Below are 288,358 nucleotides of genomic sequence, written 5' to 3' on the forward strand. Positions count from 1 at the left end.
TTTAGGAAGGAGGGCACCCGGAAAAAGTGACGGGGAGGAAATTAACCGGGACGAAAGGAGGAGTCGGTACGCTGACGAGGCGAGCCGAGGCGGCCGGGGCCTTATGGGAACAGGTAGCAGGCCGCGTCGGGCTGCTCGCGCGCGCATCGGGTCCCTTTGTCATTGTCAATATTCCGAGGAGGCAAAGATTATCTGGTGACTGATGGTCCATTCGCGGACCCATTGGATCTATGGTGCACCCATGCGCGCGGATGCGAACCGACGCAACGATTGATCGACCTCCCTTTTCCTCTCTCTCGTTGCGTTTACCCTTTCTCCGTCGCGTTTCGCTCCTCTTCGGCGCGTTTCCTCTTCCCGTTTCTTCGCTTTTACTACATCCGCGTGACGAGATGCCTTCCTCGGTCGATCTTTTGGAAGTCCCTGCCAGCAACTGCCCCTTCCGACCCCCCTCTTCTTCGGCCAGCCGCCTTTTCTTTTTACGTTTTTCATCTCGTACCGTCGATACGTCTTTCTCCGTCCTTATCTATCGGACGTTTCCTCTTCGTCTCGCCTCGGTACCATCCTCTCTATCTCACTGTCTTCCTCCATCACCACCAACGTATTGTATTGTTTCGAGATTAAAGATAACGAGATGCCTTTCAAGTGGGCCCAGAGTTATGGTGATTGTCCGATGTAGTGGCCGCTCCGTGCGGCCCTTTTATTTTCGATCGATACCCCAGCATGTGTATCGGGAACAGGGGGTTGAGGTATACGCGTGCATACGGGAAGAAGGGAGCGTGAACGACCTCTCCCGTAATCGGTGGCAACGTATGATTGGTTCTGCGGTATTGGATTCGAACGATCCTCTCGCACCCGAATGCCATTCACAGCACTCATGATCCGTATACTTATATATCTGAAATCTTTCCTAATTCCAGTGCGCGAACCGGCCACGTAACTCACGGGGGGTACGTCGCTTTGTCGGTTTAGAAAAATCGAAAAATGTTTTCCTCCATCTATTTTCAAACGTCTCTTAATAGCCTGGCGCAAGGATCTTACGAAGTTCGTATAATTGAAGAGGTCGAAACGTTTAAGAGAACAGGCTATTATAACGCCCAGTAGAAACATGAAACTCGGTGAAAGATGAAAACGAGATTTTTAAATCGTGACCGCGAGTGAGACTCGTTAACCCCTTGCCTTGCAATGACGAGTCTGACTCGTGACAAGTTCTTGATGTCAAGTTTTACAGTCATGAGGCTACTCACTCCTCATCAAGTCTTATATTCCTCGTAGGAATAAATTTAAACAAAATTAAATAGTACACGTTTGAAAAATTATTTGGAATCAAATCGTACGTTAAGGAGTTAAAGATCGGTGAGAAATCGAAGCGTATTCTTGTTCTTTGCCATCGTTGTTCCCGTTTCTGCGATAAGGTAGGAACGGTCGAAGGAAATATCAATTACGGTGGGAATATCGTTGAACCGACAGGAAATCGATGACGGTAATTCGCGAAGAATCGAACGAAATCGTCGCTCGATGCCGTCACGTAGACTTCTCGCTGCCGATCTACCGGGCTTGTTCGCGGCGATTCCGAGAGATCGATCGCGCGAGCAACGATTTGCATCGTTTCAGAGGTAGCGCGAGGGTCGGCGCGGATCGCGACCCTTCGATTTCGCGAATTATTACCACCTGCATCGCTGCTGTTTTGTCAGACGTGACGAGGCTCAAATCCATCCAACGGCTACCAGGCGAAAAGATAGCATCTGTGTTTCCCAACGTAGGGACAATTTTCAATTTTATTTTGCATTCGTCGCTTTTGTCGACGATAGAAAAATTGTCGTTCCAGTCTCTGGGAAAAGGCCCACCGCGCGCGCAAGGCTCGTTACTTGAAAGAAAAATTCGTCGTGCTCGATCGTGAACTCGAAAGGCAGATATTGATAAACCGTGGTCAGGGTTATCGGAACGATCGGGCCCCGGTAAAAGGATCGTTCGACGCCGGTGTTCCCCGCCGGTGGAACAGAAGGGAAAACATATCGTTCGGCGCGGGGCAGCGTGGTGACGATGGGGTCTTATGCCATGATGGAACGGCCGTCCGTCCAGCCGGTAGGTCCCACTGTCGAAATCGGCACGTCACTAACAGTTACCCGTGTTACCAGTGTTACTGGTTACCGATACGAATCTCCCTGGCTTCTGCCCCCTCCCCCCTCCTCACCGCCCCCGGTGTTCTCTTCTTTCTTCTCCGCCGAACGTCCGCCTCCGACTTTCTTGGCCTCCGTCGCATTCAGATCTCTCCGGCTCGCTCTTCCAGATCTGTGAGCCAGATGACATCTTGTACCGCATAATGGGCTACGTTAGGGGAATAAATTATACGATACCGGGGCCCACGACGGGGCCGCGCTCTCCGCGGGCCCGTCTGTTTACAAATATATTTGTCCGCCGTGACTGATGCTCGTCAATTAAAGGGGATCTCGACGGTGAACTTCGTTCCCGCGCGGCATCGGGCTCGCTTCGAATGCGCGTCCCGGTTCGTTGGCGTTCTATCGGAGCCCTCCGTCAGAGATGATCGCCGATACGTCCTGTCGTTTGTCTAGAAACGCGAAATCTTCTTCGGATTAAATCCGACGGATCAACAAGCCGGCCGACAAAGAGTTCGCGGATCGCGACGCACGAGCAGGAGAGAAAGGAAGACGTTACCGTTGTTTTGAACCGACTAAATTATTTCAAGGGTAGGAGGATCGTGCGCTACTTAAGCGAGGGAATGCAAAGAGACGATCGACCGCGTTCTTTCAACGCTTCTCCTTGTATTCCTTTGCCCGCGCGCTTTGGCGCCGGTTCAAACCGCTCCAGCGACTTTGGATTCTATTGTCCGACGTCGTCGCGGTAGACGTTCGAAATAGCGATTCATTGTCTGGATCGTTCGTGTCGCTTACGTTCTAATGACTGAATTTTGACAGACTGCGAGGAAAAATTATTTTTGGACGGCTTTGTCGACGGTTCGAGGCCCTGGCGTGCGCAGAAGTAAACGAGGCGCAACGAAAGATTAACGAAAACGAATACGTCATGGTACTTTCCGTCGCGTTACAAAACATTATTAGAAAGCACAAGGAGAAAGTTACGTGTCATTTTTAACCTGAACTGGAGTACAGACGTTCGCGTATATCATCATTGGATATTTTGATTTCGCCGTGCAATTTCAGCTCTGTTTTCAGTTACACTCTATCGCGTCTCGCTGACGCGGTAGCGATGGGTGATGAACACGCTGGTGTCAAGCAAGGAACGTTGTAAATTGGCATTGCAGGCACAGTAATTTATCACGAGGATCGTGTTCATTCATAATGATCTGTGTTATTTTTTATCGGATTAATTTCCGGAGTCTATTTTAAGTTACTTTTTATATCTATCAGGCATACGAGCAGAACATTCCTAGATTATACGTCACGAATAACGCGCGAAACGTACGAATGGCCTGAATTAACTCACACCCTGCATTTTTATTTGGCAATTCCTGTAACTACCAATTTAGCTTCTATCGGGACCATCGTGCAGAGATCGAAAATTTTTCTACATCATAAAATATCGTTCTAATACGACGATATAATATACGTAAATGTCGACGACGAAAACCGATTGGGTTTGAATGAAATTTCGATCGATCGGGTCGCCTGTCACGGAGCTCGTAAATTCACAAAGTCGCCACTTTCGGTATCCAGGAAGCAGCATTTACCCCGAGAGTAGTGATAAGAGGCCAGCGGCTATCGCGCGATTTAAATCTCCCGTATCAGGCTTATCGCGTGCTCGTCGAGTTTTCAAGATCACGGTAGATCCCTGAAAGCGGATCTGTGAACGCGATCTACCAGGAAGAGAAACCACGCGGCCAGCAAGATAAAAAGCGTATCGCGGCTCGCTTATACTTTCGCGCCGACTGACGCCTGGACAATTGCCAGCAGGGAAGAAGATGCGCGTGATTATAAAAACCAAGATTACCGTGAAAACGGCTATCTCGGCTACTTAACGGTAATTGCTGAGCCCGGGTAAATCCGCTGGGAGTGTATGCACGCATAAGCGGCCGTGTTTTGTCATTCTGCTGCGCGCTTTGTGCGTTTGTTCGCGACGCGACATTTTCCTGCGGCACGCAGACGAAGAAAATAACGCGAGGAAGGGAAAATCGACTGGTCTCTATGGAACTCTGATATTATTATAGAAGGATATATATTTTTATTTAGACACTAAAAATCTCAGCGGCGCGTACGAATCTAATATCGAGTTATACTGGAAACGTCACGCGTGTACTTTCGACGCCGTTTTTAAATTGTATTCGAAAGTTGACTCGAAACAATTAAAAGAGGTTCGAAGAGGAGAAAGTTAATTAAGTCGCGAAGGATAGACAATGTTCCCCGACGAAGCGATTCGGGATGATGCATGAGGCTCGGGAGCCAGAAAAAAACGTTCAGACGAAGCGGAAAGAAGGCATGCAGAAACGAGAAGGAGAAATGTCCTCCCGATTCAGTAAACTTTGACCCGCAAGCGAGCTCGATTCTCGACAGTGATGTATCGCATCCTGTCGTTGACCCGTATTCCTTGAGCGAGATTTCTTCTTCTTCTTCTTCTTCTTCTTCATCCTCCGACTCTCGTGGTCCGCTCATTTTTGTTTTTCCACTTCCCTCGTCGAGCGTGCAGTCAGTGCACTGACTCATTGTCAGAAGGAGTGAGTGCTTAGTCAGTGGCTGGCATGCGTGCTCGAAGAAGAAGACGAAGCAGAAGAAGAAGACGACGACGAAGAAGGAACTATCACAATAGAGGGAGTCTCTCTGGCAGGGCGTAGGCGCTGTTCGTGGCTCTTTAATTCGTTTTTTCGATGTCCCTCTGCTCTGTCTTTCTGCGTTCGCACACGATTTATTCATTTTTCTATCTATCTTCTTCCTTCGTAACGCGGACCCTCCCCCCTTCTCGGTCTCTTTTAGAAGACGCGTCGCGGTTGCGAGGGCGAAAATAACAGAAGAGAATGCCGTGGCAGAAAAGGAGAACTCGATTCCATCCGCGCAACATTTACTGGTGCGGATCGAAAGATCAACTAAATATAAACAAGCCAACACCCCAGCTGCCTTCGCGAGCGAGCCCGATTACACCAGGAATTCGGAACGGGAGTAGAAAGTGTCGCGTTTAAACGTTTCGAGCACGCCACAAGCCGCTCGGAATCTTCGACTCTTTTTGCTGGGGTGGAAATCGAGTCAATTGCCTAAATTGACTTCTCTTATTTCGATGCAATTGCGTTCAACGCTCCGACGATCGCATCGAATTCTTCGACTTAACAGGATTTAAAAGTCCCAAAGTGTCTACGAGTTTTAATTCTCAACGCAAAATAAATTTACGTTTCCGTGGACACCGTGTTCTATGCGTCCCATATCGCCTGCAAGAATCGATTAGTTTTAATAATGGTAATCACCTTACGGCTAAACGAATGACGAACATCGTTGATATACGACTCTCGGTGACCCAAGGTAACGGGAAGCGAACATTAAACTTTGAATATATGCTGTTAAAAACGAGAAAAAACGATTGAACTCTCTGCGAGCCCTGATACATTCAATAGTAAGTATGACAATGCGTGTTTCCTTTGACTCTCTTTTCTAATTTTCCTAACTGTGCGTACGCAGAGTCGGTGTTAGCGGTTTCAATGAATACTGATGACAGGTGGGATGCTACTGGACGCGACCGGACCAACTTCGCTGTTGGGAGCACCGGTCCATAAAGAGTGGCTTAAATCAACGAAAGAAAGAATACGGATCACAGAAGTATTACTTACGCGAACCATTGTTCGTGTTCTCATTGACATTCATAGGGGTACGTGGCCTGGCGTCCTATCAATACTATAATACCCGCCGCTATTATGAGTTATCGCACCATTGTTTCTTCCTCGGAAGCGTATCGGTTCGGCACAAACATCCTAATACGCGTTTCGACTATTGATATTCTATGAAGAAGAACTTTCGTCGAACCGACGCTAATTTTTATGAAAATTTTCAGAACCGGTTGGTATTCAATCTTACAATTTTTGTTTCGAATTTCCAATGCACGCGACACGCCATGGTGGCGTTAAGACGAATCGACAGGTAAGGCGAAGTCGTGAAAGGAAGGACCAACTACTTGGCGGGTCTAACAACACGGAAATTACCTGAAAAGAAACCGAGAACGTCGCGAGGAAGAATAGGGTACGGCGGGGCGGACGGAGAGGGGGCGATCGCATTATGCATAAGAATCTGTCGTTATCTCACAGCAGACGGTAGTCAAGAAAGAGGACGAGGGAGAGATAGAGGGGAGAGAAAAAAAAAGATAGACTCGTAAATCGCAGCGAGACCGCGGCAACCGACACCGAGAGGGAAGAAGTCCGGAAAAATGGTCACGCACACTATATTCGCAAGCGTGGCACACGCAACGCACCTTCTTACGCGACGGTTATAGTTACGTTCTATGCGTTTAATACGTCTCCGCCGCTACCCCTCCGGCCGTTTCTCTCGTCCTTCCTTCGCCCGTACGGCCGGGGACAATTGCGTTTGCGGCCTATCTGCATACACGGTGGTAATACAATTTGCGATGCATCGCGCTTCAGCCACCGTGCGTCCATGCATTTTCGTCCCGCCTTGCAAACGCGCCGCTGCGGTTCGCCGCTTGATGGAAAACGCACTTTTACCACGCGTTGCGGCGCAAATTAACTTTTGGACACGTCGACGACTCGGGAATCGCTCTATCGTCGCGTCAAATCACTGATCCGAAGGGACAATAATCCAAATTTCACTCAGTTTAGAAGTTTCTCGTTCGACTAACGATAAGAAAGTAATACGCGTACGAATATACACACGTAATCTCTGTAGCAGATTTTTCTAAAGTGTCAGACTATAATAGAATATTCTCATAAGTTTATCGCGTTCGTATACGATCGTTGTCGATGTCCAGCACGCGGAATTGCGCCTTCCTACGGAACCCGAAGGCAGCTGCCTACGATCGCACGTGTCGAAGACAAGACGCGGATGTTCTCACGCGTCCCCGCGGAATAAGGCGGAGATTTCTTCATCTTGCGAGCTGCATAAGCGAGGAAATCGCTGAATAATTTAGTTGTCACCTCTAGAGATATATGGTAGTAATAATAGGACTAAATTATTAGGCGATACTTTTGTTTAGAAAAATTTTGCGACAACTATATTGTCCCAGACTCATCTCGAAGCTATAACCCATTTCTGCGTGAACCAATTTTAGAATCCCACGTGTAGAAGAGGTCTGTTTCGTGGAACAAAGTTTCCAAGATGTACAATCGAACGAAGGAAAATTCAAGACGCGAGAGGTATCGTCTGCCTATGGAACGCGGAATTTTTCGCGCGCAAAGTAGTAATTTCAGTTACATCGATCTTCCACGTTGGGTTCTGCCACGATGGAAAAATCCTCACGGCAATGGCGCGTGACTTTTCGTCGTGGCAGCTGAATTACCCGTGCGGCACTACTTTTCCTATTACATAGCAGTTACGCCGGCGCAGAAGCCGGCAGTGATAGATCGGCCGATAGAGCGATTCGCAGATAAGGAAATTGATACGTAAGCAGCCAGATAAAGAAAAGGGTGGTAATAAGGGATAGGCATTCCCTGCTTTATCCCCGCGGTAATGATGCAAGACGAAACGACGGTAAGACAGGGCTCTTAGCGGTGTATAACGAAATTATAAGCGAAGAAAGTTGTTGTACGGGGTTCGACGTACCGCAACGTCTTTCTAACTTATTACCCCGAGACAAAAGGTGTTTCCCCCTCAACGGCATACGGGGATATTACAAACGGCCGTGATTTATTTGACAGAAAGCGCCAACGTCGAGCGTTTAAACAGCGCCTTCGTCGTGGACGTTGCCGCGTTATAATATCCATCGCGAAGATGCGGAGGATACGTCGCTGGGCAACCTTTCGAGCGTCTAGAAATATCCTTCACACCGTATCGCGAGATCCGTGGCTTCCGGGGTGAGCAAGATATAGCCTAATTCCCGTCATTGGCAGGCTCAACCATTTGGCAAAAAGATGCCATCTTTTTCTGTAGCAAAAAAACCTACGCAATTTCCGCTCACTTTGGCGGTTGGAAGGGTGGAAGCTCAGTGGAGCACCATATTCAAAGCAGCCATCAAACAAGAAATTATAACTCCCCTAATTTTTTATAGTCATCGTTAAAAAAAATACCGTATAAGTCTACGAGGCGAGTAAATATAAATGTGCTATTTTCATCATTTTGATTTTTGTTAATATTTAAATAGGCTCAGTGTAAAGCAGGAGTTATTCCCAGTATTTTTCCGTTTGGTACATTCAATTCGCATCATTTGGAAAAGAGAAATCATACATGGTTGTTTGACAACACTTTGCACTAAAAAAATTTGTATTCGTATACACTTCAAGCTACCAAAATATCGTGTAAAGGGGAAATTATTTATACTTAACCGTTTTTTTTTTAACAAGCCCTTAGAAAAAGGCTCAATCTGACTGCCTGGCCCCCTTAAAGTATCGTGATCGAGGATGCAGAGGGGTTGAGCCGCGTGCAGCGACAATGGTCGAATAAGGTCGCGAAATCATAAATACCGTGCGAAGGGGAAAAAGGGAAAGGGTGGCGGAGGCAAAAGCTACGAATGTTCCCGTGTAATTCTCTCATTAATTTCGGATCCGGATAAGCGGAACGCCCACGCCGACACGGTCAACCACGGCCGAGCCGTCGGCGAGGCGTCCCGCGGCGACTTTAACGAGACAATCGCACGGATGTACATACACGAGCTTAAGGAGTCGCCTTAGGAGCGAAGTTCGACTCCTACGCGCTACACGGAGCGGTGGCGGCGGCGGTGGCGGTGGCGGTGTTGGTCGGACATGTGAACCGTGGCGTGTCGCGGCCAGGCGTGTACGCAATTTGTCTCGTCCTCGGATAATTACGCCATTATGCCAGGCTTCTTACTTCTCCTCGCCACGGTTCGCGCTCGCGGAGCCTGCTTATAGGGTCCAGGCTAGGAGTGAACCGGCCTCGCCTTATCCGCGCGCGTCCCCGTTCCCTTCTGCGTCCGCTTCTTCTGCGTCCCTTCGTTTCTCGCGCTCGTCCATGGGATCACGAACTGTCGCGTGGTACGCGCCGTGGCTATCTTAATTAATACGAGAGCCACTTAACGTACCACTGATTTATGCCATCCGGCTCGGCCCAGAACGGTCCCGTGACTCTTGTCGACCCCGCGGAGGACGTCCACTTATCGCGACGTCCTTACTCACCTACGTAAGCTTATCGAAGGAGTTCTCGTCTTCGCCACGAACACCGTGCCCTGTGGTAGGTTTCACGGAATTTACATTCCGTCCAATAAGAATCGTTCTGCTTCTTTTCTTTCGTCTTTTTTTTTCTACAGTGTACGCCGAGGCGAGCGTCACCGAAATTGAATTAATTCGACGCGTGTTTTATACGGCGGTAAAAGAGGTGGCGTTCGAGGGCGTTGAATAGTCTGTCACGCGGATCCCACGCGGCGATATCGAAGCGACAGAAATACGAGGGGATAACGCGCGAATTCCAGCCGCGTCGCAGGATCAAAGGGACCGTGCGGACACAATGGACGTCTCGTAACTCGCGATATCCCGGCACCATTAGGCCGTGATCGGTCATAATTTTACGAGGTGTTAAAACCGGGTGCAATCCGACGAACGGAGCCAACGCGCGCGGCGATATGACCGCGACGATAATATGTAAACGTCGTCATAAAATCCGCCGCGGCGCGTAGAAGATAGAGTCGTATAAAACCGTGTAGAGACATCTTTATTAGGGGGCCTCTGTGGGCCAGTTAGAGGCGTCCCCATGCCCCGCATATATACTGAACACGTAAAATTCGAGAAACATCCCGATATCGATGTCCACCTTAACGACGCCGGTTGTCGTCCGCTTGTCGACGGATTTGTTAACAAAGCTTCGATACGCGTGTATTTTATTCCGTTTACGAGCGCCATTATCTACTCGGGTAAACCGATTTATTGCGGTTTTCAATTTAACAGGATCCTCATTCACCGACTTACATGTGTCGCCGTGAGGAAGCTACGTAAATCAGAAGCTTTCGCACGTAACGCTCGTAGAAATATAATAAACGGATTTTTGTTTACGCATTTTCATTAATAACCCTCTTCTTCTGCAAACCTTTTAATAATATAGCTTGCACGATATCTCCGGGTGTTGTTGAATAACAGTGTCCTCGTTGCAAAACGTGTTTGTCTGCTCTAATTCTTTCAGAGGAATATAGGAAGCAGGCGCAGTGTCTGGATACGTTTCGAGGGCCCAATTGCCCGAAAATTGCAACGGGTAAATCGCGGAGTTTCCGAAATACGTCGAAAGAAAAACGACCAACGCCCGTAAATACCGTTTTTACGCTTGGCAATTACGCGAAAGAACAACGCGCGACGCCGTTAATCCCCGGACGCGAGCAGTTGCGGCGAGATTCGATGCAATACGTTATGGAATTAGGCGCGGTATCTCCTGTAATTAGGGATTACCACATTTCGCCAATTACCCTACCACGGTTAGGCACGACCTGTGTGGCGAACCTCCCCGAGCGCGATCCTGCCCGACAGGATTTATGGTTCTCGGAGGACGTAGCGGCGCTGCACCTGAAGAGGAACAAGCTTTCGGTGCGAGTACCTCTGCTGCGTACCGAAACACGCACACCATGACACGCTGTTCCGGACAGCCGCGACAGCATTCTTCTACGCTGATATTACACGCGTAACGTTACCCGCGGTGGCATATTAAAAAGATGAATTTTTCAGCCGGACTCGCTTGTCACGCTCGCCTTTGTCAGAGGCTCCCGGCGAAGCGGTTCTTCGGATAGATAGCGGCGCAAAATCGTGTAGCCGCGGCAAGAACAAGAAAAACGTACGCTGCGTTCTCCGTTTTTTGCAATTTCGGCGATCTTTTGCCGAGATTAAGTACGACGAAGACGACGACCAAGGTATAATTAAAATGGAAGGAGATCGCATCGGCCGACAAAAATATTTAAACGATTGGACACATTTTACAAAAAAAAAGTAAACAGTAGATTCAAAAGTAAAAACACTTTCTGAAAGTACAGTCGAAATCGAGTCCCCTTTCCTCGGGCGGGCAACATTCGTTCGCCATGTTGGCGAATTCTGGGAAAAATAACACGTGTCCGAGCGCAGAGAAAGGTTAACGGTACCGTTGCGAAACCGCGCTTTATCAGGACCGTTGATCCCAAACGTATCGATAATTAACGAAATTAACGCTTCCTTCGATATCGCGTTACTGGTCTACCAAGCGTTCCGAGGCCCCCTTACATGTTTGACTTCCGGCGACAAGGTAACGGCAGAGCTCGAAATGTTCACCAAGAGGAGAACCGCCGATTATAAAAAATAACGCTACTAGACCGATAACGCGTAATGCGTTTACGAGGTAGTCCCATTAAAATTCAAGGACGAACGGTGGTATACTGTTGACCTCTATTCAAAATTGAAAGAGGGTACAAATTCTTGGCGATAAAAGTGGAAACTGGTTTCTACGTCGGCTTCTTTTCAGCGCCTTCGAATCCCTTAATATCTAGTCACCGAAATAATTAAATTTATCGCGAATGATCGCCTAATTTTCGAGTACCGTCAACTTTGCCCGATTCGAATCGTTGAAATTTCTAGCTATCAGACGAAAAATGGTAATGTAAATTTTCCTTCGTGCGTTTCTAACGTTTCGTCTTGGAGTGTGTCGACTCTGTTCCAAAGAGAATCTCGTTGACCCCATTAATTCGTTCCGAGGCCGTTAGGGTCAAGCTTCACCTGTTTGAGCTACGATCCCCGTGGACACAGGGCCCCGAATCGAATTCGGTTTTGATTTCTCAGCTTTGTGCCGCGTGCGTGGGCGAGGATCCCCGCGGTTCGGCGCGGCGCGGCGCGTCGACCTCTCGGTTCCAAGAAGTCGAAACGCCCGGTCATATCTCACAGGTGGAAGGGGGATTCCGTGCATTTCGGGCCTCTCTACGAATAATGTACACCGTCGTTGGTCATCGCCCAACCCCACGACCCCTGGGGTAGAAGCGATACCACGATTAGTAATCGCGTGTTACCGCTCTCCTTCGTACACCCTCCCGTGCGTCGTATATATTTCGTGGACGCGCTCGCGGCCACTTCGTGACAAATTGTTTCGAAACGTCGATGAACCATTATTGTGTCCTGGGGACACTTACCTTCGAATTAAGACCAAAATTAACTAACATTTGCGATTTATTTTTGATAAATAAAAAAACTTATTAAACTAAATGATACGTCTCCCTAATACTTGGACGTCTCGTATAGCTTCGTAGGAAATTAAACGCGTTGATTAAGATGGAACGTCCTGTATACGATAGAACAATTCTAATATTAGAATGCAGTAATTTGTCTAATGTGCTGAAAAATTGCCGAGAAACAAAGAGGACCATAGAGGGATAATACTTTGTTAGCTGATAGCTAACTCTAAGAAGGATAAATTGCATCGTAAGGAGCCATCTGGTGATCCTCGTCCTTGGAGACGAATCTCGTCTTCTAGTTGCTATGAGAGCCGATCGCGGTGTTTCGAGTGCGATTTACGTCCCGCCTTAAAGCACGTAGCCTTATTTATTCACAATGGAGCCAATCAATGAAGGTTAATTATCGTCGACATCGACGCCGCCAGGCTCGTTAAATCCATGATAAATCGACGCCCTGGCGGCAAGGCGTCGTTATTTTTCGCTAAGCGTAGTCTCGCGATTTTCACTCCGACGAAGCATTAGCTGCGATTGTTTTGTCAATGAAACTTGTTAGGTGGGAATAAATTTTCACGCGCGGAAAAATCGTTTCGAACGATCGCCTGAGACTTGGGCCGACGTTGTTCGGCGAACACGAAACAACAGAAGGGGTTCCTTGTTCGCGGCCGAACAACAATGTTCGTGATCAATTTCAACGATCAATTTACAAGTTCCTGTAGCTTTTGTGAATTATACGGGGAACAGAGCGATGCCAGGAAAGAGACTGCGTAGCAGCAGATCGCGCAAATAGACACGTTTACTCGGCCAGACCTCGTTATTCGCGATAACCCCTCATTAAAGGCTCTAAAGATCGGTGAGCAAGCATTAAACCACTGCCTCCGAACTGTTCGCGCGATTATCGTTTCGTCGTTTCGTCGACAAAGAAACAACCGATTCCGTTTTGCGGTGAAATCCGGCAGCCTCGAGATTCGACCTCTGAAAAACGATTAATTAAATACTCGCTACCCCGTTTGAAATAATCGCTCTGTACGCGGTCTTCAATTTTTTCAAGATTCAAAGTATCTATCAACGCATCTCGATCGCACGTAGTTTAATTTAATAAGCAATTTGCAAAGCTGGCGAAAAATGGTATTTTGGTATCGTAGCAATCATTTCAGGAACGCATCATTTCGTTCGGAATGAAGAAAAATTAAAACTGATATTATACGAGGTGGTAAAAGCTTTCGATTAACAAACTCCTTTGTAAGGATTATTTTTGGAAATATTGGACATAATATAAGTTTTAATAAAGATATTATTCGCTCGGTAAATAGAGCGATCGCAATAAAACCTTGCCAACCAACAATATACATAATTACAGGTATTCTTCCATGAAACAACGTTTCCCTGCTACTTCTTTTCCTTTCCGAGACACCGCGCTCAGGAGCCGATGCTATTCAATGCTGATTCCAGCTAATTCACCAAGTAATGCCCGGTGAATTCTATCGTCGCTGAAAGTGGAAATCGAAGCATATAAGGGACCTGAAACTGGCAATTGGAACTAATCGTACGGTTGCCTTCTTCTCTTAACTTTTAACCGGCACGTCGCTTTCTCGAAATTCAAATTATTACTTCGATGTTATTTACGCTTCTCTACATTAAACTATATGTTTTTCGATTACTAACAAATTAAATTACAAGTTGTTTCTCCAACCAATTTGATTTCGATATTTGGCAAACCTCATAAAACTTGGTCTTCCTTAACAATTCGTCTATTCAATTTTGAATCTTGATAGTTGATTTAATCGACTCGAGTATTTTATTATGATCATACGACTCGTAGGTGGTCTCGAAGTGACGATATAAACGTGAAAGAACGACTAAAAACTTAATTCCAACCGGATACTCCGGTTTTCAATTCCAATTCCCCAAAATAGTCTCGAAGGTTAGGGGTCAATTTGGAGGGAAATTAAAGGGGACCATGTGGAGCAATGTTTAACGGTGGTTTTCGTGGGGCCGGGTTCACCGGATCGGGCAAAAAATCAGTCCAACGGCATCATTCCCGGGACCACACCCGGAAGAGACGTTTCGTTAAGGTTAATATGGATGAGCCGCGTATTCCATCAAGCCTGAATTTATGTTGGAGGCTTTCATTGAAATTGAAATCAACGAACGACATACGCTTCGGTACCGAAAGATATTCGGCCGGGACTAAATTGAAACCACCCAAGCAGGTACAAAATTTATTTTCGTATACTAGCATTAAACGATCGTACAGAAAAACAATACGATCGTAGAGAAGGTAGATTAGAAGGTGGAAGTTAGAATGAAATGATACTTAATTGGCATAGATTCGTGGACCAATGCAGCTGACTTCGTTATTTCTTTAAATTCCAACATAAACCTTTGCAAGAAACATTTATAATATAAAAATGGAAAATTTAATTGTCACGACGATATGTGGAATTATCTAATGATGTGCTGTCTAGCCTTAAACGTGTCCCCATTACCGGCGCTTTTACCTTATACGAATTCGATACGGTTCAAGATAACAATAGGAATTCTTCTCGAAGAGGTAATATCGCGTTTCGCAACAAAAGCAATTAACGATGCAACAACGGTATTGATATATTTACAATCCGGGGAACAATTTCTCACGGCACCCCTGGCTTTCCAAGATCGCGTCGAATTTATCAATTCGATCGCGCAAAAGATCACGCGGTCGATTCAGGCGATCCATAACGTCGACTTCAAGGAGACGCTCGCGGAAGGTGCCGGACGTCTTCTTGGCCTTATTAGGACGGAAGGTGAGGGTGAGGCCTCTGATAGGTAGAGCGTCGTTGGAATCCAGGCAGGTAGGCGCCAACAATGCCGAGGAACTGTCAAGCGGAGAAAACCGTCGACACCGCGTTAACGACTCGCTGCCATGTAGGGCTACGCGGCCATTTCCCGCGTAAAGGTAAAAGACTCTCGGAGAACTCGAGTGTAACTTAGAGAAAGAAAGAGAGAGAAAGAGAGAGACGATGGAGGGGAGAGTATAGAGTAAAGACGAAGCGAAGAGAAACGAGCCCTACGAAGCCCGTTCTCCAGCATCCACCGCGTCGGCATGCAAAACGGGCGTTGCCGGTCCGGCAAACGACAGAACAGTAGGTCCGTATGAGACACACGCTCGAACCGTCGAAGAGGGAGAACATGGAATTCCTCCAGTTCCTTTTTAACCGAGCCACTCTCTAATAACCACTGGGAGTCGTTCAACTCCTTAGAGGCGGCCGATACGAATCTTCTGGAGGAGCAACCGTGTCACCGCGGGATCCGATTTCCGTTCAGATATCATTCCCCGGTTAAAATTAAAACCCACTTACCGTCTCGCCGAGCATCCCTTTCCGCCCGTCAACAACCCGACCGAAAATTACGATATCGACACGGCCGATTACCGGAGGCCCGAGTCGATGCAACGACGAATGACACGCGTAACCAGAGACAGGAGTAAGATAACGCGGACGGGTTACAAGTGTACAAGAAGACCGGGACCGAAGAAAAGCCTCTAAACTCGGGGAAACACCGCGCCCCGGTAATAGCAAGTGTATACCCCTGTAATGGCGAATACTCGGTGTCCCATAAGTCTCCGGTTACAAGACCAACGGCTGGCAGTAAGTAATAACCATCACCTACCTAGCCGAGTTTCCGGAGGAGAGCCGATCCGAAAAGCACGAGCGATCGTTATCTCCCGTTGCTTGCACGGAATCGATATCGGCCCGGTACCGTACGTTACGGAGCACGCGAAGGGTACCACCCGGTGTACCGGTACCCAATAAATATCGGCCGAGTATACGCACAGGACGGTTACATATACACTCGGTCCCAACCACGGTATCCACGCTATCTACCTGCAACGTACTCGAGTGTGTAATCGCGAGTCTCGTATAACGCACGGATAGCCCGGCCCGACTCGAACGATCTTGGAAGACCTCGAAGGCCAGCTAGCTGCTATTCCTCATCCGTATTATCCACAAGTTATAACTCGTTTGGCAGTGCTCGACCGTCGCCCTACGCCAGGGTGCTAGCCAGTGGCGCGTTTAAGCGCCCGAGCACGGGCGTAGCATTCAAATCGCACGCTGCAACGATTCCACCTCATCGAGGGGGGCACCTCCCTCTCTAAAAATACTTATTGCCCATTTTACGTTGCATTCTACAAATCTTTTTCAACGAGCCCCTTTATAAATAAATAATTAATGTGTTTCAAGTCTTCTGAATCCGCCCCTATGTGGTAAAAATTTCGGTCAGAATATTTTAGAAAATTTCAACACCCAAGTCTCTTTTAAATTATAAATTTTGCAGTCCCCAAAATATTCCCTTCGTCCACCCAGAAATCCCCCGGTTATTCCTCTCAGACGTTTCGGGCGCGTCTAACACGCCTCTTGCGATTTTATTATACGCAGTTTGGTCGTGATTACGGGTGTGCATCGGTCGCGGGGTAGTATTTTTTAGCCGTTAGTCGCGAACCGCGAGTTTACGGCGACGACGTGTACAGCTGTCGCTGCGTGGTAGCGTCGTAGGCGCGAGTAATAAGACGCTCTCGCGGCTATCGGCATCGATTTAATTAACGACCGTCGGTGAGCCGTAATTCGCTAATTGCGAGGCCCGAGGTGGTCACAAACGCATCCTGCACGTCCGAAAGGGACAGGAAGGGCGGCCCATTGAAGGGGATCGTCGATCGATCTTCCCAACGCTCGCGACTCCTTTTTTCGTGGGTCGAGGCTTCCACCGGTCCTCGGGTGCCTCTCCCCCGTTTATTCTTGATCGCCTTTTGCGGACGGTGCCTTCGTAGCCGATTGACTTCGAGGCTTCGACCACCATCTTCAACCTATCTTTCTTGCTCGTTCGCCTTCGCTCTGTCCTTTCGTCTCTCGAATCTCTTCTAATCGCAGTCGTTTCAACTACGAGAAGCAAAAAGAGCTCGAGAAAGAGAGACACCCACGCGGCAGTCATTACCATAACAATTCCAAACGGACTCACGAGTCCCGCGACTAACAAGGCAATTAATATATAGATCTGTGGCTGGTAAGAGATCCTGCTCCCGCGCCCCGCCGTCCGTTCCTCTCTGTTCGTCTCCCAAAGTACACGGCTCCGCGTCCTTTTCTCATAAGTGCCGCCCGCATAAATCTATGAACCAACCGCGTGTGGTTCCGCGAGATTTATACTAACTGCACGGAGGTGACCGTGTGCAAGGCGCGCGGACATCGTGAGCGTGGCCGGCGGAGCGCGTACGTACACGCTTTAACGCCGCTGCGAATGCTAAATGCTCGCGCTGAAGGGGAGAAGGACGAAAGGGGAGAGAGCCGTAAAATATAGCGATTTGAACACAGCCGCGTAACCGAGAGCAAAGGAGGACTTAGGATCTCGCTTGAGGGGGATGCAGAAGATAGTAATGAGCGAAGTAATGAATATCGCTAAACGCCACTCGCCTACGTGCAGATCTCGTAAGCGCCGAGACTTATGCTCGCGACGCTCCTTCTACTTTGTTACGCGCTGTGACCACCTACGGACATGCTTTGCGCGTCGGAGCCGATCCTCGCGACGAACCTGCCCGTGTTCTACTTCCTATGCTTTCTCACTGCTCGTTCTCGCCCCTCGACAAATTTTTGGTAAATTTTTTTTCTATTCTATTACATTACAACCTATTACATTACTGATTTATCGAGATTATCTTTGTTTTTACAAGCTAACCTGTTTAGCCAGCGTCTGGACATTTTTTAGCTGTACTTTGTATTCCTTTAAAAAGCATATAACATTTACACATATTATACAACTGTATTATATCAAAGGGTGTACAAACCCCTAAATAAATAAATAAACTATCGAACATTTTATACTTCTAAACATACAACGAATTAAGTGCTCGAACCTGAATCCAGCAAGATTTATCTATTTCCTTTTCTCTCGACCAAAGCAACTATCTTTCTCTATAATGAAGCAATGAAAGTAACAAAGATGGCAATCGATAATTTAACAAGTACAGCTCCGCCAAGGTCATCGTTGTTCAGCGAAACGGAAGGAGCGCGGCCAGGTGCGCGATAAGATAATAAATTTCTCCAAACGTCGTTTGCTAACACGGAAACCTCATAAACTTGGGATTTAGAGTTAGAACACCGACGATGCTTCCTAGCGAAACCTATTCGCAATGTTCTCTTGTTCTAAGAGTTCAACGAGTATTGACCACCTGCAGCTGTCCGATTTAGTGGGCGGAAATTGAACCATTATAACCGTAATATCGTAAATAATATAGCTGTGTTTATAAAAGATAATGAAGAGATAACGTATAATAGATCGATTAATTTTCTTTTCATGGTTGAACAATTCGATTTTCGAATTCTTAATATAAATTGAGATAAAGATAACGTTCTAGCGAATTCTTTAAAACAAAAATCAAAACGAAAATATATGAAAATACTAAAAAAACATTTTCCCAATCACGCAACAATTTCTACGAACAATTTCTTACTCGATTCTTCGTTAACCGTCTGTTCGTTCGATGGAACTTTGAAAAGCTTTCGTGAACGATGAAGAAAATGTTCAGACACGTCTGGTATGTACAGTTGCATTCCACTGACGCCACGTTGTTCGACGTATCGAGCAGTGAATGCATCTCGATCGAGGCCTTTAAGGCCGTCGCGGTCGAAGGAATTAATTCGTCTTAGGGGAATTTCCTGGAGAGCGTAGGAGTCCGAGAATGGCGGTGAAAGTCCATCGGGTTCGCCGTTTCTAAATCTGATTGATCGATTTCTAATCGATACTCGGTTCCTACTATAAATACCATTCGGTACGTGACGCGAGTTTCCGTGGAACACCACCATAGAATGGAACTTGAGGAACGGTATTAATTATCTCGGTTTTCGTCGTTATGTTCTGTTACAAGAATTCACGAAATATTTAAGCGTCTCGAAAACGCCTCGAGGAAAATTCGCGTGTTACGAGTTTTACTGTCATGTCTACGCAGAACAGTGACATTATTTTTACGAACGTTTTCACTAGAAGCCCTATGATTGGTATAAAATTGGTCATTCGTGGGTTATTTTTATTTGTATAATCGAACCCAGTCAATTTGGAACGTCGTACGACTTTGATTTCGTCTTCGATTTATTGTCATCAAGTGATTACACGCGGCGTTAAGCGGTCAAGCGGCCCCAGCGGGAAAGAGACACGCAGAACGCCCACGCTATTGCGTATTATCGCGGTGGAAATATCATCGATGAGAACGGGCGTCGTAATTCGTCGCTAATCACCACGCATACACGGTGTGGGAGGCGGCACCGCGGGAGAATGTCAGTGAAAGTCTATCTCGGCGATCGTTCCTACGAAGATTGCGTCCCACGTGTTCTCGCCGGCACGACAATCGCTTCCTGATGAAGCGAACGACCCGTTCGATAGGAGTAAGGAAGATTCCAAAGCGTCGAGGAAGATCTCCGATCGGTTGTTGCTACCATCACGACATATGGTTGTATTGAATACAATAATCATGCCTTCTGTACGCCATTCAATCAAAATTGTGTACGATTACAATGCGTGTCTGGTAACAATAAATTTACACCTACCAGAAGGCCATGTTATTTACTACCATATTACTAACACCTAAGCAGGGCCGGCCTTAGGACGCGCCGGGCCCGATTCGAAACATTCTCGAAAGCACCAAATGCATTCTTATATTAAGATATTAAGATTTTATTCTACAAACCAAACTAACATAGCAATGGGTCTTTCTATTATAAGCGCCGTGAAATGATTTGAATTTTTGTCCGTTTCTTATACGAGTTTAAGTTAACGCCGTACATAAAGAAGAAATATTAATTTCAGTCTATTATAAGTACTATAAAGATTGATGAGAAATGAATATTACGAACTTAACATCGCACATGGAAAAGCGTCTATAAATCAGTCGAATCTAATGAGTCGTAAATACTAATATTTACCTAGTTGATTCAGTAATTGACATTTTCAAAAGAAAAGGACGAAAGTAACAACCCTAACGATTATATATGTAACAAGTAATAGGTAAATAAATGGTCATAATTTACTGACTCTAAAATCAGTTTCTCAAATCATCGTTACGAGACTTCTTATTAATCATTGCTTACAATCAGAGCCGTAATTGCGATTTTAACGCTCTCGGCAAATTTTTTAATATGGCGTCCGTCTTTACGTACGATGCTAATATTTCCAACGGTTCGACAAATAACCTACACGTAACAAATCTGTTACTGCCATTACTTTTTCATATTTATACGAGATTATCTAATCTACGTATGTTAATTTAACAAATCGGTCGTTTTACTGCCACTGTTTTAGTACAAATGTTATTGAATCGAAGAATCTCCATATTCTGCCTAAATTCTGTCAAGACTCCTTAAACGTGTGGCCAACTAGTCAGGCTAAAATTGATACGTTTCGAGCCGACGCGCGATCGGCATAATTCACCGGTACGGATAACCGCGACTCGATCGATTTGATATCGCGGCAACGGGCCGCGGCGCATTTGCAATCGATCTTGATTTATCGGTTCCACCGATGGACGCCGGTGCGCGACTGCAATTTGCATCGGACCACGTCGCGATTTGTAGCGCGTTCGCGGTCTCGCCCTCCCCAAAGGAAACGCTGATTTATGCGAATAATTAGGAAACGTGTTCGCGAGATTCGGACGCGACCGATGAGGGGAGGGCCCGCGAAAAAAGATCGAGGGATCGAAGGCGTCCGGGAATTGTTGTACGCGCTGTCGTCTATTAGCCGGTCGACTATAAATAGCCTGGGTATTAGTGGGTGCAACAAAGGGATGCCAGGGAAACGGCCGTGCCCATGCTGGAGACGCGAGTTTCGCGTGCGCAAGAAGCGTGCACGCGCGCTCACGCCCGCGATTATCTTCAGCGGGGCCGTGGTTCACGCTTCCAGGCAGCGGCCGACCGGCCTGCGTTGTAGGCAGGCAGTCAAGGTGGGCAGGGTCAGGAATTCCTAGGCGTGCGAGAGTGTCTGGCACACATCGCCACGTCGCGCAGCCCGGAAACCAGCCAGAGTTCTCTCGAGGCCGTTCGCCAACAGCCGCAAGGACGTTCTTGCTCGTTGAAGAGGACTCTGCGCGGCTACTCCGATCTTACTATACGTTCTCGATCTTCTACGCGATCGAAACTTTAGTGGATCGTTCACGTGGGAGGATACGCGTCAAACGATGTGTACTCCTTTGGAGGTTGTTGCTATTTAACTTGGCCAGTGATGCAGAAATTTAGTTTTTACAATGAAATTGAATAAAATACATTCTTCACGATGATAATAATTATTGGCATCGCTTTCGGGAATAAACGATTTAAACGGTTAGCAAAAAAGTACCGTTTGGCAACTTTCGGCTGAAATTTTGGTAGAATTTGGGTTTTTCCGTTTCTGTTTGTTTTTCTTCGCGAACAGCATCCCTTTGGATTTGCCGCGGACATACTGTTGGCAATAAATACCTGGGGGCAACATAATTCTCCAGGACGGCGCCATGCGTCATGCTAGATTGGTATCGGAGACGCGTTATCGCTCGGCGCGACTTTACGGTATAACCTTATACCTTACACGTGTACAGGAGAAGGGCCCGCCACCCTTCTCGCGTCGTCTCTGGACGTCGTTCCGACGGTACCCTAAAATATGTCCCCCGACCGATGTATATTTTACAGGCCGAGACTGAGTCTAGAAACTAGACAAAAGACTCGGTAACCTTTCCCGAAAATTTATCTTCCGGCCCTCTCTTATCTCTCCTACGCAACGAACCAACAATTACTTCACCGTTAATAATCGATCGCGTTCGAGCATATCTGCGAAAAATAGAATTGAATCTTACTTCTCTTTCCCGAAGAAACAAAATTATTCCAATCAAGATAATCGAAGCCAAGCGACTTTAAACTTGAAAACGAACAGAAATTACTGGATTGGTATCTCAATGAAATTTAACTGCATTCCTTTTTCTTAAATACCTTGTTAGGTGACAGTTTTTGTTTCCCATCGACTTCGATTTACCGAGATCCGACCGCATTATTATTTCGTCCACGTAGTTCCGCGCGCCGACGAATATGTATGAAGAGTTCTTAACGAGTTCCTGGAAGCGAGCGGATTTTCAGCAATTACCAAAAGAGGTTGAAATTAAGAAAATGGCGAGTCACGGGGAATACCGATGGGACGAAATTAATCGTCCATTTGGGAAATCAAGCATTTTGCGAGTACCGCGGAGGACCGCAAAAGCGATCCGGCAGGGCGAAGGAATTCGAGGAACCCGCTTGTAGCCGAGCGAATCGGCGGAATAGCAAAGGGTACCGAAAGGCGTTCTTCCTTCGACTTTGCAAAAGAAGGGACCGCCGTCCGGCACGTTTTTCCAAGCCGCGGAGACCGCGGTTTACAAAAGCCGATGTCAGTTCCGCCGATAGAGAGATTCCATTGGTCCCTCTCTGCTGGCGCTGCCGGGCAATATCGACGAGCGACGATCTACCCAATTAGTAACCATCGCGAATTCCCATTAGCCCATGCAAACTATCGGCCAATCTGCAGCCTCGAGCTCCTTTCCTCCGCGTACATTCGTCACCGAAAGTGCACGCAAGGTGGAATCATCCCTCGTTATTGAACCCTCCGCCTATCGAGAACCGATAGATAACACTAAATAGTAACTTCTGATCGCTCGTCGATGTTTCTCGTTAGATTCCATACCGCCTGTGTTCCGTACGCGTACAATCGAGCCAGACGTAGTCGAACGATTTCTTTCGCAGATGCGTTCGAAGCTCGACACAACGATATCGATATTCTCGTAGACGACGAGTTCACCGATCGACGCGTCGGTTCCGATCTTTTGTACCTGGACTCGCGCGCGTCCGTGTACTTTTGCTTACGAGTATACGCAATCGCGGCCGCGACAATCGGACGAGAAACATCGTTAGGGTATCTTCATATCAGAAGTTGAATTCGATACGAAAGACGCGTGACTTTCGTTCGATGCGACGCGTTATATGCCAAGCGTAATCGATGGAATTTGAAAGTCAACGTCGGTGACTAGAAAATGATGGGAAAATCGACGATTACGCTCTTCGAATAATAAATATATTATCTTCGAAACATCTCGAGATTCGAAGCAGACGTTGGATAAAGATTTTCCAATGCTGTACTGGCTACTAGGTACTTTGAAGTTCGTTCGCGACTAGTCTCTTTGATGTGAAGGCGGCTTAATCCCCGCACGGTCGGCAAAGCAGAGAGCTTCCCAGCGTAAGGTTCTCTTCGGCAATTGCATCCGTTGGCCTCTTGCCTCGGCAGATTGTTGACCGTGATTGCAATTAGTAACCCGGCGGGGGCCCTCTGTGCCTCGGAAAGGCGCGTCTCCGCACTCCCCCTTTTCTCGTCCTCTTTCTCTTCTGGCTAATACCTTAGGCCCCCCTTCTTCTTTCGGCCCTGACCGCCCCCGAACATGTCAACCGGCCGTGTAGCCGAGCAGCCACTGGACGAGGACCAAGAAGACGACCGTAATGGACATTTGTTAGGAGAGAAACGACCGATCGAACTCCTTCGCGGCCGGGATTGCTCGTCGGCTTCGCCGGCCAGGAGACATCGAGATACCGAATCTATTCCGCGTAATTACCTGGAAAGACGCCGGCTACGCATTCAGACGGCGTAACGTCGCTCACGCATGCGGCCGCCGCGGTGAGAAACATTCTGGATTCTTCTTGGTTGGTTCCCGAATCGATGATCGCAATAACGTCCGCGGGACGCGCGGTTTCTGACAGAGGGTATTTACAACAGAACGGTTCTCCGGTTTATTTATGGGGGTCCGCTCCGACGATTTTCTACGCCCGTAGATTTAATCTAACGCCTAGACGTCTCTCCGCCGGTGGAACCGGAGGCTCCGTTCGATAATTCACCTATAGCGTTCAACGTCCACAAAACTATAATTCAGATTCGTCCGAGATATCCGGTGGCAACCGATGGAATTTCCCGTCTCACGGACGCGGCCGAACTGGGAATCGTTATCGGGTCCCGGCGTGTATTGACGGGAAGCCACGCTCCCACGTGCCCAAAGTACGATCTAGACGCGAAAGATCGCGAAGGAGGATGCAGAACGATCGGACGGGCCGAGAAATCGATTCGCTCCTGATACGGGCCCGATGGCTCTACCGCATACCGGCCGATGAAATATTGGAACGGCCTTTTATATGCATCGTTCCGCGGTAGTTAGCCTCCGTCAGTCCCGAACACACGCGAACGACCGTGTTACCGCAGGTGCACATACGCAACGTGCGTAGGCAGCGCTGGTAACGAACAATCAGCGGCGCCCGTTACAACCGTGATTTTATGTTCCAATTTGCAAACGCGACGTTAAAAGCCCTCTCGACGTCGGCAACCGACCAACACCATCACCGTCGTCCTCGTCGTCGTCGTCGTCGTCGTCGTCGTCGAGGGCACCGTTGTTTTTCTCCGTCTCCCCTCACGGCGCGTCGTGAGAAAAGATTGCAGGCCTGAACAGCGTTGCGCCGTGCAACAGGCGTCGTAACATTCATCACGAAAATAATATCGCTGCGAATTAACGGCCGGGATTAACGCTCGCATGCCAATATGGAAATTCGTGTTAGAAGCGCCCGACAAAGAAGAAACAGTGACTCGAAACAGTGTCTCTCAAACTTCGCGGATCGCCGGATCTCGGTTAGGAGAAACTTTGAACGAACTCCCTAAAATAATCTTCTTTCAAATAAAAAATTATTTACACGGAGTTCGTGATAAGAAAAAGATTAAGAACTTGTGGCGCTGCTTTGCTAGTGGTAGGAAATCGAGAAAATGTCGTAAGAGGGTAGAAAAGTATGGGAGGCGGCACCACAAACTATTAATCCGCAAACATTTGGAAGCTACAAGCAAAGATTCTAAAATATAATCGACGCTGACACACTAACCAACGCTTCAGGGAAGCGTGTCCCTTCCTTACACATTACACAAAATATTTTTGATAATTAAAACTTACGGCGATGCTCAGTACCTAACTTGTACACACATCCTGTTCGTTACTGTTTATAATGGCGAGTCCCCGAATTTATTCGCGCCAAGTATAGTAAAGAGTACCGAACCGCTTGCTGGAGATGAAATTAAGCTCATCTCGTCGCGAAACACCTTGTTAATCCGAAACGGACGGCTATCTGGCCGCCATTGTTTATTAAAACTGTTTCCCATTCTTACAAGTACCGCGTGCCTTTGAAGTTCCACGCCAGCCACGGCGCACGCTTCGTATAATCGAAATCTTTTCCCAGGGGGGATACTCTTACGGCGCGTTGAATATTCAACGTCGAATTGATCGATCGAGCTTGCCCGGATCGGACATACGACGGTATAAAGAAATGAGGAGCCGAGATGTTGTTGGAACAATAAGATCTCGCGACGCCGGTCGACAAACGAACGTCGGGGATCGAGGTTAGCCACCCGTTACAGGATATAATTTACATAAACCATAAACATCAGGATCGAACAATAAACGTAAATAATTACCTATATTCTTAAACTGTCGTAATAAATTCCGCGCATCCATAGTTGCCGCGGCTCGTTCCGCTCGCGTCCGCGCGATGGTTCCTATCGCGCTTCTCCGACCCCATAAAGATCTCTTTTCTCTTTCGCGCGTCGACCTCATCTTTTCCCTCTGTTCTTTTTCCTGCTTCGGTAAATTATATTTTTACGAGGCCGGATCGAGCGCTGATTACGACGCGAGTTATCGCCATCTCTAATACAACGAAGATCCAATCAGGAACGAAGTACTACCAAAATAGATCGAGATCTGCGTTAACGCGGTAACTTCTTCCGTAGACCGTAATATACGAAATAAGAAAAATGAAAAAGGTTTCCATTGTTAATTATTGCGACGATATGTAAGCCAGAGTCAACAGAAGCACAAAAGGAACGAAATTTAAAGGAAACGCATTTCATCTGGCTCTCTCTTCGGATCACGTACACGATCTGGAACGTATGACCGAGGATCTAGGAATTCGAGAAAGAAACTTGAAATGTTGCAGGACGAGATCTCGCAAGAAGTTCATCTAGATCAAAGGCTCCGTTGACCCTCTGACTGACGAAACGCTGGATTTATTCAGACGTTCTCCACCGCCTTCTAAACAACCTGGGCACGTATACCTCGAAAGATCTAACGGAGGTATACACATTTGGTGAAAGAGAGATGAACGGAACTACAGTTAAAGGAACAATGTGGGTACACAACTTTCCTGCTATCTCAATCGATGCAATTTTTAGAAATAGTATTCGTCTTCTTTTTTTAAATTACTTTTTTAACCCTTGAATGGATTATTGGGGACGCTGAGGCCCTCCACAAGTTTAAACTAATGTTGTGTAATATATGTAAATGTAATTATTTGAAAATTTATGTAATCCTCCATTAATTCATTATTTTTTAAAGGAAAGTTGATTTCCATTTACCAAAATCAACTTTAAGTAAAATAATTCAGTTGAGATTGTGAGTCTACTTAAGGGTTAAATACTACTCAACTTCGGTTATCTTTAAGATAATAATATAGAAAATTAACTATGTATTGAAAAGTGTACACGAATTTATGAACCAGTCTGAAATTTACTTCGGAATAACCTCCACGGTGGTCGTTGAAATAAAAAAGTATTTCTTGACGTAGGACCTATCTTATTAATGCGAAAATTTCCGCCCATGAATCCGCGTCATGTGCAAGTTACAGGATTTCAACGAGGAATCGTCGCTGAACCCTGGCCCATTTGCAATTCCGAATTGTTTTGGAAACTAATTTCTACGTAGACCAAGGAAAACCACCTCGGTGTGTCTGCGCGGTTACACTGTCGTGTACAGAACCTTCCTGTAAATTAGATTAGTTCGGATGTTCGTTGCAATCGCGTCGACTCGCGTTACTTCGTTACACCGAAGGGACCGCGCGTCGATCTCATCGAGGGAGTTCTGCCTCAGCCTGGGACGGGTATTCCGATTTTTACTTATTTCTGGAAGTTGCCCGTGTGCTCGGTGGAAATTTAGATTGAGATGAAAAAAGGGACGCCCTCCATTACAAGTTAAATCATATAGCCGACGATCGATTCGAACGAGAAATATCGTTGAAAAAACGTGACAGGGAATAAAGATCCTCCTCTGGCCTACGAATTAGCAATTTAATCGATCTAATTTAAACGTTAGAAGAGCGAAATACAGGCGTCTGAAAATTAGAGGAACGATTTCTTTCCAACCTTCCTCTCCCTATTCTATACTTTTGAAAATCCCGACCGACCCAAAGGAACAAGCTTCCGAACCTGTTCGGAACGAGCAACGTTAACGTATTGCACGCGTGTAAATCAAGCGGTAAACTAATTCCGGGCGTAGAATCGAAACGGTCCACGGTGTAATCAAACTTCCAGGACGCGGAACTCCGCGACAACTGCAAGACTCGATTCCTATACCGTCTGCGTTCTGCGCCAGACGCCTATCGACGACCTGACAATTACCGGCGTAACAAACTCGTCCGACGATGAGACACGACTTTGATCGAACGCCTCGTTGTCGATCGTACGATCGACGGAACGCTACCTTAAACAAGGAAATCGATAGGGTGGTTAATCCCTGGAGAGATAATCGTTGAACGGAAGCGAAGAGGAGATCCGGCGATCGGCGGAACACCCGTTAAAATTAAATAAAGATTTAACCAGCGTCGAGGCTACTTTACTGCCGGTCCCGTAGGACAGCGTGTTCGTGTTCCTGTCTTGTCGTGACTTCGCCGAGGGGCAGAGGAAGGAGAAAAGGGGGTGCTGGAAGAACGAGGGGAACAGAGTTCGAGATTCGCGACAGCTCGAAGCGCTTACACGATTTATCTGGCGGGTCCCGCTTACGGTTCGATCGTATCCAACCATTAATCGATTAATCAATTAAGCGGCCGATTAATTATCGAAGCCGAGCGCCGGTGTGAAGGCGGAACGGTAGAGGGGAAGACGCCGCGGTAATTAAATCGTCGCGTCGGGACCAATCGGACGCGCTCGAAGGACCCCGACGAGAGGCCACAAATGATTTTGTCGTAACGACGTTGGAGCACCCTGGACCGACCCTGCCCGGCTAATTAAGTCTTAGTTGTATTCGTTTGTTTCTTTTGCTCGATGATCGTTCGAGCGGGCTAACCGGCTCGAAAGTCACCGCTTCAAGGCTGATTCACACGAGACGACACCCTAAGCTCCTACCGAGGCCCGTACTGGTAGCGAACATTGAAATATTATCGCGCTACGGTATCTCGAGTACGCTCTTGTTCTAGCCAGTCATTTGCATGTTCCCCGTTTAACCGAGCCGCTGAAGAGGACGTTTTTCTTACTCGCTTCTTCTTTCGTTTCCACGTCAGTTCTCGCTACAAGCGGATACTTGCCAAGTGAAAACGAGCCGGGTTCGTGCGACCGCAAACGGTGAATTATATTCGCGAGCCTCGGGTTGTACACAGTGGGTGTACAAAGTATTCGTGCAACGAGTTACTTGAAATAAAACTCTTTACGGGGTGTACCGGCTGCTAATGGTAATCCTTTCAAGTCCCATGTTGGAATTCCACCACGTCAAGATAACACATGCAAAACCACCACACCGATATAATATCGCGTCGATACAATAACGCAAATCGACCCTCCAATATATTCAATAATTCAGCATACGAAATTGCAAAAGTGCTTTACAATTTTGAAATAATATTGTCGATAATTGACAGCTATTCTTGATTTTTTATTACAACGATACTCCTCGTGATATTTTATTTCTGTGTTGTGACTTTTTATGTAGGATTTTTGACTGTAATATTATAAACCAAATTATTTTGAAGAAATTGAGAGCCACTGGTGGCGAAGAGTTGGACGAGAAAGGACCAATCGTGACGTCGTGCTCGCAATCTGGCTCCTCGTATCGTCGGAGTCGACTTTCGCGATAAGTACAACGGAGACGATAATGCGAAAGGGCGACGAAAAATCTGTGTATATGCACGCGTCCAGTACGGGCGTGGGAACCGCAAATAGGAGTCTTATCGTTCCACACAATAGACGATAGCAATTTTTCTCTTTGCACGGTTTCACGATGATCCCGCAGCAAATCGCGTGGACGATCTCCGCCGATGAATCTGATGCCTTTTCGACCCGTGAGAGTTAAAAAATCGTACTGGTTTCATGCCCCCTATTCGGTGACACCTGGGAAGGGTTCCGAAACAGAAATCGATTAACGCGGATGCGGGACAGGACGCCATTGTGTCCAAGCTTTATCAAATCGACGATTATTTGATCATCGTGATTTTTACGTATCAGCGACTTGTCATAGCCTGTTCATAATGCACATAAAGGTTTCCTTGCTAGTTAGGATGGAATAATGCCTATAGAACTACAGTTTGCAAACGCGCTCTTGCAGATTAGAAAGCACATGCGAATGCAAAGATAATTCTAGATAAACTTTAACTTCTTTTCTAAACGATTCAAGAAACTATGGAACCGTACAACGAAAACTATCTTTTGACACATTTTTTTTTTGCAATCTGCGCTTGAGATTGTTTTCTATTGGCTAATTAGTCTTGAATCAAATCACTGTCCTTTGCCCACTATCTTTTATAAATATGGCGGAGGATACAAAATTAACCCTTACGTGGATTATTGGGGCCCTCAACAAGTTTAAAATAATAATTATTTAATATATGTCAATGTAATTATTTGAAAATTTATGTAATCTTCTATTAGTTCATTATTTTTTAAATGCTCTAGAGGAAAGTTGATTTCTATTTACCAGTTTGGTAAAAATCAACATTAAGTAAAATAATTCAGTTGAGATTGAGAGTCACAAATTATCTCTTTTATCGAATACCTAAGATTTTACATGCGTTCAAAAATTATACTTCCACCCTCTACTATCCATCTCCCTATCATCTTCTCTTAAAGAATTGCGTACCCGTTCCTTGCGATTCAAGGACCGATAACCCTATATAAAATTCTATTTTATTCGTAGCCAAGATGATTATGTTCATACGCCGAAGTCACGTATCAATAATACTTAATACGCGTCTTATACGATTCTAATATTAATATAATACGTAGGTACGCTCGGAGGTACGCGTTCCTATTGATACCTTTGGGGTTAACCCGCCTTTAATAACAATCCCTGGCAGAGAGGTCGCCTCGCCATCTGGCGTCTGCGATTTCGTGCCCGTTGTTCTAAAACACGACTCGTTGTTCCAAACTGGAGAACGATCGTAAAGGCGCGTTCGCTGCCTGAGGGCCTGTGATGAATTTCTCGCGAAATGTCTGACATTAAGCCACGACGAAGTTCAGCGCCCAGGGCGCGTGCCGTGTGGTGCGTATATTTGTAATTCTAATGGCGAACGTGCTCGACTCGAATGCTCTTCGTAATAGTCGCCGTGGAATTCGGGGCTGAGGGCTTCAGGCCTTCTGGAAACAAGAACCTTCGCAATTGGGCGCGATGCACAATCTCCTAGATCGTCCAGAATGTCCACATCCATCCTTTTACCCCAGAATTCGGTCGCCTGGTTTTCTTTTTTTTTTGAAACCGCGTTACAAATCTGATTCGCGTCAGGATACACATAATAATTCGTGTAATGCAAACATTACACGGACGTTAATAACGAGTTTAATGCACGGGCATTATGAACGACCGTTTCTAACGACCACGTGTTAAGAGAAATGATAATTTATTGCATAGGCGAAATAGCGTGTAACGCACGGCTCGAACAGTAGCCTCTCGGCCGTAGTGGAAATTATTATACATTCATATCATGGAAAATGTAATCAACACAGCCTGCACAGCCCACGGTTCGACCAGGTAATGCATACCCGACTGTGAGAACTTTCGCGTTTACGTTTCGAACGGCGTTCTCTCGCTGACAAACACCGAGGCAGACTTAACGAGCGAAAATTAATAATAAAACCGATCAACACCTTGCGACCTACTGTTTAATCGCGAACTTAAATCCGGTCTGCCTTATACCATTCGTCCGTGACGTATTCCGCGGACCTAACGAAAGGCTTTAACACCGGAACGCCTTCGATTCCGATGAGAAAAATCGCGGTTTAAGTCACCGATAAATAAAAGGTTATTGCGCTCCATTCAGCGACCGGTAGGCCTCCGAGGTCCCCATAAGTGGGACAGCTTTACGCAAGTTTTTATATCCTGTGCATTGTCACGGGACTGGCCCCTTTCTCCCGCTTCCTCGCTCCTCGCCATCTTCCTTTAGGCCAGTCATTGATATACGCCGACCGTAAAAGCGCGGTGCCGCTCGCTCGATAATGCGAAAGAGAAAAGGTGGAGAGAAAGAAGGGCGAGAAAAGGGCTACGAAGGAGACGAAGACAACGCACGATGGTTACAACGAACGTAGGAGCGACGACATAAATAAGGATCGTTGGTACGTGCGCGGGTATAACTGTTTTTCGAAGTATATACGTGTACAACGCTTCCCTGTGTAACCTGGCCCTCCCTCGCACACCCCCACCCTCATCCATGACACGGTGAGAACCGCCGGAGGCGCTTTTGACGCTGTCAAAGATAACACGTTCTGTACGTGGCTTATTCCGTTTTATAAAGGTTCGTTTTTCCTTGAGACATATAGGGTTTTCGAAAGAGAGCAAGAAAACTTTCGATTCTTATAGCTACCATTTATCGAGATCGAAATTCAATAGTTCTTTGGGGGTCCTGTGGAAAAGATCGAAAGAAACCCTGTCTTAGATGCCGGGATATTGGGAGTCGGTCGAGCGCTTGCGAGAGAAACGATCCCTCTAGCGGCGAGTACGGAAGGCAATGGACCTCACAGCTCGATCACTAATTTATTACGACAAAAACAAATCAAGTATTCCTACAACTTTCTGTGCAACCGAAATAGAGAATTCGAAGCAACACCTGCTAAATTGTATATTTCATTTAGAACGTAAGCTCATATTATGTCGTTAGCTCTGAAGTTGATGGGACATTTTCGTAATTAAATATTGAATTAAGCTTCCAAGTACCGCGGAGAATATGCGTACCGACCATCTCGTTTCGAGCGATAATCGAAGTTGATAGTATATCTCTCGATGGGTCTATGAAATCCGGTGAAACAACGATTTATTTGAATTCCCGGCGACAGCAGCATTCGGTAGGCACGGCTGGGAATTAAAAGATTATTAATTGTGAATATCGAGAGACACGCCGTAGGGGCTCCGTGAGAGGAAATGCGGAGGATAACGAACGTCAGGTTAGATTATCGTCTCCCGTGGATTTTCATCCGATCGGCTTCTTATCGTGCCGACGATCGTCGTAATCTTATGAGTTTTTACTTCGCATCCCACGAACGAATCCGAGCGTGAAGCTGCGAAGTCCACGGGTGGCGTACCACTACTAACAACTGTCTATGTAGGTGTCTCTCCTTCTCTTTGTCCTTTTCTTTCTTTTTCCTACGAACTCTACCTTAATGAGAAGCAACGTGTTGACCGATCGCAAAGGCTGACCGGTGAGCGGTCGTAATCGGCGCGTGGAAACCTTCGAAACTCATCGAATTCTTCGTCTCCAATTTCGCTAAAAACACCGAGAACCGTTACTCCAAGCTAGCATCGGGTTACAATTTGAATTTTTCAAACATCTCGAGCAGATCCATGAATATTTAAATAGATTTATTTAACGCCGTATCGTGAACGATTTCGTCTTACGCGCCGATTTTATCAATTATAAAACGTACATCTTGTACGAAAACTTTACGAATAGTTTAAATATTTCGCGTGATAGTGTAACGACGAATGCTCCTAATGGAGCTTCGATCACCAAATGTAGAAGTGTAAATTTGTGTGCTTTAATATAACTCATAAATGATGGTCGAGATGCCATCTCGTGGAAATGGTGGCAAATGCATTGCCGACTGCAGCAGGAATAATGCAGTGATGCACCTAGAAATTTAACAACGGGAGTGCAACTAAAAACTAATCTAAATATGTTACCACAGACGAGGTATACGAGTAGATCTATCACCACAGACAAGGTATACGAGTAGACCTTTCACCTTATGTATTTTTTTTAGAGCCCGTTTCTCTGGGGCTCTAAAACCCCATTACCATTTCCGTGCCACTCGCAACGTTACCAACAGATTTAGAAATGAACACAAGAGGAAGTGAGACAGAAAATTAAATTACAGAAATTTTATTATTTTTTAACGAAATGAAATCTGTACGGTCCATAATTGGACATTAATCGATTAATATCATTGGAGTAATCAATCGATTAAGGTTATTTAAAAATTTCAAAATTATTAAAATACCTAAGGATGTATCTCATTGATACGTACACAGCAAATCCTCTATTTTTTATTTTAAATTCTAATACATCATTTATTTAAAAAATAACCCGGCAAAAACGTATTCAATGGAGAATTATTGAAGGAAAATGAATTGATTATATACATATGTATACAGGGTGTTCAGCCACCCCTGGGAAAAATTTTAATGGGGGATTTTAGAGGCCAAAATAAAACGAAAATCAAGAATACTAATTTGTTGATGAAGGCTTTGTTAAACAGTTATTAACGTTTAAAGTTCCAACCGTACTGAATTTTTTTTTCGAAAATGCGCAAGATTTCGAGGGTATGTGTATTCACCAAAAATGATTGCAATTGACCCCCGGAACCGAAAATAATTTTTTTAGAATTAATTAAAAATTTTTTTTTTCGTCGAAAAATTTAAGCACCTTCCGATAAGTTGAACTCGATCTTGCGGAGGTCAACGTACCTCGAGGAACTAGAAAGATTGCCCCTAAGTGACGTTCGCGATGCGAGAGAAATCTGTCTTTTTACCCGTAAAACGCGATGTTGCGATGGTAATGGTATTAATCATTGATTCGTGCGATACGAAATCTTAACAAATATTAAAATAAGTTTTTACAAGAATACCAATCGCTGCATGTAAACTCCATACAGAGTACGTACTCGACGATGGTATAAATTAAACAATTATAAATAAAACTTAGCATTGTTTAACATTTCAACGCAATAGTATAAACAATTCTTAACAATATGTGGTATATGAATAATGAAAGGGCCCATCAGTATGCGTAAATAATAATTTTTCGCGAAATAATTTGTCCATCGGACGCGTAAAGATGGCTGACACACGCTGTGCTCTCCCCACTCCTCCGCCACTACATTAAAGGCTCATGCGGAGACTTACATATCTCATTCTCGCGGGGGGGTCCAAGGTTGGCGGACTTCCTGGCTCGGTGGGTATCCCGGGATCATCCTAGGCTGACCAGTGGCGACCAGGGGGGACCACCAGTGACCAGAACTGACCACTACTGACCAGTGCTGACCAGTTGACCGATACTGACCGCTACTGGCCACTTGACCAATGGTGAGCTTCTGATGACCAATTGCGACTACTTGCTGGTCAGTGGTGAGCTCTGTACAAATTTTCCCCCTCTCTTATTTTATTGATGCCAAATTTACTTGTATGTTTCTGAGTACCGTTTGATGGAAATATTGATTTTGTTTGATTTACTGGTTTCTGTTTCGTTTCTATGGATGTTTCCCCTTATCGATATTCTCTTGAATTGTTGGTCATTTTTGTTCTTCCATTATTAATTTTGACAATCCTGGGGGTATCTTAACTATATGTGGTCATTTACTGTTTCTATCTTTCGATGGTTTCTGGAATTTATGTTTATCTCTAACAAGAACTGATGTTGAAAGACGATGTATGATAAAATACTGCTTTCACTTCTTGTTATTTCGTACAATCGTTTGAGTCTTTCCTGCGTACATCAGTATCGTCAGTTGATTAATTATAATTTTTACTTTGATGTTATTTGTGATGTAGTTTCGACGTTTCGTTCATTTTCTTCCGATTATCAGTATCGTCAGTTGATTAATTATAATTTTTACTTTGATGTTATTTGTGATGTGGTTTCGACGTTTCGTTCATTTTCTTCCGATTCTGACTCGATAAAAATATTCTCAATTCGTACAATTCATTGACTCCAGCTAGGTATATCAGCATCGTTTATTAATTAATTACAATTTTTATTTTGTCTTTATTTGTAATTTTCGTAGGACATTTTGCTAAGTACACTGCTAATAGAATAAGACCCATACTAACATACATCATTTAATTCTTTAGGTATGAGTGTTTCTAAATTTCGTAGGTTGTCTAACTTATAGATTTTCATCTGCTCCATTACATTCTCCGATACATCAGCGCAACAAATTACTCCTCTACATTGGTCTTTACTAAGTGTTCTTTAATGATACTAACACAAGTAGCAGTTTTTGTTTCAGGTCAGATCTATTGTAGATCAATTCCAAGGACATCGAGGGAGGACGCTACAACCGCCGAGGGATTCAATTATCGAGGGATTTAATCATCGAGGGATTCAACTACCAAGGGATTCAACCACAGAGGGATTCATCCGCCGAGGGACCTTTAATTCCAAGTACATTAGTCTTAAGCTTCGTCGCGAATATTAAAATTAACGTCGAAGATTTCTCTATTGTCCGTGTTGCCGCGCCCTACCAAGTAATTATTGACCAAGTAGCTTCACTTTCTCTCGTCCTCTCGTTTCCCGTTTCGATCACCACTGCTTTAATGTAGAAAGCAAGTGATCGGCCGTGTAGTTGGTCCAAAAGATATAATCGCCTTCCCTTGGTAGCTCGAGATATCAAGGGCAGTAGATTCGATCCTAAGATCTGCTGCATGGTTTAACATCGCGTCGCGTCGCGTATCCCACGATTTAGCTTCATCCCTTCTTAAAAGAGATAATTACTTGGTACCACTAATTTAGAAAATAGAAGGAGTCTCGTTTTCTCCTATCTTCTCAATTTTAGTTCCGAATCTGCTAGCTCAAATTTCGACGTTAATTTTAAGTCTCTAGTGTATCCGCGTATGTGCCACGCAATTGTTTACCAACTAGCTTCTCGTTCATTCGTTCCCTCGTTTCTCGCTTCGATCACCGCTGTTTTGTAAAACGAAACATGTGATCGGCCGTCCAGTTCGTCCGAAAAATCTAGTCGCCTGTCCATGATAGATCGATTTCTAGAAATAGAAATCAATCTACCAAGGGCAGTGTCGATTCGATCCGAAGATCTGCTGCACGGTTCAGCATCGCGTCGCGTCGCGTCTCCCAGAATTTAGCTTCACCCCTCTTTTTAAACAAAACAATTGCTTGGTACAATTAAACTAGACTTAAGCTTCGACGACCATTGTACGCGTCTCCGTATGCCAAGTAATTATTTAATAAGTAGCTTCACTCGATTCGTTCTCTCGTTTCTCGCTTCGGTCACCGCTGTTTCGACGAACGAAACATGTGATCGGCCGTCCAGTTGGTCCGAAAGATCTAACCGCCTTCTCTTGGTAGCTCGATTGAAGGAAGATGTTTCTTCGCTGGAAGGTGTGGAGTTTCCGTATTCTGCGGAAACGCATACCTTCCAGCGGAAGTCGTTCCTGTCTCAGGTACTCTCTCTTTGTCAGACAACCCAAGTCGGGTCCTTCGGGCTCCCGGCGGGTTGCGTTGGAGAAATGGAGACCTCGATTCAGGGATGCAGCATCCATTTTCCTATAGAGATCGAGTTAGCAAGTGCAGTAGGTTCGATCCCAAAGATCCGCTGTACGGTTCAGCATCGCGTCGCGTCGCGTCTCTCACGAATTAGCTTCACTCCTCTCTAAACCAAATAATTACTTGGTATAATTAAACTAGACTTAAGCATCGACGACCATTGTACGCGTCTCCGTATGCCAAGTAATTATTTAATAAGTAGCTTCACTCGATTCGTTCTCTCGTTTCTCGCTTCGGTCACCGCTGTTTCAATGAACGAAACATGTGATCGGCCGTCCAGTTGGTCCGAAAGATCTAACCGCCTTCTCTTGGTAGCTCGATTGAAGGAAAATGTTTCTTCGCTGGAAGGTGTGGAGTTTCCGTATTCTGCGGAAATGCACACCTTCCAGCGGAAGTCGTTCCTGTCTCAGGTACTCTCTCTTTGTCAGACAGCCTAAGTCGGGTCCTTCGGGCTCCCGGCGGGTTGCGTTGGAGAAATGGAGACCTCGATTCAGGGATGCAGCATCCATTTTTCTATAGAGATCGAGTTAGCAAGTGCAGTAGGTTCGATCCCAAAGATCCGCTGTACGGTTCAGCATCGCGTCGCGTCGCGTCTCTCACGATTTAGTTTCACTCCTCTTTAAACCAAATAATTACTTGGCGCAACTAAACTAGAAGATCGAAGGGACTTTGGTTCCTTCTATCTTCTTAGTTTAGTCACTCAGAGTGTAAAATTGCGAAAGGGAGATCGATGGAACTTGGATTCCATCTATCTCCCTTTGGGTCTCCACTCGCAGCAACCTCCACGTGGTGAGACCTGGGTAATATTATTTAACGTTTAATTAATAATTGTATCGCTCTTAGCTGGGCAATGTAATTATTAATTAAAGACTAAATAATATTAGCAAATTGGCTGCGATCCGCCTTGCATAAGTCATCATAAGTATAGAGTTTCTTCACTAGATTAGGTTTGATTCTCATTGATTCATAAAAGATTCTAAAGTATTGTATTATATTTTTCATTCAATGTATTTTTTCGGCCCATTTTTATGGGGTCTCGAAACCCCATTATCATTTTTGTGTCATTCGCAACGCTACCCTCAGATTTAGAAATAAATTTTAATCCCTTCCATAGTCAACTCACATGTATTTACGCACATACTACAGCTGTCTACCCATCGATGCTAATTCAGTGAATAGTTTTTCAACTGACCGCCATCCATGAGAAGAGGCCGCTAAAATCACCTCCGAATTTTCAGGTCGGTATGGCAGTCAGATTCGGCCGCGAAAGTCCATAAGGTGGAAAGTCTACTCATATACTTCGTCTGTGATTGCAATCATTGGCTTATAGACCCCAACGTTACCAGCTGTTAGTAAAAATGAATGCAACACAGACGAGGTATACGAGTAGACTTTTCACCACGTGTTATCGGTTCGGAATGGAATAAGACTACAGCGCTACCAACTAAGCGAAAAGCGATCAAAATGCGATCATTATTAGAAGCAAATAACAAAGGGAGAGTTCTCAAAAGAACTGCCCAATAAAGAAACCAAAAATCTAACAATATGTTATCAGCACATGTTTTCTAAGAACGAAATAGGAAAGCGCAACTGCACCTACGAACTCTGATTATTAGAATAGCAATATGTACCTTTGTATGAATTGTTCCTGTTTAAGTACATGCTTGTAATTCGATAGTGTCTAATAAAGCACTGAAAACGTAGTGCACACAGAAAAAAATAATTGTTCATCGATCATATTAAAATTCCACGAGTAAAAATTCATATTACAAAATTTAGAAACATACATATTAAGTATTAAGAAAAGTTAAATTCCTCACAAATCTGTGATAGAAATGTTTGAATACATGAAAATTATAAATTCATAAAAATTATAAATTTTTACACGTTATGAAAAATGAAACAATGTGGTCTATATACAACAGTATTTTTAAGCTGTATTTCCATTGAGAAATATATAGAAAAAAGATATATTTTACATAGAATAAATTGTCCACTTCGAAATTCAAACAACCCGTGAGTGAACCATTCTTTCTTTCGCAACGCTAATTTATAAAATACAAAAATCGCGAGGGATGCTTATTATTCGCAAGATGAACCACGCAGTGTTTCATTATTAATTAAATCACGTGCATCCATATTAAATAATACGCAACACTAATTTTAATAATCAGGTTGAGCCATCCAAGGCTTTGTAGTCCAGCTGCGTTTTGATGATCTTGAAGTCATGGCCAGCGTCAGACTCTGGGCATTAAATCGCAACACTAACTAATAAAAACGCGATAAATCAAAATCGTAACACTAATTAATAGTAGAAAAATTCCAAACGCGATTTATAACAATAAAAGCAACCGCGTATGGTGATTATTCGCAACACTACTCTGGAAAGCAAACGCGAAAAATAGTAATTCGCAACGCTAAGAGCAAACCGATCAATACATTCGCAACACTATTTTTAAATAACAATAAAAGCAATCTCGTATGGAATTCGCAACGCTAACCTGAAAAGGAAACGCGAAAAATAGGAATTCGCAACTCTACAAGCAAACGCGATTATTGTATATTCGCAACTTTATTTTTAATGGAAATATATTTATGTTTCGCAACGCTAATGCAAATCGCGTTTTGCCCAAAAATGCTGGCTCATGGCGCTGGTGTCTTCTGTGGTTGATTCAAATACACAAGCAATAAATAAACTAACTACTGCAAACTACTATTAACTACAATATAGTGGCACATGTTGGGATGAAGCTAGACGTTTTAAATAACGCAACACTAAGGGGCAAACAACGCGAGAAATCAACAATCGCAACACTAATTTATAATATAAAAATTGCAAAACGCGTCTTGTAACAATAAAAGCAACCGCGAATGGTAATTATTCGCAACACTACCCTGAAAAGCAAACGCGATTATTGTATATTCGCAACTCTAGTAATATATAATGAAAAAAGTTATTAACACATTGACTGCCACGTTTAAATAAATTATAGCATGAAAAATATAAATATATGATGTATTATTTTGTAATTATATTGAAAATATTAGAGTTCGTTTAAAGTATTATAAAAAAATTAATATAAGTTTGAAATGGCAGTAAACATGTTAATATTCATATTTAAACCCCGAGTTGCCCTGATGGCTGGCATGTATGGTGCAATCATGTACAAAGTATATGCATACGTGAGCCAGTCAAAGAAACAAACTAACTACAACTACAGACGAGTTAAATGACAAAAGTAGTAACAGTAACGACTTTCCATCCTCATCCTAAGATGAAAATGAAGAGCCATTCGTTGCAGCCCACTCTTGCGACAGTTTGTCAGGGCCTCTTCGACTCTGAGAGCCTCTTCTTTCTTCGGCGGTCCTGCCGAAGCCTGAAACTTAAGCCTAGTCTCGAGATTCCGTGCAATGCACAGTCCGACAACGATTCTAGGAATCGTTATCGGAACAGGTGTAGAGAAACTCGAGCGGGACGAGCGTTTCGGGGGAACCTACCGCGACAGAGAACACGACCGCGAAGAGCAACTCTAAAGTCACGCGATTCGAAGAATCGAAAGTAAAACCAAAATAAACGGTACAATCCGTTTCGATCGGCTAACGTTTCGACTCTCGAAATCGAACTACAGGAATAGGTCTGTCACGGAAATAAAATCTGTGACAGTCCTATCATCCTGACCCTACCTACTTAGGTCTAAACACACACACCAGAAAGTAAGCTACCTACCTACCTAATCCTATATTTAAAAATGGCAAAACTCATTCTCGCAAACAAGCACTCCACGGTTCTCACACATAATGTCCGGGCGCGGCCTAAACTAGAGAGGACTCCCCGGGGTTCCTCCGACACCCGAACATTGCAAACATTCACACTCCAAGGTACGTACCAATTCCTGAAATCGACTGACAAAAACTAGTGCTCATTGCGTACTTCTATTATTTATATAAAACGTTTTAATATATCTAATATAGTCTTTACTAAAATATACTCTATATATGATAACATAAAATTGAAAAGCTAATTCATTATGCATTTTACAATATTATTGACGTGTATGTAATATGAACAATTGTTAAGTAAAGAATAATTATAAGTTTAATATTATTATTATAATTGTTAAGAATCTAATGTTAAAAAATTCTGTATGTAAATTATAATAAACTTTTGAAACGATGCATTTCCACAGCCTAACCACACACACATACACACACATGTGGAAAGAACATCGTGCACGATACACTAGTATTGTCAGCCGCATACATTTAAATTATTATTACAAATCTTACAAATTAAGTCATCGTGCCCCGTTGCCTTCGCTCATGCAAATAACACCTGGGCATGTGCATGAGCTTAGGCAACGAACACGGAAAGATTAGTCTGAAAATCTTGACTAGAAAATGTAGTTAATTAAATATAGCTAAACGGTATTTCGTATTTAATTCTTAGTTAAAATGGCTCGACTTGTTATATGTGGTATATCAACAGCAAAATAAGTTAATATTGAAAAATATTATCATTAAAAAAAATTATTATGATTGAAATTTAATTATTCTAAACGGAAGACTTTATTAAGTTTTTATGATAATTTATTTTGAGAATTGAAATTCACTATTAAAACAAATTTAATTAATTATTATTTAAAAAATTCAAAGTCGATTCTGTCGTCAAAGTAAATTTTTAAAAAGATAAAACTATTATAAAATGCATGTTACTTTGATTCAAAAATCGACCTGTCGCGAAATGCCTTCTTGCACGTTAAATACATCATATGATGTATTAATTAATGAAACGAATATTTAATAATTATCATTCATATTCTACTCGATCGTATGATTAATATAATGGCTTTACATTATATCAATTCATACTCTACTCAATCATATATTTCATATAAAGTTAATAAAAATATTTCATATATTTTACAAAAATTGTTTTATGCATTTTTATACAAATTTTATAATAATCATATTGTGTAATATTTATTTGTAACATTAAGAAACGCGAGTGCAAGAAGACCCTAGCCTGCACTAAAAAAATATAACGATTAATGTTACTATTCACGGATACTTTTCATACCCGCTGTCACTTAACTCGTCAAAAATACTAAGTATACAACTGGTCACCCGTGTTGATTCAGATCTTTCATCCTACAACATGATTGGGGACCAGAGGAATAAAAATCACATGCGACTCACCAATGCTGAACTAGTACCTCTGGAATGACTGCCTGATGATGATTCTGCTCACTGGAAGTCATCAGTTATCCATCAGTCAGCCTGGTCCTGCTGGTTTCCAGGATCAGGTCCAGAAACTGTAAGAAGACTGCAGGAAAACAATTAGAATCTATTGTTAAAACTATAGAGATTTTTAATTAAAAATTTGAAAATATACATTTATACTTACATTGTTCGCTCGTGGAGCAACGCCCAATAGTCCTCTTCAGTGATGCACTGATTCTAACCCCGGTAACGAAGAGCTTTAATTTCAAATTAAAAAAATAATTAAGTTTATTAGATATTAAATTACTTTACCGCGACCGAAGATTGAAATCGGCGAACAAACGATTCTATTTTCGCGATTTATAAAATAAGAAGAGCCACGATGCTCTGGAAATACTTTAAAATTGCGTAAGAAACACTGATTCTATGCTCGCGTTTGCCTAACTACGTTGTACGACACCGACTCTTTCCTTAAGATGTGAACGACAACTGGCCGGGGTCACTTTGCCCCGAGAAACAACTGTTGCTACGCACAAACACTGAAGCTACTGGCCGCATTGCGCGCGGTCAACAAAATTCCTGGAAAGATAAGGTAAGAACACAAGAAGCACACCCGTCCTCTCTTATTTTTTGTCTCACTTCATTCAGAAATTCTCAATAGAAATACTGCTAATTCTTTACAATGATAGATGTAAAATAAAAATTAAATTTTCTCAACAATTATAAATTTGAATGATAAAATATTATTATAACTTGATAAAATCATAAAAATATATAAATAATATCTGTATATTAAATTTTACCAATCCTTATTAGACCATTTGATGTTGGCGCCATTTGAATAGTTCCAACTGTAATGGCGTCGATTCCGTGCCGGTGGCTTGCCTTGATTTCGAATTTCAATCAAAGGCTGTAACAGAAATAGAACACAAATTAAAATGAAATGCATTACACTAAACATATCTAATCATAATGAAACAATAATTGATGTACAAGATACGTAATTTGGTTTAGGAAGATATAATGAATCGACGCCGGTTAGATATCGAAGAAAACGAGCGAAACCCGATTCAGTTTTTGCAACAATTCCGACTCAATTTGTAATAGAAACAGATTAATATTACACGAAAGCATCGTTAGAGAGTAAACGCGTGTAGTAATATGTAATGCTGAAGTATCAACAGGTTAGAAATACGTACCTCGTTGATAGCGAAAGACCGACAGGTCTCGACACGTCTTATCACGCCAATTTTTACAGCAGGAATGGCGCCCCCTCGTTGTACCCAGCAGCGCTCGCGAATTAGGTGGTGGGTGGAGGGAGTCACCGATGTTTTCTAAAGCTTCCATTTCGAGAAGAAATTCCTTGACTTCGAATTTCAGAGACTATAACAGAAATAAAACACAAATTAAAAGCAAATGCATTACAGTAAACATACTTAAGGAATAATAGAATATCGCGAATCTGTCGACACTTTCCGTTTCGTAGCATTGACCGTATCTAAATCACACATTTTAGAATATATTTTTTACAAACAATAGTTTAATGACTAATTAAGTATTGTTTACACAACCGATTCAATAAGAGGTTATTTTCTAACGAACCAAAATACTGACCACGTGCGAAATTAGTAGTTTTACAGCGCACTTTGGGGTTAAGGATAATGACTCTGAGAATCATATTTAACCCGATCATCGATGTTGGTAATGCCAGCAAATTCATAAATTTTACTTTTGGTGTAATATCGACAAAAGTTTTGTTCAAAAGCTATTTAAGCATTGTTGGTCGTATGGTTTCAAAGTCAAGATACTTTTACATTAGGATTTGGAAAAACAAACGCAATAAGTTCTCATCGGTTGTAACTCTAAATAAAACTATAAAAATAATGCAAATTATTTGCAACTTTAACAAGACAAAGGAACGCAAATAATTTGCAGTCGCAACTTACATATACTATTTACACACACCGCAGCTGTTTGTCTGCCAACACTAATTCAGTAAATAGTTTCTCAACTGACCGCCATCCATGAGAAGAGGTCGCTAGAATCACCTCTCCATTTTTAAGTTGGCATGACAGTCAAGTATATTTCGTCTGTTGTGTAAGGTCTATACGTATACTTCGTTCATGACTGTACGTTAGGTATGTATATTCATAAAATGATCAATAGATTTAAAAATTATCGATAGTCGCTGAAGTCTATAGTTTTCTACTACTATCATTTATGTTCAGTATTATGTAATAAACAGCGCAGTAGTTTAATAGAAAATGTGTAAAATGACTCGGCAACCTAAAATAATTGTTTTTGATTTGGGTTAGGACATTTCTCAAAGAAATGTTATTTTCATATTACAAGAAATTGTGCAAATAAAATGTGATTAAATACGTATATAATTGCTTCATATTTCAGATTATACTTTATGGCCATTTTGGGTAGATACACATGTTACTCCGCCATTTAAAAAGTAAGGCTTAATATTTTATCGTTACTTACAAAAAAATGTGATTAATTAAATATTTATTGTCGCAATTATTGTTTATTCAGAAAAGGGAACGAGGTGGTAGATTCGTATGGTCATGTGATACGCTATTACAAAGAAGTACCTGACGTTTTAAAATGGTTATCAGATGAGAACTATGAACTTGGTGTCGCATCGCGTACTTCAGAAATTGACGGTGCTAAGCAATTGTTAAAATTGTTTAACTGGGATAAATATTTCAAGTATAAAGAGATATATCCAGGAAGTAAAGTAACCCATTTATCTAAGTAAGTTTTCCATAAACATTAAATCAAAAAAAATATTTTTGTTTCATGCGATTTTACTATTATTTATTTATAATGCATAATTAACTAAATCGTTTTATTCCAGAATTCAAAAAGCATCAGGTGTTGATTACAAAGATATATTATTTTTTGATGATGAACAAAGAAATATTGTCGATGTTAGCAAACTTGGTGTTACTAGTATACTTGTAAAAACTGGTGTGACTCGAGCAGTTGTAGAAAATGCTTTGAAAATTTTTTCGTAAGTTAAATTAGATATACATCAATAATATGTACATTATTTAATTTATTAAAAATTAATATTTTGATCATAGTGCTGTTCATTATTCATTAGATTTGATTAATCATTTAATAGTTAGGTAAAATATCGTCACAGCTCAGCATTAACCATTGTTAAGTAATATTGTAATGGACTGTTTATAACAATGTTATCACTATTTCTTTGATTGAGTATTTTGAAATACTCTGCACAAGTAATTTGAGGATTTTGAGGGGACATGTTTAATAGTTTTGTTACTTGATCATCTGGTAATGATGAGCTTAAAAGTTTTTTTAGAATATTTTTATCAAAATTTTTAAATGGACATCCTCCTTCGTACACTGGGCTAGAAAAATTCGTCTGTAATATAATTAAAGAAGACGTAATTAGCAGTTTTAACATCATAATACTCATTTTTTACAATATATTAAAATTTGACTTACACACATAACCTCGCAATTGGGTGACTTATAGTTTTTCCGAGATCCTTCTAAACCATAAAGATGTCTAATGCTATAGACAAATTTGCGTTCATTTGATTGCCAATGATGTGAACAGAGAGAGGAACATGAGTGAGGTTTGGAATATTCTTCCTTCCAATAACTTATAGCATCTTGTAAAACCATGCCACTTTCTTTTAAAAAAAGACTATAGTGTAAACGAGCATAGTGACTAAGTCTGTGTGTATTTCGTAATTCTATATGCAAATGTTGCATACAAGGTGGAAAATTCTTAGACTCTATGTCTATATTGTCTACAGTTACACGCCCATGTCCACAGTTTTTTCTAAATATTTGATAGTAGATTTTCTGATACAAATAATCAAATCTGACATCATGATTTATAGTATGTTTTGCTTTTGATTTCATAGATATTAATTCTATAGTCATGTATGTAGAAAATAATGATGAAAGTATTTCTTTCCATTTTGAGCAATGTACAATAGCATATCCAGCATTTAAATCTAATTTTCTTTCTCTTATTAAGTCTGGTACTAATTCGTATCTCACTTAAAAAAGTAAGAATAAATATAATTTTTAAATCATTGCTCATTAAATAAAAAATTTTATTTTTTTTATGCGTACCTTTAGTGTGAAAACGTCTACAATTCTCTTTATGATCTTTTGATACAATATGTTTAAAAACAAATTGATTTGATAAAAAAATACATATGTCAATTAATGTTCTATTAATTAATTTTTTTGTATCTGCAAGTAACCTTAGCTGGCATACAATACGTTTTAATAGTCTATATAATTGTCTAGGTAAAATATGATGCAGCCTATTTTGGAACAATAATGTTTCCCTGACAATCCAATAGTTCCATAGATCATGCGACACTGATGCTAATAGTCTACATTAAAGACATTAATAATCAATAATTCACAAAGCAATTTAAACAAAATTTTTAATTTTACCTTGTAGACCAGTGAAATTAGTAATTATTACAGTTACTTGAATAACCACTTACCGCAATGAAAAATGTCCAATTTTATCATACACAGAGTTTTCTAATAAATATTCAAAGTTACCGTTAAATTCATGAGCTTTAGCTTGATAAAGTAATTGTAAATATTCTAATCTAGCAAGAATGCATTTTTCTAAAACGTGAAGCGATACTTGTCCCGTAGGAGCTTTAATATAAAACATTTTTCGTATGAAAAAGTGTTTTAATGAATATTATTCCTATCGTACATCCTACCGATACTTGGTAACGCATACCATATTGTCACATTCAATTCGTAATTTTAAATCATTGAGTAACTAGTATCATATAAAAATTTATTTCTGTGTAACATGTTTACATTTCTTATGATTATCTTCTAAAACTGTGTTTATTTGAAAAACCACAATTCAACATTTTATTTAATTGTTTACAATTTTGTTCTTGTAGTCATCGAGTTTTAATACTTCGCGTGGAATCTTATATTTCATTTTTTAATGCATAATGCGACATCTATGCGAAACAGACGATGTACTTCGCGTTAAGTCCGTTTCTATGAAACGCAGGATACGCGATTGGATAGATTTGGGAACACATTTTTTTAGGTGGGAAATGATCGATGACTATAAGCTACAGTTCTGTAATTAAAACAGGGTAAGTTTTCTTTTTTGACTGCAACTCTTGTTTTTGCAAGATGTAGAAAAGGTAAAGTGAGAACTTCAAGAAATTATGGATTTTCATTGAAATATGTAATATCATTTCATTTGACTGTTCGATACAAATAGGTTTCATCGTTGTGCTTCCCGCGTACTTGAACTTACAATGTGTACTTCCACCTTTATCGAGACATACATATAAGATACATGAATAGAATTATCTTGCGCAAGACTTAGATTACTGTCAGTAACGTTTAAGCGATAGTTCGCATTTGGAGGCAGATCGATTGAAATAAATAGAATACAACAATCCAAACTTATTTTTTCGCCAGTAACAAGATACAAATATACATTAATCGTGATTTTGAAAAACTTAGGAAAAAAAAATCAGAGAAGACGGTTTTATCTAGAATATAAATTTTTTACAATCGCTTCTTTAAATTAGAAAATAAAGTTAGAGCAACACGTTCTACGCATGTCACGTTTATCGTAGAAGATACACTTTAACCGTTATAAAGTGCCGTAAATGACTAGTTGGATTCTACGCCGTAATACTGTACAGGGTTTCCCAAAAGTATTAGTTTACAATAAAGCTGAAACAATTCCTCCTAAAATTCTCCGATTATTTCTTATTATCGATACAAAATAACGTCAACGTTTAATAGGACTATGATTTTTATTAGAGTACGATAAACGAACAATTTCATTTGTTCGAACATACAATTTCTCTGTCTTTTTAAAATCAATAACGCGAAATGAAATAATTATCTTCTCGTAAAAATTTCGTTTAGAATTCAAGGGTTAAATATCCAATGGAGGACCCTATACACATACGTGGCTATCGAGTAACATGTATACTTTTTTTTTTTAATGATTTGTCCCTTAAATTGTCACCTGTATAATACAAATAGTTCCTAGATCGTTGTACATTGGTATATTACCAGTCCTCGCCTATGTGAAATTTAATTACATTTTCTTGTTCGCCTTCTTAATCGCTAATTAAAATATAAATACTTATGTATATATATATAATTCCCTTTACATAGTCTACTTATATCGATTTTGTTTAAGCTTTATTAGCCATAGACAATCTGCTTGGTATTTACAGAGATTAGATACAAAATTATAAACAGTTCTTAGTACAAAATAATTTTATGACTATAACGATTAAGGTTCAATAGCGTAGAGCAGGCCTAGGCAACCTTTCACGGCCTATCAGCAATTTTTCTCCCCCTGTTTCTCTCTTTCTCCCTGCTTTTCTCTCTCTCTCTCCCCCCATCTTTTCGACGATAATTATCCGGATGAAAGATCAATTTTTGTCGGATTTCCGGAGTGCGATATTTACAGATTTTGTAGTAATTTTTATTAACACGATTCCTGCCAAGAAGATTCCCAACGATCAGCATCGCGAGATCTTCATCACGGTGTTGATCGGTGACGAACATTGTCCACTAAAAATTTACGATATCTTTTTTTTTAACAAAGTACTTGAAAAGTAAAAGAAAAAAGAACAATTACCGTTTGAAGCTGATAGAACTAATTAATACTGATAGTTTCGTAAGAACAAAATATAGTAGCGTAATGTAATTTGTCACGCTTCATCGTATCGAGTGTTCGAAAATTATTGCTCTACACTCTATGCAGTGGCGCATTATAACTTCATGAAGTCTAAAACAATTTTCCAAAAGTTCCATTTTCTTTTCGACTCAGCACATAACGACACATCGGGAAAAGTTGATACTAGACCTTGAATTGTTTCGTACATTAAAGAAGATCAATTTAAATTTTCGTTTCTTGTAAAATATATAAAATGGATTAATTCTTTTTCAAAAATAATACCGATCATTTCTTCAAATATTTTCTAGATAAACACGCCACTGTCTCTACGAAGAGAAGAACGCGGAAAGAATCGTTCGATGGAAAACGAACGTTGAACAACGCGGCTGTATGCCGTAGTGAGAAATTCTGAGATTGCCCTTGCCTGAATAGAAGATATAGCTAGGTGAGCTCTCCACAGTCTTTCGCGATTACCTCTAAGATTTCTCTCAATTCCACGTTAGGTTAACAATCGGATGTCTCGGAAATTAAATTCGATGAATACGTAGATAACAATGCTTCGTTGGTATCTACAATTGCAATAATAGAACTGTATTCTTCGCTTAAGAAAGTCAAATCCATGGAAAGATCGTTTCACGTGATGCGATTCAATGGCGATATTTTACGATTTAAGAGTCATAGAAGTTAGTTTAAATTTTGCAGAAAAATAAATTGTGTATGACCAGATTTTTCGTTTAATTTTGTTACTACTACGCATTTCTAAGTCATTAAATCCTTGCTGTTTAAACATTCTATATAGAAATAATTTTTAAACGAACGTTATTGAGTACTAACCTTGGAAAACTTATACGAACGAATTATAAGCTTAAAAATTCCAGGTATTTGGATATGTTCATAATCTTACTCGATACTGATCGAGACAGATATGTTTTTCAATGTGTTGTATTCATTTTTAAATCTATCAATAAGTGTTTCACTGAGTTTGAAAGACTGTTTTTCTTTTCCTCTTTAAAATTTTGATCGCCATCATGTGAAACGCGCTCGATCGTATCGTAGTTAGGTAGCGAATAAATTGCAAGCGAACCGTTCGCAACACGGTGTACAAACTCGGTGTGGATCCAGTCGCAAAATTCTACGCAACAAAAATTGGAATAAAACGGCAATTCCACTGTTTACGATTCCCTTCTCAGTGTCAATACTACTTGCAATAGCACCAACATGGAAGATTGAACGAACACGGAAGTCTCGAGGGTTAAGCGTGATTGTCGATCCGTACATTTGTCGCAAAATATTACTTAACCAAGATGAAGCAAACAATGTCTTTATCTCGTGGAAACTCTTACCGATTGCCAATTCACCCATTTGAGTGGATCGTCGAGATCAACGTGGAGCTCACGAACCTTCGATGAAACGTCCAATTCATTGAAACCGAGTGTCTTCGAGCGAACGACGGAAAATGTCTATCGATAAAAATGTCCGCGAACGAAAACGGCGAATCCTTAGAAATCACAGGAGAAAAGATTCGCTGTATCGCGCGACAAATAATCCTCGAAGTAACTCTTTTCGACGTTGCTATTTCAGATGGTCGTTCGCTCGAATATTTTCAATTTTTGGCTTCCTTCCCCCGCGAACAACGTAACCTTTCGACGATCGTCGGAAAACGGACATACTAGGTACAAGCAAGCTATCTAGATTATACAGCGCGAATCTTTGAGCAGAGAAAGGATTACGTATTTCCACGATAGAAAACTCTGTTTCAAATTTCAGCGAAAACAAACAAACCGAGCTACATGACGTCTCACGAGGTTCTCTTAAGAATAACTCTCCCCTTGAAGTATTTCTTGGTTATTGATAGTCAAGAACAGGCTTAGTTTAATTTCTTTTTTCATTTCTCTACCGACCAAGATCGACTTGGCTTGAAATTGAGATTGAACGCAGCGCAAGACGAATAATCCTTTTGCTACTGAGAACCGGTAGGTACAGGTAGATACGTAGAGATATACTAAATTATCACATGAGTAGACAAGTGAGTTACTCGTTAGCAGTAGGGGGCAACGATACAGCCAAAGGCAGCAATATGCTTACATCGATGAATCTAAACGCAACTATGAGTAGTGTTCAATTTCTCTCGCTTGTTCGGTGCTTCTTCGTTTCTTCGATGTTAACAATGCCACGACTATGTATAAAGTGCCTGATTTCCGTATAAAATGCTAAATCGTTAAATTGTTCTCCAATTGCAGTGTACCGAACGTAACTGTTCTTATTTCGATGATTCTATAAATTCGTTTTACGATCTTTCTTTTTGTCTTACAATGATTTTCTCTCCCATTTCGTTCCCATTTTCTTGACATAACGACAGAGAAGCGATTCCTGTTACGTTTAAATTCAACGGACGTTTTATATACGAACGGCTATGTCTCTGATTATCTACTCCTTACGCGGCGAATTACATTAAGATATATAAATAGTATTTTTAATGTTATAACGGTAACATCACCTACATACTAGATATTGCGAATGCTATCGATAGTATTTCATCTGATATAAATACATGGAACATAACGATTCGTGTGATTAATTAGTTGAATGTCGTGAGAATAGCATCGCTGAACGAACGTTTAACTTCGAAACTCTTTTGCAAAGTCGTCGTTCCCTGTTCCACCATGCTTCTTGGTTCTACGCGAGATACCAAGTCTCCGATATGTCGATCGCACCGATAAACGCTTCTTCGCGTGAAAATTTCGCTCCACGACTCCCAGAGCAACCGAATTCGATCGTCCTTCGGGTAAATCGCGTCCAAGACAGAAGACAGAGAGGAACGCAATTCCAAGGACGATTCGAATCGCTCACCCTACGCTAATTTCGTCCACGTTCGCGTCAACGCAATGATAAACGTCTCTTACTTCTCGATGTACGCCTATATGTACAATATACTAATTCTTTTCTTTTTTTTTTTATGTATGTTTGTATTGATCCCGCCTATCATATAAAGTTACAATTATGATGTGTCATAGTCGCGGTGCGAGTCACCACTTCTTAACAGAAAATATGTATACCGTTTTCACCTCGTAAATCACGAACTATGATATCTCGTCGAGCCCTCCCGCATAATCACGATCTCGACAGAAATTGGTTAATGCAGTTTCTGTTCGTCGAAATTCTAATTTAACGTTCTCGTCTGACAATTGAATTTCCCCAATTGTACCGCTGATATTTCAATGATTTTCTGCACGCCCGTAGAGCTTGTTATACAGACGCTAGGCGATACGTGATTTTAGATGCTACCGGCTAATAATTCAGGAGATATTTTTATTTTATTCTTACTTATTTAACGTCGTTACGAACGTAACTACAACAGATAGGTAATATACAAATTTATATAACAAGTTCGCTACGGGAGGGCTGGACGAATCCGAGTAATCTTGACTAAAAAAAAGTCGATTCGTGTCAGAATCGGACATACCTAGCTTATGCTACGATATACAGGGTGCTCGGTCACCTCTGGAAAAAATTTTAATGGGAGATTTTAGAGACCAAAATAAGACGACAATCAAGAATATCAATTTCCTGATTGACGCTACGTTAAAAAGTTATTCAAAAATTTCAAATCATTTTGAAAAAATTATTTTCGGTTGCGGGGGTCAATTACAATCATTTTTGGTGAATGGACATATCCCCGAAATCCTGCGCATTCTCGAGAAAAAAATTCAGAACGGGCGGAACTTTAAACGTTAATAACTTTTTAACGAAGCCTCCATCAACAAATTGGTATTCTTGATTTTCGTCTTATTTTGGCCTCTAGAATCTCACGTTCAAATTTTTCCCAGGGGTGGCCGAACACCCCGAATATCAATGTACCGAGATTTAACATTAAATATCTCGTGAATTATTAGGTAGTAGCATCTAAAACTATGTATACGTCGCCAGCTACAGCATAAGAAGCTCTATCGCTCTTAGGGTTTTTTCCTTACGAGTATCACCGTCGAATCTGAACAAACGCAATCTGATTCGTCGGTATACCAGCCGAGAAACAATTATCTACGCGAGATTTTGATACGGTTTCGTCGTGCACGCGACAAGAGAGCCCCTTTAATCGTGTCTGTTAGTTACACAAAATTCGACAGTCTTCGTTTACTTCGACAAACCAAATTCGAAGCAAGCCTACCGAACGCCTACCGATTACGATAAATTTACGCACGATGAGAAATTGTAACCACCTACGCGTCCACGAACACACGCATTCATACTCACATGTTTCATATACGTATATATCATTTTCATTTTTTTTTTCTTCCGATCAACGACTTCTTCCGCAATGGAGTTTGATATTTTTAGTTACCGTATTGCAGTTTTCCTGTGTTCATTTATTTACGAACGGGAACAACATCGTTTCAGATACAAAATAATAGCACGCGCGGGCTGTCTTCAGTTTCTCAAACAGAACTTAGGATCTTAATTGCAGCAAACGGTCCAAGAACGGAGAAACTGGCATTAAATCAGATCGTCTCCACATTCTGCCATATTAGGTAAATTGGTACAGTGATCCCTCGCTAATGTTCGTTGGCTCGGGTCCGCGACGCGAACATTATCGAGGGAAGAAGCGAAACGATTGCACACTTAAGGAGGTTTCTACTTTGTCGGGTTAAAAACGTTTTTTTTTGCATTTTCTAAAAATCTGTACATTTAAGAATATACATTTTTACGAAGACCGATTCAATAGCAGTTTCCTTCTCCCTGTATCGTAACGTTTATGTACCATTTGCTACAATTATGGAACCCTGAGTGATCTTTAAGAAATTAGAAGTTCGACGCGTGCTATTATTTTGTTCATGACTGTAAGAAACCACTAATTCCTTAAGTAACGAGTAATCCTTATTTACCGCGAAGATATAGATGTATCTTTAATCCATGCAGGAATGTTCACAGCTGTATTACGATTACACGATATTGCTCCTAAATTTTCGACGATCATTACGCGACGCGTTTCACGGAACTTGGCGCAAAATGGTACCCCTGGTGAACAAAGGTCGCCTCGCGTCCTCTCGCTCGATTGTCGAATTCACAGTTTCACGTTTGTATTCCCTAGAGATCTTAACGTCTAAACAACAGTTCATCGAATGCTCTCGCATTGTTCGACGTCGACTTGCGCCCCGACGGTCTTGCGCGCTCGTTCTTACGTACGAAAGCGAAAAACACCCGAACTCCCGACTAACCTTTCCGTTGTTTCGAGTTCTACGGAGGTCAGTCTTCGCCAGCTAACGACAAAATCCCGCGTTTGCCATTGGTTTCCTCGAATCGGGTTCGAAGCAGGCGAACCCGTCGGTATCGTCGAGATTTCGAGCGACAACCGAGTCTCCTGAGGTTCAACTTCGTTGCTGGAAACCAAGATTGGACCGTTGTCGTTGTATCCGCTTCTTCGATGTCTCGTTCCCTTCGATCCGTCCGTTCGACCGAGTGAAAAGCTCGTTCCCGCCAAAAGAATCAGAACTTGGTTCTCATGGTAATCCAATGAGGGTACATCGCGTCGTCGACGGTCTCTCGGTGAGTGTTCGAGCGATTTTCAGCCGGGCAGGAGCGGCAAACGCCAAGAACATCGTGCTCATCGACGTCGCGGTACATTCAATATCAGGACGTGGGCGCGTAGCCGAGGTTCTTCCGCTGCAGGAACATCGAAATCTCCCGGAAGGTGGGCCTTTCGTTTTCCTCTCGTCGCCAGCACTCGAGCATCAGATCGTAAATATCCTTCGAGCACGCGGTAGGTCTGGGCAGATAGTCGAAAAGGTTATCGGTATTCTCTTTGCATACGTTGTTCTCGCCACCGGTGTCGGTGCAGTCCGCGGCGCGATGCAGTCGTCGCAGGCTCTGCACCACTTCCTCGTCCGACAAGTGCTCGTACGGAACCCGTCTGCCAAGGTTCAAGATCTCCCACAGGGTCACCGCGAACGCCCATACGTCACTCTTCGTCGTGTACTTGCCCTGCGAAGATCGTATCGATTATCGCTTACTGCTTACGCGGTGGAATTTAAATCGTCAGTCGTCTCAGGTCAGTTACATTCGATTTCAGAGAGGAATTCTTCGACGGACAGACTGGGTAATTTTCGTTTTGTCTTTTTTTCCCATTCCACGCGCGTGCGCGACTTGCTCGATTAGTTCTCTTTCCGGGAAAGCGAATGCAACTGATTGCGCGTACGTGACGGTCATTCGTGTACGCGTAACGTCGGGGAAAAATTCAATCCGATTAATGATTACGATTAATTACGATTACATTTTTTATTATGATTGAATTAATAAGTTCATAATGGGACGTTAATAATTATACTCGGTAATTTTTCAGAAAATAGATATTAATTAAGTAAACGGGTAATGGAATTAATTATGAAATGGAAACTAATGAATTATGAAATGGATACTGAAGTATAAATTGCTTTTAGTACAATTGTCGTTTCGAACGTTCCATTTGATTAATATTTCAATAAGAAAATTTTGTTTGAGCTACACAATTGATAGAGTAATTAGTGCGCGAATTGTTACATTAATTGGTTTTGATGTCCAATAACAATTCACTTACTTTATGCCTCCGTTTTACATATATTAATTCAAGAACTGTTGAAAATTTCTTTGACCGATACAATAAAGTCTACAACTGTTTCATGAGGCTAATGTCAGCGATAATTTATCAAATTGATATCTTGAAAAATTATACGATAGGGGATGGTTACGCGTGGAGATAACAAGACAACAACGATTACAGAAACGTTAAAACGAACACAATCGAAGCAGTTATTCAATTAGCGTCTGAATTATTGAACGGGACAATTTGTATAAACATCGCGAATAATGATAAAATCAATTTTGTATGTGCATATCGTATCTGCCAGTTTGACAATTCGTAAATAAGTAATAACCGCAATAACGGTTAATAAAATAATATTCGTGCTGCGTCAAACGCGTGTATCGCGTTTTATTTGGAACGTGCGAACGAAGCTTACCAGAAATATGGATTCCCAGGCCATCCAGCGTATCGGCAGGGGCACAGCGCCGTCGACTTTGTAATAATCGCATGCGTACAACTCGTTGTCCGTACCGAAATCCGAGATTTTGATGTGATAAGCTTTGCCCACCAAGCAATTCCTGTAATCGAAATCATGGTATCGATGAATACAACGAATCGTCCCACTCCGTTCTATGAACATTTAACGGACGCCATTTAATTAACTTCGAGGCATCAACGACCGGGGCTTTTATCATTATTAATAATTTTCTAATTTTCTCTTCAATCGCCAATTTCATTTTGTCCATGAAATTACTATTCCGTTAAATTCTGTACGCTATTCGCCGACAGGAGGACGATCAACGACGCCATTTTTCGCCCGTGACTTTCGCTTTAACCGCAGTTTGCTCGTGCACAGGCTCAAAGGGAAGCTATAAGAGAATCTCGGACGATATAGGCACTGTTGGGAACGCTTTGAATATTGCGATAGGGAATTTTTTGCCTCCGGTTTTATACTAACTGTTGACAATCAGAAATCACAATTTGTCGTTTAGTTTGGAATTAGGCGTTTCTCAGATTTCTGTATGGCGAATTTTGGGTAAAGATTCTTAAAACTTTATATCTAAAACTTGTATTCGATGTTCGGAGGTATAATTTGTCGAGATCAGGCCACGCGTATGCTACCCTCTTTCACAGAACGCATACTTTGGGATTATTCTAGGCTCGGGCCGCAGACATGCGAATCAGTTTTGACTCGGGCAGCCGGAGAATCCCCGAATACTTTTCCGACCGATTCATTGCGAATGAAAAAGGCAGGATCGAATCGATCTCTCGTCGGTATGTGGGGTGCATAGCGCGGCCGCCAATCTGCATACGCGTACGCATTCTGTGCATGGCAGCCGACCGGAAGCAGGAATGGCTGCCTGCGGGCTGCATTTGCACGTACGTGTGGATGAGCTACGTTTCCTGTACAAGCACACGCAACTGTACAATTGAACGTAGCGTTGCGGCAAACTTTACCGGCAACGGGGTTGGATCGCTGAATGATCATTGTGGATCGTTATGAGGCGGGATAAGGTTCGTGGTCGACGGAGAATGCGGATCTAGATGCAGACGGTGACGTAACGCGTACGTGAACGGATTTATACACTCGCTATTGTACATTTCTAGGGCACAATTTAGTTTGGCGCGTTCTGAGCCCGAGCTGTGCTTAATTACGCTCTAATTCGTCCTAAAGATCTGGGTACTGCGCTCCTCGGCAACAGTTAAGGGATCGTATTTACGAGAAGCGAATGTATTGATTTCGACGAGAACCGTATGCACAGCGATTGAAAAATTCATAGTCCGTGACTATTAAAAATGAAGAAAGAAAACGACAAAGGGTTATTTACTCTCGTAGTGAATTTGGAGTTCCAAGACTAGACAGGATCTTAATAGAAGCGAATCGGTGATCGATGAATTGCTCGGTGGTCGAACGCGATCCGTATCCATTTCGTTGGTGCGAACGGGAGTAAATTTGTGTCTTCATAGAAGACACCCGTATACCACGAAATGTCTGTCTAGCAGCATTGGATTCTGGTTTCAGAAGGTGACTGCCTTTTGGTTTCAAAGACGAACTATAATTCTCACCGAGACAAACGAGCAACTGAACGGTGTTCGAGTATCCAGCGTTATCGAGTGAATAGAGTCAATTAATTTCGTCGGCGGAACAAAGCTCCAATTTGGAGGCAGAACCTAGGTAATTAGCCGCGCTTTATTGATCACTGTTATTGGCTATACCACGCTCTTGGAGTTCACCGACTACGACGGTGACCTGATCCACCGAAGTCCCGGGTCAGAACGTTAATGCAATAAGCAATGTTCACTCGGTGGATCTTATAGTCTTTGTACGCCTTGTAGGATATCGTCCTACGAGCAATTCTGCCTCTGCCAGTACGCATACACGACGCGAATCAACAGTATTTTTCGGCGAATAATTATAGATATATAATTATATATCTCTCATAAAATTCTTGCAATTTTTCTTGAGAAAAATTTGTTATCGCGTGTTTTTATTTCTGACTCCATTCCTTCCTACTCAGGTCGTTGATATAGGGTGATTGTCCTTAACTACATTGTGAATTTTGACATTCTACTTTTTCCAAGATGAAAACTTCTATTATTCGAAGTATTCCCTCGTCCAAATAGTCTTATCTCTTTATTAATAGAACGGAGGTTCAGTCGTATTCGAAAGGTACAATTCAGTCGGACAAAAGAATTCCGCCGGCGCGTAGACAGTGGAAGACATTTCCCCGAAGACAGAGAGTATCCATTTTCCCGTCATTTCCCCCGACAATCGAGAAGAGTCTCCTCTTATGGCTATTATCGATTCTCGTTGCGTTGGAGTGCGCCTTTGGTGATACTTTAACGTTAGAAGCGGCGTTAGGTCGAGCAAGGGGCTTCCCTTGGAGTCGTGGCGGCGTGTGATCGGTAGGACTTCGACCTCGCGATGCCTCGACGTTAGATCGAAAGGTAAGTACGGGGGGTCAGCTTGTCGTTGGGAACGGGCGCAGGGAAAGGTGAACGATCTTAGAAAGAAAAGGACGAGAGCAAAAGAAGAAAGGCCGTTGGGGAAAGTGGTGGGAGTCAGAGAAAGCCATTCTCTACATTTGTAATCGAAGTCGGAACAAAGGCAGTCCCGCTTACTCGGGGGTGGAGTGCCTACATTGAGTCTTCGTCGTTCTCCACGGTAGAGCTACACGCTCTTGCGGCGTGTGCGACCACTATCACTGTTTCTGGTAACACCACCACCACTGGTATCACCGCTATCGCCTCGACCACACCGAATACCGCTCTGGCTGCTACCTCCACCCGGTCCTTTCTATCGTCTTTCTCTCTACCCTTAAGTGTTTCACCCATACGCGCGTTCCTATATACTTTTATACCCGATCACACGCACGTTCCTCTCTCCTTCGCCAAGCTATTACGAACGCGCGCGTGTACCAAGCTCACACACACACACATACGATCGCTAGGAACCCTTCCGTTCGCTCTCGTTCGTTCTTCCTTCAACCGGGCCAATTGAATTGCATTACCGTTTGATCAGCAATCGATTCTTTCCTCTTTTCCACTCGGTCCGGCTCTGAGAATGACTTTATACGACGAGCACTCGCGAATAAAATAAGGTGCCGGGAGAAATTGGCTGGCGGGTGTTAGGATAAAAGTCCAGAGTTGCGGAGCCCCGACGACACATACGTGTATGTACTTTCGCCTCTTCGAATTGATTCCTTTCCCTTTGTGTCCCCAGATTTTCATCAGCCGAGCGTACCAAATAACAACCCTTTTGCGCCCTCGTATCACCCGATTCGGTCACGATAATGGGTCACTTCGCGTACGATTTACAGGAAGATGAGTTTTCGTTACAGAGTTCGAAAGCAAATTGTTTCCGTATACACTACGTGTCATAACTATAAAACCAAAAATTTTCAATTTTATATATATTCTTGTTGAAATTTAAAGAAACGAAATATACCATATTTTAGATTAGTAATCTATGTTCCCTTAAAAACAATTGAATTATATTTATTCCAGAAAACTGATTCGTTATTGTTTCATAACTATAAAACCAAGCATTCGAATGTTGTATCCTGTATATAAATATAAAAAATAATTTGAAAATACGTGAAATTGCACAAGAATAAATTAGCTTTCTGTACTTCTTCCTTTTTCATTATCTTCCAATTTCAAATATGGTACACTTTGCTTTTAATCATTTTAATAGCAACATATAAAACTTTAGGGTTATTTTATAGTTATGACACGCAGTGTATATCCTGCATAAGCTACCGGTGATGTATTTTAAACGAATATCCTAGTTATTAACAGAACAGATTTTTTCTCCCGGCTTATCGGAAACGAACGTAAATTTTCATTTTTACGTACCGTGTTATGCACGAAACGAATTGCATTTTCGAAACGGGATCACGCGCGCGCATTGCGGACATTTGCGTTCTTCTTTCGACTCGCATAGCCGCGAAGAATTTACGCGCCGTAGTAAAATTCCTGCAGAGACATATGTTTCACCGGAAATTGTCGGTTCGTCACGTCGACGCCTACCATCGAGTCGGACGTTAAGCGTCGGGCATTACATTTTGATTAAATTCCGGATCCGCTGTTGAAATTCTGATTCCTTTTGCAAGTGGATTCGCCGCGATCTCTGGTTCCATTGGGCGTCAACGGATCGTTCGACTTGTCGATGAGCCTCGTAAAAGCCGGGTTAAATGTTTTCGCGGACGCCTCTAATGACTCGTCGCGTAATTCTCGAAAATCGAACGAGCCTCGCGAGAATAGGATCCGCTCGCGCGTCACGAATTCGACACAGCGTTTCGCATCGAACAACAAACTAAAATTTGTAAACGCGATATCCATCTGTTATTCGGTCGAACAATTTCAGAGTATTCGACGAGTAAATTCTCTTTTTTCACAACTATACCTTTCTCATTAATATTCCGTGTGCTGCGTTCCATTTTTCCGTGGGTGCAAATATCACATACCGATGCAACATCAAATTTGCCAATTGTAATGCTATTTTTTTACCATTCGCGAGGTGTTTTCGGATGACTCGACAATCATTTTACAACAGTTATACCTACGTCGTCATAGTATTACCAAAATTGTGATATTAATTAGTCTTCGTATTTTAAATGGAAGACTATAAGCGAGAATATATTTTCATTAGGGAGACGTTACTTTAATGCTGTTTTAATTCAAGGTAACAATGTCTCAAGCAAAACAATATACGATGCACGTTATAAATCTGGTTTAAGTACGCAAGGAATAAAGTTTCATTTAGCGTTCTCTTTATTAGAGAAGGTAGAGCGAGCGTTTATTTAACCATTTTACGTAACATTTCGTTCTCTCTAATGTTTATTTGAAACATTTTTTAAGATTCTTACGAACACAGGTAGTTCTCGCTTCACAAATTCTCGTTTTTACGAATTTTATGTCTCGGTTTTACGAACGTTGTCCCGCCAAGCTGTACTTCTGTACGCGCGCGTTTATGTAGATTCAAATTTACGCTATGCAGTTACCACGCTAACGCTGTTAAGAGTAACTGCACAATAATGTTACGTGGTATTTTAAATTTACAGGTGGTTCTCATTTTACGAATTTCCGCCCTACAATAGAAAATCGGGTGGGAACAGCTTGTATTTGAACAAACCCAACAATCTACAAGAACCAGTCCTACGTTTAACCATAATTATAATCACTTTTCCGGAATAACTGGATTCCCTATTTTTAGTAATAATTGTGTATCTTTTTATAATAAACTATACTATAAATTAAATTTACAATAGCCAGACTGGTCCAAAATTTGCCAATTTCTGTGCTATTGTTTTCCCTGGGTGCATGATTGGTGAAAGGTATCGATAAATCGGGCGTGGTGTCGTAGATTCGAGAGATGGTGAGGATCGTGGCCCAATCATCGACTTAAATCGTCCTACAGGCATTTGGAAGCACGTGCAGTGTCGTAATAATACCACGCCAAGCGCACAGGAAGCGCATCCTGGTATTCTATTAAGATTTACGAGAGGTCGTTTGAGAGACACTGGTCAACCGGAAACTAGGTTCCACGTGCTGTAAGAGCACCGCGGTTAGAGTGAATATGTATGTGGAGCACACGTACACATACGTGAATCTATACTTCCCATCGATTCGACAGGATGGCCATTGCATTTCAATAACAGGAACGTGGATGGGTTTCGTTGCATACTGGCTGTATACGCTTTTGTTTGTGAAAGTCAAGGGTTCTTGGTCCTGAATATTGTACGCCTTACGTAGGATGTCAGAGTTCACCAGAGACCGTCAAACAATATGGTACTAAACTAATCTGTCAACAATATTTATATTTTTTTGTTCACAGGCAATCGATATCGAATGCAGTGTGAATATCTTTGAGTAAAATTCATTTTAAAACTGAATAAAGTAATTAAGCGTCGACAGAGGCAGGTTTTGTTTTAGAAATTGTTCAAATCGGATTTTTAATTGTAATTGCACGATATTTAAGAAAAATCACTGAAACAATAATCGTAAATCGAGCGACACGTTAAACGTATCAAAAGGAAATTGACCATTGTCGATATTAGATCGTTCCATAGAATTGGAAACGCCTTGCATTAACCAACGAAAATTCTCTTTCGGAGCGATATTCCGTGTACACTCTATAAAAGTTTATCGAATCTTCCTATCGAATTGAACGTTATTCTGGTCCAAACACTGCGAAAAGATTCGAGGCAAGACAATTTCGCGCAAGATAGGCAACTGTTAAGACTCACAGTGTCAGTTATACAGATTCTTCGAAGAAAGAAATCGAGATACTTTGTAGTTACGACAGACTGAAAAAATGCAGCTGTCTTTTTTGATAAAGTATTTTATCGTTTCACGGACACATATTATATTAATTTAATTAATACTTTGGATACTTGTTCTCAGTCTTAATTAAATACTGTAAGCGGTCAGGCTTTGTATTGAGGTAATAAAGACTTATTAAACATCGTCAGAATATAGGCGAAAGGTCTTCGAACTAAATTTGTGTAATAATTAGCAAAATGCTCAACCGCAACCTAAGAGTTTGTTCAATTAGACCGGTGATCGTATTAATTGAGCCACGTCTTAATTGTTATTTTCCAGGAAAATAAGCTACCGTTCTTGCTGTTTTCCGCTCGACGGATCACTAACGAATCGTTGATTTCCCATGAGGGGTTCTAGCTTCGTTTGTTTTGGGGCTTATGGAAATTCACCCTGGGAAAGCTATAATTTAATTTCAACCTAAGTGTACAGCAGAGGCGGTGGATACCGGACTTTCGACTTGTTTTAATGGCTGTTTATGACTTTCCAAACAACGTCACCTTTCTTCGTGAGATAGTTGCGATTTCATAACTTTGTTAATTGTTGGGAAGAACTATGCTGTATTCAGGCAATTAGAACATTTTGCCTTGGGTAACAAGTAAAATTAACGAATCGTTGGGAACACTTTTTACATAAATCATAGACTCACGTACAACAGAATTTAAAAAAGATTCATTATTCCCTTTCTGTATTTTCTTTTAAATTTCAATTTTTAAAAACATTACGCTGAAATTCGTACAATTAACAATGTTGCAGGAATTTACACCGAACTCTCTACTGTATGTGGTCGAAGAAAATAAAACTCGTAGTTTTCGTATCGTCAAGTACCTGCTTCTAATTTGTTATAAGCACCACTCTATCTTACAAACATGAAATTAATTACTTCCGTTGTATGTCAACGCGTTCTTTTCACAATTTGCTTGCCCTAGTTGTCTGCAATCAATACTGGTTCGACGGATACTCGATATTACAAGCATGAGGCAATATCAGATAAATTTTAAAAAATTCTCTATACTCTAACATCGCGTGACGAACTTTAAACGGTTCATCTTGAGAATAAAACAAATCAACATTTTTGTTACATTAATATTTTGTAAAATTGTTAATATTATAGGACTTTGAATCAAATTGTGTACGTACTCTCGCAGCGATTGTACGCCAAATTTTAAAACCATTCTTCTGGAAATGACATTTTCCAAGTAGGTGACACGATATCTCGGGAATCAATAAATCTATTGATTGGAAATTTGACATACATGTGAAGTATATGTCACAAAAAGATGCACTAATGACGTTTCTCGGTCAGTAGGATTCGTTTATAAGATGCAGGACAAATAATGTACAACTTACCTTACGATTACACGTTTTAAACCATTGTTGAAAGATGGAGTTAAAGAGATAATAATATAAATGGAGCGGGCGTAGAAAATTAAATGATTAAAATTTTGAATGTTCACTCGTTGGATTCGCTGTTTAGCTATAATCCGAAGAAGGATCGAACTACTTTTAGTATTCGTACTTGAATCCACCTATGAGGAGTGAAACCCTGGATTCGCTAGGTGCACGAGGCGGAGGTGATTAAAGGGCGACGTTTACACGTACATCCGAAACGCGTTAACGCGTTTGCCATTGCGCGAAGTCGAAACAACGTTTACGTATCTCTCGCAGAAGGACAAAACATCTGCACGGAGATGGCGACGACGACAGTTTGGTTGCGCGTAGCTAAGACGCGTTCATCCTCGTGGGAAAGAGAGAGATCCGTGCGGATACGTTCGCCCGGAACTTCTGCCGTACTCACCTAGTAGCTAGATCCCGGTGTACGAAGTTCAGATTCTCCAGGTACCGCATGCCCGACGCGATCTGAGCCGCCATGTAGATGAGACAGTTGAAACTGAAACGAGGAAACGGCGTGAGTCGTGGGAGGGCAAAGTTGCGCCGCGAGGCTGTAGCTTTTCGGGGCGTTGCGGAGGGGTTGGAAAGGGGTTGCCAGGGTCGTGGAAACGACGGAACGCGAAGGACCCGGTGTCTGCGCGAAGGCTACGTCGCTCACGATTAATAAACGCTTCAAACTCCGGTCTGAGAGAAACTTATTGGGTGTTAACTTCGCGACGCCTTGCCACAGCGGATGAAACTGAATCTCGGCTCACGGCAACGAAGCTGATGCTTCGTAGGGGAATTGCATTGAAATTCTCCGTGCAGCATGATTAATTTTCATGCGCTACTCGATACGAGACACCTGCAGCTTTGTGCCGTTAACGAGCCGAACGCAAAAAACGATGTCAAATCCGCGGAAATTCAGATTCCTTTCGTTAGACGCGATCTTGGTTCGCTGAGGGATCGAGTCACCGGATATGCAGAACGTATCGCGACACTGGGGGCCCATTTTAACGATGGGATCTGACCCTGTTTCCCAGTTACAGTCATTTTTGACCCACGATAAAATTCTTTGCGTCTGGGTTCTATGATAAACTTTCTCATCAAACTTTTATCTTTATCGATAATTGAAGTCTACGATTACCTGAGTGTTTTGACGCCGATCGGCATAGAATGGGCGTCCTCGGCAGTGATATGGGTCTTGAGAAATTGATTGAGATCTCCGTGTTCCAAGTACTCCATCACCAGACAGTAGGGCTCCTCGCGGCAACAGGCTCCCAGGACTCTGGCGATGTTGCGATCCTCCAGGGCTGCCAAAATTCTGACGTCGCGTTGGAAATCCAACCTTAACAGATTCGATCGCAATTACTTATTAATACGATCCGAGCAATTGAATTCGCCGTCTAGGGTATTTATGATAACCGTAACTTCACAGATTTTTTTAAATTCATATCGTTCACTCAGTACTCGAAACTTACGCTTACCGATATTGTCAAAAATTTGAAAACGATCAAGACAATCGAGACTTTCGAATTAGTTCGAATCTGTGACAAAACACACAATAAGATTCGAAGCTTCCCTATCGACATCCTATAAACAATTTGGTTTTGATTTCCAAAAAAACCATCGACATTCCTGTTGCTCTTCGCCATTTCCCTATTACACCATCTTTGTGAAAAAGAACAGTAGGTTACAGAAGGTTAAGAATCATTTCTTCGGAGGAATCTTCCCTCGATATCGGGGCCAACCGCGAAATTCGCGCTGGCTACCGGATACGATGCAACGGAATCGTATCCATTTCGCTAACAGCGCAAGAAGTAACGTAGGTCGCGATGCAAGACCATTCAGAGCGCATCGAAAGACCGTCCACTCCAAATGGCTGTCCCGAGCATAAAATTCATAGCGTAGGTTCGTACCGAATGTCCTGGTTTCTTCCGAAAGCGAGGACACGGTCCCCAGCAGCATGCCGCGTCGTTTATAGAGGAAACCCCACGGCGGTGAAACGTCCAGATATACCGGCGAAGACGATCGTTCTCGCGGCTATCAAGCTAGACATCAGAAAAAGGCCAGTTCGATTCCACGAATGGAATAGATTTGCATACAATGACCGGGGAGATAGGGTATCGAGAGTTCGGCGCGCTTCGTGGCGACGCGAAAGTGGAGACCAGAGGAGGGGAGGGAAGTTAACAGAGAGGAGGAGGAGGAGGAGGGACAGGGAGGGCCGAGCGAATCCGCCGAAGCAGATGACAAAGCTTCCTTCCGACGAAAATCGACGACGTCCATCGGATATCGTAGCAGTTTGGGCTTTTGTGAACGAGAAACTCCGTGTCGGGAGCAAAAGTGAAGTTTCGTCGGCGCGAATGAGTTATCTGATGTTTGCTGAAAGGGGATCGAAACGGCGCAAAAAGATGATTCGCTTCGAAGACTTTTAAGCCCCTGGCAGTTCGTAACTAATTCCGGCGATATCGCGCGAAGACGATTTGTTCCTTACTGAGGGTCGCGGAATGGATTTGTTCGTCATAAAAAAGCCTATTTTCCATATCAACGTTTGGTTTTAGTCACGGGTGAAATCCTTGTCTAGATTACAATTTCAAATAACGTGTCTCTTTGGGTATTTTCTATTTGGTTCTAGTCCATAATATTCCGTAGTAACTCGACTAGTGTTACACCTCCTTTAGTTGAATCAGTCCTGGCTCTTTTACACAAAGGTTGAAAGATTCAGAATTACCAGCCACTTTCCTATCATCGAGAGTGAACAACTTAGTCTTTGGTTCTCTTGAATCTTTTCTAGTTCGAGTCTACGATATTTCAGAAATCGCTAGACCCAAAGATAGCCGATGTCAAACATGACAAAATTTAGCGATCGTTTTCACGAATCTCGTGACCCGGTAAATATCGAAATTCCACCCGCAGCGTTTCCAAAAGGTAGAACGCGTTCGATTTATCACATAGAGCGATCGTTTCTGTTAATGTACTCCCGCTCGCCACGGTTTATCGTGATTTGTGTAAACATCGGTGTACCCGAAAGGCGCGCCTCACGCACCGTCATAAATAAAAACCGAAACGATCGGATCCGATCCGTAGCGTTTCCACGGTTCCTCGGCGTCTGCTCACGCAACAAGTCTCCCGCCGAGAGGATGACTTATCGCGCCCCTATCGTGACCGGAGGCCTGCTCCATTTCCCCACGTCCTTTTCCACCTCGTGCATCCACCGCGACCACGCGATCGGAGAGATCCTTCCAAGGAATAAAGACAAAGGCGCTCACGGTTCTTGTTAAGGGGTTAGACCACTATGCGAGTGGTAAAGAGGCAAAGTTTGTGAATCTTTTGCGTGAAAAAACTATCATAAAATTAATCATAAAATTAATTAAAGTTTTCTGGCACGTTTCAGAGACGAACAAAAGTCATAAATTTCTAGAAACGAATAAAGATAAACAGCGTTCAATCCAATATCTGCAATGTGAATTATACTATGCTGTTATACTTGGCGCAGAAAGTAATAAAAATTTGTGTGAATAGCTTCAATAAATTCATTAAAATAAATCGCTGTATCGCGTTTCTGCTCGTCATCTATTATTCGAATAAAATTTTGCCCCTTTCTGGCGCGTTCCCGATGAAAACATGGCGCGCGTTGGTGTATTCTTTGATCCCGCCGCGTTTACGCTACCGTCGACACTGGTCTTTTATGTTCTGTTCCGTTTATACTTTGTTTGTCATTGAAAATAGCGTAGTTTTTCTCGGCGGGTTTATTTAACTTTGACCCGCGCCGTTGAACAATGCCTGAAATTTTGCAGGTGCACCGTGGTATGATTCTATGATCGTATTATCAGCGCCCAGAGGGAAACGGCGGAGAAACTTTTCATTCCGTTAATTAAATTTTCAGTAACGTAATTCGAAAATTATCAGGTTTTAATTGAAATCGTGAATTCGCCGGTTTATCTCGACCGGTGGCCTGTTTTGTCCGTCAATATTGCGAGTCATCGGCGCGACAAACGTTTAACTAACCCAAATCGTATTGCTTTCGTTTCATTCGCGGCCAGACTTCGCGTTCCTCGGTTGCCTCATTTCGCGGCCGTGAATATTCATTGGAAAAATTAATTGCGTCGCTCGTATCCGCCGTAACGAAGATTGCGCTAATGAAATTGATGGAACGATAAGGGGGCACCGGGGCGCTCGAGAACGCGACCGATACGATAAGGCGAATTGAAACACGAATGGGGACCCTCGGTTAACGCGTCGACTTCACAACCATATTTGGCTGATGGGTTTATTTACCCGATTAAGAATAAATTTACCAAGTACTGCTACTGCTCGAGTAACGCGGATCCCTACATACTGAAGTCTGATCGTAATTTAACAAATATCGCGCTGGTTATTCGAACGATATCGTATTTCCATTCTTGTTGGAAAATCCTCGAAGACCGTCGGTCTCGCCCACGCAGCTCGAAGATGCCGCGACGTCGCTACGCACCAGAATTCGCAGTTTATGGGGAATCGATACACCGGGCCTCGGTAGTTTTGTTAACGGTCGCATTAAGCTATCACGCGAGAGTGCCATTACCAACTCGATCGTAAGTAAGCCCGAAGTAACGATCCTGCGTGGAAACGCGGCTTCTCGCGCGTATATACGCTCCTGGGAGAAGAGCAGTTTCCTTTACACGAAAGTACGTCGCGGTACGGACTAATCGAATCGGCCAAGTCGTTTGCTCTGCACGGGTATGCAAACGAAATGCCGGAACTTCGCGCGAAAATCTTACGGTTATTTCGCGAAACGGACACCGTCGGACGGTGCAATAGTCCATTTCCACCTTAACAATCTCCGTAGTTTTCTCGCGTCGACGTAAAATCCGATTCCCGGCGCGCGGTGTTTCCGTGTTACCTCGTTTGGAAAGTCTACGGAATGAAAATTTGGTGAATTTCGCGGAAATTTGGTGCAACGGAGCTTCCCAGTAGCAATGGGAAGGAAAAAAAAATGATATTACTTCGGTTCGGGAACTTGGGTCTTTCGTTTCCATGAGACATGCTGTTCATCGAGACTACGCGTGGGAGAACTTTCGCGATATATTGGGTCAAATTAAAAGTTTGAACTTTGCCTTTGGTATTCGCGATCCCCGAGCTATTTTTCAGCAATTCATTAGCCGTTAAAGATCCACTTATGCCGAATGGCCGGGACGAATCGCGCGATAAAAGTCGTGTTCCGCGTAACCGAACATTCTCTACGGCTGTAAAATGTTTATCGCCCACCATAGAGGAATAACGAGACGATAGAAGCGACGGTCATACGATCGAGCTGTAACAACGAAACGGAATGGAAATTCCGCGTGAACGATGGAAGGTGCACGCGTGGTATACTCACTTTTCCTTTTCGCTGGCTTCCGGCAGTAAAAATTTGACGGCGACGAGACGCTTGCCGACGGTGGTCGTCGTCCCGTATTCCGGGATCCCCTCCGCTTCCGCCACGTACACCTTTAATGGACATAATTTGTTTGCGTTACACGGGAATCGTTTCTAGGCGAACGAAAAAAAATTCGTTCCGCGCAATGCCCGGCACCGTTGGCCCGGCGCCCGGTTGCATTTATTACGGAATAAAAGACGAGGAACCAGCAGGCTCGTTAAAAGTCATAAATTCGTCTAACGAGAATGGATGATCCCCGAACGCGATTACTCGTTGCTCGCGAATTTATCGCGTAACTTTCGTACGGTACCAAACATTTTCGTTGGTCGCCGCGGTTAGTCGAACCGGAAGTCGAAGGATTAACACATCACCCACATATGGGTGACATGAATTTTCACTGAGGAGCTAAAAAAATTATTTCTCAAGATTAGACGCGCGATGCAGTAGCTCAAGTATCGACAATTTTTCGATCTAAAATCAGCGATCCCTTGATTTCTACGCGCAGTGCGTAAACGCAAGATAATAGATATTCGCTGTAGTCGATTCCAGGGTTAATTTTGCGTCGTGTACGCGGTCGACGGGTGGCACGCGTCCGTTTTCGAAGTCGCGAATCGCGCGTAGTTGCGGACGCAGCTCCGGGCTGACGCGGCCGAAACGCGAGCGGAGCGTCTCTCGGTCGATCATTAACGACGTACCGGCGCCCGAACAGGAAACAAAAGGGAATTATTAGCCGCTCTAACGCGTTCTAAACTGATTATCCTCGACGAGCCAGACGAGGCGCTATTGTGACGGGAAGAATAACAGGGTGGACACTTCGTTAATCGACGTATTGTTGCGCACTGCCGGCGGCGAATTGCCCGCGTACGGCCAACAAACGGATTGATTTCTCTGTCGTCGTTCACCGACGCGACGGCAAGGAGAGCTGTCGGGGTTACGTACGCTGTTCGACGCGAAATCGACGCCGCGACGCCACGATACCTCTCTGCCGTTTGTCGCGCGTTGTATCCTGCAGTTCGTTGCAATATCTGCCGTTTGTAATTCAACCCTCGAGAGGGGGCCTCGTCGGTATTTGAGTACCCGACATTATGCGTCAGCGCGGTAAAGCGACACTTGAGGTGCAGGAAGTGTATCATGATAACGTTACGCAATTTGTATGGAGAAGCATTGGTTTGTTGTTACGTTAGCGCGATGATGATACGAACATGGAACATTCGGGAGTAAAAGTAATCGATTCTGGGCCAAACACGGTATTGGTAGTACTCTACTTCGGACACTGATGGTGACAACGCTTTCTAAGATCTCCCTTGCATAAATATTTATAGAAATGAGTGGTTTCGGTGTTCTAGGGAGATAAGAATGCAAAAGTAACGCATGGTAATCCGTCGTCAAAGTGGACGTGACGAATCGTCGGTCGCGCCCATCGTACTGGCGTGTCTAATTTAAAATAGATATGTGCCCGGACATAATAACGATGTCGTTACCGTTCCAAAGGCCCCTTCGGCAAGTTTCGAGAGCATGCGGAGGCGATGCCGTGGGAAGAGTGGGACGCTCGTCTGCTCCAGACGTCTCTTCAGGGCTGAAAGTACCTCCTGTTGAGTCGGCGACTGAAACAGGAAAGAACAATGCATCGTTCGTGGTATCTGCCGATAATCAACGATCTATGATCACGCTAACCGCGCCAAGACCTATTAAAGGGCTCGCGGAGGGTGGACGATGGATGAATTATTCCCTAGATCTCCGTGACCGTAAATTCCTCGTGATACATTACACGATCCCGACAGGCTAACAATAATTTAAGTGACGAGATTGCTGCTATAAATTCCGACCAATTTCTCCTGGCAAAGGCTCTACTTCGTCATCGACTTTGTCGTTCGACACCCTCCAGGCTTCCCGGGACGTCGGAAATACACTCCGGCTACGAACCTTTGTTACCCGAACGGATACTCTAATCGGAACACCCTACTATTCGCAGGTTCCATTACTTGAACGTAACATGTTCTTGTCAAATATTTCTCCTTGTCGAAACTTTCTCTTATAACTGTTAAAACTGTTTCTGATCATTGCGGTAAACAGTGTTGCCTCGCTTCTTGCATCAGTCTGCGTCAGGGGTACTTGTTAAAAACTGTTACGAAATCGAAGTAATGTTATAATTGTTATAGAACTGGCGTTTTTCGATTACGATTCGGTTTTATGTAGGTAATGGGTAGATCGTAATAAACATTAACAATTTCGTCGTTTATGACAAGCTTTACGAGCACGTCGAGCATGAATAATGGAGGCTATAACGTGCAAAGTCGATCATCCCGCGGAACGATACTCGATTGTCCCTGCGCGTTCGATTGTTCCGCAACTTTCACTGTTGTCGAATGGGTATGAAATAAAAAAAACGCGTAGAGGTCACCGAAAGGACCAATCGAACGTGACGGGTATAACTTTGGACGTCGGGACGATTGTAAAGGTTACGCGACAACCCTGCCGCGTTAAACGGAGGACGATCGTTTCGGTCTAATGACGGATCACGCCGGGGGACAATGATTGGCGTCGCTACGATGCGTCAAGGCCAGGCCCGACGCACCCGCACGAAATGTTTTGACTGTTTCGAGTGGCGGCGTCGGGTGTCAATCACGCGCAGACATCCCGACGTAGACGTCCACTTTCGGGGCATTGTGCTCGAATCAATCTGGCTCCGCGTCCCGGAAATCGCGCAACCGATTCGAAATCCCTTCCATCCGGTAGATACGCGCGCGTCTTCGTGCCAAGAAGAGATCAAGCTGCCGTTAGAGAATCCATCGTTCAACCTGCAGACTCTCGAGAAAGCTCGATTCCCGTGTTCGCGGCAGGCAGTCATTTTCGAATATTAAGCTTAGGAAGAAGGAATTTGACGGTCGTCTGAATAGCTCCTCTCCGGTTCGAAGGGGTTGCAAGTGTGAAAGGAGTGTGAAAGACTCTCGTTCCGACTCTTGCATACGGGGTGTCTCAGTAATCTCCACCATCGAGAAAGGGGTGATTTTTTTCTTAACTTTGACAGAACCTTTTTCAATTAAATCTTACATAATTTAAACTAGAAACACTTGCAATCTTTGAATTCTTTTATGTCCTCGAATTCAATTCTCTCAAATGTCTTTTTACGCTTGGAGGAAATCGAAAAAATGTCTCACGATAATTTGTAGAACTGTTGGCATCATGTTAATTTTGTCAAGTATTTCGATTCGTTTCTACGCTCAGCAACCTTTCCTCGGTTTCGCTACGATTGCTAGGACACCCTGTACAGTGAATTCGTCGGTTACCTAGTAGATACGTGCCTTAGACGCGGAGACATTCCGTATTAGGGCAGGGATCCGCGCGAAGGAATCGGTGGCTCGACGAGAACTCGAGGAAATTGATAGAAAGTCTATCCATGCGCACCATCGTTGCAGACATATTTTTAATATGACCCGTTCGATATTTATTCATTAAACGACGAAAAATATTACGAATACTTGTCCGTTTAATATACTGTGATTTTGAAACGTGCAATATTTCTATGGATGCTAACGTTTTCGGAATAAAGAATTCGCCGACGATCCGGTTAGTTTCGATTTTGAATTTCAGTCCGGCGAGATCCGATCGGTCGATCCGTTTCGTCCTACACGCGATGGTCGTTGATTTAGGATTCGATGGTATCTGTGGTTCGATATCCGTCGGAAAATGCACGCGACGAGTTCGGTGTTCTCGAAAAATACGCCTATGGTCGTCAACGGGGCGCGTTCTCCGCCCGCAACCGCTGGAAGAAATAAATCACCGGCGTGCTACAAATTTGGCGCCGCGTATTTTTATTCTGGCAGATCGCGGCGGTACGATTTAGGCGCAGGTTGCCGAATCAACCATCCTTTTCCCGCCCTCCCCACCCCCTTTCTGCCGCGTAATATTTTTGCAATGTCGGCACGCGAGTCGACAGAGACGGGAACAGAGGCAAGGAGGATAGATCAACAGAGGAAGAGAGAGAGAGAGATGAGATAGGATTGCAAACGTGATTACACGACGCGCTTTCTCTCCGCAATTAACAGAGCGAACTGGCCCGGAAGCCACCGGACCGCGTAATGATGATACATTCCACGAGGGTCGTTCCGAGGGTATCTGCGGAAGGGTTCGACGCATCCCGTTGACGGCAGTTCGTTTATATGTCGGCGAACCGATCAATCGAATGATTCTGCAGATTGTGCGGAAACGTTGCTGAATACGCGATACTTTATTTGTTCGCCAGCGAATAGCCCACTCTGCGCTACTTGTTTGCGCGTCAGTCGGTTGGAAACTGTGAGCTTAGTTTACGCCATGCTCGTTTTTGATGCTCGGATTAAAATAGTACCCACTAAGCATTTAATTCGACCGTATTTCAAACGTACGCACCAAATTTACGAACAGTACGAACGATATACAAAGAACGCGCACGGGTTGATGAGTATATATGGGTCATTCCAAACCGACCGCTTTTGATCCAGCTTTTCCTACGTTAATAAATTGCAATGATTATTGTACGTTTCGTTTAGGCGTCTTAGTTATGTTAATCGTTTGCCTCCGGTTTCGCGTTGAAAAAAATGTCACGAATTTAAATAATCGTATCAACCAGCGCTTTGCTCAACGATCAAGGAATTTTTTCACCTTGTCAGATCACAAAGATCAATTTAAAAATTTTTAAATAAAATTCACATTTCACAGAGAGTTCTTTACAGCCACGAGTTAGAGTTAATTCTATCTCATCTGTGGTTTCTTTCGAATTAATATTTAAACATTTCATTTAAAAAACTGTCAAGCGTAGAATTTTCATTTAATATCTTTCCTTCCAGTTTCAGGTATAATCGCATTCGTTTCAAATTTATTCGTACTTTTTATGGCAGATGTTCGGAACATCTGCTATCCGTTATGTCAGCGAAGAGAAAAATTTTCCGTTTTTGCAAAAAATAAGTAATTTAATTTGCTGAATTTGGGTAGATACTACCATTAATAATTTATGAAACTTGTTTTAAAAGATCGCCAAAGTAGCAGCCGCATCGCTTGAACTTTTTGTTTACTTCCCCTGCCTCGTCTCGTGTAGGGTTAAGCTACGAGAGTATTATAACTCATGACATAAACTTTTACTGGCTGTCCTTTACGATATGTCGTTTTCGTGTGCATAGAAAATGCATAACCAATGACGGAGGCTCGCACGTTACGTGCAAAATATCGATACCTACTTCCTTATTGCGGACAGGGTGAATCGTCCAGTCGATTGGCATCGTACGATTATTGGCCAATTTAAGATGGGTCGCACTATCGATCCTACGCTCTTCTATCGACCTTTACTCGCGATCTGGTGATTTTTTATGCTAAAAGAGAACCCTGGGGAGCGTCTCGCGCGTTTGACGTCGGCGATGCCTAGCTTCTCGGCGTTTTTTTCCACGAACTCTTTCCATCCGCTCCCCCACGACCCCTCGCAACAGTGTGCTTCGGTATTCCGGATACGAGGTACGTTATACTGTACCCACGGGAGGTATATCCACCCCAAATGGTTTTGCACTCGTTCCGCTATATTGATTTAAATTATTAATTGCGAACTTTCCCTCGACGAATAGAGTGCACGTTTAATGGCCGCTGTAGAAATGCAAGTACATTCGGCCAAGGGCGGTGATTATTTATGGATCGCGCGATAACGTAGTTGAATTTCTGCACTTCGGTCCCGTTCACTTTGTTCTCGATTTAACGTCGCGATTATTTCCTCCCTTGTTAAACGACGTTCTATCGGCCGTGACATTACACCTTCCCCGCCTCCGTTTCGTTGCCATTTTGTATAACTTCCTGCCGTGAAATGGAATCAGGGTACGCGCACGGAAAGATCAGAGTATCGAGGGAGCTGGCGCGCGATGAAAATGCTTAAAAAGTATCGTTGCTATCTCCGGTTAGAAATATACGAAAATTATTGGCGATCGGATGACGTTGGAGCGATCCTGCTTTCTGTACTTTGAAAGAATAAGTCTCAGGCTAAAAAGGAGTATATTTATTTTCTCGAAAATTTAATTTCATATAAACTTAGTTCTAAAATTTCGTAGACTGTGTATAGTGGCTCGAAATACGAGGAGAAAACAAAGTGCAAGACTGCAAGGGGAAACGGAATTTTTAGGGTCAGACAGATCTTACATGGTGTCTCGTTATCGATGGTACGAGAAAACGAATCGAAAATAAGGAATAACATTTGTTCTTCGTGCTGTTGATTCGCACAGTGTTACACGCATTGCTTCGTTGGAGTTCATAAAAATACGAGAGCTGCGTTTGATCGCAACCTGTTGATTGCTTAATTAAACAACTTTGGTCTCCCACCGAACGCTTAAACTTTTCTGCAACCCTACTTTTTCCTACGCACTCGGTAAGTTGTGCTCGATCATGTAAAACCTTCTCGTTAGCGTCAACAAAGCGGGAAACAATAATTAAGTGTCGTTAAAGATTCCAACAAAACGTGAAATACCCGAGTGTGAAGAGTAATTCTGATACGTCGCATAACAAATCGTCACAACGTTGCTATAATTAATCTGCGTTCCGCGTGTGGATCTTCCGAACGTGCTTACTAAAGCCACGTTGCGTGCTGATGCGACTCGACGTTGAAACAAAGGAAACGTAAAACATGGTTCTCATGATAATGCACACAGAGTGTGGCGCGACTATTGAAACAGAGGCACCATAATTAAGGTAGATGTTGCGTTGCAAACCTCTGATGTCCCCGCATTTTCAAACACTTGAGTGTTCTACGTTTTGGTACGAGCGTGTCTGTCGAATCAACGAGTGGTGGACTGATGACGAGTTGTCTAAAGAATGTTTAAATACGTGACTTGCGAGGTTGAATCTGTCGCTGAGGAACGTTTGAGAACTTGGAAACGTGTTTCTACCGCCTCACAGTGGGGTATTCGCCCCGGAAAGCCGGACATAGGACGATTTTTAAAATTTGAGGTGGTTGAGTATGCGAGAAACATTGTATCAACATTTTTTTTTTTTCATTTGTGCACTCATAAACTGCTGCGCTCGGTCAAAAGTTAAGAGATTTTATGGTACACGTTTCTACCTTAATCATTCTCTGAAACACTGTTCGCTAATTAGCAATTTTTACATGTTCTAAAAGAGCATCGGAAATTTTTGATCATTATAACGCTAATACGTAGACTGCTCTTGTCGCGAGCGTTGGTCCTGCGCGGTTAGCGATCATTTAGAGGGGGTTAACGTACCTTTTTGTCCTCCGTCTTGTTGCCGCGGGAAGAAGTCTTGGAGAAGATGCTGTCCTGGTCACTGGCGCCGCTGGAAACGGCAGGCCCGCGTCCTGTGCCGTCCTGGTTGAGCAGAGGCACCGTGCCGAGTTCCGGTACCGCATAATCGTACGATGTGTCAACTGCACCGTTCGCGTACACCGCTGCGGATGATATAGCAAAGGAGGAACGGGCGCACGTACGGGCAGAGGGGGACGGTGTATTGATTGCGGTCAGGCGAATGCTTTGTTGTTTGGTACACACGTGCATACGTGTACCGTCGGGTACTGTGTACCCGTGGGGAGCGTTTAATGTGTATCGCGCGTATATTTATACGCGGTATGCGTGTGCACGCGTGCGCGTGTAAAACAACACGCGCGGGAGTATGTTCGAACCCGGCATACCTGAGTGATTGATGTTGGTGCCCTTGTTGTTCAGCATCATGTCTTTCATCTCCATAACGACTGTGCTGTAGCTGTAGTACGGGGCATACTTTAAAGCCTGGTACGGTTCTTGATAGTCGTCGAGCTTCACGATGTCCAGAAGACGATTGCCCAGATCACGCGGCAACGTCGGCAGGGAGCCACCGGCGTACCTGAAAACGAAAACCAATGTTCAGCTTCCTGGATCAAACGCTGGGACATTCTTGCAATCTTTTTATTCGCGAGTTATTTTATTTATTCAATAATCAGCTTAGCCAGCTACGCGATAGTCGAGAGGTATTCGCGAATGTTTAGAACGCGTGTTGTTTCAAAGAATGGTAAACCAACGGTCCGTCACGCCGACGTGGATGTTGGTTCGACCTTAAAGAGCCTTTTGTAGCGACGGAAAGTGCATCGTTTTTCGAGAGGGTAGTTTTTACTTGGAAGTTTCGCCGTTCAACTCGAGCGCACGTCAGATATTCGTCAAAGGGCGGTAAAACGTTCCTACGCGCGCTTGAAACGACGCTCGCAACACGTTCCCTTTTAGGACGTTCTCCCGGAACGGTAATATCAGGTTGCTCAAAGCAACACAGAGGTTGAACATCAATGTTGAAACGTGCGGGTCGCGGCCGAGTTACGACGGAACGAAGGATCTCGTCCCGAAGACATTCGTGCCGTACAAACTCGATATATTGTCCGCGGATGTCCGTTATTGGACGTTATTGGACGTCCACTAACGAGCCTGGCGGATGGAAAGTTTATTGGAAGGTGTCTTCCGGTCGTCGTCGAGCATTGCGAATGGTTGTAAAGTTCGAGAACGATATTGCTGAGTTCCGCGTTGTTAACAAGTTTTCGTAATCATGTAATTTTCACGCGATACGAAATTGTAACGTTAATTTTACCGTTAATAATATCCATTCTCGTGCACCGGTGTGCATTGCGTCAATTTCCTGCCGACAGTTCGCAAACATAGTTTCGTCGCGACCTAAGCAGGGTACTAAAATCGGTGAACCTTAACGTTTGCTTAAGGTAGACACGCAATCGGCGCGAGACCGTAGGCCTATCTTGAAAGCCAATATTATTAGTAGTAATATTTACTGTGACAGCGAGAGCCACAAATCCTTTGTGTTCACATCGTTTCGTTTCATCCTTACGAATCAACGCTATCGTTTAATAACAAATATTTAAAGAAATCTCCCGAACAAATGGTCGAGGCTCGGCAAACAATGAATGGTAATAGGTAAAATGTCTCCAAAGATTGCTCTTTCTATTCTGCGATGTTCGAAACATAAACTCCCCTTCGAGGATTAGTGGGAAATAAATAATCACCCCTTAATTTTTTCGCGAGAATAATTGAACGCTCTGCATTTGCATCTTTTGAATTTCCGTGAATTTAGAAGCATGAAAATTTAGGAACTTGTTTTATTCTCTCTGCGTGTACGATTTCGAATCGAGAATTTCACCGATGGTGGAGTCTCACCTTTCGTCATCCTCCAAAGTGTACGCCATCAACGCGGCGCCTTTCTCGACGGTGGCGCAGGTAGATCCAAGATGAGACGGCGCCTTGCCAGTCATGGGACTGGCGAAGCACTTGCGTTGTCTGTGTCTCGAGACAATCAGAAATATCGCCACAGCGAGCAGAAGGATCACGGCGGTTAGCACGCCGATCACGACCGCCATGTACGTCGGGTCGTCGTGCTTCGCCGTCGAGACCGGAAGTTCACCCTCCGCGGCACCGTTTTTCTCCACGAAGACGTCGCTCTGAATGGGTGACTCGGTTGTCGGTGCTTCCTCTGGCGTGAAGTTACCGTGAGCCACATCTGTGTAAAACGACAAGAAGAAAATAGTAACTTGCTCCTTACTGGTACAAACCCAGCAAACTATTATGTATCGTCATTTTTAATTTATACTTATTTTATAATTCACAGCAGGACAGTCGGAAGTTCGCATTTATTCGATTGCATAACTTTGTTCAAGAATCAAATTCAAGTTATAGAGGGTTGAATAATCGAACGATTGTACCGTTGAGTTTATAAAAATAATAACAATTCCGAACTGCGTTATTCGCGGTTCGGAATGCGAGAGATCAGAGTTCGTTTTTATCGTTCGATACGGTCGTGGAAATTGCTCGAAACCGGGTCACCGAAAATGTTGCGACGAACAAACGGGAGCTCGCTTCGACATTTCATTTTCTCGATATTAAAACGTTCTGCCCGAGAGATCGCGAATCACGAATTTATTATTTTTCTTCTTCCTTTTTTTTTTATGGCGTCACACCATGCGTAAGCGCGCTTAAAGACCCTTGTTACGGCGAGCATTTGGGGCAGAATACATTAACGTACGAACCACTGAGTAAACGCGGAATCATTAAGCGGAAAGAAGGTGCTCGTGTGAGCGCATGTAGAGCGCATAATCAGCCTGCATGCGTTTCGATGAAAAAAAGTGCGCAACGTTCCGCGGAATTTTCCATTTGCTTGATTGAAAGACCGCCGAACGAGTGTTGGTTGTCTAATTACAGCGTTCTCCTCGGATCTCCCTAGGGCGTTTCGTCGAGATGGAATTTTTAATAATATCTGGCTGTGCCTCTGAACGAGCGGAACGACGACTTGCTTTCGAAAAAACGAGCCGGGGAAGTGAAAATATACCGACCGTTGTATTCCCCTGTCTTCCCAACGCTCGAAAGGGCGACAAAATCGCGTTTCACGCTGTCACGAACAAATAAACGCGCAGTAACTGGACATTGAACAAATTTTCACCCCCCAGTGACGTACACGCGTTTATTGCAGTCTTGCCTATAACACGAAACGATTAGCGATTACACGTTTTTGTTTTACGTTCTACTTTCTTTAATTCCTCAAACATATATTATAGAATCGAAGTAACCGTGTAAAATATCAAACAGGAATATTTTCAGCAAAAACGGTGAAAGATGGACGCTAGTGAAACTTCTTTCCTTCGCGGTTACCCGTGTATCACGGGAATTTTCTCCCCGGATGTTCATGAATCCTATCACCGCGGTCTGTTTCGTTAAATAAAATCTTCCCAGACATCGGGAGGGACGTAGCCTCGGCCTGGCCGTCCGTCAGGGCAGTAAAAACTGGGGTCGTCGAGCAAAAAGAACGCCCAGGGTAAAAGGAAGATCGTAAGGGTGTACGAGTCTACCCAGGTTTCACCGATGAAGCCTTCCGCAGCCCGATCCACGGACGCGGTGCTCTGTGGATTCCTGGCAGGATTATTCTGGATGAAACAAAGCTGTCGTCGCGTTTGATATCGGCTTTTACATGGCCTTGGCAAGCGTCGTGCTCCCTTCTGTCGCTTCTGACAAACCGTCTGCCGCCCTGTGTATCCCGTATGAAATCTGATATTAAACATTCTTTGCTCTAGACGGGGGTTAACTGTGAAAAGGGGTTTTGTTTCGCGGAGACCACCCGCGTCAGGTGGTGCGGCGCACCTCGCTCCGTCGAGCGGTTCTAGCCACTAGCTCGTTGGCAATTTAACGAAAATGAGTTTCCATGCAAACAGGGGTTGCAGGTGTCGCTGATGAGGACCAAGCCGGTCGAAGAACGTGCTCCTCGTTTCCGTGTCCTCCGGCACGGGAGAAGCGGATTTCCCTGTACCGGGGACCGTGATTTTCTTACAAAGGCGGCTTCTGCGGCGACACCTGTGGCACTCGTCGTTACGGAGCATTTTGTTACTTCTTATTTTCACAGGTTCTTGCTCGGGAATCGACTCCTTCGTACATCCTTTCGCGTAGGGTTACGGTCGCCGTGTTTGTTAGTCACCTGTTCGAGTCGCGTGGCATTTGTACATTTAGCAGTGCTTTACGAGTAATCGTTAAAATCGTAAAATTGATTTAAAAAATTCTTGTTCGGGAAAGCAACATTTTCGCGAATATTAACGAGACGGTTCGCAAGAACAATGTGATAACGAGTATCAAAGAAGATGAAGGCACTCGAAAAACGAATCCCTCTATTTCGCGTATGTACTTGCTGTTGCGAAAGAGACGGGATTTCGAAAGTGCAACGCGCTGCCCGTTGTCGATTGATACTTGGAGAAACGAGTGCAATTTAAATTAAAACGCCCCGTGTTCGCTGTGCTAAACAATGCGTTAAACAATGTTCTCGTTTTTGCGCTACAATTACACCCTTGTCACGGTTACGCGCGTGCAAAGGACTTCGAGTGTCATAATCGGAATTGAGTTTCCAATTAAATTCTTTATACGGCGCGCTCGTTACACTCGCGCGTGCTTGTATGCTGGATTGCGTCTGCTTTGTGCGCTACAATTGATCGAGCGATTTTTTTCTTATGAAGGAGAACGATGTAGAACGTACCTATGACGTCTGTGTTACACATAAGTGAATTTGAATAGAAACTACGGCGTGTTCTTGATTTGCGCGGTTAATTCGTTCCGGAGCTTCCCCTGCAAGTCCAATAATTTTAGATTCTATTATTAAGGGGAATAACATTTCATAAAATTCCTGTTTCTCGCTTCAGGCACTTTGTGTCTAGTCGTGAAAGAAGATAAATAGAAAGAAAAGCGATAACTTAATACGTTATTTACTTCGGTTTCCCAATAATACCAGCAAGTCAGTACAAACTTTCTTAACGTCGAGACGAAACAATATGGCCGCGAGGCAACCGTTCGACTTCTTTGAAGCGACGGAGTTCTCCTTTTGTCGTTCGATTCGATGATACGACACTTTGAGCAGATTTCTAGCGAAATCGTTTTCCTTATTCCGCCCAGATCTTCGAGGTTTAAAATTCTTCGAAACAAATAAGAAAATACATATTTTTCCAAAATTTTAAACTGTAATACGAGCTTATCGAGCGACACGAATTCGTCGCGTTGAAAACGAAAGGGAGCGACTCGAAATAGAATTCGAGCCTGCCGTATATTACCGCGGCTCGTCTAAATATTTTCGAAACTGGCTCCGACGTACCGCGATACCGAGTTTCCCGTTTAATTATAGCGGGTTCCGTAGCCCCCGCGATTATTTCGCCATCAAAACAATAACAGAATCGGTCTCCCGGTTGCTGCATACACTCCGTGCCTCGGTACAGAGTACCAGCGGTAGCCAGATTTACGATCGGATCAGGATGCTGCGCGATTGCGACAAGGGTGAGCCATAACTTACGTAGGTGGATCTTCCGCGTATAAATCATCGCGCGCTGGAGAGATGTGCAACGGGATGCCTTTCTTCGGAGCACGGAATGAAAATAAAATCAATAAAAAGATCTCGACGGAAAGGAGTTCGGTAAGGAGCCTCATTCTTTCGCCCCGCGGTTTCCTCGCGTGGTTTTGTACCCCGTCTTCTATTTCTCTTACCTCCCTCTTTTATTTATCTTTTTCCCTACGGGTTCGTTCCAGCCCCGTTGCGTTCCCTCGCGTCAGCCAACGACGCCGGGACAACGCGACGGTGCACGTGCTGCTGCGTGCATGTGCAGCTGACGCTCGACGTCAAATGCAACTAATGCGCTCCTTGATCTCGCGACGCGTTCTCGCGAAAGAAGAACCGGAGAGGAAAGAAAAGTGCTTTGATTTACCGCTGGAAACGGAAATGGAGCCGCGGAACATCGTTTCTGCCGCGACCTGCTTTTCAGCCGACGGAGGCTTAATCGAACCGCCGGCCATTGTGAATCGGCCACCGTGGGATTGTCTGACGAAAGGATGCTTCCGGTGCTTCGAGCACATCAGACGTCGCCGCCAATCGGTGCCTTAATGCGTCCACCTCGTTTTACTTTTATTTATCGGACGCTATTGTCGATCGTTCCGTGACGAAACTGATTGCGCGCTCTGAAATTAATCGTACGTCCAATTGTTTCTGTATATACATTTTCAGAATGCCTTTGCAATTAGAAGTCGAATGAAACAGTAAACTTTTAATTCTACTTGAAATGTTCAATTTTATTTAATCGATTAATATATGTTTTGGAGGAACATTTCAAGATAAAATATCACATAGAAATCTATCGTTCAACGAGTTAATTTTTGCAAAGTTTTCTCGCGTTGCTACCTATTCTGTAAATGTATTTAATTTTTCGTACGCGTTATTTGTGCTGGAAATTTGTTTTGTTACGTTTGTTTGATACTGCACGTGGATACTTTCCACGACTGTTTTCGCGAAAATTTATGACGCTGCTATTTTTTAACAATTTTATTATATATTTGGTCTGGCAGTTTCTCGACTGCCCGTTGCACGTTACATTTTGAACGCATGTCGCTGCAAGCGATCGTTTTCACGAGTTCATTATTCCTCTGATCATTATAACGCGATACCTCGTAACTCGAATAATATAGTTTTGTCGTGCTTTTAGATTTCACGCAAAAACAATGTAGCTTTGTTTCAATTGACCTTTTCGTTGCTACGAATGCCTATAGATACTCGATAAATTTTCTCTGCAGGTATTTAACAGGCAAATTAATTCTGTCGTATTATGTGACGGACGTTTATGGACGTTCGGTTTGCTGCTAAATATACTGAAACATGTTTGCATTACAACTATTTCTACCAGAAATTAGTCACGGAGTAGCGGTAAAATAACAATGAACTGTTATTTTGTCGTTCGTTCGATCGTTAGCATCAAATGTATCGTTATCATCCGGGAAACAAAGAACTATTAAAGGAAGACATTTCACAAAAAGACATAGAATAGATGTTCGTTAAATAAAATAAAAAGTGTTTAGTTGCCTACCGCGACCCCGCATCTTTTCGACGGGGGAAAGTTTCGGTCGTTAAGCGAGAGAATAGAGTGCGTGGTAGAGTTTGAATTTTAAATAGAATCGTAGATAACTAGATGACTGTGGACTCCATCCTCTGGAATCTAAATTAGTTTCTGATTGTGGATGGTGCAACTTCGACAGTTTACCGTACCGTTTATAACGCGGATCATTGTAGCAGAAGGGTTTACATTTCGCCGGTTAATAACGTAGTTGACGAAGTTCCCAGTTTCCAGACGACGAGCCGGGAAAGATCGCGATTAATTTCGTCACCTGTTTGCAAGGTTTTTCACGCGAACGGTGCAAGTTAATCTCGCGAAGCAGCGATCTCGGTAATGGGATTATTAACGAGATAACTTTAGGTGAATTTTTCCGCGACCTTGCCCCTCCGGTCCTTCTCTTTGTCGATTAATAATCGAGTATCCGGCGTGGAATCTTAGGGTAGACGCCGGAGGCGGTTCCCTAATATCGCGAATGCGAGCACAATGACGCCCGACGCGAGGTAAATGCTCGCGATATATCAGCGGAGGGACACGATATTTTGAATATTTAAGGAACAGAATGGGATGAGCGATCCTCGACGGTGAATCATTTTTACGACAGCCACGGTAACCGGAGAGGCGGAGAAGAAAGAGGCATGCATCCACCTGGCGGGACGATTCACGCCCGGCTTCTCGTATTTCCCTGTCCAATTACGTCTCTCGCGGAGGAGAATAAGAAGGAACAGCGAAATCCCTGCAGGACCTTCGCCAGGAACGAATGGTAGCTGAAAGAATCGGACCGGGTGCATTCATTATTCCTTTTTTTCATTCTCCCGTTCCTCTCTGCGGAGTTGCTTACCGGCGGATGGAACGATTGTCTTCAAAGAGATCGCGAAAAAATAAACGGGCACGACTTGTCGATAAACTTTTTAACGAATCCTTTTTGCTATCAACGGAACGCGCGATTGGAGAAGCTGTCTGAAGGACGGCCAGACTCGATTGCTATGTTTCTGGCCCGACATTTTTATCGGGTCGCTTCGGTCCCTCCTTTTCGCGCGTAGTTTCTCGATAATTGTTACTTTTGTAAATTTAACAATGTTTCCCAAGTATAATCCGTGGATTATCCACGTTTATGCAAACGTAGGTTGATTGGGAACATGGCTTCTTATATTTTTTTTGCAAATTCGGAGCAACACGAAAATTCAAACAATTCTAAAACTTTGGAGATGTATAGGGCATACGTATTAATTTACTTTAAGGGGCAGAAATTATTCCTTAAATATTCGGCTATTTTCGATGTCATTGTTACAATTCACAAACTGCAAAAAGTAGAAGAAATTTTTAAACAGAGTTATTAGAAAGTTTAGTCGAAGATTTAGCATTTATTCGAGCTAATATTTGGACCTTTCCATCTGCTGTATCAATATTAGGGTCAGTAGAGTTACTTTTACCTGACAGTAACACGTACGGAAGTGTTAGACGTCAATTTTAACGAAACTTTACAGGTTTGTGGAACAGCTAAAAATAAAGCACTGGTATTACTTTTAAACGAAGAAACTCAGTTTAAGGAGTGGAACTAAGCTCGAAACTTTTACCCCTATACTATGTTTCCTCGACATCAAACGTTATAAAGAATTTATTTAAAAAACTTTCTCGTGCCTCCGATAGATGCTCAAGATAGCTTTAAAGAGTTACAACTTTGGGGATCGAGATTCCCCGGTTAAAAATATTCCTTTAGTTTTGGCTGTTCTGCGAACTCGCAAATTTTTATTAGCAATAGGATGAAAACGACCCTTTTTCGGTATTACTAAATTTTCACCTTTAGTTGGTGGATTAGAAAACCTGGAGCCAAAGTTTGAATTCAACTCTCGTTTCTCTATTAGCTAGTATGCGACGTTTGAATGAATTTCGCGGAAAGGAATTATGTTCTACGAACATCAGTCACACGGTGGTCACATTTGTAGGGTGTGTCGTCGGACCGAGTCATTTTTCTTCGGTCGCTATTCCCCGGTTTTCATCCCCTACGGTCTGACTCTTCTTTTCTTTCGAAATAAATGAGCGGATCCTGAATCAACGAGCATGAATTTCACGCGGAGCACGCGAACGAGATCCGTATGAAATTATCTGTCCAGAGGGGACCGATTCGGCGGAGGGATCCGAGAAAGGGGTTGCTGGCGGTACTGAAAGGGATGGCGCGGACGAAGTTGTTGAAATAAAGTAGTCCGGCTGACGCGTCATTAGCAACAGCAGCCCATTGCCGCGAAGCTCATGTTTCGTGGCTTACAAAGGCCTCGTCCTTTCAGCCACGGTCTTGCTCGCATTAATCGTAGAATCCTTTCGAATTCGTTTCGTCACGGCCGCGATTCGTTCACCTGCGTGAAAAACAGTTTCGTCGGGGTTCGTTTGGGGGTACGACGCGAAAGGATGAAATGCGATTACCGAGGGTCGTTGCCTAGAATTATTTATTTTACCCGGAAAATCTTAACGATAACTAATCCCTTATTAGTTCCGTCAAAGGCAGGACAATTTAGACCCTACGAAATAAATTATTTCCGTTTTGCGAACGAATTATAGAAGACTTTATCTCCAATTCGGAACCATTTAATTGGATAATAGAAAGATATTTTCCACATAAATTAAGAACTTCGGAATTCGATATTTTCCCCTTTGAACTTCCGCGGAGGAACGCAGCGACTTCAACGTTTTCGGCGAATCTATGAAACGAGACCGCCTACAAAATCGCAAACCAACGCATATCGATTCAGCGATCGCGTATTTCGGATCTGTCCGCGTCTTTTTCCAGTTCCTTGTTCGCTCGACGGGAAAATTGTTTGGCGTGCATTTCCGTTGTACATCCTTTGAAACGGAAAAAAAGCAGTGGTCGACGGAACGTTGACTGGAAAACTTTCGTTGCCGACTTTATGAACCCGTTGTTGGGTTGGAAAATCTTGCTGACAAAAAGCTCATTGTGCTCGAATACCTAGCATAATATTAAGACGTTTTTTTCCATACTCGCATCATCTTCTATTCATAGTTCCGTGCGTTTTAATAAAAAAAAAAAGAAGAGATTACGGTACGAGGTATCGTCGTTTCACACGCGATTCCATGCAGGCTCTGTTGTTGGTAAGGACGTTGTTGTCTCTTTTTCCCTTTTTCGTGCATCAATTCTTCCGCTTCAGAAACGTCTTTGATGCCCATTTAGGAGCGTTCTCCGGTTAAATGATAAAGCTCGGAAGATGAGTTTCGTGACACGATTCTACGAGGAGGGCAGAGTTCTCTGTCCGATTGTTCGGTGACTCGAGCACCGTTGCGTTTAATTCCTCGGTACGGTTAACAAAGAATCTTTCTCCACAGGGCCGTGGTCGGTCGCTGGAAACGAAGAGCACTAGCGCGTTTCGTTTTTGTTGTTCGTGCTTTTCACCCGGCAAAGGTCGTTCAGCCCTTTTTTTACCTCCTCGTCGGGTTTGTACGTCATCTTCGAATTAATTGGATTTCCTTGCCGCGGTTGCGCTCCACGGAGGCGCTCGTCGATTCAATCACTCGCTAAAAGTGAACTAATTCGTCGGAAAACAAAGCCGGAAGCCGTTTTAAGCGAGCAAGAACGATGAAACTGTTACATTTTCGCTTGACTTCTCAAGGCGGATAACTAGGGTGCAGGAAACCTAAGGTCATCTTTGCGATTAGTACTCATTTTTTCTAACCTCGTTGAAATTCACAATTTTGAAACGATGACTTAAACCTCCAATAATTTCACACGGAGTACATCATATTTCAATTTCATCGAAATCCGTGACATCGAGCGCTAGGAGTGATCGATTTGGCGTAGAATGACTCATTAGTATTTCGACGCAACGGGAGTTTAGTCGAGTGTTTGCACTGTGCTATGAAATCAAATGCTTGATTTTATTTTTTTCCCCCCTACTTTCCTGTCGTTCTGATATCGTTCCCATTATAAATCCTCTTTACTTGGGAACGGGCACCGGCGGAAAATCTTCCGTAAATACGGCTAAACTCGACATAAGGAAACGATTTCCATTTGAATCGGACGGAACTTATATTCCAGTCGAGAGGATCGAGGACACTCTGTGCAACGTCGACGTGCTCCGCGATTTTATATCACCGTTGATAAAGCGCTTTCCCGTGTCTAACGTTCACAACGTTATTTCTCTCCCTCTTTCACGCTGTATCCCGCCCACCCCCGTCGAGAATACGGACAAGTTGATTTCTATTGAAACAGAACGTTACCTCGTATCGAGCCAGAAGCTCTCCATTCGCGTGGAAGGAAAATATGGAGCGCCGTCGAAAAAAAAAGAAAAAAAAGAAAGAAAGAGACAGAACGGTAAAACACCCGACGACCAGTCGGTCCCGATTTGCTTCCCACCCTCGCCTACCCCCGCGGCTGCGGGACGAATCCGCTTTTTTTCGTGGACGGTGCACAACTTAATCGAAATCGTCCGACTGACAGATATATAATAAGCCGTTGTCAATTAACGTGTATCAATTTATACACGCGAGCCGGGGGTTTATTTTCCAATGATTGACAGTCGGTAGCCGGCCTATCGGATTGGCGTGCAGGGGTTGGCGAGCCAGTGGATCGTGGCCCGAAAGAGGGTGGCGTTCACCGGTCGCGTCGAATCGGGAACGAAACGACCCGGAATTATAAAAAGAAACGTACCGAGCGTATCAAATATTTAATCACCGTTTCCTATTCCCTTGGTTCACGTCTGTCTTTCAAATCTGTATGTTTCTTGCTTCCCCTGTCCTGTATTAAGTTTGGTTTTACACGGGTCTATTCTAGTCGCCGGGACAGATTATAGCTCTGTTTGAACAGGGACCATCGCTCGAGCGTTACACGTCGATTTCGATGAAGCTCGCCATATATAATGGATGGAGTACCTAAAAATATTACGCGCGTGTCTTTTTTTAGCGACCAGTGATTCGTGCTCGAGGGATGAAATTACCCTTCGAAGTTAGGGGTTGACTGGAGTTAGGAACAAACGATAAATAGAAAAGTTGTGCGGTCTTTCACGAGAAATTACATGGTACGATAGGAACTTCTGCAAACTCATAGATGTATACCTTGGTGTAATTTAAAGAACAGCTCTATTTTGTCTAGGAGAATTTTCTAATGCAAACTTTCCTTAACTGTCTGTTAAAATTTTAATCTTTAACACATTTCACGATGAAAAGGGGGCATTCGAGGTACGACTCGTTAAGAAAAGGGTTTTCTACTTCGGTGTGCCGAAACTTTTAAGCGGTATTGTACGTATGCCTCGTCGGGCTGTATTTCAAACTTGTGAATAGAACGGTTCGACAAAGATTGTGCAGTATATCACACGGAAATCGCACGTTTCGCGTATTCATCCTTTCTTCGGCGGAGCTAGCGCATCCAATATATTCTTGTTGATTGGCAGTAGTTTGAATAGGAATGATTGGTTCCGTTTACTCACCGGAGTCAAAGGTCACCTCGCTGATCATAATCCACCTATCCGAGAAGTGGAGTCTCAGCTTGACGTATTTGCCAACACGATGATGAAGCTTGATGGTAATATTCCTCGATGTCTCGAATATCTTGTCCTCCATGTAAGTGTAGGTGATTGGTTCGCCTGTATAGTACTTCCCGCCGATGCTGAACAGTATATCAACTTGAGAAAACACCTGCAACCCAACATCGAAGGATCCATTTATTGATTAATCCTGCAGTTTGTGAATTAACTATACGTTAAAGGTGGAAACAAATTTCTCTTTTGAAGAACCGAATGAAACTGTGAAATCTTGTATTTAAGAGTCCTGCCAACGAATAAACGTAGTTGCGCGTCCAAGGAAATTATTTTTCTGAATTTTTAGTCTGGCTTTGGAAGAAATACCAAGATCCAGAACCCGTATATCGCGATGAAACGCAGCAAAATAAATATCCATTTTTATTATACTTGCGGCAAGCTTGAGAGATTGATCGCGGTAGCCTTTAAACGCGCCGGAAAACCTAAATAAGCCCGTGTATAGATGAAATAAAACAGACACAGACGAAGTATGACGTTGATGGATAGGGAGTCGAGTCAAAACCAGCTCTCGCCAAAGAAGATTTAGGAACAAAGTAAAATACGATCCTCCCACGCAAGGTGGGGACGAAAGTCGTATGACTTTTGAGGATGTTATAAAACTTTAATGCGTCTCTGAAGTTCGATAGGGTATATGATCTGATCATAAATCAGAAATATTATCCAAGGTCCCAAAAGGCTTTACTTAGCCAGAGTGTGTTGAGGTTTCGTCCATATAATCTCGTCTCAGGTTGTGCGTTTTACGAGCCACCCAGCCTCCATTTGTCTGTACAGGGTGAGGCAACAACGTTATCACCACAAAAATCTCTGTTTCCTGCTTTTTTTTACGCGAGCAAATATTTTAGAGGGTAGATCACCTTTTCGAGGTTACACTTTTAGATTTCAATTTTCGTTCGCGATTAAGAGATTTTACTACTCAGTCTTACATCAAAAAATTTAATAATAAAACGATAATTAAACGGGAATATCGTTTCGTGACAGAGTTATCGAGACACCCTGTGTAGATGCTTCTGCCAATAGTTGACAGGTGTCGACATTTCGCATGAAATTAGGACGTTAATCCCTTGCGGTCGGACCCCTTGCGGTGCGATAGATATCCAATTAGTTTATTGTCGGTATCGCTCGAAACGTTCAGTTGCTGGATGTGTCATTTTATTCGAATCGTATCGTTAGTAAAACTGTTATATTAATATCGATTTTATCGGATACTTTATTGCAAAAATGTTCGTTCCTCCGATTTTACTGTAAAGGCGTACTTTGATTAACTTTCATAACGAAGATTGCAACAATTTCGACAGAAATTACTAGTCGTACTAAATCAGACGTTTCAGTCTTCGAAGAACATATCAAGCGAAGTAGCAAAATCTATTATCCCGTAGTCGAGAAGACACAAAACCTTTCAAAGTTCGATAAATGGCTAACCGCAGAGATCCCTTTTGCAGATCTAATACCCGACACGCTTCCACGGGCTATCAAATTATCCGACGAAAGAAAACTTCCCTTCGACGGCTGCGGTTCGAGTCGAAAGTCGATAACGTCATTGTCGCAAACCGCGGGGCAACATCTGGAGCGGATACGCCGCCGTCGGAATCGGCTCCCGAAGATTTCGTTATCGTAACTCGCGTCATGTAAATCCAATTACAAAAGATTCGTTTCAGAACCGATGGGAGTCGGAAACGATATCCCGGTGACGGGAGAGGCGTTTATCCGATGGCATCGGTTATCGATGCCCCGGTGTATCTGTCCGCGTGTAGCCGATGGCTCGTCATAAAACTCGTTTGCTTCTCCCTCGTTTCTCCGCGTGTCGACGCTCTGAGTCCACCAGCGGGGCATATTCAATCGAAAACGCGGGGACAAGCCAACCTCGGTTTCGCGTGTACCAAACGATGCATCCGGAATGCCCTTTGCCAGAGGCCTTTCGACAAGACAAATTTTTATTCAACGAAACGGACAGACATCGCAATATTTTCGGACATGTTACTTCGACACGATATATTAAGGCTCGTGGGACGCATGATATTCTTTACTATTTTGGTATTTCTGAAACGTTTTGTACATTGAATGAAAGTACCTATATTTAACGATAAGTTGAGCGTTAGTTGAGAATTCAAATTTTATTTATTTTTAATTCGAAATATGAGTTGGAGGGGATTGGCTGGATTGGAAGTTGCATCGGGGCGATGGAAACTGTGGCGTTGGCTGTAGTTTGGGTGTTCGCGATCCGCACCAGGAGTCAGACGCAGAGACACGGGACCGCTCGGCTTATCCGATATAATATACCGGACGAAGCGCAATAACTGATCTGGAAGTAAATCCCTTTTTTACAGTACGGTTCAACGGAGAGAAATGGAGTTTTCGGGGAGGGAAGCCGACCCCGGACGCGAGGCTTTTTTATTCCCCGACTCCCTCAGGAAAATAGTTTCGCCGCAACGTTGCTGCAGTCTCCGGGCAAACAGACTTATACTCAAAGAGCAACGTTACATCGTCCTGTCCGCGACTAAACGCGAGACTGTATGCAAACCTAACCCTTTCACTCACGACGATTCTAGTCATCCTCTATGGGAATAATCAACGACTTTACTCTTTTAACAATAAACCTACCACGACCGATCAAATGACCATTTTTAAAATTTCATTTAGAATATCTGACACACAGAATTATTTTAACTCCATTTAACTTCACGACTTTTCTTATAATGAATTTTACAATATTGACTTCTATTCTTATTGGTTGTTTCCTGAGAAAAACATGTACAACAAAATTTGGTGTCAAATTCTAATTAGCTTCCGATGTAAAAAGGAAATATATGTATAGCAAAGATGACAGGAGAAAATCTACAGTTTCCACTGTCTTAGAACAGTCTAACAACGCGTATTAAAAATAGTTAAACTTTAGACGCGTGCAGTTCCGAAACCACTAGTGTTTTATTAATTATTGAGCCATTGTTAGAAGCGGCAAGGCCTCCCCTTTAAAGTGGTTTTTGGTTTTTGTCGATCCGACTTTCCGTTTTCGAGATATCGCAATTTATGTAAAAGGTAATTTTTTAAATTCCGCTCTCCGCCTTAGGAAAGGCTATGAACGCGTATTAAAAATACTAAAACTTTGGACGCGTGCAGTTCCGAAACTACTAGTGTTTTATTAATTATTGAGCCATTGTTAGAAGCAGCAAGGCCTCCTCTTTAAAGTGGTTTTTGGTTTTTGTCGATCCGACTTTCCGTTTTCGAGATATCGCAATTTATGTAAAAGGTAATGTTTTAAATTCCGCTCTCCGCCTTAGGAAAGGCTATGAACGCGTATTAAAAATACTAAAACTTTAAACGCGTGCAGTTCCGAAACCACTAGTGTTTTATTAATTATTGAGACATTGTTAGAAGCGGCAAGGCCTCCCTTTTAAAGTGGTTTTTGGTTTTTGTCGATCCGACTTTCCGTTTTCGAGATATCGTAAGTTATGTAAAAGGGTATTTTTCTTAATTTGACTATCTCTGTCTCCGTCTGACGCGTCGCGTCGTACCTCCTTGTCGCGCGCGAGTCGAGACAGTCGCGTGACGCGGAAGCGTAGTATTTCCAAGAATTTACTACGCACTGTCTACTATCTACGCGCGCGGGGGATGAATGAACTCGCGCGAGCGCATCAAAAACGTAAACAAACTTCGGATGCTCATATCTCCGAAACTAGCCACCGCATCGACTTGAAATTAAAATCTTCATATCTCCGGAACTAATAAAGCTATCGACTCTCACAAACGCTCATTTTAAAGGGTATTTTATCCTCTACCTAATGACCATATAACCTACTATAATTTTTGCTATCTTCTATGTTTATTTTGACATTTACTTTGACGCTACATACCCAAGGAAATTTTAGCACTTCCTATTGATCATACAAGATTTAATACGATATAAATTGTTTATTTAACCAGTCAACTTTGTTTGATAACTATTCCGTCATGCGTAAAATTAGTTACTATTTGTTATTTAAATTGTAATTTTAACGAAAACTAAAATATATTCGGAAATTTAAATGTGTTTAGAATCTTTGGAGGTCAAAACGAAATAAAAGTTTATTAGCTTCATAAATTAATTTTCTGCCTCTCTGTGATGATTTTAACGTATATAAATTAGATTTTAAGTATCAAAATAATCTCCTCTCTAAAAGAAATGATGTTTTGCTCCAACATACGTCTTCTTTTATACGTGTATATTTTTCGTAGATTATCCAATGCCTTTTAGAGTATATGTACGTTCTTCTGAGCAAAAGTGTTAAGAGTTACGACGGCCTTCGGGCGTCTACCCGAGCATCAAAGGGGAACGCGTCGTCCATGAACGAAATTGAAATGGAGTCCGTAGGAAAGAGCATTCGTAAATAAAATTGACACGGGAGTCGGTGAACGGACGGAAGACCGTTGCATCTAGACCGGGATGTAATCAGGAAAATTTATGCACTTTGACGAGCTGGAAAGAACGAAGGGCGACGGGACGCCGGTCCTTGTACGAGTCGAGGATAAGTATTTGCACACTGTTAGAAACGCGGCGTAGGATCTTATCAGACGTAGCGGTGATTTTGCTCGTTTTCATTTCTTCTCTCGAGAAGACCGGCTGAGTAAATTGACTCGCAGACGTCTCGGTCGTTACGTTTATTAAATTGCGACGTCAAACGTTCCCCGAGTGTACAAGGAAATTACAAAGTGATCTTGTTACTTATGCCCGAGATTCCGTGACCGGAATCATCGTACGAGGAGTTGGCATTCGTTCGCGGCGCTCGCTGCGAAACAGCATTAAGCGCGAAACCGTTGAAAGGTTTCCACGTTCGCGAGGTGTTACACGATTTACGTATCGTTTGCCGGAAACTGAGCAACTTTTTACCCGGTGGTTACTATTTTGTTCAATCTCTGTGCCTTGATTTTTACGCAAACGTGAAACTTTCGAGCACGACTTTGTTGTTCCTCTGATACGCGGTCACCGTCTTACACGGTACAAAAACGAGCAAAATTATAGAATAGAATAGAAACGGAATAGCACAGAAGTTGAAGTTACACGTTTGCGCAAATCATCTCTCTAATAGCAAGTTAATCTTATTTGATCCTTAGTTTCCAATATTTGCTACATTACACATTCCACATAGTAGGAATATTTGGCCAAAACCTGAGTGGTCTAATTCGAGTACGTAGAATCATAGTACAAGCTTCAGGTGGCCGACGATCCGTAATTCACGTTGACCTGATTCCTTGAGGTCTGCTAATTTATGCTCTTATGTTACATTGAATGGCACGCTATTGATCTCGCCTTAATACACGCTGTTGTAGTATAAAAATGCACAGTATTCCAATTAAGAACTTCAATTTGATATTTTAAACTCTAAGAAAATTATTTATACAGTGCCTCCTTCTATACCAAATAATTTTCGTAAACACAATCTGTTCGTATCTTCGACTATGCCAAACAGTTGAACCGATAAAAAATGTGGTCTTTGGACGAAGTATTAAATTTGAAAATTCTTATCCGTATATTATACCATTGTACTCTCCGTACAAAGTAATTCGTATCTTTCATTCCACATCTTTCGTAACGAGAAATTTATATCTGATATTCTCTTTGGTCGGAAGGATTCCGAAACGCCTTGATGGTTCGAGAGGGGTGGTGGTTCCCCTTGAAGAACCGAAAAGTCAACGTAATTACGAAGTTGACGATTCACGGTTCCTTTCGCAGCTCGTCGTAGCTAATTTCGTCCCATCTCTCAAGACGACGTTTCCTTTTTATCCGCGTCCCGGAGCCGCCCCTTTTGGCAACAGTGGCAAAACGCGTAGGAGGGCTGTTTCGAGGGACGGGGGGAAGGCGGTTTCGTATCGCAGTCTATTATCGCCCGTAGCCGGGCGTGTGTTTCGCTGGCTGCTTCCGTCGAAGGGGAAAATGTTATTTGGATATCAAAGATGCGCCACGGGCAAAGCCCCGACAGAGCCATTGTGCGGGGGTTCCGGTTTATGAGCCTGCGAGGCTACGCCAGCGGTCCGGGGTCACTCTGTATATAAAATCTGGCGACGTGGAAGGGAATCTGGAGGACGATCGGGTGTTCGGTGCTTCTGTTTCGAAGGCCGACCACGAAGAGGGCACCAACCTGGCGGTTTCAGAGGTCCGCCGCGTCAAAGAGCGTCCATCGTTTATACTCCGTCGCCACGCGTTGGTGAGGGTGCTTCCGGCGTCCTTTGCGCTTAATATTCTCTCTCTTCTGGCACCGTGCGTCTGCATACTTGTGTTCACTGACCTCCGCGCGATAAGCGAGAGAATTTTATACGCGGAATTCTTATGCCTAGCGTCTACTTCAACATTTCACTGCTGCCTAACGTTAACTTTCTGCGCTAATTGTGTAGGATTTGCAGGAAACAATTTTCAACTTTTGATATACATACATTTCCTCACACTCTTCTTACAATATTTCTTCTACAACCGCTGTTCAATTTTGACTAAAATCCTTCGTCCAAACGATCATGCACGCATCCACTCGAAAACCTAAACCATTCATACATCTACGTTACCACTCGACCACAGTTCGTGCAACATATTTAAGAAATTATTCGTTCCCATTCGTTCACACACTTATTATATAATAATATACTAAAATAGCGGCACGTTAAAATGTTAGCTGTATTTCGGTGACACGGGCTCGCTACGAACTGGATGACACGACAGTCAACACGTTAAGGGAAGATCTCCGCGAGGTCGCCAAATCGAAAATTTTTTTTCGCCCGCGGGTCATCGAACCTCGTATTAATTGGTTCGAAAAACGTCCGGTTACATGGGGCGCTTGCCGGAATGTCCCGATGATTTTTCGACCTGCCAACCCCTTTCCACCACCCCCCCACTTCGGGTCACGAAATAAAATATCGTCAGTTTCATCATGGTCCCGCGTGAAATTGCCGATACCGAAAATATACTCTTCTCGTGTTCCCAGAGCGCGGACCGATTCATTGTTGCAATTAAACGGTGTTGTTTATCCGAACAAATGCTCGATGTCGATGCGTTCGAGCGACACGGCCGAAATTTTTAATGATTCTTCGCTGAAGTATTCCGACGGTATTCGTAAACATCGACGATTAACGTCGCCAAATAATTATGATGACGCTCGTTGAAATGGACCTTCGTGGACTGAAAATTGACGATCCTTGTTTAAAGAGGATATTCTCGTTTGACGCGTCATAGGATTCCTTTTTAACGATATTGATTAAAGTTGAAAATATTGTATCGAGATTTTAAGAAATAATGAAGTTACAAGGACATTGAATAGAGTAGGTGTACCATTTAATTCTATCGCTTGGATTTACACGTTAACTATTTGTCGTATAAAAAGATGTCGAGTAAAAAACAAGCTATATAGTGTGAAAAACCAACAATTATCGAGGTATTTTTTAATATCTGCCGGGATATTTTCCTGAATTTTTCTCCCAGGCGCCATAAACGAGAATTATATCCCGCTTTTCGACGTAAACTAAATTTTATTGCTATGCAGAGACCTGTCACATTCTGCGAAATTAATTTACAGAGCAACATCGTCAAAGTATCTACACGCGTTGGTAAAAACATTAAATTTGCGTATCAGGTACGGATTTTTTACACACAAAAGTTCCATCATTTGTCATTGAAGAATATTTCGGTAATTATTGGTCTCCGTCCAGAGACTTTTACTCCAAATTGAGAACTGTTTCGAGTCGTGGAACACATGCACCGTGGAAATTTTCATTTTGTTAGCGGATTGCACGTGCAATGTTGATTTTTATTCAATTCAACAAATATTATATTTGATGGGAAACAGTATTGGTCAGTAAGCAATAATATTTACCGATTTATAAAGCGAGGGGTGCATTTGAAAGTCTAATAGATAACGCTCGGCGCGATAAAATGGGTGAAAATATATTCGAAAAAAACGGGATTACATGAACTTCCCGTAAACAAAGATAGTCCTCTTAGTGGGATAGGAACAGCAGATAAAAAATGAGTTCAAAGTACAAATTATTATATTTAGTGAAAGTATAACGTGGCAGATCAACGTGATATCGCAAATGGATTTCCATTTAAGGGATGTACAACCCGAACAAACGATCCCTTCGCTATCTCCCTTGTTTCACCCGCGAATAGCATAAATAAATATAGAAAGCATTCGTAAAATGACGGCTCTTTTTTCGGCAGCCTGAACTAACTTCCTTAATGCTGTACACAGTGACCGCGCGATTTAGCTTTATTGATTGAAAGCGGATCGGCGTCCCTCCCTTTGAAGCGCGAGAACCGCTCAGGAACGCTTTTATCCGAATCAAAATTCGGGGTCTCCCGTTTATGGTACTGTTCAATAATCGTCCATGCATATTTCACCGCACGCGCCGGCAAATCTTTAAATGCACTGCATCGTCGAGCAAAACACTCGCGTGAGTTTAAAGCGGATTTGATACGAGCACTGTGGAATACATAGGCCGTGAACGGACCCGAGGGCTACGTTATTGGCTCTTCAAGTGCTCCCGTTATCGTGCCGCCGCCATTGTTGTTAATATGGACGCATAAATATCTTATGCTACCGGGGGAGAACTATCGGGTCATCCGGAAAATTCGTACCGTTTTTCGACATTCGACAACGTTTACATAATACGATGTTTAGAACGATACTATAGGGTCCTAATGACGTTCCTAAATTTTAATGAAATCCATTGACTATTGTAGAAGTTATGGTCATTTGAAAATTGGACCATTTTTATGGGGTTTTCCTATTTTACGGGGTTAAGGAACAACTTTTCGAATATTCTTAGAATTTCTACCATATTCTTCGTCAGAATACGCGTTGTTTGCGTTTTGAAACATTAAAATCCTCCAATTCGTTCAGAAATTATGATGTTTTAAACATACGCATGCAGAGTAATATTTCTGGCCATACATTGTATTTTCGGTAAGGAATTTTCTTCTCGAAAATGCGTAGGATTTTGGGAGTATGTGTATTCACCAGAAATGATTGTAATTGACCCCGGCAACTGAAAATAATTTTTTTAGAACAATTTAAAGCTTTTTAATTTTGTCGAAAAATTTGTCCACCTTTCTGAATTTTTTTCTCGAAAGTGCGAAAGATTTCGGAGGTATGTTTATTCACAAAAAATGGTTGTAATTAAGCCTCGCAACCAAAAATAATTTTTTTAGAACGATTTGAAGTTTTTTTTTAATTTCAGTGAAACATATCAATGGTATGGTCAGACATGAAATTTTCGGTAATTAATTTTTTTCTCGAAACTGCGTAGGATTTCGGGGGTATACCTATTTACCAAAAATGGTTGTAATTGACCCCTGCAACCGAAAATAATTTTTCCAGAACGATTTGAAATTTTTTAATTTTGTCGAAAAATTTGTCCACCTTTTAATTATACTCTAGGCGTATTCCCCTTTCTTTTTACAGAAATACCGTCTTAATAAATTACAAAACGAGGTTGGGAAACACTGTCCCGGTCAACGTGCCGGGCGTGTCGTTAAAAGCAAACGGCAAATTACATAAATCTGAAGTTTGAGCTGCGCTTGAGAGTTTTATTCCGCAGGCGGAAATAATTCCGACGCAGGCGGGGGCGATTTCGCATGCCGGCCACGCGCCCGCCTGTATCGCGTCTGTATCAATGCGAGAGGGGCAACCGAGCAGACGTATTTGCATTACATTATCGAAGTTAGCGTGAACGGTCGCGGAAGGGTCGCGAATCGCTGCGAAACGGAAATTATACAAGGGATCGAATTATTGGCCGCCTCTGCGACGAAGAATGTCCCCCCCACCGGATAATGCGAGCCTGCGAACTCATTTCCGGCGTCCGCCACGCATCGGATTACGCCAGTAACGAATGACGCGAAAACTTTCCTATTCGTTCTCGAACGGACAGCAATAGCGTTTCTCTGTCGGTCACCCGGGAATTGCGTTCGCGAATTTACATTAATTTCCCGGGCGCGCGTGCAAAAACGTACACGGTTCAACGCCGCCTCGTCTTGCGTATTTTACTAATTACCGAACACCCAAATTATAAACGAAATTCTATTTGGTCGTTCGCGAACGCACGTTTCGCGTGTATTTATCGTGCCAACAAAACGGAGAGCAACTGGTGTATTTTCTCGAAGAGCAAACGCGTTTTAATTGCGGTAAAAAAGTTCGATTTCCCTTAATTGTACGTTCAGCATTTTTCTAACATTTCGTTATTATATTTCTCAAACTTTCTAGATGATTTTACTATTATGGCTATCTGGTGGCGAATATAGGGAATGGAAAATTTGCCCAACTTTAGAGCCACTGAGAGATAAACATCCATAGATAGACGGTTTGAATATTGGACTATCAGCGACCTGTGTACTCATTTTTATTTTTCATTGACTTTGATGTCGGGCAATTTTCTCGTTCCCTATATTCGCTAACAGCCGTTGATAACGGCGTTGGTTCGTTACCGAAACATTGATTTAAAAACTTTGAATTCGGTCAGAGTCCAATTGCATTCGAGGCGAACTGTTTGCTGGGTCAGCCTTAGCGACGAATCCACCAGCAGTATTTGTTACCATTCATAACGTGAATGGAGGTTGAAAACACGATATTCTAACAAGATAACGCTTCGATGTTCCTACTACCATCGAGGGCTGATTTTGTTGCTACTGAACTTTCGAGAGTGACCATCGAGAGGCTCTGATTTTAATTCAATAGAGAACGTTTATAAAAAAAAACTGTTAGCTACGATTCGCGTCGACGAAGATAAATCACTGTTGGAAATTCTTAGCGAGGCGTACGAATTACAAGGGTTTGCCAGGGGTTAATTTCTCGTTTAATAACAAAGATCGGGTGTCGCGATTATTCCCGGTTTGGATGCAACGCCACGACCCGATCACGCCAATAAGCCACGTTCGAAGATATCGAACTGCTGGGAATTACCGTTTCAGATTGTATTTATATTCAGCCGGCGTCTGGCTGATAAAGCGTCGAGTGGAATATTCAATCAACCGTGGGGATACGGAGGACCAGCATCTCGACGGCAAGATGCTGCGCGACGAAGGGAAGAAGGTGACGGTAAAACGATCTCGAACAACCGTGGATCCTAAGCCTGTTGATCGACGCTGCTTGCGCATTCCTTACGGGGACCGAGGAATAATGTCACCAGACCGAAAGTAAACGATTCGTCTCTCTCCGTGTATTTACGATTGCGAAGGCGCACGATAGGTAATTAAACGGTACATCCGCCCCCTCTTAATTTGATCTTTATTTGAAAGTTCACGACATCGTGAGGACGATCGTATCGACGTGATCGAAATTTAGCTTTCGTACGTATAGTATTTTCGAGCGTTTTAGTAGGGATGGGACAGGGTTCCGAAACGTTCCTTCGAATTATCGATAGGAAACGTCGAGTGATTACCATTTTGATATAACTCAAGATCTAATCTCGTCTATCGAGAGAGCAATCGTCACCTACCTGAACATCCTTCGTGAACTGGTTGTTGCAGTAGATATGGATGGCCGAGAATTCTCTGACCTTGTCGAACTCGAACTTGATCTCGACCGGCTGTCCACGTGTATCGTTCCGCCAGCCGACCCAGCCCTGCATGCGATCGTTATCGTAATATCCCATTTTGAAGTTATCAGGACCTGTCCTGCCGTCTGTCAGCTGACCCAGGCCACGGCGCAGCTCACCGTCCCAGTGTCCGTCGTAGGTGGCGTCGAAGAATTCCCATCCATTACCCCTTTTATCACCCTGGGGCATCGAATAGGATACCACGCCGTCTGCGGTAAAAAGATCAAGGTGTGAAGTCCCCCGGCCCGCCTTTTAATGACTCGCGTAAAAGCCTCGCTTTGTCAGCGGACATTATTATGATTACGACGAGCTAGAATTTTCGACGTGGGCGTCAGAGAGGAATCGAATAACCTTAAAGTGGTATTTAATTAAGGAAGCATCCGGGGAAGGGAATTCGGTGATCTACAATGGGGTTTCGCTAATATCTTCTCCCGAATCCTTTTCATAAAGGAAAGCTCTGAATTATATTCTTATCTTTGTTGATACCGGTTGGAACTATTTTTAAAATGCAAACGACGTGAAAATATTGCTTTAGGAACGGTTTACGTAGAGAAAATACAGGGATTAAAAACACCCTTGGATTATTTATGGATTTGATACCTCGACGGGAGCCTCGAAACGTCTTTTCGTGAGTTTCGCGGGAATAATTAGTTACGGTTGCGTACGTTCCCGCGGCAAACCGAGCAACTTCAGTTCCCGGGATTCTTTGTATTTATGTTGCAACGCGTGCAACTAAGACGCGGCCGAAGCGTGTAACGCGGTGAGTAACTTTCCGTTTGGCTAAACGTTTAATTCGATGTTGCTTCGTCAAAGGAAGAAAGGGATAATTGTGCAAGCAAGATTCCGAAAAGCAAATTTGCGCACGCGGCAATGGCATAAGGGTTAATGGACAGTCCGGTGAGTATTCTAAGCGGCGGCAAGTTCTACTGAAAATTGGAGAGTGCAAACAGCTTACCGCTCCAGTAACATCCGTAGAGCTCGACCCGCATGCAAACCGTCCGCGTGTGATGGCTGTAGGGCAGAAAACGGATCTTGCTCGCCCACAGAGGCGGCTCCAGCTCGTGCTTGGACTCCAAATACGTGTTCGTGTTACCCTGTATTATCTGAAACAGCGGAAACGTTGGTTAAAGAGCGGGACAGTGTCCGGTCTTCGGTCTGTCCTTCGAGTTTTCCCGTTTCGCGATCGAGGAAACGTGGATTTCTTTCGCCCATTGTTCCAAGCACGCGAATGCTGAATTTATCACGCGATGGACCAACGTTCTATCGTCTATTTTGTCATTCCTGATTTTCATCTTATAAATTTTAATCACAGATCCTCTTTGAAACCGGAAAGTTTGTTATAGGTGACAACGAGCCTGCATGCGTTTCGAGGGTTAAACGAAACATCGGATCTTTAGGCAACTCTAATCCCCGCGATGCGATCGGAAGCGAAACGGGTGTGGTGGTATCGCACACAGACGCGAAAGAATCGGAAACACAAACAGAACTTCCCGGCTCCGAACGTTTCAACCCCATTCGACGCGTCGTCGACAGGAAAAAGTGTATATAATCATCGCGCGTCAAGGTCGCCCCTCCGACGCGCGCCACAATATTCTGTCAAAGCATCCCCCTCGTTCGATGACATTTATATCGCGCGTGGAAGATGCGTTTCTGCACTTGGCCACATACTGGAATACCATCGTCTGGCTCTGGACATCCCGTCACAGTACGGACGTCGCGTTCCATCGCGTCAGACGGGGGTGACTAAGGACTAATTTCATCCCACATTCCACCACGTTAGGTATGACGAGAGAACGAGATGGGACGGAAGGGACGAGCGAGCGTCAGAGAGGAACGATCACAGAGACGGGGACGGGGTCGAGGAAGAGACAGAGAGGAACAGCCCTCTCTCGCGATGGGGTTGAGTTAAACGTCCATCGCCCGCATTCTCTGATCCTCGTCAGAGAGACGACCATATTGCCGACATCCACCTCCTCCCCCTTCCGTTTCTCTCTATCGTCGCGGCGTGCACCAGGGCCGATGCAATATTGATTTCACGTTGTGGGTTTATGAATAAAATAAGCGGTTTATCTGACGTTGGCACAGGGACGTTGGACTGTGCGCAGAAAACTGAAGGTGGAAAAGGGGTGCACGGTCCCGTGAGATCACGCGAACTGGCGTTGCCTCGTGGCGAGCAGATAGCCAGACGCGTCGGGCTGGTGTACGTGCAACTATACGTACGGCTCTCGGTCTGGCACGATTGCGGGTACGCCTGTATACAACCCTGTTGTACGGATAAATCTACGCGGCTGTACGAGCCAGAAGTGTTCTTGTGTGGGGCGCAGCATGCAACACAGTTGCGTGACAGAGCATTTTGCGGCAGCCACGACACATTCTGCACACGTTTCCTACCCCCCCGTTGAACGTACATACACACGTTCCGTACCATCGGTCCTGGCTCCTATCTCTTTTTGGTACGACTAAGCATCGACTTCGACCACTGTTACCGCCTCTATTCCCAACGCGCCTCTCCATTCCTTTCTACCGCTACGCGGCAACCTTCTTTCTTTCGATTTGTTGCTCGGTTGCTGCTGTCCTTTCTTCCTAAATTATTGATTTCACACTGAAATTTTCGATACCCTCGCGATACGCTTTTTTTACAGAATCTTTGCCTGTCCCTTCGAACGTTCGTTTTCGCCAGAACTTCTAATACACGGGGATTTTCCAAACGATAAAATATTTTTAAAAAAGTATAAATATCTTTTCCTCGTGACTCTTAGATAATATACGAACGAAAGAGTCGAGGATATATTGCTTCGCAGGGGCGCGATACCCTTTTATTCCTTCCGTTTACGTCGTCCTAAAGCAGACGTGCTCGTTTTTCCGAAAATTCGGAATACGTGACGCGGCGGCGGTCTCACGTGTGGGATTTTTTTCCTATAAATATGTAATTAAGGTTTTCAATGTTTGAAGCCAACCCTTACGGTTTCTCCGCCCTAGCGGCGGTCCTGCCGGCTCGCAGGTCATCGTTTCCTTCGAGAAACTGCCACTTGGAAAGCACTCCCCAAGGTGAACCCTTACCTCTTGGTCGGCGTATACCTTACCGAACTCCGGCTGGCTACCCACCCCTCTGTCTGGGGTCGATTCTTTCTCATTTCGGGCACCCTGGGACCCGTGCCGGTAGCACGTTACGCCATCAACGCTGCCACACTTTGCACTGGCGTAGAAGCACGCGTTTGTTCCCCAGGAATTTAATGAGATTGCAACGCGCGCGCAGAATTTAATTTCTCCAAATGGCTCCCTTAAATCTATCGTGCGCGAGAAGACCTCCTCAAACCTGTACAAACACTATTTTCCTTCAATATTTAAAGTAGAATTACGCGATTACATTATTACTCGTATATTCCAGCGATTCCAATATAATTCATTTTCTTACCGCTCGACGACCATTAGAAAAAGTAAAAGGATCGTCGAACCAGGATTCGTACGCAGACATTTCAATTACTGAATGCTTAACCAGTCAGCTGTGTTTGACGATTATATCCGTCATACGTAAAATTAGTTACCATTTGCTATTTAAATTGTCATTTTAGCGAAAACTATGGTATATTCGTTAATTTCAATATGTTTAGAACCATGATCAGAAACCTCTTAGCCTTTTTCGAAACGAATTATTTTGTTCGAAATAAATGACGCCTTAAATTGTCTATCTACGTCGCGACGGTGTTTTCGTATTATTTAATTAAGTTGCTAGGGAATTTAATTATGAATACCTAAGGGGTTAATATTCTACAGTTTGTTCATGAACCTCTACGGTCCAGGGTACAGTCCTACGGTCCATATCGTAGACTTCCTTATTTAGGGGAACATCAAAGCCTCTATTCACTTGAGACGTATGAATATTCTAGTCACACGTCGAAGCAGTCGTGCTACAACTCATATCCTTTATTGTTAAGACCTCCCATATGTTCTAACCTCCATTATGCTTACAGTTAATTTAGTTCACCGTGCATTTTATTTGATTCTCGTTTCACGTTATATCATGCTACGCAAAGGTCATTCCATAAAAATACTGCGAGGACAGATATTAAAAAAAGAAATTTAACTGTTTCCGTCGATCCACGATTTAATGTTAACGCAGTTTCGGGTGCTCCGGGATATTGGAAGGTTTAAAAAATAAAAAAAGACTCCCCTGTGGGACGGAACATTCAAAGTAACCGCCGTGTACGTTCCGAAATTAAATTCAACGCGATATTACGTGCTGTCCTTTTATGAAAAAAAAACTGTGACCAAAAATTGAAAATTCGAAGCACTCCGACCCCGTTGGTATTTCGCGATAAATATGAAGCAAAGTAACGTTTTAACGAAACCTGACGCCACTGAGTAGACGAACGCCATTCTTTGGCGCACGAGCGTTCAGGGTGATGACTGCCGAGGGTGGATATTAGTTTTCATTACCCCCGGCTGTTAGACCTTCGAAACGCTAGATGACCTTGCAACTCTACCTGCTGGTGCATATGCACAGGGCGAGACTGTGCGTGCCATTCTAATGCAATTTCCTGCTACTTTTACTTTCCCCCTCGATGCACGAATGCGTGCGTGAGCACACGCCAGTGCATGCGCACAGGGGTCAAGTGTTAAGCGCTGAGCAATTATAGCTGATATCGATCTGCGTTATTGTTCCGGGTTTCCTCGGTACACGCTCGGAGTGTCCGTTCATGTAATTTGTGATTTTGTGACACCGGCCTCCCCTTTTCGACCGATAACCATTGTTCCTCGAAGCCTGTTTCCAGAAACTGCGAACAATCTGACGTTTCGATCGACTCTGCGCGACAGTTTCCACAATTACGGAAACTTTTTACCTACCCCTTGTACTGTGCAGTTGCTCCGGTTACACGAACTCGTAAACACATTAATCATACCCCCCCCCCCCCCTTACGCACGTATCCTTTTTTAAATGTATGCGCGAAACAAAGTTCTCTTTGGTTTAACTTTTGTTTTTATCTCGAAAGAAGGAAATACCAGGCCTGCCAGGAATGTTTATACTCACTTATTTCAATTGAATTACTGCTTGAGACGAAGGTTATATATCAAATGAAACGTTTTAATTCTCCAAAAACTTAACCTCGAATATTCGGTGTTTGTAAATTTCCCCAAAGTTTAATTCCGCGCTGGCGGAGCAGAGCGCGGAAGCAACGGAGCACAGAATAAGTCGGAGAGGTAAGAAAGATTTAAAATAAGCGCGACCATTACTGAAAAGCTGGGGAAATTGCGACAGGGAATGTAAGAAGGAAGCTGATCCCGTTAATAGGTCGTAGAGTAGGAACAATATGAACGTAGGTACCCGGTCGCCTTGTGTGCGCTTCATTCATCACGTAAATACTGTAAAATTACATTGCGGACTCGTTCCTGAGGCAGGATGGTACGGTTTTATTTTTGAATAGAGAAACGAAGCGGAAAGCTCGAGACCAATTGTTTCGCCTCGAAAGAGCTTTATTATTTTCTCTTGGAATCGCAATATCTCTTCTCCGCGCTTTGTTACGCGGTACGAGATGAAAGGTACATCTGTCATAATATCGTCATTGAAACATCATTTTTATGGTCGAAGGAAATTGAATGTAAATATTTCTCAATTGCCCCAAGACCCGCCGAGAACCACTAAGAATATCTTTTATTTTCGATTCGTTCGTCCCGATTCTACAGACGCATCGTCGGTCGGATATTGCCAATTTCAATATTATTCTCGCGAACGACCCACCGATACACGGGAATCGTTTAAAAGAGTTTCGAAGATAGAAATTATAAAATGTTTTTTCTTAGAAAACTTTTACTTTGAGCATTTTTAAAGGCGTAGAGACCTTTTAAGGAATCGATTATCCTAGAGTATGCTCGTCGAAAAATTTCGGCGTTCCAGCATTCTCCGCTTAAAATACGCGACTTTCAAGTAGCTATAACTTATGGCCCCGATCGTTTTTGCCTATCGAGGTGGCGTATAAAGGAAAATTATTGCATCGAGGCGTATATGTCGCGTTCGATAGCTCCATAGACGAGCGTTTCCGTGAACTGCTTCCCTAGCATGTTATTGGATTTTCGGTCCTCGATCGAACGACATTTTTAGGAGAACGTTTTACTTATTTGCTGAACTACATATCTACAGATTCACCTGATTACATTTTACATGGCTGCAAACATCGTATTCGCAGTAAATCGATGACGTTATCGTAAGTAAAGAAAATCCAATAATCTCCTACAAGTTCCTTGGATCTCATCGAGCACTAATAATTTAAAATTATTGGTGGCTCATTTTAATTTTGTTTCTTGGAAAGAAAATAGAACTTCTTAAGAATGCATTTCTTCTATTATAAATGTATATACAACGGATAATTTTACGTGCAAAAGGAAGCCAGAAATGTAGAGTAAAATTTATACGAATAATACTTCATTTTCAAGATAATTAGACACGAAAATTCGTCTGGTACGCGTGCGATCGAACAAGTTCATTTAGCGTGTCCGTCCATTACTGGCCATTTCTACTTGTGCATTGTCCAAGTCGTACTCTACTCCGCGCATTTATGACGAATTTTAAAAATTCATTTCCTCGAAAATGCAACATTATATGAGCAAATTTCATTCCGTATTTTCGACTTATCTCTGTGCGCAGAATCACTTTGTCCAGAGACACTTTACACAGTACGAAGGATAAAATCATATGGGATAAAAGTCTTGTTTGAAAGTGTAGATTAAAAGTTTCTCATATAAAAAAAAGTACCTTCATGGAATACATTCGCACCGAATAAATCCGTGAAAAATTTTATTTTATTCGGAAAAAAGTTTCCTTCCTACATGCGACTGTTCGAGTTTTCGAACCTGTAGCAATGCCATACTCAGACTTGAGCTTCAGAGTCTCTACACTTTGTAAGAATGGACTAATCATCCAAGTCACCCAAAGGGAAAATCTTTCCTCGTTTCTCGACGCTTATACAAGTTCCAAAATAGAAATTATAGTGTATTTAATCTTTCATAGCATTTCGAAAACGAAGCCCCGTTTCACTCGCGATTTTCCAACGGTATTAAATATGAAATACTTAAAATTTGTATGGACAAGGACGTGAAAGGACAGTTTGTCTTGCATCCGGGGCACGAATAGGGTCTTAAATCGAGGAACTACTGTATTTCCGCTCGGTGGATGGGATCTCGTTTCCGTCGAAGCGCGCCTCGTTCCGTCCGGGTCGTGGAAAACGATTATGGCTCCTGTTAGAATAACAATCGGCCGCGATAAAGCAACCTGACTACGTATTCCGTGACGCGGGCGAATTATCTCCTGCCGGACAACATTTCGCTAATGTCCCCTGCTTCCTGTGCGTGCAACATTATAACTAACATTACACGCCGGGCTGCAATATCGCGCCGCGCGACTACCCTTATTTTTTCCGAACCCCTCCGCACCGACATCGCCACGAAACGCTACCCTGCTGTACGGCCGTGTGTTTACGGTGCGTGATTTACGTGGAACCCGGCAGCGTCGGGATCCGACGGCCAGGAACCAACGCGTCGCGGCGCTCGCGTGTCCGACGCTCGAGCACGCATTCGTCTCCTCACGCACCCGCCCTTCTGCGCTTATCCCCTTCCGTAATTATCGTATTTCCACACGGAATTCCCGCGTCACGGCCGAACTCGGGTAGAAAACCTGACAGTTCAGGGCTGGTCGCTCACGTGACACGATAATGACGAATTCAACGCGGCCTCCGCGAACGCGCGTGTCGGAAAAGAGTCGAAATTAAATTGGAAGGAATGTGCCTAACGTGGCCCAGAAAATATTAAATCGCCTCAAAGTAAATACGAATTACATAACACGACTATACAGCTTATGAATTTCTCGCTAAAACTAAATTTTCAGAGTCCTATTCGACTCGCGGTCTTCGAATTATCGTAGACTCATCTCCTAAAATTTTTTTTAGTTCGTAGGTATTGTTCTTAAGATTATCGGTTAATTTTCATCTCGTAATATCGTCGACGATTCCGGTATAAATTGTGGAGAGGAAGTGGATGGCCACGGAGTTCCGTGATTAACCGACGATTTCGAAATTCGGCGCGCGGAGTTTGTCACGGCGAAATCGCTGGGCAAAAACACCACCGGACGGAACGGGTATGGGACAGAGAGAAACATGATTAAGAGCCGTTTTAAAATTGCCGCTGTACACGAATACGAGCCGCCTCCTTTGACTATGAAACCGGGTCACTCTGATTAATTGAACTTTTTGCGGAAAACCGGCCTTCCTAGGAGAAGATCCGTCCTTTGCTCTCGTTTCATTAAAATACGGGTAATTAATGTCGCTATGGGTTTCGCCGGAACGGTGATTACAAAGTAACATCGTTCTCAAGAGGCAGCTATACCGGGAATTATTATCATCATCGTCATCGTCCTTCTTTCTCTTGCTGTTGCAAGTGAGATTGCGAACGCGGAGAACTCTAGTTGAGTCGTATCTCCTGATTATGTGGTGTATTTGAAGTATTATAGGGTTTTGTTGGAAACTGACAGTAGGTTGATCGTGACTTTGTTTTGCTTCCATGATATCTCAGTTCCGTCGAGTCTATTGGCTATCATTGCTTTATATCATTTTATTTTTAATATTATTAGTTGGATTTGAGATGCAGAGACAATGATTTTTGCAATCTTATGAATGAAATCGGTCCAGCATATCTTCGACGCGTATTTACACCTGTAATTCGTGGAGAAGGATGGATAATTTGAGTATGAGCTGGCAAAGTATCCAGAAATAGGAACGTCGCACGGTTTCCGTATCGTTTCGTTGCATATCCGTAGCAGCGTGACGTGTTTTGCCCCGAGGTCCCGTTATTAAAAGGTGCAATCTCATTTTAACGGCTTAGGCTGCGCTAAATAAAATAACGAGTCAAAAGATAGACGCAAAAAAGAAGACGGGAAATGGAACGGGAAGTACGTCAGTGCTCATTAAAAACTACCGTGATGGAGGAAAGGTAAAAAGTAGAACGATTCCGGGGCTTCGTGTTCGGCATCGTTGGTACCTCTATTTTTCCATACATTTTTCTTCGAACAAAAAACAAAGAAGACAAAAAATAAGAAACGACGTAAACGGACAACCGTCGTACGATAATTAGAACGTGCTTGCGAGTGTACGAAAGCACGCTAATGATTCAACGTACGAGCGTTTCGTTTTGCAAAAATAATTCTTAGGATTTCTCGAAGACAGGTTCACGATCGAGTCGGATAAAGATCAATTTTGCCTCGAATCGGCTGCCATAACTGGCGTGAAAGACGCTTGAAATTTTTAAGGGATATTTTATCGTGAAAAATAGGTAATTCTGTATTTTTGAAATTTTGAAAAAACCAGAGATACATGTTACATTCCCAAAGTTACGCACTATGAAAACAGGATAGAAGCGTATTATCGCGGGATCCGAGTACGCGATACCGACAATCTCGGTTTAGTAGAACAGAATGAAGAAGACCCTGAATTTGTGGGAGTTAAATAACCCCAAGTTTGTGGGATACGCAAAGGTTGAACTCATTCAGGAAAGTCTAGGGTGTTCTAGTTGCCGTCGAGAGTCTGAGGGCTCCTAGGAGTTTCGAGGGCTTCTGAGAGTCTAGGATCCTCGAGAGACCCCATATTTCCCAAGAATCTTTCGGATCTTCAAAGATCTCAGCAGCATACCTGACCCGTGGAACCCACTGGGCACCCAGGATCTCTAGAATCACACGAACTCCTCCAGAATGTCTAAGGATCGCGGGGAATCTCGAGACTCCTCGAATACCTTGGGCTTCGCAGGACCACACAGAACTTCAGAGATGGTCGAAACTATGGACGCTGTCGGTACTCGCGTCCCACAAGGCCAGGATTGGTTAAATCGTTTTCTACGGGACCAACTCGTAATTAGTTTGTACCCGAGTCCACGCGTTCGAAATCTCTTATGTTGCACCGGCGCTGGGATCTTCTCTATCGAATTCCAAGAGTTGCCGGACTCAAAGGATTTGCGATAAATGCCCCGCAGGTTACGCGCAACAAGCTGATAGAATATGGAAGTACAAAAGTTTTCGATTTTGAATATCGCTCGTTTCGTTGCTTCGTCTTGGTTTCTAACATTATTAACCCTTGAAAGTTTATGTAATCCTCCGGTAGTTCATTATATTTTAGATGCTTTAAAGGAAAGCTGATTTACCAATTTGGTAAAAATCAACATTAAGTAAAATAATTGAGTTGAGATTGAGAGTCCACTTAAGGGTTAAATTACAAACAGAACTGCACAGAATGTATCAAAATATTTTATTTAACAGAAACCTTGTCTCCTTAAGTGTATAATTCTAAACCGCGGAAAGTTACGAGATGACCTAATAATTCGCGGATTGTAAAGACCAGCTAAGCTCGTAAAAAAAAGTACGAGGCCGTATCCCGCGAGCACGAAGAAAAGAACAATCCCATTTTCCGCGAACGGGATCGTCATTCCGGCGCGTACCGTCCGAATAAAATCTTTTCGAGCAAACAAGCAGCCGGCAGTAAAACAGCGAATGCGTCTTCAAGTTCGGGCTAACCCCTCCCGGGAACGAGCGAGAGGGCCATTTCCTGCAGACTGCGGTCTGCAAATTGCACGGTGTTTCCCGGGGAACTTACATCGCGGCCCGGAAAATCTCGTTTCGTTCGTCCGCGGTGCGTCGATGGAATCTAGGAAAGCAGAAATCATCCGGAACACCGGTTAATTGCGACCGTTCGTTATTAAACTCGAACCACCGAGAAAAACGAGTCTCCTTCTTGTACTCGCGAACAAGAGAGCACGCGACGAGGAACGAGGAAGGAGAAGCTTGTTGGCGCCTCGAGCCTTAATTACCTCTGGCGGTCTTTTGAAGCTGCGCCACCGCCACCTTTGGTCCCGTGACAATTATTATTACGCGGCGCAAAACTCGTGCAACTCGCAGACGAGCGTAACCGCGAACACACGTACGCTAGAAAATATTCCCAGCGCCTGTTTCCGCGATGCGCGTGCCCCGAAACGCGGATGTCGCTCGCGTGTTCCTGGAAACTTAAGGCTTCCGGCCGTGGTCGGCGTACAGGACGTTCGAGAGCGCCCTTTTCCACGTTTCCTTGGATAATTTCGTGAGAAAAAGAGGTGAAAAAGGTCCAAGAAATTCTGGCGGAGCTTTGAAGGGAAGTTTGCCCCCGAAAAAAGGGGAGAAATTCGTCTTCCTTTGGTGGAACCGCGAATGATCGCGCGGCAGAGTAATTAAGAAATCTTCTCCACCGCAGGATGGAACCGCGATGGGTGCGCGAGATTAAAATCCACGCGTCTCGTTCGTTGCGTTCTGTCCCCGAAAAGAGGAAGGAATATTTGGGATTCCGGTTTGCTTGAGATAGATACGAAATTATATGGTTATTCTACGTAAGAAAATAATCGAGATACTGTGTCGAGACGAAAGGTTTGATAATCTCGTTCCTACAGACTTTCCTGGGTCTGTGGGAAGGGGATTGTACTCTTACTGATCAGACACGATTAAAAATTTTAATAGAGGATTCTAGAAGCCAAAATAAGATGAAGATCAAGAATACCAATTTGATGATGGAGGTTTCGTTAAAAAGTTATTAACGATTAAATTCAAAAATTTCAAATCGTTCTGGAAAAATTATTTTCGGTTGCGGGGGTCAATTACAATCATTTTTGGTGAATAGACATACCCCCGAAATCTTGCGCATTTTCGAGAAAAAAATTCAGTACGGGCGAAACTTTAAACGTTAATAACTTTTTAACGAAGCCTCCATCAACAAATTGGTATTCTTGATTTTCGTCTTATTTTGGTCTCTAGAATCCCCTATTAAAATGTTTCCCAGGGGTGGCAGAACACCCTGTATATACGACATTTTAACAAAAATAATAAAAATGAATAAAATTGATGAATGAATAAATGAATACAAAATTATTTTCGTTAAAATGTATGTGTGATCAGGTTTGCTCCTCACTGTATATTCGCGATCGAGTATGACTAGTTTGACGCGTCTGCCCCTTATTCGGTATTTCTACTTGCACCGAGCGATTCTAAACCATAACGTTCGTACGGATAAATTTATTTCATTTCTAAAAATTAATTCGAAGTAGTAACTCTTAAATCCGCGTACACGTGTATCAAGACGCGAATGCGAGCCGCGTAGAAAACGACGTCCATGCGTTCGATCGCGATCGTGCTTCTCGATTTTGATGTTCGACCCGTTGTAATTGTTCAATTTACAAGCGGGACGAGCGGCCGCTAACGAGTCAAAGAAGAAGCTCCGACGTAGACCGATAATTGGGACAGGTTGATCGCGAATTAGTGAATAATCATGAGGATGGAAGTTGGTCTTTGCATGAAATCATAAGGTTGGACGCGTGACGAAGGCGTCGTCGTCTCGAGAAGCCGAAGTTGTACAGTCCCCCGGTGCATTAGCGCCGGCGCGAGTGGTCCATCAATATTAATAAGGCAGTAACTGGACAGCGGATGTATAGAGACGGTCGATCGGATAACCCATTTATTAAAAAAGAAACCTGGCTCCGTTGCTTCTCCAATGAGAGTGGATTTGGAGTTTTATTTTCTACCGGAGTTACGAGCCGGATCTTTTCCACGACGTAAAAGTTTGACGGTCGCGCTGGCCGCTTCGCCGTCGGGGAATTTGCATTTAACGATGATATCTGCCGACGTGTAATTCGAGCAAAAATATTTTACAAAACCGCTCGAATACTAGTTACGCCGGCTATCGCGACTATCTTTAAACTTTGTTGCATTTTATTTGCCGCGCAACTTAAGAGGCGTAGGACTTCATCACTTCGGAATTTACTTTATCGCGGACGTCGTAAACCTGGACGAGTACCTTGCGCGTGTTTAGGCTCGATCATCGGTCGCGTGACCGCTGTCACTTCCGGCAGTTTCATTACGGAGTTCGGTTGATTTCGTCTAGACTATTAAACTAATCCCAACAAAGTTTTTGCTCCGAAGTTTTATGCTCCTTTGGTGTCAACGACGTGTCGTGGCTAACGATCCGAAAGTCGTCGCTGCATTTGCATAACGCGAACATGAATTTTCAATGGGCCGTGCCTCGAGGCGCGCAGACGGGAGATTGTATCATTGTCGAAATTAGGCGTAACACGAAATCACGAAGTAGAACACGCGACATTGGCGAGCTTAGGGTCGTGGAGGAGACCGCAGTCCCTTGGCACGTTGATCCTAGCGCACTTGGTCCATCAATATTAATAAGGTCCTGACCGGACAGCACGGACGTGAAGACGTCCGATCGGATGGCCAATTTGCCCGACGGCTGGTCGAGTTTCTTTTTTTTTCGTTACGCCTTTCGGGACGAATCGTCTGCTAGTCGGATCGTAAAGCGAGCCAGGATCGTTCGCGCATTAATGACCGCCGCGTCACCGGAGAATCGCACCCGAGGGTACCACGGCTGGTCGAGGCTTAAAGTGTCGTAATAGCAACACCGACCGACTCCATAAACACTGCTCGACGTAAGGTACGATAACTTCAGCAAAAACGTGCCGTGTCGCTCTCGGCTAGCTTCTTACGAGTCTCTTAGTGAGTACTAAGTACAGGGCTATATATCGATTCCACCTTCGACCGGCACTTGTTACAACAGCCTCGGTATCTATCGTTATATTCGCTCTTTCGATAGTTTGTTAAGTCCCTTAAACCCTTGACGTACGATTTAATGTGATTTTTCAAACGTATACTATTCAATTTCATTTAAATTTGTTCGTACAAGGAATGGCCACGAAAGAGGATAGATTTGTTTTATGAATGTGTTGATTTTAATATGTAAGATTTGATGACGAGTGAATAGCCTCATGATTGTGAAACTTAACATTAAGAACTTGCAACGAGTTAGATTCGTTATTGTACGGCAAGGGATTAATTGGATGGCTAATGTATTTTGAGACTTGTTCGGGGAATACACGGTCCATTTAGGGGATACGATCCCTGCCAATATGGGCAATATTTCATGACGATGGGGATCTATGCAACAAAAAATAATCGACGTTTAAAGGTGAGATACTTGTTATCGGTTCTCTTTATTTTTTAATTTAGTTAGATATAATTTATATATCTAACTCTAGATATAGTTTATACGGTACAGATTGTTTCGATTCAACGGTGACAACCTAGCATGGGTGGTGAGCCGATTGGCAAATCGTCGCTCGTTGTCCTTCATGGGTCAGTCCTTCCCAAAGGCGAATTCACGCCCACCTAGTCGCGTGCGGGGGTGGTCGACCGCGAGTTCGAGGGTGTAAATGGTCAGGCTCCAGGTACTACTGGACAATGGTCTAATTAAAGGTGAGCGGCGCATAATTTACGACACGTCAATTCCTATCGACGGGCGAGGCAGTAAGACGTTAAACGTGTGCAGAAATTTTACTCCGACAAAGCAACTTCTATAACGTAATTCAATTGTATTCTCAGCGTAATATTTGTATGATTTTTTTTAATAAGAATACCCCGTTATTACGGTTTTATAATTACGAAACAAGAATAAATCAGCTTTTTGTAATTCTTCCTTACTCTAGCGGATACAATTTATCCTTCCTTGGCAGAATATCATTTCTTAACACAATTTCAAATATGGTATGCTTTTCATTATTTTAACAGCGACATATAAAAATTGAAAATTTTAGAGTGGTTTTATAGTTGTGACACTGTGTATATCTACCAATAAACATGTGAGGGATTAATGAACGTTTCTTATATCGTTTGAAATCTACCCGAAAAGCTACGAGACCGCTGCTCGAAAATTCGAAAGACGAACAACGCGAAGTTAGGATCGAGGAGCCTGTCGCTTTGCTGAGGTGGATTCGCGAAATTCACGAGCGGAAAGCTTAAAGGGTTCGTCTGCCTTGGAGATCGACAAAGTGACGTGCACCGCCGGTACGAAATTAGCTTACGGATTCGCGATAAGCGGCTTACGCTTCGAGCGGGATAATCCCGCTCGGGCGATCTTCGATTCTTGATCGTCGAGCAGAACGCTTTGAGCCACGCGCGACCGCTTACACGCTCCGCGGGCGTCGTCGCGAGTTCTGCGCCTCGAGAGCCCACCACCAGGAATAACAGTCTCGCCGCCTTAATCGGGATGGAATTATTATTCCAGGCCAATGACCAGCCAGCGGCCAATTTGAAATCAGTTTCGACTATTCCGGGGCGGCAGCTGCACGCGCGTCGATCGCAGACCGGGAGCAGATGCGCGAATCGCCGACGATAATATTCATAAATCACGATATCTCGAGCCGTCTTTTTTTTTTTATCAACGACGACCCGCGTGCACTTTCGATCGCAACCGCGTTTCGAGTTCTACGAAACGATGACTACGAACGTCGGTTTTAGAATCTCGTCACACGGCCCGCTCCGCGTCAGGGATTTTGTCGAAATTTAAATACGACTATCCTTTCGATTCACGGAGCCGAAAAACTAACTCCCAAAAGAGTTTGGTAAGCACGTAACAGCGATAAACTCGAAAGTCATCCGATGTAGCGGCAGTCTTCAAAACTCTCTCCGACGAAATTTAAGGGACGTTCCTTTTTACGACACATTTTTCTTTGCAAGCATGGTTTCCAGATATAGCGACTTTACAACTTTATCGCCTACGTCTGAACCGACGGGGTAACCTCCGGAAAAATGTATTCCCGCCCACGCATTCACCGACTGTCGGGAGGAGGATCTCGCGCCTCTAGGGTTTCCCGAATTTCGCTAAATCAGAAGAAAACTGGTGAAATTATAACTCTACGTTCCTCCGCGTTGAACAGAAACTAGAATTGACGTTAATACATCCACGCATAGTTTAGTTATCGAACACTATACGTATATAATTGTATGTGTAAATTATTTATAATAAGGTTGATTTAATGAATTGTTCACTTACACCCTCGCAATTTAATTTAAATGGAGTTCGCGTAACATTAGTTGAGGAGGGCAAAGTCATTATTTTGTTGTTTCCGAATTAGTTCGCAAAATGGTAACGATCCATCATAAAGGCCGTTTCCAGAATCTCGTCATTGGGATATTCCGCGTCGTATCGATCACCATTTACTCTTCGTGTCAGGGATTTAGAAAAAATTTAAATACGACGTACACATAAAATTAGCGCGAGATTAAATTACTATTTTGTTGGTTTCGAATTTGTTTAAAAAATGGAGGACGTCGAAGTTCGCGAAATGGTAACGATCCATCATAGAAGCCGTTTCTAGGATCTCGTCATCGAGCCATTCCACGTCATATCGATCACTTCTATGCCCTGTGTTATCTATTTTCTTGAAACTTCAATACGTCTCGTTTTCTGATAAATAATTGTACAGTTGGCTTGTAAATGACAAAATTCAATCAAAAACATTGAACTGGAACGCAAGGGTCAAGAAACGAGGACAAAATCTTTGACGTGGATCGCAAGGAGCGATCGACTTGGCATGGAATGATCCCTTCAGAATTTCGTTTGATTTCGATCCACGTCTCGGGACGACGAACGGCGTGTCGGATCTAAGCGATACGCGTCAGAATCGCGGCGAATTAGCTAATGGACGTCACGATAAAGGCACTCACCTCTTTCCCTTTGATATCTCTGTATCGAACCCACTTGCCCAGACGCGGTCGCCAATACTCGAGCAGATAGGCCTCCGCGTACTCAACGCCCAAGCCGTTTCCGAAGCGACCTTGGGTTCCGGTACCCGTGATCAAATGAACCGTATGAAGATCGATCTCCAACCATTCTCGGGCTTCCTGGGTGATCTGATTCTTGGGGCACCATGCGCCGCCTAGATTTTCCGCTTTTAATCTGGAACAGACGAAAGTATCGTCAGTAACGTCTTAAGAACGTTTCTTTTAATCATTTTGAACGTAACAATTAAAAAAAAAACTTTTCTTAGGAGAAGTCTGGCATCGACTTCCTTGGGATTAATTCCTAAAGAAGACTTTACTTTGGAGGGATTTAAGATCCCTTAAACGCGAGGTGACGTTCGAGTAGAAACGAATACTGCTTGAGAAAGTATTGTCCTTAATTTAGTTTCCAAGCAACTTGCAGATATCTTCACGAAAACAGTAGTAATGAAATCGTAGGGGTCTTAAATTTCGAAGGGAAAGTATAAAAGGAAAATGAAGCAAAACACAACGGTGGAGATTGCAACTTTAAACGCGTTTCGAAGAACTTTCTCGGTGTCGGGGTAAAGAATAATCGGATAGAACATTCTTGAGAAGATTCCTCGAACTTCCACGACTCGATCTATCCTCAGACATTCGAGGATCGCTGTTTTCCAGCGCGGCTTTCAATACCTTCCAAACGTAACAAATTAATTAAGCGCGAAGTATACCGACGAGCCTCTTCCGTCCCGTTGTTCCTGAAAATTTAAAAGCTGAATTCCAATATCGTCGCGAATACCTTCGCTTGTTTGTAGGCAACTTTAATGCTTCTATTTTAATTTTTAATTTCAATTCTTTTTAATTTCGTTCCCGTTTACACATTTTGTTTTTAAACGTCCGTTGGTGGTACTTTTATGGAAAAAGGCTTTTACCTTAAGAAGTTATTTAGAAGCTGTTCTTGTAAAACAGTCTAGAACTTTTGTAAGAAAAGTTTCATGGAAAAAGTTATCTCAGACCTTTGATCAGGTTCTTAAAATAAATAAAACTTTATATTTACATTATTGATAAACTTTAGATAATAGTTTCAATGCCAGTATAACATATTATACGCAAGATAAAAACAAAAAAATCAGAGTTTTTCTTGTTACATCGTAATATTTATTTTTAGTTTCTTAGAAATTTTATTCAAACTACTACTTTTATTATCGAGATCTTTTATTTATCTGTTTACATCGGAACTTATAATGCGAGAACTTTTATTATAGAAGTTCCATTTCAACTGTTTCAACGGAACCTATTGAAAAAGTTCCATAACTGTTTCAACCCCAGCATAAAACTGTTGCTACAGGGGAAGGAACGACTGGTACGCTGTCCGTCAAGGATTTCGTTCACTATTATTGATGCTTTTCTAAAAGATAGCATCGTTTCACAACGTGTACGTTTGGGTTCAACGTTTAAGATGATTTATAAATTGTAGAAATTTTCTATAAATTAGACAATCGTTTCACAAAGAAATTGTAACGTCGATCTGTTAAAAGAACCGATATATGACGAGAATAAGACACATTATGTACGTAAGTTGCGTCGGATGTAGCGTTCCAAAGTTCAGGCATGTTTATCCAACTTTCCCATCACGTGTCGATAAAATAACTGTTAAATTAAAGGATACGCCAGGATGTACAGATGCAAGTTACGTAAAACTTTTTCTTTACCGGAGTACCAAAAGTGGCCACTCTTGAACATTGTAGTTTAAGCATCCTCCAACCTGAACCTCTTATTAGTAGACCGAACTTGCTTCCTTGATCTCGAGCGTCAGATGCACGCTCAGCGCGCCGGGGAGAAAAGAAACACGAGTTTAACCACTTAATGAAACCCAAAGTGAGTAGATATCCCGGATAGAGGGTGGTATAAGTGATACTACGAAACTTTCAGAATCACCTTCGTCACGTGAACCCTTAACACGCACCGGCCACGGGCACGGACGACTTTATTTCCCGGAGATCCGATAAATGTACGCTGCCGCTGGAAAAACTTCGACGTTCCGGTCTCTAATTTCGAAGCTGTTAAGCTCGTTTCACCGTTCCACGGGGAAAGAAGTAATTTCAATCGTCATTAAAAAACAAACAGCGGACGCGCGCGCGGGGGGAGCTCATTTGAAATTAAAAACGAGTAGAATAATCATAACGCCTGAAAATCTCGCAACCTCGCGAAACTTCCTCGCCCTTGGAACTACTGTTCGCAAACTTTACGGATTCAAAAGCTTTGGAAACAGTACCCGCGTTCACCTCGTTTACGCTCGTTAGAAACAATCGACAAAAATAGCAAAATAAAGGTGTGATTACGTCGAGTGGAATTCGGAATATCCGTTTTAAACAGAACTAAAATTTACATAAAAGGGTTAAGCTTCTCTGATAATGAGAAAGAAATCGTCAAGTTCTAGTTCCGATTCGTGTAAATTTAGCGATTAATAACTCGGCTACAAAGCCTCTATTGCAGTTTCGTTACTCCTGATTTCCGTCTCATTGGGGTTTGCAGAATTAACCCATGAAAGGATCATCATTAATATCGAATACTCTCTATGCATAAACGAGATTCGGAATCCTCATGCGTTCGCCCTGAATGGGATCGTACGAACGAGTTTTGCGAGCACAGAAAAGCGCCTTCGCTTTGGATCCCTATTCTTCGAATTTTACGGTAATTTACGTTTGCACACAAATAATATATGCACAGGGCTTTCGGTACGAAGGTTTCAAATTTATACGCTTATTCGCTAACTGAACCAATTAGCTAGAAATCCTACTAGCAAGGCATGTGAAGCAAGTACTCGATCGATACTTATTTCTATATACACACTCCTCGATCATATAATTTTCTATTGTTATTTGTAGATTTTGAAAAGGCTACAGCACGTAGAAGCAAAATCCTTATGGTCGATGTATCTAAAGAGAAACGCTCGAGTTATCCTGGTTATCGAACGCCGAAGGAAAAGTTGGTGCATGGGTTAGGAGCAGCGTTAAAGGAAAAGGAGAAAAGCGATCGACGGACGGGGTGTGTTACAAACTGTAGCAAGAGTTATGGTCCACAGAAACACAAGGTAAACGAGGAGTAACCCAAGAACCCCGCATTACCTTGTCGAGGGGAAAAAGGAAGGAGAGGGGGCGGTCCCGGGAGCCGGTGCATCCTGACGTACAGGTGATGTCGATCGAAGGTGCAACCTGGCCATTTAATATGTCCAGGTTGTAGCCGAGGCATCGACGCTGGCCGTGCTTCGGTTTTAATCTTTGGGGGTCGAAAGCAAGGCGCGGAGAGCTCGGCCGTAGCTGGCATGAATAAAAGATGAGGCGCGAAGCGCCTTCCCTAATTGCGTGGACCGTTTAAATGCTTGGCTAAGAGAGAAGCTTCTCCTGGTCGTAACGACACGCTATACCTATATACGTGTTGGTATATCCTTTGGAAGGTGCGAGTTGAATAGCGTCGAAGGACGGTGCGGGAGTGCCGAACGTCTTGGAGGTTTAAGCGACCGGGGGACCGGAGTTTGTTTTAGCGACGTGCATTATTCTTCATTACCCGAATATTTCGAGGCGTGCCTTAACAACGTGTACCCCGGGAATATTTGAGCCGTCTCTTAATTGCCGACCGGGGAATCGTCGCGAGCTCTCGCGATTACGATACGGATAATTCAATTTTTCTCCAGACCCGAGGGGGGGCTACGGGTCCGACGCACCCGGCAATCTTCGCGCAATTTTCAAGACGGAATTATGCCCCCCGTCCCAATCTCCATCGGTAATTCGCTTTTCTTCGCCCCTCGAATTAAACCGCGGTCGATTCATTAACTTGCTCGCGATTTAACGGAATCTCATTACGCGACGTGTTCTCGGAGATTTTACGATTTGTTTCACGCGGAAAGGGATTATAGCGGGGTTCCCTGCGTCCGAATTTAATTTCCTTTTGTGAATTTAGAAACGGCGCTGAAAATACACGCTCGCGCGACGCTCGACAAACGTTGAACACAAACAAATTAACACTGTGGAGCGACGTATGTAATAAGAGGTTCGGGTTGGTGGATGCTTAAACTACAATGTTAAAGAGTGGCCACTTTTGCTACTTTAACAGTTATTTGCATGCCTGAACTTCGGAATACTATATCCAACGCAACTTACGTTTATAATGTGTCTTATCCTCGTCACATGTCAGGTCTTTTAAGAGATTAAAAGATTATTATCAATATCTTTATAAAACGATTCTCTAATTTATAGGAAATTTCTACTTAGACTTAAAACGAGATGAAAATCGAACGCTTCTAAACACAGTACCGTAGTCGACCACCGAACTATTCTTCAACCGTTAAATAATCGGGTGTACGTGGTGCGTGGGAGTCGACATACCCGGTCGCTAACATCGAAAGAAGGTAACGAGCGATACTTTTATCGGCTCGCAGGGACCATTGACACTGGTATCCGCGTCGGATTGAAGCGAGTCCAGTTTATCTAAACTCGTTTCACCTGACCGCCTCGTCCCGCTCCTTGCGGCGCTATTTACTCGATGGGGCGACACCGATGGGGGGACCGTCGTCGGTAATTTGCAACCGAGTTCAAATTAATGCACGACCGCGGTATTTTTCATAGGGTTGTATACCCGCGGAATGAGATCGCGTCGCGCTAATAATCGTGCTTAACGGCCATCAATGCAAGAACGATAACGCCTGGCAGCGTTTCTCGCGGGCGACGCGGCTGACCGTCGTTATAATAGTCGCGGCTGCTTTCGCAAGATTTACAGCTCGCCCGGATAGAAGTACCTCTTTATCCTTAACAACCGGCTCGGATGGACTGGTTTCCCGTTGTTGGAACAACGGTCGAGAAGGCACGCCGATACGGAGGTAACGACGACACGACGAGCGTCGCGACGAGCCGCGCCGGCAACCTGCAATTCCGGAGACGGAATAATAGACGGACCCGTGTAGGTCGAGTTTATGGCGTTTAAGCACCGATATCGCCGCGAGACGCGTAAAATTCACCAGTACTCGTTTCGCGTCTGGCGTTAATGTTAATTGATATTATTCGATATTAAGAACTAATTGATATTAACCGTCGTACGCGTGTTTCCTGATGTACCGGCGAGATGATACCGGTTGAACGTAAATTGGTCCCGCGGTCTCGTATGCAAATTGAACGTTCGTAAAAAGAAGCGAGCACTAATTCGAGCGCGTTTCGTCGATAGATTACATGTACGCCAGGGTTTCTCAAACTAGAGTCCACGAAACTTTGACTCCGAATCAGACGATGGAACGAGCATCTTTTTTATGAACTTAGATTACTGACTTTCGAAATTACACCTAACATTTCCTACTAGAATTTCTGAGAAGGAGCGTCGTTCGTCGTCGATAAAGAATTTACATCGTTTGATGATACACGTCAAGCTACTCGTGAATTTCCTGTTCCTTTCGTCAATAGCAAAGTTTACAATTTCCCTTTGTGGGAAAGTTGAACGGTCCTCGTACCGATTTCATATTTTCCGGTTTCACGTCCACCGTCGGATGCTATTATCGTTTAAGTTATTATTAGCGTTGCGAGTGATAACGTCCCATCACCAATTCTCCCCCTTTTGTAATTCCTGTTTTACCCGCCATTTAACCGCGTTATGTCCGCTTACAGCCTACACGTGCCATTTAGAACGTCTTTTTGCAGCGGTTCTCGAGAAAGCATCAGCGAGCTGTGTGGTCCCCGTTGTCGAAAAAGGACGATCGGGAAGACTCGGGTCGCTTTCCGCACGAGGGGGGACGCACTTTGTTTCGAACCTTCGAAAATCCTCTCCTTCGCGTCACGGCCGAATGACGGACGGACGGCGTTAAATTGAGCGCGACGGAGAGATACCGTGACTGATTTAAATTTTCCATCGCGTTAACCGCTTCGCGGACGATTCTTCGTTCGGTGAAATTAGCGAGGACGTGACACCGTTTGTGGCCGCTATCTCGACGTTATACGGCTTGTATTATGCAAACCGTTAACCAGAGAAATCGGTGCGCTGGCAGGCTCGTCGTGGTTTAAAAAAGGAAACACAGTATCTTTGGCCCGTTGAAACTCGAACGCGTATCCGTAAATATTGTTCCGTCTGGCCTTATTTTGAGCTATATTTTAACAATAATGCTTTGAAAGACAAAATAACCTGAGTGGACACTTAAAAATACAAATGGCCAATGTCATATACATGCTGTATACAGGGTGTTTTATTCAGGATAGTTTTCATCACAGACGAGGTATATGAGTAATTTTACAATCTTGTGGACTTTCATGGCCCAATCTGACTGCCATGACGACCGGAAAATTTTTCGATAAACTTAAAAAATTTCAAATCGTTCTGGAAAAATTATTTTCAGTTGCAGGGGTTAATTACAATAATTTTTCGCGAATAGACACACCCCCGAAATCCTACGCACTTTCGAGAAAAAAATTCGCGTAGGTGGAAGTAGATTGAGCTTGCTCACTTGTCGATTTTCATCTCGTTTTAAGGGTCGATTAAAAATGAAGTTTTTTTTTGTATATGAATGTAACAGAAAGTGAAACGAAACGAGTTGTCATATAGTAAAGCAGAAACGAAGAATGCATAATAATCGCTTGGAGAAAAAACGTACCTGGATAGCAGGCGGTCTAACGACCACGCCACGCTGTTATCGTCGGAAAATTTACTCGCGCCACGGTATCGGAGTATAGGTTACAGTATATTATCACTGTCCCGAAACTTTTACGCGAAGTATCTCGTAAACTAGCCTTCGAGTAAATTAGCCAGTAGCACCTAAAACCATATATCGCTGGCCTCGTCGTAACAAGTCCTATCGCTACGAGAAAGTACTCATTTAAATATCGTCGATACACTCGAGGTATTTCCTTTGTACGACTGTACCACAGTATTTATAACTATTTATCGCTCTCTCCCGTTCCCTGATTTCTCAACTTTTTTATTCGTCGCTGTGTCATTATTAACAATCGTTGATAAATCTTGCGAAAAGATAATCTCTGAAAGGAACTGTCTTCGATATAACCTTCGATACAGCCTTCGATATCCAGCCGATCGGTTCGGATATACTTTTGCTACCACGACTTGATTTCTCGATAAGATATATCTACTCGACGAGATTAAATCTGTACAATGCAGCAACGTTTCTGCTATTATCGTTTGTCTTCGCTGCTTCTTCCGGCTTCTCGCTGGTCACCGTGTAATCTCAAACAATCGAGAATATATACTCCCGGTAAATAGTGTACGGTGTACTTCGAGGGAAGCATCCGCCATCCTCCCGACACAATGTGCACGATCGAACAACGTATACTTTGAATTTCGAGTTACACTCCGTAATAATACAGTGATATCGGGGATATCTTATCGGTAAAATTGAATCGATATTACGCAACTGAGTCTCCAATCTTGGGTTTCTTTCGACTTCGCACCAATCAACGCGCGATCTTCGATAATGGCGAACGCGTACATCTTTCCGCGAAAGACTGCGTTACGAAAGAAGTTCTCTTCTTCGACAAAATGTAAACGATCGTAATAATGCAATTTAACAAAGTACTGCGATGAAAGCTCAGACATCTTTTTAAAGAAATTATTCACGCTCCAATTTACGATGTAGAAAAACAATTCGAGCATACAACGTCTAAGTGAACTGTGAGCAATATATCGTGAAGAAACAAACAGAGATACTTGGAGCGTCGAGTTAAACGGCGTGTCAATGAGCCGATACCAGGACCAGGGATATCTGCGAAGATTGAGGGAACATTGTAGCCCACACCTCGTCGGCCATGCAATAAACGTTATCGCGATACACTGTAGTCCGGAGAGAGTGCCACCTTAAGAGTCCCCCGTCGGGTTTTCTTCGAGAAATCAACAAGACATTCCCCGGCACTTAGCAAACGAACTTTTGCCGGTGCCAGCCGGTCCCTCTCTGCTTTATCTGCGAACCCGCCATCGCGGAGACGTTCCTATTCTCCGGTTAGTATTGCTACGAGGCATTTCAGGAGCCCCGCTTATTGAACTCGTGGAAATTTGTCCCGTTCCCGTACGATCTGATACCACCGCGCAAATTGAATTCCGGTTTTCGATTCTGTATCAGCGAAAACGCGTGTAACGAATAATAGCGCGGGACACGGTGCCCTTAATCCGGAATTACTGCCCCCGCAGTTCGCGTTTCGCTTTTTCCCTTTAATTTATTTATCGTAACTCCGTAATAATCCTTCCTTTTACTCGTGACATTCGTGGCTCGCGGACGAGCTTTTCATTCTGCATCGTTTCCTGCTTATTATTAAATTTCCAATATCGATCTGTACGCAAATTAGAACCGATTAGGAAGTACAAGTTAAAGCAACTGTTCCCCGATACAGTGAAAAATATTTCGGGAGGAAAAAATGAATTATCGGTCTGAAATAAAAGTTGCAGGTTTTATAAATCCGTAAGCGGACGATGTTTCTCATCATTTTTCCACCCCATGTCCCCAAGAGCCCTCGACGCGCGTCAAACAGTCCCATCCCGCAAAGGGGTAAAGAAATACGCCCGAGAACCCGGAGCGAATATCAACGACCCATCCTTGACCTAAGACAAGGGTTAAGGGAAGCGATCGAAAATAGGATTCACCTCGGTATCGTCGTACGCGAGCGTGTAATCGACTGTAAAGCGGCGTCAGCCCTCGTGGCCGGACTCTTATCTTCGCTCTTTAAATTACAGTGTATCAAGTAATAGCCTTAAAAGCCATTACTTGGATAAAAAAGCTTACGAGCTGGACGGTGCTCGGTCCTTTGCCGCGCGTTAGCGTATTTCTATCTCGCCAGCATCGCCTCGTATCTTGACAGCTTTAATTTCTTCGCATCGCGGAACCAAGAAATTGGATTCCCCGTGCTCCTCGGAACCAGCATCGCGGCAAATTGTTTTCTTCGCCACGATTTACAACCGGGAACCAGACGGGACAGTCGTACGTAGAAAATATCCACGCCGCGACGTTTCGAGCAGTAATAATAAAAGTTTCTATAAATAACAGGGCGAACGAAACACCGTACCGTTTTCAGTCTCTTTACAAAGTGCATTCACCCATTAATTGCAATTGAATTCGTCCGTTGAATCGGCTTGTATATTATCGCCCGAGGGAAAATTCGCCGTCGCGACTTACCTTTTGATTTCTCGATCCGTTGCAATTTCGTTCAACGGTGCCCCTCCCCCCACGTCTTAATTGCGCCCATTCTGAAAACACCGTTCAACGGGAAACAGGAATAGAAGTAGAACGAAGAAGACGCGCGAAAGAACCGGTGAGATATTCTTGAAACGAGCAAAGGCGGCGGGTCGAGTCGTGCTCCCCTTCTCGCGACGGCACACTTGAAAATTGTTGCGTATTCCATACGGAAAAAGAAGACGTTTCACGATCCTGCGGAGGAACTTCCGGTCCCGTCGCCCATCGGCGAAGCTCGTCGAACTTTCCGTTCGACGCTCCTTTTTCCCCCAGTTTAATTTTCAACCGCGCGAAAACCGTCTTCGGGGATTTATTCATCGATCAACCCGGGGAAAGCCATTCCAAATTAAATTATCGCGGCAACGTTACCGTTTCACCGCCGACCCTTAATGAATGACGTTGGAATACCGTTCAATTAAATTACAACGCGAACGTGTTTGACATTCGGACGAACTTTCGCTGGCAAACGAAATAACGCGGACATTTTTTACCTCTCCCATCGAACTCTCTGGACGAGGGACATCGACTGGCCCCCGGGCAACTTTGGTAGTGCGATTTAGTGTTTGTTTGCCTACTGCAAAATTCAACGTACGGAACATTTGATTAGGAAAATAATAGTAACGAGAATTTTGAAATTACATTTTACAAAAGGGTTAAATGAGAATTAAAATAAAACGTAAGGATTTATAGTGTTTCGAAGACCACTTTCGTTACGAATTGTCACCGGTGGACACCTGTAATCGTCTTGGCTGTAATTAAAAAAAATTTCTGCTCGCATGGGGGAGAATTCAAACTCGGTTAAACAATTGTTCCCGCGATTCGAAATAATAGAAGCATTGTGGTTCTTCGAAGGAACGCGGAGGAATCTTGGAGCGTAGGCAGCGATTCCGTTCCATCGGCGACGAATATAAGGCGTCCGGGGCCGAGCATCGTCGGAGCATTCTTTTCCCTCTCGTTACTCGGCGGTGCATCAGCCATTCTAAGCACCTTCGCCCGAGGTCGCGGTGTATTAAATTAGACGGTGACGTGGACGAGCGAAGGAGGCTCTTGGATGCGACGCGGGGGCGCCCCGGAGCTCATCAAGAGTCAGAGGCCCATTCAGCCGGTCATTGTCTGCGGTAATGGAATGTATTAATATCGGAGAGCCCGCGGGGCCGACAACCGACGCTCCGTGTTCCTCGTTGCCCGACCGACCGGCTTGGCTCTCGCTCCGAGTTACAACCGCGGCCTGTAGAGCGGATATGTCCCGTGGGATGGAATATTCGTATAAACCGCTGTTGCACTGCAACCGCCGGTGAATACTGGACCCTACGCATTAATATCTAAACGCCGGGGGATGGGAAGAGGCCGTGGAACACGGGAGACCGACCGAGCAACAGAGAAACAGGCCAGGGAGGATCGAGGGCTGGCGCACGCGCCGCCATTGCATCTCGTATTCATGCGTTGCACTGCCGGCTACGGGAGGCGTTATACCACCAACCCTTTTGCCACTAGCCAGGCGTAATATTCTTTTTACGTCGACCAAGCTCCGTCAAACATCCTTTCATGATAATTGCATCAGAAGCCTGACGGCACTTCGACGGACGATGGTCCTACCAAGGCGCCACGCCGGTGGTCACGATTTTAATTTTACGGTTTCTACCCCCTCAAAAGATTTTCCATTGATTCGTAGTTAGGCATAGTTACGTATAGAGCGTCCAGGTATCGGTAATTGTTAATAAATGGTATCGAATCTATAGAGTCTCCCAGCCTCTCAGAGTCTTTGTTCTAGAAACGATAGACAACGAGTAATCACTGTTGTTGTAAGGTTTGCGTATCTATCCTACTTCTAAAATACCTAATTTTTTTTCCGTACTTCTTATCCACTTCATCGTCCCAAAAATTTGCCCCCTCCCATCGCGACTGCAAAGGGTTTAATTACTCCACGGTTATTGTGTCGGTTTTCCAATCTGAGTTTCATATCGGTTCCTATACCGGCATAGCGTTATTACACATTTCTGATACGCTGCTCTGTGCTTTTGACCAGCGTTGCATGACTTTCCAAAAGCGTTCGGGACAATTGATCACGACTCGTTGATTGCTAAATTACACAACTTTGGCCTCACCCCCGAGTGCTGTAGCTGCACGTTGCGTTGTAACGTCGTATATTGTATATTCGAAACGATGGTGTGCCCTGCGTTAGTGGTTTCGCAGGATTAAAACCCGGCGATCGACGATAAATACTCGTCGAACGAGCGAAAAGCGAACTCAAAAGTGAACCTATTACTGGAATACTCGATCGGAAGTTGTTTCCAAAAAATTAAGCCGATTCTATCCTCGCGACCGTGTCTGCTTCAATTTAACAAATTGCCATCTTTCCCTTTGGCAAATAAGTTGGAAAATGAAGGAATAGGATCTCTTTGGGAAACATCCGTAAATCTTGGGAAGGTTGTGACAACCGGAATAATCATCTTCCATCCAGTAATACCGACATAGAAAACTAAGCTTCCATCCGCACGACACACCCCGCCACAGTCTGAAAATAGCAGTATATAAACCATCTCCGAGAAAACCGGGACAATCATCTTGTATCTGTCAGGCAGCGTATTTCACAAACCATATATCACAAAACGAATACACATCCATTCGGTTAAATAGTTGGAGTTCGCGTTATTGCGTTTTCCGTTTTAGCTACATTATGTTTGTTCGACCGAGTGTCTTGTAATACCTCCGCGAACCACTATGAGAAATACAATAAACGAATCGGAACAAATACGCCGTTCTTCTATTTACGTTTCGTTATTGTTTTTTCGTTCGCGAACGAAATGGAGAAAAAAAAAATATAAAAATTGCTCGACTTCGGTCGACGAGCGTTCCTTTTCCGGTGCTGCGTCGCGCGGCGCGATGAATATGGAACGGGCTTTCACGCATTCGATCAACGGGGGGATTATCGAACTATCCGCGGGGAATTAATTGCAAAGAACAGGCGTAGATAAATAGCCCCATGAAGGAAGCGTTTCGCGTAAGTGTTAATTACGGGGCGAACGATTCGAGCTGCGACGCGAAAAAAAAATCGCCGTACACGCGGCCGTTGATTTAATTGCACGTTGTTGGTCGTAGAATTTATTCTTCCCTGGAATATGCATTAGCCGGCGATTAGAATTCATCAACTTTCTCGCGTGCCGCTGGAAATCGAACTGTTCGTTATTATTTTATCGCTTTTCTCTTCGCGTGCGACGCGACAGCGAGAAACGCGAAATAATTGCCGCACGCTTTCGCATATAAAACGGGGAAACAGCCGCGACGGCCAGATTAGAAATAATTACCTCGCGGCGCTCTGCTCTCTTTGTTTACGCGCGATAACGTCTTTTCCCGTGCGCACGCATACCCGATAAACCGGATTTTACGTATTAACGAGTCGCCGGGCGACGCGACGCGTTTTTAGTATTCATGGCGACCGCGTCGCCCGTAACCGACACAATTAATGAGTCCTCAAGTATTAATTTCGTTCCCGCGTTTCGAACGATTAAAGCTGCCTACTTGTTTCGCCTCGAACCCCCTCATTTACTTTTCACGATGTTTTCTCGTTTTATCCTCCCCGAGCGAAATATTTTTTTACGTGGGCGTCAACGGTACGCGAACGATTTACTTGAACGACCGTACGGACGACTTTTTGCGAACGATAATGGCATAATTGAAAAAATACGCGATTTAATATTCGGATTCGTGCTTGTACAGATTTAAAGATTAAATGTAAAATATTATTCAGATGTACGTCTGAGACGAGATCGCCAGAAAGTTTTGCAAGTGGTTGTAATTTTACACGTACAAACGGATATCGTAAAATTACCAGCGTTCCCGGCTTCATCCCATAAACCAGCAACGATGGAACACTCGATCGACCTAGTCCGAAACTACTCGCCGTTATATCACCAGCCGTCTGTTACAAACTCGCCTCGCAAAATCCATCGTTACAACGGCTATTGGCAGATACAACTTGGCGTGTAACGTCGTCGTAAAGACGCAACGCATCCCCGTGGCGAGGCACGACGATGGCGGTTCTCCGTGGTTCGGGGTGCATCGTGTCCCGGTCGATTACGATTCGATGGCGCATAGCCAACCTAACAGAAGGTGTCGGTAGATACGAATGACGAATGGTGGGTGTATCGGGGAGGGCAGCCTATCGAAATGAAAAACCGTCGCTTACCGTGCTAGGTGAGGACCGACGTTTCCTGTGTCGAAGGTAGAGCTGGCTGAAATATCCGCGTCCGGAATCGCGCCAGATTCCATGCCGAGCGGCGCGATGCATTGGGCTGCAACAAAAGAAATCATCCTGCGTGTTAACCGTGCGTTTGGTACCTTGAAATATCCATTTCTTATTTCTAAATACTCTCGAGGATTCGTATCAGGGTTGAAACTGTTAAGCAGAAGCTCGATATAAGCAAAATTATAGACGTCTTGTATCTCCTCTCATTAAATTATAAAGAGAAGTTAAGTTTAAGTTTAATAATGATTACTTCCTGTAGGAATTCAATTCAGAATGACCTTACGAGATTAGAAGGGTGGTGTAAATCTAATAATAATAAATTTTACCTTAATTGATAAATATAATTCAGGCGTTTGTAAGTTGCACTTCAGTTCTATTTAGTCGTTTGTACAACAAACACTTCTTTATGTACAGTTGTTTTATTATCTGTGAACCATCTGCGATATTTTTACGAGACTTCAGTGCTACTAAGTTTAAAAGATTCAAGATCAGTTTTAGGCACGGCTTGTCCTGTTTTGGACGCAATAAAACGGAGGGATATATGTTGTGCACTTTCCCGTCGTCTGCTTACGTTTCATCGGGTGACCATATGATACTTGGTGATTCGGTAAGAAAAAAAATATCTCTCGTTCAATTATTCCTTTAGAGAGAACAAGAACGATGAAGAATTCTCGATTACTCGGTCCCAAAATACCAGACTGCCCCTTTAAAACGCGCACGAATTTACATAGGACCCCGTGCGTGCATATCGACGCTTGGATCCGACCTCCCCCTCTCTTCCCGTTGGATCATAAACGGCTAAATAACCAGCTAACCGAGATGAATCCGGCGGATAGAGCCGGTTTACGTTCTTGTATACGACCGTCTCTCCTTGGAGGAGTAGGGCCAGGGCGACGGGAGGAAGGACTGCCTCAACGTTTTCGTATCTTCGGGACCGATCAAATTGTTTCATAGGGGAACACGGCAGCGTTACGAGGACGCAATGTATCCTGCTACCAGGAACGGCCTATCTTGATACAATATTGTCCGTTGCAACGACTCCCAGCGTTATTTACGGTTTTGTTTGCGTCACGCGTCGTTGTGTCGTTCCGCCGGCGAAAAGTTCGAAACACCTTGATCGCGAGTCGACGAAACGCGGAGACACCGTGGAGCTCGGGTTAATAAATCGATGGTTACGATCCTGGCTGGAATTCCGACTAGAACGGCGTTGTCTGTAAATCGAACTTGCTCCAGGTATCGCCTTTTCCCCCGTAACCATTGTTAATAAAAAATATTCCAGGTTCTAGGCCTCTTTATCGAGTCGATTAAAGTTCAGTTCGATATTTTAATCACGATAGTCAAAGTTTGACGTATATTTAACAAAAATCAAAGCACTATATCTCTTTTGCTTGAGACTTTGTAAAAGCGAAATTTAAATGACTCGTAACGCCAGTATAAAGTCTACATAATCGAGTGTCCTTTTTATCGTTTACAATTAATAGCAAGTTTGACTGTTTCGAGCAATTTCCGTATGCAACGTAGCATGTCGAGTTCCGAAGATCGGCTGATTCGACCACGAGAATGGTCGGGGCAAGCAGAAGGGGGGTAGGCTGGCGTCGAAGGCTGCGTCGATTGCAATTTATGCATATCGAAGTTCTATTACCAACTAAAATGCCGATCGGTAAAATTTGCTAGAGCATCGTTCGCCCGAATGGAGCGAATACAGGGCGAATAACGATAATACCTAATGCCGGATATCGAGTGCAGGTGCACCGGAACGCCGTGATGGGAGGTTGGAGCCTTGTGCTTCGAGTAGCCAGAGACTCCGCGAGAATTAATGGCGGGGAATTCGAGCTTATAACGGAAGGAATCCCTGCTAAGCCATCGAGAAACAGAATGGGCATGTAGGTGGCCATTAATATCGGTAAAAGTTTGTACCATCCTTGGACGAATCCCCCGTCGTAATTCTGCCGGTGGATTTCGAGCGGGGCGCGTTATCAACGTAAGATGAAATTCCTACGGATTGCGAATTTGTCCCGGGAAGAACATCGTGTTTAGGACGGTGGTGTGAGGGCTGGCTGTATAATTACGCTAATTTGTGAGAACTTGGGTGGCGTGCAAAGACGCCCTCCAAGACCAAAGTGTCTGAGAACACCAGAGATTTATCGTATCGACTGTCTGGAAATTTTGACGCTAAACTTTGATTCGACAAATAATTAATCACTTCGAAACTATTCAAATTTGACTGTCGCGAACGTTGGGATTACGCGATCGAGCAATTTTATCAACGTCTATCCGTTGCAAAAGACGGCTAAACTTATTTTATCGATGCTTATAGTTGGGACACTATGCATTTATGACGGATATTTGCAAGAGAAAATAAAGGTAAAATAAATTCTGGTATTTTATTAGTCCCGGGGCACTCGTAGCAATACTTTAATAATACAGAATGCTTTTCGAAACGTTTACTTAAGCGAAGTACGTCTCAAGATAAGCGCTTGTGCGTCTGAACGTTTTACAGATCCGTCTATTTTTTGTTGTACATTAGCGAATGATGTTTCCAACTTTATGCTCGTTCATGATTAAAGGCAATATCGTTGGAAGACCATTTTTCATCTCTCCTTTTGTTTATTCTGCGCAACGTTCCATTTGTAGATTGTTGTAAATATTGTAGGGATATTTCATACAGCAACTTTTATTTTACCGTGTATTTTGCCCTTTTCGGGAACACGAACCGATTGTGTGGAACAGTTAGTAACGGTATAACCATTTTTTGAGTTTCCACGCAGCTTTTATACGCAGTGAAACAGAGAACAATTGAATTTATATAGTATCGTTTGCTTGGTGTCCATTTATGTATTTATTGTATTCAGTTACATACGTCAACCATCGCGTACTGTGAAGGCAGGAACTGAATATTACAAATCAATATACAAAGTTACCTAACTGGACTTGAATTACTCGTGAACATTGTTTCACGCACCATTAATTACAGAGACACTTCGACGGGTGTCATTCTTATTTCTTAATCGATTCTGGACTAACACTTAGAACGATGGCCAACGTTTTGATCATTTACATTCGAAATTATTTTTACGCGTTAAAATATAAAATTTTAAATGATTTAAAAATTCAAGATTGCCTCTAGATCTTAATGAAAAAGCTACATTAAAACGAGATTAAAACGTTTAGGATAAAAGACAGTTTACTGCACTCGACGCACTCCTTGACATTATGCGACTTTTGTTTGAAAAATTTTTTCACGCAAGGAACAGTTTACGAGCAAGTTTAAACGAAAACTTTTAAATTCGCTGCTCTGATAATTAATTAAAAGAGTGACTTTGAAAAAGTTGGTCGCGGAGAGCATTCAAGATGAGAAGAGAAAATTAAATATTTCGATCATCATAATTCTCAACGTCCTTTATGTATTATTATTATTTTAGTTGCTTGATAATACAAATATACTTGAAATAGGAAATGTAAGAGGATATTTAAAAATTCTAAAAGGCGATATTCGTTGATATATTCTTATTAAATTCGTTCTTGAATCACGATGCAGACTTCGATCAATAATCAAGACGAACGAACGATAGATAAAAATCAATAGATCAAAAAGAAATAGATAACAAAACACTGGAGCCTCCGAAGGAGAAGACAAAGAGTCCTCGAGAATCAAACATGGAGTGCTATTATTATTAATGAAGCCTCAATATATCGCGCGCGTCTCGCACCCCCGGAATTCTCACGACCCTCGCGGAACTTCTCGAACTCCGTCGCAGGGTAAACTTGGATCGTTCTCCGGTAGAATCCGTTTCCTTTGTCGGCACGTCCGACCTAACGAGCCACCGGTGAGATATCGCGCTCGTAAATCGATCGTGAATAACGGTTTCGAAGCGCGGAAAACCGAGCCTTCCGAACTTCGAGCGACGAGTATGCTCATACTTCGTTTAAGGAAATTTCCGCGTGTCTCGGGCAAGAAAAATGGCCAATATCTGAGATTAACAAATAATAATTCGACGTTACCCCTCTCCTCTTCTCCCTTTGTCGATTTACAGGTCGGATTCATAACACGATATTTATTCTAGAATTTTTCCTAGTTGCTGAAACGTCGGTTTATAAATATATTAGTAATAAAACAAATTGGTATTTGTTCCTATTATTATTAACGATGGTGTAGTGTTATCTATGCTAACTTATAAGGCGATAAGATCGAAGAAAACAAATAATACCACGCTCGAGGTTTACGAGGACCAACATAAGTAGAAATATCTAGTAATGGACAGACATGATAGTCAAGTCTCTCTTAATCGCTTTAGGACCCAACGAATATTCACGATCAATTTTCGGGGAAACAAAGCATTTTGTAAAGAAGTTTTATTATGTATTTTTGATTCACGTTTTCGTGCAGATTGATTATAATATCATTTGTAGGACCAGTTATTCTATCTAACGTTGTCATCTGAGATTTCAGTCCTCTTCGGTATGTATTGAGGAAAGTTAAATAGCAATATAGTTGAAAAACTACAATTTACGTGTAAGAATGGACGTTCAAAAATCATTTACATTTTGTCCCAGTTTTCAGATTTACGCGCCGTTTAATGTAACCCAATTTTTCACGAAACTACACTTTCCGAGCTGGTGTTACTAAAAATTCAGACGCTAATGAACCAATTTTCATGAAGTTTGTCACGTATGAGCGTGCAAATTAGAGCCAGCACGATATTAGTAAAAGAAAATTAAAATAAATGTTGTAAAACTTTGTTAAACTCTGTTCCAGATATCATCCATTGGAAAAGAAGTTCGTGCCTAACTAATTTTACAGATACGTCTTTAATAACAGTTTTAAGTAATTCAGGATCAATCGGTCCATTTTTACTAGGGAGGTCAGATTCAAGATGGTTCACGTCTAATATACCTACGATCTATAGTTTAAAATAAATTGACTCGTCGAGGTAAAGACTGCCATTCCTATAAGTTTCGTTCGAACTCAACATTCACCAATCTTTAATTACTTAAGTAAAAATTTGTTTCAAAATACTGTTTCCAAAAACAGCGTGACAATCAATCTGTGATTGATTGCACCCAATAAGAATGCTATATTTTACGACCCTAAAGACTCCTTTACTCCCTTAATCCGACCGATGTTCGACGTTAAGACGCTCCTTTCGCGTCACCCTCGTTCGATTCTCGACGATGTCCGGCGTCTCTTTCAACAAACCTACCCTTTCCGGCCGAACGGAGCGCTCCGTTTCTAGAAAAACATCATTAATTACTTCTACCCTATTGACGCCGCGATGAATGGGGGCGAAACGGGGACACTTCTTTCCCCCGTTCTTCCGGCGAAATTTATATCGCAATTAGGAGCAGGTATTTGATATAGCCCGACGACAGCGTTTCCATTTCTTTAATGAAAAAGCGTTTTCAATGAACGGCCGTTCAACGAAACGAAAGTTATGGCGATATTTTCTTCTTTTCTTACATTTTCGACGTCCACCATGTCTACGCAGTCTGTTCAAAGGAACCTACTTTGTACTCAATTTGCCTACTCGATCTAAATAGCAACGTCTTCTGTTCTTGCAACGGGATCGAGACCCACAGATTTCATTTACGGAGGTAGAATTTTAATACTGTTCGTATCAATTTTATTGGATATTATTCCCATCGAATTCAAGCGAGAAAATTAATTGTCCGTAAACTTGTGAGCGGTGTTGTAGTCTGTCGATATAGTCTGGAACTGAATCCCGAAGAACAGGTCGTTTATCGTTTATCGAGGTCTCCAAACAATTCCGATACTTCCGACGAGTGAACTCGTTACATCGAAAAGTAACGCCGCCGAGGCCGACAGATCGTTTAGTCAAACTAACGGGCACGGTGGATGCTGACTAAGCCACTCCGACATGCAAATCGATGCACGCCGTTTTTTTCGTGCGGACAGAGGACCGATGATCGATCAAACGCTCCACGAGACCAACTTGCGAGACGCCTACCGTGAGATATTTACTTGAACGTTTATTGACCCATTGAATTCCAAGTTTCTCGTTCGATAGGCGCAGTGGTGCGCCCAGAGGGGCGCAACGAAGCAATTACATTCGTCTCTCGTGCCAGGAATGCCTATTTGCATACAACTATTAAAGTTTTATTTATAACTCCCGGACAAGGTAGTTTCCTCCATCGTGTTTAATAGCAGGTTACAAGTTAAGTTGGTAAATTCTTTTCTAAAATATGAAACCATGTCTGAGGATTGTATTTTGAGCCCTGACGTTGGCAAATTAATTATTAGTTTATATTATTGGCTAATAGCAGATATTTGAATTTTGTACGTGTACGCCATTGTGCAAACAGAGGGTGGTTGTTCCAGCGAAGAATCTCTTCCGCGCTTTAAATGTTTTCCTCTTTCTAACTTTAACACAGCACCGAGAGTTGTGGAAAAGTAAGGAATTGAAGGTGCAAAGGTACACCCTCTCCTGTTGCAACGGAAACCGGTTCAATTTTTAATCAAAGTTTTACGAGATTAAAGGCTTCGGATGTGTACTTTAGTATCGAGCTCTATCTGCTGAAATATTTTCTTACAAATCGTAAATTCGAAAGTTTTCTCATTGAACGTTCTGCTTTTCAAATCCAAATCTAGGTATTTCATAATTTATATAAAATACTATACTGCAAAGCGCAATAATTATACATGTTCAGATAAAAAACAAGTGTTTATTTCTCTAAAAAATGTGACATCGATTTGAATAATGCTCTACGCGTTAAGCGTATATTGTTCGTATTACTTGCATATTTAGTATATTTTTCCTGAACAAATGCATACTTTTCATGCATATATGCATATTTTATGCGCATAAAAGTCACACCGTTCCATGCATATTCTACGCGCATAAACATTCACAGTCTATTCATAAGATAATGTGATTTTTGCATTCACCGCGCGCATTAATTCGAAACTTATCCCAGTGAAACCTACCCCATTCAATATTACAGAAGAAACCAGTTGTAACCCAGTTCTGTCACTATCAATTTGTCAATGAAACTAGTCAAGATCTCCACTTGAATTAGTACAGTGGCCAACGGAAAACGATTCGGAACAGAATAAACGATTTCCCCAGGACGTTCGAATATTAACACGAGCGAGTTCCATTCGCTGGGTTTTCTAATTTCACGCCATCCTCGACTCGCCACCGGCTTCGTAACCGTTCCGATTGAATTTTATCAACGCGAAGTTGCTCGATTACCGCAAAGTTTATTTCTACAAAAAACAAAACCGTTTGTCGTTGATACAGAGAAAGGAGCTCGCGTCGAGCGAACCTATCGCGAGTTCACACGACTGCCCCCAGCCCCATTCACGATCTCCGGTCGTCGAAACGTTGTTTAAATACAACTTCCACCGAAAAGTTTCCAATTTGTGGGCCGGTGGCGGCCAGTGCACACCGCGTAAATCCAGCTTTTACCGTGCAGGCGGCGAGGCGGACGCGGCCAAAGTCGATTTCGGATCGAAAGTTCGTCGACTGCGGTCAAGCAGCTCCGGCCGCGTCGTGTAGCGTCGCGGAACCGACGCCGGTCGTTAATAACTTATAGACGAAGTTTCGCGATGAAAACTATAAAGCTCCCGGCAGATTACAGCTTTGTGTGTACTTACAGAGGTCTACGGCGCGGGTCGTGCCGCCCAGGGCGAGAAAAAGCAGAAGGTGGACGGCAGGTATCGCCCTCCTGGCGAAGAAACCGAAGCTTTTCACCATGGCTCACGGTTCGCGCGAGGGCTTCACCCTCGCCCTTTTCTCACCGTGACTCTGCTCGTGCCATTTCTGCCTCGTCAACCTGAAACAAAAAAGGAAACGCAATCGTTATATGCTGTCCCTAACGACACGCGGGGGTGGAAACGACCGCGATGACGGGGGATTCCAGAGGGTTCGCGCGTTTTGTCAAACGTTGTACGCTCCCGTCGAATCCCTTCGAATATACGATTTTCTGGTTTGCACGGGGATCGGTGAATACAGCGCGCGAATTCAATGCGAGGGTGTCTGCAGTCGAAGATCATCGAGCTGTAAATAATCGTTCATTTATTAACACTCTAGACTTTCGGTATCATTTTCGTAAAATATAAAACAAGGACGTCTGAGTATCACGATAAAGTTATTACGAATCGAACGAACTTGGGCGAATTCTTCCTCCCTGAATTGAAAGGTTTCTAAGCCACCTGTAATTCGAAGATACAACCTGACCAGCTTAGCAAACGCGGCCATCCGTGGCCACTTGCGGGATGGAAACTTCGTAACAACGCGAAAGCCACGCGCCAAGATACGAGGGCGAATCGTACTTCTGACAGATATGGGGAAAAGAAGAATGGATGGGTCCCTCTGTTCGCTGGACAGCCACTTCATCAATTGACCTGTCCGAAATTATCGATGGACTCTTTTTTCACGTGTCTAATATTCGAAGATGGCCACTGTCTACACGACAGAAATAAATAGAATGTTTTCGCAATAGCTGTCGCAAGAACGTTCCCGCTCTTCTCTCTAAATCATTGAAGAAATTAAATAAACTCTATCTCCCTTAACAGAGAATCGTATCGTATTCGTCCCTGTTAATTTCGTTCTGGTAAATTGTTGGCGAAAGAAGAACGACGGATGTCTTTCGAACGGAGAACAATTTTTAATCGACTTTTCCGCGCAGATCGTACAATTAATGTAGGGGTTAACGTCGCGTCAACTTCGCGGACTTCCCGAAGAAAGATAACAGTACGTGTAACCCGCGAGCGTTTGCATTTAATTTGCAAAGTTATTCGATCTAAGTTGAATGAAAAATTGAAAGAAAATAAAGTTCCGGCGAAATTTAAATTTCCCTTCGGATTAATCCGTCGCCTTTTCAAAGGGAAGAACGGCGAGGGACGAAGCAGCTCGAAGGTCGCGTATGGGTGTCGCGACGGACGAACTTTAATTTTTCATCGTTAACGATTATTTTTATCCCGTTCCTACATATTTATTTGTCTCCACGGGCAATTTGCATGAGAAACTAAAGGGAAAAAGAATCCACGAACGGGTTGGCTGCCCCAAAAAAAGAGCTCCACGAGAGTCCCGAGGGATGAAAAAAAAGAGAATAATAACCAATTGGAAAAATAACGCGTTTAAAAACGCTCCCCGAAGGGCTCCCCGAGGCCGTTCCGTCGATGTCATCCCGAACCATTTTTATTTCGGGCCAGACAACGTGTTGTTCGAGCGATATAGATGTATCATTCCTAATTATACCGTGCTCGAACTCTGATAGATCGATGCGAGGCGCACGCATAAATATTCGTTGCACTTGACAGATACAGGGTGTCTTGATATAATTGTCATCTGTGCGTGATTGGTGAACGAGGGGATCGGATATTTGCAAAAATTAAGGTATTTTTCGACGTCGCTTCATACGTTTATTAAATGAACGCTTGCATAATGAACGATTCCAAATATCAAAATATAATCGTTTCCCGAACGTGTAAATGATGGTCATTTATAAAATCTTGCGTTAATTTCGTTTCACGTTTCGAGCACTTTCGCGGAAGTACATCAGATTCCCACCCTGGTACATCCTATCGTTCACCAATTATTTCGCGTTCTGCACACGCATATACACATCGAGACACTTTGTATATCGACGGCAGGTGGCGTGGGAAAGCGAGAGCACAAATAATTAATTCACGACCGGGGGTTACGCCGCGGGAGATGGCTATAGATTTATTAGTTCGACAATGCTGTCCGCGGTACACGTCAGAGCGGCGCTTTGCGCTCGACGTGGTTGTTCGGCGTCGGGAGGGTACGACGACGACGACGTCCGTTGGTAAGAAAGGTGCGACTCCCGTGTCTGGACTTTGATGGAGTACGCCGCGGTAATTGCGCCGGAAGTGAATAAGTAATGGCGAACGGTAGTAAGAAGTGGCTCGGTCGTAGGCCTCGCGTGCTCGCATCAAACATACATGCAAGGAACTTACGACCTCCGCGCCAGAAAATCCACAGTTTAGCGCGCTGTACGCGCGTACTTCGTATACTTTGTTCTACGCGATATAGAGAATACGCGGACGATAGACGTTTTCTCGGTCTCGTTCGCCCTTTGAAAATTCTTCCGGCTCGGTCGGGACTCGTTACGAACGACCCAGGTACGTCAGCCTCGATTGCTGATCAAACAAAGTGCTCCGACTGCCTACTATTAGGTCTATTGCGGGCCCGGATGAACTTTTCCGCCCCCCTTCCCCTGAGACGACGTCCAGGAAAATGATGAGATTCGTTCCCGGCGAACGTGGTCAAAGGGAACTAACCGACACTTGACCGGAACTACTCGCGATTCCAGGCTATGCAAATTTTTCAATTCATCGTTCGCGCTCGACGAACTGCCTCTACGCGAGACATTCCAATCGTTTCTCTAACGAAATTATTCGACGATTTATTTCTATCGCGCTCTGTCACCGCGGAAGGTTAACCAGGGGTCGTCGCGAGTCGATTAACACCCTTTGAACATCCAAGTTTCAAGTTGGAACTGACCAACAAAATACTATCGATTCTTACGCATGATTTTGATCGTTTCTATTATCTTTTGAGTAACAGATTATTCATCTTGTACTTAGTATTTTTCTACGAAGCAGTTAATGTATGGAATTGGAAGCAGTTAATAGAAATTGTTGAAACTTCTTTGGGTACGTAGCATCAAAGTAAATGTCAAAATAAACATAGAAGATAGCAAAAATTATAGTAGATGATATGATCATTAGGTAGAGGATGAAATGCCCTTTAAAATGAGCGTTTGTGAGAGTCGATAGCTTTATTAGTTCCGGAGATATGAGGATTTTAATTTCAAGTCGATGCGGTGGCTAGTTTCGAAGATATGAGCATCCGAAGTTTGTTTACGTTTTTGATGCGCTCGCGCGAGTTCATTCATCCTCCGCGCGCGTAGATAGTAGACAGTGCGTAGTAAATTCTTGGAAATACTACGCTTCCGCGTCACGCGACTGTCTCGACTCACGCGCGACAAGGAGGTCCAACGCGACGCGTCAGACGGAGACAGAGATAGTCAAATTAAGAAAAATACCCTTTTACATAAATTGCGATATCTCGAAAACGGAAAGTCGGATCGACAAAAACCAAAAACCACTTTAAAGGGGAGGCCTTGCCGCTTCTAACAATGGCTCAATAATTAATAAAACACTAGTAGTTTCGGAACTGCACGCGTTTAAAGTTTTAGTATTTTTAATACGTGTTCATAGTCTTTCCTAAGGCGGAGAGCGGAATTTTTAAAATTACCTTTTACATAAATTATGATATCTCGAAAACGGAAAGTCGGATCGACAAAAACCAAAAACCACTTTAAAGAGGAGGCCTTGCTGCTTCTAACAATGGCTCAATAATTAATAAAACACTACTGGTTTCGGAACTGCACGCATCCAAAGTTTTAGTATTTTTAATACGCGTTCATAGCTTTTCCTAAGGCGGAGAGCGGAATTTAAAAAATTACCTTTTACATAAATTACGATATCTCGAAAACGAGAAGTCGTATCCATAAAAACCAAAAACCATTTTAAAGGGGAGGCTTTCCCGCTTCTGACAGTGGCTCAATTATGGACAAAACTCTAGTATCTTCGGTACTGCATGTGTGTAAAGTTCAAAAATAAAAAGGATCGTTTCGATCGGATTCTACAGAACATTTCTGATTATTGGGACACTAGCCCCGCATGGAAAGAAATTAAGAACAGTGTGATTAAGCGTTTGTGACAACTTTTCAGGATTTCCAAGCACCGGTGCGTTATCGTCGACGTCATTTACGGCGGCTCGTTACGTTCCGACGTCGCGAAACCAAGTTTTCGCAATTATTATTCCATCGACGCGACAGAGGAGGTCCGTTTTATGATCGGCGTGGCCCCGAACAATATAAGCGCCGGCTGTATACCTGTTTATACGTTTCGCGCGGGCATATGCGTGTCGAGGCGCTACACGTATAACCGCGAACGTAAGAGCCCTGTTAAGCCCAGGGTGTAAGCCGCGAAGGCTCCCCGTGATATCCTAGTTCGACGTCGAATCTCTTCGTTTGCATAGCAATGAGTTTATGCAGATTAATACACGCGAAACGTCTACGCGGGCTACGTTTGGTGGGATGTAAAGCACCGGTATCTACACGGATTCGCGGGCGTGCATGCATATTTTATTGGCGGCGTCGCGAGCTTAAGGATTCCCGATCGTATAAACCCAGCACGCGCTACGCGAAACCCGCCCGCGATTTGTCTCCCTCTCGATGTCCCATTAGTTATAATCCGGCAGACCGAGACTTTATCAAACAATGGACGACCGGCCTGCTTGTTTCTCTGGATCTGATATAAACCCGCGAGTGGGGGTGTACAAGCAGAGATGCCAGATTCAGCACCCGGTGCCCTACTCACACATGCCAGATCACGCGTACGTGAGCTCGTAGAGTTTCGGAAAGTCGACAAAGGCAAACTGACACATGCCTTCTTTCTCGATTATTCCGAAGCTGCCCGAAGTAATTTCGGACCGTCTCGTGGGAGTCGAGAGAGAAAGGCTCACATTTGCCTTCTCGCTCTTGAACAACTAATATCCGACCTCCCGTCAACAGGTCTCCACTGGCCTCTGCAGACCGCTGCTGACCACTCCTGGAATTTCTGACAACGTATAACGATTACGACTGGCTACTGTTAGCCTCTCCCAGCCTCTGCTGGCCCCTGCTGACCACCGCTTATATTTCTGACAACGTATAACGATTACTACTGACTTCTGCCTGCCTTCGCTGGACTCTGCTGACCGCTACTGACCACTCCTGATACTTCTGGCAACGTATAACGATTACAACTTGCTACTGCCTGCCCCTGCTGGACTCTGCTTGCCACTGCTAGCCTCTGCTAGCCTCTTCTGACCACAGCTGACCACCCCTGATGCTTCCGACAACGTATAACGATTACTACTTGTTACTGCTTGCCCCTGCTGGACTCTACTTGCCTCTGCATGCCGTAATTTCTAAGAATTCCTGAAAAATCTCGGATCCCTGAAACTTACCGGCATCCCTGAAACTTCTCGGAATCCCTGAAATTTCCAAGAAGTTTCAGGCAGCGGCTACAATTCCGGCCTGAATTTTTCGCGGACGGAATTTTTCGGCAAAAATTACGTAATATTACGTAACATTATGTAATATTACGTAATATTACGTAATAGCTCTTTAAATTTTTGCCGAAAAATTCAGGCCGGAATTGTAGCCGCTGCCTGAAACTTCTTGGAAATTTCAGGAATTCCGAGAAGTTTCAGGGATGCCGGTAAGTTTCAGGGATCTGAGATTTTTCAGGAATTTTTAGAAATGACGTCATTTCCAGGAATTCGCAGAAATTCCTGGCAGCGGGAAATTTGGAGAGGGAAAGAGGGGTAAAAAATGATGAGAATACACAGAATTCTTTGAAATTATATCATTTATTGCCACAGATTTACATTATACAACACTTTAATACATATAAACATATTGTATTATATTACATCGTGTCAGCAACGGTCAGCAGTGGTCAGCGATGGTCAGCGATGGCCAGCGATGGTCAACTGACGTCGGGAGATGTTGGCAGAGGTCAGCAGAGGGTGGCAGCAGCCAGTAGTAATCGTTGTACGTTGCCAGAAATATAAACGGTGGTCAGCAGTGGTCAGCAGCGGTCAGCAGAGGCCAGCTTAGGCCAGGGGACGCTGGCAGAGGTTAACAGAGGAAGGCAGGAGGCGTAGTAATCGTTGTACGTTGCCAGAAATATAAGCGGTGGTCAGCAGAGGCCAGCAGTGGCAAGCAGAGATCACCAGGGGCGAATAGTAGCAAGTAGTATGCGTTATATGGTGTCAGAAACATCAGAGGTGGTCAGCAGCGGTCAGCTGAGACGAGCAGAGGCATGCAGTGGCAAGCAGAGATTAGCAGGGGCGAACAGTAGCATGTAGTAATTGTTATACGATGTCAGAAGCATCAGGAGTGGTCAGCAGTGTTCAGCAGAAGTCAGCAAAGGCATGCACAGGCAAGCAGAAACCTGCAAAGGCAAGCATAGACTTGTAGGGGTATGCAGTAGTAAGTATTAATCGTTATACATTATCAGAAATACCTGCAGTGATCAGTAGCGTTCGGCAGAGGCTAGGAAAGTTCAGCAGAAACAAGTACACGCTGACAGAGATCAGCACAGACCAACAGAGGTTAGCAGAAGTCAGTAGTAATCGTTATAGGTTGTCAGAAATATAAGCGATGGTCAGCAGAGTCCAGCAGAGGCAAGCAGTAATCAGGAGCAGTCAGTAACAGTCGCTGTATGGTGTTAAAAGTTGTCGAGAGTTCTGTACTTTTGTCAGCACTGGTCATCAGAGGTAATCAGAGGCAAATAGAAACCAGGAGTAATTTGCAGATTTTAGTAATGAACTCTAGGAAAGGCAAGTAAAAATACCTGGGCAGTTGAGATTCCGAATCGTATGCCGTAGACGGGAGGTCGGATTTCAGTTGTTAAGAGCGAGAAGGCAAATGTGAGCCTTTCTCTCTCGACTCTCACGAAGCGGTCCGAAATTACTTCGGGCAATTTCGGAGAATCGAGAAAGAAGGCATGCGTCATTTTGCCTTTGTCGGGTTTCCGAAACTTCACGAGCTCACGTACGCGTGATCTGACATAGTGTGAGAGAGCACCTTCGGTGCCTTTCTGGCATCTCTGTGTACAAGCTGCTTAGTAAATGATAGAACACGGATAAGTGTAGATACATCGAACACTTCCTCGTTGTTTCTTTTCCGTCGCGAAATTTCGCTGCAACCAGTCTGAGACACGGGCTTAGCAAATTGGGTTTTGGGCTCGGTTTGAAAGTCTTTGTAATTTAGTTTGGTTGGAACACGCGAGCGCGTTCGCCAGGATTACGCGCTTAGGAAAGCGGTTCGAAGCGAGGCGGGTGACGAAGAATTTTCTGTTCTTGTGACTGATATCTTAATTTCGATGTAAAATATTAGGTACATCGTTGAATTATAGAATTGTTCCAAGTTGATACGTGTTCGAGTATCAGTGATTGTGAGATTCAGAGCTAAAAATTGAATTTTTAAAGGTTTAAGAAAACACGTGTCGATTGAATCTTGTTTGTTTCTTTTAGCCTTGGCCTGCCATGACGTGCATAGAAACTTGCTTTCCGCACAAGTGACAGCAGCATGCCACGGGATGTTGCGTGATTTCACTTAACAATAAATCGATAGATTGGATACACAATTTAACGTAAACTCATGGGCGTCTATTCCAGAACTCTGTCAGTTTAACAGGTCCAACTATATTATTATATCGTGTACATGAAGATATCAAGTCGTATATAAGTACGGACAGGCAATTGTTCGGAATCACGATGAAATGAAAAACGCACGAGCTCATCGAACGACTTAACATTTGAACTCGCAAAATTCTTTAGATTCGCTGGTCATAGCGCGGCCGTTGGTTAATTCTCGGGTCAAGTGGCTAACTATTTCTGTCAAGCCCGTATGTTTGCACTCGCATATTTGTTGGCACGTTTAAACGCTCATCAGCGCTTTGCTATCACGTTGTGTGCGTTACACAATCTCAGAAGTTGCCGAGAATTCTTCTGGATGGAAATTAAGTTTGATCGAGCAACGGTCAACCACAGAGACGATAGCAATTTACACGAACACTGTTGTCAAAATGTATTACTAAGGTGGAGATCAGTGAGAGCAATTAAACAATTAGCACCGAAGAGAGTCAGAACTCAATTGGGACAGTTATTGTTACCCAGCTCCTTATTACATTGTATAATTTGCTCAGTTTGCTCTTGTTCCCGACACGAGTATCCTTGTGTCAGTGAAGTTGTACATCCTGAATCTCGACTAAATGTTCTAATTGCACTTGGTTCACGATACCCCATGTTCGAGGATTCGAAATTAGACGTTACCGCGACTCGTGCAGCAGGATATTCTGAATTACAAAGGAAGTATAAATTAAGAACTTGAAAAATAAATGAAATACTAAGACGAAACAGATACAATAAATGATGCAGAGATATTTTAATTACTTGTTTCTTAGTATTCGATACTCCAAGAACAATTTTTCAGTTTCGTTCTTAAATTTGAGCAATAAATACATTTCTTTGATGGATCTCTTACCTCCATTCGATCTAGTTAAATTGTTCTTGGTGATAGACTTGACATCGTAAACGTTCCAAAGCTCGAGCTGCAATTTCTAATATTAATTTACATGGGAATCAGTGGTAAAAGTAGAAAGCTTGAAATATCTCGACTGGATTTTCGCAACTCTGCGTCGTTCATAGGCCATATTTTATTGCGAGGGGCGTCAAAGCTTAATCGATGACGCGATAACGTCGCTAAAGCATCGCGGATCGATCTGACGGGGTGGAAAAAAAGCACGGCCTCTGAAAAAGTAGTCGTTACCGATGGATCGTCACGTTGACCTTAATTACACGGTCGAGTTACGAGAAAAGAGCTGACAACGTGGTGGTGCGCTTTCAAGATTCCCTGCAACAAGATGCAACCGAGAGATTGGTAATCTGCTGCATCATCGAAACCTGGACGATCCGGGACAGCGGTATGGAAAAACAAAGGAGGGGAAATAAAATGCTCGCCGGCAACGGCGGAAAAACGATGCTTATCTTATTCACGAGTATAGGCAATCGCTATTTAGTAGACGACTTCTACCGACGACCGCCTACTGGAAGCCTTGAATCGAAATAGTGAATTGAAATTTGCTTTCAATTCGGTAGAAAGAACAAGTAAAACAGCGAACTGATTAAAAATATATACAACGAGAAGGGAACTTAATTCTGAAACATTAGAACATAATATTAAACCCAATGTTTCGAAGAGTAAACAGTTAAAGTTAGAAGAAAGAAATCTTTTTGCTTGATAATTCGCCGCACCGTCGGAATTCGGTCGCGACGAGGGGGAACAATGGAGGAAAAAGAAAAGCTCGTCGTCGACGGGTGGAAAAACGATACTTATTCGGCTCGAAAATATACGTGTTTGCCACGGGGAGAAATACGAGCAGCGCAGACTGTTCGGATGGAACGTTAATGTCAGTTAATTATCCATAAAACGCCCGAAGCGGCAGATTCGTTTTCGAACCGGTGGTACTTGTAACGCGTGGGCGAGGCTCCGTGTTTTCTGGAATCACGAGGTCCGACAGAATTTCTCGTGTCGATTTCGGCCGTGAAAAAAACGCCATTCGTTTACAGCCTCCCCCTCGCAGACGTTTCTACCGTTCTTAGGCCGATCGGATTTCTCGAGGGACTGGCTTTTAGGAATTCATTCGAGCAATTAAAATAACTTACCGCGTTCTTAAACATCGACGAGAACGCGCCGAAACTCTCGATACCGTTCCCTTTCCATTGACCGTGTTCGTTACTCGTTTCGAGGATTTATTGTGGGATATGTTGTACAGCTATGGTCGTTACGACTGTTCGAACGATAATTGTAGAGCGCGTAGGGTTGTACAATTTGTCGCAGAGGCGATCGCGCGGCCATAGAATCGGTATAACGTTAACAAGATCGTGTAGTATCACAGAATTATCCACTCGTTTGGGAGAAATTTCTTCTATGGATAGATTTAATAATCTTCTCGATTTTAGCTCAACTTCCTTTAACCCAGGTTCCGAAGGTTGGGTTAATAATGTCGAGGAGTTAATGTTACAACCGAAGTTCGTAACAAAGTAACAATGTCCAGGTTTTTGGTCCAAGAACTTTCCACTTTGTTGGTTGAAGGAAATATTGATTTTCTCATTTTTACATTTTCCAGGAGTTCGAAGCATTAACGACTTCGTAAAGTTTGAAGTCAGAATTCGAAAAATTGATACCCGTAGAACCGTTTCGAGAGATTTGTTTTATATTCCCAGCCATCTAACATCAAACTTTAAAGTGTTCTTTTCAAAACAGCATTTTGCAAAATGACGGCAGTTTTATCTCCGCAGGAAATCGATTTCTTCGCAAGCGTACCCTTCGCGAAGTAGACTACACAGAATAGAAAACTGTCTATAGCGTTTCATCCTTTTATGAGCAAAATTGCTACTATCGAGACGCTTCTTTTTCAAACGCTCCTCGATGGCTCGTTCTAGCTTTCAGAATTCTTACTATTAAAAAGATCAAAAACAATTCACACCGATATTTTTGTTTCGTATGTTTTTGAGATCAAAGACGAGACACTGTTACTTTGTTCGATCGAACGGTCTTGCCAGTTAGCTTCTACGCTGCCTCCATTCTACGATTTTTCTCGAGACACCGCGTTTCATCGTCTCAACGACGGTATCTTATTGCGACGACGTCAGAAGCCTCGCGACGCGGACAGGAGAATCTTACAATGAGCAAAAAGACATCGTCGGATCAAGGCAAGTTTGCGGTTTGATCCCCGACGTGATCCTCGTGTTCTGTTCGAAGGCACGCTTCGACGACTCCAATCCATTTCGGTCCGAATTTCGCGTGTTCTTGCGTAAAAAGACGACGCGAACGTTAGCAGCGCTAAAAGTTTCTTCAAATATTTACCTCGTGAAACCAGTAATAACAATCGTAAATATGATTCATATCGTGTTTCTCTATCGGCGAAAGACACGTCGACTGACCAAGGACAGTCTCTAACGAGGAGGCCAAAACCCGGTTTTTTAATTAGTCGTATCTTAAGTTATAGATCTCGCCCTGTTGTTTAAGCGACATTCTCCTTCGAGGGTCGACTGGCTACTCGTTTTCGGAGAAAACCATCGCGGACTATCTGGATTCTGCCATCAGAATAGTAAATCGTTGATGTAGAGGCTGTTCGTTCCTTCTAAAACATGTATTTGGCACACCTGCATATTAATTTTCCACAAGAAATTACTTTCGAAAACTGGACCTACGATTAAAGGTAACATCGAAATCGAGTACACCACAGAAAGATTGTCGATCGAATAATTTAACGATACCAGTTGCTAATAACGTAGCTGTTGTGGAAGAAGAAAGTACTTCTTTAACTGTATCCTCCATCCAATCTCATCGCGGATCGTTGTCCAAATAAATCTTATTTTTTTTAGAAACCTGTGATCGATCGATCTCGAAGGATGTTCCCGTGAACAGCGGAGCCAAGAGCTACCCAGGGCCGATGACTCGGTTAAAAGTCCGGTTTCTACGTTCGATTTCCACCTCCCGCGAGTCGTTTTCGCGATTTCACCAGATTTTCTCGCCTCTCGGGACGCTCTGTTACTTAGCGGGCAAGAGTAATGGAGAAAGTATGCCGGACCCCCGGTTCATCGTTTCGCATCGACAGACATCGCACGGATAAGATACCTTGAAATTATAGAGGGCTTTATACGAGAACCGTGTATCGCGACGTTTAGATTTATGGCGTTGTATGTAGAGGCCGGTCGACTTTCCATTTATCAGAATGGTACCTGTAGCATTTGGGGGAGGGGGGGGGGGGCCGAATGGCTGCGAAACATCCGCAAACTTCGATCCCCGCGAACAAATGGATGGAGTTTTGCAAAAGAAAAACGCGGACGGAAAAATCACAATGGAAGGCGGCTTTCGGATGCCTCGACGTTCCCTTCCTATTGTGCGTCGACTCGTGAAAAATGCACACTGATTTTCCGTAACAATGCCAGCGAAAGGAGAATTTTACTGATCGTCGGACTAAAGAGATGTACCGTGAAATATTTCAGCCATATCGTCCCGATCGTTTTCCCTTCGCTGGATCCGCGTCTACGTAACACACGATCGCGCCAGCTCCGCGGAAAAATGACCCGCGGTTTGTCACGGTCGTTCAATTACTATTACGCTGCACGCGATACCGTGTACACTTTTTTAAACTTGATAGCAATTTTTCGCAACGACGGGCAAAATAAAACGCGAAACGGGAGAAATATGTATCGTTACGGATGGCGGTCCATTAGATTGAAATTGCGCGTTCCCCTACTAAACAACAAATGTACCAATGTTTATATGAACGAATGGTGATGGCCAGACAATCAACGATCTATCTGGCTAAAAAAGATAAACACGTTTCCATCTGGGGGTGTTCGAAACAGTTTATTGCTTCGATAGGTAGTAATTGATAGCTTACAAGTAATTTTTAATCGAATTTTTAATATAATCGCCAGGGATAAAATAAAATGGCAAATTTGTCGTCCAGTAATGGCTGCGCGACTGCTGTGGAATGATTAAATTTTTTTTAACCGGAATTTTAAATTAAATTAAAAGACGTTTACTTAAGTTTTGTTTTGTTCGTTGGCGCGGAAAAATGACTGAAATTAAGAAAGGCGGAAAGTGGAGAAAAACATGAATACGTTAAAACAAGTACTTGGGAATAAAAAGGGAAGCTAATTGAAGAAAAGAAGTTAAGTGCAGGTGAAATAAGAGCTGGTAAAGAGCTAAAGAAAAGTAAAAGAAACGAGAAATAAAGCAAGGAGCGAAATTGTTAAAAGACAATTAAAGACCAGTCAAGAAAACAAGAGTGGGAGAAAGTAAATAAATAGTAGAAAGAAAAGATGTCACGCCATAGTAAAAGAAAGAATTTATTTTTTAGTTCCTCTGGAAAGTTAAAGAATAATACGGTTGCTGGGAAACAAATAACGTCGTGTTTATTCCGTCGCCGAACGTCAATTTGAGTCTCTTCTTTCGTGCCCAATGTTAGGTAGACTGCATAAGTAGCATTATACGAAATTGATCGTGGAATGCGGTTGGTTTTTCGTGAGCACCTAACCGTGGAACAAGTGCAGCCGCCTATTCACCATGCGGTCGAGTACATACTCACGACTTTGACTTGTATAAAGTCGTTGTTCTAACGCGGGGCCACTCGACTCTCTCTCGAGTGCTCCTAGAAAAGAGCTAGACGACGTTCGTCTTGAAGAAGAGGACCCTTTTATGGTTTTCACCAACTTACCTCGCCAACAAACCCCGGAGACGTTCTCTCTGCAATTCCTTCGCTGCAACTCCGTCGAGAGCAAATTGAATTACAATTAACACTGGCTGAGTGCTTTTGAGCTTCCGGTATTTTTGTCGCCTGGAAACACCGTCGAGCCAACTCCGACAATTGAGGTCCCGGGGGGAAACGATAATAATAATCAAATTCTATCCCTCCGTATCTCGTCAGAAGTTTTACAAGCATCGCAAATTAATTTACAATGTTTGCCGTTCCACTGATACTCGAGTTTCTACTAGCTTCTGTCGTTCCATTTTTTGTACAGGTTTCACAAGTAACCAGCGTATGATAAAACACAGTTACTCCCACTCGTATTATTTTTACCAAGTTTATCATACCAAGTTTGTGGTTACTTCTATTTACGAAATAGTTTTTTTTTAATATTAACGTGCACGTAATAATCAGATCGAGTGAACCGAAGCTCGAGTAAAAAATAAATCTACATGTTGGACGACTCGATGCGATGGCCTGACGAAGATGAAACGGTTAGAAACGTTCGTGCGAGACGAATTCGTGTCCAATGTTCAAAGTGGTGCGCTCGAAAAATCAAAGTAACAAATGTACCTGACGAGGATGATTAATATTTTAATATTCTAGCAAATACTTGCAACTAATGGTCGCGGGAGGGGAGCAAGTTCAAAGGAACCAGCAAAGTGAGAGCAGAAAGTCAATTAAGATCCGCCGGGCGCGACTAACGTGCTCCGTGTCCCGTTATAAATAGTTTTTAACGTTAAACTCGGCACGCGTCCATCGGCATTCGTGCGCGCCCGAACGTGACTCGTATTCCACGAAACTTCTTGCCCCAAAGTACGATTTTGCTTCCGTCGAAGGACCGGAGTATCGCCTCCCTTCTTGCAATCAAATCGTGTCCGCTAAATTTCATTCGGAGATGTTTGGTCCAGACTTTGTTCTCGAACTTAAGTAGATTTTCTAACTCCTCGGTGTTCGTGGGCGAGAAATATATACTATAAATTACAGAAAAGATTTTCCATGTAATATTTCCAGTTTGGGATTTAGCGAAAAAGTTTGGAGAACATCTTTTGGAGTATATCAAGCTATCTTATAAAAATCCCAATGAACTTTTGGCGTTGCAGTCGAGCTTAACAACGACGGTGAGCACATTTACGCTTCCAAGGGGATTATGATCAGCACTTAAGCCGAGTACTTTCCTGATGGGACGAAGTGGCCAAGTACGTCTCCCTTATTGTGCTCGTAAATGATTTTATTCGAACCCCGGTTCGCCAATCTGGAAAGAAAAGGCGCTAGCAAACACTGGAGCAACTGCTAGCAACTGTTCGTGTCAAATTCATTTTTGCCCCACGGCCAATCTGCAATTTGGCTAATTATTTCACTGTAAGCTATCGTATCAGTCGGCTTGTGTTTTCCAAAAGAATTCGAAACCAGGAACGAGATGACTTAAACCTCCCCTAATTTTACGTGAATCCCATCATATTTCAATTTCACGAAAATCCCTGGCCCCGAGGGTGAACAGCGATCGATTTGACGCGAAATTCTTTCTTTTCACGGGACGAGGGAAAAGGGACACGCGACCACGGGGCACCGTTCGAACAGACAATTTCGTGCCTGTCCAACCCCGGGCCGTGTTTGTGTTTTTAACTACCCCGCGGCGTGTAAAAATGCTCCAAGAATGTAACACGTATTTCGCGGCCCTGCACCGTAAATAGATGCTTGGAATGTTTCGAATTTCTCGATCGACGAGCACACGAGGGGGGACATTTGCATAACTATTCGACTTAGCCGCGTGCCCCGGTGACATCGGTATTTGTTCATCTGTTCTCTAATCTCGCTCCTAAGCAAGTCGTTAGTCTTCTTCAAGACGAACGTCGGCCAAGGAGGCGACAACCGTTGCTGAGTCATTCGGCTGATGCAGTGGAAAAGGGGAAACCTGGCGGGAACGGAGGGCCAGAGCAATTGAAGTTGGGCCATTTCCAAACATAATTCTCTTCGATCACTGAATTACATTCGGATCTTCGCCACCGATTCGCTGAATTACAGTCGGATCTCTCACCACCCCTCCTGTTCGCTGTTTTCCATTCCAAATGCCGCCAAGAGGGATCGAATTCAATTTTCTGCCGTCTATCGATACTTAAAAATTTGCGAAACGTGCAATTCGATGTGTGCACTTTTAGGGAATAATCAGACTTCCTTAATTCTTCGATTTTCTCAGTAATTTCAAATTTGAAATAGTTTTTCTGAAGAAGAATCCCAACGTTAATGTAATTTTTAAGGCCAACGAGGAGGTACTCGTCGAGTTGGAAACGACCCTATCGCGAGACTGACATTTGGAAACGATTTTATCGTCTCAGAGATTTCTCCGTTAATTAATCGATTGGACGACGGATTTAGAAGTTTTCGCAGGTCACGCTCGATTTATTTCTTCGACAACTTTTCTTATATATAAAAAACGTGCGCGCTAAATTTGAGATCGACGTGACAGTATTTTTCTAAAAAAAAAGTTTTAAATGCGATCCAATTGTTAGGTTACCGAGTAAAGGCACTTCCTGAGTTGGAAACGAGCCGTGGATTCCAGCCTTCTTGGAAAACTGTCGTCTCGCATAAGGTGGCTTTGTTAATTAACCGATAGCGCGACGGATTTATTCCGTACGCTTGGGAGCTCTTTACGGGCCACGCTCGATTTGTTTCTCCAACCTCCGCGCTGCTCGACGTTCATTGGTCGTTTGCGTGATTTATCATCGCGGGACGAACGCGTACGATAATGATCGGCGCGGTACGAAAAGGGAACGTTGTCTCCTCTTGGATAGCTGGTACCATTTTTGGGTCAATCGATGCCATCAACAAGATCGTTCGTTTTGCAATTAGTTGTGGTAAATAAAAATAAGCTGCACCGTCCATCAATAACTACATAATTGAATAAAGTAATCGTACCGGTAATTGGACGTTTAAGGAGCATTTCAATTTTCGCTGGCGAACGACTGTTGCAAACTTTTATTACCGATGGGTGGAAAATTACGAAATTATATGAAAATAATATATTTGAATATAAATACTGTAGGATATCGTACGAATTTTAATAAAATTGTCCGTATCGATGATCTTTCTTCGAGACAAACACTCTAATGGCAGCTCTGAGTCACGATTTCTAATTTAGTTTCCCATTCTTTGATATCTTCGATTTATTTCCTTGCCTTTTTCCCCCCGCTTATATTCTTTTATTTACAGCGCTAATGGACTTCTTCATACACTGTTCGGCATAAGTAAATTCGATGGCATCCTGGAGCCATAAGAATAAATAGGGAGAAAGATAAGGGGATACGTGAGCTGCATGCATCGTCTCGGTCTTCATCCGGCCACTTTTATTTCGAAACGTCTCCAACATTGTGTTTGTAAACCACTAAACCCATTATTACCCGAGGAAAAATTTTAATGCAAATCCGTGCATCAAGAAAAATATCACCCTTTCATAAAAATCCAATTCTTAGGTATTTCATAATTAAGTTCATCTTCTAAGTTTGAATGCTTGATTCAAATATGCTATGCTATATTCGAGTTTTGGTATCGTTAAATGAACTCAAAAATATTGCAAATTCGATGGGAAAGTTAGACTAGGAATACAGCAAGGGCCCGCCCACGCGTAGCGTTTCGTGCTACGCCAACCACGCGAAATCCTCGTTTCATAGCGATTCGTATGATCCGTCGCGTGTAGGTTTACGTGCATTGTAGCTGTCATTTTAAATTTTGATTCGTTCCAACGTTTGCACTTACCATGACTGAGTGTAGCCAATTTAAATTCTGATACGTTCAAACGTATAAGCAAACGCAGAAGCCATGCATAATAAAAGTTGTTATTGGAAGACGAAGAGGAACTCTTTTCTATAGATAGTATAATTGAATATAAATACCGTAGGATATTGTACGAATTTTAATAAAATTGTTCGTATCAATGGGCTTTCTTCGAGGCAAACATTGTAATGGTAGCTCCGAGTCACGATTTTAAATTTAGTTTCGCATTCTTTGATATCTTTGATATCTTGAGAAGTATATCTCAGTTTAGTTTGATTTATAGTACCCATTTTTCAAGAAACGGCTTCCTCGAGCTCGGTAATTATAATCAACTTTCCGTGCAATTTCAATCATTTGTCACAATATTATTGATAATCGATAGACGGTGGCTTCACGGAATCTTGAAAGCTGAATGACTGACGTTCGCTTTAATAATGCAAGCAATCTCCAGAAGCGTACGATTACTGATGCATTCGTTTTAAAGATCCATCGCGAATCACGACGCGTTTTAAGGTATTTTCGAAACGAAGTCCATCCATCCATAGCGTCCCAAAAAAATTTGCAACGAATCTCCGGGGCTCGCGGACCAGAATCGAAATGTATCGGTGAAATTTTGGCCGTGGAAAAAGACATCGTGCACCGTATATCAGATCCATTATTTATACGAATACACGTAACGCAAAATACGTGGATTTTCGATGAATCGACCGACAGCGAAAAGTGCATGTACCGCGGAGTCGATCCGCCGAAGGGAATTCAGGAGTGTACAAAAGCGACCGGAAAAGCGAAACCCTCGACGAGCTTTCGCATGCTCGCGTGCACGTTTGCATGCGTGTACGTTCTCACCTACGTGTCCGCATATATGGTTACCTTTCGCAATAAAATACAGCGGCACGTAAAACGCCGACGCTTCCCGGCGAAGCAAAGAACAACAAACAACGAGTCAGGACGGACGATTTACATGCATAAACTGCCTTCTCTTCAATTCTTTTTATCCCCTCCCCCTCTGCTCTTCTCCCTCTCTCGTTCTTTCTCGTTCTCGTTGCGTGCTATTCTCGTTTCGTCGTTCCTCTTCCTTCATCCGGACCGTCACAATTTCTTCTGGATTCGCTTCCTTAATAGCCAGCGATTTTCCCGCGCCCTCGTAACCCGAACGCGAAACGAAACTGTGATTTTAATTTCGCGATAAGTTCCTGGCGGCGCGATGCAAATCAACGCGACACAACGGGAAACGATAGAAATTTTTTTCGATATATCAAATCCATTCACAGTATATTTAAAGTCAATAACGTGTAATCAAATTTTACAGTGTCCTCGAGGTATAAATTATAGCTTCTTTAAGGGCCTAGAGGTGAGTAGAATTAGGTATCAAAATGAAATAGATTTTTTTCTAGAGCATTTTATCATTTCTGAAACCTCGAAATCGAAGGAAGCTTTCTTGTATAAATAAAATTATTGCTGCTAGAGTTGGTCCACAGGAGAAGAAAACGAGATGGTTACCTGTGCATCGTGGCTAGTAATCGTATAACGAGAAAAAAGCTTAACGAGAACCGATGGAACCATTAATCATGCGAGATATAAGTAGGCAGGACGATTAAAGGTTTCTGCTTCAGTTCTTGCGCCGAATGGAGCGGTTATTTTTAAACGCCATTTAGGAGATTGGATCGAAGAACGTCCAATAAACCGAGTACCACAACGAGTTATTATTATACGTTTTACAACGCGAGTTGCATTCTTCGTTAAAGCACCGGATTATTAATAACATAATAATTGCTCGCGAAGTATAAAATAACTGCAGAGTCTCGTGGTTGGATCGACGGGGTAACTGTGCTTATTAAATCCTAGAGGAAGCATACTTAGAACGCTGTTGGTAATTTTTAATATCGTATGTAGTGAAAAAGGATCAGAAATAAACGAAAATCATTATTTTCAGCATGAAGTTTAAAAGAATCTTCCTTCTTAAGATTTACAATGGTTGGTCAAGTAAAAGGAAAACAAACGCAGATCGCTAATCTTTTTAAGAGAGCAGTCCAACAGTGAAAACTCACGATCGATTATGCATAGTAGTTAACGCACATTAGTTCAAATAAATATATAATAGCTTAAAGATCGTTTGTGCGGTTATTAAAATGTGTAATAAAAATTATATTTTTGGTAGTTACCAAAAACGTAGTGAAAACAATATTTCTTCAATGGTATTTCTTGCATTCAGCAATGTGGAAGGCTGCCAAAGAATACTGGTTTAGAGTGCCGCAAGAAGAGATATTACTAAAACATTGGTAAATGGTTTGCAACTTGGTTTTTTCGTTGTAAACCCGATTACCAGAACATTGTTGTCGGTGTTGATATTAAGCTAAGTAGACGGTTGAACGGTATCTGTAATTTTCTGGGTCCTGTGTCCCTGTTTATCATCGTTCTCATTAGTTAAAACGTCGATGTAACGGCATTTGCATAAAATGATTATCACGTCGCAAAAGCAGGGATTAATTTAATCCACGAAACAATTTAATCGAATGTCTTGTCCCTTTGTGCGATCCGTCGCGGCAGAAGCGACAAATTACGGAGCGTGTAACGAAGCACGTCAGCCTCGATGAAAACGCATTCACCGGCGGAAGAAGGAACGAGGTGATTTAAGTTTCCATTCAAAGTGCCGCGGCGGTTCTTAAATTACGCCTTTCATGTCCCCGTCGCGTTGCGACATGTTTGTGCCCAAGGAATCTTCCACATTTTCAAAATAACGTCTACCGCGCGGCGAGGTAGCCTTTTATATCGTCCTATTAAATCAAATACCAGAGAACGGCCTCGCACACGAGATGCCACTCGCGAAAGAACGCGATTCGACGCGATTAAACGTGATTTCCAACCGGCAGCTGCGACAAAAGGAACTAGGAAACGCGCGAAAAATCGTCGCGAAAAGCACAGGGGTTGTAAAACAATAATATCCTTAACCCTCTCTGTCACATTGTAACTCAATGGTCACGCATTTGGAATCGTGGAATAAAATATTCCAACCTCTTGATTTTTAAACTCACAAATATGTTTTATAAGTGACAGAATTAGGGTGGTTCAGAAGTTCTTTCGTTTCTTCTAGTATTATATTTACACAACCCTTTCGAGTAAATATACTTTATTTTATTTTTATTTCAGTTATTGATAGGAGGATAAAAGTTATATATAATGATCTATTAGTATTCTGAAATATATTTAAAAGCTTCGCGATAAAGTAGAATGTATTGGTTGCTACTGAGTTTAAAAAATTACAATTTCCTCGAAATATTCAGGTTGAATTCACGGTCCAAAGGCAAGAGAAGGGTTTCCACGGCGTGTAAGAAATTTGCATTGCAAATTATCGTACATATTTGCAAAAAAGAACGAAACGAACACAAATCCTTAAACTGCTGAAGCGCGATTCGACACGGGTTTTGCAGTGTGCCACTTTGACAAATGAGCCAACGTTGTGCCGGTCGTCTAGCGTTTGGTCCTTTGAAGCGACATCCGGTCGCCACCGTGAAAATAGAAGACAATAGCACCAGTCCAGCTTTCGCATATTTCTCAGGTCTGACACTCGACAATTTTCCATCTCCACTCGTTTTCTCGTTGTACTAGACTCTTCAGCAACGGCAACACAAATTCCTATCTCCACCCTAACGGTACTCTTCGATCGCAAAATAACACAAAATAAAATTATTCCGCTTCTAAACTGCAATGTAAAAAGATAGCTTCGATTTTGTTAATTTGTTTTTCACAGTTTCCAGTGACTGCTTAATAATTTTGGGGTCGAAGGGTCGAGAGAGACGAGGATGTAGGTACAAGGGGCGATCAAAGCGATTGGTTATTAAGACGGAAAGAGGCAACCGCGCTCAGGCAAGGCAGTTAACCTGAAACAAGAGCAGACGCAGCGGAAAGATGGAGGATGTAGCGTGTAAAACAGAAAAGACCAGGCGCCTCCGCGAACAACTACGACTTCTGTGCTCTCCGGTTCTCTCTCCGCATTCCGTCACTCTGTGTCTCGGCGCCCTAACAAGCCTCTAATGAGGAACGGGTGTTACTCGTGTCCTCCGCGGTACTTTTGCGCAATTACCATTTATCACATCTGCCTCTGCGCCGTTCCCCGCGTTCCGGTCTTTCTCTTTCTCCCATTTTTTCGGTCCAGCGTTGCTCGTTCCCCTCCTTTATTTTTACTTGGCTCCGTTCATAGAACGCGCGCTGCCCACCGACACAATGAGCAGGGTGTTTGTTTCGACGTATCCGGCACGTCGTGTCTCCCGTACACCCGACTTTCCGGTCAAATGAGGCGCCAGAGATTACAAACGGACCGGTTGTACCCGGGATGCTGCCAGTCCTTGTCTCGAACCAGTTGACTAATTCGCAACAAGACGCGACGCTGGGACTCGCGAGCCTCGAATTGTTTTCGCGTTAAGGTAAACGCGGCTTGGAAACGTCCCTGGTAATTAGACCTACGCGTAGGACTTAATAATGCTACGGCGAGAATTACTCGAAATATGGAATTATTCCATATTCCAACATTTAAACAACATTATACATACAATAATTGTATTAATCGTGTCCCTATATAACACACAATATTATTTTAACGTCATTTAACTTCGCGACTTTTCTTACAATGAATTTTACAACATTCACTTCTATTCTTATTGTTTTCTGAGAAAAATATGCAGTCTGTCTTGCCTAACATGTTGTACGCACATCTTATAACATACGCAATTAACGAGACTTTTATACGTATTATGCAACTGTATTATATCAAAGGGTGTATAAATCCGTAAATAAATAAATGAAATGTTTGCTTTGTCGGATCATTCTGTATCTCTACTGTTTTTAATGAAACTTCAGAACCGAAACGATTCTTCTCGATTGCGACTTCGATCGGCGAGTATCGTTTTAGTCGACTACGCCTTGCCATCCGCTGCGTAACTTCGCGATTCTGTTCTCGAGAAGTTTCTCATTCTTTCGAACGAAAAACTGCTCCCATTTCACACGCTTCCGTTGCATTAAAATTTTGACTTCGACGGAACTTCCGCATAAGCCGGAATTGGTGATAGTTCACTGGTGCTAAACCCGGCGAACAGGACGGACGGGGAGGAACGTTCCAACCTAGTTCCAGTTACTTTTCCCGAGTTTCCGTCGAAACGAGCAGTCCCGCGTTATCCAGCTGGAATACAATATCTCTCGCGATATCTCAGTATTGGCTAATTCAACTCGTTTCTCTTTAATTGCCGCGTTTCGTTGTTCTAATTACGAGCGATACAGATACGAATTTACGTTTTATCCGGGAGGAGCTCGTAATACAGAATTTGCTTCCGATCCCGGCTGATGCAAAGCAGGGATCCTCTTTGGACGTGTTCAGCCTTCAGAGTCGAGGGCAATTTCGATTTTAAGCTTCCTCGCTGTTCTTTCGTTATTTTCTCGGAGAAGATATTGCCATTTTACTTAATATACTCCTAAAATCTATTATTTCCGAATGCAGTGTAAAATAGTAAGATGACACTTAAAATTGAACGTTCCACTTTCGACTTTTTCGAGGAGAATCGACAATTTATTTTCTTTCCGCTGTTAAGCATTTCGTATAAAATATACACAGGCTCACAAAAGTATTCGAACGACGACATATTCCTAATTAAAATTGACCCAATCCATGCAGTCGACTAATTGAAATTCTTGAAAATAAGGGAGGTCCTACAGATTACTAAACTATTATTATAACTTAATTCAACCGTATTCTCAGCGCGATATTCGTATAATTTGTTTAATAAGAATACCCAGAATAAATCAGCCTTCTGTAATTCTTTCTTTTCCTAGTGGAAATTTATCTTTCTTTAGCAGAATATCGTTTCTTAACACAATTTCAAATATGGTACATTTTGCTTTTCATTATTTTAATAGCAACGCATAAAAATTAACAATTTTAGAGTGGTTTTATAGTTGTGACATGCAGAGCATACAATTTAAAAATAATTAGTTTATCGTCATCGTTCGAATACGTGAGCCTGAACCAACAGAAACGAGGCATCGGATAACTCGACGATGGCCTCCCGCGACCAATATCTTCGCACCAGTCGCGGTTTTAGATCGCCAAAAATTGGAGAATGGAAATCGGAAACAGCTCTTCACGGTTGCCTCCGATCGGGCGTTAATGGATTCGCATCTAGGGAACGTCTATCAAATTCCCGTCGACTCGGAGGAACTGGAGCACTATGCTTTCCGCGGCATTCGGGTTACCGTTTTCCACTCGTCGCTCGTAAGAACGGGTTCACGCGCGCGCAACAAATAGATCGTCGAGAGTTTCTCAGACCCGGTATGCGGCAGACTTCGTCGTAGGATTCGCGAGACTCGCGCGGATCTTGCAACTGCCCCAAGTTTCTCGCCCATTATCGCGGCCCGCGTTCCCCGATCGATTCGAAATCGTTTTATCGACGATCCCGCGCGTTCTGCATATCTCTCGCGTGCTGAATCCGCGAACGGAGAACAGAAATCGTTCTTCCGTGGTTGATTACTTCCGTTCGAACGTTCGCGCCGCGCGCAAGACGAAAAACCCACCGACAGAAGAAATGGAAGAGAGGAAAGTAGGACGTCGCGAAATCGAAAATCAGCTTCGTACCCGCGACCGACGACCCCGGCCCTGGAAATTTCCGGGCCGGTGATAACGTTCCGCTCGGATAGATCGTATCTTTTTCGGTGAAAAGTTGACCGAAAGAGATAGAGAGACGCGGAGAGAGATCGCGAGAAGATAGTTTCTTGGGCCGCGTCAGGCGAGGACGGAATCAAAGGAGGGATCCTCGCCTTCGTAGCCCGTGCTCTACATGTTATAGGTTACCACGTCGTTATACGCGAATTGAGTTACGGAGGTTCGTCCCGGAAGAAAGGAGAGGATGCGACGAGGCATCGCGCAAACGAAGTGGATCGTTAAAGTCGCGCTTCGATATTCCCCTTCCACGCGAACAACAGTTTTCGCCCGGGACTTTCGTTTTCCTAATCTTCCAGGCACCGGAGATGACTTTTCTTTCGAAACCTCTCGAATTGTTCGCGAAAACGAAACTTCGTTTCGTCACGATCTCTCGTGAAACTTAATTTTACAGCCTCGTTGGAATTCGAGAGTCTAGATTTATTTTCTTTAACGTCTGATCGCGAGAATTAATATTTTTAGATCCTTGATGAAAAATCGAGCGTCGAATAGTAGTTATTTGGGGACGATGATCTAGCGACCGTTGAGGGGTTAAGTTATTTCAAAGCGTGGAAACTGGAAACGTTACGAAATTTGGAAAATGTAGGACAACCTTTTAGAATTGTGAGGCCACGTGTGTCGCTTCTCATGTATTCTGTGAAAATTATGGGAAGATTTTACCTAAACATAAGTCGATGCTTCTCTAATTATTGTCTCCCAAAAGTGAACCGCAATATGCGGAGCAAAGGCACAGCGTTATTAACCTAACCTAAATTTAGGAATCGAGGTAACGACGCAATTAGCAATAAAGTGGGTAATGGGTCCATTGTGTGGTGCTGTTCGGTTTCGCGCTATCTCCCGGTCGCAATGGACGATTCGATATCGAAATAAATAATCGAATTGCGGTTTTTCGCGTAAAGAATCGTACGAAATAATCCCGGGGAGGCCGCCTCGACCCGGAGGTGGCAAGAAAAGTGAATAACAAATGGCTGGCGTAGGAACGGGAAGACGACGGACAGAAGAAAGTGGAAACAGTGCGCGAGAGCAGGGCAAGAAAGTCGATTTACACCGTCGTGCGCGTGTTTTTGAGCGTAGGAATTCCTCCCGGGCGTTGATAGCGTTTCTGGGCGGATAGATCGAATCTCCGCGGGTGAAAAGTCGACTGGTCGTTTAGATGGGCATTCCCCGAAGGGCGGAGAAGTAAAAAGGATAGGAGGTAGTCGAGGGTACGAGAGGAAATAGATCCCAGGGATTCTTTCGAAACGGTTATTTCTCCGTTCATTAAGTTTTACGGTCTCGCGAGCACTCGGTTGGCACTGTTTCTGTGAGCGTAGATCGCGTGCTTCTCTGCGATTTTCAATGGCGCGCGACCTCATTACCGAAATAGTACTCATTATCGTTCCTGGCCGTTGAAAAGAGGACCCCGGAGGGGCTGAACGGGACGAGAGGTATTTCGTCAGGGTGTTACATACTGGGCACTCTATGTAAAAAGGACCAGGCTCGCTAATGACCACGAGTTATTCAGCGGCACGTATATCTGACCGAGCAACGAAGGTGCAGGAACATCGAGCGGGATCGTTGAAAATACTTAGCCCCGGTAGTTCTTTGGTTATGGTCGAGTACCTACGAACACGCCCCCGGTAACCAGATATTCGCACAAGAGTTAGTACGTGTGTCCCTACCGACCGCGCGCGTACGCATTAATTTTATTCGGCGACCAGCGTTAATATTCGGACCTCGTGGCAACCACGATATTACTTCGCGAATTATTCGACGAACGGGTAAATTTATTTTCTAGTAAAAATGGTCTGATCTCGCGTACGAATATCATTCAATGTTAAATAAAACGTTAAATAAAGACGATAAAACACCATCGAACACTTCTATAACCCTTATAATCGTTTGTTTATTCACGCGAATACTGCACATAGTTTGATCAAATTTTATCATTTAAACGTTTTTCACTTGGTATCTCCTTGTAATTATTCACAGTCAGTCTCATACTTCATAACATTCAATTTTGTTTTTCTGTTTATCTTTGTTATGTAACTATCATCTATACTTGTATCTACTTCTTTACTAATGAGTATTTAATCCCGTGAATAAATAAATAAATAAAACAATTTTAATTTCGAATTAATTATATTTGTAAGAGTCGAGACATTCGCTCGATTGAACGTAGAATCTAATTCGTGGTTTAACTAGGAATTCTACGCGAAAGATAGGTCGAAAATGTTGAATGAAATTTTTTTTTCACGCCGTGATTTTGTTTTCGAGAAAATCGACTTTGAAAATTTATGAGGTACGCGTGGAATAGAGTCTGACGCGGACATCAGCACAAGTAGAAACAGTGAGTAATGGGCGGACAGCCGCCGCCAAGCAGATCGAATTCGATCGCACGCGTATTCGATAAATTTTCAAATTCAATTATCTCGAAAACGGAAAAGGCTAAAAGAAAATTTTATTCCAAGCGTTCGACTTATTTTTTATACATTAATTAATGTACTTTTGATACCGTGGTATAGTAGTTGCTACCGTGCTCCTGTTCGAATTTATTAAATTGTCGATTTCACGACATATTTATCTTCTCTATGCACGGTGAGTAATGGTGGAATATCAAAGGAGCCATTTTCAGCTTTATGTCCCATTGTCTTTATAAATGCGTACGATAACAACGAATTTTCGAACAATACGGAACCTTCGAAATACACGTGTATTCACAAATAAAGCTGGTGTTTACAGACAACGATAATGGGCGATTTAGCCAATTTCCTGGAACAAATATCCGGAAAGCACATTCTGCATCCAAATGTTTTTGCAACGTTAAAATTAAACATTATTTCATTTATTATTCATTATATAGAAAACTACGCGATTTAAATAAATAAATTACAAATTTTTACCATTCGAAGCGAGTGCTTCAACTCATTGAACAAGAATTAATTCGTTAAGCCCGTATTACGTTCATACGCGAAGCAATAATGTACGGATTAACATGGTTTTCGAAGTTTAATACGTATTCCTGTAAATTATCGAGAAATTTGTTTACGAAAATCTCTGCCTTCGAACGAGATGGCCACCATGAATATTTAATAATTAATTACTTAATTGTATTATAAGTAACAATCCAGATGTATATTATTAGAGTGTCCCAGAAAATATTGCACGTTTCAAAATCTCGATCTATTGTCTCCTTAATTACTATGGTGGTCACTGATGCCCGGTAAAACAACTACATCATCAAACCATTGAATGTTTCTATTTTTCACCCTGTAATTTGAATAAATAAATGCTTAGACATGAGAAAATAGCAGTCAACGTGTTAAATTATAATCGCGATAAAAAGTTACTCGAAGCACGATGTGATGTATGATTTTCTGTCATCCTTATGAGGGTAATTGTATTCTTCCGCAATGTTATGCAGGTTCTTTGCATGCAAAAAGCTCTGCATATTCAAATTGACGTCGTTATCATTGTTAAATCACCTCTTAAAAAGTAAGCCGTTACTCGGAAGAGGTGATAGTCGACCAGGTGTGCAGGTTGTTCACCTCGCGAAGGATGGCTAATCAACAGGGCTGGAATCAGACATACGAGTTGAAAATTAATATTTATAAAGTTAATAACATTCGCGTGTTTTCGGTTCATAAGCTTTTCATAGTTAGAAATAATGTTGCGCCGGGGCGGGGCTTTCTTCCAATAACTCATATTGACACAACACAATTAAACAGCACAACGTAACAAACTAATGTAAACTGGGAACTTTATTAACAACAGTGCTTTTCAATACGTCTGTTCGCCTTGCGATCTGTCGTAATTCTAATCTTCAAAATCGTTGCCGGTTTCTCGGCAACCGGAAGGCTCGGGATCTCGCATCCGCTCGTTTTCGTGTGGCAGCTTCACCTCATCGCAAAGCCTCTTCACACCATTGCGACGATGCAATTTCGCGGTATTGCGCGGCATCTTCATACCGTCGCAACACTGCTCCCTCTTCCTTCAGAGCGGTCGTCCCGACCGCTGCAAATTCCGTTTGAACAGCCAACTTCACCCGTAGTCTCCTAACCTCCGGGTTGTCGCGAAGCTGCGTCGAACCTGTACACCTCTGTCTGTAAAGTAGATAAACTAATAGGTCGAACATTTACCTGAGTGGCCTTTATCAGACAGTCAGCACCTTGACATTCGTCCTTCGTCCCAAGGAAAACCACTCAAAAACCTTGAGCAAGGCGCCGGTGTAACCTTTGGAATACTTCGTCCGAACCTAGACATTTTCGAGGATGAGGAAATTCCGACTGCTCCTCGCCCTCCTCTTGACTCTTACGACTTGCGTACTTCTTTCTTGATGTCTTCCCGGATTCGGATTCCCCCCCAGCCTCACGAGAGAACTTTCCATGGGATGTTCCCCAATCTCCAAGGAGAATTTCCTCGAAGATCGGTTGTGGAACATACCACAATTCCGCCGCCCGACCGTCTGTGCCCCACTCCGCTATTAGAGTCGAGCATGACTGGGGGGCGACCCTCCCCGGGGAGAATCGCACTTCCCCGGCCGTTTTGACCTGCGGAAATGGAGAGTCCTCCGCGGCCGGTAAGGAAACCCGATCCTCGCCTTCTGCGATGAAACGTCCTCTTCTTGGGCGAAGATGTCGGCCATCTTTCTCAATCCTCACCTCGCAGTTACTTCGCAGGGGGCCTCTCGTGAATCGTACCGGGCCAGTCGATTCACATGCACCACCCTTGGTTTGGACTTCGGCGAACGGACTATCCGGTAGATCAACTCATTCAGCCGATTTTTCACCTCGTAGGGTCCTTCCCAGTCGTATTGGAGCTTCGGGCATCTTCCTTTCGTCCTTCGAGGATTGTATAACCACACCTTCTCTCCTGGAGCAAAGGAAATTGATCTCGAGAACGAATCATACCACGATTTCGTCCTCTCCGAATAAATTCGCATCCGCTGTCGAACGAATTTGTGAACTTCTTCAATCCTTTTCTTGGTTTCCTCAATGAAATCATCTTCATCCTTTCCCTCAGCAGGAACAGCTCCCCTTAGAAGATCCAGAGGAAGGCGCAGCTCCCGTCCCGTGAGGACCATTGACGGAGTATTCTGTGTCACTTCATGTTGCGAGGAACGATAAGCAAGCAAGAACGTTGGAATCCATTCGTCCCAGTCCTTTTGATGTTCTGCAACAAACTGAGACAAATATCGCAACAAGGTTCTAATCATCCGCTCAACGAGCCCGTCCGACTGAGGGTGTAATGGAGTTGTCCTTGTCTTCTTAATTCCAAGCATCTTCATCAGTTCCCTGAAGATGCTCGATTCGAAACTCCGACCCTGATCAGAATGCAGCTCTAGCGGAACTCCATGTCGGCTTATCACTTCCTTCAGCAACGCCGTGGAAATCGTTGTCGCCCGCTGGTTGGGAAGTGGAATAACCTCTGGCCACTTCGAAAAATAATCCATCACAACCAGCGCGAATCTATTCCCAGCGAAAGACCTCGGCAGGGGACCAACAACGTCGAGCGCTACCCTCTCAAAAGGTGCTCCTACGTTATAAACCTTCATGGTTCCTCTTCCCTTCTCCGCAGGTCCTTTCCTCGCAGAACAGCTATGGCACCGGCGACACCAATCTTCCACGTCCCGACGGTGGTTCGGCCAAAAGAAGCGCTGTCGAATTTTCGCCAATGTCTTCCTCACCCCAAAGTGTCCTCCAGAAGGCGCATCATGGCATTCCTGAAGGGCTTCGGCAATTTTGCTTTTCGGTACAACCAATAACCGATTGAACTCATTTCCATCAGCAGATTCCCACCTTCGGAACAATAATCCACGTTGTACTTCCAAGGAATCCCACGTTTTCCAGAAGTATTTCGCTTCAGGAGAAAGTGCTGAAACATCCTGCCAAGTAGGCTTATTCTCTTCAATCTTCGCTTGTCGAATAAATCGCAGATCCTCATCCTCTTCCTGGGCCTTAATCCAATCTTCCGTCTTCGCAGATACGCAGGTGGTCCTGAGAACAAGATGCTCTTCTTCGCGATCCTGCTCCAGACGTAAGCAGCGTTTGCATTGCAAAGCTTCGCATGGTCTCCGGGAAAGGCTGTCTGCATTCCCGTGGTTCTTTCCTTCACGATGTTTGATCTCGAACTCGTACTGTTGAAGACGCTCTATCCATCTTGCAGTTTGTCCTTCAGGATTCTTGAAAGAGAGGAGCCATCTTAAGGAAGCATGATCCGTCCTCACCAAGAACTTGCGGCCATAGAGGTAATGGTGGAAATGCTCAATGGATTTTACGATGGCTAATAGTTCCCTTCTTGTCACACAATAATTTCTTTCCGCCTTTCCCAGCACCTTCGAGAAATACGCAATCACCTTTTCTTGCCCATCTTGAATCTGGGAAAGGACTGCACCAATTCCATTGCTCGATGCGTCGGTGTCCAAGATGAAATCCGCATCAGGCAAGGGGTAAGCCAAGATAGGGGACTTTGCAAGATGTGTCTTCAAATCTTCGAATACCTTCTGGCATTCCTCTGTCCATTGGAAAGAAACCTTACTCTCCGTCAAACGATACAAGGGCTTTGCAATCGCTGAAAAGTTTCGGACAAATTTCCTGTAATAAGTGCAAAGTCCTAAGAAACTTCGCAGTTCCGTCTGATTTTTGGGTACAGGCCATTCTCGTACCGCGGCTATCTTCTCGGGGTCCGTCGTAACGCCTTGCTCGGAAACCATGTGACCGAGGTATTTAACCTCCCGGCAAAAGAAATTGCATTTCTTCGGGCTCATGACCAATTTCGCCTTGCGCAGGCGGGTGAAAACTTTCCTCAAATTTTCAATTTCCTCCTCGAAACTTCTTCCGAAAATTATAACATCGTCCAGGTATACCAGACAGATTTTCCAGTTTAAATCCGTCAATACTGTATCCATAAGACGTTCGAAAGTAGCAGGGGCATTGCAGAGCCCAAACGGCATCACCTTGAATTGCCAAAGACCAGCACCAACACAAAAGGCGGTTTTCTCCTTATCCTCTTCGTGTACAGCAATTTGCCAGTAACCACTTTGCAAATCTATCGTCGAGAACCAGGTTGCACCAGCCAGGGCGTCCAGCGTGTCCTCAATCCTGGGAAGCGGATAGGAGTCCTTCTTCGAGACTTCGTTAAGACGACGATAGTCTACACAGAATCGGGTGCTTCCATCCTTCTTCTTCACCAGTACAATTGGAGAAGACCACGGACTTCCTGATTTCTCAATTACTCCCTGCCTTTCCATTTTCGCAAGCAGCTCTTCAACTTCACCACGACGATGTATAGGCAAACGCCGCGGTGGTTGTTTAATCGGACGATGATCCCCAGTGTCAATTCTGTGTTGAACGACATCGCATCTTCCTACTTGATCGGGATCCCTTGCGAAAACGTCTTGAAATTCGTTTAATAACTTTCGGAATTCAGTCTTCTGCTGTTCGGAAAGGTTGACAGAACAACGTCCATACAGATCTTGAAGAAATTCCGGAGTAGAAGCTTCGTTCTTCATTTCCGCAAGCCTCAAGACCCGGTCTTCAGGATGATTCCTCTTCAAATCCATATCTTGATGTCCTTTAATCCGGAGTTTTCCTAGGATGAAATCCAGCTGGCAAGAATGCTTTCGGAGAAAGTTCGTTCCTAAAATGCATTCTTCAACCATTCCAATCAAAAGAAAATCTTCCTCGGTTCGGAGGCTACCAATGGTAACAGAGAAACATTGTTTTCCTAGAATTTGTAACTTTTCACCGGAAACAGAGTAAATGTTAACGTTTTCTTGTACTCCCGCCGCGCAAGACTTGTCATTCTTGTGAAATTTCATTAAATTCACACTTGAGCCCGTGTCGATGACGAACCGACACCTCCTTCCCTCGACGGTTCCCTCGACGCTAGTCGAATCTTCTGACAAGTTTGTCTTCCTTACGACGGGGGTAGAAGAAAACGAAGCCGGAGTCTCCCCCTCTACGCCGACTTCTTCAAGTTTCCCTTCTTCGAGGGGGCCTCTTCTCTCCTCCTCTTCTTCGGGCAGTTCCGCTGTAAATGTCCCTCCTGTCCGCAGTTCCAGCACTCCGAGACCGGCTTCCCAGCAGTCCTCTTCTCCAACTTTCCCTTGGGAAAACAAGTGACACCCTGAATGCAGTCCTTAACACGGCAAGGACCAGGGGCCACAGACTCGACGGCCTCAATCTCCAGGGCTCTGATCACAGCTGCCCTGAGAGTATTGAAACTGCCTAGCCTCAGCGTCCTCCTCATTTCCTCATTGGCCAGGGCGGAGACGAACTGAGAGGCGGCCAGCTTATCCCTGACTTCCATTGGACAATCACCAAAGGAAGCCTGCGCCAACCTCTCAATCTCCGAAGCCAAATCAGAAATCGACTCCCCCTTCCGTTGAGTATAATTTTGGAATTTCACGTAATTTAGATTCGCGAAATTCTTGGTTCCGAAACGGAACTCCAAAGCGGAAACCAAGACACCAAAATCACAACGCGACTCCTCGGAAAGGGTAGTCAAAACACTCCGAGCGGGCCCCTCCAGACATGCGACCAAGGCCAAAGCTTTCCTTGGTGCATCCCATCCATTCGCCTTCGCAATCGCCTCGAATTGCACCCGGTACTCCTCCCAACAAGCTCTTCCATCAAACGCTGGTGGTTTTAGGACGTACCCCAGAAATCCACCAGTCGCTTCCAACGGAGGAGCCGACTGCGAAGTGGAAGGCATCGCGAGTCCAGCAACAACAGGATTATCCCTAACAAAATTATTAACAAGGCTGGACTCGCGATCCTCGCTACGGAACGCCGCGGCCGACAGGTTATCAATCACATTTTTAAAATTCTCCGCAAGCACCTGATAACGATCCTCCATGGCCCTTATCCTTCCTTCCACAGCAGCCTCCTTCGCCGAAGCGGCAGCCTCCTTCGCGGCCTGCCTCTCTTCGGTTCGCTCCCGTTCCTCAGCAAATAAACGTTGCTGCTCCTGGAACTGCGTTGCGATGTTCCGCTGTAGTCCTTCCAAGAGCACCTCCAACGATGAAAAAGTCTCCGCCCTGGCAGCAGAACGAGTCGTAATCCCGCTTCTGGCACCACTGTTGCGCCGGGGCGGGGCTTTCTTCCAATAACTCATATTGACACAACACAATTAAACAGCACAACGTAACAAACTAATGTAAACTGGGAACTTTATTAACAACAGTGCTTTTCAATACGTCTGTTCGCCTTGCGATCTGTCGTAATTCTAATCTTCAAAATCGTTGCCGGTTTCTCGGCAACCGGAAGGCTCGGGATCTCGCATCCGCTCGTTTTCGTGTGGCAGCTTCACCTCATCGCAAAGCCTCTTCACACCATTGCGACGATGCAATTTCGCGGTATTGCGCGGCATCTTCATACCGTCGCAACAATAATTAAAACCTACTTCAGAAAATTCTGTTTACTTTGTACGTATTACAATTTTCCTAAAAACCGGAAAGATTTTTAGCCAAATCGATAGCAAAGACATTATCAAATGATTCTCCCGTATCCGTAAAAGTTTCTTTCAGTATCTGAAAAATTGCAGCTCCTCGAAGGACGAGACTCGTAGCTACGGCCCAAGCCACCCCCTCAATCTATATCTGCTTTCATTGGAAGTTGAATCGCTATAATCACTCGATGTTGCTCGATACTTTCCCCGATGCAGTAACTTTTGATTAGGGATGTTTTTACGGGACAGTTCACCCCTAATTGATTTCCCTCGCCCGCGACTCCCCACCCCCGCGTGCTCCGTTGGCTCTTGTAAAAGCCGTCCTCCATCATTTTTAATAATATTTTTATAACGCCGTAAAAGAGGCGCATAAAAGGTAAAGAAGCGCATAGACTATAGTTTTTATTACCGTCTACCGAGGCCGAGACGCAAGAATGCCATTTTTCAAACTTTATAGGCAGTAAATGGTAAACGAACGGTGGTGGAAACGTTTTTTTTTCGTATCGTTTGCGTTTACATTATTTCCGCGAGACCGTGACCAGCGATATACTTTTTTTTTCTCACCCCATTTCGGACGCTATCAATTTCGAGTTTTGGCGACGGGTATCGAAATGATGCCGTCAAACGAACGGTCAAATTACAAGCACGCTGATGAGCGCCAAGCGCGCGGGATTTCTATTTCGAACGTGCTTGATCGATGTTATACAATAAAACACGAGTTTATTGTCGACGTCGCGCGCGCGCGCGTCAACAAATTTTCATTTAGCCGACGTGCATCAAGTTTCCAATTCGACGACGCATTACTGACCCACCCCCTCTGCCGCCCGGCCCCTTGCAAATCTAAATAAAAACCATATCTCCCGGTCGTCGGGCGTCAACGTACTCGCATTAAAAACAAAAATCGCGCCGACGCTTTTTCGCCAATAAAAAATGTACAACCGTTGGCCACGGTAGTTTCGATGCGACGTGTAATCCGTGAAACATAATGGTAATCCCGCGCTAAGCCGACCGATGAAACATTACGTCCATCCGGAGTGTATCGACCCCTACGAGAGTAACATTTTTTTCGAAAAAATATTTATATATCGCCTTCCTACTTTCGTTTTTCGCGAAAATCCACCCCGAAAAGGTTCTCCCCGTGGCGGATTTTCGTCCGGTGAAATTCTGGGAAAGGTTTTTCCCGTCGGATTTGCGAATTTCCGAATATTACTGCCGCGAAAAATATTTCCGACGCGAGCCGTTCTCCAACGTTCATCACTTATAAATTCCCCTCGTCGTTCGCTTTTTCACTTTTAATCGCAACCTTTCAATAATTTCCCAGGTATTCCGTTGGATATCGATTTAATTAACTGTTAATTCTGTTGTGTTTCGCGTTTGAATAAATGCTATTCTACCTCGGATCCCTTAAAGAGGCTTTAATTTCCCTCGGTCGCTTGCAGATTCGAACGGAATTATTACCGTGCAACGGTTGATTATTAATTTTATTTCGTCCCAGGTATTAGCGTCTTCAATGAATATTATTATTTTCGATCGGAGAAGCTCCGGCGAAATAAATGGTATTTCATTTTTATTACATTGTTTGGCATTCAGGGAGCACTCTCATTCGTACGAAAAGAAAGGTGTTCTTTATAGAATTCTTACCAAGAAAACTATGGGCTCGAATAATACGAAATATAATCGTGAGCTCGTGGACTACATTTCCTACGTTTTGCCATTTTTTAATATTCACAATGCGAATGCAGTCTGTTTGCAAGACTCGCTGATGTATGGGTTGCGTAAAAAAAAACATCGTCCGCTAGGGGGACAGAAATTTCGCCTTCCGTATCACCGAGCATAACAATTTCAAATAAATTTTTTATTTCATTCGAGTGCGGTGAGCGCTGGTACTAGAATAAACATTTTTAGTTAAAAATTAGTACGCTGGCAAAAATAGAATTTTTTCTAAAATTAATTTTCAATCAAAATTGTTAATTGAAAAAGAAATTTCATGCTTTCGATTGCTTCTGATACCAGCATAGAATACGTTTCGATATATTATAGTTTTGGTAGACAAAAGTTTAAGTCCCCCTCAGTTTAAGTAATTATTACCCTATTTCAGAGAAAGTATTTAACAGAACTCTTGGTTTCTATGCCGCCCACAAGAGTGACCCGTTCATACGGATGGCCAAGAACATTTTTAATCTAAAAATAGAGGAGTTCGCGTCCTAAACTCTCTCGTTTTACAAATTCTATTTAACTTCTGAATGAAAAGAAATTCGCGTAGGTTTCCCGCAGCAACCCAATATCAAGCAAGCGCTGAATATCAAACACTCCCGCACGCGCGATCCTAGAGGATCGTATTTAACGGAGCTCCAAGAATTTCGAGTCCCGGGTGGAATTTCAAGTTTCCTTACCAATGACCATAAAGGTGGCTGTCGAAAAAATAACGAAAGAGCCAGATAATCATTTTTACAGATCCCGAACACCTTGCAACGACTCGATAAATGCAATAACCATCGAGTAAGAAATTGATTCACAGTGAGTGGCAATACAATTGTGTTCGACGACGAAAGGGGTTGAAATACATTAAATATCAAGCAACATCTGAAACGATTGTGCTTAACAGAACTTTAACGTTTCCAAGTGTCGATTGGAATTTTAAAAATAAGTGACATACCAAGCCTACATTATTTTTAGAGATCCTGAACGCAAGAAAATACTGAATAATTCGAGGAATCGTCGTCAGGTAAGAAATTGGGTGGGATCGAGTGGCGTCGGGGTCGCGTCTGGCGGCAAAAGGGGTTGATTGATAACCGGCCGCGTTAGAAATACGGTGAATATCAAGCACTCTTGCACGCGCCATCCAGGAGGATCGTATTTAACAGAACTCCAACAATGCTTTCCCTTTCCCGTCTGTCCTTTCCTTTTCTCGCCTGTCCCTCTGCGTCTTTCAGCGTTTCGTGCTCATCCTCAATGTGCCCGCGTTAAATAACAATGGATCCGTGGAAGTGGGACTACTCGAAAACATTTGCCCGTTTCCTCGTCCCGTTCCTCCTTTTGTCGCGATTCATTCGTCCTCCCGCATAATGACGCGGCGCGTCTATGGGAGCAGCGCAGTCGCATTCACCCCGTCGACGGCTCGCCCAGCGTCTCCACCTTTTGTCCTTTCTTCTTCCGCCGGTTTAATTGTTGCGCTAACATTTGCCCTGCAGGCATCGATCCGGGACCAAGGCGAACGCAATTACGTCCAAGGTAAGGTGCACCTTGATTTCGTTTCCCTCCCACCCTAACACGACAGAGATTCTACTTCGACTATCGGAAAACAAAATCTCTCTTCGAACGTCGAAAGTGTACTCGAGATAAGGCTACGAAAAGAAACTTTTTTTACGTAACTGTTCACCACTGCTATGGAATACTTATTTTTATACACACGAATTTATAGGAAAGTTTATGCTCTTTTTTTACTGAGGTCCTCATTTTCCATATTAGGCTCATAGTGCTCGTAATACGGAATACTATATGTGCCTAATATGGAATAGCATATGTCGAATTTACACTTTGATATTGATATTTTTCATATTCACTTTCTAGTAAGCCAGCTTTCTTGGGTCCATAGTCCAAATGATATACAAATGTCTTTTCTATATCTGAAGAAAACACTGATTTTCTTCTCAGAGGATTATTTACTATGGTATCAATCGAAAGAGTTTTCCAAATTAGGAACGTATTACATATTAGGGCAACTGACCCTACTATATATTAATGTTTTCTGTATTTGTAACAGCTTTTAGTTTATTCCATGATATTCGACTGCTTCTAATAACTCGAATCCTTGATCGTTCGAGCGGCTGCAGTTGTAAAATTCACGAAACGACGGTGCAACCTGCGTTCGTTTCTCGCGTCGCGTAAGAACATTGCAGAGCGCTTTTATGGCGCGGCTGATTTACCAACTACGAAGATTAAAATTCCAGCGGTTGTTAAGGAACTGAAAGCATCGCGAATAAAGGAAACTGTTATCTCACATGTTTCCGTTGAACGGCCAACTTATTTAAATGCTGCGCCCGCCGCGTGTAATTGACCCTTTGTACTCCGAGAATTTTTTTAATACGAACTACTAGCAACTCGAAGGGAAATTTCTGAAAATTAAACGCTCTGTTTACTCGAGAAAATTACTAAATGTAAATTTTATTCGTTCATTTCGTTAATACAGTTTGCTCGATCGTAAACAAAACTTGAACCGAGTTGGGAAAATATGGGCGTTTGTGTGTTGCAAATATTGATGAAGATATAAGAGAAGAATTTCAAAAATCGTGTGTACAAAAGATAATAAAAACATTTTGCGATCGAAACAAAACCTCGTAAATCCGTTTACGGAATTCGAGGTTGGAAATTGTATATTCAATTCAGTTTACGTTTGGTTAATACCTCGAGCACAATCCTGCGCACGACAATAGGGACAATGCTTTTACTAAAATCGTCAATTATTAGATTTTTCATCTCTCGAATATCGTATAGAAATACATATTTCATTTTATTTCGCTCGACTAATACCTACTCCTGTATTTGGCTAAAATATTATTTAGAATATTATTTTTGAATTTTGTGTGATGTGAGGGTTCTCAAATTTTCCTACAATTTTTCGCCTTATTAAAAGATTCTTTCTTCGAGCGTTCAGTTCTTTTTAACACGTATACAATTAACGCAGAAAGAGAGGGGAGGAATTAAAGGAAAATATATTATCCGCTTCAAACAAAATTCTCTTCGTTCATCCTTCAATGATTTTAAATATGATCTGCATTCTGGGTCAAGTTCCCCCAAGATCCGAGGTTTAAAAAAAACTTGAAAAACCCCCGAGGAGACATTAACAAAAATTACAAGTCGAAGCTCGGCGAATTAATTCAGCTATCTCGGTTAGTTTCGTTAAAGATCGCTGGGGTGGTAAACACCACGAGCTACGAAGGTCCACGATCCAATTTTTCAACGCGTTTATGCCCGGTGGGCAGCGGCCAGCCGCGGGGGTTGAGTCGTTGGACGCGCAGCGGGGGTGGCTCGGAGAAGAGGAAGAGTTTGCGCAAGCCGGTCTCTCATTAGGTTAGGGCAAATTAGCACGCAAATGCAAACACACGCGCCCCTCTCCTCGCCCTTACTTCTCTCCACTCGGCGGTCTCTCTGGGGGAACGTTCTGTTTCGAGATTGATTATCCCCTATCGGCTCGTGCAGCGTTTCCTCCCTGGCGAAACTTAGCGGGCCAGCGTCGATAATGCACAGAGTACCACGGACCGACGGAACAGGGGTTTGAGCACTCGGGGTTGAGGGGGGTTTGATGGTTGTTCCCCGGTTTTGGAAGGGTAGAAAGTGTGGAGATCGTAAATTTCCGGCACGGTGAGATCATAGACTGCGCCGAAGATACACAACCGGCGAGCGTGCAAAGCCGGATAAAGCTTTGCGGCGAGATCGCGGTTAATCGGCCGCGATCTGTAAATGTTGTTTTTCCATTATTCGAAACCGAGGGCGGGGGCGTGGTTCCCTCGGAACCGGAGAATGCGCGAAATTCTCGTCGCGACGGTTCTTTCCCGATCGCGACTCTCATCTGTGATTTATTACTTTCGCTAGTTTGACGTTTATCCGTCTTTAATTCGTGCGTTTCCGCGGCGATAATCGCGCCGCTCCGGAATCCGCCTTACGTTACCGACGGCAAAAGGTACGGATAAAAGGCGAAACCGCGGAAAGAATTTCTCCCTTATTACCGCGCGATGGCGGACTAGTTGGAGGGAAATACGAGAAAGCAGTCGCGTAATTGTTTCGAGGGGCTGCGGAAATTCTTTCCCCTGCGCGACTCCGCGCGAAATTTTTGCAAACGTCGGCCCGCGGGGAATTAGTAATCCGATGGAAACAGTATTTCTCCAACTTTATTCTCCTTTTTTGGCTACCGCTCTCTTTCCGAGCTTTATTTATCCCCGCGATTCCTCGCGAATTGTTCGTTAAATGAAAATAACGATATACCTATATACAGTAAGGAGCATAACTCCACCAATAACCACAAGTTTAGTATAAATCATTATCTATCGCTAAAAACGTAAGGGAGTATTAAAAAATAAACATTATAGTTATTTTTATCACACTTAGTAGTAACGTAAGAAATTTTTTTAGTTATTGATGTCTTCTCGTTTGGCTAATTGACTAACGCTATGGTTTCCCGCGACTTGACCGTCACTAAAAATACAAATGACTTTTTTTAAACAATTTGGAGGAATTGGATACATATTGGATAGCGTATTGTAATCATTTGAAACTGCTAGATGCGAACATATTGCAAATACATTCCACGTAAACAGTCAGTCTCATACTTCATATCATTCAATTTTGAGAAGATAGTTACATAACAAAGATAAACAGAAAAACAAAATTGAATTATATGAGAAAATTTTGTTATGAAAGGTTCTCGAATTTTCCTACAATTTTTCGCCATAAAAAAATTCTATCTTCGAGTTCTTTTTAACACGTGTGCAACATTTTGACGCTGACTCCTGGGCGAGGGGTGGTTACGTGGCACCCGGTTGAGAATTCCTGCGTCAAAAGGCAGAGTTTCGCCCGAGGAACAATAACGCGAAGTCAAAGGGTCGAAGATCGAACGGGACGCGGGGAAACAGAGACAAGGGTTGGGTACGAAACGAGCAGAAGAGGAGCTCGCGATGGAACGGAAGAACGCGAAATCGGATTTTCTGAGGCTGCTTAATGTATACGATTTCCACCGACGAATATTCCCCCGGCCTCTATCTTCGTTCCGTGGAATCGACCGGCGAGGACAAAAAGCGACGAAGGCCAGCGGCAGTCGAGCAGAGACGGAAGGGGGAGTTTCGACCACATAACTTTGAGATTAATTAAATTTAAGCGCTGTTAAAAGGATTAATTAGCAGTAGGTACTTTTGCGAGGACACCGAACCTCGGGACAGAATTATGTCGAGACGAAAGTTTCCTCGAAGGGGAATGAAACAGCGGGGCTCGGGAGTTAAGGGTACGTTTACAGTACGCCCGGCGGGCGGAAACTTCGCCGCTCGACTTATATCGGATCATTTGGTTGTAACAGAGCGTGACATTGACTTTAATTCGGTGCGCACTTTGAACTGTGTGCTCAGCGTTTTCGAGGGTATCGGGGGTATTTGCGTTTCGCCCCCGTCGACGTGAAAATGTTTCAAGCAACGCGCCAACCCTTCCGGCGAAATTAACGAAGTGGTCCGGAAGCGGACCGCGGGACAAGGAAACGAACGATCCACGCTGGAATGCTTTCACGGTGCACGAAAGCTCTCGTCGATACGTTCTTTTAAAAAATATATGTCAACGCGAAACTCTGCGAGAAATGGTTTTCGAGAAACTTCCGCTTTGAAGGTTATGACACATGCGTCCGTTGCTCTAGCGACACACCTGCGCTCAGAGTTGGCGGAAACTTTGTAATACACAACTAATAAAACTAGCAATTCGTTGGTGGCATTTATTCGATCAAACAACGGTTTTCTATCTATTTGTTGCGAAATATTTGATTGTATAATTTATTATTATTCATCGCCTGGTGTACATTTATTTCTCTATGTAGGCGGTATTCGATAATCATTCGAGAAGTGTATATATGTAGGAGGTGGTCGATCGAGTACTTGTGAGAGAGGCACAAGTTGAGCTTAGTTCTCTGCTGGCGTGTGCAGGAACTATCGCCACAATGTACATCGTACTATTTGTCGTATTTAGTAGGTAATGAATTAAAATTCTAACGAATGAAGAAGAAGGTATTCTCGTGGCTCGAATCCTCCGCAGTTCCCAGAGAACTGAGCATCGACTGGTTGAGTCTAGCGGACGAATTCTGGAAATCGGTTGTCGTTTGCAACAATGGTGCATTGAAATTTTGCAGCGGATCCGTAAAGGCCTCGCGGTGATAATTTAAACAACAGAATTCGACGAGGACGCATTGTTATGCCGCGTTGCCGGAGTATCGTCTTACCAAATATGCTTCCTGGCTGAGAAAGCGAGACTGACAAGAACCACTCAGGCTTGAGTAGCTTGTATACCTCGCAGGAGTAACGGCTGAAGTACTCTCTAAAGCCAGGAGAGCCGAATGTCGAACGGCTCAGCGTTGAAACAACCAATTCTAGTCCGTGAAGTATTCTCCGCGGTTTGAGAACTAATACTTGCGAAGATGTTACTATAGTTTACAGAAGCGCTTTAGTACACGGCAGGCGAGCCGAATTGCGCCTCTTAACAGCGTCCATTAATACGCTAGACAAGAGCATAATTCGAGCACGTTTGCAACGCGCTATCCCGCCATTCGGTCGGAAGGGATTCGCGTTGTTTCCGGGAATTCAAACGCCGCGAATCGATCGCGAATTGTTTTAGAAAATATGCTTCGACGCGATCGTCCTCGGACTCCTGTCAACCCTTTTCGAAGACTAATACTTTTTACTACAAGTACTAAAGACGCGTTAAAACGTAACGAATTACGTATTTGACAGTTTTCGTAGAAACAAATTGCCAAAGTGAGCCAATTTTAAGCGATCGAAATCGAAAAGACTGCTTAAATTCGTTTATACGTCTTGGTGACGCGACTAGAATTTCAGAATTTTCAGGGGAGTATCCAGGGAGAAACTGATATCCGAAGCCACGTTTCTTTAAAGTATCGTACACCAGAGACGAAACCTTACCGGGGGAAAATTGTAAGTGATACGAAGCTGGTCGGAACATTTGTCTGAGAGCAAATCGACGTTGGATCCGCTACGAAAATAAATAGCGAAGTGGATTTCGAATAAATTGGAGAATATAGAATGGCCGCATCGCGGTAGTATTGGCAGTTATCCAAGAATTTATCTACCGATGTTGGCGTATAAAAATTTCAGCGTTATCAGGATTGAACCTACGGCCTGTTCCTGCCGTTGAATACCTAACGAAGAAAAATAGAAGAAGCCAAGTCCGTTCGTTCATTGACCGATGCGTGTTCCATTTACGAACACGTATCTTCGTCGATCTTTTTCTTTTAATGATACAATCATCTGGCGAAATTACAAGCCTCGTCCCGTGCACCAGTCATCATTCTCGTTCTTCATCTACTGCTGCTTCCTTGCACTGATTGGCATAATAACGTATAGGTTGGACTACAGTAGATCGATATTCGAAACAGCTGCTTCGTCTCATTATGCAAACGAATTTTTTAAAAGAATTATAGCGAGAATCTTCACTTTCCGCTGTCTCAGAACAGTCTAACAACGTGTATTACAAATACTAAAAATTTAGACGCGTGCAGTTCCGAAACCACTAGTGTTTTATTAATTATTGAGCCATTGTTAGAAGCGGCAAGGCCTCCCTATTAAAGTGGTTTTTGGTTTTTGTCGATCGGACTTTTCATTTTCGAGATATCGTAATTTATGTAAAAGGTGATTTTTTAAATTCCGCTCTCCGCCTTAGAAAAGGCTATTAACGCCCATTAAAAATACTAAAAGTTTAGATGCCTGCAGTTCCGAGACCACTAGTGTTTTATTAATTATTGAGCCATTGTTAGAAGCGGCAAGGCCTCCCCATTAAAGTGGTTTTTGGTTTTTGTCGATCGGACTTTTCGTTTTCGAGATATCGTAATTTATGTAAAAGGTAATTTTTTAAATTCCGCTCTCCGCCTTAGAAAAGGCTATGAACACGTATTAAAAATACTAAAAGTTTAGATGCCTGCAGTTCCGAGACCACTATTGTTTTATTAATTATTGAGCCATTGTTAGAAGCGGCAAGGCCTCTCCTTTAAAGTGGTTTTTGGTTTTTGTCGATCGGACTTTCCGTTTTCGAGATATCGTAATTTATGTAAAAGGTAATTTTTAAAATTCCGCTCTCCGCCTTAGAAAAGGCTATTAACGCTCATTAAAAATACTGAAAGTTTAGATGCCTGCAATTCAGAGACCACTAGTGTTTTATTAATTATTGAGCCATTGTTAGAAGCGGCAAGGCCTCCCCTTTAAAGTAGTTTTTGGTTTTTGTCGATCCGATTTTCCGTTTTCGAGATATCGTAAGTTATGTAAAAGGGTATTTTTCTTAATTTGACTATCTCTGTCTCCGTCTGACGCGTCGCGCTGGGCCTCTCTGTTTCGTACGTGACTCGTGGCCGAGTGACCTAGTGGCGGCGTAGTATTTCCAAGAATTTACTACGCACTGTCTACTATCTACGCGCGCGGGGGATGAATGAACTCGCGCGAGCGCATCAAAAACGTAAACAAACTTCGGATGCTCATATCTCCGAAACTAGCCATCGCATCGACTTGAAATTAAAATCCTCATATCTCCGGAACTAATAAAGCTATCGACTCTCACAAACGCTCATTTTAAAGGGCATTTTATCCTCTACCTAATGATCACATCACCTACTATAATTTTTGCTATCTTCTATGTTTATTTTGAAATTTACTTTGACGTTATACACCCAATGAAGTTTCAGCTATTCCTACTGATTATACAACTGGTGAAACTGGATTATAAATTGTTTATTTAATTGAAAGTGAATTTAAATTTGTATACAGGATGTTTGCCTAATTACTAATCAGCATTGTTTCGTAAATGAAAGATTGGTCATTTGATCGGTCATGGTATAAGTGAAGTGTTGGTAGGTTTAGTGTTAAAAATGATTTCCGTTTGAACGAGTTCCCTCGCCGCACTGGCGAGCAAACCAAACAGCAAACGATCCCGCGGTCGAGAATATAATTACCCCGAAACGGACAGGAAATAATTTCAGCCCTGTCCAAGTACTATGCATCACTCGCGCAAACCGATCGGGAGAGGAAGTTTAACGACCGCCTGAGCGTATCCAGCACGGTCCGTCTCGATCAATGATCCCCGCTTGCGTCGTAAATCTTCTTCGAGTTCCATTTCCCGGTCGATCTTTCGGAAAAGGTATCGACTTACTTTCACGCGCAGTGAACGTCGTATGAAAGTCTAAGACGGTTCAAAACTTGGATAAGGCCAGAAATACACCATTGTCCAGGTAACTGACATGAAATCGGATCCATATCGTTTCAGTTACCCGGGAATTTTTCAACGAGAAGCGAGCAACATACTAATGCAACCTAAAAACTTTTTTAAGACAACCTATGTTCGATCATGCATCGATCTGACGTATTAAAACTTCGAACTTTAATTTTTTAGTTAGTCACATTTCGATATTGTCGTTTTAGACGGCGAAAACATAGAACCTTGGCAGCCGTGAAGTCACTATTACGTCTTGTACCGAGGGATTACAAGCTTTCCTGGTTAAGCTGTCTCTGCAAACTTTGAATTGTTGACGGAAGTGCTACCAAGCGTTGGTGAAGTTTCCAAGAGGTGATTGAAAATTCTAAATTCTCTGTCAATTTTGTTACAAAACGAACACCTGGAAACACTCTGAAATTTATCCGTGAGATAGTTTTTGAAAAATTATACAACACCTATTTGTTTTCCACTAGTCGGCGTACACTTTGAAACGGTGACAATAGCCAACCAAACTGGGTGTGCTGGAAACATATTTTCGTATAAGAAGATTAAAAAAAATTCGAGGTTTTCGATTAATTTTTTTCATCCTTTCAAAGTTAATGTCAACCAGCGAAAAATAATACGTGTCAAACATTTTTCCACAAACTACTCTCACGAATTTCACCAAAATTACTGGTTAGGCTAGTCCGCGTAGGAGAAATTGGCCGAGACACGAAAGAAGCATAATAACGTCCAATGTTCGGTATAGTTGAAAAATTTTAGCAGTCACGAGGGGGGTAGGGTAGCTGAATGGATCACCACGTGGTACGGTTTCCAGCACGACGCGTCGACGGACAACAGAGTTGGAGGTTGAAGGCAGCAGAGGGCGAGGCGGAAAGAGGTTGAAGAGGGACGGTTAGGTCGCTAGTCTCTGTCCCCGGGGGCTCAGCTGCGGCGGCACCACGGTGATCGATGTCTCCACTCTCCGCAATTTGAACAATGTCCCGCTGACTTGGACAACCTCTCTCTTTCTCTCCCCGTTTCGTTCCTTGCCCCTTTTCCGCCATTTTCCTTCTCCTCCGCTAGTTCCATACCTCGTTCCCTTTTTTTTCCTGTCCTCCGCCGACCGCCATTCTCCGCATTCCCCGCTAAAATGAACGTTATACCCAGAAACAAGGACGCGAGCCCATTCCTGTTTAATATTAGGGTGTTCCAGAAAATACGGACGCGTCTAAAAGCGCCAAATAACTGCAGAGTGTTTCCGAAATCGCGGTACGAGAGAAAAACTGTGTCGAAATTGTACGACACAATTTTTTAGACACGAGGGCCCACGTTTTGATAAAACTACTATGAAGCTTTTTAAAATGTCGCGTGGCGTATTACTTACTAATTCATAAATACGCCGTAATTGTTCTCTTTGGTACGAAGTTAGTCGTTTTGTTATTTGCTCTCTCTTTTCATAAAAGCATCCCGACTACGAGACGATTCAAATACCGTTGGGACACTCTAATATTCCGAACAGTGGTTCGATGCAAAGAGGAAGAATACGCGAGCGTACACAACGGAAAAAGCACCGACGCTGAGTGCCGCGACGACTTCTTGCCCCGATGGAAGTCTGAGCAATCGCGAGTTTCTTCGTGCGGGCTAAACAAACGCACGGGGATGAGAACGTCTGAAACGTGCCACGGAATCGAGCTTCAAAAGCCCTTGCTCGTCCATGCGTATTGTCGTGCTTTCTTATTGAGACAAGTGCTCGCAGACAGGACGATAGGAATCACGACAGACGTATCGCTGCTGTCACTTTAATACTCCTATTCTTTGCTTCTAGCGATTATCCGGTTGACTGTTTCCTTTTCTGAATCCGAAAACGGAACTAATTCGAAACCACTTCCGCTCGCTTCTTATCGGGACAAGAGCTTTCATATCGAAACGAATTTCCTCCTTGCAAATGGAACGACTTAGGAATATTACCAGACCATCGTTGAACAAACTAACAACATCCTTACTCTTTCAACATTTTCAGATATAAATTCTGAAGTTTAGCATTCTTCGGTGAAAAAATAGATTTATTGAGAGATACGTGTCATAAGGTTTCAATCATTTTCTTCTTGGTTTCGTAAAGCAACCTTAAAATTTTTGTGCAAATTTAAGAATGTTTAGTATACGAGTCTGTCGTATCTGCTATTTTGATTTTTGGAATTCCGCCTCCGTCTGACTTTTTACAGGTTTCTGTGGCTTCTACGCCGCTGGGAACCGCGGGAGTTTTTAGTTAACGGGAGTTTATCGATCACAAAAGTCGAAGGGTAGGCTACGGGCGATTCGATATTATTTTCTTCGGTGAAACTAACTTCGTATTTCCTTCCTTACTGGCTTCAGGCGTTTGCCCTGACCGTACATGTAGATTTTGGTTAGCGAGTCAGATCAGGCAGGTACGTTGAGATCAGAGTACGTTTGCCTAGAACCTTTGGTACAATAGTTCTCAAAGGGCCTGACAAGGAGTGTGCATACCTTAGATGAATACAAACAATGGCGTGGGAGAAGCCGATGGCGCGTGGAATTGCGGGGTAACTTATTCAAGGGTTACGTCAATGCGGAACACTGCTGGTACTTTGAAACTTTAAAAGCAAATTTCACCCATTGTCCGACAAATTCCGATAACCTCCAGCTATTCGCGATTGTATTAGCGCTAGCCTAAGATCGCGCGAACGTATCGCCTCGAAGATCCCCCGCGACTGTCGCGGAAAAACGATAAATTTCCTTGCACAGCGCGATCTCGAGTTGCACACTGATTCGATACACTGTCTAATAGCAAGTTATCTCATCATTTATTAACACCAAAGGATCTTTACTCGGACAATAGTAATCTCATTTGGTAAAAGGAATCGCGCAGAAAATTATTATTCTGAAAGGAAGACGATTTTATCTCCCAACGAAATAATGCTCTAACTCGTAAGGCGAAAATTTCCGCGGTACAATTAAAAGTTGCTGAAAGGGGAGCAAAGAACATTAGCTGATTAAAATCTTTCGTCCAAGAAACGTGGGAAATTTATTCGGTAGCAGTAAAAGTAACCAATTTTGTTCTGCACCGATATTAATATCGAAAAGTCTTCTTAATCGCGTACGATCGTTTCGTCGTGCGTATTTATTTAATTCTGTCGCAGACTGGAAGCCCCGAATTAATCGCGTAAGTCGTTCGCCGTAATATTATGTCGGAATTAAACGAGGAACCGATTAGATTCTCCGGGTGGAAATCAAAGGAAATTAATTTATTTGCGCGGAGATTGGTCCCCCGAAGAGAGAAACGGAGTCTTCGGGGGCGCGCGAACCGTATTGAAATTCTGTATTCTCGTTGAAAGAGTCGAGGGACGAGGAGGGGGAGGAAAAAAAGAGAAGAGGAGAAGAGAGTGGCAAACTTCTCGACGAGTTTACGCGCGTCCTTTTCCCGTCGTGGCTCGAAACCACGGAGAGTGAAACTTGGCCCCGTCTGGAGATGAAAACCGTGGCGCGTCACGGCACGCCTTCGTGAGCCAGAATCGCGGTACGATTTTAATTCCACCTCCTCGTGGAGCGCCGAAGACGGGTCTTGACTGCCGCGGAAACCTGGATATTCGGCGCTTACGTTTCGACGTGATGAATATTTAGCGTCGGTGCTTCAAAACGTTAAGACGCCTCGTAGACGCGCAACTATACGGCAACGTTAACCCTCCTCACCCCGCCCCCAACCAGTCGTCTCCTTATCCGACCGTTTCATCCCTTTCGTAATGCGACTTAACAGGTCGTGCTTCCGTCTTAACTTTCCAGCAACAGGAATTCCCTGTTCCGCCGCGTCGACGTTGTTTACGACTTGCCAACGACATTTACTATAATTACGCGACCCTTAAAAAACTACTATGTTGATGGTTCCTCTGCGGTGGTTAATGTTCGACCCTAAACTCCTGCCTCCAACGTTTTATTAACACGTTCACTGCCACGTCGCCCATTTATTATAACAAATTTGAAAGTACATCAAAGAAATTATGATTTAATTCTTCTCTCGGGAGGTCTGAGAAAAGTTTGAGAAGCACTGTGTTAGGCAATCGAGTGCTTTATCAGCTTGCTACGTCGCGTCATAAATTCTAAAGATAGCGAACGGGACGAATAAATATTTGCAAGCGCGCGTTGAAGTGATACAAAAATTTAAATTAACTAAATTGCTTGTGTCATGTATCTCCGTTGCAATTTACTATTGATAAATATAAGATTACATCGAACATACATTCTTCTTTCCAGCCGCCACAGAGACAGTTCGAATTAACTTAATTATATACTGGTAATGCGTACGGTATGAGTTGCGAGTCGATTCTGATAGTTCAACGAGCAAACGTTTCAAACAAGTTTCGTTGGAGTATTGGTACAGGGACTAGTCACATTGTACTCTTTAAGCGGCATCGTATATTTCTCTTTTCAAATTTATCATGTTCTCCGATTCTAAAACAATTTAATTCACGTCCAGAGCACAATCTACGAGTACTTTAATATATAGCTACTTCATTTTCAAACAACTACTTATTTCTCTCTATCAACGAGACCATCGTCGGTAGGAATATATTTTTAACCCATGACTAATCTTAAAAAAGGTTCAGAATGAAATTAACACGATAACGCTACCAAGACTGGAAACTACCAAGAAAATGCATTAAAAGATTAAATCTGGTATTTGCTTGCAAATTAGGTAATCCGCTTAAAACGTTACTTTGTCGCAAAGTAATACCCGCGAACGGTAAACAAGAAAATTGGAATAATTGCCCGAGATACATTAAACACGGCGAAACTACGATAATAACGAAATACCCGGCGAACGTCTAATCAAGCGCGGCGCGCATAGGACTAATTACACGGCAAGCTGCAAAATAATTAGCGCGGTAGGTCGCGGGATACCCGTTATTAACGAGAATTAACAGCGTTGGCAAATATTTCTACGCTGTTGGCGAGAGCCGGGCTCGCGTTCCTCCCTTTTCCCCTTTAGTTAATAATAACGAGAATCGCCAACTGTCGCGGATTTTAATTCGAAATGTTCAATTAGCGAGCGACCAGCGAGCCGTGACACGGCCGTATCATCGCCCGTAACGACTGCCGTCGTTCTTCGGCCAGCATAACAGGCGTAAATTGGAAAGTGATACCGAATTCACGCGTCACTGGGTGCACCGTGCGATCAGCGCGTTAATTATAGATATCAGGGGGGCGGGAGGAGGGGTACCGTTGCGTCGCGAGTGTATTTTAGGTAATTGGGGGTGGGCCATCGGCAAAATCGTCGAGCACCCTTTTCCCGGCGTCCAACTTTTCGTGAAAACGTGCGCGTTGATTTGCGTAGACGGGATACAATAAAAAAAAAAAACGACGTGGGGGGAACGAAGCAGATTTTAAAAAGTTCGGCCATTTACACCAGTCTCCCTCCCTCCGCTGCGTTTAAATCGTTCGACGAGACGCGTAACTCTCGCTACGTTAATAATTTCGCTCGCTCGAGATCACGCCTTTTTGTTCTCGTTGTTGCAACGAGAAAATTAGCCGAGGAGAGGTTCGAGTGGAGATTCTCTGTGTAATCGATACCGGCCAGCCGCCGAGTGTGTCGAAATGTTGAATTATCTCCACGTTCCGGTTCATTATACGGGATACACATTCGCGAATTAACTTCTTGACGAGACAAATTCGTTGACTTCCTACCAAGGATGTTGGAGAAATTTCGACAAGATGCGTACTGTGAATTTTATAACCTTAATCTTGACCAACAGAATTTATTCTGGAACAAATCGAGCAAACCAAATAGCACATTTCGCTCTGATAATAAATATTTGAACGCGTTCAGTTCTAAATACTTTGTATTTTAAGTACACAGCCGACTTAGCAGCGTCGCTGTTTGCAACCCCCTCCGTAATGCTCTATGAATAATTTCACTGTAGTTGATAAGAGGATTACGATTTCTAGTAACGCTTCCTCGTCTCAAAGACGAACAATATACTACAAAAGTGACTATTATTAATTTACACGCGAATATTATTTCGCTATTTAGCATCGATGAAAACAAATACACAAGTTTCTTTTCGTTTACAGTGGATCATCGTTGCAGCGCGCGAATACGAGTGAATGCAACTGTATTTGGAAGATGCAGAGAGTCCCCGGGAGCGTTCGACGAGGAATGGTTTGGTAATTCAACACACGGTGGATTTGGATGCCGCGGACGGGAAAACGCGGCATTCGTGGGGCCGTTTGTGATTTAGCGCGATAGTCGTCGCACGATTTCGTCGAGTCCGTGCTTGGGGAACGAAAGGGTGCGCGGGTAGACCAGCGTCACCCATAGAAGCGTCCACCTACCGGTTTGTACTTCCTGGCGGATGACTCTCCGGTGTACTGGTGTTAGGGATCCATTAGCTAATGGCCGCGCCAGCCATCTGCTCGAAGCTAGCTTTTATTCGCCCGTTGCGGCGCTCTCTCTTTTTCGCTCTTTGCAACCCTACCACCTCGTCTTTTTCTCGCCTCCCTTCGTTGTCCCGCGGCTTAGCCCAGACCCATAACGGGGACCACCGATTCATTTATTCGCATCTTTCTTTTTCCCCCCCCCCGTAAGCGAACCCCTTGGCCGCCGCGGTTCTTTCGTGGTTTTCGTTCAACATCGGATGCCCGCTACGCTGGTGTTTGTTTCGTTCCTTTCACGGGCCGGAGAAAAGTCCAGAATTGTCCTCCGGTTTGCGCCAACGAAATCGACCGAACCACGCACGCGTCCTTTTCGTTACGCTGTTCGCTGCTTCCGCGTAGAAGATGGCCGAAATGGCCGCATTTTCGCTAGTTTTCGCCCCTACGTTTTTAACAAGCTGGTATTCCATAGATCAGTATCGTAAATGAATATTTATTAACCCTTAAATGGATTATTGGGGCCACTGTATGTCAATGTAATTATTTGAAAATTTTTTATAATCCTCCATTAATTCATTATTTTTTAAATGCTTTAAAGGAAACATTAAAAGTCAACATTAAGTAAAATAATTCAGTTGCGATTGAGAATCCACTTAAGGGTTAATGGACTGATCGATTGTTAGTAGCTTTTATTTAGTTTAAATTTTCCTCTGGGAAAGCTACGAGTACGTATCTCTGACAGTGGCGTTCTCATAATCTTTCTATTTCGTCGAATGGCATTTTACGAGAACCACCCGTATTCGTGATAGTTTTAAAGAGAGGCTCGATAACATCTGTAACCTTCTTTGTCGCGTGTGACTGATCGTTTTGCAACAGCTACCAGCAACGCGATCGTGCGACTCTAATGCACGGAATGCGCAACCATACGAGAACTATGTCAACGTTATTGCAGCGTACGTTCTTCGTCCAGCCGTCAGTCCGTTATTTATACGAGCACATTTTTGCCGCTAGTAAAATTATATCCTCGTAAAAAATTCAAAGAGATACATGCGGGATTTAATTTCCAGACACCGATGCTCGGGCAGTCGGGAACGAAAACTGCTTGCACTTTCGGAAAAAGTACCATTCTAATCCTCTGTATTCGTGGAATTTGACTGTTTTTTCTCGAAATGAACCACGTTTTTAAAGAAACTACGATACTGTAAAGAAAATCATTATGAGAAGCCAAATTTACTTTGTTCGAGTGCAATTAACATTCGATCGACTATTAATTAGTAGAATAAGAAATAGGCTGAGGAAGACGACGGAAAAACATCTCAAAAAAGAAGAAAAACTATACTACACTGTGCAATAAGACTGAGTAGATAGTAGGTAATAAGGAAAGGAAGATATATATTTATATAACGTTTTATAATTTTCTATATTATTTCGATATGTAACTACAGATAAGATGTTGGTTTGTAAGAGTGGAAAGGAGAGAAAAGAGAAAAATTGTTAAACTACTGAAACTGAAACTGACTATTAATTAGAAAATGTGCAATATTTGCTGGGACATCGTAAATACGACAGTATTTACTCGGCGTTAAATTAATTTCTAAATCATGGACTCGCTACCTAGTAGCTTAACTTAAATATTTTCCATACGATTAAAATAGAAATACCAATAATGAACAATAAGTATACTGACCTGAAGGATAGCTTGAACTTTGGAATCCTAGTACAGTCCTTTTTCCAACGAACCCTGCAACAACACGAATCGTAAAAATTAATAAATCGTTTCACCAAACAATATTTCGAGGGATTCATTCAAAATTGCGGGATCGGGAGGTCTCGCGCGAGAGCTTTCTTTGTCTCCGTTGGTATTGAAATCTCATAGACGTCCGCGTAGCCGTATCCAAGAAAATTCGTACTCGTCGAGAAAATAGCTGGAAAAATCTCGAGAGTGGCCTCGATCTTTTAACCGTGGCGCGCCATGGTATCGCGGTCACCGCAACAGAAACGAGAGGCAGCTCACGAATCGCCAAGATTTACAGAAATATTTTGACAGAGATACACGTAGGAACGTTGCATATTTCATCGGTCACGGTTTCCACGGGATCGAGGAGTCTCTCTCGGAAGGGTTCTTTGTCTTCGTTTGGTAGACTGGTCGGCTCAAGGGCTTACGAGTGAGGCTGCGAGGTTGAAAGGGCTATGCTCGGGTACTTAAACGCGTGATATATGCGATATACACTCGATGCTGCCCACAGGTACTTACCTGTGTACTCGCGGGCAGGTAGAGGGCATGATCTAAGGCCGACTTCTACACATGTTCGCCTACTTTACATTGCGGTGAGTAATGCGCCACGGACCTGGCATTAAAAGCGCCAGTAAAGTCGGCTTTGCCAAAGGGTACAACGCCGGCGACTGGTACCAGACGCCGTGCGTCGGGAAGATGGACGAGAGGATACGTACCGACGCTAATAATATGTCATTAAAAGCGGTCGTTTAATAAAAAGTAAACAGACGAAACTTTCACGCATCGCGATTATGTGCAAATGCAATTTCCAGCCAGTTTTTTATTCGGCAGCCAACGGAGGGCCGAGCTGATATCATCGATATCGTCCGCGCGTCCTTTCAATGTAAATTTCGCCAATTGTTATTGTACCGCGATAACCCGTCGATGGAAATCGCCAGATACGCTCGGTCAGAAAATTTCAAACGATTCTAATTCGATTGGCTTGGTTCGTTCGATTATACAAATTAAATGTTTCGTTGTACGTTATAATATTCATATGGTTTCTCGGTGATATTTTAAAATTATAATCTGTTAGAGACGCGAATACCTTCTCGACCGACAGTAAAAGAAATGAAGCATTTAGATTCAATGATGACGTTCAAGATATCGTAAGCTGAAAGTCACGCGCGTCGAACGTTCCGATCGTCGATCGTTTTGATAAATAAATGGTTGCCGATGGCCGCCGACAGCGAAGGTTAAGAGTAGTGAAATTGAAATTCACGCTGCGGCCGCGCGTACGAGCGATTCAATCGCATCGGGCGGCGATTTTGCATTTAATATTGCGCTCATTGTTTGTATGCGGTGGGATTAATTTTGCGTCGCGGTTTATTGGTTACGCCGAGCATATTGCTGGCTAATTTACCTATCGAAGGCTGGTAGACTTCACCTATGCTCGATAAACATTATTGTTCGATCGTAGATTATATCTACACGCGGAACGTAATCGTCCCATTGACAATACAACGTTACTGCCTTTTCAACCGATACCGGGGAAGCGATTTATTCGTTTATCGCTTCCCATCGGAGGTTCGTTTACTTTAATCGCTACAAAATTACATAATCACTGTTTAATAAAAATTTATAGAGAAGACATTTTCAAACTATTTTTAAAACAAATATAATGCACAGAAAAATTTCCATAGGTATCGTAGTTGCTAGAAACGTAGACGTTGAAGCAATTATTTGATTGCTAATTGTTCAGCTATTTCTCTCCGACAAAATCAACCAGTTTTTAAAATCCTTCGAGGGTGCACGCTGCTCGAGTAACTACTGTACACAAGCCGACGTTGTTGTTTTGGAGTTTCACATTACACGTCTGCTTTCCTCCAAGAAGTGCACCTACTAATTACCTGCTGCGTCAGTCTCCTCGTTAACTGTAGACGAGCAAATGGAACTGAGAACAGAGAGGAATTCCGAAATAACGGTTAACTCGTGGCAACCAGTACCGGGGATCAATTCGAAATTTCCGCCGTCAGGATTCGCGATTTCCTTTCCGCGATCCCGACTTCCGTCGCTTTTAATTATCATCCCGTTCAATTAAAATAGTATTGTTTCATAAATATAACATCGATACGTTAATATGCGATAAATTGCAGAGCGAGCGATAAACATTTTCATCAACAACGCTCGACTGAATTTATATTCTGCCCCTTATTTACGCGATGATTTTATACACCGTAACGGGAGAAAGGAAAATACAGATTCAATTTAGACTTAAATGCAACTTAAAAATACGATATTTTTGCGATAGCCAAAATTTATATAGGAAAACGTAAAGGATCGAAAATTTTGACTCGTACGAGAATAAAATTCGGATTGAGAAACACTGAGGCATCCCAGATATCGATAAAAGGAATATTCGATAAAATCAGTGGTAAATCGTCGGAGCGATGGTCGCCGACAAACCAGAAGTAACAGTCACGATGATAATACGATTTGCCGAGCGTTGTTCTTCTTTTTCGTGCCGCGACTCGCGATTAGCTATCCGCTCGGAAGTTTCGACGTTGACTGGAACCAATTGTTTCCTTCCACAACTGCTCCTCCTAATTACTCGTCGACAGCGGAGCCCTCGCTCGGACCATCCCCCTTTTTCCCGGAGACAGAGACGCGGCCAGCGAAGAAGCAATCAAGGGAAGAACGAAGGGGGGAAAAAGTAGAGACCGGTCCGGTGAATCGAACGGCAGGATTCGACAGATGAAGAGGAAAACGCGAAAGGAAGACGAGGAGGAGGAGGTGGAGGAGCCGAGACGCGTGCACGGTACGCTCCATTCATCGCGGCAGCCGCCTTTATGTACAGTAAAATTACATTGAATCACAACACGTTGTCTGGCCTAATTAACGATGCTCGACGCACAACAAAGTTGCGTCTCTCGCGTCCCTCGGGACCGAATAATTGAACGATACGACTTAACACGCTTCCTGCGTAGCCCTCGTAACGAGATGCCAGTTTTGCATGTTGATAAAGGGTCGTCTAGCATTTTGGAAACGTTGATTCTTCCATTGTTTACCCGACGGTTTGCAAACTTTCTGTAAAGCGTTTAATCCGAGCTGGATCTGGTTTATTTGAAAATCGTAAAGTAAAATAAATCATACATCTCTCTTGGTAATTTATAAAGGGTCTACGATTTCGTTTACCTCATCAAAGTATTTCCAAAAACTGATCTATCTAGATCTGGTTTATTTGAAAGTCGTAAAGTAAAATAAATCATACATCTCTCTTGGTAATATATAAAGGGTCTACGATTTCGTTTACCTCATCAAAGTATTTCCAAAAAATGATCTATCGTCTTTAGGGGGATCTCTTTGAGAGAGTTTGGAAGTCGGTGTTCCGGGGGGGTTCTCGATGAAACGGTAGGAAGAGTGTTAAATGGCGCAATAGCCTCTAATGGCTCGAAATAAGTAGCTGAAGAGAAACAGAAGAATGAGATCAAAGGGTGCGGACCGTGGTGAATCGAATCGAGTGGCACGCCGGAGGAACAGGAAGCGAGGAACGCCGAGGAGAAATGAACAACTAAGCGGGTACACATCGGTGTCAAAGTGGTCGAAGGCTGCCAGGGGTTCTTTGTTGCGCCGCTCGAGACGCCCGGGCATTATTAAAATTGGCCCCGCGGAAACACTTAAAGACTCGGTCGGCCGGTGGTCCGAACCCCGGAGGCGTCTGAATTACGAGCCAATGTACGTTTTCAAACGGCAACACGGACGACACTTACTTCCATCCTTTCATCGGAACTTCGCGTGACGAAGTGAAACCGACGACGTCGAAGCATTTCGAATCACCGGAATGATTTACGCGCCGGACCGATCGTTCGCGCGAGACGCCGTTTAGAAATCCAGTTGCATTCAACGATGTTGTTCTTTTGGAATTTAAATTGCCACCTTGTGCATGGAAATTCAAATCTTCGTATCGTTTAAGCGTACGATGTACCGATTATTGGCCGAGCAGATGGTAAATATGTAAATAGATATTTATATATAATAGCTACACTTAAATCTGTCTGACCCAGTACGGTCGATCCTTTTTTTCTCGTTACGATTTTAGCAATTCTGCGACCGTATCGCGTTATAATATTATTTGTGGGGGGAACGAACGATAGCACAGTATCGACATGCATGGACTTTTATGGTTTCGTATAGGAATTCTCGTTGTACGGACTATCATACTCGAAGGCTGCCCTTTCTTGGAAGCACGAAGCAATCTCGAAGACGCTTCCATTGCTTTATCTGTGCATTCATGGGACTGTTGGCCGTCGTCCGGCTGTATCGAATGTCCTGACTCAACTTGATTGCCGTAATACCGGGAAAAAGCTTAACGAACGGATTGTTGCTTCGTCGACAGTCGAAACGTGAGGCTGTCACGACGCCCGATGAATGTCTAACAAGTTACGAGGCATTCGTTAGTCGCATGCAGAACCGTCTCATTGAGACGCTCGTGCGAGCGAATATCTCCATCCGCGGCTAAAAGTATTTTTCGACACCTCACCTCCGGCTAATTAAATTGTAAATTATATTCCCGACACGGTTCCTTCTCTTTATACGCGATATCGCGCGTCGCGTGATCCCCTCGTATCGTCGATAAAAAGACGACGGGGGAGTGTCGAGGGGATGTAACGAGTCGATTGTCGTCGCGTTCGACGTCGGAACGCGAGATCGCCGCGACGAAGAATGACTGCTTGATGTGTAACGACGAGTTCATCGGACAGAGACGAATCGCGTGCAATGGAAAAAACTGCCCAACGATCCCGCCACTCAGAAGTCGTCAGTTGTCGTCTGATTATCGAACTTCCGTCGCTGTTGGTCATAGTCGATGCTAATTGCCGGATAGTTGATCGCCCCGGAAACTCCGTTGGCTTTGGTGATTTACGACTTAACGGGTGACTCGCCATTTTGTTTTTCGGAAATATTTGTCGAGAGAAACTCTTGCGTTTCTCTGAGCACACGAGGAGAGTGAGAATTGCTAAATTGCTAGCGGAATAATTTTCAAACGTTTTAAGGGACTATAAATGTTTGCTGAAAGTGATGGATGCGCGATGATCGCCTGCCTGATAATGCGAATCAATCATTAGCTCGTAAAATTCCAACTATGGATTCCCCGTTACTAGTTGATTAACGCTGAAAAAGGAATGGAACGAAAGTTTAGGCGCTTCGAGTAAATAGTTTCATCGCGTACACTGTCGTTTAAAAGTTAGTCCTAAAATAAATTTAGTTGATAGGATGCATTGTCGTTACAATTCTTTCTGTACTATTGCAGTCAAATATTAGTCTCCTATCGTGCCCAAATAATGAAACAAATATATTAGATCGTTCTTGAACAGATTCCCATTTTAATAAGATTATATGCATAGAAAATCTTTCTTTGATAAATTTGGGAACGCGATCCAGAGTTTTGAACGGCAGTGTACGTCAGATAGAAATATATTTCCGAACTTGTAGACCCTGGCGCGAGAAATAGCTTGATGGACGATCATCAACGAGGTCTAACGGGAAACGCGCTATGGATTTCGACTTGTCGAACGAATGACGAGTGAAACGAACTTTAAAGGAAGATCGTACAGAGACGAAATGGGACACGGGCGCATGCAGAGGGAGGACGAAAATTGTCAGTCGGGATTAACGTTGTCCGTAGGCTCCAGCGTGCATTACGTCCCAGGAAATATTGGCAATAATTCAAACGAACGTTCCCTCGTACCTCTGCTAGGTTCCTGGGTCACAGTCTATCGCATCGAACGATTATTTCGATAAACGACAAATTCTGGAAATTCAGTTTCCAACTCGAATCGGTCGACAGTGAAACGTGCACGAGTCATCGACTGTAGTTCGAGTAAAATGGGAAAATTGTTTCTGAAATCAATATTTATTTACTAAGTAGGCGAATTGTCTCATTTACAATATAGATAAACGAATTTTACGGGTTACCGAGAGCAGCTGTTTATACAAATAATAGTTTTATATTTAAATATTTATCTATAAAGTTGAAATAAAATTGTTCGTTGCTTTGAATAATGATATTATCGAGATAAGTTGATATAGTACCGTTATCTCGCGTTAAACATAGTAAGAATACATATGATTAGAAGACAGAAATACAAATATCGATGTGTGATGATCATCCATCAAGTTATTCCTCGCTCCAGGCTCTAGAGTTAGAAAAATGTTCCTATTCGATGTACACTGAAGCTCAAAAGTTTGAGGCAACTTTTGATCTTCGCACAGGATAGGTTATCGTTATACTTGTGTATATACGGTATGTCTAGTGATAAATTCAATAATTTTAACCGTAGATCTCTTTTACGTTGATTAAAAAGGAAAACTTTACTTTTTCGAACGTTTTAATGAATTGAAAGTTTTGAAATACGTAATATCCGCAGATGAACCCGCGCAGAGAAATTTGTTGGAATTAAGAGTTTTCATCATGATTGGCTTTAATGTACCTCCAAAGGGTATTAATATTATTCGCTATTTTCGCATCAATGGGTAGAATGTTTCTAAATAGCATGCACTCGTTATATGTATAATAGCTTAAAGCATTCGCATGAATGCGAGAAAATGATATATTCAATACACACGGTAATTTCTCAATTTTATTCAATTTTACCTTTCACGAAAGATCAATTTACAGAAATCCATCAACGTTGCTATACACATTTCATATTCAAGTACATGCAATTGTTATGATATTAATTACGTTGTTTGCAATTATTATAATAATAATTTTAAAGTAAAATAACGGTGCGCGTTAAATTATTGAATCAAATATCGATATTCTGATTAATTTAAGATATTAATTACCGTTCAAAGGCTTTACTGTAACTTCAAATTTAATCAGAATTAATTACATGTAATTGAAATTGTATTTCATTATATAACAGACATTTCGTCGCGCAATTCAACGAATATTACAAACGTCTCTCGTTTAATTATAAAAGCGCCAGAAAGGGTAGCCAGAAAAGAATGTTCGGGATCAATATGAATTTTCATTTAACATTCCGACGTCATGGTCGACAACATGTAACGCACAAGTCGATGTTCGGAGAAATGCGAAGAATTTCATAAATCCTGTCCCGATTAATTTTCAATATTAGTGTCGCCACTACATCGTCGATAATTAGGCAGAATTCTTATGTGAGCAGAATTTCGGATCGTTGTGCGCTCGACTGCTGACTCTTCGTTGTAAATACGCTGATCCCTTTTGAGCTCTACGCGCGTGCATCATTTCCGCGAAAATGCCTCCCGATATTGAACATCCGCTCATCTAACCGCGCATCTCGCGGTTATACGAGAAATTGCTTAACGAACAGGATACAGAACGGAACTAGCTATACTAATTTCGTACCATGGAACACTTTACCGCTTCCAGCGGACCGTCAGAGTATCCAACAACAGAGCTTTTTAATACGTTGGTTGCTACACCTGTTTTCCCCGTCTAGGGATATCCTCGACATTTTTGCAAATTATAGCATCACGAGTATCTGAGGAAATATTCTTGTCACGTATATTTATGTATTCTTTAAATTGTCAAAAGCACAACAGTTCTTCTAATTATTCTTGTTATTTTCTTTCCGGAATAAAGTTATTTTATTTTCATACGAATGTTGAGATTGTTATCTAAGAATGACAAAAAGACATTTTCCTGGCTTCGTTCCATCCAGGGGAAAGAAAAGCTACGCGCATTGTTTGATGCAACAAGAGAAGTAGCAAAAGACATTGTTGGATTCTGTCCACTGTCTACGTTATACTGCCTTCTTTATTCTAGTTATAATTTAAATTACATCACTCGAAATAGAAATAAAATAAAGTCGAAAAGATGTGTAAGTTAGAGGGTTGATTCCATCATTCAATCGATAGGACTCTTACTAATATAGATTACTCCTCTCTTTCACGAAGATAATGTAATTTTTAACAGAAGTAGTGTTGATATCAAACTCCATTCTGTCGATAGAAATTTTTTAAATATGTATCAGTTAATGAATCTTGCTATCGCGTAGTAAAAGTGATTTATTTGAATCGATTTTAAATAAGCTTGGCGTAAACGCAGAAGTAGTAAAAATGTCCGATTAAAAACTCGTCGAGGAAAATCGTGTCATTGATCAACGTGGTTCCGGGATGGGGAAAGGGTAGAAAATATATTATAAATGAAATTGTCGACGCTTTTGAAGGAAACACGTTCGTTAATACAAGTTCGAGCGGTCGGTTCTTGAATATTCATCCCGCACGATGTTTCACAATGCGCCATTGTTGCATTTCAATAGAACGGTTCTCATTGTTCAAATGTAATGCTTGCACGAGCCGACCGCGAGTGGGGTCGCTCATAAACACTGACAAGCGTGAGAACCACGAGACGCTGCTCGAGCTTTCGCGGCGTACGCTAATTTTTGCGACGCGACGCCTCGAATCTCATTGCCTCTTTAATTAAGGGGTAAGCTTATGCCACCTTCGTAGCGAAAAAGAAGGTCGAAAGCATTGTTTCCGTAGCGAATGATACTTCGAACTATTAACCATTACCATGTACCTAAATAATTAAAATTATTGAATAAAATAGTACCTGAAGGAAAACTAATTAATTCTAAGTAAAATTTTTATACGATTCAATGGCATCTATCGTTCTAGAAAACAATTTTTTCCCCCCCAAACGTATTAATGCATTTGCATTTTTTTTTTAAATAAAACAACCCGAATTGTGTTATATAAATCAATTTTTTGATTCGCATCTACGTACAGGTGTAGAATAAAGGTATCGAAAATTCAATATTGTAGAAAATATTTCACATTTTCTCTGCACGATTTTTTTTTGCAAAATAAAGTAAATTTGCGCCGTTTTGTTTCGGCGAATAACTGGAAAAAAAAATTCGAGCGAATTGTTCAAATTTTGACGGTGAATGACGAAACGATCCGTGAAAAATATGAGAAAACGTATAGAAAAAAAATGTTTAGACCGATGGAAGTACGTTTGACTACTTTTTGTAGTATTCTGAAATAAAGGGAAATAAAATATTTGAAAATATGGGACAAATATTTGCAGTTCTTTTCAAATATTTTATTTTCAAAAATGATCTGAACTAAACTATTTTCTATTTACTATTTTAAATAAGCTTTCGAACCTGTGGTTATTCACAGCTATCAGCGGTAGTTTTACGCAAAGTTTCTTTCATTCAACTATGTAAAATTCGTGATAATCACTTGTACCGCGAGCCGCAGCGTGTTTCAACAATCAAAAAACGTAATTACTGCATTCAATCATCCTTTTCAAGCATATTACTGGACAAAGCTACATTGACCCCACAATTATTCACGCAACTGTAATATCTAAACGGGAGGGATTTAACTGAACATTGAATTTCTACCTCGCGTGGAAATTGTTTCACGGCGTCTGAAATTTCGTAATCGCATAACATTTACTGAATATTATTCAGTACAGTTGAAGTATTCGTGCGAGTTGCAGAGTCCTGCGTTCCCTGTGATTTTCGTTAAAGTTGCGTTGATACTTCCGGTATGAGTCGATTAACTCTTTCACTCGCGGCGTGTTAAATTTAGTAGATTGAATTTCGTACGTTTTAAAACAGAATGGAAAGCAACTTCGCCTGTTATTTCGCGTTTTCCCATATTTTGTGCATGCATACTAACGTCGTTGAATGCGTATTGTCATCCACCCTCTAACGAAGCAATTGAAACGAGACATTTATTTATTTATTTCTCTCGTAAGCAGAACGAGGATCCAACAACGTTGATACGTATAATTAACGTAACAACTACGATTAAATAAATTCTGTATTCTTTATTAGTTGGAATAAAAGAGCAGATATTTAACTAAATAATACTAAATAATACTTTCAGAAAGTACTTCCACTCGAATCAACTTAAATCAAGCCGCGTCGTAAGATCCGCGTTCAAACGACTGTAATTACTAGGCGGAATTATTTCGTGGTTTCGAACCTCGTGCAAAAAGTAGAAAAAAAGGAAACTCGTTCCTGTCACGGGGAACGGAGGCCTCTCGCGTTTCTGAAATCGAGAAAATCGAGACACGCCTGTGACGGTAAGGGGATAATTGCACTTTTGCGATCGGTTTCGCCGACTCGTTGCTCGAAACTACCGCGTGCCGTTGCGGTGGGCTCTGTGATATTAAATGTAATTGGCCCCCGTGTCAAGCAGTACTTTCCTCCGTAACTGGATGATAAATGACCGTTCCCGTCCATAGTGTGTGTGTCAGATTTCTCGAGAAACGACGATTGCGTGAAAGTAGTCTTAATCTGCTTCTTCGTCCCGGACAAATCGTGAGAATCTTTACCCTCGACGCGGGAACGAAAGAGACGCGAACAATATAAAAGGCACGGTTCCGTGTTCTGGAGACCGAAGATACGGAAGCGTTTTGGCTGCAATGCGATTAGGATGATTCCGTAATAATCACGCTCGATCGTGCGTATTGCGCAGCTCGATGTTCCAGAAAATTTCAACGAAAATCGCTCGAGAAAAACAATAACTATGTTCAATTATTTAGTAAAGATAGGTTTCTTAGAGCTTTCGCTCTTTCAACTGATGTGTGAAGAGTTGTAACTCTGTCAACATTTCTTGCTTTTATTTTTATGAATTTTAGACGCTTTTTAGTACAACATTTAACATTTTTATAGCGATTTTTTAGAAACAAGGTACGTCACCAAAGTAATAAAAATATCTGAAATCAACAGAGAATATGAAATATGTTTCTTTTAATATTTTTTCTCACTTAATTAAAATGTATCGATTTCGTGTGACCATTCAATGAGGACGTCGAACAATTATATAAGATTCGTTTCCAATACTAAATGTTAACCTCTAGCAATGCCTCCCCTCCGAGATATACAGTGAGGAACGAAATTGAACTAATAAACGTGTTTTTGTAGAAAATAATAATTTATTTATATATTTAATAGAGAACGAAAAGAATCTGTTGTATATATCATATTAATTAACAATTGTTTTACCGCAATTAGCAGGTAGCAATTTTTTTCAACTCGTTTTTGTTTGCCAGTGAAGGTTGGTTCGCAGATAAAGAATTTTTTTCTTGAAAGTGCGTAGGATTTCGGGGGTATGTCTATTCGCCAAAAATGATTGTATTTAACCCCTGCAATCAAAAATAATTTTTCCAGAACGATTTGAAACTTTTCATTTTTGCCAAAAAATGTAGGCACCTACCCCCTGTCGATTTTTCTTAAAAATTCGTTTTTGATTTTTAATAATTTTGTTTGATGCCCTACAGAAAAATTGTTTAATACTTTTTTGTAGGTATCTATGAGCTCTACTTCAAGGAAATCTTTCCTCCTCGACGATAATAAGCGATCGCACGCTCGGCGAGTTAACGACCACCGCGACGCACCGGGGGATGCGATTCGCGTCGAATTCACGGGGTCCGTTTTCCTCCTTCGACACGCTTACAAGCGGAATTGCTTAATGACGATACTCGTTCTCCCGTTCACTTAGTTTAGTATGATGCCAATGGGGAAACCGCGACATAAGTGGATGGTGTCCTGTGTGCTTCCAAGCACTTATACGGTTAAGTGCACCAAGGGATGCCAGAGGGTGCAGTCACACCACCGATGAGTACACGCTACCAACGCGAGGGGATGCTGTGGCCAGACTGGTTGCCGTTGCTTTTCCCGAATTTCGTGTTGCACGAAGACTTACCTAACCGAACATCAGCGACAAATATCGCCCGTGAATACAGATCTTTTTTTCTGTCGACCACTTAGATTGTTGATACCAGAGAATGGTTAAATAATCTACTTATTAGACACATATATTATATTACACGTGTAATATTTTATAATACTCACAATATGATTTTGATTTTGGCACGTGTTTACTTTACAAGGCTCTAATATAGACTGAGATGATCGACACACATATACAATACATAATGACTCTATATAAGCAGATAACTATTCTTAAATTTACGGTTAGTTTTCTGTCGAGGTTCATCAGCAGGTAAAAACAGATCTCGTTTCTTGCTAATTGCTCGCCATTCCAAATTGTTGTTTGAAACAGGCTTTCGTTGATCTCGCCTGAAGGTTGATTCGCGAGAGCGAGTAAACACTTTTATCGTATTACTAAAAAATCTGCTTTATTAATTCGCTCGTTCCTCAAAGCCCGTTCTTGGTAATTAACAGCCGAGCTCGATACCGAGCTCCATTGTTTAACTCCTTCGTAAATTAAACGAAAGAATTATTTTAATCCCCCTCGGAGATAACATAAAATTCGAACCGCGGCTCCGGAGGGCAGGGAATTTATTTCGCGAAAGTTTCGTAAGCACCGCGGAAATTATCGGCCGGCGAACGACAACCGGAGAGGACAGGGACGAAGAGATGGTACGTGGAAGGGCGGTTCGAGCGCGTAAAAAGTCGTCAATATGAGAGAGTGTCCATCGCGGGGAGGGGGATGGTTGCAGTCGGGGGGTTTTTCACGGCGGCCAGCCCCGTCGTTCTCTGTTCTTTCCTTGCCCGTGTTGCTTGCTTTTTTATCGTTGGTCCACGTGGCCGGAGGTACGCGCGCTGTCAGATCAAAAGCACGAAAATGCGGGGGAGCTGCGGCCTGCGTCCGACAGAAACAATGAAAGCAAATACGGGCAATGGAAAACTACCAGCACAAAAGGACGAAAAAGCGGTCATTGCGAGTAACAAAGGGCCGCGCGCGGAAAAGTACCGTGGATATCCAGTTTGGGCAAACACCAAGGTGAATAAAAAAACAATGCACACATACCGGCTGAAAGAGGGAGGGAGAGGGGGAAACAGGCTGCTGCACGACGGCGATATTGCCCAAAAACCACCGACTGCGGACCCGATATATCGGCGGTCGCAGACGTAACCGTCATATGCTCCGTTTTACCGACGTGTGCAACGCGCGTCAGGTAAAAACAGGGGTCGGTCGATCGATCGAGGTTAAAAATAACGTCGAAACTGCCGAGCGAAAAAGAAACCCGCCGATCGGGGGACACGGTAGCGATAATTGAACGTAATTTGTCCAGCGAAATACCCGCGAAACGCAAACTAATGCCGGCGAGCGACGTCGCTTATCGCGTCAATTTGCGCGTCGAATGAACGCCGTTGTACAAATTACGCCCCTATGACGCTAGGTTCGTGTTCGAACCACAAATAACGGAAGTCTATTTTCGCGGATCGAACAACCGTCCCCGCTCGGTGCTCGAAAATCCCGAAAACCTGCCTAAATACGAGGTTTTCTTTTTATTTTTAACGTTTAAAGTTGTCGTGATATTTTCAGTGTCTCATTTTGTTAGCAAAGTCATCTTCTGTAAATTTATTATTAATATTTTGCAATTTGTAGAAAAATATCGATCAATTGAGCTAGATCATAGACGATGCGCGATAAAACTATGCATAAAAAAAAAACAAATATAAGGATTAATCGATTCATATATGTATTTCCATTGTTTAGTAATAGTTACATATGAATCTATAGAGGTAGACATGTTTGTAGTTTCGTTTTTCCCCGATATTTTCAATATTTCCTGATATGTTCGGTAATACCAAAGCCAAAAAAATATATTTTCAGAATTTTTGTTTGCTCGCCTGTCCATCCATCCGAAAATGTTTGCCCCGCCATAGCTCGAGAACGACCGAACATATTTCGATAAAACTTTTTCTACTTGTAAACATACGAACGACAAAATAATTTACCAAAATATATTGTACAATTATTTATAATTTGTAGGATATGGAAAACATTCCATATAGATGAATATCAATTAATAAATAACGAGATTAGCATTTTGGCCACCTGTTTCAGATTTTCGAGCATCGCGGAACGTCCAAGTAGCTCGTCGCGGGGGTGGGTCACGGAAACGTCGGTTCTTTACCGGCGAACCTGCGGTCTAATAAAGTAGCTGGAATCAAATCGAGCACTTCGTGGCGCCGGAGAACGAGGAAGACCCAGATGTTCGGATACGGAAAGGCCGCAGATGCGAGATAGTAACGCGACATCGAGCGTAAGACAATATCGTCCGGGACTGAGTGTATCGCGCGTCCATGGTATTACCTGCAGTGCGATTGAATTCACAAACACGTAGAATATTTATGTCTCGAGTAGCTAGATCAGTGGCGTGCACAGTCGGGCAAATTTTATTTCCCGTATAACGAATACAAATTTCAGATCCGATCGCGGACCTCACATCGCGTTTCGTCTGTAAATTCTTTCCTAAATAAAAATTACATGAAAACTATTGTTCCATTAACCCTTTACCGTACAATGACCAGTCGGACTCATTATGAGTTCATTTTTACATTTACGAAATAAATAGTAAAGTAATACTATAAGTTCGAAAAATTATTTCAAATTAAATCGTATGTCAATGTGTCAAGTAAAGGACCATTAAATGGTTAAAATGATAGAAGTTGGAATGATTTTACCCTGCAATAAATTCGATTAAAATGTTGTTTCGTTATCGAAAGAGAGAAGAATTATGTCCACTCGTCGAGGGTATAATTCATAATTATGTATCAGTATTGTTCGATGCGCTGCTTCCGTTCTGCGCCCCTTTCTTTTTTAAACGGGACTTCGTTTGAGCCGAGGAGAGCGAAAAGAAGAAATCGAATCACCTTTAATATGCTTCGTTCCGACACGAGCGATTCAATTTCTGTGCACGCACGCCGTAGACGTAAAGTGCGATGCAAACCCCTGTGCTATCCTGTCGGCCATGCGTTTCTCTACGTGCCAAAGGCACCGAAGTAATTGCGAAAAAAGAGTTATTCCGCTGTCCAGCTGCCTTTCACCCGAAAGCACGACGCGCGTTCCCCGGGGGGAGAGACCGCCATTGACTACGGAGAGATATTAAAGCGCCGAACGTTGCTTTTCATCGAGATGCAAATCCACCATCTTATGACCAAATCTCTTTCGAAACCTGCCACGGCCGCGTTGTAAAGTCGCCGCTCTTTTCAACGTCTTCGAAGATTAACTTCCCTATTACGCCTCGACGCTTTGGCAAAATACAGATTGTAATTGTAATCAACCCTCTGGCGGAGAAAATATCCAACTACGACGAACAAATGTATACGTTGTAAACTATGAGAATAAAGTAAATTATACCCAGAGTGTAAAAAAAACAAGATATTAAGGAATTTTTGTTGGGAGGGGTAGTTGTCGGGGAAGTCGACTATAAAACGTATGATATCTCGCTTATTCTTGCTTTTACAGCAAAACCATTTACGACAAAATTTGTTGGATATTAAATTTAGGAACCTTTCTGTTCCATATAAATTTTCTATACAATCGATAATAACCCAGATATCGGCCAGACCCTTTATATCATCAATATCCAAGAGGGCAAGCAATAGCAGAGCCCCAGCCATTAAAATGAAAAACGTTATACGGCAGACAATTCTAAAATACTTTTTTTTATTCAAACAATATTACACAATATATACACGAAACCCTAACTTTGCAACTCTATAATTTCTACACTCGCAGTTTATATGGTATTTAGCTCGAATTAACCATGCTTGAAAATTTTTCTATATATTTGTTCGGTTTCAACTCCCACACGTTTCGATAAAACTTTGTCAGCTTAAAAAATGGGTCATATAATTATTATTATTTTTTATTTCTCCTGCAGAGTAAATGTAATTTTGAACAGGTTTCTCGAAACCGACGACCAGGCGAGAGTAGCCTTGGGCAAAAGCTAGTAATTACCCAAAATTCCAGAAAATTCCGGGAACACCTAATTAACGTCTGCCTACAACGAAACCGGGTTCGATGGATCTTTTGTAATCACATTTAATTAATTAAAACGAGTCGAGAGAAACAGCGCGGCACGTTCGGAAATGGTACATCGAAAATATAGGCCGAGTAATTCATTATTTCGATTCCGCGATGTTCGCGAGCCTCTCGCGGTAATGTTACGCGCCCCGTAATGATTATGATTTTTCGAGTGCACGCATATAACGAGCACCCCTCCCGTTCGAAGCGCGAAACACACGAGGAAACAGACGAGCTCGCATTTACATTCCCGTCTTAATTTGCGGCACCGAAGCGACAGACGGTATTTCCAATTGAACACACCGACGACCGACGAGGGGCGGTGAGTTCGCGGCATCGATACACGCATGTGTACCCCCGGCGTGCACTCGTTTTTTCGAGTGCTTCGTGCACTTTGAATTCTCTGTCCCCGTGTCCATTATACTCGAACCACTCTCCGGCGCTCGTATTGCCGGTAATAATTCGTACGTCTGTCTCTAAAGGGGGAAAAAGTGTCGGGGTCCGAAGGAAGAACAAACGACAAGTGGGAACACGTGCAACGATCCCGTATTTGATATCGGGAGTGGCGCGTTTCAGGGCTCCCGTCCCTCTCTTGCCTTCAATTTATTTCACCTTTCGTTTCTAAACAAAAGATCATTCTTACCACCGCTCGTTCCCGACGATCGCGTTTCCCGATGCATGACGAATCGTACGCGTCATCGTTTCTCTCCTGCAACGAATCGTTCTCGAGCAACTCCGTTTTTTAATTCACAGAAGAATACTTTAAACGCATTTTAAAACGACGTTCACCTTTACTATGATTTAGGAGATAATTTTAAGTTTTCTTTAAAATATAATCTTAAATGATTTCGATAAAATTCGCGGAAGTAATTGTAAGCTCGTGGATGTAACGACCTAGTAAATAATAACGATTCTCCGATTTGAAAAAGAACGAAAGAGTGGCGTGAAAGAGTGAAACCTCGATCTTCGATGCTAATTATCCATATCTCAACGGAAAGGGCTGTTTCATATCGTCGAATTAAAAGAATGTAAGCCGAGTACGCAATCTCTTTTCCCACTGTTTAAGCAAATTGAACGCGGCTAACGAGACCAGGTGTGTGGCGGGCTCGAACCAAACGTGTCGCTGCAATTGGAGAAACGACAGGGGGAAAAAGCGTAATCAAGCGAAAAATACTGCCGATTCGTTCGCCGTTCATACACGAAATTGCTGTCCTATACGTTGTTCCGGAGTCAATGACGTCGAGCACGCTAATTCACGTGCGCGTACAGAGACGAAACGTGCAAACCAACGGGGAGGGAAAGATTAACTTGTTCGAGCAGTCGCCTAAAGAATTTCATTTCAATTCGTTGCTCTTAATTCCTTCGCGCCCACGAACGACTGTTTCGCGACCCAATATCGACCATTTAACGATTTTTACGATACATTTCCCTATGGACAAATCGTTTCAAATATTTCGCGATGCAATTGCATTTGTAAAATTCTTGGAGCTCGAAACAGTTCTATCGTGATTTTACTTACTTTCTTTACAACTTTAAAACTGTGCAAAATTAGGTGATAAAAATTAGTAGATCAGGTGCAACGTATTTGATGCAGCCTTGTAGAGTATTTTTTATACGTTGAGCAGTCACGTTTTAAAATAGACAGAAGAGACCACTTTCAAAAAAGCTTCTCCGTGTTCCTGCATTTACGCGTCTATCGGGATGACGACGATTGGTATAGCGTTCTCTATGCAAGCAATTTGCACAGCGCACGCGTTGCCATTGCGTGCTCTTAAACAATGGATCGTGCCCACGTATCGTCGAGTAGTGCATCTCGACATCGTGACTCACCGAAAGGGACTAATAGTGCAGATCGACAGTAAGCAGTAGCAACGACAGGAAGTTGATAATGACATTGCCCGATGCTTATAAATACGAACACGAGCAGACATAAAGATTTATCGGCTCGAAACTAACGGCTGGTACCTGACAGATTTTTTAAATTCAAACTTACACGCAAAATCTTTGTTCTGCACTCACGACTTTATCTTTTCGAGAAGTCACACCCTGTTCGGCTGTACCACGATTGTAGAGACATCCTCTGCAGCTCGATCCTCCCTCCGAAGGGAGTTAAGAGCGATTAAATTTCGTCTCCCTGTCTTTCAGGTTGAAATAGTCGGGCCCCTACCTCGAGTAATCGGCTCGAAAGACATTACTACAGTCGAAATTCGTCATTTATTGTGTCTTCGACAATTTTACGTTCAGAATTGAAACAGTTTCGAGAAGTTTTATGTCAAATTAACGCAAGATAATATATTCTGATATTTTACAACATAATATATTCTTGTTCATTTATGATTTATCACCAACAGTTTCTGCAAATTGAATAGCTCTTTATGTAACGCGGGATTAGGAAAATTTTTCGCTCGTGAATATTACGATTTAAGGAAGTATCGAAGGTGGTCCAAGTTGGGCAACCCTTCTCCGCGTCGACGAAAAAAACCGATACCAGGCTACGAGCCGGTAGAAAGGGATGGAAAGGGTGTCGAGGAAAGCCATCAGGGAGGAAGAGCACGACGCGACTACTCGAAGAGAGGGAAATCGAGCTACGTATGATTCTATTGAGTAGAGCACATCTGGTGCGGTGCATTGTGCTGCACGTTGCGCTCATCCCGTCATCCGATCTCCGCACGATGCAACCACGACTCTTCGGAAGAAAGGAGAGGAGAGCACAGCGAAGGGGGGACGGAGAAAGGGAGGATGGACCGCGAAAGAAGGGAGAGAGAGCTCTACCCCTTTCAGACTCGTGCCAGACCTTTATCGAGTTATATCGTCATACCTGTCAACCAATAAATCTGAGCGAGTCCTTTCATCGAGGCATCCGTTCTGATTTATGACGGAATTAATATTAGATCCACCGAAAATATCGCCGATATATCGGACTATGCGATTACCGGGGCCGAGACTCAGGGGAAAAAAGGTGCACGCGAGTCGACCCGGCCGGAATCGACTATCGGCATCGGATACACTGCACCCGAAACCCCGTGAAATATGCCGCGAATTTTCACAAGGGGTTGAACGGTGCTTTGACTCACCTCCGACCGTTTTGTTCTTCGCCCGAAGCTTCCCCGGTCCCCCAACATAATGCGAATTTTCCGCATCGTGATCTTCCGGTTCATTACCGAACATTGCATTTCTATTATCCCGGCGAAATTTTATCTTTGCAATTTACTTCGCTGTCTGGAGAGGAATCGGGTTAGTTACGGCAATCGTGCCTTGATTTTTGGATGTTTTAACATTAAATATACCTCGACTTTTTTTGGGTTAAAAAATGGACAAAATTTGGTATCAAATTCTGGTTAGCTTTCAATGTAAATAAGAAATTATATAGGAAAGATGAAAGGAGAGAATCTGCAGATTTCACTGTCTTAGAACAGTCTAACAACGCGTATTAAAAATAGTTAAACTTTACACAGATGCAGTTCCGAAGATATTAGCTTTTTATCCATAACTGAGCCACTTTTAGAAACGGCAAAGCTTCCCCTTTAAAGTGGTTTTTGGTTTTTGTCGATCCGACTTTCCGTTTTCGAGATATCGTAATTTATATAAAAGGTAATTTTTAAAATTCCGCTCTCCGCCTTAGTAAAGGCTATGAACACGCATTAAAAATACTAAAAGTTTAGATGCGTGCAGTTCCGAGACCATTAGTGTTTTATTAATTATTGAGCCATTGATAGAGGCGGCAAGGCCTTCCCTTTAAAGTGGTTTTTGGTTTTTGTCGATCGGATCTTCCGTTTTCGAGATATCGTAAGTTATGTAAAAGGGTATTTTTCTTAATTTGACTATCTCTGTCTCCGTCTGACGCGTTGCGTCGTACCTCCTTGTCGCGCGTGAGTCGAGACAGTCACGTGACCAGGAAGACGTAGTATTTCCAAGAATTTACTACGCACTGTCTACTATCTACGCGCGCGGGGGATGAATGAACTCGCGCGAGCGCATTAAAAACGTAAACAAACTTCGGATGCTCATATCTTCGAAACTAGCCACCGCATCAACTTGAAATTAAAATCTTCATATCTCCGGAACTAATAAAGCTATCGACTCTCACAAACGCTCATTTTAAAGGGCATTTCATCCTCTACCTAATGATCACATCACCTACTATAATTTTTGCTATCTTCTATGTTTATTTTGAAATTTACTTTGACGTTATACACCCAATGAAGTTTCAGCAATTCCTACTGATTATACAACTGGTGAAACTGGATTATAAATTGTTTATTTAATTGAAAGTGAATTTAAATTTCTATGCAGAATGTTTGCATAATTGCTAACCAGCATTCATAAAGGTATACATAAGAGTATACGCTTCCTAGTTTCTATTGTACGGCACACCTTTAACAGATATTGTTGAAGCAACATCCAGGCGAGACGAATTACGGGAAAACGCTAGTTTACAATATTCTAACAATGTCTAGGAAAATTGAATGCAGTTGGAACTTCGACCCGGGCAGGAAATCTGCCAGCTCCTATTCTTCCAACGCGAGGAACGTGTTCTGTGCGACAAGGAAACGCGGAGGCATCGCGCAAAATAACGTCGCGAAGGCAACGTCTAGATGGGCATTGGAAACAGCTACCCACGGAACGACGGGAGTCCCGTTTGCTGGTTGCTTCTGTTCGCTTATAATCTCGAGTACATTTTTCATGGCAGCGCGTTACGTTACATATTTATGTCACGCCCGGTGTCCAACTCCTTTCACGTCGCTGGATATGCAGAAACTGCACGAGAACCGTAGGACGAGGCTCGCGTGGCTCTTACAACGTGGCGCCCATTAATAATTTAGCGAGCCGAACAAAAGGGCGGTACTTGAATTTGATGTTGCCCGTGGTTCTCTATCCCCCTCTCGTTGTTCGTTCATTTTCTATCCCCCGTCCTCGTTTCTGTTATCCGTGACTCGACGCGGTCCTTGTATCCCTTGTATCACGATATATATAAATCCTTTTCAGGCGCGCGTCCACCCTCTTCAGAGAGAATCTGGACGGACGGGGATGAAAATGGAAGCTTACACGCGATTACAGACCCTCCCTTGTGCCGGACCCTCCGGCCAGTTAGCCTACTTTCGAATAACTTTTGACGTCGCACTCGAGCAAATAAACCGGTTACCGGATGGCAAGGATCCATTGTCGAGTTCCCGATGAATTAATGATCCGTCGTCGCGGCGTAATTCGCCCTTGGCAGCGACGGTTGAGCAATCGAGTATCCGCGTTTTCAAACTGGCCGTTACTTTGATGTCGGCCACGGTTCGCAGTGTCCCGAACAATGACGCTCGCAAACGGAATGGGAGCAAGTAACTCGTTACTGTTTTTTTAATCTCCTACCGGAATGTAATTAGAGACGCGTAACTGCGACGTCGAACAAACGGTGCGCAGCTCCCTTTTGTCGATTATCAAGCGAACCGATTGTCCGTCGTTGCCGCGAGGTCGCCGCGTCGCGCAGAGTTTTTAACGCAAATGACAGATTACACACCGGTCGTTGAATTTTTCAATTGGGACCGCTTTGTGCGCGGCCATCGTCGCGCACAAAAGGGCGCGCGACCCGAAGATCGTTTTATTCAAACGCCCGCGATCGCACGCCTTTCACGTGTCACGGATTTGCATACAGGGTTACGGCTCCATTCGCTAGGTAAAATTGAAATAATCTCGTTATGTAAATGGACGCTCGACGGTACGCGGCCTCGACTAAGCGTCGAGAGCGTCTTCGTTGCGTTTCGCGGTTGTTCTCACGTCGCGACCAAAGCCAGAAACGTCGAATCATCGCGTGTCTTTTATCCGCCGCGGCTGTCTCGCGAAATCACGAGCCGCTCGGTTAACCCCCGAACTCATTTCAATGCAAGCCCCCGCGAAAGAAGACTGTCCACCGTTCCCATCGGTTTTTACTTTCCGGAATACCACGCCTCATCGACCGTCGAGAGTCCCGCGAGAGGATTTTATCCAGGCCAGCCATCTCCGAACGTGTGTTTTACTGCCTCCGCTCGGCGCACGGGGTAATAAACGTTCGCGACAGAACGGCCACGAGCGGAAAGAAGTTAATAGGAATCTCTCGAGTTAATTAAGAAATGATAATAACTCACCGAACGCGACTTCGCGTTCGTTGTTTATGCCAGAACCGTTCGTAAGATCGCGAGAGCAAGCAGCGGAGGCTGTGCTCGCTGTAACTCGCGCGACAGAAGCGCACGCATCAAGATTATGACACCAGCTCGTTACACGAATAGCAAGCTTACGACCATTCAGCACGAGAGACGTCGCGCGACCGGCCTTATTACGAGTGCAACGCGCGATTCATCGTAAATTAAAGGAACGAAGGGAGCAATCAGCAATCTCGCTGTAGACCGGCGGGATAAGGCTCCTCGTTGAATCTCGTTTAAGGCAAGTGTGCCTAAACGAAGTCACTGCGAGGGAGAGACTCGTTCTACGCGTTATGTATCTCTCGTTCAGAAATTCCTCGTCCATTGTCCTGGGTCAGCGATGCCAGAACGAAACACTTTTTTTCTTCCAGCATCTCCCAACGCTCGGTCGACGAAACGATTCGACAGATAAAATACAAGCGCGGAGAGAGTCGTTGGCCTTACCGAGAATACTTGAGAAACGCATACGAATGCCAGTCATCGCGAAGAAAACCGTCGTTCGTTGCGTGAAACCGGATGTTTTGCCTCCTCAGCGTCGACTTTCACGGGCAACGCGATCAACTTATTCGTAATAATTGCTAATAACCGTCGAAGGGGGAGAATTATTGCTCGCAATTTAGATCGCGTTATCTAAACGCGCATTGCAACGTGTCGTGACTGCCTGATGCTACGGAATGAATGAACGTTGCTCCATTCGTGCTTAAAATACTCGATGGGGGTCCTAAAATTGTGAAAGTTTTGGACGAAAAGTACAGATCTCGGAATGTTTCTTCACGAAAGTTAATATTTGTTTATCATTGCATCATTGTGAGAACCTCGTTTGAACTATAATTATAATAGTAATTTCGTGGGCTAATTTTATTACGCTAGATGTAATGATATTCCGCCATCTGGTATTCCGTGTTTGCTCTTGTTACATAAACGTCGTGTTGGTAGGGTGCTCTCGTTGCGTTATTGTAATTTCCTGCCGCGAAACGGCAAACATATTTTCGATAACCGCGTAATCGAACGCGCGAAACTGGGTGTCGGCGTTCAGAAACCCGGAAGAGGAACGCGGTTAACCTTAACGCACGGCTATTAATTCGTAACTGCCGTCATTAATGCGAGAGGATTGATAAGCGAGCACTGTTAAGTGACCGAGGCAGACGCGACTTCGTCGATAATTCCAATGACGCGCGATTACGTTACGACCGTTCGGGATTTCTCGATTACCGAGCAATTAATAAAAGCGATAAACGAACGCGGAAAGTCGGTTGGCGCCAATCGCTCAACGATAAATGGCAAAAGTAGGAAGGACGTTTCAGAGAAATCGATAATGAGCTCGCTTTTCTTTCCACCAGCTACCCTATCCATCTGTCAGCCGCGCTTGGGAACTGTTTCGTCTCGCAACGTTCATAATACGCGGCTTTCGACTCTCATTTTCATTTCCCCCGTCTTGTCTGACAGTTTTTTTTCGAAATCACTCGCATGAATGCTCGTTTGTTCCGAAATAATTATTAGGGAACATCGAATAACAAGGGATTTCAGATTAAATATTCTATCCCCAGAAATTGAGAAATATAATCTAATTTTCAAGATTAGATGTTAAAGAAAATAAATCTGGATAGGACTCTTGAATTTTAACGATGTAAAAATATGCATAGTTTTCAATCGTCTGAAAGCAAAGTTTTCGTGAACAATTCGAGGGGTTAGGTCTGACAGTCAATGCGTGAAAAAAGATAGAATAAAATAATTTCTTTATCTTCGCGCTTATTCAAGGTTTTGCTTCACTGCAATGTTAATTATGTGTATACATAGTTATTGTGTGTCTGGCTCAATATACTTCTGGTACATACTCGAGCGAGAACCCTGTTTGCGTTTCCTTTGTCGCAACGAACGAGCCACATCAGTAGGCAACGTGGCTTCGCCGCGCGCGTTTCAGGAAGATCCACACGCGGGGCGCAAATTAATTACAACAGCCTCGTTACGGTTCGCTGTCTGCTGTATCGGCTTTATTACCTTTACAGATACGTTTTTCTCCAATTTCTCGAAGGCAAACCGACGTTGCCGTTACTGTATTTCTAATTTAAATAGAGTTTCTTTGGTATATCTCATGGGTCGTGCGGAGTTTCCGGACAATCCACGAAATTGAATCAAAGTAAGAAAGTTCCGAAGAGTAAAAGAAAGGTAATTGCACGTTCATTGGTTTAACCGTGAAGTCAGGAGCTCGGGAAACCCCGTCGAAAGTGAAATACAATCGGCGTTACGTTTCGACGGGCGAATTCCATTCGTGTACATGCAGCCGGCGAGGGAACGGTGTGGGTGACCGAGGTAAGAAAATGGTGAGGAAAAAGTGGTAGGAGACAGGGGGAGATCGTATACGCGGGCGAAACACGGCAAAGCAATTTCTGTACAACCACGTTTTCTCGTTTCCGCGAAAGGAATCTTGGCCCGAGACACCGGAGAATTTACATGCCCGTTTTACATGTGTGCGCTGCCGTCTGTGATAAAGGATGAACTCTCATGAATGGCCGAGAACGGTTCGCAGGGTTCTGCCTTATTGCGAATTATTCCGTATCACTGTATAGCTTATCGACGCTCTCCGTGAAACCTGACGACCTGGACCGGCTAGATAGAGAGAACGCTATCGATTTCGCTGTTGTTAATGATAATTAAGGCCTGGCACGATGAGATTTTGCTAATGGAACATAATATATCGTACGTGGTATCATATTATTACTCGATTTTCCGAGCAAAAGGCACCGGTTCTCGTTTGACCGAACATTCTCTTACGCGTTACACCCTCCATTTTCCCTCTCATTTTTTTCCAACCCCTTCGACCCCTCCATTGGACTCGTTACTGCATCTCGCCAGATCTTCAACGTACAACCGAGCGAATAATTCAGAGAATCGTTTATTAGGAGCGTTATTGCACGCATTTTACTCGCGAATTTTCGGACCAAAAGTTATTGATAATCACCGACATACGACCACCCCCTCCACGAAGTATCGCAGACCTCGACTATTGGCTAACCTTTGCGAATCCTGAACCAATGAACCAACACAGTTCCTCGCTCCACGACCTTTAGCACGCCCACGCCGAAGCTACGAGAGGTTTCGAGTAAATGATATGTTTCGGAAATCGAGGGAGAAATACTTCGTCTCGATACTTGGCGTTTAACCGAAAACAAATATCGACGTTCGCATTAATCGATCTTACGGAGATGGATCGAGCTGCTCTTAGCCTCGATACCGAGGAACAAATACCACCATTCGTATTAATCCCGCCTTTCGAAGATCCAAGATCGAGAAGCAGTCAACGTTTAGTCTCGTTGTGCGTCGTTTAATCCAGAACAAATGCAGACGTTTGTAATATAGCAAATTTTATATTCGTGTAGACTATGTTCAATGATTTGTAGTACGATTACAGTGATATTAAAACGAGTATCAGGCGTGATTCGTAAATTGAATCTGCTGGTGTTGTAATTCGCCTCCACTGTACGAAAAATGGAATGAGCAAGGAAAAAATTCTAAACTGTGAACCAGTCGAATCTAACGAAATATTGCACCGTTATAATAAAGTAAATTTAGTAATGGCTTCAATTTCCAAGTTTTATTACCGTAAACAGCCAAATCCGCGAGTCGACGATCGAGGGCGACGTAGACGAGGACTCCCTTGATATGTTAAACATAATATAACCGCTAAAGTATGAGAAACCGAGCGAGTAAAGGTAAAGCGGACGGAATACTCGCGGTTGTTCCAGATAGATGGATTTGCACGTCCGATTAAACTCTTTCCGACGGCGGTGTTCTGTGCGAACGCTCGAAGAGCAACGAATTCGTCATCCGAAAATTCTTCCGCTCCGCCTTTAAGAGGCAGCGTCGCGTGTTCCTCTCGCAACAGGCCTGCGTTCAGCCCTCCTTTTGCAACCCGCTGTTTCTGCTCCTTGCCTCTGTCGAGGAATATTAATTACGACCACTTCACAAAAGACACCGACCGGAAGTTTTTGCCGGCTATCAAATGCAGAACAGGTTAATTAAATTCTCGCCGCTCGCGGCTCGTAAAGGGACTCCTCCCGCAACGTGGCCCGCACAATGCTCGGGGTCAGAACACCTCGAGACTCTGTTAATTAGGCGCTCGATAAATACCACTACTCTCATCCGAAAACGCTTCGAGTCAGTCTCCATGATCTTCCCGTCATCTATCGGACGCTCGAATTTTTCGACGTCGTCGCGTTTGCGGTCTCGACAAGATCGAGATTTTTCAGATCCTGCTTCGATGGAGAAATTTTTAATTTAAATTTTGGTAAACATTAATTTAAACGAGGTCTGAAGATTGCAATTTCCCGATCCTCGACGTTACACCGGTCTCGCGAGTACGAGGACGCGCAATAAAAAATCAAATGCAAACGCCACGGGCGCCGATCGTTCCTAACTTTCAGTCTGTTTCCGTCTGGGATGCAATTTACGAGGAAGTGACGTGATTCGGACTTGTTTGCAGGGAAATAGACCGGCTAGATCGGGGGTAGAAACTCTCTCGTGGAAATGTTTTTCAATCGTTCCGTATGTAGGTCGTCGTTTCTACCGGACGAAGCTCGACCAAAAAAGTCATCGAAAAAAGAGTTACACGAATGCCTTTAAATAACGCGTGTATTAATGGACAAAGGGCGTTTAAAGCGGATCCGTTTACTTTTGAAAACACCGCACAACGCGGTCTTTGTTCGATGATCAACTCCAGGAAGTCGCGAGATAATCAAACTAATTAGGCGATACCATCGATGCACGGTCAGCGAGGATTGATTTCCACGGACGTACAGACAGAATCCCATAAGCGTAATTGGATAGAGAATACCGCCGCGCAGTTTATATTGATCGGAATGTTCACATCAACGATGTAATCATATTTGTCCAGGCATGCTTTGGAACCCATTCCATTGTGTTTGCTTAATAATTATGGATCGATTCTGCTATTGGATAATATTGACCCCTGTTACTGCCACATATCACTTCGTTGCGGTGCATAAATGGATAACGGGCCAACCGCAATCTAGTAGACAGACGAAAAATCATACCGGTATGCTAAGTACTCTACGATTATCGTTTCCATATCGATTTCGTTGCGCCCTAAGGAACAAACGGGCCAAAACAAGTGGAATATTGCTTCGATGCATCGACCCCGTTGTTTCATTTTGTTAGGTAAATAAACAGAGTACAACAGGGTACTCTGCTTTTTTATTTGACAGTTTCAATTTCGAAAAATTCAGGAAAGTATAACGATCCCCATTTGTATTATTTCAAAGAGATACGAGTTATAGTCTGCGATTATAATTTTAAAGGTTTTTCCTAAATTCGGACCACAGTGCGTTGTGCAATATCGTATGAAATGTCCGCCTGTCGTTGAACTCTCGGTGCCTCGTTTACCTATCTTTCGCGGTTTCAAAATTTCGTTCGCGGATTCATCAACGGCGATAAATAAAGTACGCGAAAAATAACAGCGATACGTCGTTATTGGAAGCTTTTTCAATTATATACCGAAAATGATCAGCGAAATTTGACACGAGTCGTTGCAGTCGTGTTTACTCACACGCGCGTAGCAGGTTTTAATTAACGGGTGGAGTGGCGCGAGAGGGTTGTAGAAACCTCAATGCATTCCCCTCGACCTACCATAGCTGATCACTCCGGAGGTATGTAACTTCGTGTACATATATGGCGACGTTGGTGGCCTATAAACCCTTCTGGGATTACACGTGCATATGCGCCTATACCCGAAGCTACTTGGATAGTCGCTGGACATCAGGCTCCCGGCCATTTCGTTCGTCGAAAACATATGGATCGACGGCCACGGACTTTTTGACGCATTGCTACGAAAACATTTCCCAACAAACTGCATCGTCGATTCCAAAACATTTTCGAACAAATTCGAACGCGTTTTATTACGTCGTGTTTCAACGCAAAGTTTACGATTGAATTTTTCTGCCTGGTATTAATATTACTATTATTACTCGTTGAAAACCAAAACTTCGCGACTCGAAACGGAAATCCAGAGTCCGCTGGTCGAGCGTTAATTCGGAAAACGACGGTTCAAATGTACCTGTACACGCTTGTACGATTTTCGTTGGTGCGTTATCGATTTAAATCGTAAGCTTATTAAAATGCTTTCGTTTTTTTCTCCGCGACTTCAATTAACCGGTTAAGCGTGTACATACCAGTAGTTTCGAAACACCTACGGTATGAGTACGGTCGCATGTGTGCGTCGGTCGATGTTGGACGCCGAAAAGTGTTCGTCCGCTCGGCGGGGAAGGTGTTACACGTATCCCAGGGGCAGCGGTGCATGTCGGGCTAATTGATTCCCAACGACGACGCGCACGTGTCACGCGTCATCAACCGCGGCGTCCATATGCATATACGGGGGCTGCCCCGCGTGTTTTATGTATATGAAGGGCGATTTCGCCCGAGCTACGAATGGCTGCCGCTAAAATTCAAACGCTCCGCGCACGCAGCCGCGAGTTTTGCTTCATTTGGACGGACTCGAGAGATCCTGGCCGCGCGAATCGGATTTTTAAGAGCCACCGTTCGGCTCAGCCATGTAAAATAAAGGACGTAGCACGCGGCACATATAAATGGGGACATGAATAATAATCGCCTCCGTATCGCAACCGATATCGACGTGCCGTTAAAATATACAGCGTTGCGCCGATGTCGACGATAATTTGTCGGAAATGCGTGATTTTCCGCGTTATACGGCCCGTATCGTAACACGAGCCAGTTTCACCAGCGGATTAGCAAAGCAAGAATAGTGATAAAAATTCGAAACTTGGTTATTTTTATACCGTAATAATTTTTTGACAACAACTTTGAATTAAAATCATTAAAATCGAGACGATTTTTTCGTGTAAAAATAACTCGTAGACTAGATTCCTACTGGTATCCGCTGTATCGATAAAATTAAATTCCCCGGAGACGGAACAATTAATTTTCACAATACCGATCATTGGGCCAAAGAAAGTACACGTGCTAGTCTTCGATCAACTCGTCCACGATAATTCAGTGTAAACGTATGGGCAGCGATAATTGGAGATAATGTAATCGGATCTGTCTCCTTTGATGAGAGATTAACGGGTCAATCTCATGTCAATTTCTCGAGCAATCAATTGCACGAGTTACTGAAAGAAGTTCCATTACATGTTGTACGTCGTATGTGGCTTACGCATGACAGTGCATCGACATATTTCAAGCAAGCAGACAGTTCTTGAACGAACGATTTTCTAACAGATGGTGAAGTCACGAAATAATATTTCTTTCGACAAATATAACTCAAATAATAACTTCTTCTATTCTCAAAGTTTAATTACTCTGAAAGGATTATTTATTTGTTGTGTATTCTTTATGCGGAATTTTTATTTTTAGCTTATTCTGTACAGCGTCTGGCATTTTCCCTGGTAGTAGTTAACCGCTACACTGATAAATTAACCGATCTCGAGCGACAAGTGTTTTCCGCTCATGCGTGACTGCGATCCACGCAGAAGGTACCCAGCGAGCAGAGGCAGAGACCACGTGTCCATTTTTCAACGTTATCTCGGATCGTGTCGCGTTATTAATGAACTTACAATGCAAACGGGTTGCGTACTCTTGACGTATGCACGGTGTAATAAGGCACGATCGTTGCTGCTTCATTGTCGTTGCGAGTCGCGAGCGATCTGCCGCTAGGTTGTCGAGATTCGCGATAGGACGTGCTACTTTCGTGGAGGCTGCTTTCGAATACGACTGAATTTTTTATTTTCCCCTTTTATTAGAACGCTCGGTACTGAATTGGCAATCTTTAAGCGGATCGCTCGAGCACGCCAACAACCAGACTGGTCATTCAATTTTAAATTGAACGTTCATTGGAGTAACATTCGTTGCAATCTTAATCATTGGTTCTAAAGTTCCTTTCATATCTCCTGAAGAAAGCTACAATGCTTAGTAACTGAAACGTCGTCGCATAAATAAATCATTATACGTAGTTATCGATGTTCATCGTTTCCAAAACAAATTCAATAAATTCTGAATACAGTAAAATGACTACCGAACTGGGAAGAATTTTGAAATTCAAGAAAATTGAAAACTTAAAAGCTAAATTTATGAAAAGGTGACATTTTTAAATTAAATAAATATTGTGTAGCGATTCGAGTATAAATGAGAGTTTCTTAGAATATATTTATAGAAACGATTGTGCTGAGAAAGTAAACTCTTGTGCAATTTTGTTAACAAATTGGCAGTATTAATACCGGTATTAAAAAACTCGTGCAGCGAGTACTAGCTTAATAGCCAATTGGGCACGAATTCATCTCTGTATCTCATCGAAGTTTCTTACAGAGTTATGAATCGGTACGAGGCAGAAGTAAAAGCATTTTTAAACCGTATTCTCACAGCCCGTTGAATCGTGAGTGCATCAACATATCTCGGAAACAAAACGGTCCAGCATGGAGTGGCGTTTAATAAATGTGAGAGCCCCGGTGAAAGCCAAAACTCGACTGTCGGCGGGCAAACATCCCTCTGTAGTTTATTTAAAATTCAAAAGGAGTAGTGTTCGTTCGTTTCTTTTTAACGACGCACGGTCAATGCTGTTTATTACAGCAAACTTTTAAAAAGAATCAAGGCGGCCTGCCCGGTTGAAACGATGCTCTATTCGCCAGTGTGTTGCTGCTGCATTAACGCAACAAATTAAAACGTTCTTAAATATATAAACCGCGAAAGTTTGTCGAATTGCTCCCGAACGCGTAATCGTTAAAGTTTACAAACGTAAATTGGAACAGAGTAACGAGATTATAGAATTTTTTAACTCAATTTTTCCGACGGCATCGTGTGCAAACAAAATTCAACTCGTTCGACTGAGCTTTGCGCGGGAAAGCTGTCTCCTTTTCGGTCGCTCCAGGAATCGAGCCCGACGGTGCGCCGCACGTTCCGTTCGACGTGCAAGCTGCATTTTATTAAAATAGTTGGCCCTAAGTTTTTTAATAGAACCGCCCAACCGCGTTGTGCTTTTTCTTGTCCGCCGTTACGTACTCGCGGGAGTAACTTCTCTTTTTACCCCGCAGCGGGACGTAAGTTATAAGAAAAGACGCGGGCGCAATATAACTACCGTTGAAATTTCGGTCGACGGGGAGTATAATATAATTTTTCCGCGGCGCACCGTCAACGAAGTTGAAAATCGGCGAACCGTCGCCCGGGTAAAACTCGAGACAAGAGAATCGTTTCGACGATACTGCCCCTCCTCGTATCAAACAAAGAGAAATCTGAATTAAATCGCGGAACGAATTATCCGCTAAAAGGGACCCATCGATGAATGTACATTTCCCGTCCGACGAACAAAAAGACGACAACTAAACGAAAACAGTGAACAACGAATTGAACGATGCGATAAAAGTAAAGACAACAGTCTCTTTTGTAACGAGCTAGAGAATACGACGGGCAATCTCTCTTTAAGGGGATCGTATTTTCCTGCTTTTACAATATTTCTTCCGTTCCCCGAGCGGAAACAAAGCGTCGGAGAAGCGACGTTGATCACCGAAGTTTCCAGCACCGAAGCGCCGTGTGATATTTTAGCGATCTAGGGACAAAACCGTTGCGCCGAACAAACACTTCCTTTCCTTGACTTTACGGGTCTCGCTGCTAATGGGAAAACATAATTAAGCGTATGTTTTACGTTTGCTCGTAGTCAAAGACACAGCGATACCAGAAACTGAGTGGCACTTTTCTGAACCGGGAAACGAAAGATTGATGCCACGGACGATGTTGAATTCTCCAATGGGGGGACTATTTGTTCTTTAAACGGGACTACGCTATTAATTATTCGTGGTTCAATCTCTTCGATTCTGTATAACTTCTGGAAAATTATAAAAAATATAAAGGTGGTCACAATCTTGAAACTTGTTCTCGACAATTAAACGTGAAACTATCCAATACCCATCTGCTTTTAAAATTTCGCCGAAAGTTGCGTTTCAGAGGGTCCAAAAACTTTATTTATCGTCTTATGAATTATCACCTAAATTCCTTTTTGATCGGGAAAGTTACACTGGTCGACACCGAGAATCACGACTGACAACTAGCGAGTTCGTTTATCATCGACACACGCATTACTTCGGTGCTCCCTCCCCCCTAGCCCCGGCATCCATCCAGCTATCCTGCGTTTCCGGTTAGCGATATTTTGCCCTTTCATTAAGCGACGAAAGCTACGTGATTAATGGAGTTCGGTTACCATGCGGTTTTCACAGAGCGGCGCCCCTGACGGTCGACGTCAGTCAGAAGTTTCGCGAAGCGCGATACAAACGCGTGGAAACGAAAAGGTTTAACGAATGAAAGCCTAGGGGGCGGGGGTTGGAGGGAATCGCAGGATCGTTCGGGCGAATCGTAGACACAGTGTACTTTTTTTCGCGCCCGACGAAGCTTCGTATTACCGGGCGAGCGTGACTTTCGAAATAAAAAAAATCGAGGGAAGAATTCACGGTGGCGCGTCGATGCGTGCGAGAGAATCAGGGTTGCCACGCGTCAATAGACACACGGTTCTAACGAAGGGACCGCAGCGTCCCTGTCCGCGCACACACCCTTCAGTTTCACGAAATGCAATCTTATCAGCGCGCTCCACGGCTCCTCTGTGCAACGAGACACAACGCCGGAACGGGGAGGATTTTATTCGAAACGCAAATAAGAAATAACTGTTTGATGTAACGCTACTTCGTGTGCGCGCGTTGCAGTCAAAGGATGAACTTCACGAATATGTACATTCGCTAATTTCATCCATTAACCCCTCAAGTTCGATCTCACGAGACACCACAAAGCTTGTCATTTAAATTTTAATGATTTTTTAAGGAGTCACAGAAAAGATCAAAAAATAGGTAAATACTGTACGGCTTTTAGGGGATAGAATTTGATTCGCAAACATAAAAGGCTTGAAGACTAGTACATCGTACGGGTGTATTTGAAGGGTTGAAGTATGCTTTTCCTAGCGAATGTACATTTTCTCATGTAATAATTCTTGTTATTTTAGTGAAACGTCACTAACAGAAATGGACAAAATTTCATTCTAGAAATCTGTGTTTAAAAAATCGAAAAACCGTAAAATGGGGTACCGTGTTACCCGAAACAGTATTAAAAATGTTGTTTAAAAAGTGTCTAGGTCTGACGGCGATGCAAGTTTCGCGTAAAAAGACGCGAACGCGTACGTGTGCGTGCACGTGCACGTGTACCCGCGATACAAAACACTTTTATACGAGTCTGCATCGGCAGCTATATGATCCATGCGCAAGCGACCTCGGCCCCTCCGGGACCTTTTCACGAGTGCGCATAATGCGATCTCATTTTATTTTGCGCCTCCCCGTTATCGTCTGCGTTCGTATAACGCCGCCGGCTAGCCTCCACGAGAGAGAGAGAGAGGAAAAAAACGACGAGAAAGAAAAGAGTCCCGCCGTCCCTTTTTCAACGCTTCCTCGTCTTCGCGTAAACCAAAGTCAAGTGGATTTTTCGCTGGCATTCTTGCGCTTCTATACACACGAGCGGTTGCTTATGCGTTAATTTGACGAAAACGTTGCCGGTGCGATACTTTTTTCCTCCCCCACTGTCGAACGACATCGCGAAATACGAGCGAAACGCGGATAGACGGGAATAATTTTTTCGCCATTTCTGATCCTACTGCTCCGCGTAATCCTTTTCGTTTCCTGATAGACAGAAATATATACTATATCGTCTACAAAAGTCTTCATAGTTTCTTAATTTCTGACTCCCAATTTTGTAAATTCATTTCAGAGATATTTGTAAAACTCGATCGATCGAAAGTGTATCGAATATGGTAGTTCCCCGCGAACCTGTTAACTTTTAACGTGATAGTATACTTTTATAACACAAACGTATAGAAGTATCAAAAAGTCTCGTCGTTTGAAATCGTACTAAAACAGTTGAGAATGAAAATTTTTAAATATCATCAGTATCGTCGAATTAATACCTTCGTCCTCCGTTTCTGCATGAATTTTTCCTTCACTTAATTTTTTATTTTGTCTTAAGTCATTGGCTTAAAAAAAGCTATAATTATAAAACAAGATGCTTCCTCAAATTCTCCGAAAAATTTTATCCTAAAAATGTCATAGTGCTATGAAATTATATACAAGAGTCTTTTAGTCTTCAAAAGCCGCGAAAAGAATAATTCTGCTAAACTATATTTTCGATTACTTTTATCGCTAGAAAAACAAAGATGAGTCAAAAAGTCTCCACTGTACTCTACTATTAAAGGTTAAATTTCATCGAAACGTACGATTAACACTTTGGTGCGTCTCCTTGTTGGATTCGGGGACGAGATCGCGTCGTTATCGATGGCGAACGACACTCGCGGTGAATCGAACCAGTTGCCGATCGTAGCACCGGCCGCAACGATTATCGAGGGGTTAACGATCGACGTGAACGGAGGTATCGTAGAAAACAACGTGACGCGTCGTTATTGATTGTTGCGTCGGTCGGGGCCGACGCCGGGTTAGGTGCACCGTGCGTGCACCAGAAGAAGATGGATATAATGTGCGAGAGCGTATGCCGCGGGCTCCGACCCTCGACGTAACAAATTGTTTATTGCCACATGCTCGACTCTCACACCGTACGAAAATGGGGGGATTGGTCGCGACACCGGCCTTATAAACACCCAATGCCAATCTTCACCCATTGCCCGTACGTACGGTCCTTCCTCGTCCCGGGGTTGCCGCAAGTAGAGACGTGAATGCGTCCGCGCACACGCGCAAACACGCTCAAACACAGAGGGGGCAGAAAGCACTAGGCCAGGGGCTGGCCGAGTCAGTTACTAACGTCCATTACACATACCCACCGAAGGATCCTTGTTTTATTTTTCTTTTTTATTATAGCCGGATCACGCCGTGAGCCCGGGAGGCTTATGTAACGCGTGTTTATGCCTCGTATATAGTATAGAGAGATCGAAAGAAACGCCAGTGATGCCAGAGGTGGGGAGGAGAAGTCGATACCGCCCCCACCTCGTCGCCAGGTCAGCCTAGTGGCGTATCTACTGTGCGTCCTTGAGAAGTTGGCTAGCGAACGGAATGCGGGTCTCATTGGTCCCTAGATCCCCATGTATTGCCGTTATTGGTCGAAAGTGCTAGCCAACTTCTCGCTAATGCCCGCTAGTCGGTTCGAATAATGAGCCAGACTACTGTGCGTTTGCAAGAAGATGGACACAGGGATTACAGACTTTTATTGGTCCCATATCCCCTACCTATAAGTTTCTGCTAGCATATATCACGCGATTATAGGAATAATTAAACTCTAATCTGATCACCTAGGTGATATTGTTTACGACTGCAGGTTAATACCGATCTACCAAAGGCGGTGTTAAATATTCAGTATCGCGAGAGCGGTCTGTCTGGTGAAACTCCTACTGGCTTTTCTCTCGATCTCCCTACGGTATACGCGGTGCTTCTTTTCTTCTTTTGTCCGTCGGTACCGCGACGGAGGGAGTCTGAACACGGAGATCGACCGGACCAAGAAGAATACTCTGGGATATTCTCCTTGTGCATCCAGATATTCATGTAGGGACTCTCGAACGAGAGGATGCTATTATGTGGCCGTAAGAACGCCGATATATATCCGTGGAATTCGAAAGATTTCAATTCCGACGACGGGTCTCGCGACAGGGAGACAAAGTAATCGTCGGGGATCAGGTATTCGATATCGGGAAATAGTGAAACGATCGCGCGACGCCTCGACACACCAACTTTAATTCAATCAGCCCGGGCTCTCTGTCTCGATTGATCAATATTTGCCGCGCGATAGTTCTCCGCGTGCGGTTCTGGCTTCCAAGTTTTCGCACTGCGAACGGAACCCGCGGGGGTCCTGCGGCAAGGAAGACGTCCACCGACGGTAATAGGTGTCTCCAGGGACTTCTGCACGGAGTGGCGGATTGTATGTTCACGCTGGTTCGAGAAAAACCAGCTCGATAAACGATCGATGGACACGGACGTCGGTGCCGCGTGTTAATTGTGTCTACAATTTTATCCCATTTACTTTCTGGATTAAATTATACGGTAGTTCCATTTATTGACGTTAAACACAAATTTTCAACTGATCCCAGCCTCGTGTATGAAATGTGCATATTTTTTAAAAATGTTAACGTGATCTTACACTCGAGTAGTTACACCACCTTCAGAATTTTGAAACATCGCAAATATAAAAAGCTAAGAGTCCACTTTCACCCAACTTATTAGAATACATCGAGGCAACTTTTGTCGTTCTCTGTGCGATACTCATAGCTCGTCTTAGGGGTTGCGATTCCCAGGTAATAAGGTTTCCCGTCTTTGATCGATGAGCGACGACGAAGCGGCGCGCACTACAGTCGGATATCCCCCTTGAGAAAAAATTCGTACTTTGCTTTTTCGAGTTTTCGCATGGGACTAGGTGGAAAATGTTCTTTCTTGGCGAGGAAGAACGAAATTGATTTCTTCGACCCCCTATAACGACGCGTAATCGTACTAACTATTACCTTAAGTATAAATATCTTCCAAATTTGCAAATTTCTGCAAAATGTTTCGATTGCTGACAAATCATTTTGTCCCTAAAATACAAGTTATAAATGTAAACTCTGTACTTCAAAAAATATAAAATACCTTTAAGTTTACCTATGTAATTCTCTTGCCAAGGTGCCATCAATTTTATCCGTTCTTTAATACAACGTTAAAGAAATATAAATAAAAATGCGTTGTCTGCGTAAGTTAGGCGTCGATCCTGCGGAACAGACAGCCGAAGAGGCAGAGTACGAAGGAAGCTGGTCGAAGAAACACGCCGTGGGAGAAGGTGAGACCAGCAGGAGCAAGAATGGCGGGCACAGTTCACCTGACAGTTGTTATCTTATTACTGATATCGCATCGCCGCCGTTCGGGTCCCGTCCCGGTTTCGTCCCCTGTCCTGAACAAATGTTTGCGCCGCGCTGCCGCGGACAGATAGTGGTGCAAACCGGTAGACCGGCCCTGCGGAGGAGTCGGGCTTCCTGTTTGCCCTCGAGTACGCCCCGCCGCAGGAACACGTAACACGTACATGTACCACTAACTCGCGCGACAAACGAGTAAACGCAGACAAACGGGGCCACGGTCGACCGTGGATCGCCCCTACAACCCTGCAAGGGGCTATTTGGGTTAGAACGAGTTATCGCCTTTCGGAAGTTTGCACCTAGTCGCGTTTTCCGAAACGCTTTACGTACCGCTCGCTGAACACGCGTTCTCCTCGCTCGTTATCTTATAGTAATGGTCGCTAAGCAACCTTCCGGTCGAGAAAAAACTCAAAGCTAGGCGTTTAAAAAAAAAGGGGAAAATTAAGAGCCACCCCGGAGTCGAGAATATCGAAACGTAGCAATTTTTCTAGATTTGAAATTTTCTTTATTTCGACCACCTTTGCGTCAACAAGATAGTTAAATAAGATATGATAGATAAGATAGATTTCACTTATAGCATCGAGTAGTTTGCGAACAAACTGTGTTTATTTGCGTGCAGTGCTTTAAAAACGTTTGAAATTTTCGGGTTCGCGAGCGTTCCTCGTCGAGCCAAAAGTAGCAGTAATTTATTCAAAAACCGCAGCTTGTCGACCGCTGATTGATGGGGATGCGCGCGCGTTTCTAGTGGTATGAGCTAGTTGGTCGAATCTGTCGTTTCGAATCAATTTACACTCACCGCGAGGAGTATGTTGACACGTTTGGCAAGCGTATTCTTCGTCGCTAAATATTTCAACTTAGCAAAAAATAGGATCAACGACTGGCTCGGATTGATTAGTACAGTCATCAACCCAGTTTCGTACACTGTAACGATAGAGCATTTTTTTTTTTTAAATTATTCTATTAGAAACAACCCTAGGAACATCTTATCGAGGCTTAGAAAATATGTTAGAACAAGAGCAAGGCTGTCTTGCTTTTCATTCCGTTCTGTAGATAATAGTGTGAACCACTTCTCGAAACCATAACTCTCGCGGAAGCTATGATGATTTATACGATACGCTATATCCGAACACCCAACACTCGATTTCACGTCGGACGCGCGGAAAGAAATATTGTAAACGCCGTCGGGTCAGAGGGGTTAAGATTTGTTGCGCGGGCAACATAATTTTTCCAACTGTATCACGGTCACATTTTTTACATGGAAAGACACCTCGAAGGTTCGTTGCACCGGCACCTACGAAGTGGTAATTCTTTCGTTCGCTGTATCGTCGTCCAGTCGGAATAATTTTTTAAATAACATCTCGGTGTAACGTAACGCCATTAGGGGCGGCTTTCTCGTTACTTTCGCGCGTGATAATGCGTGGGTGGTTTTCGCATAACGGAAAAACAGTCCGGTGGCATTTTTATCCGCGCCGTAGTTTATGGCACGGAAACGGTATTAGCCCCCACCGATAAATATAATGTATTCCTTCGGTATTTCGATACGGGCCTCGAGGTATCGGTGGAAAAGCATATTTCGCTAAGACAAATGATGCATTGCCCTCAAGGAAATATATCAGGCGTGAAAGATACGGCGCGCGTGTTAGATGAGAAAGGAAATTTAACGCGAGAGCATCTCGGAGTTCTCCGCGTGTTACATTGGGATGGTGCATGCCACTGCACGAAGATCGATTCTTGGTCCAAAGATACAACTGCCATTCCATACCAAATCGATCACTTTCGAGCTTGGTCCGTGGTATTTTAGTAAAATTGAAATGTAACGTGGTTCACGAAGAATTTAGGAAACTTCGTTTCGTTTTAAAAATTCGAGAAGTTAAAATTCCCGCCAGAAGACACCTCTTTCAGGGGTGTTAATTTAATTATTGCATTTTTAAAAAGCAGTTTCATCTCCGTTGTAAAAAGTACATGGTATTTATTGATATTTCCTTTTTACCTTGGATCTGTAAATTCTTATTTCGTGGTGATCGATTTGGAAGGGAACAGGTCGCATGGTTTGCGGACGAACAGATGTCGACTTTACGTAACGACGTGCCGTTGCGGATCTTAGGTGGTCCAGAAATTCTATTGGTGGAACGGATCGCTTTACTGTCCGAGTGCACGGACCCGACGCGTTTTCCCCGAGCTAAACGACAACTCGAAATAGCGACGAGACTGACGTGCCCGACGAGGAATCGCACGCGAGATTATTTGGAAAGCGGTCGAGATGCAATCCGACCGATGAAGACGGCTCTGACCCAAACAACTGCTACTATTCGTCTACCGAATCGCGATCCTCTAGCAGTCGAACAGGTGCTTCTTCGACTGCTTCCTAAATTAAACGCCCTCGATCTTTATTCGGCGAACGATCGTTTTAGATACGGATTCGAATACCTGCTGCAAATCAGAAATACCCTTCCTCAAAATGTCACGTGCACAGGAAACAGGCTTAAATAAATATTACAAAAATTAAAAATCTGCGAATTAATAATTAGTAAGTTCTATTTTTAAAGAAATAAATTTCTGTCGATTCGTGACGACCAATTTAGCAGAGAATTTCTCGATGTACCGGTAGCCACGTTTTCCACGATTCTTTTTGCAAGAGTGACTCCGTCGTTTCATTAGTTAAATAATTTAGCCGGGATAATAAACATTTTATCGTATCTCCAAGGTGTAGTCTCGCGTGTTGGCGAGACCGAGACAAAGAAGCTGGATATATTAACGGTAACGACGATTAACGCGAGGAATTACTCGACGGTAATAACAACGCGGCGATGCTCGCGGCCGATATGGCGTCGTTAATCGTGAAAATCCGTATAAAAATGTTTACGAGAAAGCCGAGTCCCCGACGGCTGAAATCGACGTGTTAATCGCACGCGATGCTGACAGTACCGTGCAGAAAATGTGACTGTAATCTCACGCGCGTGATCACTCGGCGAACAGGCCGATTATTCATTATGTAGCCCGAGCCGTTTCAACGCGACGACGTCGTGCTGGCAATTACTTCGAGGCTGGTCGTGGTACTCGATAAATATTTTGTTCGTACGAAATTAAGGTTTCGGTATGTCGCGACGCTTGCACATTACGACGCCGCCTAAAGTGCCGCGGTAAATTGCCGCGTCTTCGAGATGACCTGGCGTCATCGTTCGTTACATCCAGCGACCTTATAATTGCTCCAACGCGAGCAATATCTGTCCCCTCTGAGTGAACGCGACGATAAAAGACGCTACGCGATATCTACGAGGAGTTAACGAATCGCCAACGTTTCCCTATCGCGGGGAGAAACAGCGAACAGTCTTGAATTAACCAGTAATTATCGTTTACACAGAACTTCCATTCATAATCTGGAACGTATTAGATCAGATGGACTTTAGCACTAGATATCTGTCAACAAATTTTATTCTACGTTATGAATAAATATGCACGTTCCCTTTATGGGATTGCCAAGTTTCGTGAATATCGGAATTTTTAGAAACGCTCGTGAAAAAGTACGAGAAAAAGTGAATTAAAGTTGGATACTGCGACGCACGAAGGTTTCATTTACGCGAGCAGTATTTACCGTAATCAAGTCCGCTATTGACGTTCAGTGATTAGTTTAATCGCATTACGGTACTCGTTAAATACGAATAAGGCTGTGAAAAAATAAACCGAGCCATCTTGCGACCTACGATTTTCACTTGCACGCGGTGGTATTTAAATTCTCGTGATCGTAAAAAATTTTGATGTAATATCAAAAACGCGTAAGAAAAGAAATATCGATACTTTCCAAGTTCCAAACCAGAGGATTCTCTTAAGAAGAATGGGCTCTGCGAGAGTAAGTAGAATGAGGACAGATTCGAGCAATTGTCCCTTAGGAAGGCTGACTATAATGTTTGACCTAATACGATCCGCAAAGAAGGTTTATTCTTCTCCATGGAACACTTGACTGTCGCGCCATTTTTCCATCTCCAGTCCACGACATTTGTCCAAAGTATAATGCAAATAATACCTATGTTCGATGGTGTATTTGATATTTCACGTTTTTAATGACAGTGACGGTTTTTAAATAAATCTGTCCAGATAGTAAATCTACTAAACTAGACAACGTTTCAAACAGCATATAGAAATAAACAAAATCTATTCGTTCGTGAATCCCATCGACCCTCCAGTCACACGACTCAGCAGATAAAACTCTAACCTGACGTTATATTCGTCGACTCTATGAAAAATAAATAAGTCGCTTTCTCGATAAAGATTTCCGGATGTAATATTCCGTTTCACGGAAAATCGAGTTTAGTCGAATTTCGCGAGTTCAGCGTCGAACGCGAATAGCGAGGGAAACTCGTTTCCCGTGGATCGACGTCGAAATTTCGGTCCAGTCTGTGTTTGCTATTTTCACGAGCAGTGAGGGTGTAACTCCTAAATAATTGCGCTTTTAATTAGGTAACGCCGAAAACGCGTTGCTAATTTTCATTTAATTTCTGCTCTATAACGCGTTCTATTCGACAACGCACAGTAACCGTGCGTTGGGAAATTTATTATCGCGAACGCGCGTAATTGAACGTTCGCGAATATTTCACGAGATACGCGAGCAATTTTCCCCGAATCCTTAATGAAAGCTTATTAACTATTATCGCGGCCATAAATCCACCGTCGCAGTTCCTCGAATATTGAGTCATGGGGGAACGGCGCATCGTCGTGCTCGCTGAGCTCGCAAAAAACCCGGTATCTGTTACCACGCGTTCTCCAACTTCCTTCTAAATCATCGCAGTACCAGGAAATATCGATTCCAATTCCATACACCATAGTCGAAGCACACGAACCAGCACGCTGGAATGCTAATCCCACGAAACGCGAGAATTTCGAAAAAAGACACGAGCATCTACATCAATCCGGACACAACTGGACGACGTGCTTGGAGATAAATGCAATCGGTCAACTTCTATTCTTGTGAATGAAATTATAAATTTTTTTTATACAGCAAATATATCTGTCGTTTGAATAAATTATTTTGCTCATTAACAACGCAAGTCCAGTACAGTAAGAAGAAAAGTAAACTTCTGGTAGCGGGACGATGTGGATACAGTATAATTTGATAGCAAAAACGCGAGGTAAATGAAAATATTAAAAAATATTTCGCTTGCTAATAACACATTCTGCTCAAAGTACGAAGAAAACTGTTACCCGCTCGGCTACCATTTTCCCCTTCCGACATTTATTATGAAATTCGCGAACTCGCACGCGGAAATGCCGTGCCCGCGAAACCGGAGAATTTCGAAAAACACAACGACGAGAGTCGACGTTAATTCGCGTAACTCGACGGCCGACGAGATGCTAGTCATTCGTTTCATTGCGTTCTTCGTGCCGTGCTCGGTTGAATCCACCGTTAATTCGCCCGGCGCACAAAGTGAATTTCAAATTGTGATCCGAAAATTCCCATCCTGCTTGCGGTTTTATCTTTCCACGCGTTTACGATACACCCCGGTGAAAATACAGTCGCGGACACGGTACGCGCACAGGGAAACAGGACAAAACAGAGAGAGTGAAAGAGAGAGAAGGAGAGAAAGAGCGGGAGCTGTTGCTCCGAAAATACGCACTTCGAGTATGCATCAAAGGCACGGCCGGACGTGCATATTCACTGGCCTACGTTAATTTGATTGTTCTGTTTATTTCTCGTAAATGAAATTAAAATAGCTCGACTTCGCGGGTCGTGCAGTTTCGGCGACTATGGACCGGGGTACGAGGAAGGGCGAGAACGAGACGAAGAGAGAGAGAGGATTGAGCGCGGGGGCGGTGGAAGCTTATTGCGACTCCACCTTTTTAATTAAAGTTTGAAACTGAACTAGCGCATGCAAGAGGGTTCCGTGGCCCCGAGCGAAGAGGAGCACGGCGCATAAAATAGTCAAGTGTAGCTTTCTTCTTTGCCGAGCTCTGTCATCCTGCTTGTTTGACATTCTTGCCATTATAAAATGAACGACGACACGGGCTGGGGAGATCACCCGTGGTTCTCTTCATTTAGAAATGAAATTCCGAAAGTTTAATCATTTTATGACGCGTCGACGGCCATTATACTGTTAAGTTGCTCCGCGAGTTTCGCGCGTTGATCTCTCGTTCGTCACAAAATTAGGATCTTATAGCTTTTAACTTTTAATTGCTCGTCTTATCAAACGCTCGCTTAATTTATTTAATTTATGTACGCGCGTACCGCTTCTCGAGCAGTTACTGCCACGCTAACGAGACAGAGTCGCGGAGCAACTGGTAATTACGGATTAAGAAACCTTCTGTTACTGTGCATTACTGCCTCAAACTCCTGTCTATGGGGCAAACGACAAACTATACAATTTTGAGAAAATGAATATAAGAATCACTATACAGGAGTGCCCTACGATACGTAAAAGAATCATCCTGTCTTTATGTCGAAACGATAAATACGTACGATAGATGACACTGGTGATTGTATTCTAAGTTTGATTAATGGACGTGAGTTATCAGTTTAACAACATCAGCACTTCGAATTCCAGAATTTATCGAATTGCACATTCGTAGCTCTGGCATAAGAGTAATATGTGCATGCAATATTAATAGATTCAGTATCTGTATCCCTAACATTACATTTAATTTATAATTGAGAATGATTTCTTCTTCGATTGTGAACGGATATGAATCAAGTGTTTCATCAGAATTGGATTATCTTGATACCAAAACAGAAACGGTTTTAGATTAAAAAATCATATTTCTGAGATTTATCTTGATACATTAGCGTAAATATATTACAGGAAGAAACATACCCAATGGTAAGTTAAAGTATGAATTCATTTAAGGCGTTTAAAATTTTTTTTATGGCACTAAATCTCAGAATTCTTGCAAGGAAAACGTTACGTAGTAAAAAAAAAAACAGTAAAAAATCGCTGTAAGTAATGCTGATGTATACAGGGTGATTTTAGGAACTGGAACGAGCCAGACCTCCTCCCTAAGCGAAGACAGACAAAATTAGCGGAGAAAAATGTTGCACGGTTTAATAAGATTTATCTTCCTCTGGCCACATTTTCTCCACAGATACAATAAATGGTAGCGCATCGTTCTTTTACGTAAATCGTTTCTTCTCACTGTTTTTCGAGTTACCCGCAACACGTTTCCATTTACTCGCCAAACGGACGGAAACAAGAAAGGGTATTAGTACGCACGGACGTGGACAAATTAATGAGATCGTGCAAGAAAAACTATACGCTTCCGACAAAGTTCATCGTTCGTTTCCAAGACTTCCTAATATTATTATCTCGAATTAAAACAATATTAATACGATTATAAAATTTTGCTGTGGGTTATTATCGACTTATCCTTAATATATCGGTAGTTACGGTGCAATTTGGTACCTTAACGAGCGTGAATCGATCGATAAAGATTAGGAAATAAATTAACGATGTTCGTTTTGCGGTTGCAACGACGATTAGTCAATACGATGCATGAATAAGTGCAATTCGCACGAAGTGTCCGGTATCTAATTCAGTTTCATAAGCTTTGCACCGGCATTGTGCCGGAGTCTGGAACCGCCATTAATTTCGCTAATGGTTAATCAATAAACAAGCAAGTTGCGAGTGGTATTCCACCGCAGGGGATGCACGTGTATTTGTATGGATTCGGACGATCCACAGGGAGGTGCAAGAAAGGCCACAACAACGTTCTTCCGCGTCCGTGGTGGCGAGAGCGCAAGAAAATAGGCACCTGTTCGGCCCACTGTTGCGCACACGGTTGTTTCAATGCCAGGAAAACGAGGGACGCTCGAAGGGGGGGAAAAACGAGGGACAGAAGACGCGAGGCGAACGAACAGGAAGAGAAATTATCACGGAAGAGACGCTATTTGTTATCAGTCCCAAGTAATATAATGGCTCATATGGCTGTTGATTGATGCTCTTACATTTATACACTGTTCGGGGCGATCTATATTCAGTAGAACGTAATTTAACTTCGTTCGCTCTTTGTTACGGGAACCCAAGAAAAATCGTGTTCGTCTAGCATGTCGAGTTATTTTATCTACGTTAATAATACAACCGGGGGATGCTTATTCGTAACGGCGTCAATGGTAAACGATTCAACACGAAGTTCACAGACATCTTTCAAAAGGATCCGAGCAGACTTTAGAAAAGATTAGATTCTGGGTGATTAATGGTTTAATAATATTTCTGAAGAACATAAAATGCCCGAGAAACAGTTTTACGTAATTATTCGATGAATTATTCACCTTTTGGAATCTGTTCGCGTTACCGAAGTGCAATAAATGTTCCAGTAATCTGTAATAATAATAAAACCGTAGCGGAGGATGTTTGTCTGTAATGACACCGACTGCAAACGGCTCAACATATTAGTCATTTGGCAAATGGATCAGGAGCAGATTTCGGTAATGGTTCGGTTTCGAGATTCCAATTACTGTCTGTGAAATGAATTAAAATGTCCAGAAAAACATGGAAAGTCCGACGAACCTGCGGCACGGGTCCGCAGAATTATTCAATTCGCTCGCTATACCCCGCGCGTGGGCATATTTTATTCAAGTGCAATAAATTTCGCGATAATTCGCAATAAACCGACGGAAGTTCAACGCCGTAACAGAAATTTCTGTTTAGCAACATTGCTCGTTAACTGGCTGCAAACGAGTATTGGTCGTTTGACACCATAGAACTTCTTTACGATAATGCAAAAATAATTGACCGCCGTTACTAATGACGATGGAGAATTATTTTGACGCCCGAACCGGTCACGGGGAACGGTTCTAATTTATTTCATAATGCGTACGTTTCGACCGCGATGCGAGTCCTCATCAGCGACTTGCATTACGGTCGAAACGTGGGCATTATAAAATAAATTAGGTTCGTACCCCGCGACCGGTTCCAACATCAAAACAATTCTCCGCGAATGTTTTGTCTCCGAAAAAATTTCATTACCGCGTTTCCAGCGAAATCGATTCTGTATTGCTCTCGAAATTACGAGACTGCAATTTTCTAAAAAATTTTCTGACGTTCCCTCGACGAGGAAGCGGAAAATATCCTTTCGAGCCGGAGCGTAAACGCGATAAATTACTTTTGGACAGAGCCGTTGATAATACGCGGGGGCGAAACTTACCACCCGTTTCCCGTGTACGCCTGCACACGCGTGTTTAAGCAGTTTCAAAACGCGTCGTTCGGTTTGCGATTCACGTTTTCCGGCGACAAAGAGAAGCAATTTTCGCCGGGGTTTGGCCGCCGTGCGGACGCAAACACGCCGATTGTGCGCGATTAATTATTTATGCGGCGGTCGTTTTATCGGGAGGGAGAGTAAACCGTTGTAACTGACGATTGCGCGAAACCGTAGTTCCACGAAACGCGTTATTATCTGAGAAAATTGCGTGGCTGGTCCGAGAGAGAGAGAAAGCGTATCTCGGTCGCGGAAACACAGCGAAACGGACACGTGAATGGATCGCGATCGCAAAGAGCCTCCTAAGGAGTCGTTGACATGAAGTGTTATAAGTAGAATGACGTGCCACGGTACACACGCCGCGTTACACGAGGAGAATTCCTTATCGCGCGGAAGCAACCAGTGGTGCAGTTTCCACGTGGCCTTATGACAGCCACGTCTTGAAACGATTAATATCAGCCAGACGTACCGTGCATATGCCTGAAACGCGATCGTCCTCATAATATGCGCGGATTTCGAAAACGGTAAACGCTCGATAGTTTGTGGATCATCGCGCTGTCGCCTGGAAACTGTGAACCATCGTGAAACGTCGAGAAAGGTATTTTCAACCGAAAACATTTTTTATATTTTAGAGACACGGAACATACGTTGCACCGATACTGAACCCATCATATAAATTCTCCTACATTTTTTCAAAGCAACGGTCATCAAACAATTCATTTGCAATAACCGAACGCGTGTACGCAGTTCATCGGTGGTTAACTTTTTCAGAAGTCAAATAAAATTTGAGTCGGAGGGGTCTAAACAGATCCATGCATTGTGAAAAGGAAAACCGTGTTTCGTGTGTAAATATAAATGGGTCCACGTTCGCGTAACTCGAGAGCACGCCATACATCTTTCATACCTGGAATTCTTTCGTGCCTTTGACCAGCATAAAAGTATAATTCCGTAACAATGACTCTTCCAAAGGATATATTCACGTGGGTATTTACGGAGCGAACAATACGTAGGATCGTAAACGATTCCCCTGGAAATCTAAGAGCCACCTAATTTTATTACCGTTCCCCGAATCTGTACTTCTTCCTCTATGGTTTACAAGAACGTTTTAAATAGATGCTTTATTTACCTTATACGAAGCGGATCAAGGTTTAACGCTAGGTTACGAAAGCTCTCAAGACGCAGTTCGTAGTTCTTCAACCGTGATATCGAGTTCTTGAATAAGAGGGCCTACCGTGGAAAAGTCTGAAGACTTAGGTACAGAGAATGCACACGACCGTCAAATGGAGTACAAAGTACCGTGTATAAGTATACACGTTCAAAATATCGCAGCACACGATCGTATTTACATGCTGTAAAATCATACGTACAGGGACGAGTAAAATTCGTTGCTTGTAGAATAGAAATTAGAGTTCAAATTATAAGATGAAACGTTTCACGATGTTTAAATAAAATAGTAATTATTCGGTCCAACGAAAGTCACGAATCACTACACGTTGATTTTATTTGCCATCTATTACTTCGAGGAAAAAATAATGTTTCATAACGACTCGTGAAAAATAACTCACATTGAAAACCGTTCATCGTATTTGGAGATTTCCTAATTTGAGTATTTCATGTTTTGGTAAGTATTGGGTTAATTCATTTTCTTCATCGTTTCTGATCAAGTAAATGATCAAAAATTATGAATGAAAATTGTACTACGATGCGAGAGATGCAAGAATGTCTCAAATAAAATAAAATAAAGTTAAATAACGCTTGAAATGACCACAGAGAAAAATATATTTTACGACATATTCAAATATATTCGAAAAAGAGAATAAATCTTACTAGAAACGTCGAGAGATATTTAAATAAATTTGTAAACAATTCAAGGGATATCCACAATCCACTGTTATACTTTTAAAAACGGATAATTGCATCAAAGGAAATGTGGATAAAAGACTAACATTCCACTTTCCATTTCTATCGAGATAATGACCAAAACATAAATCTGCAATTGTAAGGAAATAGTTCTTTATAAATTGTAGCATGAAGATGAAAGCACCGTCTCTGTCACCGAAATTAAATGCAACTGAAAATGTATAACACGAAGTGGAAATTAAAACTCGATGACATTACATTGCAAATAATTAAAAACGCAACAGGAATATTGGTCTTGTGATATTTAATATTCATTAAAATCGATTGTTTCAGTACATAAATTATTTCTGACCAGAATGCTCATCCTCAGATTTAACGAAAATTATTTTATTTTGAACGAAAACGACTATATACATAACAAATGCTTCGATAACAGTGAATATTAAATATTGCTTGATTTAATGCCTGATGGTCATAAATTTTCAACGAATACACTGACAAGTTATAAAAAAAGGACTCGAATCACATATTGAAATAAAATTTGTTTGCAATTAATATCCAAGGTGGTTAAATAAATATAAACGGACGATTTTCACTGCGAGATACCTTTTACGTACGCACACATTTACATTGCATTGCTCTGATTAATGTTCCACAAAATTTTTTATCTTTACGTTATATTGCAAATAAATAGAAATAGACTATATCTATAAATTATACTTTCAGCGTTAGCCTCTTGTACGGAAGAGGACCATAAATCAATGGTCGAAATACTAACAAACTATGCTCGAATATGCAATACCTGACTCTACTGTTTCTACTTATTTCGTCGAGTAATAGTTACTCTATACCTTTCTAGTTTCATTATAAACGTGTTTTATCCTATCTAATACGCGATCGAAAGTAGCGAACGGTTTTCACCGTGATAGACGTTGCACGTATGTAGCGCGCGCGCTATCCAAACGGAAGTTCAACTGTATCGCTCAAAGAATATTGGCTGCCGGGAAAGGAAGCACGTCGCGTCGCGCGCGATCAAGAATTCCAAACCACGCGTAAGAAGTGAGGTCTGTCGAACTGACAGTAACGACTGGAACTACGTTTCCTACGAGGAACGTGTTCCGCGCGCTGCTTCGGCACCGGCGCGCCCGGGAATCGTGAACGAAAGTGAAATAAATAACAAGGAAGCGAGGAACCACTCACGTTTGCTGACAGCGCAGGCGATCGTCGGCGATGCGCTCGAGGTCTCGTGTCGTGGGTGGCGCAGAATCGTTGCTTTCCTTCTGCTGGTAGTTTCGCGCACTGTCTTCTCGCTGGTCGAATAGGTAATCGAAAATCACGCGCGTAACGTGCAACTTCGCGACACGACACCGCACAGAAAACACTGACAGGAAGGCTGGCGAATACTCGCGGTCGTCGGGATTTACGTGTTGTCCGTGGTTAGGTTGGCTCGAGCGTGCACGTACGGTTTTCGCGCGTCGCGACGAACGAACGTGGGTACGGCCAATCGACGAAGGCAATGCGTACCCCTCGCGACCCCGTGACGAACTGAGGATCGCGCTGGCGGCGCAGCGCCACCGTGACCCGTGGCGACACCGCGAACTAAACTCGCACCCGTATATACCGCCTGTCGCGGGCCCGCACACGCGACCAGCAGAGAGGACTATCTTCAAACTTCGGCCAAGTTCTGGCTCCCCGTCTTTCGCGTTTTCATTTCACGCGACGGGACTCATCGGATCGTAAAAATGCTCGAGAGAATAATCTGATCCTCGCGATTGCGACTTTACAATTTCACTCGGCCTCGCGTGCGGATGAACCACCCGAACGCCGGACCGTTAAACGGCGATAGCTCGAGTAAGAACCTCGAAAGATACGCCATCTTTTTTTTACATCGAATGTAATTAACGTTGAGATTTTTAATACGCTGATCCCTAAAAGTATCAGCGTTTACTCTCTTTCGAATTCACACGTGACCCTTTTCCATATTTTATTAGCAGATTTTTAATGTACTATTTTGAATGCCTTGGAAATTTACAAAATTCTACAGAATTTAAATAAAAAACATTCAAGTTCTGGCGAATGCACTAAAATCGTGTTCTTTGTGCAAATCTCTGCTCTATTCTCATTGTCTAAGCTTTATTAACACGATATAATTTTCACCTGGAATCGTTTACGCGACTCTCTTTCGAAATGTATTCACACGTAAACCTTGGCTAGCAGATTACCTTTTTCCATATTTTATTAACAAATTTTTAACGTACTAGTTGCAATATTGTAAATATCTATAAGATAGAATACCTTGGAAATATTTGTCGATACAGTAGCGTCAAATTAACGAAGATTGATCTTAATACGTATGGAACGGTTCATTAAATTAAATAGAAATTAATATATTGGTTGAAACAATATCTCCATACATGTCATTGTTCTGTCACCTGCTCCAAATCCACCCCGTTCTGTATAACGCTCGTGCTCCAAAATATCCGTCCAGGGTTGGGTTAACGTCAATGACCTACCACACTAGGTCACTTGTAATTTAAAGTGAAAAATACAGAAATAATCACCAAATATAAGGGACGCAAAATAATTTTCGCGTCGTTGGGAAACGAATAACAATCTTACGATCAATTTTTTATGAAACTTACATTTTAATTGAACAATTTCACGACACGGTCGCTCAGCCGCAGGCTGGAACGATTTTTGCCAAATGCATATAGAACGGTACTGTTAGAAACCTACACGAAATAAAAGAAACTCTCTAATAAAAAAGCAAAGTTCACTTCGCGACCCGTTTCACGTATCCACATAAAAACAATAGTTACCGCTACGGAAAACCATATACGATCAGTTTTCCTGCGTACCCTCCATGTTAGAAAATAACCGTATCGATCATTTTATAAAAATCACCTTGTATACGTATCCATTCTTTGCCTCCCGTTCCCGTTATACTCTCCGTAAAAATGCAGCCACGAATGGATTTTAAAATTCGAGTACGGCGTTCCCAATACCCAGCGAACATTTTTCTTTTTTCGTTTTCGTTTTTTTGTTTCGTAACGTGGAACAAATATATTTTCACGAAGTACAATTCCACGGGTAGCTGCAGATTTTTCTCGTTTTTTTCCCCCCTTCGTTCCCTTTTTTTTTTTTCTTTTCGTCCTTTCAATGAATTTGAGTTACTGCACGGGCACTGATATTACTCCGTTTTCATGACTGCGGTCTCACATACGAGAGACTACGTCGCACGCACGCCCCCGTCTTGCGCGCGTTTTACGATTCAGGGTAGACCCCGAGGTCTGATTCGGTTCGTCTGGCGCGACGAATGTCAAACGTCGACGCGAACATTCACCGGCTCTGCAGAGGAACGAACGGACCGTGTAAGAGGATTCCTTTCAGAAACGTAACCTTGGGACAGCTCGCACAAGGGATGTTTTGACGTATTAAAATGGGAGAAATATCATGTTCCAGTAAAATTTAGTTTTCGTCCTGTCGCCCATAATTGTCCTCCCGAAATAGCGACGCTCCTTTCTTACCAGATATTCGCCAGTTTCGTGCATAAACATTGCTCTCCGCTCGACGAAGAATTCATTTATTTCTTATATCTTGAACCACGCTGGGAATTGTATATATTTTCCTTTCACACGTACATGTCCATTTATTAAATTTTTGACGTCGAGTTTCATCCAACGTCCGGGTAATTCTTCATTTTTGACTTTAGCTTCATTTTGCTTTCGTTTTTATGGATCCAACGTTTCCTTTTTCCGGGGACATGACTGGGTTAGGCTTGCAACAATTATTAAGTATTTATTTTAAATTTTGCAGATGCCAAAAGTGTTATAGACTCGAATGAAAATTTAATTATTGCTAATTATACTAAGATACTATAGGTGAGATGGATTTCGCGGTTATCGCTGCCGAGTATGTGGTTCATCTATCCTGAATTGTATGGAATAAATGGACTATCTATCGGCTCTATTGCGGTTAGCTTCAACATCACGATTGCAGGTGAAAATTATATCGTGTTAATAAAGCTTAGTCGATGAGAATGGCGCAGAGATCTGCTCAAAGAACGCGGTGATTTTAGCGTAAACCAATTACCAGACACCCTTTATAATTTCTATTTCATAAATCGTTCGCAAATTTCGACCTCAAGATACTATTTTAATTCGTCTGATCGTGTTCCTTCGTAGTTGAAACGTCACAGTTGTCATTCCGAGCATAAAATAAGCAATTCTATAACTCATACCATATGATTCAAAAACGAGTAACCCGCCGGAGGTCGAAAATACGTAAAATGTTATTCGCGTTGTCAGCTGCAATTCTCACGGTTCCGATTACACGGCCGGTCCTGAAACGTCGGTAAGCGTCGCGGCAACGCGATGGAGAACAATATTGCATGGCCATGAATCAACCGTACACACTCGAGATATTGCTCCCTACTGCCTCGCGTAGGATAATGCGAGTCGATAGTACGAAATCACTTCAGAGAATCAATCAGCGGACGTGTCGTGAGCGGCTGAACGGAACGTAAGACAGAGTTGTATACACGGGCAAACGATCTTGCGTGCGACATATGTACGCCCTCGCTACACACAACGCATCGTTGAAGCACTTTAAGCGAACGCTGACCTTACAACGTATAAACCTCTAATCCCATTTGACTCGACGTCTTTGACAGTGCCTCTAAACTCGTTCCGAGAAACTTCTCTCGGCGCAGTCTCCGCGCGTGAAATCGACAGCTCGCACGGACGACACGGAATCACCGGGTTACGGCTATAAATTAATAAATCGTTCCATCGATTTAAGAACCCACCGCGCGTTTCTTATGCGGCGACGCGCGTCGATTATAAATTCGCAACGGGCTGTAAGTTCTACGAACGATCCGTGCCGCGCGGAGACGAGCGATAATCGATTACTTTCCGATTAGTATTACCGTATGGCCATTCCCTTGCTCGATAACTTAAAAACAATTGGCGAGGAGGAAACTGGAAGGCCATTTTTTTAAACATTTTAATAAAACGCGTGCGTATCTTCTGAAAAACTGTTGACCATCATTAAGTGAATAATGATTAACGGGTTAATTATGTTCCGATGATTACATTGGTTTTGATTACTCGTGGTGTTCATTAATCACGATTATCGGTTACCCGGCAATCGCAATCATTAATCACCGCTTTAATAACGCGATAATCATTAGTCAGATTACATTTCGGACAACATTGGCACGTTGTTACGAGTTTCAACAGAACGAATCTCGTTCTTTGCGCCACGATGCAATCGGAAACGTAAAATAAGATTTTCACGGAGTAATTTCTTCCTGATAAGTGGCCGGAGAGTTCAGCTTATCCGGCTACTGGAAAAAGAGAAGCTGGAATTGTTTCTACGAAGTACGCCGTCATTACACTCCTTCCTTTCTTCCAGAAGCTTAGATTTAGTGGCGCGCGGAAATAAATGCCTTCGGTGTAGCGAACAACAAGAATCATTTTTTACCCCCGGTGGCAGACTTATTCGAACGCAGGAAGGGAAGCTTGAGCTTTTATATTCTTGCTCAAATTGTATGTCACTGACAAAACAGACAATAATTGTATAAAGTACCGCGCGAGATAATGTGCTACCAAAGATGAAAGTTAGAAGATACAAATAGATCCAAGGATCATCGTCTTTGGAGCAACGAAGACTTTCTTTTTCTCTGTACACTGTAAGGTAGAAATTCCAAAAGAAAAAATTAATTTTTCTGTACGACTTATTTTATTATAATTCTATAGTTCTATAATCATTTTTAACAAGTACATTTTTAAAATGTTGAAAAAAATATTTAACGAACACTCACGTTTCGTCGCTTCTCAGTTCTGTTACCGAATAAAAATGATTTAAATTTTCAATGGAGTCAACAAGCAAATAACACGGTTACCTTTTATAAAGGTATGATTAATGCCGATGGTACCATTTACATACACATCAGCGTATTATTGAAAATGCATTTACGAGATTCCGTATAATGCGCGTTACGCGAAAACTTTTAATGCTAAAAATTTGTAAATGTCACTAACCATCCGTAGTATCGAAGCATAATCCATATAAAATGTAAATATTTCGTCGCTGCGCGTTGAATAATAATTGAGCTAGTGACGCGTAATCGGTTGAAAAAGAGTAATGATTTTTTTCGTTATGATTTAAAAGCACCAAGTTTTCGCAGGTTATTGCTTTCCGTACGGTTAATAATTTACAAAATGGCGAAGGTTCTACCGTCGTAACACTCGAACGATAAACCTTGTCGCGATAAATTGATAATAAAAATGAATCCTCGCGTAAAAATTTGTAGCCTTGAGAAACGATGGTAATTAATCATTAAGTATGTTGTTTCTTCGCGCCCCGCCGAAACTTATCGTCCCTTTAAAACCGTAGAGTTTCAAAGGTGGGCCGGCGCGCGTTCGATATTTTGTTATGCCATTAATAACCACTGTCTCGTTTCTCGGTAACAGGCTTTCTCAATTAATCTATGTTACGAGTGTACCGAATGGTGAGGGGGATGTAAAAGCTCGAAAATTAATATTAACGCGTCGGGCAGAGAAAGCGACGTATGTATCTGCAGACTGCAAATCGATATTTTACGCGGTCGATGTCAATGGCTAATGAAAACGTCGAATAATCCGATACTGATGTAGATACGCCACGTATTGCTGCGCTCCACTGATATTTTTGTGCTCGATACTTATATACATATTCCATGAGCTGATTCCGCTGACCGTACACGTTAGGTCAACAAATTGCCTTTGCAGCCTTGGCCAGTGTCCGATCGACACAGATTTGACAAAATTTAACCGCACGTACGCGGTGCCTACGTGCTTCGTTCTCCTTTTAAGTGAAATGTTATCGATTTCTCTGACTCTTAACAAACGCACCCGGTATTCGACCTTTACGCGCGAATTGAACCATTTTTACCCAAAACGGAATGAAAAGTATTATGCAACTAGACGCTAAGCTTTCAACTGACGAGAATTAACGAACAAGTTCTGAATGTGAAATACGAAATTTGAAATTTAATTTTGATCCATGATAAGCCTCCTAACTATATCAAAAGTAATTTAAAATTCTATTCGTTTCATTCTGAATAGCGAGCAATGTAAATAACTTATGTTTTATACGAGAACAACAGCGGGATATCAATTTCAAACAGTCCTGTTTTATTCTGGGAAAAGTGCAAATACAACAGATATATTCTATTCCATTGGTAGCATTTTATCGTACATTTACAAAATTTATTTAAACACGAGGAATATTCAAATTATGCGAAAAAGTTGAAACGTTTCGCGTTTCATATTGAAAATGATCTTAAATTCGTGATATTATCAGTTGGCACGTCCGAAATTCCATACATTTCCTCATTACCGTGCATGTAATGGCGAAGCGTCGACTAGATGATAGTCAGTTATCGATCCGAATTAATAGAATAATATGTTCGTTGAAACGAACCTCCGTGCAAAGGGAGAATACGATTGCATCAGAATCACTCTGCGCAAATTTCGTCGGATATTCCATCGTTCGTTCGTAATAAAATTTCGCATCGTCCATCATCTTTATACTTAAACCTTTGATTTTCATAAGCCACAGGTGCCATTTTTTATTTCGCAAGCGTGTGTATTGTAACATCTTAGTTTATAAAACAGACGGTGAGAACTCTAGTTCGATCTTCCAATTTGCATCAATCGTTTTTTTCAGAAATTAATTATTTACATTATCTTTGAAATCTAACGTATCGTTTCAGCAGTTTCAAATAGCCGTGGAAATCGATCCAGTAACAAAAATGGACAGAATTGAAACGGTTGATAAGAAAAACAAAGACTGCAGATCGATTGTCCCAATATGATAAAGTAGACAGAGATACGATAGATACGATAGATTTGATGAAAGTTTGTATTCCATCAGAGGATCTCCGGGTGGTCAAAAAATATAGTACCGTCCTTTCGCCGCGATGCTTGGCCTTCAATTGCTTTGCAATACTTTTGCAATGAATATAAAATTTTCATTCGATGAATATTTTACCTTACTTCCTACTTCGCGGTTGATAACTTTCTATGCCCCGCGCAATAATTATAAAACCACATAGACCCTAGTATTTCCTACAGAATATTCATCTCGAGCAAGTACTACCAATATCCATCATTCTTCTCTAAAACAACGAAGCGTTTCGAAGCCACGGTTTTACGTTGACAGAGATGGAAACCATCAAAATTGACCACGTTTGGCCGGAATTTAGGCCGCGGGAATCGAAGAGACGAGCTCTCAATTTTTCTTCGATCATTTCATCACAACTATCCAAATGTCACGAATACGTCATTATCATCTTCCCATTATCAATTCTCTCTGAAAACCCTTTAATAGCAAAATCCGGCCAACGGTTCTACCCCAGCTTTGCGATTGATCATAAGCGACGTTCTCCTCTCGTTCGCGGAACCAATATTCAGGTGGAATCGATGCGCGCTCGTACCAGCGAAGTCGAAAGCAGCATGAATTAATCGTATCCAATCCCGGTCGATTTGCTATGCCACAGAGATTCGAGGATCTCTGTACGCGCGCGCGCGAGCCCGGGATGAAAGCTCTTCGCGTTCGAAAATCGGCGCAAAATGGCCAGGTTTTTCGGTTCTCTCGATAGGGCCCCGTCACGATTCTGGGCCGATTTACAGTAACCGACGCAGCGTAAGTAATAACGTCGCGATATAAACGCAAAATACTTGGCGGACGGGCGGGTACAGGGAGAGTGAGCCGCGGTGAGGGTTGACCTGGCAGCCGGATCGATCCACTCTACGTAGAACCTAGCCTCCTCTTTCACGTTTGTACCCCTGCGCCGCGCCTGCTTGCGCTGATGCCAGCCACAAGGTATTCACGTTTTACTTCCCGACATTTCGTCTATCCGGCCGAAATCCTGCGCCGCATATTTAGGCCGAATATTTCCGTTAAATGGCCCATACATGGTCGAGGTTTGCTGGAGGTTTGCCCGCAGGTGAGATCGATTGTCTTCCTTACCGGGCAGACGGTCGATCAAATCCGTGGGGAAGCCTCCGATAATCCCCTACGTGCTCCAGACTCCGGAAGTCTTATTTATCGAGAATTCAAAAATTCGTATTAATCATTTTTGAAGCAACCACCGCTTTGCAATTTCTCACGCCAGGCTTAAGAAGATTGTGTTTGATAACGTTTATCTTTCAACTTATATCCCATTAATAAAAATTTAAAATTTACTAAACACAAAGGGAATTCTCTGTTTATTTCAACCAAGACAGACGGAGAAGTTTGTGTTAAATTTCTGTTATATCGCGTTCATGGTTTCAGACCGTATTGTAAAAGAGAAGTTTAAAAACATATTTCGGTCAAATCCGACTAAGAACTTCGTAAAAACTTCGGCGAAAGAAGTTAGCAGTTAATGGTGTTAAGCGACCCATATAAGCCAGGGGTTTATCGGAGATTAAGCAGCAGGTTTAGTCGACAGTCTTTCCCGATGATCTTTTCCGGAAGAAAGATGGTCGATCAAACCTGCGGGCAAACCCTCCACTCGTGTGTGGGCTGCTCAAAAGCTGGTTCCCGCGCGTTGTAAATTTCGATCGGGACGAACTCGAAGAATGCCCCTGGACTTTACGGCGAACTTTCGGGCGTGAAATTTTCAAATCGATTTAGAAAGTTACTATGGCTGAAGAGAGCGGAACGAAAGTTTGCCCACCTTCTATGAAATGTTCGGGATTCAAAGGAATTGACGTTTCCGCCCTGAGGGCCTCTCGATTGAGTACATATTTTAAAAAAGAAATTTCCCCGATAGACAACACGGAAATTCGGTACTTTCCTCTTTCGTTGCTTCGAAAAATTCTTAGCAGCGATATAATTAATAAATTATCGTAAACTTTCTTCGTTAATTCTTCCTATATTCGGATGGAACCATATATTCGGATAGATATCGTCATGGAATCGAAATTACATATCAAGCAGGCTGCATTAGCGAATCGATACGGTGTAATAATGCTTCGTGACAATGCCCAGTAGTGTGTTGCATATCCATCAGTTCTGGAAAATAAGCCAGCTTCAATTAGGGGCTCTTCAACGTCCACCTCGTCCGTCACAATTGTCACTGTTTAGTACCTTATCAAATATTTGGATCGCGTTTCAGAGAAGAAAAACAATAAAAAAAAAATTAAGGAAAGGTATATACAGAAATGGAATAATCTTTCGTCAGGACAAAGCAAGGTAAACGCTTTTTCAAATAATTCAAATAAATTGATAGGTAAGAATTTGTCTAGGTCCAGTCTCGAGGTAGACGTCGCGGTCTTTTTCGTCCTGTTTTATTGGCAATGGGCGCGGGTTTCAGGATAATCGGCGTCTCTGTATCTGATGGCATCGGGGCGCATTCTACCCATCCGCAAGGACTGCTCCAGATATTCTGGCCAAACATTCCAATTAGCTCGACCGCCTCCCACTGAACCGCAGAAAAGGATCGAATTCCTTGGGCGGTGGATCCCGTGGACGGACTCGGCCGAAATGGTGACACAACAAGACGAAGGGATTGGGGGATGTGCACGTCGTCGCGCGTTATTTAACGAATTTACGTCGACGGTGGGGGGGGGGGGGGTGGCCGCGGGGGGAAGAAAATACTCGACCTCGTTCCGCGACATTCGTGAATTGTGGATGGAATCGGGCACCGGTCTGAAAAAAAACCGTTAAAGCACCGATCAAAGAGCCATGGTTATCGGATTAAACTTAAATTAGATTTGAAAACGAGGGTAAATCATTCCTACGACGAGTTGGAAACAAGGGGCCGTAACTAGAATTCATTACGGGCACTCGACAGATATAAACGGCACGATTGGAATTACGCGAACCGAAAGAAACTGTTCGCCGCGGTATAGTCGACGCGGTCATGTAATACATGGTCTGTCATTATTCTATGACCGACTTACGAACACGGGAGACGTGGGTCCACGATTTCGCGTCTTTGACTGCGTTTCTAACGAATCGTTGTACAATGGACCAGACTTCATTCACGGCACGACAAAAGTAATCGACTTATTGCACGTGGAAGAGTACTCGACAATTATTTCTCGTATAACTGAACTGCTTTAAATATTTAAACAAATTTTTTTAACGAAACGACAGTGTTTGCTTAGTTACGTTCTTCTTCTTCTAAAGTACGCCAGTAATCAGATTCAAAATTCTATGGGATGAGCTTGGATCTAACTAATTTCGACCAACATATATCGTTCAAACAACATTTTGGCGAACTCTGACGGTGGTCCAGAGGGCGTCTGAACGGGTTGGATTACCCGTTTTCTGGCCCGTAACCTGGGGGATGTTTAAATTATCGCCTCAATTAACGCGTTTTCTGTCTTCCGTGCAATTGTGAAGCCTTTGATGGGCAGCCCTTACCAGGTCGTAGTCCAATCCGAAATCCGACGGATCTCTTGCTCATTGCTTCGAGGAGATTCTCTTAAGTACCGGAACTACTTTAGGATCCAAACTCCTGCCAGCTTCTGAATTGTTTAATGTCTGGAAGCAGAAACCCGACCTACATTCGTGCTAACCTTAAACATAGAGTACCCCTTCTGTCTAAGAGTGTCGGCCGCGAGCGTGTCGTTTCATTGTGTCAGCGTCGGTTACGTGTATGACGCGTCTATTATTGCTCACTTTGGCCGGTTACGTGTCCTCGTGCTGAGATTCAGCGCAACCAGTATCGGCAGCTTATTTCTGAAAGGGTGGCCCCGTGGCTATTCCGACGATGAAGGGGTTTAGATCCGCATTACAACCGTACGGGCCGCGATTACTGTATCTGACATGACTATAGCGTCCACATAATGGTGGCCAGATGGACGATTGTGCCTTGTTACCGAGCTAGAATCGACTCTACTGGGTGAGCCGTGTAAACCGTTACGTGCTGTGTTTTATTAAAAGGTCTAGGCAATCAATCTTCGCCCAAAACAAGGTTTTCGGTGGAAATTTGTTCCAAGGAAATAAATTTACACGATGTTAATTTACATCATAAAGAGTAAGAAAGTTTTTTTAAATTTGATTGGGTTCTAAATTCTGCGGTTCAAATTTAATTCAGTTGTTCTAAATGCATGTATGACATATGCGATTAAGGAAAACGTATGCAGAGTATATGCACTTATGCAAAATGAAATATTCATATTAGTATACTAATTCATGCGCTTTCGTATTAATACACTCTATAAATACGTAAAATACACAGTTCACTGATAACTCTCTGTTTACCTGACTGGAAAATCTGATTGAGCTCCTGGGTCAAATCAATTTGTTGATAAACTCTTCCAAGCGCACCCACGTAATTATCTATAAGCCCACGTTTGTAAAAGTATTTAAAGCGCGACAGAAAATGCTTCTAAAATTACCAGCGAATTTCTCGTTGTACTTTGTCAACAGTTTGTAATATAAAACATTTTCAATCAAATATTACTAGATATTAAAAGCATTATCCAGAGCTTCAAATATTTATGTAACATTCCATTAAAAGGGGGTGGTAATTCCCGACACCACCCTGCGGTTTCAGTGTGGGAAAGTAGGTCGTTGTTGCAGTACTCTATTTTTATTTCCAATTCTCATCATTATTATATTTATTCAGAAACATGTATTATATGTTCTCTGTATTCTATACTTTCTCATAACTACGTTTCAATTCTACTTTTCCAATATACGTGCCCACTATTATAACTCTCTTCAAGCAACATACGTTCCAAAGAGTGGAGGCGTGCCTCTCCGCCCCCGAGGGGGACTCTCGTACCCCATATACAAGTAAAAAAATACAATAATGGCTTTGATAACGATGTAATTACACGCCCGATGACATCGTGGCATATTTACATCGCTTTCACACGTTAAACATAGCGCGTTGGAGGAACGCCAGTCGCGCAACCTTTTGCGTCGAGTTCAACCGTTTAGTCGTCCGATTCCAAATGAATTCCGATCCCATTCGTCCATTTGGCTGACCTCGTTTTTAATTACATAATTATTGGGTCATTCGGAAAGTCTGTAGCCTTCTACAATAAATGAGAGCGTCAAGGGAGTATTTTCGTTTTCCGAATTAGTTATTAGGTCGTATTTTCGAAATTCAGATGGATCGAGACGTATCAATTACACAGAAAAGTTTTATTACGGTATACAATATTCTCTATTAATTATTAGAGTATTATATTAATACCAGTAAGATTCCTTTTGTGATCATCGAAGATAGTTCTGCGAAGCTCCTGATCCGAAGATCACGAACTTGGTCTAACCCCTGGCTTCGCAACTGCCAAGGGGTTACTGGACTCGGAGTAACTAGCCCTCTCTTCGTTATCCGAGTAATAAAAGGAAGACCTACTTGACCCTAACGTGCAATGGCTGCAAGGATGTTTTCCTTTGGGTCTTTCTTACTGACAGAGTCTATGGATCAACTCTCCAAGGGCGCAACCCTTTCTATAATCATTACTCGGAACCGGGAGATCCATGTAATGTGTACAGGGGAATAATTTGGACTCCAACCGGTGTTTATTCGTTCCATATTGTTGTACAGTTACACGATGGAATGTTTGCCGTAAATAGCTGACCGAAAGTTGATTTTCATTTCATTTCATTTCATTATTACGTTTTACCGTTGACTCTTTCGCAGTTTTATGTTTACATAAAGCTAATGATATATCCCTATTTCTTTAATACGTACAGGATGACCCAGTAATAGTTGTGCAATCGGAAAGTGAAATAAAAAAATAAAATCGCGTCAGCTGACGTTCACGTGTCGGCAGTAGTATAAGTCCTTCACTGGCGCGACATTTATGCACGTATTCAGCAATTGATAACTCTAACGCAAAGCCCCCAACGCAATTTCGTCATTCTTGATTTTCATCTAATTATAACACGTAGAATCGCCTCTTAAAATTTTTGACACCTATGATCGAAAAGTTTGTGTATCCAGTCTACAAATTAAGTAGAAATTCCCGTTTTTCAACCACCTATAAAAGCTAAAGTGAAAGCATAAGGAACTATTTAAATTGGATAGGAATTTTTTAAATATAATTACACTGTCCTTAAACAGTATTTAACTATATATTTAAAAAAACTAGGAATATAATTGTAACTCTATTCTAGGAGATCTTCTAAAAATTTTTCTTTTTCAAGGGGCTGCACGGGAAGATGAAATTTTTGAAATTCTATTCGAGTGGAAGAATAAATAAACTGTGTCATAAATTAACATTATATGTTTGACAGTTGTAGTAAACGATATTTGATAAAAGAAAAAAATGGAAAGTAACCGTATAGGAAAAGATTTACGGTGGTCGCGAGGTGACTCTTAATCTACGTCCTGATCTTGACAGTCAAAGTTTGGGTCGCGACACGGTGTCGCGTACCTGACATTAGCTACGATTGGAGGTCTTCCTGGAGTGTACCTAAACGGTTGCTCGCCTCGCTGTTGCGACGCACGGTTCGCGCAGGACTCTTACCCCGCTGGCCGGGGGAAAAAAGGAAGCTTCGAGGAGGGTGAACAGAGACAGCCACCGTGTGTGACGAGATACACGACGAGGCTTCGCCCGGACTTTGCTCGGTAATATTTCGAAGGGTTTTCCCAATGGGATCACGAGCGTCGGTCGACGCGGGGGTGGGCGACGCAGGCGAGGAACGATCCATCGGTTCCCGGGCGTCGAAAAGGGACGTCTCCTGTTTCGCGCTCGGCGCATCCTTAAAGCCTCGTGTATCCTGCGACGGCACGAGCTGCCGCCAACTAAGGTGCCGCGAAACAACGAGGTGTTCCTCGATGTAGTGGGTGTAGCAGGGTGAGACGTACACAACAAGGGGTCGGAACATTACACCCGCCCCTCTCTCCCCGCCTCGTGTGCCGCGTAAGCGCTGTTTATGGAGACCGCAGGCGGCATCTCCCGTCGAGCTTAGCGTTACTACTGCGCCCAGCCAGCCTCAGTTACGAGCGAAGGGATTTTCTGCCGGATGAGGATACCATCTACGACAGCCGCGCGGGCTTTTCTGGCACCCCCTTTTCCGCGTCCGGGTCTCGGTTTAATGTATAAAAATAAGCTCGTTCGACGTGTATTGTACGCGGTCGCGAAGGATACGCCTACAACCGGGCTAAAATGAATTTGAATATCCGACGCGCGTGTCGCCGAAACGAGACCGCCGATTTACTTTCCCGCCCGCGATTTCGATCGCGTCCCGGGATACCCGCTTTATCCGCGCTGATAAAGCAGCAAGCCGACCGGAGACCGGGACAAGTCGATACGGAGACATTTTTGCGACATCCGGTATTTGCACAGTCCAATCAGAACGAGGAGCAGGTTCTTGCTCGTGGTTTTAATGATAGAGTACACTGGGGAGACATTAACCGACGTTATTTCATTATTTCGAGCTTCCATGAAAAGTAAATAAAAGCTGCACGAAATTTCGTACCCTGGGCTTTGTTTGATTTTTCGTCGCGTTGTACGAAGATACGATTTTCTTTTCTTCTATATTGTCTGCATTATAACTAGTCCTGACAAAATAATTTTAATAGTAACATATTTGTATCGAACATTTTGACGTTTAGCCCTGGGTTGTATACTCATCGCTAAGTCTCGTTCGGCAAATCCTTCTTGAGACCTGACTAGATGTTACTGGCTGAATGCTGGCTTATCGGAACCGCAAGAATCGGTTTAAGCAATACGCTATCTAGTTCAACGTAGGTTGTTAGAGAAAGGAGTTTAACAAAAATCCAGAACGAAATTTTTGATCGAGGCTACAGAAAATTTCTGACGATTTTTAATCACCCTATAGTCAAGTTTATTTTCACGATAAGGACCAAATGGTTGAAACGTCGAGGCGAAGATTAAACCAGCTACCCTTGTCTCCTTTTTGCTCTCGACGGCCAATCCTTGCCGAGTCAATCGCTTATGATATTCGCAATGCGAGGCAATTTGAATTACGGATACACCGCAATATTCGAGGACAGCGGCGAGGGTACAGGTTATTTCGGGGAACGAATGTTCAGACGGTGTTCTAAAAAAATTATTGAGGTATTCGCGAAACGGCCCTAGCATTGTATTTCCTGACATTTACGTACGAGTGCACTTGAACGGAATGGTTGCATTACGTTGAATGCGTGCCCTTTACTCCGCGATTTAATGCAACCATCTCGAAAAACGTGGCCGAGGGAAATGTGACGGAGGGAAACGGGTCGACTGAGAACGAAAAAAAAGGGGGAAAAATGAAAAAATAGGGAGCACCAAGAGGGAGAAGGACGGACCGGCGGATTAAAACATTTTTATTCCTTCTTTGTCTCCCTCGTCCGACCAGGCCGTCGCTTAAGAGGCATTGTTTCATAGCCACTCGCACGACGGAACCCAAAGGCCGGAGGCGCTATCGCGTGGACTCTCCTCACCTTTCGTTGTTACTCGACCCTCTGTTGCCTCTCGAGAAATTATTTTTCTCCGCGGACAGGTGAGACGCGTGCAGCCAGCGAGATTGGACAGACGTCGGCTCTCACGAAATGCAAGCTACTTGATAGAAAATAAGGGAACGGGAAAACAGGAAGAACGCAGCCGGGCCCGCATACCGGGAACGATCCGAACGAAACAAATCTCGCTTTGACGGTATCAGCAGAGACGTTTCGTCTGTCCGTAGTAGAGCAGTCATTGGGAATTTGCGAAATATAAAGGCACGGTAAAAATTTTTCGTCGAAATTAAAAAATTTGAAATTATTCTGGAAAAATTATTGTTAGTTACAGGGGTCAATTACAATCATTTTTTGTCATTACACATACATTCGAATTCCTACGCATTTTCGAGAAAAAAATTCTTTACCGCAAAATATAATGTGTGGTCAGAGATCTGTGATTATATTCCTCCGATTATATCTCCGGAACTAATAAAGCTATCGACTTGTTCGAACGCTCGTTTTAAAGGGCATTTCATCCTCTATCCGATGACTGTACCAACTGTTATTATTTATGCTGTCTTCTATGTTTATTTTGAAATTTACTTTAACATTATGCACCCAAAGAAGTTTCAGCACTTCCTATCGATCATACAACTGGTGTGTGATAAAACTGGATTATAAATTATTTATTTAATTGAAAATGAATTTAAATTTGTATACAGGATGTTTGTCTAATTACTAATCAGCTGTTTTTTGTTAATAATTGTTTTCTCCGGAACTAACATTTTATTTAATTAGCGTTCGAACTCTAGCTTTTGCATCTTCATTTATCGAATTACACTCGTTCATACTTGCGCGCCCTTTCGCGTTTCGCGATGAGAACGATCGTAAACATTAAGGATCCCTTTCCGAGCGAGTATCGCCGCGACATTTGCTCCAATTAGCGGCCCTTGTTGGACTTAATACTTTTCGCGCAGCTGAAGCCGGCGAGTGACTCTTCTTAAATTGCCGCGCGACCGAGTTCAAAAGCTCGACCGGAGGTTTTCAAGCCCGGTCACCCACCGAGGTAGATTAAAAGCTTCGCGAAAGCTTCCTACCATCACTCCCCGGTTCTTACCACCCTAACGTTCCCCTTCTGACTCCTTTCTTTTTTTTTCTTGTTTCACGATATCTAACTGTTGGTAAGAGGCTTTCGCCTTTGAAGTCCCACACTTTTGCAACTTGTAATTCTTTCATTAACGTACTTTCCTCTCAGTATTTTCACGTTTGTGGTCGAGAAAAGCCGTAGAAACCACCGTCGTCGATGTGCTCGCTGCTCCGTCGGATGGGAAAATCTTTAAATCGCTGGCCCCGCCGATTTCTTCTCCGCCAGTGTTAGGGTTTACTCGGTCGTTGTTCATTTTCGCGTCGTGTACGATCAAACCCGTTGAATCTGGGATTTTGATCGTTCGTGAATACATTGAAATTTTACGCGACATTTTGTTTTTTTTTCTTTTTTATCCTGTACAGCGTTATCGAGGCCTGGTCCGTGGACTATTCTTTCCTTTGACGCGGAAGCTCCCTCATTTTTCTTCCTTTCCTTTTTACGTCTTATTTTTCCTTCGACGAACTCTGACGGCGACTATATTCTTTCGCGATTCACTGATGAGCATCGAAGCCTGTATCGATTTGCATTGCCTGCATTATTTTTAATAATGCCATAGAGCCTTCATTGAATAAGCAAGCGACGACTCGGGCTGCAATTTCAACTACCATATCAAATTTATGAAGTTCATTAATGCATACGAAGTTTTTAAACAGTAACAGCAAATTAAATATTTTGCATAGTACAATTCAATTAGAGATACAAATGATATGCCGTTTTTCTACAAAATCGCCGTCCTTCTGAATATGCTTATCACAACGTTGCACCAACTTCTTTATTCCATCAGAGAAAAGTGTTTCTGCTCGTGCCTCCGGGCAGCAGTGAGCTGCTTCTTTAACTCCGTCCTCTGAAAACGTCCCTCAGGGGTTCAAACACATGATAATCAGAGGGGGCAAGGTCAGGGCTGTATGGGGGATGCTGTGAGATCTGCAATCTCAGTCCCCGAATGGTGTCAAGAGTTGCACCAGTCGTGCGAGGTCGTGCGTTATCGCGAAAGAGGAAAACGCCTTTAGACAAAAATCCTTTGCAACGGCTTCGTATTGCTGGCTTCAGCCTCTCCAAAAGCACAACGAGGACTGTTCGCTGTAGAGAGACTCGGGCAAAGCGTAATCTGATTTACACCAAACGATACTGTAAGTGCACTTTCATCTTGTAAAATTATTTTCCTTTTAATTTAAATTGTTAAAAAATATCTACGAGTTCCGAAAATCTATTGTTAAGGACAAAACAGTGCCTCGTAATTTGTAAAATCGATTTTTCTATTTCGACGAAGGTGCACCTCTTTAACCATTGTGCACGCGAAATCCTCGGGCGTTTCGCGAGCCAATCGGTTCCAGGACGATACATAAAAAAGAAGAATTAGTATATTTCGGCATGGCGGCGACCAGAGCCTGTGTGCAGAGGCTCGAATGTCTGGCGTCGGTGAGTCGACTCACCGGGCAGGGGTGCCGCGAGGGTGAAAATAGGTGGTGGCTGGTGGGCTCAGGTGTTTCCACCGGCATGCCGCGGCATAGCGGGGCAAAGTGGTGTGGTCGATATGACTGAAACTACCCCTCCTCCCTCCCGGTGTTCCCCTTCGATCCTCTCTATCAGACGCGCCTCCCTTTTCTACCTATCCCGCACCCTCTCTTTTAGCATCCCCGCACACGGCGTTCTTTCAGCCGTTCTCCTTCGTCCGCCGACGGATCGTTGCCGCGTGATAGTACCGGCATTTATCGAATGTTGCTTGATAATATTTAATCGCGCTGAATATCGACGATCTACCGGTTAATCGTTTAAATTATTCAGCGTCTATATGCATCGTCGCACGGCGGCCACGAACGAAACCGGACAAAAAGATATCAAATTTTCAACTCTGCCGTAGGCTGTCTGAAAATTTTCGGTCTATTCGAACGTTTCGCGTATATTTTTTTTCTATTTACATTGTATCGCGAAGCATATCGTTTCTCTGCGATACGAGTTACATAAACAAGTTTTATAACTGACAGAACTCGAATCGTAAAATTTAATGATCGCTGTTCCATGGAGATTACTGTGCGCTCAGGTGTTCCGCGAGGATCCTCCTCCGTTCGGATCCGGTGTTACTTAACTTATTTAACGATATCTCTGATGCTATTGTAAATAGTGATTATCTGCTGTATGCTGACGATTCAAAGATTTTATCCAGGGAATAGAAGACGATTGGATCGAATGGCAAGTTTCAAAGTAATAATAAGTAAAACGCAATCACAAGTTTGAAGTAAAGCGCTAACGAGATTACGTATAGGCGTAGTATCGTAGGATCGATAATAATTCGAAACTTCGGGTCTCGTTTATATAAATATTGCTCGAACTCTTTCACTTCCTTAACACTGTGTTACTCTTTCGCTCGCGCGGAATGTGGTTCTATTATCTGGTCCCCGTGTTACAAGACACGTGACGCCATGATTGAGGGCGCGCAGCGCAGATTTCTTCGGTTTGTTTTCTACCGCACCAACACGCCAGCGCCTGCTTATTGTTATAATTACGATCCTACACAGCCGCGGCTCGGATTGTTGACTCTTGCGCAACGTTACAAGACCGCCTGACATTTTCTTTGTACGCGGGCTAATCAATCAGTTGATTACCTGTCCTGATACTCTGAGCGAAATAAATTTTCGCGTTTCTGCTAAGAAACCTCAAACAACATTCTACGGTAAATTCTTTATAAACTGTATCGCGTTCTAACCAACAAAAGACTCACAAGACGAAGTTTCGCTGGAAAAGCGCAGAATTACTCGCGACCTACCATTTGTTTTCAATATACTAAACAATTGTACAACTCGTCCACTAATCCCGGTATTAATTAATCTCTACGCGGAAACGTCCCGTGTATTACGCATTAATACCTGTCGTACGACTTACAGTAACTTAAGCTGTATTAATTGTACAGCGTCTGGAACGTTAATTCTCGCGGTAAATGAAATTTCTTTGCAAATCAAATTGCCCACGAAAACAAAACTTTGTTTTTAGACAACTGAAAACTAGCACATCCGTCATTTGTTATTAGACTTATTTTTACAGACTCGTTGAAATTCAAGAGTCCTATATAGATTTATTTTTTTTAACATCTAATCTTGAAAATTAATTGTTTTAGTTCCTTAGTGAAAAACCGTATCACCCGTATATGGGTGACGTGGCAGTCAATGTGTTAACCGGGTGCTCATTAATTTCAGCGTCGCTGTCGGAGTTTGCGTGCCCGCGGCGCGGCTCGATTCCATTTCGTTTAACATTAGACCATTTTTTTTGATAAAGCAGACATTACGGATGACCTTCGACCGAAGGAAAAGTATCCCGGGAGTTGATCGTCGGTCCCAAAACGGCGAGGAAAGCATAGCGTGATCCAAGGCGGAGAGGCATCCGCAGCTGGGGTCATTTGTCGCTGACGGCACCCACGGGAAATCACGTGATCGAGTCTCACTCTCCGTGTGATTGCCACTTCGTGGACGATCGATTCCTCCAAACAGCCACAATGCTACGTTTAATATGTGCCGAATGGCAGAGCGTCGCGCTTCGACATCGATAACGACCCCGGCCGTTTTACGTAGCTCCGTTCCAAGTCGTGCATCAACTTCGCGCAACCTGGCACTCGAAACAGTGAAAAATTATCTCGCCCAGAATCAGCGACCCTGCCCGGATCGGGGTTACAACTGGTTGGCTATTTTCCAACGTTTTATGCGTTTTACGCGAACGTTTTATCGCCCGGAGCGGAATACGTTTCGCGACCGAAGGGCTGCTCAATATCGCGACGAACGCCCAGGACGAGAAGACGTCTACCTTCGGGAGCTCTTTGTGAGATTATGAGGCTCGAATAACAATAGCGATTTTATCACGCTTTACGTTCTCAGGGTGGAGCATTTAACTCTAACAGAAAAAGTTGAGCAATCTCAACGTCGTTTCGAATTGCTGTGATTTTCTTCAACTGTTTCTTTCAATCTTTCTACGAATAAACAATTATAGGACCCAGTTGGGTAATTGTTTTCCTTATAGTATCTTACTGCAGTAATCTGTTCTATTTCGCCAGAAAATATAGAGAAATTGCATTTTCGAGCTATAAATCTGAAAAAGATTCTTAAGGGGTTAAATAAATTGAAACGTTGGAAAAAATTAAAACAGATGGCACGAATTCGAGGCAACAGTCAGCCGGGCTGTTATTAAGCCTGACCTGTAGAGGTATAGAGGGACGAGTTGCTGATTCACGAACGGACGGATGTAACTAAAGATAAGTTAAAGTAAAGGGGGGATGATTTAGGATGAAGGTTTCAGCCGCGTGCATAATGGGGAGAGTGGAGGGAAATGGAAGGACGTGATCAGGAGAAAGATTGTAATAGCGACGTGTAGCTCAGGATAAGGAACAAGAGAATTTGGTGAAGCGAGAGACAGAAACGGAGAGGAGGGATTCGGTTCGAACGCTGAAAATGTTGATGGCAGGGAATTCAGAGTCGAAGTGTATTATGTTGCGTAGATAGGATGGCTTGTGGAAGCGAAGAATTTTATACGCGCTACGAGAGGTCGAAGATTCATCTTTGCGTCATGTTCAGCCAAATGAATTCAATGAGAAGCAGGAATTATGTGGTCGTATTTATTTTATGAAATGAATTTCTTGACAGTGATAGAACAGGATCGTACTGCAATTGGGAACATTTAATAAAGGAATCGAGAAGAAAATTATACGTACGAGTAGCAAGATACCTAGAAACGTGGGCAAGTTTTGTAAAGCGTGTGTTTTATAACACCGAGCCTCGTAGAGTTCTGTGGAACGCAACAGTAGACGCAACGCTTTACAGAAAATGTCGGAAATGGATTTAGTATCATAACTTGTTGCGATCGAGACGTAAGATACGAGCGGAACCAGTTTAAAGCAGTATCGTTTATACCTAAGCTACTGAACTTCGCCAGCAACAAGTTATGATTCAGAGTATCAAATGCCTTGGTAAAATCGAGCGCTACAATACGTGAAAGTTTATGGGAGTTAAACACACGCAATATACCGTTTGATAGGTGAGTAAAAGATGTTGCGACGCTCGAGCCATATCGAAAGTCCGATTGGAATGCCGGAATTGCAGCACAAATGCTCAGATATGTTTCAAGTTTGTTGCAAGAAATTCTTTCGGAAACTTTCCAGAGAAATTGAACAAAGTAAGATGAGTCGAAGATGCGAGGCAGAAAATTGTAACATATTTTATATTATTGGACAATACTCGATGTAAATATACTAGTCGAAGGTATTCCTTTTAGAATGTTACTCATTAAAAGAATTTTGTAACTTTAGTGCGATTTTTGGAACCGCACAAGCGAAGTTAATGGTTGGGGGCCGAAAGGGACTGTCGCTGAACGCGATAGTTCAACTTTAAATTGGGTAGATTCGTGAGAGAATAATTTTCAATTAGCATGGAGTCTACAGAGTCACGTGGAACGAAGTCGATGAAATGGTTATTGATGATAGAAGGTTCTGTAAATTGGACGCGGGAGTGGAAGCCGAAGCTGAAAATAAAATTTCTAAAGGTTCGCGTGAAAAATGAGACGAGAGACGCGGGAGAAAATGCTTGCTTTCCAGCTTTGAACGAGGTCGTATAGTTTTCGATTTGTTTGTAATTCCGGTTATTCGGGCCATCTGTTAATCGGAGCTGCCATTATTTGGAACAAATCGAGAAAACAGCTAGGATTTTCTTCGTTCATTTGGGTCACTGTGCCGTTTAATTGGAACAGGAAACTGTGGCATTTGACATTTATTTTCCGTGGTATATGTATTTGTGAAATATTAGAGATTGCTTTGTGTATTCTTTTCGATCATCAACGAAACTTCAACTGCAAACGGTAACTGGACTCAGAATAAAGCTAACACTACATGACAATGGTAATGGAACTAAAGAAATATCTCAAGTTCTCTCAAGTGGGTTGAAGCGACGTTAGAGTTTAGAAAGTAAAAATACTTGAGACGCTCACCATCAATTGTTGTTTATTACACAGACCATCTAGGCAAAGTATAACGTTACGAGCCGTGGTTCGACAAGTTTTCGATACAGTTCGACCGTTCCAAAGACGGGGGGACGTCTAACGAAGCGATTCATCTTACGTCCATCTTGTCGAAAACTGTCAAGCTCGTTCGTCGTACGGTCTTAACGGATCGGCAGGATTTAGCCGGTAAGTAGCAAGAAGCCCCGAGAATTCGGCTTTTAGGTACACGGATAACCCGACAGAAAGTACGCGAACCCTGAAACGCCGGACTTACTTTGACAAGAGTAGTAAACGAGGAGTATCGGTTGGATACGACGTATGGCGACGGTGAACGAAGTTTACCCTTCCGGATCAGGGCACTTTCGAGTGTGTACGCACTGTGTGTTCGAAACTTTCCGCGTCCCACTGTCCCGTCGTTTTCACGGCGAGCGTAATTCCGCGATCGGAGTATCCGAAACTCTGTTTGGGGAAGATCCATTTCGGTGACGTTCAAGTTCTCCCTTAATGCCCGGCTATGAATCTTCGATTCGGACCGGTCACTCTTCGAATTTCCGCGGTCCGCGGTGAACTCGGTCGACGAAACTTCCGAGGCTGACGGAAAATTGAACGACCCGGGCGCGATGAAACGGCCGAAGAGATTATTTATTATTCATTAAAGCGAAACAACGCGGAAGTGCTTAGCGGAGAAAGGTTATGAAAAAGTTTTCATTCTTCCAGATTGTAGGGGAGAGAAAGGGATAAACTATTCAAACTCGCTGCGGCTCGTAATATCCTTGATATCGTTATTACTTATTCCATGGACAAGTAATAGGAAACTTTCCCGCCCTTATAAGGTATTCTAATCCTTTGCATTACTTTGACCCTATTCTCCCGCGCAGCTTGCTAAAACAATCGTAACTTTTCCTGTCTCCTCCCGCCGCGTTCGCCCGTTGCGTATGCAGCCCGCGCTGTCCCGATGAATATTTCATATTTACGTTATGTTGCTGACTGGAGTCGGCGGCATAAAGCGACGCGATTTTCAGAAGTTAAATTTTAAAATACAATGCCCGCCCGAAGAGGAATAACCCTGGCTATCCGGCGGCCGCATAAAATGTTTGCGAAAGGACCGGGGAAATTATTTGAGAGCAAATTCTACTTACCGACCTGCGAAACGAAGAAATGTTCGCGGGAAGTTCGAGGCGAAGAACACCGGAGCTTCCCTTTCGCGTTACTGTTCTTTCAAAGGATTTTCCGTGGCTTTCGTTTAATTAAATGATAGAACAATACGGCTGGGTTGAAAGTTCGCCCGTTCCATCTTTAACGCGCGTTAATTCTACTCTGGACGGCCCGCGGGCCGAGGCCTGGCCCGTCGACTGAAATTATCCTTCAGCAACTCTGCACAAAAATTTAAAAAACAAATTGAGAAGCTGTTATTATTTTCTCAGGATAAAAGAAATATTTTCTGCGTTATAAAAGCACGTTTGAAAATTAATAAATTCCCTAAAAATGGTTAGAAAAACTCTTTCACCTTAATTTTTCTTGCAAGCAACATGTTGTATAAAAACATGTTTCAAACGAAAGTTGTTTGGTGTAAAGAGAGGCATACACGGTAATAATACATTTTTTGTTATTTTCCTTTTTTATCAAGTTCTTCTGCATACAAACGTTTTGCTCTGACAGAGTTTTCCTCAGAGGCACCATAAGCGAGGATCATAAAGTAAACTTGGAATACTTCTAAGCAAAGTTCACCAAAGTGGAGGACACGTGGTTAACCACACTCTGTTGCGTTATTGCCATCTTCGACGATTAGCTACGGATGAACGGTAGTGTTTGACGCGGCCGTTGGTCCCTGTAACGAGGAGGTTGTCGACCCCTAGTTTACACGGCCCCCTCTCGTTTTCACGGTAAACAGAGCGCATATGGAAGAAAGAGATTATCGGACCCACAGCGTGCACCGGCCTGTGTATTCAACGAGTGTTCGAGGCGCGATATTAGAACCACGGTAAGATTAATTCGACATTCCACCGCGGTACACGTCATCGAAAGTGGTGGCGGCAATAATGGATTACACGGTCATCGGATGAACTCGCCCCCTCTTGCGTGTTCCCGCCACCCCGATGGATCGCGATCGTCGCTAAGCCGCAAGAATAAGACTTTATGATCGCGCCGAATGAGAAAAACACCCACTGCGAGTGCAGTGAGTCACGCTGTTGCGAATATACAAGCCGTGCGTTTCCAGCAGCCGCGTGGGGTCGCGAGGGGTGGCGTCTGCTCGTCGCAGGGCGCCCATATCCGTCAATATCGCCGAGTGTTCTTAAGCCCATATTACGGATCTCGCCAGCACCTGCGTTCCGCTCTCGCGTCGAAACCGCTTTGACGACGAACGGAAAAGCGCGGCGAGAGGAAACGATGGGGGGCCGCATGGAAAGGGGGAGGGAATTCAATTTCTGGGGTGCATATTAAAGTCGCTCGAATTGTCCGGCACGTCGAGTGCCAAGGTCCGTAGGATCATGGATCGAGTCCAGGATTTTTCTTTTCAACGTCCACTTTGCAATAGCCTTTCTTTTTCTTCCGTCGATCTCTTTATGTCTGGGGACAATCGGGTCGCCTTTCATCTTCGACCGGACCCTTTGGTCGCGCGTTACACGGGATCGGGGCAACGGTTCATTTATTATGTTAATATTTGCTTTTTCGGGTCAGAGTCGGCTGCTCTGCAGGACGATTTTAGAAACTGGGCCAAACCGTGGACACTTCTTGAGCGAAGACAGCGTTAATACGTCCGCTGTGTCGGTTGGCCGTGGATGAAATTTCCATTTGATCGTAGCCACCATTGTCCGCTTTCGTTCAAATATTTATAACTATTAGACTACGTTTGCATACGAATATTATATACACGATGATGCATTATGTATGTCCACGCTAATTCAGATGCTTAAAATATTTCTAACTTTACGGTAATAATATGATATTACCCAACGGGAAACGAGAATTCTCGTTTTATTGATAAGTGTGTGTTTTTCTAGTAATTTCTCCAATAACACAAGAAAGAAAATTCTAATATTATTCATATATAACTCCTGAAAACTTCAATGAAATATATTAATTACAAAAATACTTATCACATTTTTAGTATACACACGTTGAAGGCATTCTATATCATTGAAATCACCTGTCCTATAGGAAAGTTTCGTGACGCTTTGAGAATCAGCCTGGTGTACTTTTGTGTCGGGAACGACGTTGTTTGTTTCCAAGTTCTTGTTCCGAACTGTGCTGGGTCCTTCAGGTATCGGTCTTATCAGTCAATGAAAGTGGAGAGGGGGTAGCGAAAAAGGTTTTTCGCGTTTCTAGGCTCGCCAGAGGACTCATCGAACTCGTGGATTGTTGACCTTGCCTCGGACGCGAGGGACTTTATTTTGAAAGTTATATTTACGCTAATGTGACGTCGATCGAGTGCTTGCGGAAATCTTGAGAGACCTGTCCCAGGATCATCAGTTCTTGTACTCGTCTACGCTCCATTCGGAAAGTTATGCACCACAGAGTATCACTTTTAAACTAATCAAAAGTGTGAACCAATATCTGTATAATTTGTGTAACGCAAATGTATTTTGCCCGACTCTTTACAGTCCAAATGAAATAACGTGATCCCCTGTCAGAAGAGACCGGTGTTCGTCCAATTTTCAATTTGTTACGATACCGATTCGAATTCTGCTTTTTCACGCCGCGGCCATCAGTCAAAAGGCGTTTATCCACGTTGTCCGTTCGATCGATATTATTTCCGGCCCTATTACAGTCCACGCCTTAATTCAATTTAATGCCTTCTATGATCCCTCGGACGCCATTTATCGCTTACGAAGAATCTGAAACCTTACGGTTGGCCCACTGTGCTCGCCGTTGATTTATTAACGATACTTCTAATGCATCGCACCGTCCAACACGCCTAACATTTATTACTTCCTATTCTGGTCGTAACGTATGAAACGTTCGTTTCGTTGTAAAAGATCACCAAACCCCAACCCTCGATCGCATAATGCCATTTTACGTATTAGCAGACTACAAAATACATTCTATATTGAATTATAAAATACATAAATCATCGTCGGTACATAAATTTACTTAGCATTACGCAAACTTGACGCGCGACCCAAAGCTGCAACCCCCTGAAGATTAGGTTTAAAGAACGCAGAACGTTCCAACGGACGTTTCATATATTACAATCGCGACTCGGAGAATTGATGAATCGAGATCAACGCGTCGGGGAATTTATAATAACGAAGGGAGGGAAGACACGCGTTTAGAGGCTCGTTTATGCAACATATTTTCTGCCCCGACCCTTTCTTAACGATTCGCGCCGCGATGCTAATTACCGTTTGCCGCGCTGACTACAAAGTCATTATTTATACGGGTCTGCAATATCAGTCGTAAATGCCTACCCCTTTTCAAGGGGACGTTCATGCAGAAAGAAGCCGTGCACGTGCGGCTAATAAGCTTTTTTATCGCTGACACGATCGGTTGCATTTATACGCTCGGCGAAAAAGGGTTTTATTTAATTATACGTCGACGTTATACGTTATACGCTGTCGAAACGTCGCGCGCGGATTTTAAACCGTTTCGATTAATTTCGGGGACGGTCCGCTTTGTGCCGGGGGATTTCGTTAATTGAGCGGCGAAAAAAAAGAGAACAAAGGAGGAACGAAAGACACAAAATGGCGGAGCGGCCGACGTTCGAGAGAGTCCCGGTGTCGATTAAAATTCAGGCGATAAGCGCTCTCGACGTTATTTTGAATTTCCGCTTTCGCCACGAGGAATCTTAATTTCCGCGAGTTTAATCGAATCGTTTAATTAGCGCTCTTGTAGTCGACACCGTCGCGAAAGTTAACTGACAGACAGCCGCAGACTAGATCGAATTATTCGGGATTATTAGATTAATACCGACACCCCCTGTAGAAAAGTTATGATTTCGGTTTATCGGCGTGGGGGAACGCTTGATAAGCCGTTTCGGGGCCGTTTCGCCACGAGGAATCGAATCCTCGTGTGCTCTCGCCCACCTACGAGTTCTCTCTCCGATTTCTTCTAGATTCATAGAATTTCATAGCGGAAACACGGTCGCCCTCGAATCGTTTTCCGTGTGTGCCAACAATCGACTTCAATCAATAAACCTCATTCAACGGAACGAACAAATGTGCACCGGCTGTAAAGTTCATTCCCGCCCCCCTCCCTCTCCCTGCGACCCGTACTTCCCCCTCGTATAATTCTCTTGTGGAAACCGACAGTCAAACATCGCCGTCCGTTCTATGCGCGTATGAAAATTTTCGCCGATTCAATGAAATTAATTCCAGCCCGGTGCGCTAATTTCGCACGGTGAAAAGGTACTTTGGAGAAAAAAGTGATTACCCTTTTCCGCCTAGGCGACCGTTGGTCCCGGAATATTAGTTCGTTGCTCTTTCTCGACCAATCGAAAATTAATGCTCCCTAGAGCATCACTAAATGAAGAACACTAAAAAAAATCATGCTTCTTTTGGACAAGCTTGAACTAAAAGCTATCTTAAAAACTATCCTAAAAACGAATGTTTACACCTATTTGTGCTTGATAAATATCAAGTAATTTGTACAATTTGACACACTCACTTTTAAGGCCAGATTTTATCTCTTGCGCATCAAATGCTTTTTTTCTCATCAAATTTAAATGAACCAAATACCCCACAGCTGGTCGAGGAGACGTCGGACGTTCTCTCGAACTAACGTGGATCCACGGTAAATTAAATAAAGGGTAAAGGGTAGAGAATAAAGTAGTCAGATCGCGAACTGCTCGGATCCGGCGAGCTTACTTAGGCCAGGGCCGAACGGACGCGTAATAGACACATACCTCGCGCAGGGCTCGCACAAGAGGCTTCACGCAGGCTACACACAAACGCGCCGGGTTTACCTAAGCATCCGAAACGTACAGCCCATCTGGGATATTACGCTCATTCCTTTCGATCCCCTTGCCGCCCTCTCCGATCCGCCCTTACGCGAAGAGACTCGTCGCGGCGGCGGCGGTGGCGGCGGCAACGCGGAAAGATATTGCATAATGTCGGTGTATCGACAGGGACCCGGGACTTTTACCGAGATTTATTTTTCAATGCACCGCGGAACGATTCTCTGCGGGAATATAGAGTAACGTGTAGGCGGCCGGGGTTCCGGGGGCTCGAAGAAAAAGAGGGAGAACCGGCTCGGGGCGTCTCCGCGTACTCGATGGCCGTGCGGCGAGAACAAATTTCGCTCCTGTAGCACACGCTCGATACCCATTACATTTCCTTGGATATCGCCAGACAGGATACACGTGCGTGTATGTATGAAACGGTAGGAGGACGGTGGCAGTCGGAGGAGAAAAGGACACTTCAACCATCTCTCATCCACGGGAAATGCACCCGTTTCGTGGATGTGTATAGATATCTGTTTCCTGGAAGCTCGTTGCGTAACGGAGACTCAGCTGTTTCGACGCAGTCAATCTCGTTTGGGGGATTCAGGATCCTGACGTCGCGGGTGCGCGCCTCCCTTTATTTCGTTTTATGCCGATGCCGGTTTTCGCGCGTTTTTCCGTCCAACGGGGTCGCGTTCGATTTTAAATGGTCCCAGACGAACGACGGGGTTTGTTTCTCGTTGGTCCGGGAAAGATTCCCCGAGTCGACGACCGCTCGACGCGTCTCCGAGACGGATACGTTTTCTCATTGATTTGTAAATTTTACTGTTTCGGTCTTGGTTTTATAGTTCTCGCGTTTATTTCCGACCGCGAACCAGCCACCGACGTTTACTGCTTTTCGATATTAAATTTTTAGATTCTCGATCGTTCGCGTCCGACAAATTATCGCCCTTTGGTTTAATTACAAACTCGTGGACGTAATCGTTAAAATCGCGAGCAAATATTTCGGAGAAACTCGTTCCCGGGGAAGTTTAGACGCGCGAAAAGTGCTCGTTCGGGGTGACAAACAAAAAAGTGACGAGTGGCAGTAGCGTTTCCGGGAGTCTTTTTTCAAAGAAACGCGTCCTCGACGAACCTGATGACATCTGCGACGGACTTCCTTTCAATGAGTCTCGTCCTCCAGCTGGTCCTCGTCGCGGTTTAAAAAACGCATTTGCCCTCCATCGTTTCCTTGCCAGAGAGTCGCGACATTGTTTGTTCAACGTCGTCGCCGATACAAACTCGAGATCCAACGACTGCTTTGACAGATTGCAGCTTCGTCGGAGATACTTCAACATTCATTTTTCACAAAATGTTAGACGCACCGTTACCAGAAGCTTTTAACGACCTACATTTCTTTTGCTGAATTATTTCCATGAACGATTCAACCTCAAATATTACTGTCGTATTAAATTATAATTTAATTTGTTTCTTTTTTAAATAGTTCAAATTACTTAATAATAACCGAAAAGGATAACACAAAAATCCGAGTTCAAAAAATGAATTATGTCATATTAAAAAAGAATGGAGCTTCGGAGAAAACAGCCTGTAATACACTTTTTAGCCCATCTCGTATATTTGCTTAAGGAACTACCATAACTCGGGGCGAAAAACATCGTCGGGGATAATAATAACCGTTTTTCGAGCCTCGGGACGGCCAGCTTTTATACTAGAAATCGTAGACGTATTCAAAAGCACGAATACCTTCTCGGGCCGCAATTAAAGTTCTACAAAACACGTGGCCGCCGCGATGTCATTTATTACGTTCGTGTCATACGGGACGTTTATGTGACGCGTAATAGAAGAACGATGATGAATGACGTTCCTGGGCTACGTTGGCCCGCGCTTTGTTTAAATTCTAATGATCCGTATTATAAATAACAGCACGCGCCAACCGTCGTCCATTGTTGGAGAAGACAATGATCCACGTACGAGGACTCGACAGAGGCGAGAGGTCAACGGGTCTCGTCTCGTCTCGATCGCGATCTCGATCGTCCAAGTGCCAGTTGCAACAGCTTCGAATCAAATTTAATCCGGGGTCGTACGTTGACTCGATATTGGTTCGATCGAAGATCGCTCGATGCAACGTCGACCCTTGAAAATGGCACGCGCGTGCTCGAGGAAGGGTTCAGGGTCCTTTCGATCACAAAAGCTTGAGATCGTAAAATCGTGTATATGGAAGTTATTTTGAATAGAACGCTATACAGATTACCAATAGTATCGAGGTATCTTCTTTGAGAATCGAGCTATCGGAAACTGTTATTCCTTTAAAACAATTTTTCATTTCATTTGAACTGTAAATGCAGGAAGCGAAATAGGTTAAAAGAAATGAAAAATTGGTCTGTTCCGGCGTCGAAGGGTTAAGGCGTTTCGATAGAGGCTCGAAGTTTCCTCTGACCGATTCCGATTCAGCGGTATAATCACAGAGATCGTTAATAGCGGTGCTATTTGATAGCTCGCAACGATTCGCGATCGTATGAAATTACGGAAATTATTCGCGGGCAGAGAACCTGATACGCGATGTTGAATTTTTCGCGTTTCCCGTCGTGTTCCACGGGTTGCGTTAAAATTGACGAGACCGTGTACTCGTATCCGCGCGCTCTATCGATACAGATATCAGGAGGAAAATGTATTTATATTCCGCGTACGCGCAGCCCCACCGATAGGAATACGAACCGAAAATTGGTAATGGACTTTTCGTGTTTTGTGCCGATCAAATTTTCGAATTGAATCGATTCGATCGGCCCCCCTCTGTGACGCACGAAAGGAGAAAAAGGGGAATATAATTTCGCGAAGTTGACCGTGCAGATAACGGCCGCGAAACTGGGACGAACATTGTACAGCCTTTCGTCGAATTTTCGTCGTGCGCGAGTCTCGTAATTTCGCTGTCAGATCGGAGGATATACGGCTGGCAATATTATAATCGATAACCGCGCGTTTCTCTAACGACTCTCGTCATTCAAAGCGACCCGCTCGCTCGCCTACTAATCCTATTAACGCGATTGAATAATTTCGCACCGGGCAAAAACCGGCTCGTGAATGTTGCAAATTTCCTTCGCGACGCGTCTCAATCACGGAAACTCTGCACCTGTCGAACAGAATAAGATAGAAGAATCGAAAATGAAAATTATCCATTGGCAATGTCTCAAAAATCGCGAGGGATTAAAGAACCGTTCTACCGTAAATCGCGTATTTTTAGTTTCTTTTTTAAATATTTTTTCCGCAACTTTTTTCCATCAGAATTTTATACGCTTATTTGTCGATATTTGTGGAATAGGTAGAAATTTTTCGAAAGTAAAATATTACATTTTTCGTGTTCTAGAACATAGAACTAATGGATCGTTTTTCACGCGTGGAAGAGAATATTTTGATAGTTTAATCTCAAATCCCTACACCTACGCAGCATTCGATTGTGTAGGTTCTTCCATTGTAAAAATTATTAACAGATACTTCCGTGCCCAATAAAATATAATATTCGTTGGGTCTCTATATTCCATAATTTTAAAGAATTTTCGTTGTTAACTGTATATTCTGTGCGTATTTGAGCAACAATATGAATCGCGTATTTTCAACAGTTTGATGAAAACAGACCACACCGACGCGCTCCATCTAAAATGACATTCCATGTGTATTTTATAACCATATGAAACGAGCCAATATTGTTTATTTAAAAAACGTTTGATTTTATCTATTTCGAAAGCCCGCGTTAATATCAAATATGGAAGTCGTGCAATATATCCCGATGGACAACGCAGCTTTTCATATTTCCTTACAAATACGTTTTCAGGGTACCTGGATAAAGAGACGGACCCTACGAATAGGGATAGGGGGTTTGAATCTGGATCTCGCGATTCGAAACTTTAATACTACGAAAATTCCGACATATAACGGAGGAATTATTTATACTAAAAGCACCTATTCCCTTTTGCGATGATTCATAGCCCATTTTGATATATAAATATATAAAGCACGCAATTAGCTATAAACTACGTTTCTTTTGTCTCTACGACAAAATTCAAAACCTATCAATGATTCGAGGCTAAAGACGACTCGAAGACCGATCAAGACTTTTAAGGCCGACCGAGACTTTCAAGACCAATCGAGGCTTCGAGATCTATCAAGTTTCCGGTTTCAAATAATGGTCTCGAGTCCACCATTACGTTTGAGGGAACGAGCGAAGAAAGAATCGCTGTTTCGCGTACTCGTCGTTAGCACACGCTGGTCGGTTCGCCTAGCAGTGAATTTCCCGTCTCCGTTTAATGCCGTCGAAGTAATAAACCGAGGAAGTAATCCTCTTTAACTGAATTGTTAAAGCAAATGGACGGCCCAGATTTTACAGACGCTCTCCGGGATCCATCACCCATTTAATATCGCTCGCGGTGCGCGCAGCTCAGAGCCGACAAACGGAGAGAGAAACATATAGAAAGAGAGGCAGAGACAGAGAAAGAGAAATAAAAAAGAGAGAACGCAAGTTCCCGCCGAATTTTACGGCCGATGAAACCGTGTATCGGAAAAATTCGCGACGAGGATCTCGCCGTGCGCAGAAATTTTCGTTATTCATCGCGCGCCGCCGCGAGTTTCGAGGGTGGCCAGGCTACCGGAAATCACCCCCGTTTATACCGCAACCGGATATATAACCGACCGAGCCTGTCCGTCAGGCGTCCGCAGCGGACCCCGCAACGCGGTACCGTCGTAAATAATGAGTACGCTTCGGTATTTGTTTATTCAGGGAGCACTCAACGCTCCCCTCCCTCTGGCTCCGCTAGTAACCCTCCCCCGACCCAGTGTGGTACCTACGTCGACCAACTCCGCCACCCTTTTCCAGCGACGGTGGTGAACTGCAACACGGTGAATCGTCTCTATTATTTACGACACCACAATTAGCTAACCTCGAAAGCATCTATCCTTCACACCTGACTGGACTAAATAATTCAATTAACTGACGTGCTGGCGCCGACGCACGAAATCTTCCGCGGATGCGTCGTTTCGACAACGACCGGTTACGTTTCCACCATCGGCGTTCCAAGGTAAAAATCATCCCTCGAACTGCAAACCGAAATGCTGGTTTCGTTTAAAAATCTTTAACTTTCTGCATTTCACCGTTTAATAATCGAGTAAACAAATTTACGTCGATGTTCCCACTCGATCAATAGTGTAAGCAAATAGCAATCGAGACACGTAGAATTAAAATGAAATATATAGAAGGTAATATAAAAGTGTTTCTGTTCAACGATTCCTAACGCTCAGATATTTTCGTTGGGAATTTTTCCCCTCTCGAGGTTGTGTATACATAATTATTTCCTACTTGGAACTGTTTTTATAGCTCTCTACCCAGTACTGCTTTTATAGCTCTCTACCTGTAAATATCTAGGGTAGTTTTCTAAGAATTCTCTCGTGTTTCGCAACGTGATGTCACTAGTAATGTTCGACCTCTGTCGTTCCCATTCACTTCTCGTAATTGGATTCAACTTTGTTGTTAGAAGATGGATGACAAGCCTGATCCCGTAGTCTGTTGATTTGCCTAATGCCTTGAGTGCTACCAAACTGTTACCAGTGTCTAATAATAATCTAGTAAACGACGTCGTTATTGACAGTTCCCAAAACACTCGATTCTTTAATTCTTGTATTTTTTCAGAAACAGCTGTGGCTTTTATATCCTCTAAAATATTAAGAACATTTACATAATTACTAGAAATAGACATCGATAAGTGAAAATTCAACTAAACAGTCCTCCGTTCGTTCAAAGCGAATCCCAGCAAATAGGGATCCACACTGACGCTGCAAGTTTGCTTTCCCGAAGTTCGTCAGGACCTGGCGTTTCCTCAAATGGATTAGCGTCGACCGAACGATGATTAGACTTGCAGATTCTTTCGACCCACGTCTGTGAACACTTTTCCCGATTAGACATTCCCTCGTACATCCAAGATTCGCAGAGTTCAGAGTTCATAAACTATCCATGAAAGAAAGATAAATGTAAGGAGAATACTCGACGTTTCAGGCTTACCACAATACGCACGAAAATATCGCTAATTAACGCTAATATCGCTAAGCAACAGGATTGGGGAGATTACTTCGATTATCGCAAGAATTTTCAGGGTTTTCTATCGATTCAAGTCCTCACATTCGAGTTACATCGCGACAAGCCCCCGGTGCGATTTTCTCTATTCCGCGGTTAAACATCCGTTCCGTTTTCTTTTCCTCGCGCGACAGCGAAGACCGATGGCTTTCGATGATGGAAAATTGGAAAAGAATCCCCAGCGTGGAGTTTCGCAAGGAACTGGGGACGGAAAGTCAGAGAATTCGCGGGCCAGGAATTTCCCGGCGGGAGTTCTCCGCAGTCGAGAAGTTTCGTCACGCGACGGCGGAAGTTTCGACTGCAACTGGTGCACCGCGGAATAATTGGTTCCGCTCGTAGAATCGGCGAGTCGAACGCTCGAGGATATACGAGAGGAAAGTCAATAAGCAAACGGACATTTTTAATTTCTGGCAAAGTTAAGCGCCCCAACATTGTCCCCATCTCGATGGGAACGTGCGCAACATTAGTTTCCATCTCGTGAATCCTTCTTGAATTCGATTGTAACCACGATCTTCAAAAATGGTACAAATATCGCAATGGATAAGGTACGTCTCTATAGAGAAGTTAAATTATTTAAAAATTCGTTTTGTTTTTCGATTTGCTTCCATAGATCATCCACGTGCCTGTCGTTTCTCTCATTTTTAATCGGTCGTGTCCGCGTGCCGCTTACAACTTGTAGCACGTAACGAACGCGCACGTTCCCGGCGACGACGAATGTTTTCCAGCGCGTCGGCCAGTAACTTCCGCCATAACCCGGCCCCATAAAACCGTAACTCCATCTGCTCGCATCCGTTGCACAGTCGCGGGGAATGTCATCGCTGGAAATTGTAGACGTTAAACCGAAACGGCCCGGCAAGAATAAGGGGTTCGTTTCGTTTCGCTGATTGTCGGATTAAAAAATATTGCCCGAGACCAACGTCGACGATGAATAAACGAGCAACAACTATTTCCTGCCCATTCACCCTCGGCGGCCATGGAGATCTACAGCTTCGCGACTTCCCTCTATCCGTTTAAAGTATTAGAAATATTGTGATTCGAGCGAGTCAGACAGAAATTCTAATAATATACAGGGTGTTCGGCCACCCTTGGGAAACATTTTAATGGGGGATTCTAGAGGCCAAAATAAAACGAAAATCAAGAATACCAATTTAAAAATTATTTTCATTTGCGGGGGTCAATTACAATCATTTTTGGTCATTACACGTACCCCCGAAATCCTACCCACTTTCGAGAAAAAAAATCGGGTAGGTGCTGAAATTTTTCGGCGAGAAAAAAATTTTTCAAATCGTTCTAAAAAAATTATTTTCACTTGCGGGAGTCAGTTACAATCATTTTTGGTCATTACACATACTTCCGAAATTCTACTCAGTTTCGAGAAAAAAATTCCTTACCGAAAATATAATTTCTGGCCAGAAATCGTTCCCCGAATTTTCATGCGAATCTTTAAAACGTCATAACTTCGGCCACCCCTGGGAAAAATTATAATGGGAGATTCTAGAGGTCAAATTAGGACGAAAATCAAGAATACCAATTAGTTGATGGAGGCTTCGTTAAAAAGTTATTAACGTTTAAACTTCCGTATGTGTATTCACCAAAAATGACTGTAATAGGCGGTATGTTAATATGAACTTTTTTTGTTGTTTTCATATGTAGAATCTAGTCCTGAAATGGGTCTAATGTATAAATTATAAGTGTCTGTCGTTTAAAATGTTTTAATTCGCTATAAAGATACGTGTTGTTCGAATATTAACAAACTCGGTTTTCTTTAATCGTTCTTTGAGAAATCCGGTGAGTCGTAGGTTCAAGGCTCGTAACTACGGATAACGCGTTTGGCTCGATATAATTTTCAGCGGCGTGCTTAAGTACGGGCTTTCTTTCGCGAGCGTGCAATTTACGCCTCGCGGAATCGCAGCGCCCCAAACGCGACCCGTTATGAATCCCCGCCATAACTTTACATTTGCGGCGATTTCAATCCCCCGTGGGGGGGGGGGGGGCTAACACGGTAATTCGTAATTATTATTAACGATCCGGATGGGGGGACTACCCCTTAACGTCCTCGCGCCCCTATGCTTTTCGATTTTCGTCTTACATGCTCGCTGTGCTCGCTTCCCCCACGTTGCTTCGCGCTCGGTCAGGTCCTGGTTTCGCGGGTCACGTCGCCGAACGATGAAATATGAAGCCGCGGCGGCAAAAAGCCCGGGAACGCGGAAAACGCGGGCCACGACGGCATTATTTCGCCGTATCCCCCCGGGCCTGGGTGCAATTGAAATATTTATCAGAGACGTGTAGGTCGGGAGAGGCCGAGGAGACATCCCTGGAAGACAAATAGGTTTGTTCCACGATAGGCCAGGAGGACCATTCCGATGGCACGATCACGGTTACGATTTGACCCAAGAAATATTGAACCGCGTTTGCGGATCGGTAATGAGAACCGCCGAAGCGCCGTGGAAATTATTGCTTGTTCCATAAATCGCACGAAAAACTGTGCTATTGTATTGTCGGAGGGGAAATTATTCTTCCCGTATAAATGGCACTTTAGCAATTGGAAACGAACGTAGTGAATAGCTTCCTCTTCTTTCTCTCCGGCTGATACGAGCTACCTCATTTACTGTTTTTGTTGAAATTAGATGAACGCGATATTGTTTTATTTCTACGCGCTTCACGAATGCCTCTATTTTTTCAGCGAATATTAACCTTGCGCTGCGCGACCTGTTGTGTACGGTTACTCCCGCTCGTATTCGTGCACTGTAATGGCGATTATAAATGAAAGGAAACTTGTTTCTTATGAATTCTTACCAAATGTTCCTTCTATTTACGAAGTAATTTTTTTTAATATTAACGAGCAAGCAATGCCCAATTGCAAACCCAATAGAGATGCATAATATAAACAGTATACGATAATGATACCAACATGAAGAAATAGACTTGTACCAGTTTCAAAAACAAAAAAGCTTTACATTGCAGTGTATATGATTCGTTGCTTGCTTCGCTTTTCAATCCTCGCCATTGAAAGACAATTTTGCGCGACATAATGTACTGTACGGAGAAAGAAATACCCGTCCCGGAGGAAACACGGCACCACGACCAATGTGAAACGACTAAAGGATTTGCAACGTCCGAGATACGTTGGCACAAAGTGCATAATAATTCCTGTTACTGCGCACGGTACGCTGCGAAAGAAGTTCAAACTGTCGCGCAATTACTTTCCTTTGAAATAACTTACATTGCCCGAAACGTTCGCGTTCGTGCTTCTTTCACAACTCATTAGAGACGCTGTCTGTCCTTTCTTGCGACCACTGGCAGTAGACCCGTGATACTTTTTGATTACGGTTATCCGGGCGATTTCAATGAGATCGTCGGCGGACAGCGCGGAAAGTGGACACGACCAAAGTGGTTCAGTTTTCCTGACAACTTAATAATCCTTCTCTTTCCGTGTCATCCGCAGAATCTTTTCTCGCTGTTAAAGTAGACCGGTCGTTCGATATCCGGCCGCGTCTCCCCGAGACATTCACAGAGACGCGTTCGTCAATTAAAAACCCAGCGTCGGACGGAAACGGAAACGGAGACCATTGGGAATCAGTTTTACAGCGGTAATTGCGGGCCCCCGATCGATTCACCGAGAGAACCTTGTTAGACAAATCCAATTCTTTTTACTTCGACGATTTCGTTAGTTTACGAAGCTTAATTCCGACGCGATTTCAACGAAATAAATATCGGAGTAAATAACAAAATTCTACCCAACAGGCGTCTTGGTATTTCAGCGATCTCTCGTCGCGGGAACAGCTATCGAGACAGCGTGATCCGGACTTTGACGGGTCCAAAATAAAGCGTTGCAGTTTGTCGAACGCGAACGTTGCTTTGCTACCAACCGATCTGCTACGTAACAACGTATCGAAGCCGATGGTGGCCCGATTGTTCGACCAGCTTCCAGGCCGTAAGCTGGGCGATTTTTCACGCTTGCGGTGGTCCATGACCGCGCACGTCCACAGCGTTTCATTTGGCACGCGCCGGAAGTGGGACGGGTCCCAGAGACCCAGGCTGGCGTTGCACCGTAAAAACTCCGACCTCGTCGATCCCCGTGCGAGCGCCGGTCTCGCCAAAATGAGATTATCGTCGGACAGAATTAAGCTTTCGAGTTTCGAGCGACACCGCTGCGGCTCAACTGCCCATTCGCGAGATAAGCAGGTGACCCTGACCGCTTGCTAGACAATGTACTCGAGAAACGTCGGACAATTAACGTGCGCCAGTCGGTCGAAACGCCCACAACTGAGATTATCCAATTGTCCACCAGATAGAGATTTCTTACTAAGGATCGAGAAACTCCTACAGTGCTCATCAAAATATAATTTAAAATGTTATTTTGTTCACAACTAAAACAGAATTCTACCTTGAACCCTTCGTATCAGATGCCTAATGAACCTGTTCTAAATAGTTCTCCAGCAGCGAAGACAGTTGTCGCAGAAACTTTTGCGGAAATTTTAAAAAACTAAACGCGTTCATCTACGGGAAAATAGTATAAATTGTTTCCTTGCGCAATGCTTCTTTACCGAAGGCGACGCGTTGCTGGCTCAAACCGCTTTAAAACCGCGAAGAGAAATGTACGGGCGAGTGACACGTGCCCCCGCGCGCCTAACAAAGAGTTTTAATGAATTTTACTGTACGAATGAATCCGCGAATGGAATGTAAGCGGATGTTAGTTTAATCTCGCAATTAATTAATTACTTGACGTCAGAACCATTTTGTTGTTCAATCTTCTCGTGCGCTGCTCGGTACGATGGGAATTAGTCGGAAACGTGTTTCAATTTAAAATTCCAAAGTTCGAAATGACGTAAAGTTCTCGGTAAAAGTGTGGCGTATTATGTGCTACAGGAATGCGAAATGTACGGCTTGCCAAATGATTTAATGTGACCCGGTTCGAATAAAACAAGAGGACTCTGTCAACTCTGGCATGACTAATGTCTGGTGTCCACTTGAGAGTTTCACTCTTGAAAGTTCGTATCGAGAACAAGAGCGTTTTCATACGGACAAGTATCATTTACTACTTTCGTATTCTTTCCAGTTTTGTAACTACAATATACTGTTTTTTATTAAGCACTTGAAACCATACATATAGCCAGTATAGTAATTTACTGTTTTAGAACGAGACGCAAATTCATTTCCTTCAACATTTCAGCTTGAGAATTAATTGTTTTAGTTCCAAAGTGAAAAGTCTTGTCAACCATACATGGATGACGTAGCTTTAGAGCACTTTATTACAGACTCGTTACAGAATACACTTTTTACCTATCAATTTTCAGTTTGATTATCTTAAAAATCGCCTAAAAACGGCGCATTGGGGAATACCTCTGTGAAACGTTTCGGAACCACTTCGATTCGCGAGTATATACCTCTGCCTGCGAAGGGTCGCGCGGTACGGGCCAGAAAAATGTATAATCCCTTCACCTTTGATCGAGAGGCGATCTTACCGAAATGGGATTATCCCCGGATCGGTTGCCGGGTGCTTAAAAGAGTGCTCCATCGCGGCCGAGTTGCTCACGAAAGACGAACGGTCCGTGAAGTGGCACGTGAGTCACGGGGAACCGTACTTCTCTCCCATTCATCCACTCTGCCCCATCCCCGAAAACCCTTGGGTCGTTTTCTCCCATTTTCTCTTCCACCGTCGGTGAGCACAATACCTCGCGGGGGATATCCCGTGTTTATAAAATAAATCCCCTCATTGTTGCTCGGCAAGGCGAGAGAGTTGCCCGGTCGGACCGTGGCTCGACGTGTAACGCTTCGGCTGACGTTGCAGGAGGAACGAGAAAGAGACCAGCCTCGAGTGGGGTGACCGTGAAGAGGGTGGAGGCACGAAGAAACTGGGGGGGTAGAAAGACAGGAGGAAGCACAGGGAAGAGGGGTAGAACTTTTGTGAGGCCGTCAGCTGCCATAGCATGGAACGAGACGCGTGACGTTGGAAAAGGGCGGATTATAATATTTCTGGGACCGAAGGCTAAATGTTATGTTCTGGAATCACGGAAGGAGAACGCCCCATCGGCGTCGCCCGGTTAATCTCACTCGCGTTCTTTCGCTCTTCGCCGTGAACGCGTGGATTCTATTGCGTTTACGAACCGTGAACTCGCGAAGGGGATTCCTCCAGACTACCCCGTATCTCGGTGTCTTCGCCAAGATTTCAAACACGGAGAATACGCTGATGTTCCGGTTCGCTTCCAGACCTCGACTCCGCGGTACCTTTATTAAACGGATTACTTCACGGTAATTAAAAGTAAGTTTGGACTCGAGCGTATTAAACGACGACGCTTCGCCCCGGGTATTTAGCGATAGATTTCGTATTATATTAACGTTTAATATTCGACCACGTCCCCGCTATATTTTGAAATAAATGTTTCGATCCGTAGGAAATAATATAAAAGTGCGGTTGGAAATTAAACTGGTAAGGCGATTATCGGCGATATGAAAAAGCAGAAGCCTGAAATTAAAAACTATATTGAAAATTTATCCGGCAACAAAATTCGAAAGGCCGAAATGTGCCGGTAATGAATATTTGGGTTTGAAAAGGCTAGTTGAACGAAAAATTAAAAGGAAATTCGAATTTTAAAGGTATATTTATTTTTCAATTTCAATATTTTAACAGCGTGTACCCGCGATCGTATATATTTACCCCCTATCCTTTTCAAAGGTGAGTGCCAACGACCCTCGATCGAAACGATTACCCGAAGATCCCGGAGACGCTCTTTTAACTGATCTGGATCGTAGATTTAATCAAAGTGCATTCAAGATGGATAATTTTGTCGGTGTTTACGAATTCAGGGAAGCCGGAGCTTTCCGGCGGGTTAGGTCCCTTTTCGAGGTTCTTAGGCGGACGAAGGCAAAGGTGGAAGTCACCGGGAGGTCGTAATACGTGCCGTCGTTCCCCGAGCTCATCAGTAACGATAACACCGCGCCATAACTGTTCCCGTAATGGAATTCGTTAATACGGGATGTCGTTTGAGACACCTCGTTTCCGTAATCTCGCTCCAGCCAGGTGCACGGCACTCCGGATACTCGGTTGAAAAAAAGACTGCCGGTGTATCGTGAACGGTAAACACTTCGTCGTCGATGGGAACGCAATTTTCGAAGGATGAGACAACGATGCTGCCTGTTATCTTCCGTTGTCTGGCAAACTGTTTCTGAGTTCGCGTAAATAGATATTTCTCGACGAAGATAAATGCTCCTGACAACGTCGAGCTTGGAACAATTGATGACTACCGGGGCTTGTCTTCAATTTTCTTCGTTTTTTAATGGATGAGTATGACGATACAATTGTTGAGCCGGAGTATCGAGAAAGCTGAGCCTAAACTAGACAAATTGGGATTTCTGGTAACAGGAAAATTTGCTTTGTAAATAAATTAAGAGATATACATAGTCCATCGAAAGATAGGTGAAAATAGTAGTGATTAAACTTATCAAATTATGTTTCTCAATGGTCGTTATGCACATTTTATATTTGTAACAATTTTTATGGAAGCAGTAATTTAAATTTTTGTATTAAGAACGTAGAAAAGAAATAATTTCCGGAAAGTAGGCGAAATTGTGGCGGTGCGCGTTTCCAGGAGCGCCGGAACGAAATAGAAAAAAAAAGGGTACGTCCATGCGAGTAACGTCAATCGAATATAGACAAACGGCTTTCATCGATTCAATTTTGACAGACGTCTCCGATTTTGTATAGTAGCCCCGACGCTCCTAAATCCAGCGTCAAGGTTCATGTTGTCACGAACAGACACGGACGACGACAGTTTACGATTTTACGTTGGCAATTGGTGCAAACGTCAATGTCCATTACGTTGGCACGTGTGTACTGTCAATCACGTACGGCAAATCGTTGGTGTGTTCGACACTCGTACACGAACGTAACGCGCGTGTGTATCACTCGAGCAGTTCACATCAACAACGCATGGATGCACGGCGAAACCAATGCAACGTTTAGGATTGGCTCAGGCATAGTGAGCGGTCGGTCAGCCGGAGATTACCGCGGCATAATTACCTCGGCACAGTATACCTGCGACCTCTGTTTAATCTGCAATTAATGTTTCAAATTGCCATAAACCCACGGAGTAACGGATGCCACTTATCAACGACGATAACCAACTGAGGGTGTGCATTGTTAGCGCGAGCTAAACAATGCAACGCGACCAACATTGTTGCATGCCATTCCCAGCGGTATCTAGTCTTTGTACCAACTTTCCTTAATTTTCTATTGTCGTGAAAATTGGCGGAAAGAACGTTACGACGAGTGAAACTCTTCGTTGTTCGACGAGACGATAAACAAAATCTTTACGAGCATTGGATGGCTAGTTTTCCGAACAGACGCGCAGCAGTCATAACTATTAACGTAAAAGGCAATCGTATCCCCGTATTCGTGTGCTCACCCTCTGAAAATCTGTTCGTGGCGATACATATGGCCGGCCGTGGAAGGAATCCAAATGGTGTACATATTTTCTTGGTCGTAGGAAACCATCGAGGGGTCGCGAAGTAATTCGTGGTTATTATTCGTTTACACCGAGCTCGAGGGGCCGAAACGCACCCCCTCTTTTATGTACCGAGGAGCAGTATGTTATTTCGGGGCACAGTCTACTTAGCTACTTTTATATTCAATACATTCGCGAATAGTGGCTGGTAGGGACGTCTAGTAATCCCTCAGGACACGGCGTAGACCCATCTCAAGAACGATGGTACCCGCCATAACGTCGGGCTCCATCGAAGGGTTACTGCCGCCTCCGAGGGAGTAAAAATATATCGGGTCTATTTTTCAGACGTTGAGAGACGCAATGGCGACCGACCCATAGGATTCAAAACGCTTTTGTACACCCTGTTTCACAGACCCTCTCCAATTCGATCGCGCTCGACTTATCTCGAATGGAGGCCATGGAGATTAGTAGCGAACTATGAATTTGCCGCCACGAATTTTATTCAATTATGCGATTAAGCGTAAATCCTCCATGCACGTTCGAGAGCGTTTCAAAAGTTCACGATAATTTTTTATGATCCCGAACAACGAACATCCACGATGCGATTACGAGTGAATTATGAATTTCATAGCGTCGATATTCGCGATAATATATTATCCGATTAAGTGTCGATCCTTGCAACGAATCCAACGAATTCCCCGGGAAGAAGACTCATTTTTCTACTCGTACAACGCGTAGAATAATGTGTCTTGCTTACAATTTTTTGCGGGCCATAATTCGTCGAGGAATTAAATATTTTATCAGAAAGAAGACGAACACGTTTTCTTCACGGTGTGATTATTTAAAACCGATATTTGGCGCGAAGAGCTACGCGGTAGAAAAATCGATTAATAAACGATGGGACAAGAATTTTAGTTCGATTCGGAGACGTTAACGGGCTGAATTATGGGACCAATCTCGTTACGAATCCAATAACAACACTGACATTGACGTGACCCATTTCCATTCAAGCGCGATACAGTTTTCGCCCTCCCTGTTCCAACCCTTTCGTCACGTCCAGGTTGAAATTCCCGTACGAAAAAAAAAAATTCAAAAGGCGCGTGTGCAATCCACGGGAATGTGTCAGTGGAATCACTCCCGTCGATTTTTGTTACGATGCGCGCGTCGACGCGCGGACCGATGCAAATATCGCGACGTCGGGGTCCGGCGTCGGAAAAACGACGCCGCGTCACGATCAAGAGCGGGTTGACGCGGCCGCCATTAGTCATCCGTTAATGCGGAAGCACGTCCAGCGTTCGCAAATATAATTGGCGCGCTCTTGCGCGTTTTTAGCCGTCGAACGTCAGCGCGCCTCGTCCCGATAATTTATTCATACACAGACCGACGCTACCTTGGGGTCCCACGGGCCACTAGCTAAAGGGAACTTGGATGCATCTCATTTTCGCATCGTCGCTTTCCCCGTCGCGATGCTCTTATTTATATTTATAAGAAAAATTTACCCGCTAATGGACACGAGAATTCTGCGACTTCTTTCGCCGTGGCAACTCGATACTCGAGAAAATGCGATTCCCGAACCGTCGTCGACGTCGGTGAAGTCAGTCGCTAACTAGAGTCGCTAACGCCCCGAATGGAACACAATTTCGGCCCCTCTGGCTCACGTTACAAATTAACACGTTGAGTGCCGAGTGAATTTTTCATAATTCTCCATTCACGTCTAACACCTCTCGGGCTTTCTGGGTTAGCCTCGATGCTTGCTTACATTATTATGCAAAATCTAGTAAAGGTTCGGTACTTGGGCGACGTAATTACCTTGCAGCATTCCCAATAACTTTAATTTTATTTAGAAATTTATAAATATCAAGGTTCCTTTTAAGTGTTTAAATAAAGGTTTTAGACCCATATCTACTAAGTATAATCATAATTATAACCATAGACGGTGAGCCAATTTTGAGAAGAGTGCCGAAGTTTAGGACACGGATCTATCACCCTGCCAAATTTCATTAAAATCGATCAGAGTCGCGTCTGGGACTTTCCTCGTAAGAGAATCGAGGCGTGTTAACATCTTGATCCGAGGATCACGAACATATTTTCTGCCTCCCAGCTTCATCTCATCAAGGGGGTAGGAAAGACCATCCTTCTCATCTTTTAAAACCACAGAAAATAAGTACCTGAATAACTCTTCTTGACTTAAAATATATTTGTTTGCAAGGACATTTTCTCTTGGGCATTTTTTTCCGAATAGAGTCAATTTTTTATATTGCAACTTCTCCATAAACGAGAGCTGAAATTGCCTTGGTGCAGTCCATTCAAATACCTATTTAAAAATATTATTGCATATTGTGAAGGGTCGAATTGTTTTGGTTTTAAATTAGAAAGTTATCCCTCCGATCTTCGTCAATTTGTACGAAAGCTACGATAATCGTGCTCCATTTATCTGCTCGACAAATTTTTTTCTCTCTTTCTCGTCGAAGCACTTCTGGCAAGATGCGCCCAGATGCATCGTTTGCTTCTCCGTAAATGTGACCCTGGTAGTCTCCCACGCCGCGTCGTCGCGGAAAAAGCTTCGCGTTACTTCTATACCGTTCGCGCGTTAGATATCATTTTTCTTCGCGTCAGACGTTTATTAGGGCAGTTATTCAAATTGCGTTGTTACGCGCGCCGCATAATAGAGGTATTGAACGGGAGAAAAACGACGTCCCGTGACTGATGCATCCCCGCAACAGTTCGGTAATATTTAATATGCTATTTACATTTCGCTGCAACCAGTAGTTCATTACATTCGCTCCGGGTACGTTTGTTTTCACGATTCGTTGAGCATCGAGTAAATATCCATTTGCGATTCTCGACAGGATTAAACAGCAAAAATCAAGTTTGGTTGAACGACTCTTTACGTTATGCGCTCGCTACCGGGTTCCCTACAAAATACAAATACGTATAGACGAGCTTCCTGGAGGCGAAAAATCGACTCAGATACACAATTATCAAATGTACAGATTTTATTAATGCGACACTACTATTATTTGGAAAGTTTATAAGGAAACCAGTGACAACCGTACAATCCTCGTCTAGGGGTTAACGGACCCAGACGATACGTCTCATCCATTACCTCCCAATACACGCTCCGTCTTCATCCTTCAACCTCCACTTTCCCGAGCCAGCAAATTTACAAAATTCCATAACAAAACACAAGATAGAGGACTCCGAAGTATAAGAAAACAAAGCGTTGACATCGTACAAGGGGTTCTCTTCCCCTGGTACTCGCGAACGATAAACACGGAATGTTATGATAGCTCGTTAACTAATAGCAGACCGGGCAAAACGTGGAAGGTCAGTGTGGTAATGCGAGAATCGTGTAGAAAGCACGTTCCGTGGTGCCAGGGAGACGGAGAGAGATGGAAGAACCGCCCTCGAGTCGCGGGGTTACAGCACACTTGCCTGGGAGGAAGAAGGTTAGGGTGCTTTATGAAGGGTTAGACAAGCGTGCGTCGCGCGTCGGTTCCTTCGCATGGACGCCCGTATTATGCGCGTGTACCGCGCCTATTAATGCGCTATGCCACCCTGCAACGGCTCGTCGAAGTCTCCGGGGGTGGAGGGAGGACGTCGGAGATGGCGTACGTCCGACGCCAATCGGGTAACGCTGCAACGGAGTGCCAGGAAATTAGATTACGCGTGACCTCACCCTCTCCGACCCTCTTTCGCCGACACTGACCCCCGGGAGTCGAAGGAGAGCATCGAACGTGGGACCATCCCGCGCCTAGATTCCACCCCTGGTCAGCTATATTCCCCGATACCGCTGCAAGATATTCTTTACCTTGAAGCTTTTATGAGTACCCTGAAATATTAACCCTTTGCGCGGCGAGATGCAGTGAAATGTATAATGCACGGTCCGGGGGGCACATATTGTATCCGAGTGAAATACGTCGGATGTCGGAGATGATATCGAACGGTTCGACGATACGCGCCTAACTTCCCCCGGCGATCGGTATTCATTCAAATTCCTTGATCCGTAATTGTTCTTTGTTCCAACGATGACGATCTCATCGATAGTTTTTTATCTCAGACGGTTATTATTATTTAATTTATTATTATTTAAATTTATATTTTCATTTAACCCACGATTGTCACATTTTCTTTAATTGCGCCGATATTTTTAAACATGGTGCACAATACAATTCAACATCGATACAAAAACTGGTTACGAATAGCAACTGCAATGTTTATGTTATTAATGATCACAATTATCTCTCTCGTTGCTATGTGTCACTAGTTCAACTCGCTCCAGCTATAAACCGTTTAAACCCATTAAATCACGCGTGGTAAATATCCCAATTATCGGCACATTTTGCGCTAAATTATCGGCACTTTGCAGTTGAGCCGCGGTCTAGAATTACATCATAACTTTTATATTCTTGGTTGACGCGCCATTCAATGTATTTCATCGAGCTTTTGCTAGACCGAATAAATAAATAGTAATAAATTCTTGTTTCTTCTTTTCGCGGCGTTGGAGGGCGAAATATTGGAAGCCGCTAATTATCGAGATCGATTTCGCTGGGAAAATCCCGTACCGGGCACGGTCGACACCCCGGTCGACAGGGTGCAATGACGCACGGGATCGTATAATGACAAAATGATACGCGCCGGGGGAAATGAGCATATCGCAAGAACGGCCCCGTCATTCTGTCGTAATTATCGATGATTACACGATGGAAATACGGTCGACGGAGGAGGTCAGGGGGGGGGGGGGGAAGGTTCAAAGGCATCGAAGTCGCGTTCACGAGGCTTGCGCCGATGTGCACATCGGTTCTGATACGTCGCGTAAACCCTCTGACGGTGCACTCCCTTCGCACGAGCCCTCAAGATATACGTGCTCCTCCATTGAGTCGTTGCCTAACGAGTGGTTCCATCGCGTAAGTACTGCGTCGAGGGTGGCGCTCCTACCTGCCGGCGAAAGTTAGCCTTTAGGCGGAAAAGCTTTTTATTTCGCAAGGGTTGTGCGGGAAGAAACGGCTGGATACTGCGCCAGCCAGCCGATGCATTATGCAGCGACTGTTTGAAGTCCTTTCTTTTCTTTCGTTCCTCCTGCCTTTCCTGTTTTCCCACCCCCAACCCCCATCCTCCGCCCCCTTTGCTCCTCCGTTATCCACCTTTCTCCCGTTCCTTTTTGCTTTCTCTCTACTTTCACGCTCTTTCGGCGGGGCAGCGGCCGTAACGTGGCAGAATTGTCGGTGAAATGCGCGCAAATTTCACCATCACGCCGCAGACGAGACCCTCGAGGGGTAGCGACGCCCGTTTGACGACACGAATGGAAACGTTTCATGGTGAAGTGGATTGATTACTTAGTTCAGTAGAGCCACCAAGCAGAAACGTTTATACGGCCATCGTTGTATTCGGTGAATAACGTTGAATTAATAACGGGGTAGTAAATAGAATAATTTCATGGGTTCGCCCTGAATTGTGCGCCGAGTTACGTTTCCGGTGGAACGGGACCGGGGGTATTGTATTACGCGCTTCGAAGCAAACTTTGTCTCTTTAATGGAAGAAAAATCGTATTATGCGGGACGATGGGCATCAAGAGACAGATGCCATTTGCCTACAAACTTTCAAGACACGGAGGGAAGGATTCCCATTATGAACGCAATTATTTAGGTAATTATTGGAATATTTTATTCCGCGAAAAGTCTGAGGAATACACGTGTCAACTTTCAACAGACCCTATCGGGGATTTTTTATTATTGGAGATTTGAAGATATCGACTCGAGTCTGGCCATTTGCCACTAAGAGAGGTTTAAGAAATACTTGTCTGGCGAATATGGTGGGCGAGGTTACACTTTCCAGCCAACCCCTAGCAATTTTTCTCGAGTGGTTCAAGATGCACGAGGTCTCGCAGTACCTTGGTGAAACACAACAGCCTTTCTATTCGCTAATTCCGTGTGTTCATTTTTAATTTACGTAGTTTCAAATACAGAGTACAAAGTAGAAAAATAAAATATCTAATTCAAAATTTTTCATTCATGTTTACGAGAGGAATACCAATAAAGAGTAGCAGTTCTAAAAATCGAAATGTAACTCCGCGCTCCGAGTTTCCTCCGTACTTCTGTAAATACGCGTCGACGACTATTTTTCTCTCGTAAATAAATCATATTCTGTTGCATTCTGCTCGAGAGATACAAGCTATTCCCCTTTCATCGGAAGAATCGCGCGTCCGATGTCCGAAAACGGGTGGAACGCTCTTGTCCAGCCATAAAACGACGCCCATCGTTAATCATGGCGCAGAGAAAGGTACGATGAAAGGTCCTGTACACGCGTGAGATTACGAAACCCGATCTGGGGAGGCTGTGTCGGGAGAAGAATCACACGAG

The 288,358-nt window shown here is 43.2% G+C and overlaps 3 protein-coding genes across 6 annotated transcripts; 1 reads left to right on the plus strand and 2 right to left on the minus strand.

Annotated features, from left to right (window-relative positions):
• Nucleotides 1–44,152: 44,152 nt before the first annotated feature.
• LOC143342401 (magnesium-dependent phosphatase 1) lies at nt 44,153–49,149 on the plus strand. Of its 2 annotated transcripts, none has more exons than XM_076766230.1 (5): nt 44,153–44,321; nt 44,418–44,472; nt 44,553–44,774; nt 44,878–45,033; nt 49,017–49,149. In XM_076766230.1, the coding sequence occupies exons 1-5, from the start codon at nt 44,276–44,278 to the stop codon at nt 49,018–49,020; spliced, it is 483 nt and encodes a 160-aa protein (XP_076622345.1). In that variant the 5' UTR covers nt 44,153–44,275; the 3' UTR covers nt 49,021–49,149. The 2 variants fall into 2 exon arrangements, with proteins under 2 accessions (XP_076622345.1, XP_076622346.1); XM_076766231.1 differs by lacking the exon at nt 49,017–49,149 and adding an exon at nt 46,317–46,335.
• LOC143342400 (DNA primase large subunit) lies at nt 44,902–47,080 on the minus strand. Its single transcript, XM_076766229.1, has 4 exons — nt 46,523–47,080; nt 46,137–46,405; nt 45,495–46,060; nt 44,902–45,411 (listed from the first exon to the last, which is right to left on the minus strand). The coding sequence occupies exons 1-4, from the start codon at nt 46,699–46,701 to the stop codon at nt 45,163–45,165; spliced, it is 1,263 nt and encodes a 420-aa protein (XP_076622344.1). The 5' UTR covers nt 46,702–47,080; the 3' UTR covers nt 44,902–45,162.
• LOC143342399 (discoidin domain-containing receptor 2) lies at nt 47,223–239,581 on the minus strand. Of its 3 annotated transcripts, none has more exons than XM_076766227.1 (17): nt 239,256–239,581; nt 190,167–190,220; nt 137,989–138,167; nt 130,314–130,419; nt 116,887–117,118; nt 101,284–101,431; nt 100,230–100,537; nt 88,671–88,878; nt 78,002–78,341; nt 76,504–76,694; nt 76,082–76,242; nt 70,337–70,459; nt 68,817–68,926; nt 64,605–64,805; nt 63,885–63,977; nt 55,698–55,839; nt 47,223–54,684 (listed from the first exon to the last, which is right to left on the minus strand). In XM_076766227.1, exons 3-17 carry the CDS (start codon nt 138,086–138,088, stop codon nt 54,334–54,336), a joined length of 2,814 nt encoding a protein of 937 aa, XP_076622342.1. In that variant the 5' UTR covers nt 138,089–138,167; nt 190,167–190,220; nt 239,256–239,581; the 3' UTR covers nt 47,223–54,333. The 3 variants fall into 3 exon arrangements, with proteins under 3 accessions (XP_076622342.1, XP_076622340.1, XP_076622341.1); XM_076766225.1 differs by having other exon boundaries at nt 76,082–76,263; XM_076766226.1 differs by lacking the exon at nt 239,256–239,581 and adding an exon at nt 224,412–224,493 and having other exon boundaries at nt 76,082–76,263.
• Nucleotides 239,582–288,358: the final 48,777 nt, after the last annotated feature.

Source organism: Colletes latitarsis, chromosome 6, assembly GCF_051014445.1.
Source record: "Colletes latitarsis isolate SP2378_abdomen chromosome 6, iyColLati1, whole genome shotgun sequence".
In the NCBI taxonomy this organism is placed as follows: Eukaryota; Metazoa; Arthropoda; class Insecta; order Hymenoptera; family Colletidae; genus Colletes; species Colletes latitarsis.

Bases quoted from the DNA above. Each gene is read 5' to 3' on its own strand.
- LOC143342401 (XM_076766230.1), top strand. From the start codon at position 44,276: ATGTGTAAAATGACTCGGCAACCTAAAATAATTGTTTTTGATTTGG. The intron at 44,322-44,417 runs GTTAGGACATTT...TTCATATTTCAG, and splicing joins AATAATTGTTTTTGATTTGG to ATTATACTTTATGGCCATTT. The intron at 44,473-44,552 runs GTAAGGCTTAAT...TTGTTTATTCAG, and splicing joins GTTACTCCGCCATTTAAAAA to AAAAGGGAACGAGGTGGTAG.
- LOC143342400 (XM_076766229.1), bottom strand. From the start codon at position 46,701: ATGTTTTATATTAAAGCTCCTACGGGACAAGTATCGCTTCACGTTTTA. The intron at 46,406-46,522 runs GTAAGTGGTTAT...TCTTTAATGTAG, and splicing joins ATTGGACATTTTTCATTGCG to ACTATTAGCATCAGTGTCGC. The intron at 45,412-45,494 runs GTAAGTCAAATT...ATTATATTACAG, and splicing joins CCAATTGCGAGGTTATGTGT to ACGAATTTTTCTAGCCCAGT.
- LOC143342399 (XM_076766225.1), bottom strand. From the start codon at position 138,088: ATGGTGAAAAGCTTCGGTTTCTTCGCCAGGAGGGCGATACCTGCCGTC. The intron at 100,538-101,283 runs GTAAGCTGTTTG...TTTTTACCGCAG, and splicing joins CTACGGATGTTACTGGAGCG to ACGGCGTGGTATCCTATTCG. The intron at 68,927-70,336 runs GTAACGACATCG...TGTCCATTAAAG, and splicing joins CCGAAGGGGCCTTTGGAACG to GTGTACGTGGCGGAAGCGGA.